The sequence below is a fragment of the Sapajus apella genome, unplaced genomic scaffold (genome assembly GCF_009761245.1).
Source record: "Sapajus apella isolate SASKATOON/1434 unplaced genomic scaffold, GSC_monkey_1.0 scaffold16, whole genome shotgun sequence".
NCBI lineage: Eukaryota > Metazoa > Chordata > Mammalia > Primates > Cebidae > Sapajus > Sapajus apella.
In genome coordinates this window covers 19,178,357-19,466,714 of record NW_022436956.1, presented here as the reverse complement: position 1 = coordinate 19,466,714, position 288,358 = coordinate 19,178,357, and the positions used below count along the sequence as shown (strand labels likewise).

Sequence of the window (288,358 nt, the reverse complement as noted above, 5' to 3'; positions counted from 1 at the left end):
ACACCAGGAGGACAGCATTTACACTGGGGTCTCATGAAAGGTCTGTCCTGGGAGGGAACATTTGGGATGCGACTCACGCACAAGAGGGACTTTGTAGGGTTGAAAAAGAGCACCCTAGGCCAGGCGTGATGGTTCACACCTATAGTCCCAGCACTGCACTGTAGCTCATGCCTGTAATCCCAGCACTTTGGGAGGCTGAGGCAGGCAGATCACCTGAGGTCACAAGTTTGAAACCAGCTTGGCCAACATGGCAAAACCTCATCTTTACTAAAAATACAAAAAAAAAAAAAAAATAGCCAGGTGTGGTGGCATGTGTCTGTAAACCCAGCTACTTAGGAGGCTGAGGCATGGGAATCCCTTGAACCCAGGTGACAGGGTTGCAGTGAGCTGAGATCTTGCCATTGCACTGCAGCCTGGGTGACAGAGTCAGACTTCATCTCAAAAAAAAAAAAAAAAAGAAAGGCACTCTAAGGAATGAGAACAGGAAAGCAGCATGTTTGAAGGCTTGATCTCGTTAACAGTGTAGCAAGTTCAAGGAACTCAGAGAAGGGCTATGAGGCAAGAAAGAAGTAGTGCATGAGGGGATGAATAGCACAGGATGCTGTTGGAGAAACAGGTGGGGACTTGACTGGGGGGCTTTGCAAGTCCCTTTAAGGACTTTGGACCTAACCCTGAGCAAGACGGATGACCATTGAACAGGGAAAGAGTAGCATGATCCATGACCTGATTTGCACTTTAAAAAGATTAGGTTGGCTGCAGTGTGGAGAATGTTCTAGAAGGGCAGAAGAAAAGAAATAGGGAAAGCAGGGAGGAAGCTATTGCAGTAGTCCAGGCAAGAGGTGGCGGCAGTTTATACAAAGTGTGACAGTGCTGGTGATAACTGAGTGAATTTAACATTATTTTGAAGATAGGCTCATCCAGACTTGGTTATAGATTGACTATGGAAAGTCAAGGGAGGAGGCAGATTTTTGGCAGAAATGACTAAATATATGGAAATATCACTTATTGAAATGAGGTAGGTTAGGGGAGGAGAGAAATTATGATGAGGGAGAACTTTAAAGGTTTCGTTTTGAATATGTAAATTTAACAAGATTTTGATATACCTCTTAAAGATGTCAAGTAAGCACATAGTCAAGACTGGCACTCATAATTGAGGCTGAGTTCTAGGCTAAATATATAAAATCGTGACATTTCATTATATAAATAGTAAAGCTATGGGAAATAAGACAAGGGTCTAAGATTGAATCTGGAGAATCTCCAGAATTTATAGACAGATTCTCAGAAGAAGACAAAGGCATATGAAAAACACTCACTCTCAGTAATCATTAGGGAAATGCAAGTTAAAACCGTAATGGTTATTATTAAAAAGAAGAAAAATGAAAGATGCTGGCGAGGTTGTAGTTAAAAGGGAATGCTAAACACTGCTAATGGGGATGGAAATTAGTTCAGCCATTGTGGAAAGCAGCCTGGAGATTTCTCAAAAAACTTAAAATAGAATTAACATTTGAACCAGTGAACCCATGATTGGATATACACCCAAAGGAATAGAAATTGTTCTACAATAAACACATGCACGAGTATGTTTATCAAAGCACTATTTACAATAGTGAAGACATGGAATCAACCTAGATGCCCCTCCGGGGTGGACTGGATGAAGAAAATATGGTACATATACACCATGGAATACTACACAGCAATAAAAAGAATGAAAGTATGTCCTTTGCAGCAACATGGATGGAGCTGGAAGCCATTACCTTAAGCAAATTAATGCAGGAACAGAAAATCAAATATCACATGTTCTCACTTATAAGTGGGAGCTAAACATTGAGTACACATGGACACAGGAAAAAATAGACACCGAGGCCTACTTGAAGGTGGAGAATGGGAAAAGGGTGAAGACTGTAAACCTCCCTATCAGGTATTACACAGATTACCTACCTGGATGACAAAACTATCTGTATACCAAACTCCCTTATGTGCAATTTACCTATGTCACATACGTGCACATGTACCCCTTGAACCTGAAATAAACGTTGTAAGAAAAAAAGTATTTAGTATTGTGAGCCAGGAATGGTGGCTCACGCCTGTAACTGCAAATACTCAGGAGGCTGAGGTGGGAGGATCGCTTGAGCCCACAAGTTTGAGACCAGCTGGGGCAACATAATGAAATCCTGTCTCTTAAAATAAAAATAAAAAGATAAAGTTTAGTACTGCAGATACAGTATCTCAGCAAGTATTCCATTTGCTTCCCAATATTTCCCATCCCTCTTGCAGTTAGGTAGGGCCATGGGACTAGTCCTAGTCAAAGACATGTGAGTGGAAATCACAGCGAAAAGCCTATATGTAATTTTCATTTTCTTTCTCTCTCTCTCCTCTCTGAAGGTACTAGTTGTTGGGGCCTCTATTACCTGGGTCCCTGGGTGACTCTGTGGAGCAGAATCCTTGAAAATGTATCCTGGACATGAAACATAGGGTAGAAATAGACTCTTGTCCAGCAACTGAGATCTTGAGGTTGTTTGCTATTGCAACCCATTCTATTCTATTCTAATACAGGCAAAGAGACAGCAAAATGTAGCATTAAACAGCATGGACTCAGGACACAAACTGTCTGTTCATATCTTGTCTTTTGCAATTACCAAGTAAGCTGGGCAAAGTTTTTCTCTGTCTTAATTTTTTCTTCTAGCAAAATGAGGAAAATAGTAACATCTATGTCACAGGATTGTTTAGAGAATTAAAGCAGTTAGAAATATGAAGTGCTTAGATGTGTAGGAATAATAAAGATTTAGTATGGTTTGCTCAAGGAAGGGGAGGCTGCAAAAAGCACAGCAGGAGAGGAGAAAACCTGGAGACAGTGACATCATAGGGACAGAGAGATGAGAGTGTTTCAAAAAAGAGGGAGGGCTTAACTGTTCAAACACCATTGAAGAGTCGAGTAGGATGAAGACACTAGAGAGTGCCCATGACATTTCGTAACCTGGGACTCACTGGTGGTCTTAGCAAAAGCAGTTTCAGTGGTGTGTGTGTGGGTGGCTGGCTGGGAGGCAGCTGCGGAACACAGTGATGTGTGTTAAAGTAAGAAAATGGAGAAAGCATCTATATGCAAGGCTGTTGGGCAGCTTGGTGGGGAAGATAATAAATGCAGAGATAGGGCAGTTGTTAGAGGTCGGTGTGGGGTTAAGGAGGGTTTCAGTTTTAAGATGGGGGATTCTAGAGCGTATCTAGATAGTGAAGAGAAAGTTCAAGTAGGGAGGGGAAGTTAAAACTTTCAGAGTGGGAGGGCATAATCAATGCAACGCCCCTGAAGGGTTTTGAGATCTGGAACACAGAAGGACCAGCCTCTGCCTCCACTGGGATGCGAGCAAGGGGAGGGAGGGAAGATAGGCGCAGGTTTAGAGAAGGTGTTGGGTTTGGAGGCAGGAATATGAGGAAAGGCTCTTCCGTAAAGAGTGGAACTGAAGTGAATGGGAAAGCCTTGCTACCACGGTGATTAGATGGCAGATGTTAGGCTCCCAGTGAGGAAAAGCGGGGGTGCAGTCCTCAGGAGGGAGGCTTCACAAGAGCCTGCTGCCCACATTGGATAAGCATCCTTTTGGAGGTGCTGCCGCAGAGCTGGATCCGAACCCTATCCATGAACTCCACCCAGCATCCTCTCATCTCTAGGAAGATCTAGGGAGGTCTAGGACATGGTTCTCTAGTAGGACAGAGTTCAGCCAAGGACTCTTGAGTGGTATTTGGCCCTCAGTTTATATTTTTAAACAGATTTCCTACCTCTGCTCCACATAAACTCTCCTTTCCAGACAAACTATTCTGCTCAGTATCTCACAAGCTTTTACTGGCTCTTACGCATCTGGAGTGTCTTCTGCACCAATCTCCTTTCAGCTAAATCCAGATCATCCTTCTAAGTGAAACTCAAGCCCCAGGACTTTGAAGTCCCCCCATCCCATCTCCCCACACGATCTCTCCCTCCTCCATTTCTACAGCACTCAGCGAGTACCTCCTCCCGTTGAGAATAACACATTCGTATCATTACATCTAGGGCCACTGTTGTGCTCCATGTGAATGCACTCCCTGGAGTTGTGCGGTTCACACCCACATAATCTCCTGATGTGCCCTAAATGGTATCTCCTCAAGAAATGTGTAGATTTCTTCCACTGAGGGCAGGCATCTTAATGTGCATGTGTCTGGGTCTTCTATGATGCCTCATTTGTAATAGGTGCTCATTAAATATTGGTTGATAGATTTGCTGTGGTCAGTGTGAGAAAAGCTCAAAGAAGAGAGTGCCATGGCTCCACCTGGATTTGTTCTCAAACTGTCAGGATTTTCCTCAAGCTCTGAACCTAGATTGCAACATCTTCAACATTGAGAGACAGAATTCCATTCACACCTCATCCCCACCCTCCATGGCAGAGGAGTGGGCCCGAAAAGGATGCTTGCCAACAGGCTCTATGGTGACCTTGGACAGGAAGGTCTTGGATGATGGTAGATGTTATCAGTGCAAATAAATTCCTTGTGTGTTGGTCAGGGCTTGCTAATTGCAGCGAAAGATGATGAAATTCCTGGGCTTGGGCAGACGTTCCAAAGCAGGAGAAGAAACGTATTTGTTCAAGATGTGGGTCTCCTTGGCTGTCAGACTGAAATCTTCACCTCTGCTATATCCTTTCCTGGCTGCTCCCGGGAGCACTGTGTGGGTGTGCAATTTAAGATAACACAGAGTGTCTCAGGTTTGTTTGGGTTTGAATCAGTGCCCTGCAGGTAGGTGGTGGGTATGCCTACTGGGAGCTTGTGTGGGGCCCAGAGGCACCTCCAGTAGACTGAGTAGAAGCAAGTGAGCCGGGAGAGCTGCCCAGTGCTTCTGCAGCTCAGCCCTTACCTTCAGGGACCCTCAAGGTCACGCAATGCAGGCTGCCTTTAGGAGTCAGGCCAACAGTGGGGACTAAACCAAGTCAGGCAAGGATCTGAATACCAATTAAGAGACATGGTGCTATCACGGCCCTCCTTTGCTTCCATTTCTGCTCCAGCCATTGCATCTCTCCTCCACCTTCACTATCCACAGCCATTGTTCTCCAGAGGTGGAATCACTGAAAAGAGAAATAGGGGCCGGGCACAGCCTCTCATGACTGTAGCCCAGTGCTTTGGGAAGCCAAGGCAGGGGAATTGCTTGAGGCCAGGAGTCTGAGACCAGCCTGGGTAACATAGTGAGACCCTTTTTCTATAAAAAATACAATATAACTTAAAAAAAGAGAGAAATAAGCATTGTGCTAGCAAGAAAAGAGGTCCTCTATGGTGAAGAGAAAAAAGAAAGTACGGAGCAGATGTCCGGTGATTGCTGAAATGGACTGAAGAAGGCACAAGGGGCCAGCTCCAACAAGAGTGGGCTGGTTGGTTTCTCTAATACATGGGCTGATCCCCAGAAAGAGTTCCTTAAGAAAGGTGCAAAAGGAATTTCTGAGTGGTAGCCAAATAATCACCCTGTCAGTTATTTTCAAAGAAAAAATTTTATTTCAAAGGAAAAAATTTTATTTCAAAGAAAGAATTTTATTCCAAATGAGACCCCACTTACAGCGAAAAGGGCCAGCTGTGACAGGTGTCTCTCCCCGGCCCTTCCCTCACTGATGGCTTCATAGTCTGCCTCCCCACGTGGCTTCCTTCTTGCCCTGTGCACTCCTGGCTTCCCTGTGCCCCAGCAGGTCAACAGGCCGTCTCTTATGTTTTTGTCTGTTTCAGCTAACAGATCTCGGACAGGCAGGCAGGAATGGCTCAGCAGGGTCCTTCTCTTCCTGGGAAGTCCACTGCGTTTACTGTGAGGCTATCTCTGTCCTCCTTGGAGGCTCCTGAGTGCACAAATCAGACTCTAGGTCCGGGGACAGTGTGATTGCATCCCAGGGTGTGGCTGACATGGAACCTGCTCAGATTTGGGCTGAAGAAGAATCACAGGTGGAAATTGCTTACATCTCTGTCCTGCTCGATCCCTTACTTCCTCAAAAGAAACAGAGAATTCGGAACTCATCTTTTCTAACAAGGTGCCCCTGGCGACACTATCTCCCTGGGTCTGAGAATCAGAGCCCATCTGAAGCTTGGAATTCAATTGCTCCAACAGTGAGGGGCTTTGGGGTATGCTGGGGGAATTCTCTGGCAATTCAGAGCTCATGATTTTTTTCTGATTCCCCATCCCTGCCAATCTGGGAGCCTGAAAGGTGTTTTGATAATGGGCATTCTTTGTGTTCTGACTATAGAGGGTGATTTGTGGGTACCGTGACCTCACCTCTGTTACTGGCAGCCCAAAGAAGGAAGCCAACAGCAGAGGAGAAGTGAGAGAGAAGGAAAGGAGGGGAGAGTCTCTGTTTTCTCCGTTCCTTCCACAAATGACCTCATTCATTATGGAAAAGGGTTAACTGATATTGAGTCATAACATGCAAAGGGAGAAAGAGCCCAATCGATACCCCTCCAGAGCCCCTGGGGGTGGCGGATTGCTGGGGGTAGTGTAGAAGGCAGCAACGAAGAAGGACGGAGAGCACTTAGAAAACGATCGGGTTTAAGAAGTGGCCCTGGAGCATCTGTGCTTTTGTTAACCATGGAACACACGAATCTAATCTCAATTAACTTCTGCCACCATCTCCAATCTCAGCTTTTCTGTTCACGCCAGTGACGAGACCTTAGCTGCAGGCGACGAGGCGGGAGAGACCTCACATTACCTGGGTGGAGGGAATGAGATGGGCTCGCCCTGCTGGGGCACTGGTGGCGGTAGAGAAGAGACCGAAGCAGCAGTCGAATGATTTTCTCAAGCTCCTGCCCCTGCCTCCAGCTCTTCCGGTCCAAACTTACCTGAGGAACTGGGGTGAATCTTTTTGGCCTTTGCCCCAAGGCCTCATAGAAGGACTTTGCTAACATCTCTGTACGTGGAACAAGCACTCCATGAATGCATCAGAAAGCCAGGATACTATTGAGTTTTGACCTGCTACCTGTGAAGCCCAATGGATAAGCTTGGGTGATGCCCAAGGGCTATTTCTTTGGGCCTCAGTTTTCTGCTAACCAAAAAAAAAAACTTAATTAGGTTATCTACAACTGCACTGTCCAACATTGTAACCACTAGCAACACATGACTATTTGAATTTGATTTTAATTAAATTTGTTAAAAATTTGGCTCCTCAGTCACACTAGCTACATCGAAATGCTCACTAGCCACATGTGGCCCATGGCTACTCTATCAGACAGGTTAGAGATCATATTTTAATCACTATAAAAAGTTTTGGGGCTGGATGTGGTGGCTCATGCCTGTAATCCCAGCACTTAGGGAGGCTGAGGCAGGAGGATCAGGCTTGAGGCTAGGAGTTCAAGACCAGCTTGGTCAATATAGTGAGACCCTGCCTCTAAAAACAAGTAAGTAAATAAACAGATAAATAGAGTTTTGTTAGCATCCATCTATAAGGTCATTTGCAATTCTGCATTGCGTTATTCTGTATCGTCCCTTATTCAGTATTTTGTAGAATTAGTTCCTTTGCCGCCTTGAGCTTCCCCCTCGCATCAGTTCCTATCATCTGTCACCACTTACATGGCAAGGCACACAGAAAACACACACACACGCGCTGTGCCCACACACACACACACACACACACACCCCTCACTTTCATCAGGGCCATGCTGAGAAATCTGATAGCCTGGCTTAAGAACAGCTGAGAAATGATGTCTGCATTCCCATCTTGATTGCAGCATTATTCACAGTAGCCAAGCAGCCAAGCGGAAACAGCCTAAGTATTCACTGACAGATGAGTGAGTAAAGAAAATGCGGCTTAGGTACCCAGTGGAATACTATTCAGCCTTAAAAAAGAAGGAAATCCTGCCATATGCAACAACATGGATGAACCTGGAGGACGTTATGCTAAGCGAAATACCCCAGGCACAGAAGTTTAATATCACATGATCTCACTTATATGTGGGATATGCAAGTTGAACTGAGAAGCAGAGTAGAGGGGTGGCTACGGGGGGCTGAGGGATGAGGGAAAAGAGGAAATGTTGGTCAAAGGGTCGAAACTTCAGTTATAAAATAAATAAGATGTGGAGAGCTAATGGACAGCATAGTGATTTTGGTTAATAATAATGTATTATATACTTGAAATACACTTTGCTAAGAGAGATCTTAAGTGTTCTCACCACACACACACACACACACACACAAATGTAACTGTGTTAAATGACAAGTATATTAATTAGCTTAATTGTAGGAATCATTTCACACTATATATGCATATCAAAACATCACATTGTACACCTTAAACATACACGATTTTTATTTGTCAATTACCTGTCCATAAAGCTGGAAAAAAAGAACAGCTGAGAGTTGCTTCTTGGGTGCTGCTCCTGACTTATTAAATGGTACAGACTTTACTTCATGTGCTTATTCATTGCCCAAACATTTCCTGAGTGGTTGCTACTTCTCAGGCATTGTCCTGAGTGGGAGTGGGGTTTGGAGTTTGGAGAAGATCCTTTATTATATATAATTCTTTTTGCAGTGGAGGAGGCACCACCACTGTGAGCATCAACAAGCCTCTCAGTGTCCACTTGCTTGTAATGTTGTGCAAAGAGAGCTGGGCAGAAGTAGCTTCACCCTCTGGGGGCTTGCATCGCACCAAGAACTCTCTGACGTTATAAACACTTGATTATAAACAACAGGGAGACCGTGAAGAGTTCATGATTTTATCGTGCAACAAATACTCTCTTTGAAGTATGTACAGTTATATTATGGAGGCAGATGAGAGAGTCCTATCTCCCCTCTGAGTCTCAGTTTCCCCATGTGAAATGAAGGGACGAAGCCTGTCCATCTCCAAGGCTTCCTTGCTAAGATTCTGTCACCCAGGAGTCTAGACATCTGAATGCTCTTTAGAGGAAAAGACTTACTATGTGCGAATTTCAGGTGACACATGTTTTTCTCTGTTTTCCAGTAGTGCTGCCCTTTCCTTCTTTCAAATCCTGAGGAGACCTAGAGGCACCTTCCTTCTCCCACTCTCATTCCCCTCCCTTCTTTCAGGTTGCACAGCCCAGCCTCGTTCTTGTCATATTTCCTACTGGATCGGGTGTTTAATTAAAATCATAATTAAAATTGATCTCCTCATTAGCATGCACCTGCTCTGCCTCTCACATCCTTGCGTTCCATTATCCACTGAAGATGTCAGGATTGACAGGCGAGAGCCAGACCCCAGGCTAGCTCTGCTGTATGGGGCTGGCCGATGACAACATCTGGACAGAGAAGACTTTGGTGGAGAAGCTGCATTTGCAGTTGAGCAAAGAACAATTAGCATCAGGCAGGCTCTCCAGGGAGAGGCTGGGCTGTGTGGTAGCCTGCAGGCAGCTGGCTGAATCTGGGGGGTTCCTGCAGGAAGTATGACTCTCACCTCCACCTCCTCCCCCCAACCCTGGCTCCTGTGTGCACACACACAGGAGCACACACAAGCACACACCTGCACACCCTCGGGTGATCTGTGACAAGCCGACAAACTCCTTGCCCAGGAGAGCCTGGAACAGCAAGAGCAGAGAGCCTCTGATTTCCCTGCCATTAAACTGCATTGTGCCCTCAAGAAGCCTCCAGCAGGGCTATGTTTGAAGCCATCACGATTGCCCTTCAGGGGGCGCCAGTGAGAGCAAGCTGGGCCCACTAGCCCCACCCTTCCCAGTTTGAGGATACGTGCTGGGGTGCCAGGCCTGAACGTGCAGGGCCCAGAGATGGGAGCTGAAAGGGGAGGGAGTTCAAGAGGAGACAACCACAGGGTTGTAAAGTGGTGTGCCTTTCAGAGTACAGGAATGTAAGCTCCCTGAGAGTCAGGGATTAAAAAGAATTTTTATCTTTAATTGTGGTGAAAAACATATAACATAAAATTAATTAAATAATTAATTTAGAAGGAGTCTCTTTGTCACCCAGGCTGGAGAGCAGTGGCATGATCTTGGCTCACTGCAACCTCCACCTCCTGGGTTCAAGCGATTCTCCTGCCTCAGCCTCCTGAGTAGCTGGGACTACAGGTGTGTGCCACTATGCCCAGCTAATTTTTGTATTTTTTGTAGAGACAGGATTTCACCATGTTAGCCATGCTGGTCTCGAACTCCTGACCTCAGGTGATCAGCCTGCCTCAGACTCCTGAAGTGCTGGGATTATAGGTATGAGCCACCATGCCCAGCCTGTAATATAAAATGTGAACTTACCATCTTAACTACTTCTGAGTGTGCTGTTCAGTGGCATGAAATATATTCACATTGTTGTGCAACCAATCTCCAGAACTTTTTTATCTTGTAAAACTGAAACTCTATACCCATTAAATAACTCCCCTCATCCTCACCCCAGCTCCAAGTAACCACTCTGCTACTTTCTGTCTCTATGAACTTGACTACTCTTGGTATTTCATGTAAGTGGAATTGCACAGCATATGCCTTTTGGTGACTGGCTTATTTCACTTAGCATAATGTCCTTAACGTTCATTCATGTGGTGGCTTGTGTCAGAATTTCCTTTTAAGGGCTGCATAATATTCCACTGTGCATATATACCACATTCTCTTTAGACACTCTTCTGCTGATAGGCAGGTGGGTTGCTTCTACATCTTGCTATCACGAGTCATGCTGCTATGAACATGGACATGCAATCTCTTCAAGATCTTGCATTCCATTCTTCTGTATGTATGCAGAAGTAGGATTAGTGAAACATATGGTAATCTATTTTTAATTTTTTAAAGAACCAACATACCATTTCCATAACAGCTGTGTCAGTTTTCATTTCCACCAGCAGGGCACAAGTGTTAAGCTTTTCCAATTTCTCTACATCCTCACCAACACTTGTTATTGTTATTCTCTCTCTCTCTCTCTGTCTCTCTCTCTCTCTTTTTCTCTTTCTCTCTCTCCCTTTCTCAGACTTATTTCACTTATCAAAATGTCCTTAAGTTTCATCCATGATGTAGCTTGTGTCAGAATCTCCTTTCTAAGGCCAATCCAGGTCTTAAATCCAAATCCAGGCTGAGAGAGTACCTTGGAGAGGGGAAAGCAAACCCTGAATGTCAGGCCCCGGGTTTGGATTTTCTCCCACGAGGGAGGGTGTCTTAGAGAGAGAAGGGTAGAGGAAAATAAAAACTGGCGAGAACTAACTCAGCTGCAGAAGGAGCCATGGAAATTCTCTCTCTGTCTCCTACCCTGTCTCGTGGCCATCCTCTAATGGGTATAAAGTGATGTCTCGCTGTGGTTTTGATTTGTATTTTCCTGATGATTAGAGATGTTGAGCATCTTTTCCACCTGTTACATCTTTTTTTTTTTTGAAAATCCTGTGCAAAGTTTTAAAAATTAGAAATGTAGGTCAAATTGACCTCACATCTAAGAGGGTTTTGACCAAGGAAACATCTATGGTGAAGGGAATTTAGGTTTGGGGATTAGATCTCAATTCAGATCCCACAGTAGTGCCAATTAGGGGCTATGTGGCCTTGGGCAAATTGCCTTTCTAAGCCTCAGTTTGCAAATATAAAATAAATAAAATATATAAAATAAAAATAATAACGTCTACTGAATAAGGCAGTCCCAGGAAAGAAACGAGGTAAAGACCCTATAGCGAACTATTCTTTTTGTTGCTCATCTCCGTTATTGCACTGAAGCTGCTGCTGTCATCCTGCAACGGACAAGAACAGCAGGACTTACTTTGTCCTTTGTGTTAAGCACATGTTATCCATTAAGCACCTTCTCTATGTAAGACACTGCACCCAGGAGTGAGGAAACTCAAGAGATATGTAAGACATGGTTCTACACCTGGAGCAGGCCTGGGATTGCCAGGTGAATATAAGGCCAGAGCCAGGAGGGGACACCTGTATCGGAAGCCACCAAGCTGGCTTCTCGGGAAGGCTAAGGCTTGGATAGGCCGAGAGTACCCTGGAGTGGGGGGGGGCAGACCTTGAATGTCAGGCCCCTGGGTGGGGATTTCCTCCCAGCTAGGAAGGGTGACTGAGGGAGTTTGAGCAGGGCAGAGAAAAATAAAAACTGGTGAGAACTAGCTCGGCTGCAGAAGGAGCCATGGAAATGATCCGAGGAAGCAAAGCCCCCTCACTGGGAGGAACTTCTTTCTCTGGGCTACTTAAATTCCTTCTGCTGGAATTGAAGTTTGTTTTCTCTTCTGCAGTCTTTTGGGGAAGGAGAGAAATGCTAATTACCCTCCTCCATTACCCTTCATTGATTTATGGGAGGGGAGCTCTGCCGTCCTCTGGTCTTCCTTCTTCTCCCAGCGTGCTTCCCTCTGGATGTACTAACAAGGGCTTAACCAGAGTCGAATCAGCGTGCCAGGGCAGCTTAGCTTACAGTACCTCCCCAAAGTTCCTCCTCCCTCTCCTTCTCCTCTCCTCTCCCCTCTCCTCCTCCACCCCCTCTACCCCCACAAGTGTCTGTCCTTGGGGGCTCAGGGCAGAGGCCACCCTCCTGGGGGAGATGATCTCTAATCCTGCCCAGGTGGGCTCACCTCTGCTCCTCCCCGGGAGCAGCCAGCAAACAGCCAAGGAGCCCTGGGAAGCCAGGTCAAATGCAGAGGATGTAGGAGCAGGAGCCAAGGGGAGGCAGGGTGTCCACCAGGGAGGTGATTAGCTTAGCAGTGCCTCTAATAATAATCTGTGAGGCTAGCAAACAGCACAGAGGAGGAGGAGATGAGGGCAGGCCCTGCACTGGCTGTCTCTGTCTTTGTTAAGGTTAGAGGAGGAGGGAGACCTTGTTAATTGCAGACTTATCATGATTACCTCCAGCTCTCAGCCTGAGAGCCACAGGAGGCAAAGCCAAGGATTAGTGTGGAGATTGGAGGGGCTGAGAGCTGAGGGCGTAGGGTTCCCTCTGGGCCCTGGGGATCCAACTTGTGAGAAAACCCTGGAATTCAAAAACTTGGTTCATCCATCGATCAGTATTGACGGGCCGCGCTGTGTTCTGTAGAACATTCGAAGCAGTTCTGAATTTCATTTTTTAAGATATGAGATGAGCCAACAAAGATGAGTCTCCATCTATCCCATCACAGAACCTCCCAAAGCACACACACTCTGTCTCCCACACACACTCACATGCACTTGGTTCTGAGCCCTCCTGTGTTAGACACTCTATAAATATCCATCGCATTGAATTAAAATGGGAATTGGACCTAGAGAGAAGGGGTGTGGCTGTTCTCACTCTGGCTGTCTTAGCTCTTTTGCTGCTCCATCCTGATCCTGTAGCTGCCTGGAAAGGAGAACAGAGAGGTGAGGCTGAGAGGCCTCAGCCAGGGTTTGAGGAAGCCTCTGGGAGTCAGCTGACCCACCATGGGGGCAGCAGCCAAGGCAAAATCAAGGCCAGACTGGGAGAGCTTGGACGAAACACCAAATCAGTCTTAAAGCAAATGCAGAAGGTGACTAAGAGAGTTTGAGCAGGGCAGAGTAAAATGAAAACCAGTGAGAACCAACTCAGCTGCAGAAGGAGCCACAGAAATTATCCGAGGAAGCAAAGCCCCTTCACTGGGAGGAAGTTCTTTTCTTGGCTAATGAAATTCCCAAGCTTTGGGAGCCCGGCCAGAGCAAGCACCCTGGTTAATATCATGTAGGGCACACCCAGACCACGCCCGAGTAGGGTGATGAGGTGTGGGCATCGAGGCTTACTGAAAGCTAAAACAGCAAATCTTTCCTTCCTTCCTTCCTTCCTCCCTCCCTCCCTTCCTTCCTTCCTTCCTTCCTTCCTTCCTTCCTTCCTTCCTTCCTTCCTTCCTTCCTTCCCTCCTTCCTTCCCTCCTTCCTTCCTTCCTTCCCTCCTTCCTTCCTTCCTTCCCTCCTTCCTTTCTTCCTTCCCTCCTTCCTTCCTTCTGAGACAGAGTCTCTCTCTGCCACCCAGGCTGGACTATAGTGACTCAATCTTCGTTCACTGCCACCTCTACCTCCTAGGTTCAAGCAATTCTCCTGCCTCAGCCTCCAGAGTAGCTGGGATTACAGGCACCCACCACCATGCCCAGCTCATTTTTGTATTTTTAGTAGAGATGCAGTTTCACCATATTGGCCAGGCTGGTCTCGAACCCCTGATCTCAAGTTATCTGCTCACCTCAGCTTCCCAAAGTGCTAGGATGAGCCACCATTCCAGGCCTATGACAGCAAATCTTAAAAATGCAGTTTTCTGAGGCTAGCCTCTGAGAGAATATGAACAAATTTTACCCCGTTAGATTATAAGTTAAAGACCTCAAAGGAGTTCGTGGAAATAAGAAGCTTTGTGGAGGATGCTGGAAAGAAGTTGGTTGGAATTTCTCCCTCATGGGTGGGTTTGTCTCATGCAGAGATCTCTCAGTTAGCCATGTTCAGCCAACTGTCCCTTACATCTGGGCAGTGCATGGGGACAGCGGTCCAGGCTGGTTAGCCAGGAACTACACACGGGGCTTGGACCTGCCCTATCCTCTGCAACTACTTAAAATTTTCTTTCATATGCTCTCTCCCTGGTCTCCCCTCCCTTCACTTCTGTAGGCCTCATTGTCTCTTGCAGTGGACTGAAACCCCACCCCTTCCCTAGGCTCCCAAACCTGACACCCGCTAAGACCTGATCTATGGCAGCAGCACTGGTGGTGGTTCCATGAAATAATCATGATAATAATAATGAATAAATGAATTACCATCTATTACATTCTTAATATGTGCCAGGGCCCTGAGCTAAGTGCTTTATAATGCAGTATTCCATGTAATCCTTTTAACAGTCTTGTGAAAGATCATTTAATCATTTTATAAGACCTGATTTATAATTGAGGAAACTGAGGCCCAACAGCTTGCTGAAGGTCACTCAGCTACCAAGCTGCTAAGCAGAGATTCAACTCTTAAGCCCATGCTCTCTCTCCTATGGAGAGGACTGGGGAGCAGGGGAGGTCAAATTCCTTGGCCCATCATTTCTCTTGCTTGTCACAAGGGCTCAGGGTGCCCAGCCTGTATCCATCACGGCCCTCACCCTCTTCTCCAGGCCCTGTCTCTAGCCTGAGATGACCAGAAGCCTGGGTCCTTCGCCTCAGTGGGAAGTAGTTTGCCTCAGTGGATACCCAAGACCCACCATGAACGTTAGTATGTGGTTTTTGTGTTTCTTTTTTTTTGTAGTTTCATTATGGAACTAATGAAAAGAGACATCAAGGGAAGTCACTTTAGTATCTTACTTGTTTCTCCATGTTGTGGAGAAAAAAAGAAAAGTTAATCTCAGCAAGTACTTTCTTTTTTTTCTTGAAATTTATTTATTTATTGTTAAAAGTCAGATTCAGGAGGTATATGTGCAGGTTTGTTACATGGGTATATTGCATGATGCTGAGGTTTAGGCTTCTAATGATCCCATCACCCAAGTAGTGAACATATTACCCAGTAGGAAGGTTTTCAACCCTTACTGCCCTCCACCTCTCCCCTGTTTTGGAATCATAAATGTTTATTGTTCCCTTCTTTGTGTTCATGTGTACACAATGTTTAGCTTCCACTTATAAGTGAGAGCACGTGGTATCTGGTTTTCTGTTTCAACGTTAATTTGCTTGAGAGAATGGCCTCCAGATGCATTCACATTGCTGCAAAGGACCTGATTTTAATAGCTGTGTAGCATTCCATGATGTATATGTACCACATTTTTCTTTATCCAATCCATTGTTAATGGGCAGCTGGGTTGATCCCATGTCTTTGCTATTGTGACTAGTGCTGCAATGAATATACAAGTGCAGGTGTCTTTTTGGCAGAACGATTTCTATTTCTTTGGGTGTATACCCAGTCATTTCTCTTCCTTTGGGTATATACCCAGTTCGATTGCTGAATCAAATGGTAATTCTATTTTGTTCTTTGAGAGATCTCCAAACTGCTTTCTACAGGGGCTGAACTCATTTGCATCCCCACCAACAATACATAATTGTTCCCTTTTCAGAAGGTATTTTCAAGTTTGTCAGACTGGGGACACCGTATTCTTTTCTATAATTGACCCCCGAAGTAAAAAGCCCCTAGTAGAAGTTTCTCTGGGCAGTTCAGTCTCAGGAAGTCCCTCTCTCAGGGCCCCACGTCCCTTCCCCTGGGCACTATGTCCACTTGCTTTTCTTGTCTTTCCCAGCCTCTTCCTCTACCAGCCCTGCCCTGAGCTCCAAAGTCACCAATCAGTTGGGGCTGGTGAGGGTGGGGAGCAGCCTCCAGCTCTGGCCGTTCCCCTGGCAGGGCACTTTCCCACAGCACCCTTCTATTTTTTTATGGATTGGCTTTTGCAGTGACACGTTGAAAACTGTCATTGCTGTTTATTGAACACTTGGTGCTCTTCTGAGTGTCTCACTGCAAGGATTCATTTAATCCTCATGAGAATCTGGTAGGGTGTGTAGGGTTTCCATTTTACTGACAAGAAAATGGAGGTAGAGCAAGATGATGTCGCTGGTCCAGGGCCACAGCCTGCAAGTGTTGGAGACAGGACGTGAGCATCGGCAACCTTGAACGCCCAAAAGTGCTCTTCCTTCCCGGTACTGAATGCTGGGGACATTTAGAAGTGATTTTTTTTTCAGGCTGGCCTAGGAAACTTTCTGCTGTGAATAACATAGCTCTACATGCCAAGTTCCAAGCAGCTGACGTACTTATGAGCATAGCTGTGGCCTGCCTGCTCTTTTGTGTCCCCCTCAGAACTTGAACAAAAGACATGCTCCATGGGTGTTCGGTGGGTGGTTGATTGATTGAATTTTTTACCCGCAGGAAACTCCACTGGCTTCCACACCTGCTGAGGTTGGAGAAAGCAAGGAGGGATGGAGGCGTGGTGGTCTATGCGAATGGGTTCCCCACCATGGGCAGCTTAGTCCTGGGGTGCATGCCGTCCCTCCTCCTTGGGTGGATTTTTGGGGCATACGCTATGGATTCCTGTGAAGTTGGTGAAGCAGATCCACACTGTTCTCCCTCTCAACTGGTGGACCCCTCATTCTTCTTTTTCAGCCCGGGACCTGGCAGCCTCTGAAAGCAGGTCTGCAGGATGTGCTGAATGGGCCGGTGTCCATGGGAAGATAAGCCTTAGGGCTAGCTAGCTGCTGTACTCACTTTTTTAGGCCTGCCGTGGGTTGGAGCTCATGGGTGTCCCAGGCCTTTTAGAGACAGAAAGAGCAAACCAGAGAAGGTTTGACTCCAGTGCCCAACCTAGGAGGAGGTCAGACTGTGTAGAGAGACACACAGATTAGTGGCAGACATTTCAGATCAACCTCAGGCTCAAGATGCCACATGTGCTGTTACTTGTCCAGGGACTCAGCCCTCTAGATCCCCGCTGTGGGGAGACCTCAGAGGGTGAGGAGACCAGAGGGAAGAATGGGAGGAGGGGGAAGAAGATGTCATGTACTGAACTGAGAACACTCAGGGAAATAAGGGATCTATTTTTTTCAATTTGTTCTCAGCAAACATTTGTCATTTAATTTCTTCCTAATTACACAATTACGTAATTATGTAGTATTAGTAAAATAAAGCCTAAAGACGTTTGAGTAAAGAATTACTTAAGTAAATAATGTCTGACTGAAGTAATTATTTCCAGGGTTTTCTTTTTTAAAGGAGAATTGGATGGAATTAGCCCAGGCATTGTGGTAGGGCTGTGTGGGGGCTGGGGCGCTGCACAGCCAGGGCAGTTACGAGGCTCCGTTGCCCCTTGGAGTCCAGCTTCCAGCTTCTTGCCAGCTTCCTCTCTCTGTGGCTGAGGCTCTGATGGCAAGTTTCAACCCTGCTATTAGCTAGGTGGCTTGGGAACTGGCTTCTCCTTTGAGTCTCACTTGGCCCTTCCGAGAGGGAATTCCTGGCTCCAATGGGTGGGAAGGACTGGGGTGGGTGAAGGAGACTTTGGGCAGAAGTAAGTCCTCAGTGACCAAGGCTGTGCCTCAGCCACACCACGTTTACAAAGAGGCAGCTATGCGTGAGGCCACCACATGCAGTGATAAAGAGTTCACTCACCAGCAAGTGCTGCGGTGGTAATGTGGTGGCAGTGATGGGTGGGATGGGAGGGTGGACTTCAGGCTGCAACACTAGCTGGAGACCCTATGTGGGCAGACCCCCAGGGTCAGGCTGTGGTCGGCCCTGGGTGTTTCCATCCTGGCCTGGGGTTGTAGAGGGGGCAGGCTTCTCCAGGGTTGGCACTCAATTCCCCTAATACCTGAGTGCATGTCGGTGGGAGCCTCAGCGCAACTGGGTTCTCTAGTGGACTTGGATCTGGCAGTGTGCTAGAGGGCTGGCTAGGCCTGGCATTAAGGGGACTCCTGGCTTGGGCTGGTGGGGATGCTGCCATGTGGTCTCCTCAGTTCCCTGCAAAGCCTGCGCTTCCCAAGCCCAGAGGTGTGCTCTCAGGCACAGCAGCCTTCTTTCAAGCATGGCAGAGCTTGATGATGGACTGACCCAGCAGCTTTGCATAGAAGGGGATTCCTGGGAAGCCAGGCTGACCTCTGCCTGCTAAATCATATCCTCGATTCCCCTCTTCCACAGGGCTTGATAATCTTTCACAAGAGATTCATTTGTTCCTTTGATCTTGCAGGCTTTTCACTCTCTGAGAGTCTCCTATTACAATACAAGTAGGCCTGGACAGGGTGAACCCTTAAGACTGGTCAGCTCTTTCTTTAGGACAGTGGAACCAATCTATTCTTACCCTGGGGCTGCTACTGGATTTCATGGGGCCTGGTGTTCTCTGCTTAGTCCCTGGAAATCCAAGGGTTCAACACCTGGGCCCTCAGTAGTCATGGTGATAGTGGGCATTGAGCAGCATTGCTCATTGTGCTCCCCTGCCAGCTGCAAGTCTCTGAGAGCTCAGAGGAGAAGGAGGTGCTGGAGACCAGCTGGAAAATGAAGGAGGCAGGTTGTTTGGCCTCCTCACCGAGGCTGTGGCTTTGGGCCCTTGCTGGTGGCTCACTGAGCCCAGGATCCCTTGGGAATACCCAGGAGGCTCCTAGAGGAGAGCGTTGGAGAGGAATGCTGGTTTGGCCAAAGATCAGCTTTTCCTGAGTGGGTTATCACTGAGTAGCAAAACTTTGGCAACATTCCATAAACTTGAAGATACATTTTTCTACAACCCAGCAACTCCACTCTTAGACATTGCTCTTAGGCACAGAAGAGCTCTCACTTAAATGCGTAAGAGACACACACCAAAGGCATCATGGCCATTGTTTATGATAGCAAAAAAAAAGAAAAAAGAAAAAAAGATAAAGATAAAAGGAAGCAACCTAAATTTCCATTATCAGGAGGGTGGATAAAAAATGAATAAGTTGGGTCATATTCATTCAGTAAAATTCTTTTTTTGTGTTTTTTTTTTTTCTTTTTTTTTGAGACAGAATCTTGCTCTGTCACCCAGGCTGGAGTGCAATGGCGCAACCTCAGCTCACTGCAACCTTTGCCTCCCAGGTTTAAGTGATTCTTCTGCCTCAGCTACCAAGTAACTGGGACTACAGGCATGTGCCACCATGCCTGGTTAATTTTTGTATTTTTAGTAGAGATGGGGTTTCACCATGTTGGCCAGGCTGTTCTTGAGCTCCTGACCTGAAGTGATCCACCTGCCTCAGCCTCCCAAAGTGCTGGGACTACAAGTGTGAGCCACTGTGCCCAGCCTTATTCAATGAAAGTCTTTATAGTAATAAAAATGAATGCAGTTGAGCTATGCATATCAACATGGATGAATCCTACAAACTCAATGTGAAGCTAAGCAAGCAAGTGACAGAGAATATATACACCATGATACCACTTATAAACACTGTAAATAATGCAAAACCATATTATATACCATTTATGAATAACACACAGAAATATAAACACCAAATTCAAGGTGGTCAAATACAAGAGAGTGGGAATGGAGGTAGGGAATAAGGTTGGGAGGAAGGGGGTGCAGTGCATGGGCATTTAACTTTATTGGTGATGTTTTATTTATCACACTAGGAGGTAGACACAGAGTATTTATCATAATATTCTTTAAATGTTTTGAATGTTTGAAATATTTCATAAGAAACAAAAATATATAGATTCAAAGAACGACAACTAAGGACCTCTCCCACATTCCCCAGAAATGTCAGAATGTGTTGTGTGTTTGTATGTATGTTTGTGTGTGTGTATGTGTGTGTGTGGTGTGTCTGAGATGGCAGAGGTGGGAAATGACAGTTGGGGTAAAGGGCTATGGAGAAAATCTCACGTAGACCGGCCACAGCTGGCTCCTAGGAAGCTTTCTGGGTTGCATACTTATTCAACAAAGTGTCATCTCTTCACATAATGTTTGCCTATGTATGAAGTTAAATATTCATTGAGTAATTAGCCAGCTCAAATTTGTGGTATAAAAAGACAATTCCTTCTAATTATAGGGATTCCGGTTAAAAGATGCTACATGACAGGCACCTATAATCCCAGCTACTTGGGAGTGTGAGGCAGGAGAATTGCTTGAACCCAGATGCAGAGGTTGCAGTGAGCTGAGATCACACCATTGCACTCCAGCCTGGGTGACAAAGAGAGACTCCAACTCAAAAAAAAAAAAAAAAGCCACACTAGGATGCCATTCACTGCCAAGAGAGCCTTAATAAAGTTCTAGCTGTGATTCAGATTCAAAAAGGTAAAATAAAGAAGAAAGGTGCCATTATTTTTGACAATTAAATATTTACCAGAACTGAGAAAATAAATCAAACTTATGTTTCAGGTATTTCAAAAGCTCTTTTTTAAAGCCCCAGTAAAGAAATTGTTGCTCTCACGGCTTTGCCGCTAGGTTCAAAGATTTTCTGGCCTGACATCAGCATCATGGCTGACTTTCCTAGAGTGTCTGCAGCCTGGCCTTGACCGGTTCTGACTTCACATGCAGGCAGTGCTTAGGCATCCATTCTTCCTAGAGATGTTATTTAGTTTATACTTACTTTCCTGCCTACTGCGTTTAAATAGTTCCACGTATGTGACGTGGTCTGGCTGGGTCACCACCCAAATCTCATCTTGAACTCCCACATGTTGTGGGACCTGATGGGAGGTAATTGAATCTTGGGGGCAAGTATTTCCTGTGCTGTTCTCATGATAGTGAATAAGTCTCACGAGATTTGATGGTTTTAAAAAGACGAGTTCCCCTGCATAAGCTTCTCTCTCTTTGCCTGCCACCATCCATGTAAGATGCGACTTGCTCCTCCTTGTCTTCCACCATGATGCTGAGGCTTCCCCAGCCATGTGGCAATGTAAGTCCAAAGAAAACTTTTTCTTTTGTAAATTGCCCAGTCTTGGGTATGTCTTTATCAACAGTGTGAAAAGGGGCTCATACAGTATGTTTTGTCCCTCTGTCCAATTCAATTCTAAGCATCATGATGACAGAGCTGTCTTTTATAGGGGGTGGAGATGGGGATAGGAGAAGAAATATATTGTCTTTAATCCAATCCTCTCTATCTAAGAAAGCTCAATAACTGCTGAATTAATATGTTAGTTGGAGTGGTATAAATTGTACCCTGAATTGAGATCCAGCTCCGATACTCCCCAACTAAGACTTTGAATATATTACTTACACTCTGTCAGTCTCAGTTTTGCTTCTGTGAAATGGGGACAATCCATAACTACCCTATAGGCTACTTGTGAAGCTCCAAAGAGGTCATAACCATAAACATGGCTTATATATTGTAATTTGCCAAAGAAGTGAAAGTGTTATACAAATATGAAATGTCATTATTGATGACAATAACACGTACAGGAATGGTTAAATTAAGGTAATTTCCCCCTACTCCTTCTTATAGTGGACATATGAGCATTGTCTATTCAACTCTTTGCATCTAGGACCCCTCCCTCTGCATGCAGTGTTCAGCATTGGAAACATCCTGTCTTCCCTCTCTTCCTGGCCTTTCATGGGACATGCTTCCAGGACCACAGCTGTTTGATCCAGGGATAGTACTACATGTGAGCTAGACCAGTCTAAGAACTTTTCTGGAATTTTAAAAACAAGAACTGAGGAAGCCATTCAGATTCCTCTTTGGTTAAGAATGCTATAGAATAATAAATTAAGAAATATCCTAATTGTAGTCCATGACTTAAGATTGAATTTGACTGTATTCAGTAGTACTGTACTACTCCCTGCCGCGCTGAATCACACAAGAAAACAAAACTAAACAGAAGGCAGTGGGTTAAACACAACAGACATGGATGTTGCTCTTATGTAAATGTCTAGAGATACACTTTGCAGGGCCAGGCAGAGTGCCCCATGGGTCAGGATCCTAACTTTCTCCCTCTCCATCCTCAGTGCAAATGTCCGGCTTCAGTCAGCTCGTGTTTCAATAAAGATGCAAGAACTTCAATGATCTGTTTGCACTCCAAGCTGTTGAAAGCACAAAAGGAAGAAATGTGCACATCCCTCCTTTTGAGAAGTCCTCTCTGCTTACATCTCATCGGTTAGAACGTAATCACATGGCCGTGCCTAGCTGCAAAGAAAGCTGGGAAATGTAGCCTTATAGCTGGAAACCATTGCTCACTCTGCTGAATAAAGCGAATGCTGTCACTAAGGAGAAAAGGACGATGCATGTTGGACTAGGCTGCTGGTAATCTCTGCTATGTGAAGTAAGTCTGCTATGCAGAGGAGGCTGGTCTGTTGAAGCATTTCTACATTTCCCAGTTTGTTTATTCAACTTTAGTTCTGATTAAAGGAAATACTCAGGATCCTCTTAATAAATTCCTTCTTGGCTAGGTGCAGTGGCTCACACCTGTAATCCTAGCACTTTGGGAGGCTGAGGTGGGACGACTGCTTGAGTCCAAGAGTTCAAGACCAACAGATGCAACATAGAGAGACCTTGTCTCTATTACAGAAAAAAATTAAAATAAATAAATTAATGAATAAATTAATTCCTTCTTACCTTCCTTTCATTAAAAAAAGTATAAGCTGGGTGTGGTAATGCACGTCTGTAATCCTAGCTACTACTCAGGAGGCTGAGGCAGGTGGATTGCTTGAACCTGGAGGTCAAGGCTGCGGTGAGCCATGACTGTGCCACGGCACTCCAGCCTGGGTGACAGAGTGAGACCCTCTCAAAAAGAAGAAAAGTATAAGTTACTTTCCACCAAAAGTTGTCCTGCTATTACTTTCCTCTAAGAACCCTTAACAGCTCCCTGCAGCACTTAGCTTGGGAAACAGTATTTCCCAAAAGGTATTTACTGGCCCCCAGCACTCTTTCCCAGAGTCCTGAATCCACTCACAGAGTCACATTAGAAACAGATAGGGAGGAACCCTAACAGGCCAACTGGTGACTTTAATGAGAACATGGGCTCCTGTGAGTTAATTTGCCCGATGCCGCAATGCTTTGCCCTCTTGCTCTTTGAGCTACTCTGCTGCATCTCTAGGTTCTAAATCTAAGGCTCCCTAGCTCTCTCTCTGACTTTGGATCCAGAGCATTGCAGAGAACTTGGAGTTGGTTTCTGCTTTCTTGTTTCTTCTAATGTTGTCGGAAAGTACTGTACTTTCTCTCACTCAGAAGTGCTGGGAGAGAACGTGTGCTCTAGCGACTCAAGCTATAAAGCCACTTCCTTTCCTCCTGCCTGGCAGGAACTTCGGGGACATTTCTAAGTCATGAGATGGTCTGCCTGAGTAGTGCTAGGGATCAGCTCACCCTCTTAGTTTGGTAGAGAGTGAGGTGGAAATAAGGGGAGAGGCTTTCTTTTGGAGCTTCTCTGGAGAGTTTCCTATACCACAGTCCTGGTGATTTGTAGCTTGGGAGCTCAATCAACTCTGAGAGTATCTGGAGGTGAGTTTTTGGGAGGAGGGCTAGGCATCCTGGGTATTATTTTTGGCAAATACAGTGCCTTAATCTATCTAGGTTGCTGTAACAACAACGTAGACTGGGTAGCTTTTAAACAACAAAATTTATTTTTTATAGTTCTGGCAGCTGGAACATCCAAGATTAAGATGCTGGCAGATTCGGTGTCTGAGAAGGGCTGCTTCTGGGTTCACAGACAGCTGCCTTCTCTCTGTGTCCTCACATAGTGGACAGAGGGAGGGGGCTCTCTAGGGCCTCTTTTCTAAAAGGCCACTAATCACACTCATCAGGGCACTGGCCTCATGACCTAATCACCTCCCAAAGGCCCTGCCTCCTAATACTATCACATTGGGGGTTACTTCAGCATATAAATTTTGGGGGCGCACAAATGTTCAGTTTGAAGTACCCAGTGGCTGCAGAGACATAGAGCCCACCCCCAAACCCCATCCCAGAGAGGCTGGAGGTGGAGCTCAGAGCTGATCACAGGAGATTTGCAAGGGCAGGTCATTGTGGTTTGTAGACAGACATTCGAGAACACATTTCATGCTGAGTCTGTGGGTAAAAAAACACTTCCCTATGATCTGATTTTATTGCTGCAAGGGACCTCATCTCTGTGAGTCAAAAGGTCATCCTCTGCAGCCACCATGTGACTGCGAATCAGAGAAAAATGGAAATAACTGGCCTCCAGAAGTAATTTTATATATCCTCTGCCTCTATTGCGTTAAATCCAATGGACTGATAGCTAATGATTATTGAGCACTCATTATCTGCAAACGCCATGCTAAGAGCATTGCTTTATGCAATCCTCCAATCCTCCCAACAACCTCCTGAGCTTGTTCTCATCTCAGTTTAGCAGACAGGAAAACCGAGGCCCAGAATCACTCAGCAGGTTGACAGAGCTGGATGCCACTTCAGCCTTAGCTGGATTCCCAAGCCCCGCCTCCTGTCCACCATGGTCTGTGGCCTTCTGCAATGGGCTAAAAGTCTACAGGGTGCCTGAAACTGTTGGTTTCTAGATGCCCGTGGCAGAACCATCTCAATCTGGACATTGCCATAAGCAGCTCCAGGGAGCTGTTTCCTGTCTCCCTTGGTGGTAAGTCTCAGTATCCCATTACCCCAGTTAACAGAGTGCTCCATGAGTACTACAATGCAGGCTCATTTATATCTTACATAGTCTAGTAGGCACATTAAAAAATTAAAAGGAACAGGTATCCCTGTAACATGCTGTCTACATAAATAATCACATTACAATGGTACTTCAGTGTGTGGAAAAAAATCATTCAAATGGAATCAATCCATTGACACTGATATTGCCAGTGATGTGTTTTTAATACTAGAAATGACACATGCTCCCCAACACACGTACTATAGCATAGCAATAACATTTTATGGGATGTGACGGTTAAAGTGAAATGTGGTTCTACCAAAACAATAAAGTTGTGTTGAATGCAGAAATAGTTTACACTGCTTTCAATTTTTAATGTAAATTAAATAAAATTAAAATCTCACTTCCTCAGCAGCACTAGGCACATTTCAAGGGCTCAGTAGCCACCTGTGCCTTGTGGCTACTGTGTCAGACACTGCAGGTTGGACAACCACCTAAATTCTTCATGATGGAAATGCACTTTCTGTGTCCTGAACAGGGAGAAGAGAAGTCAGGCTGGAGGAGAGGGCCTGTGCAGAGGAGAGGTGGAAGGTGAGGCTGGAATGGTGTGAGGGGCTCATGGGAGAGGGAAACCGTTGTCCATTTTTGAAACGGAAAACTGTATGATGGGACTGGTGCTTTAAGAAGATTTGTCTGGATACATCAAGCAAAGTGGGTGGTAGAGACACAGATTGGAGGCAGGAAGACCAAATGCACGGGGAGGGGAGATGACGAAGCCCTGAATGACAGTGAGGGTGGCCAGAAAAGGAAAAAAAAACCTGAGGAACATTATGAAGAGTCCCTATGATGAGTCAACAGTGGTTGAATGGATAAGGGGAACGAAAAATGGGGAAGAGGTGAAGATGACCCTGAGGTTCTAAGCCTCAGACAATGTAAAATGGTGACGCCACTGATGGAAACAGGGAAGTCACGGGGAAGCATGCTGGGGCCCACCGGGGTGTGGGGGCGGAGATGTAGGACAGTTTCGTTTTGAATAGGCTGATTTTGTGGTAATATTTTTCATGGTTTCCCTTCATTGTTTTTCTCTCCTTCCCGACTTTTCCTCCTCTTTCTCCCCATTCTTCCCTTTCCTCTTTTCATTTTCCCCTTTCTTTCCTGCCCCTTCTTCTCTTGATCACTTATCATGCACTAGAGACAAATAAGTTTAACGGGCATTTCCCAAGCCTGAGGAAGAACAATTGAGAGGGGTCACGGGCAATTCTTCATCAAAAACAACAAAATACATTTTCTCTCTTAAACGTCCATTTTTGCTGTTCCTGGTAACTGTTGGAATCTGGCCTGGCCTGGGGAGTGGAGGTGGCCGGTGAAAGGAGAGGAAAAACAGTTCACATTATTGACTGCACATGTCAGGCATGATTCTAAACATCTGTGACAAGCATCTTACTCAAGGGCATTGCTTCCCATTTAGCAGGTGAGCAAAGTAAGGCAGGGAGTGATGAAGTGCCTCACCTAAGGAAACACAGCTGCTAGGTAGTGAGGCGGGATTTTTCTTGTACAGCGTTGTAAGCTGGGTAAAAGTGGCAGTCACCTTCTCTCCTTGAAGGGTACCCCGCCTCTCCAGATCTTTCTGAAGGTAAGGCTCTTCTCAGAGTAGACGGCTTCTATGAAGTCCCTGGGAGGGTTTTCTTTTCACAGGTGGGCTTCGTGACCCAGCAGGGCCTGGAGCTTGTGTGGGAAGCAAAAGATCTCCTTCCTCCTCCCAGTAGAAGTGGAGGTAAAAGGGGAAACACACTCCTGGAGTATCTTTCCTCATTGCTAATCAGGTGACTGCTCCCAGGGATCTGTTTGTCTGCTGTAAATGCTGTGTTTTGATGGTGGTGTTCTAATATAGTCATCCACCTGCAAGTAAATCCCAGTTAAAAAAAAAAAAAGGCCTTAAATGAAATAGGAGATGGGGGAAGTGATGGAGGGAGGAGGAGATGGGAAATATTGCACTGCTCCTGTACAACAGCTCAAGGGATTTACTCTAGGCTGTCAGCGCCAAGTGAATATTGCTTATTCATGTGCAATCTAATCCTCCCCTCTGCCTAGAGGCTGAGGGCAGCAAGGATGACCCGGCTGCACAGAGACAAGGAGAAGATGGTGTTGTTGTCCCATGAGCACGTGCTCAGAAGGACTGGTGTTGGAAGAAATTGTTACTTGGGTGGCTGGGATGGATGCAGGGGGTAATGGTGGGGAGGAGTTGAAGATGGACTGGTGATCAGACATAGGACCCCTTGGTGGGCTGAGGAAGTGGTGCAGGGTGTGTGGCTCAAACATCTGGGGGATGGGAATTTCAGGGGCCCTTCCAGTGTGCTCCCTTGGGAGGACAGTTGAACCACAGATTGATGCACACTCCCAGGCAGAGAATATCTTAATAACCCACTCAGCGGGTGATGGATTATCAGAGGAGGAGAAGCCGAGCTCTGGCTTGGCCACCCCGAAGCTCCGACTCGATAACGTGATAATTCACTCAGGGGCACAGGGAAGGAGAAGATTTCCCAACTGCAGCTAACCAATGTTGAAGACCTGAAAACAGCCACTTGGGACTGCTTTTATGTTCAGCTGTCGGCTTAGAAGCAAATGTCTAAGAGAACCTGGACACAGATCAAACGAATGTGCTGGGAATCGTATGCGCTGCACACATCTGCCGTTACGTCCCGCTGAGGGCCTGTGTGCCCAGCCTGATCTCCTCCAGTCACACAGGAGGGAGAATCAGGAAAGAGGAAGACCCCTCAGAAACACCCGACAGGGCCCATGCTGCAGCTGGCCTGGGTTTGTGGAGCAACTCCAGCACAGAGACATTATGAACTGGTGAAACGCCACCTCTGTAGGGCACAGTGATTGAGTGGGAAAGACCAAATGGCCCTTTCTTTAACCCAGTGGAGTTGAAAGGGCTGGTGGCCAGAGGCCGCTCTTCCCACAAGGGCCTCTAAGGGACTGGTCATGGAGAGCCTGGGCTGGAGGAGAGCCCTGTCTTCCATGGGGGAAGGGAAGCGCTCCCTAGGACCATCAGGTGAATGGAACGAAGACATCTTCCCTGACAATCTGTCTGTTCTTCTTTTTCTCCACCTTCTACCAAAGGAATAACCTGCAGTGTTTTTGTTTAAATCAAAAGCTGAGCTGGCTTGGGGGCTGGAAGCCTGTTGTTATTCTAACCATGGAAAGAGGTATGCTGCCACCTTGTTCAGAGCAGAAGGTGTAATAAGAATAATAGAAATGCCAGCAGAGATCATTATTGAATGTCTGCCATGTGCCATCGCAGCCGCACTTGATCCCCAACAGCCCTGGGCATGGGCACACTCCTCCCCTGACTTGAGAAACACTCATAAATACATTCCCTAGGATCAAAGAGTCTGGGAACTGCTACTGAAAATAAGCCCAGATAGTTTCTGAGCAGGTATGTGCTACTTTAGATTGGCTCTAGATGAATTATTAATTTGCTGATACCCTTATTGACTGGCTCATGGCAGGTGGGGATGAGAAACAGTAAAGCAACTGAACAGGTGAGAGGAGAGGAGACCCCTGGCCATGAGGTTCAATACTGCAGCAAAGCCATGGGGGTCAGACACACTAAGTTGTCCTCATGGAGATATTGCAGGCAGGTGAAGATACATGAGGAAGGTAAATAATATTAAGCTCATTTTACATCGAAAGAAATTGAAATTGAGAGAGGTGGAACAATGTTCCCAGAGTTACACAGCAAGTAAGTTCCAGAATCAGGATTTGAACCCATGTCTGTCTGGTACCAAAACTACACATCCCAGCTCAGAGGAGGGTATTAACAACACCATCCTGAATACAAGTGAGACATTCAGACCAGCAGAGTCCACAATTTCTGATAACGATTGCACTGGAGGTGAATAACAATAAGGAAGTGTTCTATTACTTCTAATATAAAATGCCTTTATAGTACTGGAGGGTTATTTCCTAAACCAATTGCCCTTTTTTTTTTTTTTTTTTGACTAAGAGTCACAATTATGGTGTCAAAGAGACAGAGCAGCCCTTTGAAGTGATGTAGTCCAAGCCCCTCTTTTTACAGAAGGAAAAGAGGGCCAGAAAGAGGGACCAGGATGCTGAAGGTTACATGGTGAGTGTATATAGCTAGTGGAGAGTTGAGTCCAGAGTTCAGAAACTCTGACTCTTAGACCCAAGCTCTTTCCACTGATCCCTGAACTTTTTTGCATCTTTGGGTTCTTCCTGTCATGAATGGCACATGGCAATCTACCCTAACCTCACTTAGTCTCAAGATGAAACTCTCATGACACAGTTTTCTACTCTCTCACTACTTCTTCCCCTCTTCCCACTCAACTAACTAGACAGTCATACTGGCTTGGCACCAGTACAATCTACCTTGAGTCAAGGAAGGGGGAACACATTTTAAAAATTTTGGGGCTAGGCTGGGTGCAGTGGCTCAAGCCTGTAATCCCAGCACTTTGGGAGGCCGAGGCCGGTGGATCACGAGGTCAAGAGATCGAGACCATCCTGGTCAACATGGTGAAACCCCGTCTCTACTAAAAATACAAAAAACAAAAACATTAGCTGGGCATGGTGGCGCGTGCCTGTAATCCCAGCTACTCAGGAGGCTGAGGCAGGAGAATTGCCTGAACCCAGGAGGCGGAGGTTGCGGTCAGCCGAGATCGCGCCATTGCACTCCAGCCTGGGTAACAAGAATGAAACAACGTCTCAAAAAAAAAAAAAAAAAAAAAATTTGGGGGCTAAAAGTTACTAGCATTAATTTTGAAAAAGGCATCTTCAAGATTACATAAAACTTGTCATATTGAGTAGCCCTTATCTGAAATGCTTGGGATCAGAAGTGTTTTGGATTTCATTTTTTAAAATTTGGTAATGTTTGGTTAAACGTACTAGTTCAGCGTCTGTAATCCAAAAATCTGAAATCTCAGATGCGTCAATGAGCACTTCCTTTGAGCATCATGTTGGCACTTAAATAGTTTCGGATTTTGGATTTTCAAATCAGAGATACTTAACCTATAGTAATTAAGTCAGTGCTATATAGGTGAAATGCCCACAAATAGGCCAATCAAATGTAGCAGAGTCTAGAAACAGGCCCACCCACATTCAATCCCCTCATTTATGATAAAGATGACTGCAATGTTGTGAGGAAAGGATGACTTTTCCAATAACATTTTCAATCATTTTTGGAACATACTAGAAGGATGTCTTCATGACCCATGGTATATAAAGCTTCTTTCTACAGGATACAAGAAGCCTAACCATAAGGGAAAAATTGATTAATTGAACTACATTAAAATTAACAACTTCAATTAATCAAAAACATAATTTAGAAGCAAAAAGATAAGTTTACAGAGTGGGAGAAGATATTTGCAAAATATATCTATCAAAGGACTCATATCCACAATATGAACCCTATGAATCAATAAGAAAAAGGCAAATAATCCTATGAAAAGATGGGCCAGAAGACTTGAACTTGCCTTTCTCAAAAGACCTCCAACAGAGCAATAAACATATGAAGAGGTGCTCAAGTTATTTTGGTGCTCAGAGGTTTGGGAATTAAAACCACAGTGAAAAATCTTTTTTTTTTTTTTTTTTTTTTTCTAAAATGAAACAGACAGACAGTATCAAGTATTGGTGAGGATGTGGAACAATCAGAACTCTCAAACGCTAGGGAGGAGTAAATTGGAGCAAACATTCTGTAATACGGCTTGGGAAGTATTGATACAGTGCTAATGCAGACATATACATATCTTACTAGACAGCAATTATACTTTAGGTTTACAGCCAACAGAAAAGCTTACACACATGTATCAAACGATACACAAAACATGTTCAGAGCCGCATTTTAGTAAAAGCTGAATACTGGAAACAAGCCAAATGTTCATGAACAATGAAATGGATAAATAAATAGTGTCTATCCACATACTGGGATACGGTATAGAAGTGAGAAGGAGTGAATTATAACCAGGTTGCAATGCAGATTAATCTCACAAATACGATGGCAAATGGAAAAACAAAAAACAGATGTGAAAGAGAACATGCTGAATCCATGTATCTAGAAGTCACGAGCAAGTACAGCTAATCCATAGTGTTGGAAGTCAGGCTAGTGGTCATCCTCGATGGGACGTAGTTAAGTGGGAAGGGGTGGAAGGGGACCTCTTGAGGGCTGTGTGCAACCTTTCTATTTCTTGGTCTGGTTTCTGGTGCATGGATGTATACATCTGGCGAAATTCATTGAGTTGTACACTTATGTTAAATTTCAAAACGTGCCTTCAATTGTTTTTTTCTCTTGCAAAATGGAAGTGAGGAGAAGTGAGAGTAACATGTTTATACCTACTTCAGGGCTGTCAATGTGCTAGATATTTATTATACAGGTGGCAACTCATAGCATCCTTTCAGTCACCCCCTGGCCTAGGTGTTAGGTCCTCCACTTTACAGATGAGGAAACTGACACTCGGAACGGGTCATTTTCCAAGCCCATGCCCTTAGCAAGTGCTGTGGAACCAGATCTAACCTAGGATTCTAATCCAGGTTTCTTTGGGTCCAGAGCTCATCCTTTTTCCTTCACATCCTGTTGTTTCCAAGGAAAGAGCGCTAGCTTTACAGTCAGAAAATCTCATTTTGAATCCTAGTGCTGCCATTCACACAGTATGATTTTAGGCAAATCGTGTAATCTAGCATGTGCTTAATCTTATTTTCTCAGGGAATTTTTGTGAGGTGGGGAGAGGGTGCTACCAGGAAAGGGATCTGGCAGTGTGCATAAAGCATGCAACAGAGCCTGCGCTCAGCAAGTACGAGGTACTTTTTGGTTCATCTAAACCCTACTAGGCATGCATGCCCTTCCTGGCAGGGGTGTGGAGTTTAAAGCAGAATTCATCATGCCCCTCTCCCTGGTGTCGCCATTCTAGTAAAATCAGATGAACATGAACATCAAGGGCAACGTTGGTGGGAAAAAGGACACTGTTCAGCCTAAGGGTGTGTGTGAAAGTGGGTAAAAGGCCTTGCTTTGGAGTTGAGGGAGCTTAGGGGCCAATGCAATACAGATGAATTGCAGGTTTGTTGTTTTAACACCAGCTGGCACAGCTGAGTCCATTTTCTCCCCTTGGGTCATCTCCTGGATAGGAGAGGGTAGGAATGTGGAGAAAGAATGTCCAAAGCCTGTTAGAATCACTTTCTTCAAGACAGCAGGTTCTGCAACCTTTTTTCAGGACAGAACTGAGCTAAACTTTTTTTTTCCAGTCCTTTAAGAATTGTCAGGAAAGCGGATGGAAGGTAAATAGCATCTGTATTTGTTCGGCTGGTTGTCACCTGTCCCTAAGTCTCCTTATGTCTGCTGAGGAATTGGGAACTCCTTGAGGGTGTAGGGAGGGCTGGGGACCTCTAGATATGCCCTTCAGGGCAGGACATACAGATGGCATTTTATGTGAACTTATGGCCATGGTCATGTTCTGTACGTGAGGCACATGGAAAAATAGGTGCTATTACTCGCTTTGCTGAGGTTGGAAGAGTTGTCCTTTTGTGTCCATGGCTAAAAGACCTTCTTCCCTTTTAAAAGTGCAAAGATCAGCACCATGGGCAGGTGGGGGAAAAGCAAGCGTTTTAGGAGGAGGGAATGGGGAGCAGTGAGCAAGAGCCAAGGCTCCCCTTTGCCAGCCCCCATCCCACCCCCTCCTCTTCACAGAAGTCTTCATTTCTCTGTTCCTAAATTGCACACATTGATCTGCTGTGTACAAAGTCGCAAAGCAAGTTGGCCGGAGTACTGGAGTGTATCAGATCTACTAGAGAATAAATATACTTGGGTTTTTAGTTTAAATGAGTAGAGAGCTGGGGAATGGCTTGACAGCCATGGGGAGCCCAAGCGTTGGTTTCCCACCAAACAAGCCCCTTTGTAGGTTGGAGCTGTCAGTCAATGCCAGCCCGTGGGTCCCTGCCCCTGGGGACAGGCGTTGCCACCCACGCTGCTGGCCTGCCACTTTGGAGAAAAGGCATGGGTGGCTAGGCTGTGGGGAGGAGGGTCTTGAACACGAGTCTACCCTCCGCTCATTCAAGAGGTAGAATTCACTAAGGTAGAAGCCTTTCTAAGGGGAAGGAGAGAGGCCAGGTCCCCTGGGAACAGACCCTGGCCTGAGGCTCTGGGCTCTTCACACCTCAGTAACCTGGGTACAGCCTATATCCGGTGCTACCTTTTCTAATATTAATATCTTGATTAATTCTAGACCAATTGTTCTTTTAAATAAAAAAAATTCCTAGCCTCTGCCAACTACCTACTCTTCTCTGAGAATGACTTTGATTGAAATGTGAAGTTTTAAGGTTCAGCTGTTTTCAAGTTACTTGTTATTAGAAAATGTAGCAATTTCCCCCTAGTAAAGAAAGAAAAGGTCCTTCCTCCCTCCCTCCCTTCTTCCCCTCCTCTCCTCCCCGCTCCTCGTCTCCTGGTATATCATAACTTTAAAAAGGCCTGCAAGATATAGTTATTTATTCTCCTCCATCCTTCCCTCAACTCGATTTTGGGCTGAGGCCAAAGCTTGGGGGAAACAAAGAAGCAGCCATCCGAACAGTCTCCTTCAAAGCACAGTGTTTGTGCCCGGTCCTGCTGCCCTCCTGATGCTGTGGTCCGAGGGTGGGGGGCCAGTGGGGGATGATGAGATGGGAGGCGGGGCAGGGGGCACGCTCAGCACCCGCCAGTGCATGGGCTGTCCCCTGCCCGTGCCGGCACTGAGTGGTTATGAAAGACCTTCTTGTGCTGGGAGGCAGTCAGTCTGGAGGGAGCCTCCTCGGAAGGTAATTGCCTACTCCCAGGGTTGGCCTTGCTGAAATTTATAGCTCCGCTCAATAAAGCTATTGTGCGGCTCCTTAGGAAGCCATGGGGGTGGATTATTGCTTGGGAACCAGGAGACGTGGAACCCATGCAGGGCCGGGGTCCCCCGCTGGGGCATGCACAGGCTGAGAAGTTGGTGTCCCGGCCCCTCCCTCATCCTCCGGGCTGTGCCCCTTTTCAGAAGGAGGCTGCGGGCCCCTTCGTGCCCTCTGGAATGCTGAGCAGCTTGGTCCAGGATCTCTGCTCCGGCTCCTGCTCCTGCTCCTGCTCCTGCTCCAGGTGAGATGCGGAGGCCCTGGGAGGGAGGTCTTGCTTGGAAAGGCTGGATGCAAGGGGCTGGTCCCCAAAAGAGAGCAGGAGCTCTTTCTGCCAGAGCAGTTGCACTTCATTAATGAGTCAAGCCAGAAGGTCCACCCGATCTGTTGCTACTGGGGCTTCCGTTTTTCTTCCTATTTATTTTATTGCTATTCTGAGAGGTAAACATACATACACCCCTCCACAACTCCAAAACATAATGAAAAAAAAAAAAAAAAAAAAAAAAGATTGGTTTCAGAAAGCTGGGAGGTCAGAGCAAGGGCCCCAAAGCCTAACCTGGAATTGCCCTCTGGGGCGGATTAAAAGCAATTGAGCCAAAAGCAGGGACCACCTGGCTCACCTGACTGATCTCGCACCTTCAGCCCCCTCAACTCAGCTACAATCTTCTTAGGAGAGCACAGCTGAGTTCAGGAGGCCGTGCCTGGAGCAAGCAGCTGAGAGGCAGAGCAGATCTGTGCTGGGAGAGGCTGGATGATGGGCCCAGGACAGTCCGAGGCTTGAATACAGAGGCAGTGGGAAGAGGAGCACGCAGACGGGACCCGGGCTGACTTGCAACAGCAGAGATTCGAGGTTAGGTGGAGGATGGGAGGAAGGACTCAGTCCATGCATTGGCCAGGAAGGGCCGCAAGGTCTCTGCTCAAAGGGGTCCCTGGGATGGGTGTGGGGAGAAGCCTGCAGGTGGACCCAGCCTGTTCAGAGACACTCTGGGGGGCCCAGGCCAGGCAGGGACTCAACAGCTCTTAGGTCTTGCCATTATCAGCACTTATTTGTCCCTTGCCTCAACGAGCCTCAAATTAATCACTCCTGCCTCAAAATTAAAAAGGAAAAACTATAAACAGTCCCACTGATTCATGAGTTCTGTTCAGAGCGGCTGCAGCAGCTGCCCAAGGGGAAGTCGCAAGGCGTCCCAGCTGGGAGTTCAGGCAGAAGTGGCCTGTGCGTGTAAACACCGTGTCCTGTGGCCGATTTTGGTGTTGTAAGGGGTATATTTGTTAAATTCCAGTCGATATTCAAGGGTCCCTGTGTTTACTCCATTAGGAAACCAGATAGAGCTAATCAATGCTAGAAGGACTCTAGTTAACTCCTGAGGGAAAGCAAATACAAACAGCGGCATTCAAATCGATGCAAAATTCTCCCCACTGCACTTGGGTAGGTGGCCACCAGCAGGCCTGTGCAGTGAGCCTGGGCTGACAGCTGGAGCCAGGCTCCTCCCTGGGGGGCAAGAGTGGATAAAAGGCCTCCTGAAAGTCAGGGCCCGGTTGGATCCTGAGGCTGGCTCAGGTTCCATAGTACTTGTGGGCCTTGGGCAAGTCAGGTGGCCTCCCTGACCTTCAGTCTCTTCATCAGAAGGGTAACCACTCATGTTGAAATGAAATGAAATTTCATCGAGGGCTTTCATTATCTCGCCTGGTATTCATTGCCCTTTGAGGTGGGCACATTATCATTATTTCCATTTCACAAGAAAGGAAAATGAAGCTCAGAGACATTAAATAAAGGAACTGAGTTCACACAGCAGATAAACAGGTGCGTCTAAATGCAGGTCCTCTGACTCCAAGCCACACATGCTTTTTCCTAGGCCATACCATTCCTTGAAGGACTTTCACATGGCATCAGTGCCTATCATGTATCCAACACCCGGGGCCGTTATTAGTATTACCATTTTAAAGTAAAGTAAAATGAAAATAAGCCCAAAGTTCAGAGATGCCAGGGTCCAAGGTCCTGTAGATGATGCAGGTTCTGAGCATCAATACCTGCTTGATCATATCATATCACATCTATTGAGGGAGGGACTTGGAAGAGCTGATATCTGGTGTCTTTTCTGCGTCAAGCACGCTGCAATGCTTTAATTTTCTTTCCCAATCTCACCTTATAGGATTTCTCCATCTGGTACCACCACAGTCACAAATCAAAGTCAAGTGGCTCTACTTGAGAGAGCAGGGAAACACGGAGAGAATGAGCGAATGAGCGTAGTTTGGTGCTGAGAGAGTGGCTCTCAGCTGCCCTGCACCTGCCCTCCCTGGCTCAGGAATCTCTCTGGTCTTGGGGACAATTCTTTAGAGGCAGCCATTCCTACAACTGTTCTTCTTAGTTTACTTATACAGAGATCATCCACCGAGCTCAGCTATCAGCCACCTGGGATCCTTATTGGATACCGGATCCAGGGCTATATGACCTTTATAGCTCCCCAAGCCCAGGGTTACGTATTTTACCAGTAGCCAAAGATGGCTTCGTAGGGTGAGTTCACTGTTGAGTTAAACTCTGTTTGACTATTATTGTGGACATTAATGAGTTTGTGTCTCTTTTTTGTGGAGATTTGATGGGTTCAGCCCAAGCCTCACGGGAGATCTTCCAAGGATTTACTTGAGAAGAGATTGTTCCCTCTCCTTTGAAAAGGCCAGTATGTCATTATTTCCCAGTGTTCATTTTTGTACTCTGCATAGTGAGCCTGGAAGAGTTAGTGAGGGCTCCCTGATTATTACGAACAGTCATTTCTTACTTTGATGGGTTGTTTTATATGAAGTTTACAGATAGTATCCACCCATAGTATCTCACCTAGCACTCAAAATCAACATGGGGTACGTGGTTACTTCTATTTTTGTCCTATACATAAAGAAACTGGGACCTAGAGAGTCCAAGTGATTTGTCCAAGGTCATACGCTGAAAGGAGGCAGAGCAAAATTAGAACTCAGACTCCCCAACTCCCTTCCAGATCTTTCTTTACATATACAGAGATGTTCTTTAAGCTGTCCTGCTTTGAAATATTGTAAAGGTAGAATGCAGTGCTTCTGGGGACTGTGGTGTCCTGGTGGTCCACTTCCATCTTATCACAGAAGTAGTTATGGCTTTAGATGTGAGATTTTAGGGTCTCTCTATTCCTATAACGTAGGACAGTATAGCTCACATAGTAGGCCCCCATAAATGTTTGATGTGTAAATGAGCAAATGAATAATTGAATGAGTAGACCTCAGCTTTCCTGATTCCTAGTCAAATTTGCCTCCCACTACACCACTCTGCTTCCTGCACTTTCATTGATCTGAAAATCTAAAATCAGTTTTCAGACCTTAAAAAAAAAAAAGCCAATGGACCTTTTGCTGAGTGAAAATGCAAGAAGCAGGTTCAGGAGGTGGGGAGAGGAAAGAGATTCTCTATATGGAAGAAATTGAGGCAGGGACTGGCTTTGCACTGCAATGGAAGGACACCCAGCCCAAGGAGCTGTCCTTGATTGGTCCCTGACTCCTGATCTCCGGGCAGGGGAGGCAAGAGCCAATCCCATCCCTTCTGCTGTTGGACACGTAGGACTTTGGCCTCCAGCCAGAACCCATGCTTCAGAACAGAGGAGGACCACTAAGCAGGAGATGTGGCCGCCTCATTCACAACCTCTTCTGAATTTCATTTGTGACAAACCACTCTTCATAAACCTCAGAACTGCCCATCGTCACCGGGGTGAGGGACGCAGTGCTGCTGAGAGGGAAAAACAATTAGAAATACAATTAGTGTTATAAAAGCTGGTCATAAATATTGGAGTTCTCTCTCTGGAGAGGAGGGACAAGATGACAGCTCACAATTCCTTGTATTGACAAAAGAGGAAACAGTCCATGAAACTGGTCATTTGCCTGGGTATTTTTATCTATCAGATCCCAGAGTAGGAACAAGGGAAGCATGAATGATTGGATTAGCTGCCCAGCCTTTATGCGCTTTTGCAGCATCAGCAATATAATTACTGCAACCCGCACACAGACGTGGCATGCACACACACACACACACGCACGCACGCACACACGCACGCACACCCACACCAGCATAGGAGGAGACCTTCCCATGCAGCTAGGGAGAGACAACCACAGGCTGGGACACTCCCATCCCACAATAGACAGGGATGAACTTCACCAAGTCCAGATGTAGAGAAAAATGATTATCCTTCCCTCCGAGTTGTTTCTCCTCATTCCTGGAGGAGAATGACAAAGCCAAAGGCATCCTGTAATACCCCATCTCTCTCTCAAGGGCCCGAGCCCCTTGTGATGCCCTTTGAGTTGGTATTGTTTGTGGCTTGGCCTTGGCTTCCAAGAGTCCATTTGGTTGTTCCTTGGGTGGTCTTGGCTCCACAACATGCTCGATGTGGCAAGGCCTGTTCATTTGGCAGCCCCAGACTCTCTAGTGTGTAGCTTCTCTGTTTCCACTTTCTGCAACTCCAGGGTGCCTCTAGGCCCCCTAGTGAGGCTAGTGGGGGGTGGGCAGGGCAGAGGGTGAGTATGAGGGCTGCAAGTTCCCTGTCCTGCTTGGGACAGAGGCCCCTCTCCGCAGGCATGTGCAACCACCTGGCACCTATGCCCACCAGCAGGAAGCAGAGCTCCCCTTGCCGGGGGCACTGTGCCAGCATGGCAGATGGGCATGTGTGTCAGCTGCCAAGGGACCTCCAATAGGATCCAAATAGGTCTGCATTTTTGGAGGGCAGGACATTCTCTCCTTTTGCTCCTCTTCTTACACGCAGAACCAGTTGATGAAAAACCATCTATCTCATATTGCCTTGGTTCCTCTGTGTGTCTAATTCCACTCACCCCCATTATTGGCCTCTCAACTTTTTCCTTAGTGGGGAGGATGAAAAGGTAGGATGCATATACCCTTGCTCTGCTATTCCCATATACCTATATATGTTCTGAGGATGTGCACCTCTGTACAGAGAAGCATGGAATCCCAAAATCTGCCAGCTGAGGCTTTTCTTTCTCCTGACAAAACCCATAATTTCAGGTTGATTACTGGAAAGTGGTGGGAAGCCCACTGCCTCATGGGCAGCGCCTCCTTTGTTAGCTAATGGTTGTTGGACAATTTTATTCCATAATACAAAATTTGCATCCAGATTAATTCCAGCTTTGCCCTGAAGCAACTGAGAACAAATCTGCCTTCTCTTCCCATATGACAGCCCTTCAAATATTTTAAACCAATGTTCACATCCTTGAAGAGTCTTTGCTTCTCCAGGCTAAGTATTTCCTGTCCCATCAATTCCTACATACTTTGAGTGACAGTAGGATCCAGATTACTTATTAGGATTGTATAGTCGATTTTTGAAATAACAATGCTGAATTCAGATAGACCTGGGATCGAATCACCCTCATTCAGGGGGGTTGACTGAATGGAGACTTGGTGGACCTGGTCATAGCTGTCATCAATTACAATTCATTACCAGGATTGGATTAAACAGCATTTACTGAACTATTTCTAAGTGGTAAGGAACCTATTCTTACTAAAAATGAGTATTATTTATATTTTGGAAATTAAAAAACAGGTAGATAGAGGCAACCTAGCTTCCCTTGGGTCATACAGCTAGTCTATGACAAAGCAAGGAAAAGTGGTGGCTTTTGTTTCTAGTCAAGCATGCTTCCATGACCAGCACAGTTGCTACACTGGAGACTGAGTAGGGGATTGGAAATGCATATGGTGTGCATATGTAACTATAGACTTGTACAGTAAAAAGTTGAAGGCTAGCCAACACCTGTCAACGCAATTATTCCAAGAGTGGGGGAGAAAGTGGGCCAGGAGGGATGGAAGGGAACGTTCACTCTTTACTCTCTGTACTCTTTTATTGTTTGAATGTTTTTAAGAATACAATACATTCAACTCATTCTCGTGTATTCAAAACACACATAAGATGCTTAGACTCAGACTGCACCTTCAAATTGGTTAAAATACAGTGGGTGAGTGGTGAGCCAAAGTTACTCAGGAATAAAGAGAAGTCTCCAGTGTGAGAGAGTGTAATCTAGTGGCTAAAATGATGGGCTTTGGAGCTCCAGAGTCTGGATTCCAGTCGCAGCTTTACCTCTTCCTAATGCTACAATGTGTGTGACGTGAGCAAGTTAACTGATCTCTTTATTCCTCCATGTCTTCATTTATAAAATGTAGACAATAACTTTTCGTATGTATCATATAGGTTATTTCTGTCAAGAATAAAGAACTCCTTCAGTTTAAAAAATTGAGGTATAATTTACATACATGAAAGTTAACTCTTTCTATTGTACAGTTGATGAGTTTTGACAAATGCATAAAGTCATGTAACCACTACCACAGCGAGGATATAGAAAAATTTCATCAACCTCCCAAATCCCCTTGGGTCCCTTTGCTTTCAGCCACTCTCCCACCCTCAGTCCCTGGAAACCACGAATCTGTTTTCTGTTTCTATAGCTTGCCTTTCCCAGAATGTCTTATAAATGTAATATATATATAGCCTTTTGAGTCTGGCTTCTTTCACTTCACATAATAAATCTGAGATTTATCCGTGTTGTTGTATATGTCAGTAGTTCATTTCTTTTTATTGCGGAGTAGGATTCCGCTGATGATGTACTGCAGTTTGTGTCCTCATTCACTAGATGAAGGACGTTGGGCTTGTTTCCAGTTTTTGGTGATTATGAATAAAGTTTCTATAAGCATTCACATACAGGTTTCGTGTGAACATAAGTTTATTTTACGTGTAAATACTGCAATCGCTATGTCACATGACAAGTATGTATTTAGCTTTATAAGAAACTGCCAGACTGTTTTCCCAAATAGCTAAATCATTTTGCATTCTCACCAGTAATGACAGACAGTTCCTGTTGCCCCATATTCTCCCAGCACTTGGTATCGTCATTTATTTATTTATTTATTTTTAATTTTAGCCATATAAATAGATAGGCAGTGTATCTCATTATAGCTTTAATTTGTATTTTTTTCTTTAAAGTTTTTTTTTAAAAAATAGAAACAGGGTCTCACTTTGTTGCCCAGGCTGGTCTTGAACTCCTGGGCTCAAGTGCTCCTCCCACTGCAGCCTCCCAAAGTATTGGAATTACATGCGTGAGCCACCATGCCCAATCTTAATTTGTGTTTTTTTAATAAGTAATGTTGAACATCTTTTCATGTTATTGTTTGCTATTTGTGTATTTTTGGTGAAATGTCCACTGCTTTTTTTTTTTTTTTTTTTAATGTGTTTTTTCTTACTGTTGAGTTTGAAAGTTGGTGTATTCTAGATTTAAGTCCTTTGTCAGATATGTGTTTTGGAAATATTTTCTCTCAGCCTGTGACTTATTTATTATTTCAAGAGTGTCTTTTAAAGAGAAGTTTTAAGAGTTGATAAAATTCACTATACCATGGATCATGGTTTTAGCATCATATCTAACAGATTCTACCTAACCTAAGGTCACAAAAGTTTTCTCTTATGTTTTCTTTTAAAAGTTTTATAGTTTTATGTTTTATGTTCAAGACTATGTTTTATTTTGGATTACATTGTGTGTATGGTGTGAGGTAAGGGTGGATATCTCTGATGCCACAGCTGCTGCTGGGCTTCTTGGATCCTTCTTCTTCCTCTTGGATCCTTCATCTTCCTCTTGGCCATGCTATTCATATTTTTTAAAGATGTTTTATGTAATGCCTATGCTAATATTTACATCCCTGCCTAACTAGGCTGGCTTCTGCTGCCCTGGGCATTTTTTTTTTTCACTCAAGCAGGATGGAGTTTCAATCTTCTCAGGCTACTCAGTAGCTATTTCCTACTCATAGCATCAAAGTATGCCAAGAGCTGAAAGTTGCTTCGCGTGCAGACTTTGAAGTATAGTTTCAGCAAGAGCTCCAGATGTTAACATTTCTACCTAAGATACCTGCTATGGTTTGGATATTTCTTTTCCACACCTCATGTTGAAATTTGATCACCAGTGTTGGAGGTGGGAACTTGTGGTAGGTGTTTGGGTCATGGGAGTGGATCTCCCATGAATAATGCTGTGGGTGGGGTTGAGTGAGTTTTCTCACCATGTAATCTCTTTGCACATGTGGCTTCTCTTCCACTTTCTGCAGTGACTTGAAGTAACCCTTATCAGATGCAGATGCCCAATCTTGAACTTCTTAAACCACCAGAATTGTGAGCCAATAAGTCTCTTTCTTTATAAACTTCCCAGGCTCAGATATTCTGTTAGAGCAACACAAAGTGGACTAAAACGGTACCCAAACAAGACTTAGATGCCTAAGCTTGGGCCAGGAGAAAATAGAATTATTAGAGTTTTTAGCCTGAAAAAGTCCCTGGAAAACTTCCTTGTCCCTATTCCATTGCTACTGGTCAGGATCTCACACAAATCGTCCCAGATAGAAGAGCCCCCAAAAGATGGTGCAACCTGCCTTGGTTATTATCTCAAGTGTCAATCTGGATTTAGGTATTTTGTTATTGGTATTTAGGCATATGGTATCTATGAAGAAGTAGTTGGTGGGCAGAGGCAGGCTGTGGGATCAGGAAGAGACCAGAGATAGGATGGAGAGAGGATGGAGAGAATGGGAAATTGGAAATCCAGGCACCTAAGTTCTCTCACATTCTAAGCATTCTAAACGTGAAGGTGCTGCTCTAGAGCAGACGTAGCAGGGATCCTGCTATGCTTCCTTGGTCAAATTACTACGTGCCCTCAGGCTGCTGTTCCTCCTCTGTGAAATGGGGGAACTAGTAACCATCATCACTGCCACCAACTCTGCCACCACTACCACTAACCTTTATCAGTGTTTTCTATCTGTCAGGTTCTTCCTGCGCGTTTTCTCATTCACTACTAACAATAACCTAAGGGAAGTGTTTTTATCAAGTCCATTTTACAGAAGAGGAAGTAAAGGCTCAGTGAGGTTAAGAAATGTGCCCAAATTCATACATCCCCTAACGTCCCCCCGAAAGGATGAAATTATATAAATGGAAGTCCCACCCATCACTCCTCCATAACATAAGGATAAAGCTCAGGCTTCCTAACAGGAAATGCAATGATTTAGCTTCATGGAATACAGCAAAGACCATTGACTTTCAGGGAGTTAGGGATACTGGGTTCTCAACCCAGACCTTGCTCTAAATCATCCAGAAACTTGAACTTGTCTTGCCTAGGACTTCATTTCTCCCTCGTGAAAATAAAGCGTCCACTGAGAGGATTTCTCAGATTCTTTCAGGCACTCACCTTCTGTAACTTCATGACTCTTATTTTCCTTATCTGTGTCTTCAGAGTCACAAAGAGATGTTCGATTGGATTCGAAGTTACCCAAGATGGGCTCCACTGGTGTTGAGAGAGGAGTGAGAAGATGCAGGCTTAGTTTACATAGAAAGGGGCAGGATTCAGATCAGAATGACGTTCCCATTTCTTTCCGTTTTTCTGTATCTCATACATCTTTCAAGACTCTTTGCTCAAGGTCCACATCATCTGGGAGGCCTTCCAGTACCAGCCTGGCAGAGGGACTCCTTTGTAAATATAATCTCTGTCTGCAGCACAGTTTGAGCTGCATTAATTAATTCATTAATGTACTTATTTATACCTGCCTTTTGCCAAAGTGGTGTTATGGTGGCTTACACAGATATGTGAAACACAGTGCGATAACACGTATTAGAAGGAAATGGGAAAGGAAAATAGAAGAACAAAGGAAGGAATGTCACAGGGGATCAGGAATGAGGCTAATCCAGGGATGCAGAACTTGAAGCCCCTAAAAACCTACTACTGGCAGGCTCTGATTCAAAATCTAAAGTTTCCGGCAGCCAATCCGAACACAATTTACAGTGCCTGTAATACGGGAGAAAAAAAGAAGGAAAGAAAGGAAGAGGAAAGAGAAAAAGAGAGAGCAAAGAAGAAGGAAGAGGAGGAGGAGGAGAGGAAGGAGAGAGGGAGGGACAGAGGGAAGAATGTTCAGAAGAAGCCCAACTTTTCCTGATGCTGAACCAGAAAGAGCTTTTCCTGGAGTCCTTCATAAGAGCTCTGTGTTATGTAAACAGCATCCTCACCACCCTCACAGTAGACTGGCTCCTCATTCCTTGAGGCTGCTCCCACTAACATCATCCTTCAACACAGGCCAAACTTTAGCTCAGAAAAACAGCTCCACAGGGGACCAGAGGGATATGGTCCAATAGACAGCTCTCTGCTGACCTGGCTAAACCCCGGGGCCGTTGTTAATATTTCTAGAGGAACGAATGTACTGCATTCTTTTCAGGCAATCTTTCATATAGTTTGTTTCTCTCAGCTGGGTTTTGATGGACACTGCATGGCAGTGAGTTCGAGACTATATTCCCTGCCAAATACCTGAAGTGCAGCTATTGGGTTGCCAATTAAAGGCAGACCCATATGCCTTACAAACACACAAACAGTTGAAATCCATCAACACTGGAGTAGGGTTGTCATTCTCTTATGAAAATCGATGAGCCTAACTAGGACCTATGCCTGATGAAGGCCACCCCCTTGGCTCTGAGCTGAGCTGAAGGAGTTTGCAGGGTATTTGATCTGCCTGCCAAGGCCCCAAGCCACGAGTGTCTGTCCTACAGGATGGGGTGATTGCTCTGGGAATGGAGACACTTGGATATTGCCATTTCTAAAGTGAGAGGTTTTGTCTATAGGACCTCCAAGTTCCCCGCCAGCATGAACATTGCTAATTCTAGAAGGAAACTACTCCATGGGAGGACGGCTGCTAAACACTAGAAAAGTCTGCCATTGGAACGGTAAAATTGCCTGTCTCAGAGTTGTAGAGACCCATGCTGTCTGGGGGAAATTGGAATGAATCTGCCTGGAGGCAGGGGGCTGGCCGATGGCCTCTGGAATGTTACCATGGTGCACTCGGTGGTGGGTATGTAGGTGGTGTATCTGTCTGTGTCCAAGTGTGCATGGCCTGGCCACAGCTGTCTGTGTTCACTTGGGTCCACATCTCCCTCTTCGTGTGAAGAAGTGTGTGTACACGAGTCCATGATTGTTTTACCCCTCCCCAGTGGCAGCCGTGGCACCGAGAGCCCCTCTCCGGAGTCTTTGCTGGAAAACGTATTAGGCAGCACAGTACCCCCTCACAAAAACACAATAAATGTTTCTGCAAGCAGTTAGCAAAGTAATGACTCTAACCCAGTGGCGTTCTTGGAGGGGCCTCTTCAGAAGCAAAGCAGAGAAGACAGAACCAAAATCTTTGGGGTTGAGTCATCTCAATGACTCTCTTAAATCATTGAGAGTCAGAAAGGACCCTGTCCTGAAATGATACATCAAGCCAGACTGAATCCCGAGGGTTCCCTGGACGGCCGCCTTCGCTCCCCCAGTAAACAGGCAGTTGGCCATGTGGCAGCCCCTCTTTACATTCCTGCGTCACAGCTCCCCCTCCGTGGATACCCACCCTGACCCACATAAGAACACAGTTGTTACTTAGGAGGCACAGGGAGGCTGAGCTAGGGGGCTGATCTTCATGCCTTAGGGGCCAGGGTCTGCAAGCCCAAGAGATGGTCTTTTGTCTGCAGGGTGAGGGCTTCACGGAGTAGAAGGATGGCTGGGATAACTGAACAAAAATTTCTTTCACCTTGTGGGTCCTTGTCAAGGACCTAAAGGAAAACTTCCAACCTACTTCCTTCCAATTCTCAAACTGCCCCTTTCCCCACCCTCCACCAGTGATGGGCCTTGTGAGAGGCTGAAAGATTCAGGGGAGAAAGTGTAAATCATAAGAGGGGCAAGAATGGGCTGACCTCACTCCCAGCCTTGTGCCTTCCCTGCTTCCTCTTAGATGGAGAGGGAAGTGGGACCTCCTGAGTTCTCCTGGGTTCCCAGGAGTCCCAACTCCCACCTCCTTGTTTTTCCCTTAAGGGCTCAGTGGGAGGCCCTAGATAAAAGGCTGATTCCTGCCAGGGCTGTCAGAGAGCTAGCCCAGGTAGCAGTTAAGGAGAATAAAAGCAATCAGGGAATTCTCCCGGCTGCAGTGGCACGCAGACCTTCAGGGCATTTATGGAAAGTAGATTAAGAAATCTTTTTCCAGATAAGAGAGCCCTGTAAAGAAGCCAAAGAAAGGGAAAAACACCCCCTTTGATCACAAGGGACTGTAATTACTCGGATATTGATTGGGATAATAAGTTTGCCAAAACTCTAGAGAAGGAGAGATATTCCTGCAGGTATTTTGCTTTTGCAGAATTTGCTGAGTTCTCCTGTGAAGTCAAAGTCAATTTAGAGGCCTAGGCCTGGCCCTGAGCCCCACAGAATGGGAGTTGGAGGCCTTTTCCTCCCAGCAGAAGTTCATTGCAGGCCCGAGCTCACCACCGTCCTCCAGGGGCTGTTACCACTATCATTATTAGCATGATCATTGCCATTATTAATAACCCTTGGGGCCCGATGGGGTTGAATGTGCAGTGAGGAGAACTGAAGTCAGCCTAGACTCCAGAATCTTCTTCAGTAGTTTCTCTACTTCTCTTCTAGAAGCCTTCTTTTTCAAATTTCCTCTGTACCAAACTCCCAACTTGTGCATGTGTGCAGACATGCACACACACACACATGCCGACACACGTGTACATACCCTGCCTACACTCCCCCCCACACTGACTGAATCTTCCCTCAATTCTCACACATGCCCACCTGTCAAACACAGTGGTGGAATTAGAGCTTTAGCTTCGGGATCAGACAAACCTGAGTTCAAGTCCTGCTCTGCCACTTACTAGCCCTGCAATCCTGAGCAAACCGCTTCACCTTTCTCAGCCTCAGAGTCGTTTGCAGAATGGGAATGATATTACCTACCTCATCTCACATAGTTGTTCAGAGGATTAGATGAGACGATAGGAAACATTTTGCTCAGCGCCTGCCTTATAAGAACTGCTCCATGTAAGTATTAGCTATTGCTTCTGTTATTCTGCAGCCTTTCTCTGAGATTTCGCATGAATCATTGCTTCTGCAAAGTTTTCTCTCATCATAGCTGTGAACCAGGGCTCTTGTCAATCTTCCAGGCCTAGCCCAGATCTCAACTCTGTCCCTTCCAGAGTCTTCTCCCTTTGCTCCCAGTTGTCTGTATCTCTTATAGCTCTTAATCACAGTTTGCTTTGAGTTCCGATTTTGAGCTTGAGGAGGACTGGGATTATATCTTCCTCTTTTTATCTTCCTTACTCCAATTCCAGAGTTTAGTACTCTATACACCTTATATATAGTAAGTGTGCAACACATTTTTTATTTTTTGTAATAATAGATACATTTACTGAGCAAGTATTATTGCCTTCCTTTTTATATACAGTATTACATTTAATCCTCATAATTCTATCATGCGATTATGTACATGAAGCAATTATTCATGCAAAAAAAAAAAAAAAGATGTGGGAATTAAGAACCTGGAGAGATTAATCATTTACTGTTCACATAGCTGATGAGTGGATGAGCTTTGCTCCAAACACAGGACTATCAGTTTCCAAAGACTGTGTGTTATGTGCAACTAGGCTAAACCCAGCACACCTTTCATTGGCTGTATCCTAACCCCCAGGCAGGCTGCACACTAAGAAACTTCCAGCTCTTAGCATGCTTTGGTTCTATGAGTGGGAAATAGCTACTGAGTAGCTTGGAAAGATTGCAACTCCATCGTGCTTGAGTCAAGAAATGCCCAGGGCAGCAGAGACCGGCCTAGTTAAGCAGGGATGTAAATATTAGCACAGGCATTACGTGAAAGGTCTTTAAAGAATATAAACAGCCTTGCCAAGGGGAAGATGGAAGACCCAAGGAGTCCAGCAGCAGCAGTAGCATCAGAGGCACTTTGAAGAATATGGCGTGATGACGTGCCAGGAAGACTCGCCTGTCAACGAAAGACTCTCTAATACATCTCGGCTGACAAAAAGCAGGGGAGAAGGTCAGTTCCAATAGAAAAAAAAAAAAAAATGCTGGTGAGGAGCTGAGATTGAGGAGATAGCAGAGACCTGGCATTAGAGTTCTAGAAGTCCGGAAGGACAAGAGTGAAGGGATACATCAAAATAAATGATTGATAATGCTAATAATAATAATAATAATAATAATACTGATTGATAATGTGATCGCTATGTGCGCAGCACCGTGCAATGTAAGGAGGTGAGTAGCTGGGTAGTCATAACACGATAGACATGAGTATTTCAGAAACCAAGGTCACTCCTTTTTAATCTTTCTTGACTGTTGATACTTAAGGGGACCCCCAGCCTCATCTGATTTTTTTTTTTTTTGAGATGAAGCTTCGCTCTTTTTGCCTGGGCTGGAGTGTGATGGCATGACCTCGGCTCAACGCAACCTCCGCCTCCTGGGTTTAAGCAATTCTCCTGCCTCAGCCTCCCGAGTAGCTGGGATTACAGGCGTGCACCACCATGCCCAGCTATTTTTGTATTTTTTTAGTAAAGACGGGGTTTCTTCATGTTGGTCAGGCTGGTCTCGAACTCCCAACCTCAGTGATCCACCTGCCTCAGCTTCCCAAAGTGCTGGAATTACAGGCATGAGCCACCGTGCCCGGCTTCATCTGATTCTTTCAACAAGCATTTGTCTCATGTCTACTCTCTGCATGCCACTAGGATGTGCCCTGGGGAGATGGATTAAACTTGTTCTCTAACCTGGAGGAACTCACATACTAGTGGTGGATAAGGAGCATCCATACCTACAATGGAGTGACATGTTTGTTATTAGAGATGTTTGCTATTACAGGTGTACAAGTGTGCTGGGAAATGGGAGGAAGAGTTCAGAGAAGAGGTGATATCTAAGTGGAGAATATTTTGAAGGATCTGGGAGTTGGGGAGAGTGAAGGGAGCGCATTGTGAGCAGGGACGACAGTTTCATAAAAGCTTGATGCTGTGAGAATGTATGTTCAAAATGGCTAAACGGGGACCCTTGCATGTCTAGGCTTGGGATATGTGAGAAGCTGCAGTAGGTAGGACCTGAAAGATATGGTGGGATAACATAGTGAAAACTAGTTCAAAGACATTGTTAAATCAGTCATCACGTTTATTTATTGAGCATCTACTATGTGCCAAGTATGGAATCTGGTACTGGAACTACAATGAAAAGAAAACCAGAGTCGGTCTCTGCTTCATCTATAGGATGACCACATGTTCCAGTTTCCTTCTTGTCCTGGAATAATTATTAAAAACAACTCCTTTCACTTTCAAAAGTGTTCCTGTTTACACTATAAGTTATATGGTCATGATACCTCAAAAATTTCAATCCACACCATATAGACAAACATTAATCAAACAATAATCCAATATATAATTTCAAATTGTGCTAGATATTATGAAAGAAAGATGCAGGGGGCTATGATAGCAAGCACTGGAAAGAAGCTTCATTCTCCAAAGGAATTTAGACTTCTCTGCAGGCAAAACAGAGACAGATCAGATCTCAGTTTTAGAAGTCATGGCATTTCTGTGCTTGTGGAAGATCTCTCTCTCTCTCTTTTCTTTTTATTTATTATTATTATTATTATTTTTTTTTTTTGAGATGGAGTTTCGCTCTTGTTACCCAGGCTGGAGTGCAATGGCGCGATCTCGGCTCACCGCAACCTCCGCCTCCTGGGTTCAGGCAATTCTCTTGCCTCAGCCTCCTGAGTAGCTGGGATTACAGGCACGCGCCACCATGCCCAGCTAATTTTTTTTTGTATTTTTAGTAGAGACGGGGTTTCACCATGTTGACCAGGATGGTCTCGATCTCTTGACCTCGTGATCCACCCGCCTCGGCCTCCCAAAGTGCTGGGATTACAGGCGTGAGCCACCGCACCCGGCCTATTATTATTTTTTTTACAGTCTCGCTGTTGCCCAGGCTGGTGTGCAGTGGTATGATCTTGGCTCACTGCAACCACCACCTCCCAGGCTCAAACAATCCTCTCATCTCAACCTCCTGAGTAGCTGGGACTACAGGTTCCTGCCACCACATCCAGCTAATTTTTGTCTTTTTTTGTTTTTTCATAGAGATAGGATGTCGCATGTTGCCCAGGCTGGTCTCAAACTTCTGGACTCAAGTGACCTGCCCACCTCAGCCTCCCAAAGTGCTGGAATTACAGGTATGAGTCACTGTGTCTGGCCTCGCTCTCTTTCTCTTTAATGTCTCCTGGTTATTATCAATAAGAATTGGGAAAAAAACCACTTTTTATCGTATAGCCCTTCACAGTGTAGATGTACTTTTTCTCATCAGAGTTGCAGAGTGAAAAGTTCAAAGCAAATATGTCAGCCAAAGCTCACTTTCTGTCCTAGCTTTGCCTAGAGCCAGCTGCATGACCCTGGACAAGTTATTTCTCCTGAGCCTTGGTTTTCTCATCTTTTATTTTATTTTTATTTTCTTTTAGAGATAGGGTCTCACTTTGTCACCCAAGCTAAAGTGCAGTGGTGGGATCATAGCTCACTGCAGACTCAAACTCTTGGGTTCAAGTGATCCTCCTGCTTCAGCATCCTGATTTGCTGGGATTATAAGTGCAAGCCACCACTCCTGGCTCAGGTGTTCTCATCTTTAGGAAGGGACTGGTCATTCCCACCTGCAAGGGCGGCTATAAGGATTGGAAATATGGTGATTAAAGTGACTAGTACAGTACTGGCCACATGGTAGGCTTTCAAAAAACAGCACCTACAATTACTAGGTTTTCTGAGCTTGTGACCATCTCAGAATGGGTGCTATGACTGGTGGAGAAATGCGTTTGATAGAAGACATACCACTCTCAACAACAGGGGAGAGAGTGTAGATCAATGGGCAAGGAAGGTAAGGGAAAGGACTGTTGTGTTTCTGCCGCTAGAAGGAAATTCGGTTAGAAAACAAACACCTGCCCTTTTTAGTTGGACTCTACATGACCCTTAAGAACCAGAATCTACATACCGGGTGTGCTAAGCAGAGTATGAAAGAGATACCTAATGGTGCACACACCAAAAATCCAGACCATCCTGCATAACCAGGACCTCCTAGGAATGTCTGGGGAAATCAGGCAGCGAGGCTCCATCTTACTTTTGTCTTCTCTTCCTCATTCCTCGGGCTTGCATGTAACTCCCTCTGTGGGCAAAAGAAGGTCCCTGATAGAGGGATGCAGGTAGACACTGCACCGAGTTAGCTGGAGAAGACGGGGACCCAGCAGGGGGCTGGAGGGAGGAGGAACCAGGAGCTTCCGCCCAGTGGTTATTTTGGAGCTGTACGTACTGTGAGCACTTCTCTCTAGGTCTGGCTTCTGTCTTGACTGGGAGACCAGGCTGCTGGAGCCTGCGTCTCGTTTTCTTTCCCATTTGCCTCCTGTGTTGTTCTGCTGTGTGTTGGTTTTCAAGGGCTGCCATAGCAAAGGACCACAGCCTGGATGGCAGTTTGTTTTCTCGCTGCTCTGGAGGATAGAAGTCCAAGGTCAAGGCGTTGCCAGGGTTGTCTCTTCTGAGGCCTCTCTCCTTGGCTTGTAGATGGCCACGCCCTCCCCGAATCTTCACATGGTCTTTTTTTATGCATTCCTGTCTGTGTCTAATTTCCTCCTTTTAAAATGCTGATCATAATGGATTTGGGCCCACTCAAATGACCTCATGTCACCTTAATTACTTCTGTAAAGACCGGAGGTCTGTAAAGATCCTGTCTCCAAATATAGTCGTATTCTGAGCTATGAGGTGTTAGGACTTCAACATATGAATTTCACGGAGACACAGTTTAGTTCATAACAGACAGCTGGGCAAGTTGCATCTTTGGTCTTTGTCTCTCAAGAGAGGAAAAGTGGGTTGGTTGGCCTACTGAGTCTGTTTCCTTGGAGAGGAGGTGAATAGGAAGCCGCAAGCATCTCAAAACAGTGCAAACCCCTCTCTAAACCCTCTTAGCGTTGCCCAGAGCCAGTGGGTAATCCACTGCCTGCTTTGGGGTTCCTGGATGCTTCCTCTTGCCTCTTCAAGCCTGCTCTTAGGATCTGGGATCTGCTTTGTTTTTGGTGGAGGAATAGGTGTCTAGTCTGAAATTATCTTTCCCCAGGACTGTTCAAATGTATTTGTCTTGTCTTTTGCAGATGCTCCTTTAACAGAAAGGAGCTCTCAGTCTCCAAAGATCTCGTGCAGAGAGCTCACCTACTGCAGAATAAGAGAGCCAAGGAAGTTGCTATGTTTTTTTCCATTCACCCCTTCCTTCCTCTGCAGGGAAAGGCAGGAGACCACACCTGTGTTTGTGATATCACAGACACGCTGAGATCCACAAATGTGTCATTAGCCCACCAGGCTGGCACAGAACGGCTACATCTGAAGGTGATTTAACACAGGTAGAACCCTACTTACAGATGGGCAGGCTTCCAAGGATTTTCCTGTAGCTTAGTTATTATGAATCGGAGTGTTTTCCTCTCATAGAAAAAGTGTTGAATGTAGGGGAGGTTTTCAGGAGACTCTTCACAAATCTATTTAACTCACACATAATTAAAACATGAAATATGACCATTTCTGTCCCCAACACCCCAATGTCACACGTCATTGTTCCAGTGTGAAAGTATATTGTGAGTTCCAACTCTGTGTATCAGGACCAGTGCTTATCGGCGTAGCTCACCTGACAGTAGCTTCTTGGAAAGAGGGTGTTTCTGGGATGATACCGGCCCAGATACTTCTGGACACCAGTAAGACGATATGTAAAGAGTGTAAAATATTCACATTTTAAAAAGCAGGACCATATAGTTGATTACATTAGATCTCATGGTAACCCTGTAAGGATAAGTATTATGATCTTTATTCTAGAGAAACGGAGCGTGAGGCTCAGAGATGTCAAGAGACACTTCAGGCTCACACAGCAGAGACAGTTGCTGCTCTTAGAATGGAATGCATCTCACATCTGTATCTGCCCCCAGGTCAGTCTCTCTTCAGTTTGGCTGTGGTAGGGAATACCGTTCCTGAGTTTTATTGTGTCCAGCAATCCCAGCTAGTCTGTCTGGCAGGAGGCAGCCCATTCAGTGCAAACAGCCCAATGCAAACAGCCCATTCTTCTCTAGGAATGGCCATGACCTTGGGAAAGGCTAGGACAGGGCTATTCATGCTGCTGCCCTGTGAGGGCTGTGCAGAGGTTTGGAGGTGATGGCAGCCTGTGCAGATTGCAGAGTTTTTAGGATAAATGGTGATTTTCCTCCTTGGTGATTTCCCAAGGCCACTGAGGCCTGACAATTCTGGCAGGGAAACCAAATTTAAATGAGTCCCTTTTCATGTCTGCCTGAGGGGTAGACATTAGTCAGAGAGCTAACAACCTTCCCTGACTGTTTCCTGTGTTCTGAACACAGTATATGGGGGTTGTGAAGAAACACAGTCATTGTTCCTAAGGTATTTTGTACCTGGACACGATAAGGCAATGAAAGAAACAAACACACGCAGAAAATGTAGAACAAGTTAGGGTATATTCTTCCACCCTGTGAAGAGAACTGTCAAGGGCACCTGTGGGCATCATTAGTTGGGGGGGAGGGGCTCACTCAGAAAAGGCTTCTGACTTGGCCATGAAAAGTGCTATAGAATGTGAGAACTGGAAAGGTGTTTAGATTTTTAGTTAAACCCCTATATTTTCTTTCTGATCAGAAAACTGAGGCTCAGGGAGGTTAGTGACTGGCCTGTGGTTTCTTCTATTTCTTTAGAGACAGGGTTTCACTCTGCCGCCCAGGCTACAGTGCAGTGGTTCTGTCTCAGCTGACTGCAGTCTCCACTTCCTAGGCTCAAGTGATTCTCTCACCTCAGCCCCCTAAATAGCTGGGACCACCGGCATGCACTATGAAGCCTGCTTAACTTTTTTTGTTTTGTAGACACAAGGGCTTTTTATGTTGCCTAGGCTGGTTTCAAACTCCCGGGCTCAAGCAATCTGCCCACCTTGGCCTCCCAAACTGCTGGGATTACAGGTGTGAGCCATGATACCCAGGCCTTAAAATCCAAGGTTTTAAGATAGTGAATGGGAGAATCAGGAAGAGAATTCAGGTGTCCTCTCTCTGTGTTTAGTTGCTCATAATTACACTGGATGGGGATGGGGAAATAACCAACTGGAAAAGATGTCAGAGGAAGGAAGTGGAGAGAGTGGGTTTTAAAATAGACAGGAGTCTATGTGGAGGAGAGGTAAAAAACTGGGTAAATAAGAGTGTGGGAACCAGGTGGCCAGAGGCCTTGAAGGTTGAGTGGATAAAATCTTTGTGGTGTTCCTTATTGGTAATAAGAGACAGAGGGATAGAGAGACATCCCAGGGGCATCTTCTGCTGACGTTGTTTGTATAATAAAAATGGTTATTCTGCAAACAGCCGATTTTAAATCAGATGCCCAGATTTTCAGCTGGTTGAGTTCACCAGTATGGTAATCTGGGCCAGAAATTTTGACCTCTTTGCTCTACACTGAAAGATAATGTCTAAAACCGCAGACCTCATAGACTCTTCCAGTCAAGATTCTTGTTTCTTAGTCTGACCAGCAATAAGAACCTTTGCTGCACAGAACTGAAGTCCCACTGGCCAGGTCTCAGGCCTGCCTTCCCTTTCTCCACATATCTTGAGTAGGACGCCATAAGCCTCCTTAAAGAAGCAGCCTCATGTGTGTGGATGCTGGATAGGGACGGAAAGGAAGTGAGAGGTCAAGGAGCCTGCTGGGGAGGCCATGAGGATACACGGCTTGCAGCCGATTCTCTGCTTGCTGCCATTGGTTTGTTGGTATTGCAGAAACATGGCTCCAGCACCAGGGGAGAATGTAAGGGTCAAGAACTGCAAATTGTAAACCACAGTGAAGTGAGAGGAATCAATCTGCAGTGACCTAAGAGACAGGAAGAAAGCCTGCTAACAGGAGGCTTAGAAAAGGCTCCCGGATGTGCCAGGCTGCAGGAGACAATGGCCAGGCCAGCTCTGTCCACTTGGACAACCAGGTTTGGTCAGGTTTCATCATAGGCTTGTCAGGGAGCAGACCAAGCCAGTTGGGACCAGATAGCATCTCCCCTGCAATGCCTTAAGAGGTCAGGGTTGAAGATGTCTCCCTGGACAAGTCAGCTTTTCTTTTGCAGTCACAGACCCTGGAGAGGAAAGCAGTACTTTTGTTTACATGGTTGTCATTCTTTTCTGATTTATAGTACATATTTCTTAAAGAAAATATAGAAAACCTACAGGAGAAAGGAGGATATTATTCACGGTCATATCACCAAAGGGAATCACTGTTAATATTTTAGGGAATTTCCTTCCAATCTGTTTTTTTTTTCTATGCATACATATCTTAAAATAAAATTGGAGTCATATTATATTTGCATTTTTATAGTTGCTTTTTTCACTTAAGATTATATGATGAGCCTATTCCCATCCCTTTCATATTATTCTACAATATCTTTTTTAATAGTTTGATAGTATTCAATTTTGTGGATTTATATATATTTAGTTAATCAATGTTAATCAATTTATATACATTTAGTTAATCTCTGTAACTGGATAATTAGATTGCCTGCAAATTTGCACCACTGTAAACATTACTGCAAAGAACATCTTTGTATTATAATAATCTTTGACCACATTTCTGATTGTTTTCTTAGGAGACACTTTCCTAGAAGTGGAATCACTGTTTCAAAGCCTCTTGTTATATGCTAGTTAATTTCCCCCTCCATCTCCCCCCACCTGAAGTGTTCTAGCAATTTACACTCTCATTAATCAGTGCCTATGACTGTGCCCATCTCACCGCACTTTTGCCAGCACTATGAATTATTATATTCTTTTAAGTGGAAGGTTGCCTTTTTAGAGTCAAGCTCAGCTGACGGATAGCATAAGCTTCGTTTGTGGCAGCTAATTTCTTTGTGTTTATTGGCAGAGCTTAGTAGATCTACCTGTGGGAGCGTTAGAAAACTTGGGAAGGAAAGAAGGCTATATCTAATCCACAGGCAGCCGTGGGTACAAGGGAGGGAGGGAGGGGACCTGTGTATGAGGTGGTACTTGATTCATCCTTCTCCAAAACTCAAAGCGTATAGAGCTGCCAGGCAGAACCCCTCCTCCCAAAGCTCTTGCCCAGAAATGCTTCCTGGCTGATCAGGAAATGAGAGAACAAAGCAAGCCTACACAAAGACGGGCTTAGTGCTCTGGAAGGCCAGCGATGTGCAAAGCCCCTGACGCTAAGCAGAAATGAAAACGCTAATGGTGAGACACCCAAAGAAAATGTATTCCATATGCACAGGCTGGCCAGCTGCAAAGGAATACAAATGCAGTTAGAGATTAGCCAGCAGGAGCAGGAGCAGCGTGGATAACTTGGGAATTTCTTTCCAACATGCTTAGGCCAGTTGTAGCCAAAGGTACTTGGGGTGCTGAATTTGACCCTTTTTTTCTGACTCTGGCATCAGACAAACTTACCGGTATTGCAGCCCATTTTAAATAATCACAAGAGCCCCAATTTATTGGACAAGCCCTGTAGAGTTTTGGGTGCCTACTCTGCACCCAGCACCCATGCTAGTGCTTTTATGCAACATATATATTCCCCAGAACAATTCCGTGAAGTGGGAGTCATTATCCCCATTTCCTAGATGAGAAAATTGATGCACAGTGAGATTAAGTCATTTGTCCAATTCATCAAAATGGTAGAAACTGGATCTTAAATCAGCTCTGTCTGGCCTCACTCTCTGTGTTCTTTCCACCACCATGCTTTTGTAGGGCCTGATTTTGGGCTTCTGCATTACAAGTGCTCCCCAGCCCTTCTGTGTCTGGCTGCGCTGGCTGATACAAGGCAACAGGCTTCTTATTCTGTCCATCACACACTGCTGGGCTAGTGGGGACATGGCAGAGACAAGAGTGAGGCATCCTTAGGGTGAAAAGTGGCCAACAGGTCTTGGCATGTACTTCCCTGTGGCTGCTGAGCCAAGTCCTTGTAGGCAGGACATTCTGAGAGTCCCCCGGTGATGGTGAGGGGAGTGGTGATCGCACCTCTGTTTTCCCTGCTATGGAAGCTGCAGGTACAGAATTCCTGGATGATAGACTCAAAAACATGGCTCCAGTGTCCATCCATTGGAGGGCTGCAACTTTTTGGCCATCAGATTCCAGGCTGTGGCTGGAAGAAATGCTTTTCCTATCTCTGACTTCTCTTGAGACCTCTGTCTTGTCTTGCAGGAGAATTTCATGGGTGTCAGGAAGTAGAAGGGATGTAGAAGGAAAGAGGAAGTACTACTCCTAAGGAATCTCCAGGAGACCTAGGAAATTGGCTAGTGCCCAGACAACCCCTAACTTCCCTTCTCATTAGGGCCTCCTCAAACTCCCCCAATTCTCCCACTGCAACACACATTGTGCTGACCAAGGAGAATCTTAGTGCTGACTTGCTGTTTTGCGGGAAAAGCACTGGACAGACAAGAATAGGATTTTTTTTTCTGTTTAAAAACAAAACAACAAAACAAAACAAGACAAAAACCAAAGCACAAAGCTTTTAAGTTAAGTGCTGGGGGTTTGAAGTCTCAGAGCAAAGTGGGGAATGGCTGTTGTCTAACTGAGAAAACTCAGGGTCCTCTAGTCTGGGGTGGGATCAGTCCATGGGTAGAAGGAGACCCATCCATGGTTTTGCTGAAATCCAGATTCTGAGGCTCCAGGATATAGCACCTAGAGGACACTAATGTTAGTAGCATTTGCCAAGTTCTGTGTGTGAGCCACAGGTGTTAAGTGCTGGGTGTGTCACCCCATTTAATTCTCTGGGCATTACCCTGGGGCATCATGCCCATTTTGCAGGAGGGGACATTGATGTTTAGAGAGGTGTGGTATTTGTTCACGATCACCTATGTGGTCGGGGCAGAGCTGGGATTCAAACCTGGCAACCCACGACCACAGTCCATGCTCACAACACCATCCTCTATGATTCTGCTTCCCAGGGACCAAGGGATTATGCTCTAAGAAAAAATACATAATGTTTTTCCCTTGGACCTTGAGTATTGCAAATAAATACCCATGATAAGGCCTCTGGGAGAAGTTTCCAAGTCAGCTCAATACAATTAAAAAGGATCAACAGGACCCAACCTGTCTGTCGGGTTTCTAGTCCGTCCCTGAGTGGGACAGGTGGTCAAAGGCATGGCACTGCTGTGTCTGCTCTCCGTCCCTGCCAAAACCTTGTTCTTGATGAATAAACAGCCTCGAAAGGGGTTACTCCAAATGGGTACCGTGTCCTCCCTCCCCAGCGACATAGCCTAGCTAGGAGTAGGTTTCAGAGGAAAATCCTTGTTTGGCTGAAGTAGGAAGAATCATAAAGACACACTGGGCTTTAGAAATGTAAATATCTGTACAGTGAGATGGATGAGGACGATGGATAGATGCCAGAGGAAGCCTGGATGTGAGAATCTGGCAGATAGAGATGGATGTGAGGAAACACAGGCAAGAAGAGTGAGAGGAAAGCAAAAGGCAAGAAGCCACATGCATGGGTGGAGACGGCAGCTCAGGAGTGGCCGGAGCCTGTGAAGCTGCAGGGGCTGGGCTCCGTGAACGCAGAGGGAAGGGAGCAGCAAGGCTGACTGGATTCTGTGGCAGAGATAAGGGGAGTGTGGCCCCTTGGGCGAGATGTGCCCAATGCAGACAGAAGCTCATGAGCATGCCCAAGGCTTCCCGGAGAGGAGTAGGTGGGACTTATGCTAGATAACGAGCGGTGATTTCCAAAGTGTAGCTTCTAGACTGGCAGCATCAGCACAACCTGGGAACACATTAGAAATGCGCATTCTCAGGCCACACCCCAGACCCGGTGAATCAGAAGCTCTGGGGCTGGGTCCAACATTCTGCGTTTTAACAAACCCTTCAGATGATTTTGATGCATGCTAAAGTTTGAGAGCATCCCGTATGGTGGAATGGGGAGAATGAGGAGGGTGAGATTAAGAAGGCATCGAAGTCTAGAATTTAGGGTACATGTCTGGGGGAAAAAAAGACAAAGAGCCATTTCATTCTAGGAGAAAAAGTGGCCAATACATGGGAAGTGCAGAAGGCCCTCAGAGGAGGGCTAGATAATGTGAGGAGCCACGCTTCATCATTGCTGGGACAAGGTGGGGCGGTGCTGGAAGAAAGAACAGGCTAGCGGAAGGCTAGGGAGGCAACCTGCAGACAGCACAGTCTAATGAGGGGCCCAGGAATGACTGTGATGGTGTGGGAGCTCTAACAGGCCTCCCACACGGTGCAGCTCAGGTTTCCATTGACCGTAGAAGAGAACTGGTAGGTTCAAGGGACACTAAAAGAGGGGTGCTGCAGAGAACTGAGGATCCAATGGACTTGGAGGAGTAGCTTCTGTTCCCAGTTCCTTGTCGTTCTGGCAGAAATTCAACCAAGGGCTAACATGTCCGGAGAACCTTTTGTGTGAATGTTGCCTTTTCCCTCTTCCCTCACAGAAGCTCTGAGCTCCCTCTCCTAGGTGGCAAGCTCTTACAAGGCAAGGTCTGGGTCGCCACCGTACAGAGTGTGCAGGCTTTGCCCCACGCACAGGGTGCGTGCCATTAGGCACCAAATTCAGGCTTCATGTTGTGTTGACAGAGCAGGAGGAGAAGCCTACTCGGGGGAGGCGGGTAGGCCAGATGACCCCAGCCTTCCAGCTCTCCATTTCTACATAACCAGTTGATGAATGTGTCTTTCTTCATCAATCTATTTTTCTTATTGTTATTTTCTTTCTTTGTGCTTTCTTGTTATTAGAAAGAAATGGATGGACTGACAGCTGAAGCCGCTTCTCTCTGAACCTTGACATTTCAGCTGCCTTGCTTAAGGCTGATGCTCAGACAGCCTGCACAGACAGGGCTCCCCAGACATCCCAACCGCCGGTCCTCAGCAGCAGAAGGTCCCAGGCTCCAGGCACCTCACTAGTGCTCACTTATTACTACAAAAACCTTGTAATGGCCCAGGGAAACTTTTGCCTGGGTAAATAACCATTACCGAGCTTATAATTTTGAAAATGTTCATTTTGGGCCTTTTTAATGTAGATTCAAATCTGCTCTGGAGATTGCACTTTAAGAAAAGGCACTTTTGTGTAACTTTCCGTTTGGATTAGCTGGCAGACCACCTGGAGGCCTGTTAAGACCCACACCTAGAGACCCACTGTGTTAGCCGAAGGCCTGGGTGAAGGGAAATGGCCGCCACTCCTGTTAATAGATCAGAAGGAACTGGCTAATGAATTTAAGAGGGACTTTTTTTAAAAAAAACCCCACACCCAGTTGAAAGCAATATCCATTAGTATAGCGCACTGAACACTGCCGTGAACTTCTTATGTTGATTGGAAGAGACAAGTCATAAATTTCTCCTATTAAAGTTCTTGACTCACAATAGCAGGCAGAGACTAATGACTTAAAAATAATATGTGCAAATGTCATCAGGCGGCAGATGACCCGGGTTCTGGCCCTGGCAGGGGATGTGAGTCTGATGTCTTGGACAAGGCAGAGTCCATCAAGTGTTTGGGGTGGGCTACATGGCACCATATGTTCAATAGGAATGTTTTATTTTCAATCAAAGGGAGGTACTCCAGTGATGGCTGTAGGGACTGTATTTCCTCAATAAGGCGGTTCTGAGATGAAAGCGAAAGCACTGATTTGGGAAAACCGAGGAGACCCTCAGCAGAGAGCTCTGGTTCTCACGGGCTCTGAGTTGGGATCACTTGGAGAAAGGCTTCAGCCAGACACACCCTGGGAGGAAGGCAGTGAGCGCAGCCTGGACCCCGGATGGGTCCAAACCTTCCGCTTTGCTTTAAATCTTACCTTCTCAGTCGTTCCAGGTCAGCAATTGAGAGGTGTTGCTTCCTTTTACCCCAAGCATACCCTGTCCTCACATGAAATCCCAGTGCTCCTTCCTTCCCACTCACTCTCCAGTCAACCCGCACTGCACTTATTCCAGGGTGGGAACCAGCTTAACCACAGAAACCTATTATTTGTGTATTTGTATAAATCAATGTTTATTGCAGAAGAGCTTCTGCATATTCTTCCTGCCAGCACAGTCTTTATTTTCTGGTGGGAATTCTCGCATCTGTGTTTCTCGATTTGGTCTGCTCTTGGCCCTGTCCCACCCATGCCCAGCGTTTCAGTTATCCACAATCTCTAGTGGCTCAAGCAGGGTCATTACCCAATCTGTAATTGAGTGAGGGTGTATCACCCATTCCCAGGACTCGCTTTAGGAGAAAGGAATGAGCGCAACTTCTAGGGATTTAGGGCCCAGGCTGGAGAAATCCTATCTTTGATGAGGTCTCAGCTTTGATTTCTAAGCACCATAGCTGCCCGGGAAGACATCTGGCTCTGGGAGCTCACCTTATAGAGAACTGGGTCTGCAATTGCATTCCAAGCTTGACTACAGAACTCCCCCATCCTGCTACCCCATGATACCCTATAAAGTGCGGAGCCAAGCTTGCCTTGGAGGAGAGTCATCACAGTTATGCCGTCAGCACTATTTTATACGAAATTACGCCAGGGTTTACAGACACCTAAGCTTGCTATTGGTGCCACAGTGCCTGGAGGATTGGGCAAAGGGTGTGCATGAATCCCCCACCAATCTCCGTGGAGACGGAGCTTGACTTAGATCCTGACATGGGAGGACACATTCTTGCCTCCCTTTTGCCCTGACCCTCTGAAGCCTCATGCAGGAAAATGGAGCATCTAGAAAGCATCTAGTCTTAGGAGGTTCTGTGAGATCATTTCTCTCTCTTTCTTCTCTCTCCAGCCCCTCCCCACTTTTTTATTTTTTATTAATAAGGATGAAAGTAAATGTGAACTCGAAACAATAAGGCATGGAAAAATCACAGAAATAACTTAATTAAGTTTTTAAAGATTTCCATGCTTGAATAAATTAGCCTTCCTGCAAATGTCACAACATTCAGAAAAAAAAAATTGTAATCAATGGAGCACAATGCTTCCCTGCTCCTTATTTAAACGAAAGCTCCATTGGTGCGTTTCCTTTTACCCCTGCTCCTCCCCTGCAGCTGCTGCTCCCTGGCCCCCCTCAGCTTCAGGCAAGGGCACCAGACTCTCACATCAGCATATTCTGCTACTGCTTAGAAATGTGGAAGGATTGCAGATGGGGGCAGGCAGTGGAAGAGCCATGCAGGGAGATTTCTCTTGGCCAGAGCAAGAATTTGCTGTGGTTCTGGCTCTCTTTTGAACGGTAGCAGAATCTGATCTCTCTATGGGGTTTGGGTTCTCCTAGGCCTCAGCCAAAGCTGGGAGTTAGAGTGACCTTGCCTTCAGTGCTAGGATGAGAGTATGATGAGGAGTCAGACCCAACTCTGCAGGGCGAGGGATAGGGGCCATTTTCTGTCAATCTCTCTAGTGCCTTTCTCCCTTTCCAGGCCTTTCTCCATAACCAGGGCTGGGAAGATTGCAGGAAAGCAGGCAGGAGAAAGAGAAAGATGGAGGGGAAAGGGCAGGGCCCAGGTGCCCAGGGCAGCCGTCCTGCCTTCAGCCACATGGACAGATTTCCATCGCCATCGAGACGCAGGGCAGATTGCTCGGTTAATGAGTACATGGCACTGCGCTGCTGCTGCTGCTGACTTGAGTAGTGAGTGATGTCATGCTGGCTGCCCAGCCCTGCTATAATGCAGCTGTCAGGGCCCCGTGGGGAAAACTTGGGGAGAAATACGAGAAGCCTAAAAAGCAGCAAAAGGCCCAGTCAAGTGAAGGGAAATGGAATTACAGTAATGCTGAAAGCAGGCACACTGGAGAATTAAAACACTTTGTTTTGGAACCAGAGTCTACTCAACCTGGGTTATTAAATTATTTATTGTTTGCTTCTCCAGTAATGGGAGAGAGTAATGGCGAGAGCAATCAGCCAGGGCAGAGATTGTTTTAATTATCAGGCACATTTGGGGCCGCCCTGCACAGAGCCTAGTGCCCCTCAAGCCCGGGGCTGAATGACGTGGAAATGGAATGTTCAGAGTTTAATCCGATTCATCAGATCCCTCACTGAACTAACCCTGAAACAGATTGTGAGATGATCCTTCAGACTTACCATGGGAAACATCAGCCTGTGTCCCAAGGACACCCCATGACCGACCCAAAACGGTTCTGCTTTTACAACACTGCATGTTGGTGGGTAGCCATCCCATGTGCCCCCAACGACTCGTATCCCACCAGCACCACCCGGTGTGAAGTGAGGATGGTGAAGGGCCTTAAAGGAAGTGAGATGGGGTCTGGGAAATTGAAGCCACCCCCGGATAATCCATCCAGGCTGGTATTTCACTTTTGGCAGTCTAGGGGTTTGGAAAGGCAGGATAATGATGTCAATACAGCACATTTTTTTTTTTTTTTTTTTTTTTTTGAGATGGAGTCTTGCTCTGTTGCCCAGCCTGGAGTGCAGTGGTGCAATCTCAGCTCACTGCAACCTCCACCTCCTGGGTTCAAGTGATTCTCCTGCCTCAGCCTTCCAAGTAGCTGGAACTACAGGTGCACACCACCACGCTCAGCTAATTTTTGTATTTTTAGTAGAGACAGGGTTTCACCATGTTGGCCAGGCCGGTCTTGAACTCTTGACCTCAGGTGATCCACCCACCGTGTCCTCCTAAAGTGCTGGGATTATAGGCACTAGCCACTGTGCCCGGCTGATGCAGCACAATTTCTCTGTGCCATGCACCAGGCATTGTGATACGCAATTTACATATGTTCTTTTATTTGATCTTTACAGGACCCTCCTCGAGAGAGCAACCATGCATCATGGTGTTTTCCTTCTGATTTGTGTCTGTTGCCTTAGAGTAATTATTGAGGGCACCTCCCTCTCACTCTCAGAGTCACTGTTTAGACCATAAATTGTTATGCCCATTTTGTGGGTGATAAACTGATGGAAATTTGCCTAAGCCCTCTAGCGGTCAGTGACAGGCTTTACACTGGCTCTGTCTGGCTCTGGAGGCTGAACTCAAAATGTTTTACTACCATGCTATACTGCTTCAGAAGTGGAGAACGGGGGAGGCAGGGAAATGAGATTGCTGTGGTTTTTGTCTTTCCTCTGATAGGTAGCAAAATCTAACCTCTCTTTAGGGACTGGGGGCTCCTGGTTCAGAAGTCAGGGGCAGCCAGTTTGAGGAAGCAGAAGGTGCCTGTTGACTGGCATGTTAACAAGGTGGTGTAAAAAGAGCAGCTGCCCTCCTAATCCAACCCCCAGGGTAGGCTTGTTCTCATTCCAGGGGCCTGGAGAGCCAAGGCTGGGACTAAAGGCAGCCCTTTGCCACAAGGTGACCTAAATCTTCACCTCCCTCTTCTTCCTCCTACTCCTCCTCTTCTTCTTCTTCTTCTTCTTCTTCTTCTTCTTCTTCTTCTTCTTCTTCATTTCAATAAGTTTTTGGGAAACAGGTGGTGTTTGGTTATCTGGATAAGTTCTTTAGCGGGGATTTGTGAGATGTTGGTGCACCCATCACCTGGGAAGTGTACACTGCACCCAATGTGTAGTCTTTTATCCCTCACCTTCCTCACTCCTCTTAAAGTCCAGTTATCTGGGCACAGGGCCAGGAATCTGAGCTTCTGCTCCAGTCCTTGGCCTCTGGCCTGAAGCTATGAGAAGTGACAATAAGAAAACCACCCTCAAGAACCACCCTTGATTCCCTGCCAGTGACATACAAAGGCCCATCCAGTTTGCAGAGAAAGGCTTGGTTAACCTGGCTGTTGTTGGTCAAGTGGCTGTAAGTAGTGCCTGAGGAATCCATATTGTTGTTATTAACTTGCAAAATGTTGATGTAAAGGGCTGGGGTGGAATACTTGGCTTCTGTAATTAGAACTGGTTTCCTTTTCCCACAAATTTGGGGACTCTCCTGTTATTAATGACCTTTTTGGATCCATGCCCAGGATTTAGAGATATTGTCTTTGGATCCAGGTAATGAGGTCGCTACTGATCCTGAACAAATGGGAGAAGTTATTTAATAATTACTCTGCACTGTCTGTCGGTGACCTTTCATTTGTCGAGATGAGAGGCATCTGTTTATCATCACCCCCATGTGGAAGATTTTGATTTTCCGGGATTAGTTCTCCTGGATTGAATCCATTTTGCTTTCTGCCTTTTTAGAAAAGTTTGCCATTTAAAGGTACTACATGCTGTATGCTGAAGTGATATGAACTGAACCATCTTAGGCTGGAAACACAAGTTCTTCTTAGTCTGGGGTGCACAATCAACTTATAGAGCTGACAGACTTGTGTGCTGCTGAGGCAAGTCAGTGGCTTGTCAGTGGTTTCTGGTGGCAAGACTTTTGAGAGTTGAAGTTTGAGAGGGAATAAGCAGCAGATACCCATGCAAACTATGGAGAGGAGGTAGGAATAGGTTAGGCCTTTTCTCTTTTCTGCCCTTACAGTGAGATGGATAGATGGCCCGGTGTGCTCAGTGGCTCTCAGGTGGGGAGAACGAGGATACCATAATTGGGCAGACACTGGTGGATGGAACAGAGCCACAGCTCAGAGAGGCTCTCTGAGAGCCCCGAGAGAGACGTTCCTCCCATACCAGGTCTCAAAGGGCTTCTGGAGGGCTTGGTAGAGACAATCTGGGAAAAAGGATGACAGGGACTGAAGGCTTAGAATGGAAGTCAGATTAATTTGACTTGCACAGAGAATCATGTGCTGCCAAGTGTGAGTGGTGTCTTAAATGGCCTGAGTCTAGTGCTTTATCTCATTTTTGAAAATATCCCTGCTAAATGGCCGCTGGGGCACTGCTTGCATTTCTCCTGTGGAGAACTTACCACTTCTCAATCTCCCGTGGTCTCCATTTCATATGCAGCAATTCTCATACAATTCTTTTTTCTGAAATACTGAGATTTTAAAAATCTGTTATTTTAACGTTAGCCTATTGACCTTTGCTCTTATGTTGGGCCATTACTTGGCATTTGTCTTCTTCTTCCCTGGGACAGTCCTTCAGGGTTTGGAGCAGAGTTGTCATGCCACCCTGTGTCTTCTGGTGAAATATTCCAGTTCTCTATGTTTGCCATGAGCCATGCTTCCAAGTTCCTTCACCCCCCACTGCCCCAGTCACCCTCCTTAAAATCTGTCTTGTTTTGTGGCTCTCTGAATATGAAATTGCATGCAATACTCAAGTCTGGGTTGTCCCCCACATACTAGAACAGGTTTATCTTCTCCTTTATTCCAGGTGATATGGTTTTATTAATGCAATCTAAGTAAGGGAATTTTCTAAAAGGGGAAGGGGGAGTGCAGTTGGTAGAAGACCTTCAAATCCCTTCTGAAGAATTAGGTGGAAAAAGCCCTACAGAAGGACAACATTCCACAAGGCTGGTGAGACTTCCACAGGGAGGGAGCAGGCTGCAGTTGGTCCTTCCCCCTCCCCATCCCTAAAGCCTTTTGGAGCCCTTTCTTCTTCTTGGATGAACAGGGAAACCAGAGCTGGGATTGGGCAGAAGAAGAGCAGAGAGCATCTTGGAGTTAGAAGACATGGGGCAACACTGATTTGAGAGCTCCTCTCTCCCCTTCTTGCACTGACCTCTGAACCAGGCAATTTGTCAGGGGAGAAGGCCCTTTGCTCCCAGAATGAATGAGTACTCCTGGAAGACACCCCCTAACTGGTCTGCACCTCCACTTTGATAACATGCATCACATGTGCAACAAATGTTCAGCTTCTAACTTTCTCACCAGGCTGTGAGAGCACAGTCCCTACTTACCTGTTTAATGATCCTTAATCCTCAGCATCAAATACGATGTAGGCACTCAGCAAAAATGTGTTGGATAAATGAACAAAGAATAAACCAACGAATCCCCAGGAGTGCCTGCTCCAAGGCTTCTGTTGATGGGCTCTATCCGTCAGTCTATTTGAAAGCTCCTATTAACTTGTCTAGTTGCAATTGGCTATCTCCTCCTGAGGTGAATTCTCCACTGTCCAGTCATGTTAAAGGATAGAATAGGCCAGGTGCGGTGGCTCACACCTGCAATCCCAGCACTTTGGGAGGCCGAGGTGAGCAGATAATGAGGTCAAGAGATGGAGACTGTCCTGGCCAACATGGTGAAACCTCGTTTCTACTAAAAATACAAACGTTAGCTGGCGTGGTGGCACGCACCTGTAGTCCCAGCTACTTGGGGGGCTGAGGCTGGAGAATCACTTGAATCTGTGAGGCGGAGGTTGCAGTAAGCTGAGATTGCACCACTGCCTGGTGACAGAACGAGACTCTGTCTCAAAAAAAAAAAAAAAAAGAAGAGAGAGAGAGAACAGAATCATGAAAATATAAAGGGATTAGGGCTGAAGAGAGCTTTAGAAGTTATGCACAGTTTATTGATAAAAAGACCTTCTTCTTTCATCTGCACTCCATTAAATTCTCTCAGTTCCTTTCTTTCTTTTCACACACCAGCTCTACAAAGCAATTCCCTTGCAGATACCCTCAACTCCCTTTTTCCTATTTCTTTCCACTGAACTTACCCGGAAAAAAAAAAAAAAAAAAAAAAAAAAAACCCAACTATTTGCTTACCTTGTTCCTGGCTTGAAGCAGCTTAGCATTGCTGGAGAAAATCACATTCTCCTTGAAATTGATAAGCTGAGCTCCAAGGAGACTCTTTCGACCCCTACACTGGATTGGTCTCCAGCAGTGCAAACTTTGCAACCTGTCGGGTGCTACTCTTATCTCCGTTGCCCATTTTGGAGGGCGTTTCCTTGAGATGGCCCATTTAGGTGACTTTTCTATCTATTTACCCTTCTAGACTTGAGCTGGAAACGATCTTAGGGGTGAGCTTGTCTCCGACCTGTCAATGTTTTTATCTTTAATGGGAAACTTCCCTGTGTAATAGATCTTGCATGGAACTCTTCATTATAAAACAGTGGAGATGCTCTTGTTGAAGAAATGCTGAGGGCCAAGGGCCAAGGCTCTCCGTGTGGGTCCCCTACTGTATCTGCCTTAGCACCTGAGGGTGTGTTTGTGCCTTAGGGCCTTGGCAGAGCCCATAGGAAATCACTGATTTAGCAAGTGAAGCTTGTTATCTAGATGAGGGAACTGCTATCCTGAGAGGTGACATCACACTATAGATCCTGGACCCAGCAGGTTTAATCTGGGGGCTCCTCCCAGCCGAGCATGGCATCCCTTGCTCTGATGATCATGCTTTTTGGCTTCCCTCACCTGACTGTGATTCCCACTGAGCTGTGTGGTGACCACCACTGCTGTCTCCTATTTGGATACAGAAGGTCAGTGTCTCTGCAGATAGACCAGCCCTTTCGGCGGCCACTCTCCCGTGCACACGGGCCCTGCAGAACCTCCCACCTCATCCTTCCTAGGGACTGAAGCCCAAAGCCTCTTACAAAACTGTCTTCTAAGGGCCCCTTGGCTGTCCTGTTTGTAAAACCGTTCACAGTCAGCCCTGCCTTTCATTTCCTTAATCTTAAATTGCATCAAAAAGGGAGAGATTAGAGGTAAAACCTCAATAAAGTACTGAACAAAAGCCTGCCCCCACTTTGGATTCTCACACCTAGCTTTGCCTTTTTCCCCTCCCTCTTGTCTGACAGACTGAGTGTATGAACCTCTTTTTTTTTTTTTTTTGAAACTTAGATTAAAACGCTATTTAGAAAAGGCCCACAAGTTTGAAGTCACCTCTGGTTCATACATTAAACATCAAATGTACATTAACTGTGAATTATGGTCATGAAAAGTAAATCCTTTAATGCCGTTTTCTGTGTTCCACTGCTGAAGCTTAGCATTAATGGCCTCTTTGCAACTCTGTGAATGAATGGACTTCTTATTTTCTAGCTTTCACCACCATACAGGCTTCTCTCTCTGTGCACCTGTAAACACACAGCCATGGGAAAAAGATTGAAGGGAAGTTTAAGCTCAGAAGCAGACCCACCTGGGTGGCAGGAGCCATTTATCCCCAATGGGCAGGTGGCCACACCTAGTGTAAGACCACACTATTGGGTCTTTCATAGACCCTGCTAGGGTCAGCTTAATTGTTTGCAACATTAAGTTCTGAGTAACTGCAATTATATAGGTGTCTAACTGGTAACTAGACCAAGCTATTGATCAGCAACCCTGACAATGGAGAAGCAGGTTTTCACATGAAGAGTTTCTTGAAAAGGCAGGTTCAGAAGCCAGCTCCTGGGAAATGGTAATGAATGACCATCACTGGCTTGTGGCATGGAAACCATGCTCTTGCGTTACCGAATGATCTGACTTCTTTCTGCCGTACCAGGATAAGAAGCAAAGAGAAAGAGTTATAGACATCAAAAATATTTACTCTCTTGAGAAGGACCTTTCTCCATTAAAACTGTGGGAGCTCTCCCACAGTGGAGTAAAGATGCAAACTACCTGCAGAGGCTTTTCCTACAATCTGATCTAAAGCCTGGGAGGCCAGAAACATGCTAGAGTTGTGGACAAGCCTTAGGAGGTTTTGAGACAAAATAAGGAGAGTCAGAATGAATTACTTCTCCTCCAAGCTGGGTTAAGAGACAAGATTAGATAAAGTACTGTAGAGATAATGATAGAAAACGATTTAAAAAGGCATTGAATTGCATTTCAGTGTTTATGCACCTTTAAAGCTTGCACTAAATTACACAAGTTATTTAAATACATTCTTTAATATTTATGCTTTGTTGTTTTAATAAAGACTTCTATTTTTAAATAAAAATGCATAATTAAGTGGAACAGAATATTTTCCTCTTTGACGTGCTTAATCATGCCTCTGGGAAACTTAAGTTGTTCTGATTATAAAGTCCAGACACCACTGTCTACTAAAGAGCAGCCTGCACTCAGTAGGTGCTTAATGAATATTTAATGATCAACTATTATGTGCCTGACCCTGTGTTAAGTTCTGGGGCTACGATAGAGAGATAAAAAGGACATGGTCTCTGCTCTAATGGAGCTTGTAATACGATGAGGGTGTCAGACATTAGTTCTACAAATGAGTGTCGACTTCCAAAATGAGATCAGTATTAGGAGAAATGGGAGCCCTGTCTGATGAGAGGGTACCACAAAGGAACTTAAACTGACTGGAAACAAGGAGATCAGGAAGGCTTCCCTGAAGATGTGAGAACTGGGTTGGGATCTGTGGGTTAAGTAGGGGATTGCTGGATAAAAAGAGAGGGAGAGTATCCCAGGTTGATCAAACAGTAAGAGCAAAAGCCAGTGGGAGGAGGGAACATGGTGTATTTTGGGGTACCTAAAAGAAGGCAGGCAACTGGTGTGGCCAGCACAGGCTGTGCTGTGGACCAGCAGGGCACAGCTGGGCTGAGGAAGCAGAGTAGGAGCTGAAATCCAGCTCTGCTTTTCTTGCCAAGTGAAAGCCCCCATGAGACGCTGCATCAGCTTAGAGGAAAGGGCATCTTTTTCCAACTGGGCTGTCCAGAAGGGGTGCCTTTATGTAATTCCCTGCAGAGTGACCTAAGTGCTAAGTAACATGACCCTAGTGGCTGCAGTATATCAGGGAAGAGGGAGAATGAGGCCAGGAAAGGCTGGAAGGGCATCCAGGTCCAAACACACGGGACGAGGAGCCTGTGTTAAGGATATGAGCCTTTATGCTGAGGATGATGAGGAGCTAATGAAGGGTTTTAAGTGTGTATGTGTGTGATGAACAGATTTGCATTTTGAAAAGATCACTTGGGTTGCAGTGTGGAAAACTGATTAGAGGAGTATCAGAGTGGAAGGGGGTTATGGTTTTAGGCAAAAGATCATGAGTTTGGTCTTGGACTACTGAGTTTGATGTGTCTTGCAAGCATCCTAGTAGAAATGTCAAGTGGGCAGTGAACACAGACAAATTGCATGTATAGTATGCAGTTTCTTAGTTTTTAGTTGTCATACCCCGAGGTGTTGCCCCAGGGCGTGCAGCAACTTAATTTGTGGGTCAGCAGGGAAAGAGGAGGAAGCTAACTACAGGCAGGTCAGGGACTGGTAGTGTTCACACTGGTGCTAACACTGTCTCTTAAGTGATGGTGCCCAATCCAAATCTGTGTCACAGTGAACTAGGGAAAGCTGACAGATTCACTTCAGTGAATGGAAATCTCCAGCAAAGCTGATGGTCACTATTAGGTTGGTGGTGATACATTGATTCTCCTGGTGCAGGTAGTGGCAGAGCTTTAGACATTTCAGAGATGATTCCAGCCAGGGACCAGGGGTGGGTTGAACATTAAATATTCATCAAGATAAAGTTCAATTTATTTAGAAAAAGGATTGGGATTGGACAGATAAGTTGGAAAGTTCTAATATAGATAGAGATTTAGGTCAGTGTGACAGTCCCAGAAGAGAATTAGAGTGCAATTCTAGAACTAGACAGAATCTAGCCATGGTCACTAGGAAGATAAGGTAAGCCACTGGGGGAGGAAAGCTTAATCTCAGTGGGCCTTTAAAAGCTTTATGAGGTTTAGTCCTGGACCCACTGGGTATCCAGCTTAAGGAAGCAAGGCCAATTATAGACCCTCCATTGCAGGTGGGGCTGGGTCCCAAATAAGTTACGAGGATTGGTCAAGACAGGAACAGGAATGGGGCAAATCTGAATCTGTAATTTGGTCTGCAGTACCCATAGATGGGCAGGGCTAGAGATGGCAGGGGTTCACAGCAATAAGATTAGCAACTTTTCGAATATAAACCTATCAATTATATCAACAGTGTTTCCTTTCTCTTTCAGGTCAGTTCCTAGACAGTCTAGTAGCTCTATTAATTCTGTATAGAGGAGCAAAACTGTGTGTAAATGTTTGTGCAGGTACATGTGTGTACATGCACACATGGGCTTTCTCTTCCTTAGCAGACTGGGATACATTCTTCAGGGGTAAAGAGAAAGTTGAGGTCACCTAGTCTAGAGAAGAGAAGGCCAAGAAATAGAATCTTAAGTAGTCATTCAATCCAGCTCCTTATCAGCAGGCAAGACTTACGCTAAACTTATTACTATTAATAATAATGCCAGGCACTCTTTTAAACATTTTATATGAGTCAACTAATTTAATCATCACAATAACCTCACAATACCTTCGAGAGGTCAGTTATTATTGACCACACTTTTTAGATAAGGAAACTGACGCACAACTGAGAGGTTAAGTAACTTGCCCAAGGAACCAAGAGTCAAATCCGGACAGTCTACTCCAGACTCTCATGCTGAAAGTGATGAGAAAATCTACAAGTTCTCAAGGGCTGACTTACAGAAGTGGTTTAGAAATCCTCCAGATTCTAGATTCAGAATTGTGTGGGTTCAACCCTGCCTTCCTTTCCTCCTGGGAAAACTTGCAAACTTTGTAAGGAATAACTCAAGGTGGAGGATGTGGATTATTCCGATGTATGAGAAGTGAGCCTTGGAGGGGCTGAGGGACTAGCCATGCAGGAGGAGGTTGTCTGGGTAGTGAGTGAGCCTGGCCAGGAAATCTCAGGGCTCTCCAGGCCACATCTCACAATAGGTGTGGGGTACACGGCTGCTTACACCCTGAATCCTCACTGCCAGCATCCCTGGTCCCAAATAAACAGATGTGGCCATGGCATCTGCATTCATTGCTCAAGAGGTAAAAGATAGTGTGTGTTGCATCATCATCATTATTATTATTATTATTGATTCAGGTCTTGCTGTGTTGCCCAGGCTGGAGTGAGTGGCAAAATCATGGCTCACTGCAACCTCAAACTTCTGGGCTCAAGCAATTCTTCCGCCTCAGTTCCTGAGAAGCTGGGACTGCAGGGGCTGTAGTCCCATGGTGGCAGGGACTATACTACCTGCCACCATGCCTGGCTAAGTTTTTCTATCTGTTGTAGAGACGGGGGTCTCACTATATTGGCCAGGCTGGTCTTGAACTCCTGGCCTCAAGCAATCCTCCTGCCTCTGCCTCCCAAAATGCTGGGATTACAGGTATGAGTCACAGCACCCGGCCCACATTCATCTCTTTAAATAACAACCTCGGACCCTGTAGCACTGCCTCTATTCTTTCCAGAAATTTCTCTCCAAAGTGGATCACAGACTAACACTTATTACGACCTGTTTAGAGAGGATGAATAAATTACTTGGTGCAATTTAAACTACCAGGAAGGTTACAGGTACATAGTTTACTTATAGCATATGACTTCATCTGGCATAACACCCATGTCTGCCTTCTCAGTTTCAACCTGGTTTACTCCAGGCAAATAATCATTTTGCCCACTTTGATTCTAGAGAGAAGCAAAGCTCTGGGAAGTTTACTCCCTGAGCCAGCCCATTGGCAGAAGGGCTCCTGCCATTGCTTAGCTGATAGGTCTTTCCTTGTACCCCATCCCCCCCACTTCCCAAATGCTTACCGTTTTTCTGGCAAGTTAACTCTAGGCAGCAGCATCTCCAAGTCCTACCTTCATCTGAAGAGATCAGATCACTTTTATTTGATTGAAATAGGCATGCAATTCTGACAAACATATGACCTGGGAGAGGGATAAGTTTCTATAAGGCCATGTTGAGTGTCCATATTAGTTGTACTGAGAGAGCTTTTGTCCATGTGGTATTTCTTTTTATTTTGAGTTTTCCTCCTGGTTAATGGGTTGGGATGAGAGGTGCACCTGGCTAAATTCAATCTTTATTTTCCTAAATCTTTTCCCAATGTTTGTTTTCCCTAATCTTTCCTATTGTCCTAATCTTTATTTTAGGAAAATAAAGATTGAATCTAGCCAGGCATACCTCTCATCCTGATGAAATGCACGTGTCCATTATGTTTCAAAAGAGAGGTGAAATCTTCCTAGTTACTTGGAAGTCCTCTATTGGAGCCAAAGGCAACAGGTCCAAAGTGGGAAACTAGACCTAGGGCCATCTACTGAAAATCTTAGTCAGACAGGAAATCTTAGGCTGTGATGGGAATGAGGATGGTCATTCTCCTTCCAAAGTCCCATTTCCATTTTTCCCCTGTGTCTCTCTTTTAGATGAACAGACGTAATCAAAGATTGAGAGAGATGTGCTGGGATTAGATGCAGTTTGGGATGCAGCTGAGAAGTCTCATGCTTCATCTCTTTACTCCCAATATAAAAATCAAGGGAAATCCCATGGAGTGGGAAGAGATTCATTTGTCCCTTAAATAAGCAAAACACAAAGCACTCAGGAATGTGAAAAGAGCTCTGAGAAGATACAGTTGTGAGGGGCTGCACGTGTAGCACCCAAAACATTCCTTCTGGCCAGGCGCAGTGGCTTATGCCTGTAATCCCAGCACTTTGGGAGGCCAAAGCAGGTGGATCAGAGGTCAGGAGTTCGAGACCAGCCTGACCAATATGGTGAAACCCCATCTCTACTAAAAATGCAAAATTAGCCGGGTGTGGTGGCACGTGCCTGTAATCCCATCTACTTGAGAGGCTGAGGAGAATCACTTGAACCCGGGAGGTGGAGGTTGCAGTGAGCTGAGATCGTGCCACTGCACTACAGCCTGGGCAACAAGAGAGGCTCCATTTCAAAACAAAACACAATAAAACGAAACAAAAGCATTCCTTCTGAGTTTATCCCTTTATCCCGGTCATTCCTGACACTCAATGGTCCATTTGGGCTCAAGACAGAAACAAAGGGAATTCCTTCTCCAGCTTCCTTGAGTTATCTAGAGAAAGGCTATTCTAAAATTGAGAAAAACTAAAATGAAAATGAAGAAAATGCACAAATTCACAAGCATCTGCAGGCTTAAAATAAAGGTATTTGTATAATAAGCGATACTAGTGATTGGGCAGGGAAGCCCAGCTTCACTCCATATGCTGTCTTTTGGGGTCTGCCAGAGGCTCCCTCTCTTAGTTCTGGAGCTGTTCCCCTTCTGAGCATGGAGATGAAATTCTAGTCAGGTAAATGTCTGACACTCCCTTATGGCTATTAGTAAAAAGGTGAGCTACTGTCCCATCCCCAAGGAACGGAGTGCCCCTTAACTTTCTTCAGGACCCCACCTATGAGGAGCAAATGTGAACAGTCCAAACACACCATCTGCTCACTGAGGAGAGGGGTGCAAGGGCTTTTTCTTCCTAGGACCTTTGACAAATTCTGGCAGTGTCCACAGCACTGCAAAACAAAACAAGAGAAAGTTCGAGCTCATGCTGCCAGTTCAGTTTATTTCAGTTTCTCCTTTTCTGCAGGCATCAGGTACATTATAGACAGGGAAATTGCATTTCAGAAATAGCACCTGTCGGAGCTTGGCAGGCAACACCCCCAGCCCCCGTCAGCACCAAATGGTTTTAATTAACTTTGGACACTTCCGCGCCTCACACTTTATTTCTGAATGTTATTGAAAGTTGTCAGAACTTGTCTCACTTTTTTTCTTTTATTATTAATGTGTAAATACAATGCCTCAGGAGTGTTACTAAAACACAGAATCTAATCCCAGGAGATTAATTTATGAACGCAGCATAGGGTGAAGTTGTATCCTGGCGACTGCAAATTGATGTTGGTAAGAGCCACAAGCATCGGCCTCTCCAAACCCACGGGGATCCAGATGGCCAAGGGGGCTGGAGGCAAGGAATGATGGATGGTGGGGGGAGAACTGGATTCTGCTGATTTTTGAGACACCCCCAGGCAGTAGGACCTTAGGTTCCTCTTGGTAGGACAGATGCGAGTAAGGCCACCTTTCTCATCTGATCGGGCAGTGTCCCCTCCAAGTCCATCCATTAGCCAAGTCCATGGGTGTTTGTCGAGCACTTATGCCACATCAGTCTGTGCTTGGCTCTGTGGGAATCAAAACAAGCAAAGCAGTAGTTACTGCTTGTGATGACCTTATCTCTGTGGGGCTGGTGGGGGGAGTCAAACATAGGCATTTGAAACTATTGGAGAACAAAGCCAGACTCAAGCAAGTATGGGATTGTGTGCAGCAGATTTTAAGTGCACAGTTCTGGTGGGTAGGAGAGTCAGTGTGGACTGGAGTGATCACGTAAGTCTGGGGCAGAGGAGTTGCTGGATGGATATGCTGATCTCTAGCACAAGGCAGGGGAGTTGCAGATGGGGAGCTGAGGATGGGGCACCCAGGGTCCTTCCTGCAGAGCAGGGCAGCTTGGCTATGGTCATCTTTATTTCCTCAAAGGAGCTTAGGCCAGACAGTCTGCCGGGAACATGGGGAGAGCTCATCTGTTTAGAAGCTGTGCTCTAGGCAAGCTTGAGAAAACATCTGTCCATCCTTGTCCAAAGCAGGTAGCTAAGGACCCCTGGCAGAGGATCACTCATCCTGGGAGCTCTGAGCACCAAGGAGGCAAGCCCTCAGAATGTGAGCGGTGGTTCTCATTGGGGAAGAGAAGAGGGGCTTGTCCAAAGCCAAGGGGAGAAGCTGGGGCAGGGTTAACCTGCGTCTTGGGGCTCGGCTGAGCAGGCTGGGCGCCTGGCATGGGGGGTGGGGGCCTTCCGTTTTGAGAGTCTCGGTCTTTTCTGTGACCAGGGCTGGGTGGCACCTCGTGGTCCGCAGGGATACCTGGCTTGCAGGCTGGGGTTTAGCTCCTGCCGGCTACTGGAGTACGCTGGGGGTCCACCCCGCCTCCCTGCGTCGCGTTCTCCACCCTCGCATCCCACCTGAGTTTCCCGCCTCTGCATCACGGCCGACCCCTTCACGCCTCTTCCCTGGGCGGGTTGGGGTAGGGGCCTGCGCAGACCCCCAGGGAAGGCCGGAGGTCGCCAGAGCTTCTCTTCTCGCGGCTGAAGGAGGGTCTAGGAGGTCAGAAGAAGGCAGCTGCTCGGCTGAGCTCGGGCCAGAGCGAGAGCAGCTGGCGGCCTGGACCAGCGCCAGGGCAGGGCGTGGGTGGACAGAGGGCTCTCCCCTTCCCTCCCTCCTCCAGTGAAGGTACCAGAAGAGATGGCGGCCGCTCCGCCGAGTGTCATTACCGCGGAAGCAGCGAAAGCCGGCGACAGGCGCGGGCCCGAGAGCCGGCGGCCGGTGTCCTGCGCGCCCCTCTCCCCGCGCCCCGCCGCCGGTCATCAGTGTCAGCGCCAACGGGTCCCGGGGAGCGGTGCCAGGGCGGCAGCGGCAGCGGCCGGGTTGTCAGGAGCACAGCGGAGCCGCCCCCCTCTTTGGGAGGAGCAAAACAAACGCTCACTCGCCTCCCGCTCGGGCTCCTTCTCCCCTTCCTTTTCCCAGAGCTTCTCTCCCACCCTCGGCGGGGTCCGCGGAGACAGCCAGGCAGGCGGAGGCTGCGCGCTCCTCGCACCTCCACGCCCACGCCCCCGCAGCCTTCCCTTTGGACCGAAAGATCTGCGTCCACACCACCCCGCACCCGGGGCTCGTCAGGCCTTGCGGAAGTTTGCTGAGGGTCCTCACAGGGGGTTTAGGAGAGGAAAGGGTGTGGGCTGGAGGGGCGGCGGTGGGAAGGGGTGGTAGACGCCGCCTGGAAAGGGAGAGCTTTCCCTTTCTAGAAATTCAGAACGAAGAGAAACCAGTGCCCAGTCCGGCTCCTTAGCAGACGGTGTATTTCAGCTCGAGTTTCCTTCCGGGGTTTGGTTGTGTGTGTGATCTCCCAGATGGCGGCACGGTTCAGATCCCATGCTCCCTCTGTTCCACAGCTGCCAGAGACAGACTCAGGGATTCCGGGCTTTTTGGAGGAAGGTCAGACCACAGCCTCCTCTCTCCTGTTCTCTTCTCCCCTCACCGTCACCCGCTGGCCACCCCACTCTCTGCACCCCACCATGCATACATACTGTAGCCCTAATCACTAATTAGTCCACGGGTTGACTCGGCATGCTGGTGAGAGTAACAGCAGGCAGGGGGATGGGGAGGTGCGGCGATGCTGCGCGCATAGTAGGTGCTGAAAACATGCAAGGCCACGGTGCACATAAGCTAGACAGCGTCCTTGGTCCTCCTGGGTGCTGGGGGAGTGAGATTCAGAGCAGCAGATCATCAGGTGGGTGGACAGAGGTCATGTCTCCAACAGCTCAGCCCCATTAGCAGGGCTGGTGGGAGGCAGCCAGTGCTTTTGAGGGCTCAATCCCTGAGATTGAAGGGCTGCTCTTTGGAGCTGCTGCCAAACTAATCTCAGGCCTGCAGCCTTGGGCCTTTCCTTTAGTCTCAGCCCATTTGCTGGCTCGGCCCTTCAGAGGAGGCCCACTGCCTTCTCCTAGGGCTGAAGATTAACCCCTAAAAACTGAGTTTTGTTTGCAGAGCTTTCTCTAAAGCTGAGGGAGCCTCTGGAGTCTCCTATTCTTGCTGCTTGTTGACTAGGGGGATCCTTGAGGTCAGATGGTGCTGGCGGCAGCTCAGCGCCTGGCCCCAGCTCAGCCCCTGGCCCCAGCTCAGCCCCTGGCCCCAGACACATATTCAGTCTGCAAATCCAGCAGGAAATCTTTCTCACCTGGCCCAGCCATCAGTCCTGGCTTGCCCAGCCCTGCAGGGCTTTTTTCTACAAGCTCAGCCCCACCTAGCTAGGGAACCTGCCCTAATGGGGCTAGGAGGGCACTAGCACCTCCCTCTTACTGGTAGGGGAAGTGCTGTACTCAGATGTCTGCTCACAGATTCAGGATCCAGTACGTTTGTGGCAAACACCCTCCCCTGGATCGCCACTAAAGTGGTTCCATTCCTAGTGCTGGGACTCTGCCTTGGTTTCCTAATTAGCACTCCAACCCCCTGAGCTCCAGTTCCATCTGACCGAGGTACCAGCCTCCTCTCAGGCCCTTTCCCACCCACATCCCAGGGAGTGAAGCCTGTTCCTCTTGGCTTCAGGACACTACTGAGATCATGCTTTGCCAGGCTACTTATTCAGAGCCACATCTGTATTGCTTTTCTGCCTTTGAGGGTCTCTGCTGCTAGCCCCCCACTAATTGTTCATCTCCCCCTTCCCCATGGGTACCAACTGCACACCGTGTCAAGCTGAAGGCCCCCTGCTCTAGTAACTCAGTCTGCTCCCTATAGCCTGTCAGGCTACCTATCCTGTCTCTGCATCTTCTCTGTCTTGATAAAAAGCAAGGAACAACAGTGAGCTTTACAGTCCACTCTCTATTTATGTATTCTGCATCTAGCCCTCTAGATTTCGAATCCCTCACCTTCACCCTGAGCTGAGTACCTTCCCTTTCAGTAGCCTTGATAGATGAGGCTCTTCTTTGAGAATATGAGGGGCAATTATGAGTGAGAATCACTCATAGTGGTTATACCACTTAATTGGGTGCTTTCTTGGAGCCAGACACTGTTCTAGGCACCAAGGAAACAGAAGTGAAAAGGTAAGGCCCTACTCACTTTCAGAGATGACTTCTTGGTGGGAAACCAGAAAAACAACCCAAGGTACAACATGTGAGAAGCTATAACAGAGGCAGATGCCAGCAAGAGAGAGGGTGAGTTGGGGAACCTCTGACCTTCGACTTCATGGAATCCACTAGTCCCTCCCAGTCTAATCCCAAGTAGACCAAGTGGTCAGGGGAAGAAAAGGGAAGAACAGAGCTGAACTGGATAAAGGGAGCCAGTGTGGGTTGGGAAGCACCCAGATTTCTCACTGTGTGCTTTGTGCTCCATGGGGTGAGGAGAAAAATAACCCTGTATTTGACCACCAGGAGCTTATTTGCAATGGAGGTGGCAGAGCCTTATAGTAAGTAACTAATAGAAGTCAGATTGAGAAAAGTGCTATAATGGGTGTAATCAATATATTACTAATATATGAGGAAGAGGGCACTTTGCTGAAAAGTTTTGATATATCTTTATTAAACAATACTCTCAAATAACCCGTATCTTACACATGGGGTAGGAAGGGAAATTATTATTTGCAGGGGATATTTCTATGTTTGGGCACCCCAACATCCTCCCTGGCCACTTTTTTGACAGTGACACTATACCTTTTTTTTTTTTTTTTTTTTTTAGCTATTTCTTCCATGCAACTCTCAGCTTGAGTTTGGTGAGGCCCCCTCCCTCATTCTTCTCCTTCAGGTGGAGTTTGAGATTCAGGGGTAAACCCAGTCATCACATTCCAAGGCCTAAGGTTTGGCAATTGGCTCAGGGATAAGTCCATAACCAGACTTGCCCAGTAAGTGTCTGGCTTAGGACTTAGGTGAATTGTTGGTGGGTGAGGTAGGGGAAGAGCAGCCTTTTTTCTGTTGACTTGGGACTGAAATAGCTGTTGCCATCTTGCTGCCACTAAGCCTTGAATGACCTGGATTCAGGACGTAGGAAGCCCAGTCAGGGGTTGGCCAGAGGTGAACTTGACCCTGGAGAGAATTTCCCAAGCCACCAGCTAGATTCCTCAAGCCAGGCCTACCTCTGGATTTGTTAATTATACAATCCAATAAATCCCCTCTACTTAGGCACTTTGGCTAGATTTCCTATGACTTGTAACTTGTAACCAAAAAAGATGTAGTGATATGTGTTTATTGAGCCCCTCCCATGCGCAAAGCCCTGTGCTCAGTGCTTCTAACTATAGCTTTTCATTTGATAGGTAGCTGTTATTCTGTCTGTGTTCAGATAAAGAATCCAAGGCTCAGAGAGGTTAAGACTTTGGGAGCTGGGAAGATTGCTCTAGGAGAGATTTCAGAAGCTCATCAGGGCCTTAAATGGTCCCAGCTTTCAGGGATAAATGTCAAGAAAGGAGGTTTTAGTAAAATAACAAGTTCTTCTTCCAGATTCTCAGCCCTCTTCTTTCTACTGGTCCCAGTATGGCTGTTGGCCCTCTCAAGGCATGAGAAAAGGCAGGACTCATATTGTTGGTAGATAGATTCCGTGGGCTGGTAAGTCTGTGGTTCTGTTTTCAAGGCTAAGCTTATTGCTATAAGACATCAATATCAAAAGACACCAGGTCACCTGAGCAGGAGGGGCACTGGTACGAGGATAGCAAGAAGCTTTGAATAATTATGCCAGCCTGCTAAGCTTCATGCAGCCTCTGACTGGCACAGGAAAGATTTCTAATTCAGCTCTTGACCTGCCCTGCTCATGTCAGGGGATCCTCTGGGAAGGGGAGAGTTAATGACCAACCTCCTTCAGGAAAGAAAAAGGCTTCAATAACAAAACCCAACAGCAAGGAGCGAAGAGACGCAAGTTACCAGCCACAGAAGCTTAAAAAGGAACCCACCCACAGCTCTCGCTACAAATGCTTTTAGCCACACGTTAAATCTTCTCTCTAATGGCACCCCCTGTTAAACGAGATATGTCACCCGACCTGAGGAGGCTGACTTGAAAGGCAAATAGTTGGAAGTGATTCCACACGTTATTAGTGAGAGCTGTTCTCACATTTCCGGCAAAAATAATGGAGCTGAGGTCTGAAGAGATGACTAATACCACCCACCCCCAACTACTGACCCAAAGCTGGGCATCACGTTGTAATCCTGACCACTCGGCTGGCCCTTCAAGCATATTTTTCAGTGCTTGTCCTCTGGGTACTTTCTCCTGGAGGGCTCTGTTAATGTTAACCTGGGCTGCCCAACCATTGAAATGAGGAGCCTTTTCCTTCACAGCGCAGCTCTCATCTCCATGGGGGCAGGGGAGGGAGGGCTCAGGCCACCCAATGCAGAAATGACCCACCCTGATGACTGGGGTGGGTCCCCTGTCTCCAGGAAGAGCTGCATCAGCCCTGTCTCAGACACCACAAGGAATCTGTCCTGAGCCTAAGTTTATCCAGAGTTCTGTCGTCTTCTTTAATAGCCTTTATGGGCATTTTACAGCCCTTCCTGTCTGGAAGTTCTCTGGGTTTAATCTCAAACTCTCCTGTTAAGATATTAACCTGTGTCTCCTTTTCTTCTCCCTTCAACGGAATAGGAGAATATTAGATGTATAGATGTTAAAGAGTTAATTTAACAAAAGCTGACATTTGCTGAGGGCTGACTATGTGCCAGTTGCTGCATGGGGTGCCTTGCACCTATGTGTTGGCTCCTTTAATATGCGCATAGACACAGTTATGGCTTGGGTCCCCATTGACCTTGGGTTGATGTCTCTATTCAATGGGCATTTTTCACTTCTCATTTCCCTTGACCTCGCAGTGATAGTCCACTTTCCTGACTACTCTCTTCAGTTGAAACGCCCCTCCCTCTCTGTTTGCTGGGAGATGATGCTGCTTTCTCCCAGTGCACAGTCCTGTGCTCCCAGATTCCTTTCCTCTGTCTGGGGACATCTGCACAATGGGATTCTTCAAGTCTTGGCCCTCAGCTCCTCTTACTCTATATTTTCCCACAAAGGCAATCTTCTCCATGGAATTGGTCTCAATCATCATCCATATGCCAGCGGCTCCCTCATTTGCTGCCAAATCAGACCTCTCCTGTTCACTCCAGAGCTGTATTTCCAACAGCAAACCTGAAATCTCTTAACTCTCTTGAACCTGCCTCCAACTCAATATTTTTGAAACTGAATTCACTGCCTTCATTCTCCATCTTGGCCCTCTTCCGTTGTTCCTTTTTTCCGTGTATAGAAATGCTGTGTTTTCATTTGCGCAAACTAGGGACCTGGGGTCCCCTCTCTCTCTGTCCGCTTATCCAATTGATCACAAGGTCTCTGCTGATGTTCCTTCCTAATGATTACTTGGCTTGCTTTCTCAGCCTCCACTTTCTGCCACCACCACAGGCTCAAGTGTCATAGTCTTCTGCTGGTTCCAGCTTCGTCACTCACCCTACACAGGCCAACCCCTCTGGTTATTCTCCATACCACAGAGGGCTCTTTTCAGCTTAAATCCTGAACTCTGCATTGGTTTCCCATTGCTGCTGGGGTGTAGACCAAAATCCTTAGCAAGGCCCCACATGACCTATCCCTGCTATTTCCTTGGTCTTCTCTTATGTTCTCCTCCCTCACTATCTGAGCTCCATTGTATGGCCTCCCCTTGGTTCCTTAACCAACACTCCTGTATGCCTCAGGATTTTTGTGCGTGCTTCTACTCCTGATGCTTTATTCTTTCCCCTTTGCCAAGTTAATCTTTGACTCATGCTTCAGCTCGTAACTTGTAACTTGCATAGCTTCTTGCATGAGCTTTCCATGATCTTTCAGATCAGATGAGGTTTCTATGCCATGCGATAGGCTTCCTGCCACAATGGGCTGGCCCCTAAATGCCACTGTACAACCGTTTGTCCGATAAACTCCTCCTTCATTATACACCCAATCACCAACCTTAAGGGTCAGTCCTCAGGTCCTGCTGCAATGCCTCTATTTTCCTGGTTAGAGGAAAGGAAGAGGATCCCCTCTCAGTTGTGAAAGCGCCAGGGGAAGTCAGCATTTCTGTCTGGTATTTTGCCCCAAGAGTCATGGATCCTTCTAGGATGTTCCGTGAAGCTTTGTGTCCCTTCTTTAGTCTTGCAGTCTATCCACACCTGGTCCCTGCAAGTGCTTATGCCACCCTCAATGTAGATTTCCAGGACCATCCTATTGGTGAAGGAAAGCTCAGGAGGCTGGTCCAGCCTGGAAAAGTAAGAGGCAGATCTGACATCTGCTGCTGGGCCATCATTTTTTTTCTTACCTTTAGGCCCAGAGTAGGCATAAAGAGTTCCAGATGCAGGGGAAACCTCTGTGTCTCTTCCCTTTGCACCACTAGCCTACCAGACTCTCCATCAGGCAGATGTGAAGCTCAGAAGCCACAGAATAGGCCACATACACTCCTGGTATTCCTCTATACTCCCACTCTCCATCTGCTGGTTCGGGGGTCCTCAAAGGACTATGCTGGCTTCCCAGTTCTCTCTTTTGGCAAATTCCCTACTCCTTTTGTAGGATTTTACCTGATTTATTTTTTCTCTTTAGAGCATTTACCTTCTCATATATAAATATTGGGCAGTGGGATTGGAGCTTGCATTGGATGCAGAGGAGTAGTGACAGCTACAGCAGTAGGTTTACTTTTAAATAAAAATGGGAAAGTTACGAGGCTCCTGATGTTTTCTGCATTTTTATTTTTCATTCAAAAGAAAAAAAAAGGGAACGAAGAATAGAAGGATAGGGGAAAATACAGCCTATGTTTCTGCTTTAATTTTTCAGGGTTCCCTGTCTTCATCTCCCTTCCTGCTTCCCTTCTCTGGCATTTCTGTAAAGAAAGGAAAGGAGTGATTACTTCTAAGAAGGGAGTGGGAGATCTGTTCAAGGCAAGCATTAGGCATGCAGCCCCTGAGCAAGTCGCATGCATGGTAAAATATTACCTTAATAACATACTCACAGAGAGCTATGTGTAAATGGTAACAGCTGCTTTTGTGATGACCGTGTTATAAATGATTGCAGCCCTGATCATTAATAATGCATTTGAACAATAACAACGTGATTCGAAGGAAGAAGTACAGCCTTTCATTTTTTCGTGGCATGCAAATTCACTATTGCTGTTATACGAAGTGACGGGGCCCTAAGATTGAAGGCCCACACTGGGCCTTCAGAAATGGGGAGTATTTCAGCTCAAGCTGGTCCCCAGCCAGGCAAAACCGGGCTTCTGGGGCCCACCGTGGCGCTTTTTTTTTTTTTTTTTTTTTTTTTTTTTTGGAGACAGAGTTTCAGTCTTGTTACCCAGGCTGGAGTGCAATGGCGCGATCTCGGCTCACCGCAACCTCCGCCTCCAGGGTTCAGGCAATTCTCCTGCCTCAGCCTCCTGAGTAGCTGGGATTACAGGCACGCGCCACCATGCCCAGCTGATTTTTTGTAGTTTTAGTAGAGATGGGGTTTCACCATGTTGACCAGGATGGTCTCGATCTCTTGACCTCGTGATCCACCGGCCTCGGCCTCCCAAAGTGCTGGGATTACAGGCGTGAGCCACCGTGCCCGGCCTGTGGTAATTTTTCTACATCCACAGCATTGACCTTTCAGTCAGCCTGCCCTCTCTGAGCCTTTCCACCTCCCCTGGGACCTAAAACATCAGAAATCTGCCACTCTGATGATCGCTGAAGGGTGGACTCCCAAGAGACATCAGGATCCTAGAAATTTCCCAGCAGTTGGGCCAGCTACTGCAAGAGCTACTTTTCCTTCATATGTCTGAGATTATTGCTCTGCTTAGAAGACAAAGAAGTTTAAACTCTTTAGGATGCCATATTAGGAACCTTCACAGTCTAGTCTCAAATATTTGGCCACATCTCTTGCTACTCCCATTCCACACTCTGTTCTAAGCACCCCAAACTAATTAAGGTTCCCAAAACATACCCTGTTATTTAAGGCCACTGCACTTTTGCATATTCTCTTTTCTCTATTCTTGTCTGCAGAACTCCTAGTCATCCTTCAAGATCCTGGTCAAATATGCCCCCTTTCTCTTCCTCCCCAGGGCAGAGTTAATTGTTCCATCCTCTGTGATCCCACCACTTTGCACAAGCCTTGACTATAGTATGACTCATACCAAACACAATCATGCTTTATTTACATACTGATTTTCTCCCTGGGCTTTGAGCTTATTAAGGGCAAGAAGTATGTGTTAGTATCCTTCATATTTCCCATCCCTGGCGAGGTGCTCAGTAGTCATTAAATATTCAATAAGCGTGGAATGAATAAATAAACAACCACCCAATAAACGTCTTTCTATTTTCTATGTTTGATGGTATTTTGGGCCCATGGATCCTAAGCTGGTATCAGGGACTATTCTAAAAGCCAGCTCCTTCCCACTTGAAACATTGTGCTGTTAGGCTGTGTCACATTAGTAAATGCATTTCTCTGATGATAGTGATGTTGAGCATTTTTTCATATGTTTCTTGGCCACTTGTATATCTTCTTTTGAGAAATGTCCATTCATGTCCTCTTTCCACTTTTTGTTACTGAGGTTGTTTTTTCTTCCTGATTTGTTTGAGTTCCTTGTAGATTCTAGGTATCAGTCTTTTGTCAGATGTGTCTCTTCTCATTGACTCTTGCTTTCAACTTCCAATTCTGGACTAGAGTTTTTTCTTGACCTTCCTTGACCATTGGGAAGGTAAGATTCTTCCTCCTTAGGCCCTAAATTCATTCTTCCACACAGCCATCTAAACCCAAGTGCGGTCCCTCTGCACCAAGGCCTCAGAACTGTAGTTAGACCCTACCTTGTCTGGGCATAAAAACTCCAAGGTTAGTCCCCTGAAACCAGCCCTGTTTTAACTACTTCTTCCTGCTCTAAAAGCTTTTTCTTGCTTTTTGCCTTTTATGATCACACTCTAAAACCACTCTCATCTCTTCCTGTTCTAAAACTCCACCATCCTTTCCGAATACATGTTTTCTCTACAAGTCCTAATTTTTTTACAACTCTGACCTCAGAGCACCACTTACTCCATCTGTTCTTTTTGGCCCAGCTTTCCTCCAGAATTGCTGATCTGAAGACTAATTTTCCACACAAATTTCTCCCTTCAGAGTAAAAAAAACAAAATCAGAAAACATTTGTACACCCACAGGTTCATGGATTTATTTTATTGACTTATAAATGGCCTCCTTTCAGAAGACCTTTTGCAAAGAGGCAAACAATATGGCAAGAGAAATTAGACTAAAAGTAAGTTTTCTTAAAAAAAAAACAACAAAAAACAAAAAAAGAGGCATAAGGAAAACAAGGCTAGGAGGAGGTGGTGGAGTCACGGGTGAGGTTAGAATGCTCTGTAGACGTCATGGAGTCTTAGTTACCTGCTGGCGGTGGCCGTAGAGTTTGCTATAGACAGTCTCATGATCAGCACAAGAGAGAAATGAGATCATTTACAAAATTCGGTATCCAGGAGACAAAAATGAATCTAAATTGCTTATAAAAACTGTAAGTGTTTATGGTACCAAGATTAGAGAAAAATTTCTGCTCTGAACCTTGGGCTAGGTTCTCATGATATAACTTTTTACAGCATTCTTGGTCTAAACCTGATGAATGTTTTCTGTACACACATCCTTCTAATGTGTAACGTTTAGCAAGTTTTAACTCAGTGGTGATGTTGAAAGGATATTCAGGTTTGAACTCAGCGATCTTGGGACTTCGTTTCAACTTGCGTGTCTAAGTGTACTGATGTTTATGAAGCCATGTAAGATGTGGTCCCTGCCTTCAGGGAGCTTACACTCTCATAAGACAGCTGTTCTCAAGTCTGAGTGCTCAAGAGAATCACCGAGGTTACAGGCCGAAAGTATAGATTCCTTGAGCAGAGCCCAAGAACCTGCATTTTAAACTAGCACCTTCATGATTCTGATGCCAATGTTTCAGGTAAGAACTCTCATGGTAGGGATCCTAGCATGGGTCATCCATCCACGGTGCAAGGTATCACATGCTAGATATCACACAAACACTAAAAGCAAAGGATGACAGGAGTCTAAAGTGATAATAATCACTTCTAGTCGGAATGTTAAGAGAAGAAGATGGTGGTCACGTTTGAGCTGAACTCTGAGACATGAGTGAGATTAGACGCAGAATAAGCTGAGAACACTTTCATGCAGAGGAAGTAGACTGGGCAAAAACTCAGAGGTGTAAAAGTGCAGGGCTTGTTCAAGGGAAAGCAAATAGATCAGGTTGTCTGGAGTATAAAGTCTGTATAGAAGCAATAGTAGGAGATCAGGCCAGACAGGTAGGTTGGGAACAAATTACAGAGGGCTTTGAATACTAGACTCACGACTGTGACTTTTACTCAGTAGGCAATGGGGAGCCATTGAAGACTTTAGAGACCCAGAATGATGTGATCAAAGTAGTATTTGTGAAAGATTAATTTGGTGTTGTATATAGAATGGATTCGAGAATAGAAAGACTGTAAGGGTTGGATGCCTAAAAGGCACCTTATCCGTGTTTGTTCAATAAAATATTTGAAAAGAGCTAAGAAGAGACTGTTGCTGAAGTCTAGCTACAAGGTGATAAAGGCCTTAAGGAAATAAGAATTAAAAATAAAGAGCAAGGGAAGAATGTTAGTGACGCCAATAAAGAAGAAATTACAGGCCAAGATAACCTGCTGTACAGGATGAATGAAAGAAAAGAGTAATTGTTTGCTCTGAAATTTGGGGCCTGTGCTAGCAGGGGAGTTGTGGGTCCCCGGCTATACCAAGAAGATCAGAGGAGGCCCTGGATGTGGTGAAAGCTGATCAGTCTTTGAATGAGAAACGTGAATTGGAGCTCACAAGAGACACTCGGGCTCACAATTCTGGTCTGGGAGGAGGGGGCTTCTGTAAAACTTCAGGCTGGAAGGTGTTGTGGGATACCTGGCACATGACCTCAAGCAGTGCCCACACTTAAGTGTTGGGAGAATAAACAGGCGCCATCTGAGGAGACACAAGAGTGGTCATACAGTATGGGGACTCATTTAGGACATTCGAAGAAGAGGAGCATTGAAGTAAAGGAGGACTCTGGGATCAGGGCCGTGGGCTGCAGACAGGCGGGAGCCAAGAGACCGCTGTGGGATTCAGTGCTTAAGTCCTCACTGCTGACCTTGGTGAGTGTGGTTTAAATGAGCAATAGGGATGTTGTTTCACTTTCATTTTTCAGGCCCCAGATTAGACCTGGAGCCCTCAATTCATATGCATATTATTTTATTTTATTTTTTTGGCCCCGACTCCACTGGTTCCTTCCATTGCTGGCTCCTGGCTTGACCTACCTGTTCCCTCTTCCTGTTCCATTTGGCAAGAAAAGACCCTTAATGCGTATTTAAAAAGCTTGTTATGGCCGGTATGGTGGCTCACACCTGTAATTCCAGCAATTTGGGAGGCCAAGGCAGGTGGATCCCTTGAGGCCAGAAGTTTGAAACCAGCCTGGCTAACATGGTGAAAGCCTGTCTTTATTAAAATTCAGAAATTAGCCAGGTGTGTTCATGCACACCTGTAATCCCAACTAGTCAGGTGGCTGGCTGAAGCATGAATATCACTTGAAACTGGAAGGCGGAGGTTGCAGTGAGCTGAGACAGCGACACACACTCCAGCCTGGGCAGCAGAGGGAGACTCCATCTCAAAACAAAAACAAAAACAAAAACTTGTTCTATGTCTGACAGTAGTGAGAGTAGGCTCTATGGTTATCCCGTTATATTTATCAAGACTCTTTGGTTGCAAGGAACAGGAATGCAATTTGAATTATCTTTTTTTTCTTTTTTAGAGCAGGCTTGCTATCTAGCACGTGTCACTGGGAATTTACTAGCACATGTAATTAAGTAATAGCTTAATTCAGCTACTACTGGATTATGGGATTCATATGACGCCACTAGGATTTTTTTCTCCCTATGTGCATACTCTGTATGTCTCTGCTTGATTTCATTGTTTCTTCCAAAGGGAAGCCTTCTCCCAGTGTCAGGGAAGGTTTACAACTGTAGCCCCATCTACCACACTCAGACTGAAAAAAATCCCAGGGAAGAACTATGATTGGCCAGACATGGTCCCATGCCGATGCTTAGATGAATTGCCATAGCCAAGTGGATGAGGAACAATATTGGCTAGACCTGGACTACTGCTACTAAGGGTGATTGTCATCCCATTAGAATCACGTGATCAGCATGGCAGAGCAGCAGTTGTCCCAAGGAAGGAGGTATGGGTGCAGGTGATAGTGCTGGGGGTCAGTTCAAAGCCATAGATGTCCAATTATACTCCATCTGCTTGGCAAACAGCTTCTGTGTCACGCTATAGCTGTAGCATATCTAGAGGGTGACATACCTTTCACTTGTATTCCCATTACTGCCCCAAATTAGTGGGCTGAGAGCTGAAGTGGAAGCTGAATGCCAGGGCTTCCCCTTCTCTTCTCTGAGTTCACTTTGTGACAGCTATCATCTACCCATGCAGGTGTCTCCTGATTTCCAGAGGCCTCAGGCTGGGGTGGCAGGGGGGGCTTAGATCAGGGCAGTGATGAGTTGGCTGAGGTGTGTGGGAGTCGAGGAAGAGCCAGCCCAGGCTGCTGAGCCAGGCAAGATGAAGGTGCACTGAGGCAGGAGCCTGAGGGCAGATTGCCCACTGCTGCCTGAATCCAGCAGGAGGAACTCGTGCTTTCGGAGGGCCTGCGTTGACTTGCTCTGTGACCTTAGGCTAGACACTTAATTGCTCAGGGCTGCTTCCCCTCACTCTCCCATCTGGAAAACAGAAATAATGATGTGACTGAACTGGCAGTAGCTGTACCTTTTGAGGCGAGGTGTTGATTTGAAACTTGGTGCTGTGGAAAATGGTTCCCTGTCCACCTGGTACCCCTTGAAGTTCCAGGGCCTGGGCCCCAACCCTTTTGGCAGAGAGCAGGTCTCCAAAGATCTTGGACTTAAGATTTTTTGATTTCAGCTTCCTGAACCATATTGCTCTTGTCACTGATCTGGGAAATGTATGACCCCTTTCACATTAATATTTGAGAGTGTGTGGTTTCCAAGGTGCTCACAAACATTTGTTTTCAGAACTGGGGTTTCTAGTGCCACAGAGGCCCTATATGAGGTACAGGAGTTTGGGGGTTGGCGAGTTTTTATAACCCCTGTTCCTCCAAGCCAAGTGCCCTTCTCTCCAGGTTCAGTACTAGGAACAATCATATGATGCTTTGTGGGAGTATTTATACGACACAGAACAACCAGATTACACATCAGCGAGATAGGTAAAATAGGTAGGAATACAGCCAAGTCAGGTGGAAAATTTACCTGCAAATTAAGACATGCTGTCAGTCTTTACACTCTGTCCTCTCAAGCCCTACAGCCATGGTTCTCAAACTTCAATGTGCTTACCAGTCACCCAGAACGGCAGGAACAAATGCATATTCTAGGACACCATCTCCAGAGAATAGACATCAGTAGGTCTGGTGAGGGATTCCATGAGCCTGCATTTTCAACCAGCAGCTCATGTGATTTTGTGTAAGGTAAGGGATAAGACTCGGGGCCCTTTACCTGTGTTTAATTGGACTAGCTTAACCTTTATCTGCTTTGTACATTGAGGTTCTATGCAAGAGGACATTAGAATAAGCTCATGGTCTAAAAGTAACTTGAAAACTGCCAAATGAAAGCAATCATGTCACCTTGGTAAATTTGCAGTCTGGGCTTCTTAGCTTTGCATTCAAGGCCTTCTATGATCCGCTTCCTTTCAATGTCATTTTAACCACAGGCAACTCAGCATCTCTGGAACATACTTTCTGCACCCTCATCTCTGTTCATGCAGTTACTCCCGTGGGGAATACATTCTTTTCTCTCTCTGACCTTCCAAACTTCCCTATCCTTCCGTACCCTGATGGGATCTTCCCTTTGCATGAAGCCTTCCAGTACTATACCAGAAAGTGAGGGCCGCTGAGGACCCTGGTAGGAGGGCTGAGGAGGAAGCATAGCTCCAGGGAGGTGGCGAGGGTGCGCTCCCTGAGTACGTTCCTCCATGTTACCTTTTCATGAAATTGGAAAACGAATCATCTTGACAGGATAGAGGTTCTGAATATGATCAAACACATCAGAGGCAATAGGGAAAGCAAGGGGACCCGGCATGGTTGCTCATGCCTGTAATCCCAGTGCTTTGGGAGGCCAAAGCGGGTGGATGGCTTTGAGTTCAGGAGTTCAAGACCAGCCTGGGCAACATGGTGAAACTCTGTCTGTACAAAAATACAAAAATTAGCCAGACATTGGTGGCTCATGCCTATAGTCCTAACTACTCAGGGGGCTGAGGCTGGGGAATCACTTTTTTAAGCCCAGAAAGCGGAGGTTGCAGCAAACCAAGATTGGAGGTTGCAGTGAGCTGAGATGGCAGCACTGTACTCCAGCCTGGGTGACAGAGTGAGACCCTGTCTCAAAAAAAAAAAAAAAAAAATAGTGAAAGCAAGGTATAAGAAGTCAAGAATTCAAATGGAGGTAAGAAACTTTCTTCCTAACCCACAACCTGCCCCAGGGTTCCGTCTCCCTATCCTAGGACCTCATGATGACTCTGGGCTGTGAGAGCCAAATGCTGGCCTGGCAGAACCATGCAACAATGCGGAGCAGATGAAGTCCCCTGGGCTTTCACCCCACCCCTCTTCTCCCCGCCACAGGCCTCATGCTCTGGCTTGGTCAGCAGGATGAACATACACTGGACTGGGCACTGGGTAAAGTGTGGATGGAGGGTAAAGTGTGGATGGAGGCGCCCCCCCGCCCCCCAACAGCCCAGTGCCTGGGAAAACTCCACACACTTTGTGCTTCGTTGGGGGAGGAGGTGAGCAAGGAGCACAGAACTCTCATCCCTAGAGCTGTCAGCTCACCAGAATAGGCATTCATTTTCAGAATAAATAATCAACTCAAAAAATGTACCAAATTCATTTTCAAATTGGCTTGTCAGACACACATTTGCCCAGGACAAGTTGGTTGAATAAAATGTATCTTGGGGAGCAAGGTGAGCCTGCCTGTCTCATTCCCTTAGGGACATCTTGTAAATAAGGGCCATTCTTGAGGCCGGAAGCAGAGAATTCCCCAGCACAGATTGAATTCTGGCTTTGTCTTAATGAACGTCAATATTTATTACCAAAGGCGTTGTGTGCTTCTCGGAGTGATAGAACATTTCACCATTTCAGCTCTCGCCTGTTGCCTTCCCAGGTACCAAATGCTATGTAATTGCTGCTCATAAAGGCGGCAGACAATATTGCCAAGGAAACTCACTCCTGGCTGTAAATCTTCATAATCAAAATCAGCAGAGCTTTGCTTTCAGTTTGGACACAGTGCCCCAGAGGGCAGGGCCCACCCAGACTTTCTGGTTTTCTTGCTTTGGTGGGAGACTCCCAAATACTCTCTGTCCAGGCAGAAGCTCTTTCTGGCATCAGGGGTGGGGTATCAGCCAGCAAGGATGGGAAGGCTGAGAAATGACAGAAGTCACAGCCCCAATCCAACCCAGGACTGAGACAGAGAGAGCCAGCCACTGGTCACTCATCACACATTTGGAAAGGCCACTTAAGGTTGTCCCATCCAGCCTTCTCACTCCACAAATGAGGAAGGCAAGGCCCGGAGAAGAAGGGTTTTGTCAAGGTCACGTAGCTCGCAAGCCAGTGGCCTTCATGTCTGGCCACGCTATCTTCTGGGGACTGAACAGTGAGCTGGCTGCTGGCTGCAAGCGCCAGCAGCTCCAGGTTGGAGATTTTCCTTCACTGCTGGTGGGTCCGGAGCCCTGCTGCCAACAGGCCTGGCTTCCAGGGGTCTGGTCCAGATAGGTTGCTTTTTCCTGCTGATGTAAGCCTATGGCCTGCCCTGGCCTTTCCTGGGGAAATCTCTGGAAACCAACTCTGTACTCTGCCCCCAGCCAAAACATTCGGACTAGCGGCAATCTCAGCTGGAGAATTTGTGCAAGGGAATGGAGATTAGCTCCAGCTTTTCGTTGGAGTGAGTAATCCCTTTGTTTCTAGGAGGACCTTAGCTCTGGGGTACAACTCTCCAAGAGGGACTTTGGAAGGGTAAAGGAAAGCGTGAAATGCCTGAACACAGGTCACCAGGCTGGGACCAAGTTCGGCTTCTGGTTCTACTTCCTTTTCTCCTGCCAACTTGCTAAGGACAGAAATGGCCCCGGGGCAGAGACACAAAATGGGTTTTAGAGAATGATGTCATGTGGTTCTCAGACACCAGATTGCTCTGCAGAAACTGCCTGGCTGTTGTTATGGGAGTTCTGTTGGAAAGAATTATAACTTTTGACAATGGACATCTCATCTTGCACAGATGCGTCCTTTATAGAATCTGCCAGCAAGATTACAGCGGCATCACAGTGTAATGGGGAGAGGAGTCAATAATTCTGGGGTTATTGATTGTAACCAGACCCATTCTTCTTTTTTAATTTATATTTTATCCACTTTTTTCAACCTATTTTTTTTTTAAACCCATCCTGACAAAAGCACCTGCTGGATCAAATGCAGTTGATTACATTTTTAAAAATGAGAGGGGTAATTTGCTGTCCTTAGGAGAGTCTGGGACAAGACAGTATGTGGCTAGAGGGGGAGGGAAATGCATGCAGAGAACAGAATGTGGGGGAGAGAGGTGGACAGGCGGCAGGAGGAAGGCATGACTCAAAGGAGAGCATGGGACAAAGCAGGGGGAGCTTGGTGAGGACTCCTCCACCCAGGCTGACCCTGATTGAAACCGCCCCTCCCTGGAGCCGAGGTCTGATGAAGACTCCTTCAGAGAGTTAGATTTCCCACTGCTTTGTAGCCCCCATGAATGTCAGTACATCCCTGAGGACATACTTTTATCCTTCAGATCCTACTTCTTATAGGAGTTCTTTCCTGATAAGGCAAGTGGAGATTCCAGCTGGGTTAGGAAAGGTGGAATGAGTAACACACATACATACACATACATACATTCAAGAGTGTGCCCACATAGAATATCTTCATTACAGAATGTTTATACTTAGGATACAGCAAGTAACTTGATGTGTTAATTGTGGGATTAGATTCCGTGGGATGAGCTAGTAACTTGTAAGCTCTTAAAAAAATGATTATATGTTTTGATGTCCCCAATATCCCCTTTATCTTTAATTCGCTGTGTAGTGTGGCATGATGAAACCTGTGGGCTTTGCTCAATAACGCTTGGTGAGTTAAATGATCACTGAGCATCTCTCTCCTTATGGAGAAGTGACCAGAGATGTTTCTAGTCATTAAAACAGGTGCACCGTGAGTATCTGATTCAATGACTACACTTCTATTCATTTCTATTTGGGTTGATAAGAACCCCCAGACTCTGTTTTTCATAATTATTGATCATAAACTAGATCACAGAATCCCCACGTTCAGAGGAAACAGAGATTGCCTCTCCCAAACCTTTCATTTTCCAGAAGAGGAAACTGAGTCCCAGCGAGATTAAAAAATGACTTGCCCGAAGGTCAACAGTTGGTTTGGGTTAAAACCAGGAGCACTTCAGTGCCCTTTCCCAAAGGTAAAATGTTTTTCTTCCTCTGCTTCACTTTCTTCCATGGACAGTAGCAAGGCTTGCTCACCTATGTCTCCCATAGATACTCTCAGCCCTTCCCCAACACTTGCCAAGCTGAATTACAGAAAGTTCTTCCTCCTCTCTCCTATTTAATTCTAGTGGGATCTGAAAGCTGCAGGGGCTTGAAGAAAGCACAAGAGACAGAAATGGAGCTAGAATTAGTTTCCTTGTCACCCATTGACTCATCCTGTGTAGGCCTGGACCACAGTCTTCTAGGCCAGGGCTGGTGCTGACATTCTGTGGTGTGAGGTTTTGAGGTCAGGCGAAAAGAGAAAGAAAGATCTTTATATCATTGTGCTTTTTGGCTGGGCAAAAATACTTCAAATGAATTCTGGATTGTATTCCCACACCTAGGATGTGGGGGAGATTTGGGAATGGATAAAAAAGAGAAAGAGAAAGGGGAACTTTTTTTTCATGCGTAGGCTTGAGGTAACATGAGAACAAGGGAACCCACAAAGATGTCCGGGATCCACTGGCTGACCTTGACCTTGACCTCTTCTCTGCTTCCTTCAGCACCCCCACTGCCAGTCACTCTGGCCATCAGCCAGAGACTCACACTGTCTTCTTTATCTCTTTCTTCCCTGAGATGGTAACATTTGCTTTGATGAAAGACACGAGCCTCTGAGTCATAAGCCTTGAATTAGAAACTAGTCTCTTGGGCTTGGTAGCTATGTGCCCTTGGGCAAGTCTCTTAATTTCTTGAAGTATCAGTTATTTTATTTGTAAAACAGATGTAATGATACTTTCTCCTACCGCCCCACATCCCTCTGCGGATCACCACTGATGGTTTGAATAATAAACATATATTGGAATGTGCCACGGTCATGAAAGAGACTTCTTTTAAAAGAAAAATCAAATTATTTATTTTATTATTATTATTTTTGAGAGAGAGTCTTGCTCTATCACCCAGGCTGGAGATCAATCGTACAATCGTGGCTCACTGTAGCATTGAACTCCTGGGCTCAAGCGATCCTCTCATCTCTTGCCTCCTGAGTAGCTGGGACTACAAGTGCACACCACCATGCCTGGCTAATTTTTGTAGAGACAGGTTCTCACTGTGTTGCCCAGGCTGGTGTCAAACTCCTTTGCTCAAGTGATCTGCCCACTTAAGCCTCCTAAAACACTAGGATTACAGGCATGAGCCACTGAGTCTGGTGAATTTTTATTATTATTATGTTTTGTGTCCAGAGATGGAGTCCCCTATGTTGCCCAGGCTGGAAAATTATTTATTTTAGAGTTACAGAAAACCTGTGAAGATAGTTCAGAGTTCTCATATGTCTAGTACCTAGTTACTTCTATTAGTAATATCTTACGTGAACATGGTGCATTTGCTGCAATTTATAGGCCATTATTTAGAAATTGCTATTATGGCCATGGTTTATTTAGATTTCCTTAGTTTTGCCTAATACATTTCTTCTGTTCCAATCCCCCCCCAACTTTGCATGGGGAGGTGATATCCCCTGAGGCCTCTCCTGTGACTGCTTCTCAAACCTTCCCTGCTTTTGATGACTTTTCAGTTCTGAGGGTTACTGGTTAGGCCTCTTGAGAATGACCCTCAAAGGTAGTATTTTTGTCTGTATTTCTCATTCATTAGATGGGATTATGGGTTTTGGGAGTAAGACTACCTAAGTGCAAGTTCATGACATGATATTTAGGGTACATCACTTAAGAGATTTGATTATATGTATTGATATGATTTTAGGGTTGTCCTTTGTTGTTAAAAAAGAGTTGTGACTCCTGTTTTAGGAACCCCCTGTTTCTGGCTCACCAGACCCTGGAGTTAACAGTCCTGTTGGGGTTTTCTCTGAAATATAAGAGGCAAGAGGCACTTTTCTTTCTGGTCACCTGGGCCTGACACTAATGAGATGTTAATAACACAAACATTAACTATGCAAATGAAGGAACTGGGCTGGGGAAGGAGGTGCCTGCAGTGACAGCGGGCTCCCTGAGAGTGCTAAGTAATAAATCATGTTGCTGTGGTTATTAACCATCTTAACTGAGGTGCCCCAGGAACTGACCCCCACGGGCTCCTGGTTTTCTGGCTTATTGATGTCAACAGCTCGTTTCTGGGGAGATCCTAGGGATGTGAGAGGTTAATTCACCTCTGCTCTATATTAAGGGGACAGTGTAGCCAAGGGCCACAAAGAAGAGTCTAACTCTCCATTGGCTCCCGAATCCAGTGTGTTCTTGAGCTGGTCACTCAGCCACTCTGTGTCTCAGATTCTCTTCTGGTTAGAAGTCATGGCACTTGTGAAGTTGCCTCTCCCCTGGTCACGTCCCTACCAAAAAGACTCACAACCAATGAGATGTAGAGCCAGTTAGCCTTCGGTCTCCGTCTGGACATGTGCACTCTCATTCTCTCTCACCCTTTCTCACTCTTTCTCATCTGCCTGCACTCATATCGCAAATACTCTTATCTCCCCCTTCTAGTAAATTCACCAGGGCAGCCCAACAGTCATTTAACTTCTCTGACTATGCCCAGGTAGGGAATTTCAGTTCAGGAGAGGAGGGAAGAAAACCCATGTTGGCCAGATCCAAACCTTGTTTTTCTATACAGCTTTACCACTCACAAAACTGATATTTGATCCCTATCTGATTCCTCTATTTTCTAATTTCTTCAGACCTCAGAGGAGAGAGTTGTGATGACTTAGAGCCTCAAACACCACTTCGTGTTTGGAGGGCAAGTGCCAAAGGAGTGAGAAAAATTCTCATTTGGGCAGCCACCCTAAGGTGTTTCCTCCATGCTTAACAATTGGGTGTAGAAGAGAACTGAAAACTAGTGGGTAGTTGCAGGCTGCTAGGGCCTGATACATACAAGTTAGTATAAGGGAGGGAAAAGGACATAGCACATCACTTACCTTGGGAGCTGGGAGAGGCCATCTTGCTTTGGTCATGATTTTGGAAAGGGTAGAGCTTCTATGTGTGCATTGATGTTAGAGACCCTTTTTGCATTCTGTGTGCAACTGGAAACTCCCCAAAGTCTTCTTACAAAGGGGGAAGACTGGGATAGGTTTGGCCATGGACATGCTCTGCCATGTGCCAGCCTACATGCTTTTTCACACCTGAGCCTTTGTCATTATTCTGGCTCTCTCAAGCCTTTTCTGGGGACACAAATATCAGTTTAATACCTTGTCCCATGGGGATAAGTGGGGAGAGTCAAAGTGATTCCCATTCCTGGATTTATATCCTATGTAAGTAAGTATGAGCAGGCCTGTGACTGGCTTCTTTTGAACAGAATAAGACAAAAGAAAAGAGATTTTGCAGACCTAATGGTTAAAAATCAGTTGGTTTAGAGTTAATCCAAAGGGAAATTATCCTTGATGGGCCTGACTTCATCAAGTAAAATATCTTAGAAGAAGGACTATGTTATCCACTGAGAGAAAGATTCCCCTCACTGGCTTGCTGGAGTAAGCCACCATGCTGAGGAAACCCACATGGCAAAGAATTGTGGCAGCCTTTATGAAACATGGGCCATCTTCAGGTGACACCGTTGAAAAGTCAGGGTTCTCAGGATATAGCCACAGGAAAATAAATTTTGCCAACAACTGAAATAAACTTGAAAGTGGATTCTTCCTCAGTTGAGCCTCCAGATGAGAACACAGCCCAGACAACGCTTTGGCTACAGCCCTGTAAGACCTGGAGCAGAGGACTCAGTTAAGATGTTTCTGGACTCCTGACCACAGAAACTTGTAAGATAACAAAGGCATGTGGTTTTAGGTAGCTAAGTGTCTGATAATTAGTTATGCAACAATAGAAAATAAATACTGTCCTCCTGGAGACAGGTGACAAGTTGCAGGAGTAAATGGAGTAAAAATACAGGTAATGTTTCTGTGAAGGAAGCAGTTCTTATATTATAACCTGAGCAATGTGGAAAGAGAAAAACTCTCCCTCCCATTAGCCACAGGGGTAGATTTCTATTGTTCTTGCCCTACTGATAGCTCAAGCCATTTCAATTATTTCTCTTTTTGAATTTTTATTTTGCAAAGGAGAGAAACAGAGTTGATTGGAAATCAGAAACAAGTCATATTAGTGCCTGCCTGCACTTCATACAGAGGTTCCCTCAATTCCTTTGGCTTTTCCTTCCTAGGTTTTGGTTTTCCTATTCTTCCCTCTGTTCCATGAGATGCCCAATGATCCTTCTAATAAAACCTTCATCCCTGCTTTTTAAAGAAAAGTGTAGTATGCTAGCCAGAGCTGATTGCTCTTGCTTACAGCCAGAATAAATTCGTGCCTGGTATATTTTTTCATTAGCCTAACTGTCCCCCAAATTAGTAACCAATTGACTTGCTCACCCCCACTGTTTCTCTTCTGAAATAAGAACTTGAGGCTCTTCTCTGGTCTCTTTGACCCTCTTAATCTTGCTACACCATTACTACCCCTGCTGCTGATAATCCCATGGCTATCATTGCCTGTCTGTGTCTAACTTTTTGGCTGGAGGCTGTCCCCGATAACCCCAAAGTTGGCTTTAGGTAGAGGTACAGCCATTCTTCTCTTGGCTCCACTGTTTCAAACAGGGGGTTTGGTGTTTTCAAATTCCTGTCAGCTCAAATGAGGTCAAACTATGACTTTTAATAAGGCTTCTCCAAAGCCTTGACTATGAGAGAAGTTTATTACTTGTTGCATTGGCTATCCTTAGTATCTATGGGCATGAACCAACTCCAGAGTATTTTACTGGGCTGGACCCTTGCCTACCTGCTGATTTGCTTCCACGTAGCAGGTGTCATGTCTATGCCAGCTCTCCTGATTCCAGGTCAACTGATTCTGATTCTTTAAATGGTAAGGTAGGTGTTATTTATTCTTCTTCAGTTTTGCTTTTTTTTGTCCCGAGATTAACCTTGCCCTAGAATGACTGATGGTGAGAATGTCTATTACATTCAGGGGAAATCTCAACTCACCCTCGATGTTGTGTCTGTCTACATAACCTCAAACAAGGCGTTAAACAAAATCTGCCTTATAAAGCACGAGACAATATCCAATGCTGACATAAACAGTCTAGGTTGTGCTATGTCAGATCTAGTCCAATACTACCCTTCACTTCAAAGTAAATGTCTACACATCTCTTCCTGCAGTCTCCATATCTGATTTTTAGGGAGCGAATTATTGGCTAATACAATAACCATATGGATATGTCTCATAAACACACAGTAATTTTCAGTTATATCTCTCCTGAAATTTAGATTTATGAGAAGAAAAATTATCCAACAAAATATGTAGGGAAATAGGATAAACTGCTCTAAGTGTATAATACTGAACAGGGGGCTGGGTGCAGTGGCTAATGCCTGTAATCCTAGCACTTTGGGAGGCCAAAAGTGCTGGGATTACAGGTGGATCATCTGAGGTCAGGAGTTCAAGACCAGCCTGACCAACATGGTGAAACTCAGTCTCTACTAAAAATACAAAAATTAGTCAGGTGTGGTGGCGGGCACCTGTAATCCCAGCTACTGGGGAGGCCAAGGCTGGGGAATCACTTAAACCCGGGAGGCGGAGGTTGCAGTGAGCCAAGATCGTGCCATTGCACTCCAGCCTGGGCGACAGAGCTAAACTCCGTCTCATAAAGAAAAAAAAAAAAGTACCAGACAGGACACTTGAAGTTTCCATTTGATGCATTGGCATTTGGGTTACTCATGGCTCCCAGGTAGATCTTCCTCAAGAATTTTGGTGTGCCATTGCCTTAGGTTTGCGTAGGTAAAATGTTTTTTACAATGATTTTTTTCCTAACAAAAGAGTAGTTTTCCCCAAAAGTTAAATTCCAGACTACCTACAGTATGAGGCTGGTTATTTGGTAGAATGAGGAGAATCTTCCATTGAATGTTAAAAGAACGAATTCCAGTTCTGTCTCTAGCACAAACTAGTTATATTATCTTGAACAGTCACTTAACCTTTCTAGAAACGTTGTTTTCCCTGTAAAAAGTGGATGGGACTAGAAGTGTTAGACACTATCTTCTATCCTTCAGCTTCTGTGCTAGCCTAGGAGTTAGTAGACAGGATGTGACTAGGACAGTGATACCGGGCAAGAAAACCTAGCTGCTTTATTCTAAGCTGTAATGTAGTAGGAATCAAACGCCTCTGTTGCTGATTTTTCTGCTGATACCTGTGGGTAATGGATATGAATGGGGACTGACATGCACTACTCATTATAATGCTTGTGAAGAATAGGGCCTACCCTCATGGGCAGAGGTACTGCCCTTTTTCCTGTTCAGTTCAGTGCCTCCAGATCATCACCATTCAGGCAGGGCTTGTCTGATTTGAAAACAAACAAACAAACAACGAAACTAAAACAAAAACAAAAAACAGACTGTTTTGGAAGGCTTGGCATTTTTGTGCTAACATTCACCCCCAGATAAGCATCCTCCACCTGTTCCAGCCCAGCCCAACCAATTCTGCATTTGGATTGTTTCTTTGCCAAATACTCTGTTACATCTGGGTTCTCTCTGCTCTTAGAATTGTCTGGTCTTGGTCGGGCGCGGTGGCGCAAGCCTGTAATCCCAGCACTTTGGGAGGCCGAGGCGGGTGGATCACGAGGTCAAGAGATCGAGACCATCCTGGTCAACATGGTGAAACCCCGTCTCTACTAAAAATACAAAAAATAAGCTGGGCATGGTGGCACGTGCCTGTAATCCCAGCTACTCAGGAGGCTGAGGCAGGAGAATTGCCTGAACCCAGGAGGCGGAGGTTACGGTGAGCCGAGATCGCGCCATTGCACTCCAGCCTGGGCAACAAGAGCGAAACTCCGTCTCAAAAAAAAAAAAAAAAAGAATTGTCTGGTCTTCCTGTCTCCTGCCTATCCCTGAGTCCTGGTAGATGGGCTGTGTCCTCTTCTCTTTTCTTTACTTTCTAGAACTCTCTGAACATCTTTTCCTGGCTTACAGAGCCATTCCCAGCTGATCCAGCCCTTCTACCTGCATGCTGTGCTATCCTAGCTGGTGCTTTCTGCTCTCCCACACATTGTTCTCCAGGCAGCAACTCCCAATCTGAGAGCAGGAACAACTGTGTCAGGGCCAGAAGTGGGGGCCCCAGATAAGCTGCTGTCCCTTTGAGCCTGCTTCCCAGGGAAGGAGAATGTTAAATGCAGCCCTCCTGCAAGAACAGGGTCCCTGGTGTCATGCGTCATGTTGGCACAGACTGGCACTCTTTACCTGCCTGTCCAGCTATATGTGTGTATACACACAATGTGGTGCCAGGCAAGCAAGTTAGCAGCCACTTAGGGGGATCATCAGATCCCTTGGTGTGTTTGTCTTAGAGTTTGTCAGAGACATTGATATCGTGTGTGTGTGTGTGTGTGTGTGTGTGTGTGTGTGTGTGTGTTTGCCCCCAGTGACATGCCTTGGCATCTATCCAAGTCATTAACAGAAATCAAGCAGTAACAGAAAGAAATAAGATTTAAGGGATCTGCTTAATATTTTCTCCTATTGTTCAACTGCGATACTTCCATAAGGAAGGTAGAACGTGAATGCCTACTACATGTTGGGTTCTTTACAGCACTGCTCCTTACCTAACATTCCCTCTCTTAGTTCATGGAAACTTCATTCACTCATGTTATTCCCAGATATCTCAGCTTCATCTCAAACACCTTTCCTTTCCTCATCCTTCCAACAGTTGATTATTCTCTAAATCTGATTTATTGTTTTATTCTATTGTTGTAGGGGTGCAGTAATAACTTTTACTTTATAGGTAAGAAATGAAGCTCAGAGACACAGAGGTCTTGCTGAGGTCATAGAACTAGTAGGTGGGAGAGCGATGTTTTAACCTAGGTTTGTCTTTCTCCATAGTCCATGGCAATTCATTAATTCAATAAACATTCAGGCTGCCCTTGCCCCTAGGATGATAAGAGTTGCTAGAGAATAAGACTTATATTTGCTCAAAGATCCTGTAATTTAGTGTGGGGGAATATATTTTCAAAAATCAGAATGCAGTGGAGGAATTGCATGGTTCCTTGAGAGCCCAGGGTAGAGACTGGCTAATTGGTACAGGGGAGTCAGAAGAAACTCCATGCAAGAGGCAATACTTGATCTGAGTCTTGAAGAATGTATAGAAGCTGTCCAGCAGGACTAGAAGAGAAAGGAAATTCTGTTGGCAGAACAAATAGAAAAAAACAAAGCCATAGAAATAAGAAAGATCATGGGAGAAGAAGGCAGGCTCCTTTGCAAGTGATGTTTGATAAAGGTGTGTTGGGGGAACTGTGGGAAGTCGTGCAGCAGATGTACCAGGTGAAGGGTCTTCACTTCATCTCTGAGCAAGAGGGAGCTACTGCAGTCTGAGCAGGGAAGAGGTGCAATCACAAACAGGCCCTATGCCTTAAGAAGCAAAACGAGCTTGGAAAGGTGCATGGAGACGTGCATGAGAGTGTAAGAATATGTGAGTATGTGTGTAAGTGTGTGTGTATCTGTGTGAATTTGGGAGCAAGTGTGTGTGTGAGTGGGTGAGCATGTGTGAATATGCAAGTGTATGTGTGAGTGTATGTGGGTAAGTGTGTATGGCTGAGGGTCAGTATGACTGAGTGTGAATGTGTGGATAAGTGTGTGAATGTGCATGTGTGACTGCGTATGTGTGTGTGGGGACACTAAACCTATGGAAACCAGTTAAGAGGCTTTTTCAACTGATTAGAGAAAGAGTGGTACATGCCTGGAATGAGGCAACAGCAGACTGGGGTGGTGAGGAGGTGGCAGAGGTGACAAATAATTGCATTAGACAATAGAGCAGACTCAGACAAATTAATTGGTGGGGGAGGTGAGGAAAGAGGAGGTGTTTAGGGCAACAACAATGCAGTTTCTAGTAAAATAGCTTGGGTGAATGATGGTGCCATTAACTCAGATAAGGCATGTGGGAGAATAATGAGGTCAGTCTTGGACAGATAGGTGGAGACCAGCATGGTGCTGGGGACTGATGCCGCTGTTCTTGGAGCACAATGGGGGAGGGGGCTGATGTCATAGGGTCAGTGGTCAGAAGAGAAAGGACATGACCATATCTCAGGACATGGTCAGGATCCATGCTAATATTCCTCGCCAGTGCATTCAGGTTTGGGTTGGAGAAGCCCCAGCTCCATCTGCAAAGCTGGTCCGTGTTCCCAGTTCTCTTGTCATGTTGACGCCCCTCTCTGCTTGTCATGAGTCAGGCGCTGACAGCCTTAGTGGTGCTGGTGATCCATCAGTGAGTGGAAAAAGATAATTGACCATCATTTCACCTCACCTCGCCTTGCCTCAACTGATAGAGAGAAATTTAACTGCTTCATTCCACTATAATTTCATGTAATTCTCCATCTTTTTCTTCCTCGTTTTTAGTTGGAAGTTTACAAAAGTGATTGATGATTTGCTATCAAATGTAAAAAAAAGAAGCTAAAATATCACTGGACAGTTTAACAGCCTTTAAAATATAATGGTCTCTCTGGCTGGACAGCCACAGTAGCTGTAGAAGCCCAGAAGGTCAATCTTTAATGAACTGGTGAGAATTAGAAAAGGAAAGTGAGAGTGATCAATGCTCACAGCCAGATCCAGAGCCTGCTGACCTTGGGGAAGAAGGGACACCCATAAGTGATTATGGAGCCCTTCTGAAATGTGCATGGGGCTGTCAGAAGCTGCTGGGGAGGCTGGAGAGTTGGCCTGCGCTGGGGAGCCAGGGGCCCTGGGTCACACCAAGCATAGGAGGCTGATTTCCCTTAGCTCAGTCCTTGTTCATATCCTCGTGATAACCCAGGCTGGCTTTAGGTTCTTGCATACTTGCTAGGACTCCCTCCAACCTTGTGCCTCAGGGCACGCCTGACTTTGGCCCTGTCCAGAGAACCCAAATGCTCCCCTTGCCAACATTTTTTTGTCTCTGAGATCCCCTGACTTGCTTGCTCACATCCCTTTCCTTCATTGTTGAAAGTGGGCCACTGAACTTATCAGGATTCCATGGCAGGCAGGGAGGGGGGGCAGTTATCTTCCATAAACCATCTCCTACATCCCCCATACACTTCCAGGCACTCACCTTCACACTGCCTCATTTGGTTCCTTCTCCACTCTTTGAGGTAGTTGTTATAATGCTCAATTGTAGTAGAAAAACATGAGGTTCAGCAGCCATGGTAGGCAGGCAGCTGGAACATGGCTCCCAATGATCCAGCTTCCTGACTTTCATGTCTTTGTGTAATCCCCTCCCCTGGAGTGTGGGCAAGACTTAGTGACTGACTTCTAATGAACAGAATACGACAAGAGTGGTGGGATGGCACTTCTGAGATTAGGTGATAAAGAGACTGTAACTTCTATCTTGTTCTCTTGTTTCCTTCTTCTGCTGGGAGCTTGCTGCCATGGTGATGGGAAGGCTTGTATGGGAGGGAACTGAGGGGGACTGAATCCCACCCAATAGCCACTTAAGTGAGCTCAGCCAACTCTTAAGATGAGACTGTGGCCCAAGCTCTCTTCTGGATTGTGAGCAGAGCACCCAGCTAAGCTACAGCTGGATTTCTGACCCACAGAAACTGTAAGGTAATTCATGCATATTGTTTTAAGCCACTAAGTTTTAGAGTACTTTGTTATTCCACAATCGATGAATAATTCAGAATGGTTAAATAATTTTTTTAAAACAGACAGTTAATAAATGGTGGAATCCAGGCTTAAAATTGGGACTGCTTGATTTCAAAGCATCATGCTCTTTTCATTATACTATATTAATTTTAAAAAATGACTTGTACCTGTAGCTCCAGGAAATGTGTATATCTTGAGCGGTTTGGGCAGTGGGATCCTGAGGTGTGCAGACAGCCAGGATCACGTGGCCAAACTGTGTGTTCTATCTTCGCCCCACTGGTGGGCCTTCCGGGGGTGGCATGTAGAAGCCCAGTGATCACCCCTTCTCCCAACAACTCTTTCCTATTATAGGGATTGCATTTAGGAACATTTGCAAAGAAGTGCTCCCGTTGATTTAAGCATCTTTGCTTTTAATTTTTGGTGCCTTTAGAGGGAAAGAGAAAAATAAGCTTAGTTTCCTGAACTGTAATTGTTTCAGGCAGTTATTTATTAATGAAAAGAAACAATATGTCAACAAAGCCGGGTTTTGCTGTAGAACTAATGTTAGCCAAGGCACAGGGTAAGGAGGGTAAGCCCACTGTCAGCTCCATGATCGCCTATTAATTACCTGTGCTCTGGGCCTGGGCTGGGGGACAGTATTTGACCCCTCTTCACTGATGGTTGCTGAGCACCAAAGGGCTGGAGAAACATCATCTCTGACCTGGTTAACCTAAAGGAGCTTTATGGGCATCTTTGAGATTCTGAAGATTCATTTCTGCCTTGACCCCAGGATGGGGAGGAACAGGGATGCCTTGTAGAAGATGAAGGGTGTAGAATGCTGACCTGACTTGTCATTGAGTTGTGTGAGTGTATTGTATTTGGAGTCAATAAGGTATTGGAACTTGCTTTGTGTTTCCTCAGGTATGAAACAGGAAATTATAGTATATGCCTCACAGGGTTGGCAGAAGGATCAAATGTGATAATGTACATGGAACCTTATATAATAGAAAGCACTCTATAAATTGTGTGTGTGTGTGTGTGTGTGTGTGTGTGTGCTCCTGTGAGTTTGGTCAAGTTGGGGTTAGACTCATGGAGGGGATCCAAGAGAATAAAGCAAATGATCTGATGAACCCACTTGACTAAAAATTGGAAAGCGTATTTCAGAGGTGCTTTCAGAGGCAATTATCATAATTCCTGCCTAATAGTAGTTTAAACCCATGAAGGCGTTAATGATTCCTTTAGTGTGATGGCCCCAAGGCTCTGTGCTGTCACGGAGGAGTCGGACACCCCATCATCGTTGGTGGGTTGAGTTGCTTTGGTCCTCATGTTCACCATTTCATTGTCATTAGATGCCTAACAGCTCCTCATGCAAGTTGGGCTCTATCCGTTTTATCTTGGAAAGTAGTTTTTTGTTTTGTTTTGTCTTGCTTTTTGCCCCAGAAGCCCCTGAGCTGAATTACTTCACTGTCCAGAATTGGTCACATAGGGGGCAAATTCTGGACTAGCCATATTGTAGGGAGACCTGAGAAAGCAAATTAAAAAAATTGATATGCATTCATTCATCATAAATAGTTGGAAGAGGGCAAGAGAGAAGGCAATTAGAAATGACTGTTAGAGTGGAAGGGACCCAGGATCTGATTTAGCCCCATAAGCCCATAGGAAGAGACACGAGGCTCAGAAGGGTTGCTAGCTTGTCCATAGTCACAAGTTGAGTGGACAGTACCTACCGTACTTAGAACAGGGGCTTATATAGATGATTTTCATGTTTTACTTGAAAATTGTGAGGCATTTGAAGAAAATTCCCTTCCTTATATAATGCTTGGAAACCTAGGCATTACCTTTAAAAATATTTTTAGTGTCTTTCTAAATAGTTACATGGTTCCCTAGAAGATAGAGGTAGATTAAGTTACAGAGATAAAAGGGGAAATGACAAGCATTGGGCTCTTAGGGTTGTCTGTTTTGTGGCCAGCATGGTTGAGGTGAGCAAGCTTATTGGAGCCCAGCAAACTGTGTACTTCTTCACTATGCAGTCATGAACATCAGCATAATGTGAGTGGATTGAGAGGAGTTTATGGGGGGAGTTAATTCAGACTCAGCTGCAAATATTCAGTGAGTGTCCAGATTGCCCAGTACCAGGTTAGGTCCTGTGCAGATATAAAGTAAGTGCAATTCAATTCAATTCAAGTTGACCCAACAAACATGTATTGAATGTGCTTGTTCCTGGCATGATAAATATATAAAGATAAATAAATGATGCTTTCCTTTCGGATGCTCACAAATAGAATGGACAACATCATGGATGACTCACTAAAATGCTGTCAAATCTCTGCTGTAATATGGACAAGAACAACAGGCAATAGAAGCTCAACGGACTCAACCAGAGGGGCCCTTTTTAATGACCATTCCAGAGCCCAAAAGAACCAGAGAAGAGATTTACATCATGAGGCTGTCAAACTCTGTAGGATAAAGAGAGTGATAGACTGAATAATCCAGGGTGGTAAGCGTGGGAAATTCAGATAACACTAAGGAAGTTAAGAGGAGGAAAAGTCAACAAGGACTGAGCCTACTCAAAGAAGACTTTTTAGGGACGTGGATCTTGAACTGGCACTTGGAAGATGGTACTTGGAAGAAGAATACAGGGATACAGTGGGGAATAAAGGGCTGGTGGGTATTGAGCCAAGATAAGGAAGTGGAACATGTACAATATATTTGGAAGCCTGGCCTGGGACACAGAGGGCCTATGGCCAACTTCTTTTCTACTTCTCTTCAAGTTCCCAGTCACTGAATTCCAAAGGTTTTTGTTATATGGTCCAAACTCAAGGCATTCCTCCTGGGCTTTGGGTAAAGGAGCCCTCCCTTTGTGTTTGCCCCTAGAAAAAGGGAGAGTAATCAGAACCCCTGCAGAGAGGTTTGACTCCCAGAAACAACTGGTATCCCAGTTTAACCCTGGTCTCAAGTCTGGAAAAAACACAAAACACTTACTCTTATCTCTCCCCCCACCCCCGGAAGGATAGATTAAAAAACAGAAGATTAAGAATATTGCCAAATATGGAAAAATGCTTTTGACATTCAATGTGGCAATCCATTTCTAAAGAATTATTCAACATTTGATGTTCATATCCTCCTCTATGTTATCTCTAGATTTCTGCTTTCAGGACATCTCAAGAATTGAAAGCCTGCAAGAAGTTCCAGATAAAGATGCAAGATGCTGAAGAATCAATAACATTTATTGAGTGCTTACTAAATGCCAGGTGCTATTCTAAATGCTTTGCTTTACATGCATAACTCACAAGGGGAAAGCCCTGTTGCACTGACTGTTGTGCCCCTACAGACTGTGGAATGGAGATAGTGGACTGACAAAACGCAAGAAGCTATGTGTGCAAGCGTAGCTTTTGATGATGGTAGGAACAGACGTGACCATTGGACCCATTTTAATGACTATCCATTCTGCCCAACCTCCCCTCCCTGCCCCTGCAATGATTTTGGCATTCTTCCACATTCCAGCCAAAGCTTTCCTGTCCCCACTAAGACCATGTAGGCTGTGGAGTGATACACCATCACCCACACCCATTTACTGGAAAGCTCTTTGGGCAAGGGGCACTGCTCATTGAGTTTCTGAGCAGAGCAGTTATTGGGGTCACAGCATGGCCCAGGGAAGAAACTCAATGACAAGTGCAGAGTGGGAGCTCTCTAGAGCAATGTCCAATCATCAGGATGGCATGTTGGGAAATTGATAACTTTACTCTGCCTAAGGAGAAACCTCCGCATGTCACTACCAATCATGCAAACTAGACTCTTAAAATGAAATTAGGCTGAAACACAACCAATCAAAGTTGGAGTCTCAATTGCTCTATGACTTCATTTAAAGTTCCAGTGCCAGCAGGAAGAAAAAAGAAATCAATACTACATTTTCTTCATCAATTTTGCTTTTTGCTAAATGAAAATGCTTATATTCCTTCTCTTGCTCCCTCCACCATTGAAGATATTATTTCTCCCCACCTTATCTTATCTATCCTATGGTCACAGCTGAGCTCATGCAAAGAGGTTTATGTAGGACAGAGTTGTGAGTATGCCTTCTTTGTACTAAGCACTTGAAAGTATTGTAGAGGAGATTATCCCAGTTAACCAAATATTTGCCAGTACAATAGTCCTTACTCCATTGGCCTTCCTGAAGCAACAGCAGAGCCCTAACCATTTTTGTAGGTGGAGAGTCGATAGTGTGCTTACTCCAAATAGCTATCAAGGCCCTAAGGGCAAATCCCAATACGATGCCCTGTGCCAGACTGTTGTGCCAGGCGTCGTAGAAGGGCATGTGATAGGGGTGACAGGCCTGTCATGAACTCATTCATGGGCTTTGGTTACAAAAGTAGTAAAGGGACCTCATTATAAAATGTTCTCACCTGTTCTGTTGCAGAACTAAAAGGGTTTTTACTGAACAATAGAGCACGCTTCCAAAGCAATCCCTCACTAGTAACCTTTAAGAGCTCTCAGTGAGCTCCTGTTTCTGTTGGCTCCGGGATGGTCCCAATTCAGGACTTAACTCACTTGGCAATATTTGGAAAGACGGAAAGAAAGAAAGAAAAATTTGCAACAGAGGAAGAAAAAAAAAATAGTTCCACAGGCTGGAATCTCATTTCCTGAGGAGCAGGAGCACACCACCTTGCTCTCTGGGACTCACCAAGCTCCAGGAAGCTCTACTAGTCACTTAATAAGTCATTGAGGACGTGTGGTTTAATTAACTCACCCAAAATTCCTCCTTTCCCTTTCTCACTTTTGCTATTAATATTTTTCGATATCTGATAATGCAGTGTAGTTAATTCTTTCTGGCTTTATAATGAACACTGCCATAATGAAAAAGGTTAGCAGGGCTTCAGGCAGCTTTTAATTAGCCAGCCGAGCAGGTAAAAGCACTTTATTCTTCTCTTTTTTCCCCCTTACTTAGCAATTAATGGAGGAGCTTAGTGGCACTTACTGTACCCTTTTTGTTTTCTAATGGATGATGCTGCATAGAACAGGAAGGCCTTACTGTACCCCTGTTACTACCAAGTGAGAATGTTGGAGGCTGCATCGCTGCATTTCAGGCCTCTGGCTTGCGGGTGAAAGACTTTCTGCTGCTGGCTGAAGGTTTGCCTCATTAAAAAACTGAGTTACCTAGAGTTGCTGTTACCAGTTCCCTGTCTTGCATTTTTCTGCCTTTGCATCTGCATCCAGAGACCCCCCAAAAGGCTTTTACAGCCCAGCTGGCCTTGATTTTTGCAAATATTTTTCTGCTTCTATCTAAGTGAGCCATGTTCCCCCCTTTCTCATGCTAACAGCAGCCTTGGGTTATTCTTCTTATTTTACAGACAGAAAAACTGAGGTCCAAACTGATTATCTGCCTGGCCAAAAGCCCTTTTTTCCAATTCTGATGGTGCCATCTCTGGATATGAAGAGTAGCATCCTCAAGCTAATTGTTGAACTACCTTATAGGATGAATGTGGGGTGAGGGAGGAGGTTAGAAATTACGGGCCACTTCCCAGTCTATTAATCAATCAAGCCATGAGGAGGTATTTTTACCTTGGGTGGAATTATTTGCATGATTCCTTTCCATTTTGCAAATGCAACACAAAAAATTGTTCTTGGAGTGCATAGCATATTTTTTGTGTTACAGGCTTCATAAAAGCTGACTCTGTATGCTGATCTCTATAGAGAGACTGGGACTTTTTTTTTTTTTTTTTTTTTTTCGAGACAGAATCTCACTCTATCACCCAGGCTGGAGTGCAGTGGTGTGATCTTGGCTCAGTGCAGCATCTGCCTCCTGGGCTCAAATGATCCTCCCACCTCAGCCTCCCAAGTAGCCAGGACTGCAGGCATGCACCCCCATGCCTGGCTAATTTTTGTACTTTTTGTGGAGATGGGGTTTTGCCATTTTGCCCAGGCTGGTCTCAAACCCATGAGCTCAAGCAATCCCTTTGCCTCAGCCTCTCCAAACACTGGGATAACAGGTATGAGACACTGTACTCAGCTGGGCCAGGTTTTTTTTTTTAAGAGCCCAGGGTCTCCTGAAAAGAAAGAGATCAAGACCCCAGGCTCTCTAAGATTCAAAGTTGAGGATAGTCTGAAGATGTGTGGAATGGTCCTGCACAGAGTCAAGCTGAAGAAAGGGATGCTGAAAGCATAAACATGAAGCATACCAGGACAAAGGCAGCCCGAGCTAGTGATCTGGGCTTGACTTTGGCTGCTAAGCACAGGCTGGTGGTTTACTTGTCCAGTGATATATACTGGGAATGATAGCTGAGCATCTAAGAATAACCTTAACAGAGATCACTATTAAGTCAGGAGCCCCTCTAAAGATGGGTTATGATGTGACACTTATCTCTTGGGGGTCCTTGTCTAAATGTGTCTGTCCTGTAATATCTTCTTGATGATAAGCTTCCTGAAAAGGGGAGATAAAGGGAGAATCATGCAAATTTGGTCGCATCATTTGTACAGAATATTTGGTACATTCTCTTCTTACCACATGCCAGGTTCAGGAACTTCTGGCTGGAAAAAGATCTCACTAATGTCACGGACTTGAGCATTGAACTCTGCAAATCCTTGGTAGACACTTTGAAGTTTTGGCTGCTTGTAGTCCTTGTACTGTGATCTTAATTAAATTGAGGTGAAAACAATGACTTGTCTTGTTTTTATTGCCAGTGCAAACATTAGCACCAGCAGTGTGGGATGACGAAACCATAACTGCAGGAGAGGTAGGAGGTGCTCAGCCCTCCAGATCTGCCAGAGCCAACAGCCGCCTGCATTCCAGGGAGAATTCTAGAATACAACATTGCAGCCCAGTGGTCTCGTGTCCATGACCATGCAAGACTGATATTCATCTGTGGTGCCCTGTGGCAGCCCATCACCGCAATGATGGTGGTGGAGTAATCTCACATTCCAGTCCTCCACCTGGCCTTCAAAAGCAGGATTGGCCCCATGGCCTGAGTGTCTCAGAGGTTCTGGGAGAATTTGGGGAGGGATGGTAGCTTGAAGGTGCTATATTGGCTTTTCTGTTTAAAATTCAAGTTGGTGAAGTCTGTCAAAACAGTTCCTTTATATTTGAAAAGCACTTTGAAGTTATACCATATCCGTTATCAACACCTTATTCAAATAACGCTTTTAAGTGTCGGTCAGGAAACTACTATTTTTCCCATTTTACAGATGATAAAGCCAAAACAATACAAGGTTACCTCCTTCTCTAAGGAAAGTTCAACTGGAGGCAGTTTTGCTCCATGGGATACACTGGGCAGTGTCTGGAGACTCTTCTGTCATCACAACTGGGGTAGGGGAGTGAGTGCTACTGGCATCTAGTTAGTAGAGGCCAGGAGTGCTGCTATACATCCTGCAATATATAGGACAGTTTCCGGTGACAATGAATTATTCAGCCTAAAATGACCACAGGCAGAGCTCGAGAAATCCTTGATTTAAGGACATACAACTAACAGGAGGAAGAGCTGCTAATTTTTAGAGTTGTTGCCTACTGTGAATAACAGCTGCCATTTGTTAAATATTTACTGGGTGCCAAGCACTGTTCTGAGTGCTTCACCCATCAACTCAATCCCCACAACAGGCCTGGGTGGCAGGAATATTACTCCAACCGAGACTCAGAGAAGTTACATAACTTTCCAAAGGACATATGGAAGAATTAGCGATGGAGCCTGTATTGTCTTTCCCCAATACCTCTCCTGTCTCTACCTTCCTGTGTTATAATAGAGATGGGAGACCCTGCTCTACTTGACTACCACCTGGTACTGAACAAGCACTCCTTATGGGCTTTAAGATGAACTGGCTAATTTTCATATGGTCAGAATTGGCAGGTTCCAGGATCACCACAGAAAGCAAGTTTCAAGAACATTGTCTCCTCTCCAGCACACAATTTCAAGATTCAGGGAGCCCAGTGGCCTCTAAAATTCCTATTCATTGACATATGCTCCTTTTCCTTTCTTACACCTATGGCACAATGAATCATTCATTCACTTGTTCACACACCCACTCTAAAATATTTTATCAAGGGTTGGAGGTACAAAGAGGAAAGAAATATGTACAGTCTTTTATTGCCAAGTTACCGACAGTCTACTGGGCCAATCAAGCCTGAAAATAGCGTTCTATTCCAATGTGATCAGTGCAGTGATAGAGGTGTGTCCAGGCTATCACAGGTGCACAGAAAAGGGGCCCCAGCCATTTCTGGAGGCAGAGAATCAGGTAAGGCTCCTAGGAGGTAATCACTGAGTGGAGTCTTAAAGGCTGAGATAGAATTAGTTAAGTAGAGAAGGTGACATGGACTAACACGGGAATAGAGAGCTGCCTCTGCTGAGAAGTGCAAGCAATCCAATATTATTGGAGCCTGAAACACCAAGCAGAGAGTGGTGGGAGATGGAGAGGGAGATGATAGAGACGGAGATGGAGATGGAGAAGCAGGCTGAAGCCCAAAGTGGGGCTTGTAAATGCTAGGGGCGTGCTGAGGAGGGGAAGGAGTTTGAGCACCCAGGTTATAAAAGCTCAGGGAGAGCCACCTTGTGTTTTAGATTCGCGTGTGCTAAATCCATGTGGGGACAAAGCTGGAGGCAGGGAGGTCAGCTGGGAGGCTGTTGCAGGAGTGTAGGCCACAAGCCTAAAATGGGAGTTGGAGAAGGAGGGAATGAATTTAAAAATATTTTGGAGGTAAAGTTAGCAGAACTAAGGTGTCCAGATTTGGGAGGTATGGGAAAAGGATAAGTTGTGTTTGGACTTGTTGCATGAGGTGTCTGTGGGACATTCAGGTAGATGGGTCCATCCAGTGGACAATGAAATACACAAGCCTGAACCTTTAGGGCGAGAAATGGCTGGAGAAAGGGTTGGGAATCATCAGCAAAGAGGTGGGAGTTGCAACAATGAAAATCAGTTAAGCAAATTGGCCCAGGTGCCTGCCCCAATTTAATTATCTGTCACCAAAGTGTGAGGCAGATGTACAAACATGGCGCTCAGCAGTCTACCCATATAGATGTGAGGGACACTTAAAGAAGTCATTGCAAGCAGAACAAACAGCTCCAAATAAGGCGAGTGCAGCTGGACAATCTAGCTTGATATTCCTTCTCTGGATAAACACCATGTAGGGGCTCTGTGGGAAGCTGACTTCTCCCTTCCCATTATAAAGAGCATGGCTATTTTTTAGGACATGTGAATAACAGTGAAACTTCACAGTCATCATGGGCTTAGAGTTGAACTACTCTCAGTGTGAATATTCATTGCAGGGCCCTGAATTTTGGGAGACCCTGTCTGGAATCTGGATTCCTATCCAGGCCTGCAGGTCACTGGGTTTCCTATATCATTCCCTTTTCTCCTGTGTCATGGCCCTTCCTAAATGGCAGAACATGTATACAGTATGACTGTGAACATGCCAACCATTACACTCATCCCCATCTTCTTCCCCCTGGTACATGCGCATGCTGCAAGTTAGAAAAACAAGTCCTTCCATATTAACACCTGGCACCTGGTATCAAATAAATCCAGCCGTTGTAATTATTCTCAGGCTTTGCAGCAGCTTTCTTCTGACCAGTGTTGAAGGCTGGTGCCAGTCACCATAACTAGGTGTGAATTAATGCAACAGCATCCATGCCGCAGAGCCTCCTGGGTTTGTGTTTGAAATACAGGGCTGTGTTTTAGAGCCGTGGATAAAGTTCATTAATAGGTGCGAGCACAGTTCTCAAAGGGCAGTTCTGCCATATTTTCAGTCACTGTTCAGAATTCTCATTAGCCAATTACCCTGCTCCCGTCTTCCCTGCTCCTGTGGTAATGTGTATTTTAAAGCCTCGATAAGACACAGCATGTTTTAAATATACCTTAATGTATTGGAAATGCACGAACCCCCTTTGGGTTTATATATTTTAACCACTTGCCAATTTTGCAAAGTTATAAATAAATGTTACAGGCATCAGCTGCAGTAGTAGAGTCAGCTGGGGATATTTAAAAGCCAGTCTAAAGTCTAACTTACCTCTAAATCTGAGATATCAAGCATGGTAGCAAAGCAGGCAGGAATATGCAGATGATTTCCTGGTAATAAAATCAACAACCTTGACACATGAAGTGAGATTGAATGGGAATAAAGTTGGTAGGGGAAGCAGCTTGGTTGAATTAACAAGTATTTATGTGCAAGTGACTGTCCTGGGCATTGTAGGGATACAAAATGGTTCTGGCTGTCAGAGAGTTTATGAACATGTACAGAGTGAGTGACAAGGACACTGATAATAAGCAGAGAGGTTGAGGTGAGTACCACTGGAGAAGGACAAAATGTCATGGGGGCCGACATGGGAGGTCAGAAAAGATTTCTTGGAGGAGGTGGCAGTTGAGATGCACTTTGAAAAATGAGTCAGATTTTATAGGCAAAGAAAGGAAACTTGAAAGTGGTGGGGACCAGGGTCTGAGCAAAGGCTGAGAGGTGGGAAAACGTAGATCATTTCAAGGTACTGCAGACAGTCCAGCAGTCCAGCTGGGTCGAAGTACTGGGCTCATATAGAGGAGCAATGTAAAATGAGGCTGGAGGGCAGGTAGGGGCTAAATTGTGTAAGACCTTAAATGCTAACATGAGGAGTTTTAAAATGATTAAATAAGAAATGGGGAGAGAATAAAGTTTTGAGCAGAGGAACAAGATCAGAGTTACCTTTTGGGAGGACTAAATGGGCAGCAGTATATGCAAAGGACAAGAATGGAGAGATACAGGAATCAAGGAGACCAGTTAGCTATTGAAATAAAGCACAAGAGCTGGAAGGAAGAGCTGAACTGGGGTTGAACAGTGAATGGTAGAGGAAGACGTGTCTATGTGAATGGCAGATGCATCTAACAGCAATAACTAACTTAAGCAAACCCTGAGAATGACCCTATGGTCTAAGACAAATGTGTGTTTGGAGTTCTGTGCTGAAGAATCTGGAAGTGGCCAACCTGGAGATTCATTCCTTATCTATGAGGAGCATCAGAACCCTCAGCCCATCTCACTGAATGCAGACTGTACAGAGAATTGAGGCACTTTGTTTTGGGTTAAACACAGATTGCCAGGTGGAAGTTGCTAAGAGGAAGGTGCTTAGTGAAAATTCTATATAAACTGCATGCTTTTTACAAATGGTGGAATCCTGTCCAGCCTGCCACCACTGGACTGAATGTCAGTGTCCTCAATAAGCCCCATGTCTGATTCACTGGCTACAGGTCTCTTCTTTGGCCTCTCAAACACAGTGCCATCACTATTGGAGTCAAGAGGGGTCTGGCACGACGTTCTGAGAAATGCTTTGGGCAGGAAGATGAACATGAAGGACCACAGGCAGCTGATTGGATTCAATGCATGTGTCATGGGGGGCACTCATAAAGAGGGGGTGTCAAAGATGGAGCCAATGTTGTTAGCTCTGGTGACTGGTCCCGTGGGCAGAGCCTTGAACAAAACAGAAAGAAGGCTGTCCCAAAGACAAACTGACTTGGATTTGGGATTGGGAGATAAGTAAAAAGTTCCACTGATAAAAGCTGTGAACTCTCGCAAAAGCCTAGGTCAGGAGATAGATATGTGCAAGCTAAGAGAGATGAGATAAACAAGGAGGAGAGCAAAACGAGAGGAGGGCCAAGGGCGATGCCAGAGAGGCCAGCATTTGGGAGGTCCCCTGCCTTCTCATGTGAATGGTGATCTCTTGACCAGCACAGAGAACTGCTCATCATTTCAAGATCTGATTCTGCCATTATCCTTTCTCTGCAGTACAAGGGAAGACATAAGAGCCAGAGTCTGCAGAGATCATCAGGGCAGTTCCAGCGTAAGAGTACCAAGATGTATTGGGGGTGGTAGTGGGGAGCAGTGGAGAGGGGAAGGTAGTAAGCAGCACTTTTCTCTAAGTTCCTCCATGTGATAAGAGTCAGTTTAAAGATATTCCCCACTCCCAGGGGAGGAGAGACATGTAATAGTTGACACATGTGTGAACAAAGATTCTTGAAGATGATACATAAACATAAGTATATATAAACACAGACACACACATTATAGATACACCCATATATTTTTATATCTAGCCATGTCTCTATTTATCTGTGTATCTATCTACCTACCTACCTGGCTGCGTAAGTGATTTGTCACAGGAATTGGACCTTACACAATTGTGGGAGCTGCTTAAATAGTCTGTGAGGGGCTACTGTCTTTCATCTGATGCTAGAGCCAACAGTCCATGGGGCAGGCAGTCAAGAACATAAGAAAGATCTATCTCCTGTCTTGGGACAGCAAGGATGAGCTGAACCCCAAGAAAAGCTGGAACCCATGAGTGCAGATGGGTCTGTGCCAGTTCTTACTGCCTCCAACCTTGACAAAATAGAGAAACTGCAGGGGAAGTGGTGCCTTTCATCATGGAGCTAAAGACGCACCTGGCCCAAGAGTTGGAGAAGCTGAAGAAGAGTTCAGGGGAAGGTGGAGCAGTTACATGTCCAGCAGGTGCCCAGCACCAAAGAGAGATGATAGTAGAAGAGCGACATGTGTAAGCTAACACAGTTCCTGCTCAAAACTACTAAGTGTGAAAACAATGACTGCTGCTTCATTTCTACCCTCCGATACTTGCAGGACAGCATCTCTTATGGTTCTGCCTAACCTACAGGGAGGGGTTCTGGGAAATGTAGTTCATTTTACACTTAAAAAGCCAGCACAGCCAATGAGGGTGAAAGGAGTGGAGCAATGGAGGATGAGAGTGGAGGAGCAGATAGGAGATGAATGGGTGAACAATCTGGCTTCCATAGCTCATAGGCCCCAATCCACCAGATAAGCAGACTCTGGAGTTTGACTGTAAGCAAACTGAGGTCAGGGCCTGTACTGTACTTGCCTCATGTCTCCAAAGCATTTAAGAACAAGCTTTTAAGTACCTGCTAGTCTCCAAGCACTGTACTATTTTGTGTGCATGTTCATCTTATATACTATTCAGCATAATCCCAAATGGGAAGTATTATTACTATTCCCAATTCACAAGTAGGGAAACAGGGGGTTAGAGAGGTAAGTAATGGGTTCAAGGGCACATAGCTAGAAAGTGGCAGAGATTGTATTTGAACTTCAGTTTGTCTGACTCCAAAACTTCTGCTCTTAACCCCTACTAAATCAAAAGCATCCCCAGTTCCTAGCAAAATGTCTGGGCCACAGCAGGCTTTTAATGAACAGGAATTACATTACTGGATTTGTGGGTGAGGGATGGATACATGGGTGCACAAGTGGTGGATGGTTGGATAAATGGTAGAACTCAGGTGTTGGAGAAGTTGAGAGTTTAGAGGGCACAGAGGGTCAGGGGAAGAGTGTGAGTGGCACTTTAGAAAAGCAAACTTGCCTCTGTGGGGTGCTAACCTTTGTTTGTGTAGGGGAGAGAATCCGAATGGAAGCCAGACATGTGCTGAGTCCGGCTTTCCTTTTACTGCTGAGCAGTCCGCAGGCTCTTCATGAAAAGCTGTGCTTCCCCTGGATCATCATTTGTATTATTTACTGCGGCCTGTGTAAGCAGTAAACTGAGGATCAGGTGTCTGGTTCCCAATTCTGCCCTCACAGGCAACTCGCTGGTGAACTTGAGTGTCTAATTCTCCATCTGCCCCATGCAGTGATAATGCTTGCCAGGCCATTTTGCAGGGCTCTGTTTGTTACCCTGTGCCTGAGTTTCAACCTGTGGAAAATTAGCCCATCTTTTTGCTCCTCAGTTAATACTGAATGATTAGTCCTGCATGTAGGGGTTGTACCCCTTAGAAACAGAAGTAGACCCTGGGCCCTTTAAGATTATTTCCAGAATGCATTTAGTCTGTTGGATGCAGGCCCCACCAGAGCCCTTACTTGATAGCCTGCCCTTCCTGGTTGGGAAAGTGGTTCCTCAGAGTGGGAGCCAGTCTTAGGGACAGTTTGTCTGCATTCTCTCAAAGCTTCCTGTGTGTGGGAAATGAACAGCTTCCATCCACACCCTTCCTTCTCCTTGGCAGGCTGAGCTCTGCTCTCTCTGTGAGATTCCAGGAGTCTGTGACATTATCTGCTAACTCCCAGGAGAGGCCCTGGACCACAGTCGCAAGCCTTGAGAATGACGAATATGCAGGAAGGGGTAATGTGCCAGACAGGGGAGCTGCAGAGTTAGTGTGATTGGCTGAGCTGGCCAGCCATGCAGAGCAGGGTGAGCTGGGGCCTGAGCACCCTTGGAGAGGGCTCAGCCCATGCAGGCCCATTTGCCATCCTTAGGAGTTAAGAACTGTCATTTTTTTGTCTGCATTCTCCAGGGTTGTAGACTCAAGAGTCTTAGAAATCCCTGTGGCATCTGGGCACCCCACTGGCTGTAATTAACCTGTTTAATAGTAGGTCAGCAACTCTGTGGAGGATGTTTGTGGATAGCATTCTACCAGGTGCGCTGGTACTATTGACTTTGGTCTACAGAAAGCCTGATGTGTCCCCAGTGGCAGAAGAAAGCTAGGAGCAAATTCTGCTGCATCACAGAACCCTTAGGCTAGTATGACATTTAGAGGTCACCTGGCCCATCGATTTGCTTGCAGGCAGGCCTGGACATAAACCAGCCTAGACAGGTGAGAATCTTCTCTTTCCCTGCCTTCAAAAACTTTTGCTCAGAGAAGGACATGTCATACATACCCTTCGTGTCTACTATTCCTCAACCCTGAGGCAGTTCTCCCTTAGAGCTCATCTATATTCCTCTTCTTCCCAGTGGTTCTCTGATTTGTATTTACATGGAGGTGGTGGGAAGAGCCCATCATATGTTGTATTCAGTGGGTGCTGGAGCCTGCTCGTATGGGTTTCTCCAGAGCCAATTTTACATATCTCTTCCAACTCTGGGGTCAGTGACATCACATTGGTAGCTTATAATCAGCCATAGTATGAATATTTATACCATAGAAATTGGCAAACACTGTAAGTCAGGGCTTTTGTTTTTCCCCATGAGAGGCAATTGTTCAACATTTGCCAGTACACAACTGCTTGTGTGTAGCAATACACCTTCACAGAACGTGAGTAACAATTATTCTTGGTGCACATGACTTTAGAGACTTAAGGTATCACTTTGGTACCTTTAGGTAAAACTCACTGATAGGCTGAACTGTAATTCCCCAGAGAGAAGAGGCTATGACTAGTATTCCCCCACCACATCGGGCTTTTTATACAGAAGTTGCATGTTGATTGTATGCCAAAAGGAATGAAGGGCACATATCAAATCATCAGGCTGAATGACTGTAGGTTTTCATCATCATAGTTCTAGTGTAGTTCTACTGTTTGAGTCAGATTTGCCAAATAGAGATATATTTATCTGAGTTGACTTCAGCGTTGTGAAATTCAATTCAGGAAGAAATTATGAAACATCTACTCAATGTTGACCCCGTTTTAGAGTCTGGTGCCAGAAAGAGGGGATATTAATGAGTAGCAGCAGCCCATCACTCCCATTCTCAAATACCTTCCAATTTTATTTGGAAGATATGTATACAAACAGAATTACACATCAATTTGAATGTTCTGTAAGAGTTATGCTTCAGGGATTTTGAGTGATCAGAAAACACAGTGGTTGTAATAGGAGGCACCGGGTTCACATTTCCTGCATTCAAACTCCAGACCACTACTTAGCAGCTATGTGATTTTGGAAGAATTGCTTAATACCCCCCACCCTGTCCCACCCCAATTCAGATTCCTCATTCTAAGGGGACAATGAAATCTATCTCACAGAGTAGACACCAGATTCAATATATTAATGTTTACAAATCACTTGGCATATTGCCTGGAATAGAGCAAGTGTAAAATATAAATATATATGTTATTATTTTTATCATATAATCTAATGCCCTGTTTTTACAAATGAAGAAACTGAGGTCCAAAAGTGGGGAAATGGCTGTTTACTAATTAGTGGCAGGCCTGGGATTAGCAGCAGTAACTAATTTCATTTATCAATTACAGGTGAGGGTATATGCTTCAATGACAAATAGATCCCCAAATTTCCAATCTCAGTGCCTCGGCACAGTGGATGCTATTTACTGTTTATGCAAAGTCAGATGCAGATCAGGAGACCCTATTCCATTCTGCAGCTACATAATCTAGCCCCCATGCCTCGAAGGCCACCACAATGGGGCCAGAGAGAGATGGAGGAGGTGTGCCAGCTGTTAACTGCTTTGGCCAATCCATTGTTCAGAATGAGTTGTATTGCCACTGCCCTAGGGACACCGGCAATATAGACAGGCACAAGGCCATGTGCTGAACACACTATCTTCCACACTAACAGTACGGAAGACATCACAAGGCGGCTTATGATTAAGTGCTTAACAGCAGGACAGGTAATATGTGCCACAGTTTATGATTAAGTGGCCTACTGAGGTGTATAGACAAGTGCTGTGGGAGCTTAGAGAAGGGGCAGATAAGGAAAGACAAAGGAACTAAACAATACTTGCTGAAGGAGTACTAACTTAGGACCTAGCACCAGTGCAGAGAACTGTGAACTCCCCTTAGTGCTGCATGGACAAGGAGAGAGCCTGCTATAGTAAGGTTCCTGGGCATCTCCACCCATCTTCACCAGGTATCAGCGTGGAGGGTGGAAGGAGGTGCCAGCTTGTTCAACGTCAATTCCTGGTAGATCAGGCCACTGCTCTTGCCTCTCCCTCTACCATTCATCTGCAGAAACCTCCACAGAGCCCAGATTTTTTCAAACGCCCTTAAACAAGTGCTTCCTGAAAAAGCACGGTGTGGTAGAAACAGTGAGGGATGCAAAAGCAATGATGCATTTTTCTGTTTTCACACAGCTCCTGACAGGCTGTGTGACTGTGGGCAAGCTCTCCACCTTTCTGGGGCACAGTTCTGATTGGTAAAATGAGGCTCCCTAAGCCCCTTTACAGACCCTATCCTAGGGGTGCTACACCTGTCATAGTCATCATTTGTAGGATGGGGTAAAATCTTTGGACGGATAGTCTGGGAGTGTCTGAGTAAAGATTCAGGGGAGGAGAGGATTTGACCAGAGATCTAGCAGCTTAGAGGGTGAACAGGACTGCACAAGGCATATGCAAATCTTTGGTAAAGGGCCAAGATTACATCAGAAGGAGACGGGATAAAGAGGCAGCCCTGGAAGCTGTGCCCAACCTCATAAATCTCAGCACTGACATATCAATCAGTCAGTTCAATCAGTTGCAACGTTTTTTTCTTTTGGAAATAAATAAAGATGAAGGCGGGAGATACCACACAAAGAAGAAACCTCAGAGCGGCGTGGAGAGTCACACTGCCACAGAGTCCTGGAGTGAATTCTGATTTATGGAGCAGACTGAATTTGATAAATCAGATACCTCAATCCAGTGGGCTTAGGCTCTTGTTTCCTGAATGGGAACTTAATGTTGTTTGCTTATTTATAGGTAAGGATGCTACACCAGAAAGTTAATATACAAATTGGTTATTTACAAGAGTAGTCATGTTTTGTTTGTTTGTTTGTTGTTATTGTTGTTTTAAAAAGCTTATAAATCATACACATCTCAGATACAAACTTTCCTGGCATAAATTGCCCCCTCTTCCTACAAATCTCCCATTTAGAGTCCTTCCTGGTCAATCAGACCTTACACATATGGGGCAGGAGATCTGGTAGTAAAAAGGCGGGTTGTGATTGGGTGAGTTGGGAGCCACTGGAGATAATGGGAGAGGTGGATTTGGGGGTTGGGGAGTGTAGGAGTAATTTATTCCTCATTTAATCTTAGAGTCTTTTTATATTTATTTATTTTACAGCCTATCTGGTTTTAGGAGTCCACTGCTTAAAAAAAAAAGTTTCAAGTCAATAAAATATGCAACTAGAGATAGATTCTGGAGCTGGTTTATTAGGCAATTTCCTGTTTAGCTCCCTGGGGGAGCACAGGCATCTTCACACCCTGCTGCCTGGAGCTGGGCTCTCCTCCTGGCATTAACTCTTGGGGTACCTTGAGCAGACCTCCTGAGGAACTAGAGCCTCACACCCTCCCCAGGTCCTGGCCTCCTGCCTCTACTTTGCACTAAGGCTTCCGTAGGCTCCTAAAACTGCCAGAAACATCCCTGCTGCTTTAGTGGTTTCCACTCGTCCCCTCCCTTCCTGCCTCTATTTTTTTCGGAAGCCACTTCCTCCAAGAAGTCTTCTCTAACTAAATGCACTTATGGGTGAACAACACATTGGCATTTACATTAGCAAATGACAACAGCAAGAAGGGGAAACTTTATCAGAAGATGAAATAATAAAGACACTGTGTATTTAGGAGTGACTTTATGCCTGTATGTAGACTCAGACTTCTAGGTCATTGGAGTGAGATGGAGGCAGAAGTAGTGGGCAGCCACATGGGGGGTTAGAAGCAAGAAGTTGTGGGCAGCCACATGGGAGCCCACTACTCCCATGTGGCTGCCCACAAGTATAGGCAGTTCCTCCTAATTGCCCCAAAGGGCTTCTATCTACTTCTCCACAGCGTGCCTTCTTTCTGCACTACCTCCCCAACTCAGCTACCAGCCCTGGGATGGAAACACCTTCCTCCAGAGCCCTCCATGCCCAGGGTGACTTTTTCCAAAAGGAGATTTGTCCCAAAGAATGTCTTCATTGAGGAAATGAAGAGGTTTCATTTTAACTACAGGAGTGCCTCACTTAATACACTAAATAAATTTCTGAAAGTTTGCAAGTAAAATGGAAAAAAAAAAGAGAGAAAGAGAAATCCTCTTTTAAAAGCACTGAGAGAGTTTCTATTTAAAACACTGTTGTGATAAATCCTTTTGCAAAGAATTGTTCTGGTCCCGAGCAACACATTTGTAGGTCTAACTTCCTGTTGGACATTTCGACCTAGATAATAATAATGCTACTGCACTGACTAATTGGCCACTAACTGAGTGCCAGGCATGTGTTTGTAGATGTTGGTGTGTGTATGTGTATAAAAAAATGTATATTTGAATGTATAACTTCCCCACCACATCCCTATGATATAGGTTCTATGTTATCCCCATTTAACAGATTAAGAAACAGTGGTATAGAGACATAAAGTAACACAGCTAGTAAGTTACAAAGTCAGGATGGCTTACTAACAGCTCAACCAAAATTTACCTAAAACCAAATTTGTCATATGTTCACTTTAGTGTAACCACCCAGTGGGTTCATTTTGCCCACTGCCCAGATAGAGCCAATTTATCAAGACAGGAGGATTGCAAAAGAGAAAGGGTTTAATTTATGCAGAGACAGCTGAATGGGAGCCTGGAGCTTTATTATTACTCAAATTAGTCTCCCCAAAGTTCAGAGACTAGAATTTTTCAACAATAGTTTGACAGGTAAGAGGCCAAGGAGTGGGGAGTTCTGACTGGTTGGGTGATAGATGAAATTCATAGGAAGTTGAAGCTGTCCTCTTGCGCTGAGTTCGTTCCTGGGTGGGAGCCACAGGACCAGTTGGTGAGTCCAGGTGGAGCCATCATTAGTCTGAAATGCAAAAACCTGGAAAGACATTTCTAAAAGTCAATCTTAGGTCCTACAATAGTGATATTATCTGCAGGAGTAGTTGGGGAAGTTGCAAATCCTGTGGCTAATACATTAGTCCCCAGGCAAAAAAGGAATTTGTTTTGGGAAAGGGCTGTGATCATCTTTGTTTCAAAGTTAAACTGTAAACTAAGTTCCTCCCAAAGTTAGTTTGAGCTATCACCAGGAAAAAACAAGAGCAGCTTGGAGGTTAAAGCAAGATGGAGTCAGTTAGGTTAGATCCCTTTCCCTTTCACTGTTATAACTTCCTCACTGTTATAATTTTTGCAAAGGTGATTTCATTAGTCTGTATAGACTGCCTTTTTCCTAACTCTTGCATCTAGCACCACAATTTGCCCAGCTGGTGGGCGGAGCTAAACCTTTGAGCATGGTTTTCTCTCCCCACTCCTTTTCTTTCTTCTCTGCCTACTCAAATCAATGGTCAAGTCCTGTTGATTTGACCATGATTCTACTCCTCTGGTCACTTCCACATTTCTCCCCAACTTTGCTCCTTTGGTAGTCTGTTATCAACCAGTGTCCCTACTCAGTCTCCTTGCCTTGTGGCCACCCTCCTGCTGTTTGCCAGGGTGACCTCCCTAAAGCACAAGGCTCCACATGCCATGCTCTCTCCTCACTCAATTTTAAATGGGTGGTCAGAAGCAGCCTTTGGATGACAGTGACACCTGACAAAAGCCCAGTAGGAAGGGAGGCAGCAAAACCTGGAGCTATCTGGGGGAAGTGTATTTAAACAGATGGAGCAGTATGTGCAATGGCCCTGAGGCAGCTAAGAGCCTGGAAGTATAGGACACAGCAGAAGGCTGCTGATGCAGCCCAGCCTCTGGACTCTCCAACCTGTCCTCAGCCTCCGCCTCTCACTGAGTCTTTGGCTTTCTCCCTGCCTCCCCCCTGCTTCTACCATTTGCTCTGTTAGGCAGTGATAGCCTATTGTCTCCTCTCTCTATTACTGACATTGTCCTTGCCAGGACCAATTTACCTTTCATCTGGGCTTCCAGAGAACTCTCTAGATCCCTCACTTTCTTCCCTGCATAAACTTGGTCTATATTTTGATGCTTTTTACTGACTACTTGGGGACTGAGATCTGATTCAGTCACATGCTTTCTACAGGGCATATGTTGTAGGTCCTGGGAATACTAAGATATGTAAGACATGACCCCTGATGTAACAATGAAGCACTTCATGGGGAAGAGAGGCACAAAAAGGCATAATTTCAATTTACCATATTGGTGCAGAGCTGCAGGTCTTCATGTGGAGTTGGGGGTGACTGTAGCTTTGGTCTCTTTTGTACCCTGTAATGTAGAGCAAAGTGCCATGTGCGTCATGGAACCTTAGGGTGTGTTTATTTAATTGAACCATTCCTCAGTGACTCTTTTATTAAAAGGGATTAAAAAATACTTAGTTGGCTTACCCCGCCTGAGGTATATGTATTATATCAGGTGCTTGTGCATTCTGCTGGGAACTCATGGGTGATTGTTCATATATTGTTCTGGAAGTGTGTTCATGGCTATTTCGTGTGTTTCATATGTGCATTTTGAACTCCATAAGGATTTCTCTATTCTACTCTTTTATTCTCCAGGGAACCGTGAACTGACAGACTAAAATCCCATCCATAGCCATACATCAGAATAAGAAGAGCAGCCTTTACCCTCTGCTCTCACCTAAGCACTGACCACTGTGGGCCTGACTTTCTCACCTTGGAGAATGGGAGGATACAAGGATAATGAAATCACACTCTTGAAGACCTCTTAAAAGCCAGCATGGAGAGGATAGTAATCATTCACCTGTGCCCTTGAGTAGTCCACTAAAGCTTCCTGAAGCCAGCTTCTTTATGTGTAAAATGACACCTGCCCTCAAAGACTGATGCAGGAATAAAGTGAAGTAATGCGTGTGACATGCCACACCCAGTGCCCGGCAGTGGTCAGTATCTAGCAGGCAGCAGCCATTATGGCAAGTGGCCAGGGCGATTGCTGGGCTAAGCCTTGACAGACAGTGATAAAAAGACAAAGTTACCTTTTTCTTTCCAAAACGTTATAGTCTAGTAAGGGAGACACAAGGAAAGAGATGATTTTAGTGCATATTATGAGACCCTGGCTAGGGGTCAATGTGGGCATGGAGGGAGCACCTGGAAAACTTCCTTGGAAGAAAAGACTTTTCTGCTGAGGGTTGAAGGATGAGTCAAAGCTAACCAGTTATGGTGGAAGAGAGGTAATAGCATGTATGTTTTCCAGACAGAAGGGATGGCTGTTTTGCAGCAAATTTTAGCATCTTTTAATGCCTGAGAGGCTTAAGCGAGACTATAGACTAGACAGAAAAACAAGGAAATTAATGACAAAGGGAAATGAAGACATTGCTTCTCTTTAGGATACTCAGCAAAGGGATAGGGTAGATTAGGCATTGATACAGTGGGACTGATTAGGTAGAAAAAGGTCAGAGCAGAGATATTTAGCTCAGTAGTTTTCATGCTAATTTCTTAAAGACCTAGTATAATTCTCCCTTCAAATGAAAACTTCCACAGAAGCCCAAAATATAAAGCAGTGCTGCTCTGAAAGGAAGAGTGTTCTATCTCCAATGCTTCTTCAGGTGGCACCCTTGAAGCCCCCACTTCCATCACAGTGGTCTTTGGATATGTCTAATGGATCCCTTGGATTCCTAGGAGCAGCGCTTGAAAAGCCTTTTCTTCAAGGCAAGGAGTTTGATGGCCAAAGAGTGAAATGATTTTTCTCAAGGTCCCAAAACTAGTTCTGGTCTAAAACCAGTGATTCCAGGCCACTGCATGTTTCTCTATTACACAAGAGCTTCTGGACAGGCATTGTGGCTCATGCCTTTAATCCCAGAACTTTGGGAGGCCAAGGCAGGAGGATTGCTTGAGGTCAGGAGTTCAAGACCAGTTGGAGCAACATAGGGAGACCCAATCTCTATAAAAAATTAAAAAATTAGGCATGGTGGCATACACCTGTAGTATCAGCTACTCGAGAGGCTGAGGTGGAAGGATGGCTTGGGTCTGGGAGGTCAAGGCTGCAGTGAGCTGTGATTGTGCCACTGCACTCCAGCCTGGGTGACAGAGTGACATCCTGTCTCAAAACAAAACAAAACAGAACAAAACAAAACAAAATAAGAGATTTTCCAAAGTGTCTTCTACCATGGGTTTGTCTATACCTTTCTATGACTCTAGGATGGCTCGTCTTCTTTCTACTATTGCTGACCCAGAAATCTTGATCAGGATCTGTCTTTATTCCAAGAGGAGCAAAAAGCAAATTGTCCAAGGATATTAGTGGTAATGATCTCCTAAAGCTCAGGTTGCCTGGCAATGGATGGACTAAGACCAAAGCTCCCTTTCTCTAACAGGAAAAGCTAAGCATTAACTCAACTTCCCATGAGAATGAAATTCCCTCTCTCAGCAGCCCGAGTCTACCTTTTCACAAGGTGTGCAGATGCTAACAGTTGGCACTCTGAGATAACACCCTACACAACTGGCATTTAAACATAGGCTGCCTGGCACCTGGATCTTGCCTGTTTCTATCCTTCTCTGGGCCACTCTGCTTCCTCTATGAGTAGATACCTGGAGTGTAACTCCATGGTCTAACCCACAATGCTTTGACCCACAGGTACCACAGATATTCTTTTGCTGGTGTTGATGTGTATGTCTCTCCAAGAAAGGCCTCCCCTTCACCCCACCACATGCTACTGTAGTGTTTGGCTTCTTGCACTTTGACACCTTCCCCCATTCTATTTTCTTGCCTTTCTAGTTGGCATTTCCAGTAGAAACCAGGGGTAAAGTAAGGTACTCTGCTGGAGAAGTTTTCAGCATCAGGACAGAACTCCCTCTCTTTTCTTTTCGTTTTGCCCATCTTTGAAGGGACCCATTGCCTTCCAAGCTGTCCATTACAGACCCCTTTTTGAGCACTGTTCTCAGATGACCAAAGCCCCTCAGGTATAAGAACTCCAGAGTGAAGATAGCAGAAGTGGGTTGGGGAAGCTACTAGTTGACTCACACATGACTCCTCTCAGATACCTCGCCCCCGCCAGAGTGAGCTCTTGCTCCTCTGTACATAATTGGTTACTTATGTTGCTATATTCTCAATCGTAATATAAACTGAAAAAGCAGGGACAATATTTTTTTTTTGCCCATTACTGTACAGCAGACCTAGAGTGATCTAAAGTCACTGCAGTGGCCTGCAAGTCCCTTCCAATTTGGCTGCCACACTCTACTCTACTGCCCCTTGCTTCCTTGTCTTCACTCAGCTCCAGCCTTCTGCTGCTTCTTGAAATCCCAGGACCACCACTGCCTCAGGGGCATTGCACATGCTTTTCCATTTGCTTTAATGCACTTCCCCCAGACAGTTCTGGGTTTTACTGCCTCCCTTCCTACTGGGACTTTGTCAAATGTCACTCTCACCATAAGACCATTTCTGACTTCTCATTTAAAATCGTACCAAACATCCTCCCTACCCTGCTGATATAGTTAGTTTCTCTCTGAGGCACTTACCATGCACTGATATGCTATGCATTTTACTTGTTTATTGATTTTCTCTTTCCCTCTATTAGAATGCAAGCTCTCTTAGGGCAGAGGTTTATTATGTTGACTTCATTGTCTCACCTCTGATGCACAGAACAGTTCTTAGCACATAGTAGGTATATTAGTCCACTTTCATGCTGCTGTGAAAAATACCCAAGACTAGGTAATTTAGAAAGAAATGAGGTTGAATTGACTCACAGGTCTGCATAGCTGGGGAGGCCTCAGGAAACTTACGATCATGGCTGAAAACACCTCTTCACAGGGCAGCAGGAGAGAGAATGGCTGCCAGTGGGAAAAATGCCAGATGCTTATAAAATCATCAGATCTCTTGAGAATTCACTCACTATCATGAGAACAGCATGGGGGAAACTGCCCCCATGATCCAATTACCTCTACCTGGTCCCGCCCTTGACATGACACTTGGGGATTATTGCAATTTAAGATGAGATTTGAGTGGAGTCACAGATCCAAACCATATTAGCATCTGTTGCATTAACACATGAATCACATAGAGAATGAGAGCAGGCTCCAGGCTTCATGGCCTTTTCTATTTTCTCAGGGATTGGGGAACTTGGTGTATAAGAACTACCATGGAAGACCAGTGTCAACATGTTTATTCTTCTACACATTGCTCTCCTTTCATTTCTTACTAAACCACCTAAACAGGCTTTATGTTTGAGAATTGCCTTCCTTCCCAGCAGTACTTAGTGAAGAAAAATATTTATTTGGGTTTGATGTTGGCAATGCATCAAAATCCAATAATCATACCATAGTGCAAATGCATTGAGGGGTGTGAGATCTATAATGTAATAACATGTAATCTGCGCATCAGGATCACAAAGGTGATTCTGTAATTTCATTTGATTTATTTTCTTAAAATGCGACAGTCCCACATGTTGCTTGAAATGATGGAAGTCGGGACAAACAGAAACACGGGAGATTTATGAGCTGTGTCAGCCAAGACTTGGGGATTCCTCCTTGGTCCATGCTTGGAAGAGCAGCCTGAACAATTTCCTCTTTTACTGCAGCAATATCTTGTCTGCATTCAGGAGAAAGACCCCCGACCTGTAAACATATTAGCAGGCGTGTTCTCTTTATGAGTGTGTAAATTTCTCTGCAGTGTGTGCCTCCTGGGTCTTGGGGACCTGTTTATTGGTGTGAGCTGTTCTATGGCTCGAATCGACAAGCCTGCATGGGAGAAAGCTCCAGTGTGGTCTAGACTTGTGCCAAGTGGAAGGTGGTGGACAGTCTGGGAGAAAAACAGCACCAGACAGTTTCTCTGAATAGTGAGCAGGAATCTGCTCAAATGAAATAAAACACAACCATTTCAAAGGCCTGCAAGCTGTGGCCCAAGGGTCAGAGTTGGACAGATTCAGACTTACCAAAGCCATCCAAGAGGCTTTTTCACCCCAAGGGAAACTTAGTTCCTCCCTCCTCACTCCCCATGGTCTCTCTTTCTCCCCAGGGTTACCCTGCCCTATCATTACCTCAAGTTGGCTTTTGCTTGACAAGTGACCATATGTTAAACGAAACAATAACCATTGTTTATTGGAAACTGGCTCTATGGCACACATTTTTCAATACGATCTCATTAACTGCCCTGCAAGGCAAGTGTGCTGGTCTCAGATTTGTTCAGGAGGAACTGGAGGCTCAGGGAAGTTAACGGCTAGAAAGTCAATGTTAAAGCTAGGATTTGAGCCCAAGCCTATGTGGTTCCAATGTCTTTGCTCCTTCCACTTGACCGTGTTAGGATCACCGGACTTGTCGTTGGTACTGTCCTTAGTCCTATGCCACCAGGGCCCTTGCTCTGGGCTTTTTGCTTAGAAGGTCCTAGAACTGGCCTGTGTCCTGTCCAACCCCTCCCCACATCTTGGGTGCCCAGGGAACATGACCACTTGGATCTCATATCCCTTCTCATAAGAATAATTTCAGGGTCCTTGTCCCCTCACCAGGTTTCTTCCTTAAATGGCTCTGAGCTCACTCAGAGGGCCTGCACAGTCCTGTTTCAAGGGTCTGTTGGTGTCCATCCCTAGGCCCAAAGGGTGACATTTTGATAGTAGGGCAAGTGAATGGAACTAAGCTATGTGGCCTGGAGTATTCACGCACATGCACGCATGGCCTCTTGTCAGGAAAGTTAGAACCAGGTATGGGAAGAGAAGGTGGCTGGGCTGAAGTCTGGTTGTCTCCCTTGTACTCTAGCTGCAGGGCCTACAAATGCCATCCTTGCCATTTCACCTTCATATTCTGAGTATGTATAGCCTCTGTCCAGGTGCTGTTGCTATTCACAAGAATGCCAGGAGACTGAAGGCATGGGAGAATGAGAGGAGAATTCACAGGGGTAACAACCCACAGGCCTGTCCTGTGCTCTCTATCCCTTGCTTGCCCTGATGCTTAATGCTCCATGTGGCCCCTCCTCTTCTTCCCCAGCATCTTCCCTGTACCTACCATGAAATCGACTTGTATCTCAGGGCCAAGCTCTCTGAACCTTACTTCCACCACCATATCTCCACATTCTTCCTTCACAGGCTGGATGTGTATTGCCTACCGGTCAGATCATAGGCAAAGGTGGCAACTGAGGGAACGACCTGCAGTGATTAAGCACAAGCCCCTTCTCATTGTCCCTGTGCCCCTGGCTGTCCCCCACAGGGTCCACAAGGACCTGGGCTCTCATGAAGCAGTAGCAACTGGCTACCAGGAGGCCTCCTGAACTGCAGACCAGGCTCCTCTTGGAGTGAAAGAGACTCCTGAGGAAGTGGGGTATGGAGGGACAGTCAGATTCGGCTTGCTTTCCCCAGGTGGCCTCCCTCCTCCTGCTCCACTTACATCTCCCACCAGTCCCCAGGTCAGTGCAGCCGCAGCTGGACTGGTTTCTTCATGGGCTAGTCCACACAGCTGGCCTCTTTCAAAATCTGTGTCTTGCTTATATCATTTTCCCTATTGAGAATACCCATTCCATTTCTTCCATTTGGTGTAAGTTTTATCCATCCTTCAAAGCCTTCGTCAGTTGGAAGTTATGACATTTGAGATATTCTTGAAAAAAAAAAAAAAAACCATAGTGAAAAGAAAGACAAGAGAGAAAAAAGGTGTTAAAGCTGACTTTAAATATGAAGGATCATCAGGGTGGGAGGGGCAGCAGAGTGTATATGGCTCCAGGAAGGCAACCAGAGCTACCAGGGAAACAGAGCTCAGATCAATGTGAGAAAGAATCTGAGTAGACCTGGGCAACATAGTGAGACCCCATCTCTACCAAAAATGTTTAAAAATTTAGCTGGGCATGGTGGTGTGTGCCTGTAGCCCCAGCTACTTGGGAGGCTGAGGCAGGAGGATATATTGAGCCCTGGAGGTTGAGGCTACAGTGGGCTATGATCATATCATTGTACTCCAGCCTGGGAGACAGAGCCAGACTCTGTCCTTAAACATAAATAAATAAAATAAAAATAGAAAGAACCTCCAAGTAGTGAGAAAAACTCAAATGTTTCAGAAGAAACTAACTTAAACAGTATCAAGTTTCTAGTCAGAGATTGACTATGTTCAACCAGGGTGTCATGCTATAAGGCTGATGAAGATGAGATGTAAGCTCCAAATGTAGAATTGGTCTAAATCACTCCTAATGTCCCTCAAACTTTGAGATTCAAGCTTTTCTAGTCTCACCTCCTTTGGAATGTCTTCTTTATTCAACACTACTTTCAGAAATATTTATTTCTCTGGGCAACTTAGAACTGGAATATCTATATTTAGTCCTTATTATTAGTTACCTTATCTATTATTAATTATCCTATGTAGACTAAAAACTCTGTGAAGGGCTGGGCACAGTGGCTCATGCCTATAATCCCAGCACTTTGGGAGGCCGAGGCGGGCAGGTCACTTGAGCTCAGGAGTTCAAGACCAGCCTAGCCAACACAGTGAAACCCCATGTCTAATTAAAAACAAACAAACAAACAAACAAAAAAACTAAAAAATTAGCTGGGCGTGGTGGTACACACCTGTAGTCCTAGCTTCCTGGGAGGCTGAGGCAGGAAAATCTTGTGAACTCAGGAGGTAGAGGCTACAGTGAGCTGAGATCATACCACTGCACTCCAGCCTGAGAGACAGAGTGACACTCTATCTCAAAAAAAGAAAGAAAAAAACCTCTCTGAAGTTAGAGAGCATAACTTAGATAATTTCCCCCCTGTATATTGTAGGAAGGTGTCAATAAATGTGCCTTTCTAAAACAACTTTTTCTGATTGTAGAATTTCTTTATGCTTATTAAAGAGAGTTCATAAAGTGCCACAAAGTGTCAGACATGACATAAAGATCATCCATAATCCCATCATCCTGGAATAACTACAGATAAACACATTCATGCACTTCTTTTTAGTCTTCAATGAATACAGTATTTATTTTTTGAAGTGATGAGCGTGAACTTCAGGGGAAGTTTATATTTTTCAGATTCAGAAGCAAATGATAAGAAGCTCAGTCAGCCCTCTGGGATGCACAGCTGGGTCCAGAGCTTCTTCCTGCTGCTGGTGACTCCTCTGATGTAGGGAAAGGGAAGGGCTCTTAAATTGCTATGGGCTACTGACTATTTCAGGTACAGCACCAAAGAATCACCCAGGAAAGTGTCCTTTTTGCAATGCTGTTTGCCTTCCAACTCTAAGATGTTACTCATGGTCAAATGAGCTCTCATTCCCTACAATTACCAGGGGGTGTCCGTGGGGAGGATTAGCCTGGCTGGAAATGTGAGTGTGCCTGTGTGTTTTCCTTTCTCCTTAACTCATGGAGAGCTTGGCAAGGCCAGGGGAGAGGCAGCTGAATATTTTTAGCCCCTTGTTCCTCCGAATGGATTGTGCATAACAAAAGAATGCTAATGCTCAGTGTCTTTATGAAAGCACTCGAGTTCATCAGCTTTGCAAAGAAGTGAAATTAAATCAAGATTTAATTGGGATATGCATGTTTTATTCATGCTACTAACCACAGGAGAAGCCAGCAAGCTGAAGGTAAAAAAGAGGGGAAAAAATCTTTTGAAAAGTTGTTTCTCTCTGATTAAATAGAGATAGTTTCCAACTTCAAAGGAAGCAGGCCTTTAATGTATTTTAAATGCTCAACTATGCTTGGCCTGGCCAGCTCTGCTACTGGTGGGCAACAGCAACCCAGGCATGCCCTGCTCCTGCCTACATGTCCTAACCTCCAAAAACAGGTGTGTAGCTCCTGGTCCTGCCTTCTGTGCTTCAGTATGGTGCCCTTTGAACAGCTGTTCCAGGACCCTGGAGAGGGAGAGTGTGGTTGCAGCTAGAGGATGTACTGTTAGCTCTTGTAATCTGAGGAGCCCCTACAGCCAAGGTCTGAAGGACAAATAACACTGAGGAATATGACTTTTTCCATTCATCAGGGATTTCTCCTCTAGAAGGGAGCATGTATTGAGCATCAAACTATGTTAACTATAAAGATCAGTCAGTCCCTGCCTGAGCCTCTTGCACCTAACAGGATAGGACAAGAAATAAAACAAAGGCCTGAATAGTATAGGGGGGAAAAAAAGAGAGAAAGGCAAAATTTGCTGGAAAGGCTTATGATGCTCTGAGAGACCAAGGGAAGGAGCAATCCAACAGAGAGACAAAGAAAGCCTTATGAGGAGTTGGCACTGGAGCGAGGTTGGAAGAATATCTAGAATTTCTGAATGTATAAACAAAGAGCAAGTATTCCAAACAGTGATACTCTGGGTCAAGTTTCTGGAGATAGAAATGTTAGAGGATGTTTAGGGGAAGGCAGAGTCTGCTTGGCTGTGGCTTTTGGTTCATATTGTGCAGTGGTGAGAGAATCTGGAAAGAGAGGTTGAGAAGAGAGCATAGAGAGCCTTAAACTCAGGCTGAGCAGTTTGTAAAGTGAGGGGACTGGTTAACGTTTCAGAGATAAATGACTCTTTATATTCATAAATTTAGGGGCCCACAGAATGAGAAAAGGGTTTTAAATGATTTGGTCGCAGGATTGCACCTCTTGTGGCATACCACCTCCTGTGACCATGACAGACATCATTCATTCATTCTGGCATTCTTTTCTTCAAAGCCAGAAGGAAACTTTCAGTCTTTTTGAACAAAGCAAATCAGTAGCCACTGCTAGATTCTAGCTATTGTAGTCCTTTTTCTGCTACTCTTGTATATTTCACGCAATGAAATATGGGTTATTTGGACCTAATTACTCATTGCGAAAAAACTACAAGTCCTTTTAAAAGTATCAAATGGATAATAAGATAGTATGAATTTAGCAGGATAGTTGTTTAAGGAAACATATGAGAGGAAAAGCAACCCAGAAGACCTTATTTTGCCCAACAGCATTGGCCAATTTAGGGAATTTTAAACTTTTGAAGTCATTATGGACATACAGTAACAGAAATCAAATTGGCCAATGATTTTAGTTCCAAGGACAATATCAGACTATAACATTTCCATCAACTGAGTAAATAAATCCCTTATTCCTGAAAGGGGGATGCAAAGTGCAGCACAGCATTAATTACATCATGTTTGAAATTTTTAAAAGTGTGAATATATTTGTACGAGCAGGAAACTATAAAGATTGACACTAGAGTTTTTTAAAATAGAACTTCTGAAAACAAAACTCCAATTAAAAAAAAAAAAAAAAAAAAAAAAAAAACCACCCAGAAACTAAGCAATGAATTTAACCTGCAGATTAAACACAGCTAAGGAAAGAATTAGTAAACTGGCAGATATGACAGAAAAAATTAGTCTACATATGTCATAAAGAGACAGAAAGGTAGAAAAATGCATTAGTTAAGTAGTATGCTAGATATAGTGAGAAAGACTAGCATGTATTTAATCAAATTCCCAGGAAAGGAGAGAGAGATAGGGAAGAAGCAATATTTGAAAAAATAGGACGTAAGAATTTTTCAGGAACAATGAATGATGTGAAACCATAGATTCAAGAAGCCTTAAAAATCTCAATCAGGATAAAGAAGACATATTGACACATAATAGTGAGAACAAAGAATACCCCAAACAAAGAAGAAATTTTTTTTTTAGATGGAGTTTTGCTCTTGCTGCCCAGGTTGGAGTGCAATGGCAAAATCTCAGCTCACTGAAAGCTCTGCCTCCTGGGTTCAAGTGATTCTCCTGCCTCAGCCTTCCTACTTAATTTGTAAGTAGCTGAAATTACAAATATGTGCCACCACACTCAGCTAATTTTTGTATTTTTAGTAGAAGCGGGGTTTCATCATGTTGTCCAGGCTGGTCTCAAACTCCTGACCTCATGTGATCCACCCACCTCAGGCTCCCAAAGTGCTGGTATTACAGGCATAAGCCACTGATCCTGGCCAGGAGAAACCCTAGTAGTAGTCATAAGAGACAAACAGATTGTCTTCAAATGAATGAGTTAGACTAATTGCTGACTTCTCAACAATCATAATGGAACTCAGAAGGCAAGGGAATAATATCTTCAATATATTTACAAAAGTTAATAGCTGATGAATATTCTATACCCAGGAAACAATATCTTTCAATAATGAGAACAAAATACTTTTTTATGTAAGTAAAACAGAGTTTGTCATCAAGAGACCCTCAGTAAAAAAAAATTCTAAATGATGTAAAATTACAGATGGAAGGTTGAAATACAAAAAGGAATCAAGAAAAAGACAATCTTTCAGTTATAAATGAGTAAATCCAAATGAACATTGAATGTACAAAAAATAACAATAAGGCCCCATGGCTTACATTTAAAAGCTCCAATTAATGGAGCTAATGTGTGGTAGGGTCCTTATATTATCTGATAAGAAGGTAAAGGTATTCACATTAGACTAGATAATTTAAGCATACAGTTTTTTTCTTTTTAAGATGGTATTGGTCATGAATTAGTGCAGAGAAACAGAGAAAAGCACTTCAAGAAGAAAATAATTTGATATTGGGAATTAGAAGCTTGCAAAATCATTGGGAAACTGGCTAGTACAAAAGTTAGAGGGCTGCTTCTAGGCTTTTTTTTTTTTTTCTTTTGAGACAGAGTCTTGCTTTGTTGCCAGGTGCCAGGCTGGAGTGCAGTGGCATGATCTTGGCTCACTGCAGTCTCAGCCTCCCGGGTTCAAGCAATTCTCCTGCCTCAGCCTCCCGAGCAGTTGGGACTACAGGTGCACGCCATCACATCCAGCTAATTTTTGTATTTTTAGTAGAGACGGGGTTTCACCACGTTGGCTAGGATGGGTTTGATCTCTTGACCTCGTGATCCACCCGCCTCGGCCCCCCAAAGTGCTGGGATTACAGGCGTGAGCCACCACGCCCAGCTGCTTCTACGTTTTTAGCTGCATCACTCCAACACAATCCAGAGGTCAAGAGGCTGCCATTGCTACCCAGAAAAAAGTAAATTGCAAAAAAATACATGGTGATATTACAGTTTTTCATATATTGAAGCTGGTGACTGGCAATGGAATGCAGTGTTCAACTACTGCAAACATTCATGTCTTCCACAACCCACACATCAGCTGTCACCACTGTCAAAGAAAAAAGGGTTATTTCCTCCTCTTTGCTTTCCAAACCATACATAAGTATATTTCATCAGAAGAACATAAATTGCATTTCAAAAAACTGGTGTCAAAAAGTCTAAGAAGTGTAGTTTTCAGCTCTTGAAATATAGGGAAGAAGGTAGAAATTAAAGATGATTGCTAATAAATATAATCCAGTCCAAAAGAATAAAAACAATATCATACAAAAAAGTAAATTTTCTACTATTTTTTTGTAGGATTTTAGGTTTTACATTTGGTTCTAAAATTCATTTTAAGTTTCTTTTCCATAGAAATTGAAATTCATTTTTTTGCATATGAATATCCAATTGTTCCAGCATAAAGGCACAAGTGTGCTTCCTCCACCAAATCGTCTTTGCACCTTTGTCAAAAAATCCAGTTTTGCATATGTGAGAGATTTTTAGACTCTATTATGTTCCACTGATCTATTTGATCCATTCATCTATCCTGATGCCAATACCACACTATCTTGTTTACTGTAGCTTTATATTGAATTTTGAAGCAGGTATCATTAGCTTTCCAATTTTTCTCTTCTTTTAAAAATTTATTTTGATTATTCTGCATTCTTTATATTTCCATGTGACATTTACAATCAGCTCATCTATATGTACAAAAAAAAATCCTTTCAGGATTTTAAATAAGAATTGTGTTGAATCTATCCAATAATAATTGACAGTTTAACAACATAGATCCCTTGAATCCATGCACAAGGTACATCTTTCCATTTATTTAAAATCTTCTTTAATTTATTTTGACAATGTATTGTAGTTTTCAGTGGCAGGTTCTGCATATCTTTTGTCAGTTTTATTCCTATGTATTTCATATTTCTTGCCATTTAGAGAGAGAGAGAGAGAGAGAGAGAGGGAGTGTGTGTGTGTGTGTGTGTGTGTGTGTGTGTGTATGTTTCTGATTGTTTATGGTTAGTATATAGAAATATAATTAAATTTTGCACATTTGGCTTGCAACTTGCAGTCTTGCTAAAGTCACTTCTTATTTTCTGTACAATTTTTTTACAGATTATACCCAATTTTCTACATAAACAATCATATTGTATGTGAACAGACAATTCTACTTCTTTAGCAAACTGGATGCATTTTATTTGCTTTTCTTGCCTTATTTCACTGGCTGGAAATTTCAATATGCTATTGAACAGAAGTGGTTGAGTGAACATTCTTGTCTCTTTCCTGATTTTAGAGGGAGAAATTCAGTCTTTTCATTATTCTGGTTTTGACTGGAGGCTTTTGTTGATGTTCTTTATCTGGTTGAGGAAACTACCTTCTAATTAACAATTTGCTGAGAAGTTTTTGTAAAAAAATCAGAAATAGATGTTAAATTTTTGTGAAATGCTTTTTTATGCACCTATTGGGATAATTACATAGTTTTTCTGCTTTGGTTTATTGATATGATAAAGATATTGATGCATTTAAAAATGTTAGATCAACCTTTCATTCATGGAACAAATTCTATTTGGCCCAGATGTGTTATTGTTTATTTTATTTGTTAAAATGTTGTTTATAGTTATGGCATCTATGTTTATGACAGGTATTACTCTGTAGTTTCCTTTTCTAAATGTTTTTGCCTAGAACTGGTATCATGGTACTGTTGGACTCGTAGAATGAGTTGGGAGGTATTCCTTCTTTTTCAATTTTCTGGAAAAGCTAGTGTAGAATTTGTCTTATGTCTTCTTTAATGTTAAGCAGGACCCACAAAAGAAGCCATTTGGGCCAGGAGTTTTCTCTGTTGGAAGACTTTTATTTATAAGCTTAATTTTTTTTTTTAACAGATACAGAGCTATTCAGGTTATTTTTTCTTGAATAAACTTTGGTAGTTTGTGACTGTTAGGAAATGTTGCATTTTCTCCAAGTTATCAAATTTATGATTATAGAGTTATAATTGTCCTCTATTATTTTTCTAAATCTATAGACTCTGTAGTGATGTCGCTTTTTAATGACTGATATTGGTAACTCATGTCTTCTCTGTTTTTGCTTTGCTTTGTTCTTTTTTTATCTGATCAGCTTGGTCTTATTAATTTTAATATTATTAAATAATATTATTACCAATTATTCATGCATATGCACCATATTAAAGAAGCTGTTAATTTTTATTTTTAAATTATTTTGTATTACATTTGTTTCAACTATTATCATTTGATTTTACTTCCTCTTTTCTACTTTTTTCCCCCCAGTTTCTTAAGGTAGAAGATGAGGTCATAGATTTGAAATCTTTCTTCTTTTCTAGAATAGGCACTTAGTGGTATAAATTTAATGCTAAGTCCTGCTTTAGTAGTGTCCTACACATGTTTATATGTTGTGTTTTAATTTTCATTTAGTTCAAAATACTGTTGTTTTTCTCTTTTGGTTTGTTCTTTGACTCATAGGATATTTAGAGTCATGTTACTTTCCTAATATTTGAGAATTTCACAGATATTTTTCTGCTATTGATTTCTAATTTACTTCCATTTTTGGATAGAAAACATACTTTTCATGATTTGAATTCCTTTAACTTTGTTGGGACTCATTTTATAGCCCAGGATATTATTTATTTTAATAAATGTTCTATATGCCTCTGGAAAGAAGGTCTATTCTGCTGTTGTTGGGTAGAATAACCTATAGGTATCAGTTATGTCACATTTTTTGATAATGTTATTCAAGTCTTCTGTATCATTGCTAATTTTATGTTATTAACACTTGTTTTTGTAATTATTAAGAGAAGGGCATTGAAAACTCCAACTATGCTTGCGGATTTGCTTATTCCTCATCTCAGTTCTATCTATTTTTGCTTCATGTATTTTGAAGCTCTATCATCAGGTGCATACATGTTTAGGATTGTTATATCCTGTTAATAAACTGACTCCTTAATCATTATGACATAATGGTCTTTATCCATAGTATTATTCTTTGCTATTATACCTACTTTTTTTAGTACTAATATAAGCACTCTGGCTTTTGACTAGGATTAGCATAGCAGGTGTTTTCTAAGCTTTTTTTTTTTTTAAATAAAATTTACTATTGATGCTAAAAAAAATGGCAAATTAGGAATAGGTGGAAACCTCTTTAGTTTATACGATATATTTGCTAAAACCTATAGCACGCATCATACTTAATGGTGAAGCTCTAGAGGCTTTTCTTTTTTTTGAAAAAAGGTCTCACTCTGTCACCCAGTCTGGAATACAATGGCATGATCATGGCTAACTGCAGCCTCAACCTCCCGGGCTCAAGAGATCCTCCTGAGCCCTGCAGTAGCTGGGACTTCAAAAGTGCACCACCACACTCAGATAACTTTTAAAAACTTTTTTGTAAAGATGGGGTCTCTCTATGTTACCCAGATTGGTTTTGAACTGCTGGGCTTAAGCAATCCTCCCACTTCTGCCTCCCAAAGGGCTGGGAGAACAAAGCGTGAGCCACCATGCCCAGCCAGCTTTTCTTTAGAAAGCAGGAACAAGACAAATAATTGCACTACCCTCATTTTCATCAACTCAACATTGTAGTAGAGGTTTTGGCCGTCACAGAAAAAAATTTGCTCTTCTCTACTCCCTAAAAATGATTGAAAATGGGGGAAAAAATAATGATTTAAAAAAATCATATAACTGTGGACATTATGGCATAATCAGTTTGGATTACAGAAAATCCAAAAAGATTCCATAGATATATTTTAAAATTTAGTAAGAGAGTTTTAACAAGTTTTCTGCATATAAAACAAGTATAAAAAACATTTGTGTGAATATCTGTACCACTGTATATCAAGACTTACTATAAAGATGTGATAATTAAGTCAGTATGTATTGGTGTGGGGATAGTCAAATAGAGCAATTACCTAGAATAGCAAGCCAAGCAATAGACTCTTGTACAGTGCAGAGGTGAACACTGCAGAGTACTTGATAAAAGACAGACTTCTCAAAAATGGTGCCAAGACAATTGAATATATATGGAGAAAAAAATGAAATTAGATTTCTATCTCACATCATACACTAAAATCAATTTTCAGGTGGATTAAAGACCTGATTGTGAAGTCAAAATTATATTGCTTTCTGGAATTTTAGTTCCAGAGCAAAATGCTATAGATTCACTTTCCCCTGCTCCTCCTCTCTAAATATAACTTAATTCACAGAAATTTATTAAACAGATAATGATAAAAGGACTCTGCAAGCTGGAAGGAAAAAGGCAGACTGGGTAGATATCTCAGGACTTGAGGAAGTGACAATGTGGTAATTTCCCTAGGTTTTGATTTTTTTAAATCTTCCAAATACCACTGAACTGGGCAGTGGAGAGGCCTACAATCCAGAACCAATAAGCACAGAGGAAAATAAAAATAGCTTTCTTTCTAGCCAAAGGACTGAGGAAGGGGAAGCTCAACAGAGATAAGAGAGGTCTAGTGGGGAAACTCATTCCCTGCTCCATAACTGGGGACCCTGCTAGTGGACACATCCACTGGCAGCAATGGCAGTGGTGAAGACCCAGCCACCTCAATTTCTCCTCCATGGCCAGAGCCCCCCTAGTGGATGGTCTTATCTATTTGCCCCTGTAGCCACAGCAGCAAGAAAGTCCTTAGCCGTCCAGCCCCTGCTCCATAAACCAGGCTCAGTGGATGGTCTCATACTCTGGTAGCAGTGATGCCCTGGGCTGTCCACGCCCCTATTATGCAATGTAAGCATTGATAGGTTATTCCATTCATCCTCAACGGCAACAGCCCTGAAGCCCTGTGTTTCTCTGTCTTCCACCCAGTGGTATAGGTGAGACCTAGGCCAAGCGTTCCTCTTCTTCTCCTCCATGAAAGGTCCCCCAACAGCAGCAGGTAGCGAAAGCAAGTACCTTCTGTACTGCAGACAGTGTTAGCAGGCACTGAGCAAGTGTCATGACAGCACTAAAAGAACAAAGCTGGCCAGAATAACATCACCAGGGGGCTTAGAAAACTAAAATTTTATTAGAATGAAAGCCACAAAAGTAGGGCAGACCCCATATGCTAAATTTAAAAAGGGTAACTTCCTGCTAACATATATTTAGACAGGATCAAAAGTCACTTCACATAATAACCAAAATGTCCAGGATACAATAAAAAATCATCCTTCATACTAAGAATCAGGAGAACCACAATTTGAAAGAGAAAAGACAATCAACAAATGCTGATGCTGAGATGAATCAGATGCTGGAATTATTTGACAAGAATTTCAAAGCACCTCTCATTAAAATGTCCCAATATTCAATTACAATTTTTTTGAAACAATGAAAAGATAGAAAAATCTTAGCAAAGCAACTGAAGTTATTTAAAACAAGAGCCAAACAGAAATTATAGACCTCAAAAATACAATAACTTAAATAAAAAATGTGCCAGATAGAATCAACAGAGTGGAGATGATGGAGCATAGAGTCTGTGAACTTGACAAATCAATAGAATTTATTCAATTTGAACAATCGAGAGGAAATAGACTGAAAAAAGGAACAGCCTTAAGGATTTATATAACGAATACCTAACATTCATATCATTGGAGTCTCAGAATGAGTAATGGTTGAAAACTTTCCAAATTGGTGAAAGACAAAAATTTATAGATCCAAAGGCTAGGTGAACTACAAATGGAATAAGCCAAAAGAAATCCATACCAAGAAACATCATAATTAAACTTCTGAAAACTAATGGCAAAGAAAAAAATCTTAAAAACAGCCAGAGAGAAATGACACGCTATCTATAAAAACCCACCAATTTGAATGACAGATGATTTTTCATCTGAAACAACACAGCCAGGAAGAAATGGCATATTTTTCAGTTCTTTCTTTTCAGTGTCAACCTTGAATCTTGATGAAACAGACAGTGAAATTACTTTTTTTTCAGAAATTAATAAAAAATGGAGATATCTTCAGGGGAAGTAAAACTAAGAGGATATGTTGTTAGCAGACCTATCTTTAAGGACTGGCTAAGGAAAGCTCTCCCAACACAAAGAAAACAATCATAGATGGCTAGGACCTTCAGAAAGAAAAGAGAAACAACAGAGTGAGCAAAAATGGAAATTAATGTAATAGATTATCCTTCGCATCATGATTTCTTTAGTCATAATTTATGATTGAAGCAATTGTAAAAGTTACATTATCATCTGATATGGCACTCAATATTTATGTAGAGGAAACACGTAAAACAATTGTATTTTTTATTTGGGAGGCTAAGGTGGGCAGATCACTTGAGGTTAGGAGTCTGAGACCAGCTTGGCCAATGTGGTGAAACCCTGTCTCTACCAAAAAATACAAAAATGAGCTGGGTGTGGTGGTGCACACCTGTAACTCCAGCTTCTTGGGAGGCTGAGGTGGGACTATTGCTTGCACCCAGGAGGTGGACTTTGCAGCAAGCTGAGATCATGCCACTGCACTGCAGCCTGGGCATCACAGGGTGAGACCCTGTCTCAAAAAAATATATATGTATTTTTTAAATTTGGGAGAGTAAAGGGACTTAAATAGAAATACAATTTCTAAACATAAAATGTTGACACTAGTGGAATGCAATGTTACATATGTAAAAGGTTATACCTAGAGCAACCACTAAAAAAAATACAAAATGATATACTACATATTTTTATAAATAAATCAAACTGTAATGCTAAAAGTGTTAAATAACTCACAGAAAGGTGAAAGAAAAAAAGAAACAGATAAGATAGAAACAGAGGAATAAATGAAAAACAAATAAAATGACAATCCTCAGCATATCAATAATTACTTTATAAATAAGTATAGAAATTAAAAGTTAGAGATTGGCAGAGTAGATCAAAATATCCCAGCCCAGCTAAATGCTTTCTCAAAAATCACTTCAAACATATTGGCATAGGTCGGATGAAAGTAACAAGAAGGAAAAAGATTTATAATACAAATATTAATCAAAAAGAAGGCACAGCTATATTAATATTAGACAAAGTCAACTTCAGATCAAAGAATATTATGAGGAGCAAAGAAGTATATTACATAATAATTAAGGGATCAACCCACCTAGAAGGTATAGCACTTCTAAAAGCATATACACCGTCCAACAGATCCTTGAAATATATGAAGCAAAACTGAAAGAACTGAAGTATTAATAGAAAAATTGACAACTTTTATGGATTTCAAAAAATCCACAAAACTTGGATTTTATGAAAGTTGGAAAGTTCAACAACTTAATCCAAGAATTGATAGCACTACTATACAGAAAGTCAGCAAGGATACAGGACTGAATGACACCTTCAACCAACAGGATGTAACAGACATGTATAGAATACTTCACTTTCAACAGCAGAATACATATTCTTTTGAATTGCCATTAAACATTCACCAAGATAGACCATAACCTGGGTCATAATACAAATCTCAACAAATTTTTAAAAACTGAAACATATAGAGTGTGCATAGAGTAATATTATTTTGTTGGATGTATATTACATTGTTTGTACACATGCTACAACATGGATGAACCTTGGAGACATCATGCAAAGTGAAGTAAGCCAGTCAGAAAAAGACAAATATTGTATGATTCTGCTTACATGAGGTACCCAGAGTAGTGAAATTTATAAAGGCAGAAAGTAAAGTGGTGGTTTCTAGGGGATAGGGTGAGTGAGAAATAAGGAGTTAGCATTTAATGGGTTCAGAGTTTCAATGTGGGAAGTTGATAAAGTTCCAGAGATGAATGGGAGTAATGCTTCCAGATCAGTGTACATGTGATGCCACTGGACAGTCACTGGACAGTCACTGGACACTTAAAAATAAACTGTATACTTAAAAGTACTTAAAATTGTATATTTTTTGTTATGTATATTTTACCACAATAAAAAACAAGAGCAAAAATAAAATTTTAAACCAGAAAACAATAGAAATAGAATGCAAATAGAATAGATAGAAACAAAAAGCCAGTTCTTCAAAATAATCAATAAAATTGATAAAACTCTAGTAAGAATGACAAAGATAAAAAGACACAAATTACCAATATTAAGAATTAAACAGGGATATCACAAGATTCTGTAGCCATTGAAAAATGATAAAAGAATAGCATAAATGACCTTACACTTAGAAATTTGACAATTTAGAAGAAACTGACCAATTTCTCAAAAAACACAAATTACCAAAACTCAGTCAAGATAAAATAGATAACCTGAGTAGACCTTTCACTATTAAGAAAATTGAATTTGTAAAAGCTCTAAAAAAACACATTTCCAGGCCCAGCTTGTTCCACTGGAGAATTTTACCAAACATTAAAATAATTAACAGAAACTTCACATAATCTCTTCTGGAAAGCAAAAGAGAAGTGCACACTTATAACCTTATTTTATGAAGCCATTATTACCTTGATATCAAAACCAAAGACAGCACACAAAAAAAGAAATGTATACACTAACATCCTTTGAACACAGATGCAAAAATTCTTAACAAAATTCTAGCAAATCACATGGACACAGGGAGGAGAGCATCACACACTGGGGTCTGTGGAGGGGAACTAGAGGAGGGACAGCAGGGGTTGGGGAGTTGGGGAGGGATAACATGGGGAGACATGCCAGATATAGGTGATGGGGAGGAAGGCAGCAAACCACATTGCCATGTATGTACCTATGCAACAATTTTGCATCTTCTTCACATGTATGCCAAAACCTAAAATGTAATAAAATATATATATTAAAAATAATAATAAAATAAAATAAAATAAAAAATTCTAGCAAATCAAACCCCACAATGTCTAAAAAAAATAGTACACTACAACCAAATGAAATTTATTCAAGGTAGCCAGCCTGTTTTAATACTTGAAAATCAGTGTAATCCACCCTATCAACAAGTTAGAGAAGAAAAATCAAATGATTATATCATTTGATGTCAAAAAAGCAACTGAAAAAATTCAACATCCATTCACAATAAAAGCTTTTGGTACACTAGGAATGGAGGGAACTTCCTCAACCTCATAAAGAACATCTACGAAAAGTCTGTAACTAACATCTTAGCCATGGTAGAAAGCTGAATATTTTTCCTGTCTTATCAGGAACAAGGCAGGGATTTTCACTTTGATCACTCTTATTCAACAAAGCACTGGAAGTCCTAGCCATGGCAATAAGGGAAGGAAAAGAGATAAAGGGGATACAGATTGGGAAAAATAAAGAAAACTGCCCCTATTTGCAAATGACATAATAGTCTGTGGAAAAGTACTACAAAACAAACAAACAAAACAGAACCATGCACACACACACACACACACACACACACACACACCCCTCCCAAAAATCTTAGAATTAATAAGTGCATTTAGTAAGGTGACAGGATATGAGATTAACGCAAAAAAAAAAAAAAAAAAAAAAAAAAAGAAACATCGCAATTTTTCATACTGGCAACGAACAGATAGAAACCAACATATAAAAATGCAATGCCATCTGTAATTGCTCCAAAAAATGAAATACTTAGATGTTGGTCTAACAAAATATGTACAAAATATGTGTGATAAAAATTACAAGTGTTGATGAAAAATTTAAAGATGAGAGTATTTGGAGGGACATACTGTGCTCATGGGTTACATGACTCAACAGAGTAAAGACAGCGCTTCTTTCTAAATTGCTCTATAGATAAATAAAATTCCTATCAAACTCTCAGCAGTTTTTTTTTTGTGGACAAACACAAGCTCATATTCAAATATTTATGGAAATAGAAAGGCTCTAGAATAACCAAAAGAATTTATTTTGATAAAAAGAATGAAGTGGGAGAAATCCCTCTTCTCAGTGTTAAGTGGTTATCCACTTAACATATATCTCCAATGTTCTACGGCTAATGTAGTCAAGAAAGTGTGGGGTGATAGACACACAAATCAGTGCAATGGAATAGGGAACCCAGAAACAGATCCACACAAATATGCCCAATGAATTTTTGAAAATGGAGCAAAACTAATTAATGGAGAAGGGATCGTCTTTTTAATAAAGCGTCCCAAAGCTATCCATAGGTATAAACATACCTACAAAGATGTAGAGAAACTGAATCATGTACACATTGCTGAGGGGAATGTAAAATGGTAGAGTCGCTGTGGAAAATAACTTGGCATTTCCTTTAAAATGAAAAATGGACTTAATGTGTGACCCAACTATGGCAGGCTTAGGCATTTATCACAAATAAAACTCGATTTTCACGCAGAAGCTTGTACGAGAATATTCATATCAGCTTTATATATATTTGCACTAGCTCCTAACTAGAAACTACCCAAATGACCTTCAATGATGGAAGATGAAATAAGTCGTGGTACGCTCATATCATGGGCTACTACTCAGCAATTTTTTAAAAAATGAACTATTGATAATGCAACAACTTGGGTAAATCTCAGGGAAATTATGCTGAGAGTAAAAAGCCATTGTCAGAAGGATACATGCTGTGTGATTCCATTTGTACAGAATTTATAAAATATCATAATTACAGAGATGGAGAACAGATTAGTGGCTGCCCAGAGAAAAGCATAGGGGGTGAGAGGGTAGCTTAAAAGGGGTAGCAAGAGAGAGGTTTGTGATGATGGTACAGCTGAGTATGCATTTGTGCTGGTGGTTCCATGAAGCTGCACGTGTGATAAAATTGCATAAAACTATACAAATACACCCCCATGTATGTATAAATGCATACATATGAGCACATGTATAAACGATGACATTTGAACCTGCTCTCGGGATTGTACCTGTGTCCATTTCCTAATTGTGATAATGTACTGCAGTTATGCAAGATGTTTTCATGAGGAGAGGCTGGGTGAAAAAGGTAAGAATGTCCTTGAACATTTTTTAGCGCCTTCCTGTGAGTCTATATTTTGAAGTAAAATGAATTTTAAAAATTATATTGATGATAAAATAGAATGCCCTCCTGATCTCTAGGTACTGAAGAACTTCTTAAACAAGATACAAAAAGTACTGGATATAAAGGACATGTCCTCAGTTTTATACCCTACTCAACTCCCTATTGCACTTATTATTCTTTATTTTGAAATCTCATTTTGAAATTATTTTCTAACTTGGCTTCAATGGCCCTATGTAAACATATCTAAATTTTTCTTTTATCATTCTGATTTATTTATTTATTCATTAAACAAACTTACTGAGCACTTATTATGTGCCAGGAGCTCTTTTAGGTGTGGGATATATAGTAGTGAACATATTTCTCACAATATAGGAGCTTCCTATCCATCAGGTCTCTGGTGTTGTGCCAGCCAATGGGTGAGCAGATAAAAAATGGATAAGCAAATAAGTCAAATAGAGTAGCATGTCAATTGGTGATAGTGCTATGGAAAAAAATCAGTCATGGGTCGGGAATAAGGATGCTAGGAGGGGATCAGGTACTGTACACCATTTTAAATAGGATGGCTAGGGAAATCCTCATGGACTAGGAGTCTGTTGTGCAAAGAATTGAAGGAGGTGAAGAGTATGCCAAGACGCTCTCTGCGGGAGATGGTCAGAGAAGAGGGAGGAAGAAGAGCTAGATGTGACCTGAATGGAGTGAAAGGAAGAGTAATAGGAATGAGGTCAGAGTGGTAATGAGCCCAGATCCCTGTGAGAACCTTGTAGGCCATAGCAAGGACCTTAGTTTTACTGTACATCAGCGGTGGAAAGGCAAAGTCCCTAGTTAGCAGTATCGGCACCCTCTAGGGAATGTGTGAGAAATGCAAGTTCCTAGGCCCTGCCCCATATCCACTGAATTAGAAACTCTAGAAGTAGGGCCAGAGATCTGTTTCAACAAGCCCTCTAGGTGATTCTGATCCACACTCAAGTTTGCAAATACCACTCTAACTGCTGTGCAGACCACCTGAGAGCCTTGAGCAGAGGCATGAACTACCTTCTGTGTTTAAAATACTTTTGTAGAGGGGTCAAGGGGCAAGGGAGACCAGGTAGGAGGCTACTGCAATGGTCCATGGGGGAGATGATGGTGGTTTGGTCTAGGGCCATAGTGGTGAAGATGGAGAGTGTGTTATAATCAATGGTCTCCAAAAGCTTCTCTCCCTCTGTATAATTATCTTTAGAGAGCTTGGCTATATGGTTCTACATGCAACTCTCAGAAAAAAAAATGCTCAGATCCATGTGTTAGCACTCTGCAGAGGTCTGTTCTCTGTATTCTGCTCCCTCCAGGATATTTTGTAGGGAAATATCACCACACTTTCACTTAGTGAGAATACTCTGCCTACTTCACTATCCACAGTATATACTCTTATACTGATATGTTCCTCAAAAAAATTTAAATTTCCATTTCTCTATTCTATTATCCCTCACATGACTCATGAATCCCCTCCCATCTAGGATCTGGTCAGCCTGTCCTCAAAACCCAATTATAAAAAACTTATTATCTATTTTCCTAAGAACCCAATCCCAAACTTCAGTTTAGGATGACAAGTCTGTCATTTAGAAAGGGTAGAGTATGCCTTCCTAAGTTTAGGTAGGCCTGATTTTCATGGGATCACTACAGCCAATGACTTGCAAGCCTCTAACTGGTTCACTTATAAATACTGACAGTGACGGGCGAAGAGAATGAAATGAACGTTTAGAAGAATTATGTGCATCTCTGTTTATTTGATCTTTTTGGAATTAATCTTAGAGTTTTTACAACATATAATGCTAAACACATGCCACTTACTCTGAACTTAACACTGCATGGAAGTGTTTATAAGAATTAGAGGCACTTCAGAGTCTGTCACAGGGATAGACTATTGACACAATCTGTTTATGCCTTAATGAAACCTGTATTTAGTCACGGAAAACTATATGTTGCTCTTTTATGAGTTCAATCACTGAAATCATTATTGTTGTGTCTGAGAAGAATGAGATTGTTAATTGTGTTTACAATAAAATATGTGAATAAATAAATAAAAGAGGTTAATATTTTACTATAATTGTTAGGATTTGCTAGAACACCATTCATTACACTGGGTACAACTAGTAGATTCTGTTTCTCATGCCAAGTTCTATTGATTGTTAATGACTACTTGGAGCTCTGTGAGAGGAATTCTGAGACAAAGTCTGGTTTCAGCAAGAAACAGGGTCATGTTTGGGAGGAACCATCCACCGCTGGTACAGGTGAGAGAGGTGATGGCTCCAGAGCCTCATCTTGCCTAACTTTTACATAGAAGCAAAAAAGAATCAGTTTTATTGGGATATCCAGCATCATTCAAAATTTCCAAAACCAGTTGTCTCTGTTGGCTCTCCACGGAACATTCTCATTTTTCTCTACTTTGCATTTATCTCATAACCCCACTACCCTTCTAGATGCCATTCCATCTAGCATAAGATTCTCTGTTTGGCTCTTAGGGTCCTTAAGATTTCTCCCCATCCCTTCTACACACACTATAGCTCATAGTTCCTGTGTGCCTAGCCTTCGTTCAGGTTAGCCTGGTTTCCTTGGCGTCCCATAAGGAAATATTGATAACTTTGTCTCTGAGCATTTGTTTAAGGCTACCATTCCAGACTGAAATGTCCACCCCCTTCCTTTCTGTCAATTCCATTTCGACCTGACTTTTAAGAGGTGGTACACATCCTTTATAAACTGAGTCTTCCCTGACTTTCCAAATTTTGGCTTGGCTTCAGAAGACAGAAACAATGTTATATTTCTTAAAGCAAAAAAACAGTCAAATATAGATAATTTGGGAATGTTTGAAAATGTCAAGGAGTGTGTTCTAGGCAAGGCTTCTAGAAAGACTTGCAAAATATCACAGAACTCATCCTAGGAAACTGCTCCCTCCACCCAATCAGAAAGGTAAGGAATCAGGAAATACCCTAGAATACTTGGTTTTAGGGACATGCCGTTTTAGGTGAAGTTCAGGGATCAGGGTATTACCACCACTATAACTTGTATCAAGAGCCATGTCACTCTTGCAAGATCACGCCTGAAGAAAAAACTGGATGACTTACGCCCAGTGTGTTGGCATTCAAGAAACCAATGAATGGATTCAGGAACATGCTGTGTAGACCCCAGGACTCTTGGTCATGCCTGCCAGCAGAAAACAGTCAATGCCCGAACGAAGTCCCTGCCTCTGCCTTCCAAATCTTGCACGAATGGGCCTGCTTGCCTGAATCTAAATCTCAAAACCCAGATGAAGAAGCCTGAGAGATGTAGTTTTTTAGTCTTTGTAACATCTGCAATACAGAAAGGCACACCAGAAAGTGCAGGCAGTGGACTTGGGTTCCTTTCTACCATATTTGTCCTATCCATCACAACTTGCTGTTTTTGAAGGTTGCAAATCCATTCCTGCCAGGTTCCTGTTTAAAACCATTCGATCGCCTACAGCATGAAGTCCTAACTCCTTGGCGTGGCATATAAAGCTCTCTGCTTTACAAATGGGACGCAGACATGTGTGCCACCAACACCTTACAGTATAAATGTAAAACAGGGTTTATTAGGTGGGGGTGGCCAGGATAGCTTTTCTAGCTTCAAGGCACTAGAGTTTCCTCCTCTGTTGTTTTACAAAGCGATTAAAAATATGGCATTCTGATAGCGTATTTTCTGAGATCTGAGTCTCTCCCTTACTGTTACCTGAAGCTTCTCCTTCTTTCGCTCCTATCATCCCCATCCTGCCCAGCTTGGATAGGAAATACCCGTAAGTTTCTCCTTGGTGTGATGTTTTGTTGGACAAGTAAGTTGTTTTGTTTGTTTTGTTTGAGACGGGGTCTTGTTCTATCTCTCAGGCTGGAGTGCAGTGGCACCATCACAGCTCACTGCAGCTCCACCTCCTGGGCTCCAAGGATCCTTCTTCCTCAGCCTCCTGAACAGCTGCAATTACAGGCATATGCCACCACACCTGGCCTATTTTGGTATTTTTTTGTAGAGAAAGGGTTTGGCAATGTTGCCCAGGCTAGTCTTGAACTCCTGAACTCCAGCAATCCACTCACCTTGGCCTCCCAAGGTGCTGATATTATATATGTGACCTCCATGCCTGGCCACAAGAAAGTTTTAGTTGATTAGTTCTAAAAGGTTAGGGTCCAGAATGGGTCAGCACCATCTCTCATTAGCGCACTGCTGTCCGCTTGCACTCACCCACAAATTGAATCCTGCAGAATCCCTTCCTATTGTTTGGCTGTTCTCAGATTGGGCCTCCACAGTTCCAGTGCATGCCTACTGGCATTTGGGGGTCTCATGTTCTCGGGGCTATCAGAGCCAAGTTGTTTTCCCTTCCTTCCTCCAGCACAGGTGCATGGGTCTTACACCTATTGGTGGTTTGGGCCTACATATTTGAGTGTTCATTAGGACACCAGGATTTTTACTTTTATTACAGATATTTTATGGTTCTTTGGTTCTGATATCCTACTTGCAGGGTCATTTTTTTTTTTTTTTTTTTTTTAAAGAGGGAATTAGGAGAAGAATAGAAATTGTTCGATTTTTGTCACCATTTTATTTCAAAAAATATCAAATAAATAGAAAATCACTTATGACTCTGAATTTGCCCCCAGTTTTGTTTGGGAAAAAAAAATCTTGCTCAAGTCTTGCTGTCAGGACAAAGGATGAGTTTGCAGGGATTCCTCCAACTACTAGTCAGCACTCTCACTAAGTTGGCATTTTTCTCTTGCCTAGTTCCACCCAAAGGTTCCTAAGTTGCACCAAACACAGCCTCTGTCCACCTCTGCCCTTTTCCTTGGGAAAACAAATGCCACTATCATTCTCTTAAAAAAATTTTAGGTGTTTCCACTGCCATTATTAAAGACAGTGCCTATATGTTGTCATCAATGATGTAAATAAATTCTAACATCCTTCGTCTTTGCACCATTCTTTCAAGACTTAAGGTCTGGAGTAGAAGAAGGTAAGGTAACTAATTGGCTAAGTCTATGGTTGTTCCTGTGATTTTCTTGCTAAAAAATAGAGGGAAAAACTAGTATTTCAGAGTCAGTAATGGAAGAGGAATACTACATAACAGATGATTCTTCCACAATAGAAAGAGGAGTTAGATATTGGAAAGAGGAAGGAAAAAGACAAGTTTCTTCTGTAGCCTATCTCTTTAGCTGGTCAAAATTAATATGCTCTTCCCTAAATCTTAAAACTTGTCAAAAAAAAAAAAAAAGAGAAGGAAGGAAGGAAAGGAGGGATAGAGAGAGGGAGGGAAGAAGGGAAGGAAATCTCTTAATAAAATGCAGCTATCTTTCATACAATTGCAAGTACACACACCCTTTCACCAAAGCCTAAGATCTTGCAGTTCTTGCTCCACTTTTAGATACAGGATTTTTGATGGTGCTGTTTTAGTGTTAGAGAGTCCATATTGCAGAAGTTCAACATCACCAATTCACATTATATTAAATCATAACCAAAAAAAGAGGAAAAGAAGAAGGAATTTATCACATCACAAAGAAACAAATACACATGGAGACCATATTCATTTTTTCTATAGTTGGTTATGACACTATAGTTAATTTTTATGCCTTCCCTTCTCTATTAACCATTTCATGTTTCCATTGACCTTAGGTGATGCCTCAACTTGTTGGGACTCTTTCTTGGATGAGGTGGCGCATATGACCCAAGCTTTCATTTCTGACAGAACTGAGTGGTTGATGACCCTGCCTAGAGATGTCCATGAACTTTTACCACTGCAAATGATACCATTAGGAAGTGTCCCAGGAGAGTCCCTGAATTTATTCCTTTCTCTTCCTGGCTCTTTTTTTTTTTTTCCAGCATCCCTCTATTCCATCTAACACTACAAAATAATTTTTTACATTTTCTCCCAAGAGAGTGAGAAGCCCAAAACAACCGGGAGACTATTACAACTTTCAATTCAGTGGAATAAACTTTGTGTTTCCTCATGGAAGCATACCTCCACTGAGAAGTAATATAGCATAGTGGTTAAGACCAGGGACACTGAGCTTAAACTTTGTTCAAATTCTGGCTATTGCAGTCTCTTAACTAAGCTTCCTAATCTGAAAAATGTGGACAATATAGTACTTTACTTGTAGAGTTGTTGTAATGACTAAATAGATTACCACACGTAAATCTTACAGAACAGAGCCTGGCACCTAGTGTTTGCTAAATATTAGCCATTATCACTAAGTGCTAAACAAGCAAAGCCCAGTCATAAGAACTGGAAACAAACACAATCAAGAGCTTCACTAGTTATGGCTGTGAGCCTTGTACAACCTCTCTTCACTCCATTTCACATCTTTATTTTCAACGTGGGGAGTATATTATTGTTGCTTATTCAAAGCATACAATTTACCTTACACGATATACTCTGATCTCACACGAGGGTCCTGCAACTGGCTCTGATGTTTACAAAGGTCCATACTTATGTTCTATAATCCATTTATTTCTAGATGATGGGCACATGATATGTCCAATGGCCCCATGTGTATGGGCTCATTGTTTTAATTCTTTTCTGTAAAGTGAAATATTTGATAAGAAATATGTTGCGTGGACCATCAAAATGATGTATAAGGCATTTATTTAGACCACAGATGATATGTGACAAAATTATGTTAGGAGGAAAAGAAAATATTAATCCAGAATGTCTTTCTTTTCCAAGAAGTAAATCATTGTCCCTTCAGAATGGAAGGGTTCAATGTGTTCAATCTGCTACCAGGAAGCTAGTGGATCACCTTGAACTATGACACCATATCCGAGGCTAGGGTTGTTGGCTGTGGTTTCTAATGTTGATGAGGAAAAGTCCTTATTCTTAGTCCCCATTCCTGTCACCTCTTGGTTACATGGACCTGCCGTTCCATCTGCAAAACAGCACTATGTATTACTACTTATTCTGAACATACACTGTATTCTGAAGAATAGAATCAACAATAGCTTAGCTTTGTCCATGAAAATATTCAGCAATCTTTTAGTTTTATATTGCTGCCATAAGAAAATCATAACAAATTTGATGTTTTAAACAACACAAATTTATTATCTCACAGTTTTGTAGGTCAGAAGTCTGATGTGGGTCTCATCTGAACAAGATCAAAGTGTTGGCAGGGCAGTGTTTCTTTTCAGAGATTTTAGATATAATTTGTTTCCTTGCCTTTTTAAGGTATTGATAGAATTCAGCTCCTTGAAGAGTGTGGGACTGAGCTCCCTGCTTCACCTGCTGGTTTTCAGCTGGGGGCTATTCTTAGCATTCAGAGGCCCCTGCATTCCTCAGCTCCTAGCCTCTTTCTGTCTCTTCAAAGCTAGTCCTCACAGGCTGAGTACACACACACACATACACACACACACACACACACACACACACACACACACACTCTCTCTCTCTCTCTCTCTCTCTCTCTCTCACTCTCTCTCAGTGATATGTGTGTATATATATATATAAAGTGATATATATGTGTATATAAACACACACACAGACATACATGCACACACACACACACATATATCTATCTCTCTCTCTCTCTCTCTCTATATATATATATATATATATATATCACTTGAAATCTCTTCTGCTGCTTCTTGTATTGCATTACTCCAACTCTTCAGCCAGCAATCATTCTCTACTTTTAAGGACTCATTTGATTCATTTGATTAGACTGGGTTCCCACAATAATACAAGATAACCTTCCCATCTCAAGACTCATAAGCTTAATCATGTGTGCAAAGTTCCTTTAGTCAAGTAACACAGTGTATTTCCAAGATTCAGGTATTCAGGCATGAACAGCTATGGAGGGCTCTTCTGTTTACCACAAGCAAGACTGTAGTGGCTGGAGATGAAGTCTGACTAATGTTCACCTGATTCTCTGCAATAGGAAAATTTTGATGATTTTTCACGTGGAACACAATATTATCATACTAATCCTCAAATTTTGCTTCTTCCAACTCCCTAACCATTTGATTAAATCATTAGCAATCACCTAAATCTTTGACTCTGTGAGTCACTCTTTACAGGCAAAGTGGAAAAAGAGAGATGATAATGGTCAAAGGACAGTTAAGATATCTCCAAGAAAGCCATAAAAGTGTACACTTGTCCCATCAGAAAAAAGAAAATTGCTTCTGGTGTCCTCTATTTGTTGGAAATTGATTGGGGGGGGCATTTGTCAGATTAATAACTCAATGCTCAATGCTATACTGATTTGTTCTAATAAGGAGACTAGAAAGGAAAAGCACTGCAGTTAGAGTCATACATTATTAAGGTCACAACAATTCACTGCCATTTTCCAAGGCGTATCTATCCATGGCAGTGGCTAAACCACAGACCAAAATGGGCCAGTGAGTTGGAATCATGACTCCTGTATATTTCTAAGTATTTGATGATAACACTGATTTCCATGATTCTCATAAAGACGTGGTTTTTATTTTGATTTATTATTTTGGTAGGAAGCAGAAAGCGTAGAGACTTCTTCTTGTCTCTTTACATCTCCCTCCCTTGCATCTTTTTCCTCCCTCTATTGGTAAAGGAGACTGGGAGAGGATTTTTCCCAGGTATGTTTATTCCATTAATTAAGGCATGGATTTTGAGTCCCATTGTTCTACCATCATTAAGTGACATAGGTAAAAACTCCATTTGTCACCTGTATAGAACAAATTTCATTCAGAATGTTAGATCACTATGGTGTTCTGGGTACCCAGTAGCATAAGTTTAGATCCTATGTTTCATATACACACAAGGTTTAGATAATTACCTTTCCTGGAGGGTAAATATCCATAGGGACCTCTGGAAAAAAATAGGAATAAGATTTTCAGTATGCCCTTGGATGTTTGTGCAGGATTTTTCCTCAAGTGTACACAATCTTCCCATCGTTCAAGGGTTTCTGTAATTGAACTTGAGTCTGGTCATTGAGCAAGAGGCTGCAGTCACTGTAATGTGGTGGCAGTTCAAGTCAGGACTCTGCTTATGCAGTTATGTACATCGAGTGGGACCTTAGGGATGGGAGAAAAAGTAATGTTCACAAATGGTTCTCCTGGTCCATCCATTTCCCTGCCCCCTTAGAGTTAAGTGGTGCCATGTTACCAGCTCTGTTCAATGGACTGTGAGCAGAAGTAACATGTGTTGCTTTGGGACTGAAGCCTGGAAGAGCAAGCACGAATTCCCCATGTGGTCTCTTTCCCTTCCATGGAAACTGTGAATTAGATCACAAGACTAAAGCAGACTAGGTCACTGCATGATCAGCTGCCCTAGAGAGTCACTCAGACCAGTGGCCGACTTTGTGTAAATGAGGAATAAACTTTTAAGTGCTAAGTCACTGAGACTTGGGGTGGGGGCATTACATTAACACAACATAAACCAGCCTATCCAGACTAATTCAGTAGGGAACCCATCCTTACAGTTAAAGGACCTTGTGAGCAATCACCCACCACCAATGATCTGGTGACTTAGGCCGTTCTATTTGCTATGTTTATACTTTTTTCTCTTATGGTAATCAAGTTTATTCTGTCTCTGCCAGTCAAGTTTCTCTGCTTGTGTTTTTTTCCGTCCTGGGATATATCTATAACATTGAAATCAGGGAGTACATTTGAGCTGCAGCATCTTCTATCAACTCCTCTGTACTACATAGAACAGCCACCAAAGTGTTTCTCAGAGATGCTCCTACTTCACTTACCAATATCTGTTAAGGTTTAAATTAAAAGAGATTTTTCTGTACAGTCCCTGGTGACTTAGGGAGTATAGGAATGCATGTGATTCCCCCCAAATTAAAATTTCTTTATCTACATTATGCCAAAATTTTTCTTGGCATCTCAATTTTATTTAGAGGTGAGCACTGAACACAGTTGTACATTGACTAGTTACACAAACTATCATATCCCGTACCAACAAGCACACAAACACCGGGATCTCTGACAGGTTCATCCATATTGATAAATTCTGTCCAATATAAAGTTACTTTTCTTCCAATTTGATGAGGACCCTCTAAATTCATTCACACACAGATTTCAAAGACTTCTGCAGGTATGAATTAATAAGTTCTACAATTCTTTTGGGATTAACATCTTCTGTTTCTTGATTTATTATTTTTTCCTTGAAGTATGACAGGATGTAATCTAATTACAGGTTTGGAGAAAAGGGATTAAAATAGTTTAGAGGGTGTAGATCAAAAGGGAAACTGGCTTGATGTTATAGGGTAACTCCCTCAGACATGGGCGAGGGAAAGTCAGTGAAGTGGAGGGGTTCTAGATGCCGAGATACCTCCAGATGCTGCCATATATGTCTAATCCAATGTTTCAGTGTCCTCTTCTTTCCTGAACAGGGACCCAACTGAAAAAAACATCACAAGTTGATTTATTCAACAGATGTTGTAATTTGACAGTCTGCGAGGGAAAAAAAAATCTCTGGTAAATTTGGTTTCCAGTTATCTCAATCCTGAAGATATGACTGGAAAGATTCTTTCATACTGTCCATAGAAAATCTGAGAATTAAAAAATTTTAGTGCATCATTTCTTAAAAATGCTATTCAATGCTAAGTAGCTTCCTTATCGTGCAGACCTTGAATTGGCAGCAAAAACAATCTCCCAAGCTTTGCCCTTAATGGGTGCTTTATTCCAAATGACCGAAGGTAATAATTTGATTAACTATGTGCTGCTAAACATGTGCCACTATGTGCCATGAACTAGAATTCTATCTGGGAGTAATAACAGAACATTCATTGCGTGCTGCCTTGCCTAGGCTAGACAACCATCTCAGATTTCTCATATTTTATTGGAGCTCTGTTAAATACAATGTGCTTATTAAATACCAGGCACTGTTCTGAGCAATTTTAATACATATGCTCGTTAAGCATTAAAACAATCCAGTCAGAATGCAACTATTTTATCCACACATTTGCAGTTGAGGAATTGATACAGATAGAAGCTAGTTCATACAGCTGTAAGTGGCAAAGCTGGAGATTCAAATCCAAGCAGCCTGGCTCCTGAGCCCCCGTTTTTAACCAGTGTGCTATGCTGCCTCTCAATTTGAAAGTAAATTTCAGTCAGTTGGAATGCTTTTGTCTGTAAGTAACAGAAACTAGTTTTTTTTTTTTTTTTTTTTGCTACCTAAACAAAATGATGTTTTATTACAAGGCTGTCAGAATTGACAAAAGCAGTCTACAAGATCAGTCTTGGCTAAAAACAGGAACTAAAGTTCCTATAGTGGGCCAAGGAAAAAGAAACGCAGTCAACATTCTGCAAGGGAGACAGCCCAGCCAGGACATTGCTCTCATCACAACTGCTGCCATCAGTGCTAACTTCATGATAGAATTCTGACCCCACTTCATCAAATGTCAAGGTCCAGGGTAGAAGCCTCTGATTTGCTGAGCCTATTTACCTGCCTGAGCTATGTTGAGCATTTAGGGCTTCCTTAGTGGCAGGGAGGTGAAGCCAGCTTCACAAGGATATGAAATACTATGAAGGAATCTCACAAAATAAGTTGCTTGACAGACATCAAAATGGTAACTATCCACTACAACTTATAAGGATCTGAAAGAATCGTGCACAAGAATTTGGGCAGTCTCACTTGTGCCAAAATACGCAAGGAGCAAAGAATATATATTGCTCAGTCTTCCCACCCTCCACATCTCGCCTAACTCCACTGCCTAGCTGGATCGACTTTAGTAAAGAGAGGTAAACTAGCTACCCCCACCCCAACCCTGATACACAGCATGCTTGATGCAAATTCTAGTCTCTATTCATTTGTTGAGGCTGTTTTTCCAATAACTTTGCAAATCCAGGACACACCCAAGACTATTTTAAGTTTAGCGCTATTTCTTACATCTCTTTGTGGTATTGGTTACCCACAGCCCCAGCAGTCCTAACCCAGTCCCAAAACCACTGAACTCAGCCCATCTGGCTTTCAGATAAAATCTGATGCATTAGCATCAGCAACTGGCTCTTAAGAAGCTCTGGGCTGTCCAAGATGTCAAAATAGGCCAACTGTCTAGATTTCTTGTACTCTCTTCCCCTCACCTCAATCAACCAAAGCACTATAAAAGGAAATATCGCTGACTCCCGCCAAGATGGCCGAATAGGAACAATTCCAGAGTGCAGTTCCCAGGGAGAGCGATGCAGAAGGCGAGTGATCTCTGCTTTTCCAACTGAGTTACCAGGTTCATGTCAGTGGGACCAGTTGGACAGTGGGTGTAGCCCAAGAAGGGCAAACAAAGGCAGGGCAGGCTGCTGCCTCACCTGGGCAGTGCAACTGGACAGAGGACTAGGGGACTTTTCCCCTCGGGCACTCTGGTTCAGATACTGCGCTTCTCCCGTGGTTTTTACAACCCACAGACCAGGAGACCCTTTCCAGGCTGACAAGCACTGCGAGTTACCAGCACAGATCTCAGGGGCTGCTCTGGCAGGCACCACAAGTTGTTGGCACAAATCTAGGCAGATGTTTTCACTGGCACCAGGAGTGCCTGCGAGACAGAGCTCCCTACTCCCCAGAAAGGTGGGGAGCTAAAAGCAGGGAGACAAATGATACAGTTTGGTGGGTCCCACCCTCTAGCTTGAGAGTTTTGTAGCCAGCACATCAGTTTGAGCTCCACCCAGGATGATCAAGCTTGGTGGGGGGAAGGGCATCCTTCCCCATTGCCGCCATTGCTGAGGCAGTTCTAACCCTACCTGTGTAAACAAAAGCCAGAGGAAGCTTACACAGCAGCTGGACTGAGCCCATAGCAGCCCAGCAATGCCTCTGCAGGCAGACTCTGACTATACTCCAACCTTGCTGGGCAGGGCATCTCTGAAAAAAAAAAAAAGAAAGGCAGCAGTACATCAGGGACTTATAAATAAAGCCTCACCTTCCCGGGACAGAGCACCTGGGAAAAGGGGCAGTTATGAGTCCCACTGCAGCAGACTTAAATGCCCCCACCCAGCAGCTCTGAAGAGAGCAATGGAGCTCCCAGCACAGCACTTGAGCTCCAATAAAAGACAAACTGCCTCCTCAAGGGGCTCCCTGACCCCCATATAACCAAAAGATACCTCATACAGGAGAGTTCTGGCTGACATCTGGCAGGTACCCTTCTGGGATGAAACTACCAGAGGAAAGATCAGGCAGCAATCCTTGCTATTCTGAAGCTCCTGCAGGTGATTCCCAGGCAAGCAAGGTCTGGAATGGACCTCCCAGTGCATCATGTTCCCCTCCCTGTTTCCATGTGTTCTCATTGTTCAACACTTGACTATCAGTGAGAACATGTGGTGTTTGATTTTCTGTTCTTGTGTCAGTTTGCTGAGAATAATGGTTTCCAGATTCATCCATGTCCCTACAAATGACATGAACTCTTTCTTTTCTATGGCTGCATAGTATTCCATGATGCATATGTGCCACATTTTCTTCATCCAGTCTATCACTGATGGGCATTCGGGTTAGTTCTAGGGCTATTGTAAACAGTGCTGCAATGAACATACGTGTGCATGTGTCTTTATAATAGAATGTTTTATAATCCTCTGGGTATATACCCAGTAATGGGATTGCTGGGTCAAATGGTTTTTCTGGTTCTAGATCCTTAAGAAATCATCACACTGTCTTCCACAATGGTTGAACTGATTTACATTCTCACAAACAATGTAGAAGCATTCTAGTTCTCCACAGCATCTGTTGTTTCTTGACTTGTTAATAATTGCCTTTCTGACTGGGGTGAGATGGTATCTCATTGTGGTTTTGATTTGCATTTCTCTAGTGATCAGAGATGTTGAGATTTTCTTCATGTTTGTTAGCCACATAAATGTCTTTTTTTAAGGAGTGTCTGTTCATGTCCTTTGCCCATTTTTCAATGGCATTATTTGTATTTTTCTTGTAAATTGTTTAAGTTCTTTGTAAATTCTGGATATTAAAACTTTGTTAGCTGGGTAGATTGCAAAAATTTTCTCCCATTCTGTAGGTTGCCCATTTGCTCTGTTGATAGTTTCCTTTGCTGTGCAGAGCTCTTTAGTTTAATTAGATCCCATTTGTCAATTTTAGCTTTTATTGCAATTGCTTTTGGTAACTTTATCATAAAATCTTTGTCCATGCCTATGTCCTGAATGGCATTGCTTAGGTTTTCTTCTAGGGTTTTTATGGTTTTTGGTTTTACATTTAAGTCTTTAATCCATCTTGAGTTAATTTTTGTAAAAGGTGTAAGGAAGGACTCCAGTTTCTGTTTTCTGCATATGGCTAGCCAGTTTTCCCAGAACCATTTATTAAATAGGAAATCCTTTTGTTGGGAAATTTTTATTACTGCTTTGATTTTATTATTTATTGGTCGGTTCCAGTTTTCCATTTCTTCCTGATTCCATTTGGTAGGTTGTGTGTTTCCAGGAATTTATTCATTTTCTCTAGGATTTTTAGTTTGATAGTGTGTAGTTGTTCATAACAGTCTCTGAAAATCTTTTGTATTTCTGTGGTATCAGTTATAATGTCTCTTTTTTCATTCCTGATTTTGTTTATTTGGATTTTCTCTCTTTTCTTCTTGGTTAGTCTACCTGACAGTTTATCGATTTTGTTTACCTTTTTGAAAATAACTTTTAGTTTTGTTGATTCTTTGTATTTTTGTAGTCTCTCTTTCATTTAGTTCTGTTCTTATCTTTATTATTTTTTTTCTTCTACTAATTTGGGACTTGATTTAGTCTTGCTTTTCCAGTTCCTTGAGATACATCATTAGATTGCTTATTTGGAATTTTTTAAACTTTTTTGATATAAGCAGATATTGCTGTAAATTCTACTCTTAGCACTGTTTTTGCTGTAGTTCATAGGTTTTGGCATATTGTTTCAATCTTCAGTTGTTTCCATTTTTTTTTTTCATTTCCTCCTTAATTTCTTCATTGACCCAGTGGCTATTCAGGATAATGTTGTTTAATTTCAATGTATTTTTATAGTTTTCCAAGTTCCTCTTGTTATTAATTTCTAGTTTTAATTCATTGTTATCTGAGAAAATGCTTGATATGACTGATTTTAAAAATTTGTTGAGACTTTTTTGTGTCATAATATGTGGTTTATTTTGAAAAACGTTCCATGTATTGATGAGGAAAATGTGTATCCTGTAGTTATTGCATGTAATGTTCCATAAATATATGTTAAGTCTACATGGTCTAATGTGCAGTTTAAATTCAATGTTGCATGTTAATTTTCTGTATCGAGGATCTGTCTAACATTTAGACTGGGGTGTTGAAGTCCCTAACTACTATTTTATTTCCATCTACCTCTCCCTTTAGAACTAATAATATTTGTTTTATATATCTGAGTATTCCCTTGTTGGGTGCATATGTTTAGAATTGTTATATCATATTGTTATAATGACCTTCTTTGTCTCTTTATTGTTTTTGGCTTAAATTCTCTTTTATCTGATATAAGTATAGTTATTCCTGCTTGCTTTTGGTTTCTGTTTGCATGGAGTATCCTTTTCTATTTCTTTACTTTCAGTCTATATATGTCTTTATAGGTAAGATTAATTTCTTACAGGCAGTACATTATTAGACCTTTGTTTTTAATCAAGTTTTCATTTTTATATGTAAGGGCTTATTCCTGTCATTTTATTAATTGATTTCTGGTTGTTTTCTATATCTTTTGTTTCTTTCTCTCTTATTGTTTGCAATTGTGGTTTGGTGCTTTTCTGTAGTGGTAACATTTGATTCCTTTATTTGTGTTTGCTCTACCAGCGGGTTTTATACTTTCATGTGTTTTCATAATGGTAGATATTGTTCCTTCACTTTCAGGTGCAGGCCTCCCTTAAGTATTTTTTGTATGGCTGATCTAGTAGTGATGAATTATCTTAGCTTTTGCTTGTCTAGGGAAGATTTTGTTTCTTCGTCACTTATGAAGGATAACTTTGCTGGGTATGATATTTTTGTCTAGTGGTGTTTTGTTTTGTTTTGTTTTTTTCTTAAAGCATTTTCAATATATTGTTCCATTGTCTCTTGGCCCTTAAAGTTTTTGCTGAGAAATCTGATGTTAGTCTGATGGAGATTTTCTTATAAGTTACCTAGCTGCTTTTCTCTTGCTGTTTTTAGGATTCTCTCTGTCTCTAACTTCTAACAGCTTGATTATAATGTGCCACAGAGACGTTATGCATTGTTTCTGTTTGGAGAACTCTACGTTTCCTGTATCTGGATGTCTAAATCTCTTGCTAGACTTGGGAAGTTTTCAGCTATTATTTCATTAAATAAATTTTCTAACCCTTTTGCATTCTCTTCACCTTCTTGGACACCAAAAATTTATATATTTGGTTGCTTTATGGTGCCCCATGTGTCCTATAGAATATGTTCATTCTTTTTTATTCTTTTTTTTTTTATTTTTGGAAGACTGAGTTATTTCAAAAGACATATTTTCAAGTTTCAAAATTCTTTCCTCTGCTTGATCTATTCCATTGTTGAAGCTTTCAAATTTATTTTGTATTTTATTTAATGAATTCTTCAGTTCCAGAATTTCTGTTTGACATGGCATTTATTTCTTTGCTAAGCTGCTTATTCATATCCTGAATTGTTTTTCTAAGGCATCATTTTTATGTGCCCTGTTGTATCTTACTGAGCTTCTTTAATATCATTACTTTAAATTACTTATACAGGATTTAATAAATTTCTTTTTGATTGGAATTTGGTTGCTGGAGAATTATTATGTTCCTTTGGAGGTGTCATATTTCCTTGCTTTTTTATGCTTCTTGTGTCCTTATGTTGATATCTGTGCATCTGGTGTAACGGTCACTTCTTGAATTTTTTTTAAATTTTGCTTTATTAGGGGATAATGTTTTCCTAAAGATATATCTATGATTTTGGTTGGGTAGGGCACTTTGGCATTGATTCTGAGTGTGTTGAGTAGTGTAGTCTTCATATGATTTATTCAGCTGTAAACAGCATCACTGGCGCCTGTGATTTCCTAGGGTGTAGTTGTTGATAAAGGATGTAGTGGTGTTTTTCTGGGGATGGCGATGCCAGGTGGGCCTCTCCTTGGGCCCCAGTGGTAGCAGTGGCAAGCTAAGCATGCTTGTCCTTAGGCTCCAGGGTGGCATATTCTGGCACTAATCTTATCAGGATCAGGTAAGCTGATTTTTGGGCTTCCAGGCAGCCTATTCAGGTGCTGTTAGTGATAGTGGTGGGCCTGGCAGGCGGGTGTGGCATGGGTGATGGAGGTAGCAGTGGTGGGACTAACCTCTGGGTCCTAAGCAGTCTGCACTAGTGTTGGTAGTGGCTGTGATGGGCTGGGAAGCCTAGTCCCCAGGCCTGTAGGTGGCACCTGTGGGTGAGTGGGTAGCAGAAGGCTAGGTGATCCCAACTTCAAACCCCAGAAAGACTGCCAAGGATGGTGGATCAGGCTGGGTAGTCCCCAGGCCCCTGGATGGCACATTTGGGCACTGAGAAAATAGAGCCAGGCCAGGCATATCTGTCCTTAGGACCCCTGGTGGTGCATGTAGGTGCTGGCTGTGGTAGACCAGGGTGAGGTCATCCTTCGGCCCAAGGCAAAATGTTTAGGTGAGTTTGGCAGCAGCTGCACTGCAGCCCTGCTACTGGGGAGGGCAGTGCTGCCTTCAGTGGCACCAATCATATGCAGGCAGCTGGGAAATATGCACTTCATTTATGCTTTGGCCCCAGCTGCTGTAGCCTGCAGCAACAGCTGCTGCAAGTAGGGGAATTTGTCTTTGAGGCATATGAAAATGCATGGCAACTTTGCTGCTGGGGGCAGCAGGATCTTTGCCAATGGCTAGTGCTTCAGCTGTGGAGGCAGCAGCCAGCTGCAGTAGTGCCTGCAGGTAAGGGATGTAAATGGGGATCCAGAGATGTGGAGATGCAGGGGCTACTGGACTCCTGGACAGGATGCAGTCTTGTGGGGGCTGGGCTTTCAATATGGCACCTTGCTGTAGCTGCTTAGGTCTTCATGGGGGAAAGGGTGAGCTCTAGCAAGATCTTCCTCTCTGAAGCAATACCTTCATATGGTCTTCAAGCAGCTTTCTATGTTAGTCACAGGGCTTGTGAGGGTCTAAGGGCTTTCTTGTAGCTAAAATGCAGGAGTCCACGGTTGGAATGTATATCCCTGGAGGTCACTCACTTACTCTTTCCCTGCATTGGAGAGGTCTCCAGGCTCCCAGCCAATCCTACTGAGCAAGTTGCCTTGCTTCCCTCTCTTTTCCTTGTTTTAAGTGTTTTCTGCTACTTCTATTTCGAATTCCAGTGCTCTCACTTTGATGATCTATTTGAAATGTGATTATCTACTCCCTATTTGGTTCTTCTTTGTGGAAAAGGCATTTATCAGATGCCTCTAGTCAGCCATTTTGAAGCCTCTCAACATTAAATTTTGAAAAAGTTGCAGAATAGTATATATAATATGAAAGCAATATATAAAAACACACATGCATGTATGCACACATTTATGTATATACATATATATGCACATGCATACTTATAAGCTTATATAGCATATATATTATACATTAATATTATTTATTATATAATACAGCTAGAACATTAAAATATATAGTTGTATATTTTTATACATCTCTATATATCAAAGTGTGTTTGTGTGTGTGTGTGTATATATATATATATATATTTATTTTTTTTTTCCACAATGATTATACCTGAGGAGTGGCATTGAGGGGAAGGTGTGCAAAACCCGAAAATTTTTACTTTTGATTATAAGCTTCTGTAGTGTTAGACTTTATTTATTTATTTTTTTTTTACAGTTAGCAAGCATTACTTACATATTTTTTTAATTAGAAAATGTACATGGCACACAGTAGGCAGTGAATAATAGTAGCTCCTATTTGGAGAAAGTAGCATTTACTGAGTTTTACTACATGTCAAGAGTTGCATTAGGTACTTTCACATAAACTGTCTTGTCTAACCCTCTCCTGCTGCTGAACCACACCTCTTGGCCCTTGGCTGAGACCTCTTCTTGCCACATTAGCTGCATCATCCTGTTCTCCAAGATACACACTAACCCCAGATGCCAACTCTGCTCCAGCAAAAAGGGCCCCTTTGGTGCTGGCCAACTCCAGGATGTGAGTGGAAACAGAGGAGCATCAGAGGACAGAGGTGTGCAAGCAGCATGCCCAGTGCAATTAGAGGCAGATTAAGATGGAAACAGCGAGGGGTCCAGACGTGATGTGTTTTTGTCATCTTGTCTGGGATTAGTAGTAATATATCTGCTGGTGTGATGGACGCATCTGCTTTCGTTTATTCTGAGCCCGAGTAAGTTCACAGACCTGGATTAAAGCAAAATCATGCTGAGTGAACATTGCTAATTTAGCTACTTTTTCCCCTCTGTTTTTCTTTTCCATTTTCAAATTTTAATGTGAATGTAGCAAGAAGCCATTTTTACCCAACATGATGATTTGGAAAAGATGCCTCTACTTCTTAAATTCTGAAAGGGAGAAGGCCTGAAGCAGAAGGTGGGACCTGGGAGGTTAGGTGTATATTCCAAAGGGCAGAAAAGAGAAAGGAGACAGATTGTGTGGATTGAAAAAAAAAAGTGAATTTGCAGGAACAATTCTGAGATGAATAGATCTGATACACTTTCTCATTAAAGCAACAAACAGCCCCCTCCTCCGACAACAAAGTTGACCTTGCCCTGTACATTTCACTCCACAGTTCTGTTTCACTTCACAGAGGATTGGGCTTTTCCTGTCTTTTCTGTTGAGTCTTTGAGGCAGCAGGCTCCAGGCCTCCCTGCCTCCTCACTGCCCTGCCATGCTCAGCCAGCCACTTCAAGTGCAGGATGACCTCTCTGGTGTGAGCTCCTCTTCAGGCCAAGTTATAGTTGGATGGATCCGTGACAGGTGCATCTTCTCATTGCTGAAACCAGAGGCTCAACAAGGGCACCTGCCTTATTTCACACCTCATGTTCCTTTAGTTGGATGTCTGGTTAATGCCAGACATCATTTCTTGCTGGCTGCCCAAGTTCTGCCTCTCAATGCTGAGTCAAACAACTCCCTTTGCAGCCACCTGAATCCCATCTTAGGAAGTCTGCCTTCCTTGGTTTCAGCCCAGCACCTGTTTATCCAAGTCATGTCTTCAGACACTTTTTGTTGGACTACACAAGATTTTGAGAGCTCCGCTCTCTCCAACTGGTTGTGTTTTTCTGTTCAGAAGATATGCTCCTTTATGCCATCCTTCTGTACTTAGCAATTTGCACCAATTCATCCTGCCAGTTCCTCTTGCGTTTCCTAATATTTTTTCAACTTCCTTTTTCTTTAAACATATTCAGGGCAACAACATCTTTGTTAGCCAAGGAGAAATATTACAAAAACACATTTTTGAAACATTATAGCCAAATGTAGACATTATAAACAAGGTCTAGGAATATGTATTAGGTCACCACGTGAGAGGGATTAAGGTAGGAACAGTCTTTAAAAAGAGTTGACACCTGAAATGGGCATTGGCGAGGAGATGGGAAGGGAGGGAGCGCAGTTCCTTTCAGGTATACAACTTGAGGTTTGAAGACTGTGTGTATGTGTGTGTGAATGCTTTGTGTCACTTACTGTTCACAATTCTGGGAAGCAGGCATTTGTGTTCTTCCTGTTGTGCATAAAAGGAAACTAAGGCTCAGAGCTGTCAACTAACTATTCCCGGGACCAGTGACTATGAAATGACAGATATTTAGTTTGAACTTGTACCTCAGGTTCTGACTGCAAGCCCAGTGAACGTTAAAATACCCCAAAGCTACAGAAAGAAACTGGAGACAAAAGAAATACCTTACAAACTTTTACAATTTCACCTTGGCCGAGACTTGTTTACCTTCAAATAGGGGAGGACACCTGAATCTGCATGTGGAGTCATTTTAGTATGGAACCGCCAAGGCAGGCAGCCTGCTTTGCTGCTTTGCATGATTTATGAAGATACAAAAAAAAAAAAAAAAAAAAGGAAGTTGAGTGTTGACTTTGTAAAAAATAAGTTTCATTTTCTGTGAACTTGCAATTTGAAGTACACCCATTTTCACTAATTTATCCTCCCTTCACAAAGTTTCTTTGACCTTTCTTTTTCAATCCACATATGCAGCAGAGGGCTTAAACCTATTTCTAGTTTAGTTTAGACATTATGCTTACTTTTCTTTAAAACGTTTTTTTTTTAATTGAAGTATAACACTCATATAGAAATATACACAAAACATGAAACTGTGTAGTTCCACAAATTGTCATGCAACAGACATCCAGGAAGCCATCACCCAGATTGGGAAATAAAACACCTCTAGCACCTGAAATGCTGTCTTCTTGCCCACTTCGCCCCCCCGCTACTCTTTTCCACTTCTGGAGGCTTATTTTTATCCAGAGGTTACTCTTATTCAGACTTCTAAGATTATAGATTAGTATTGCCTATTTTTGGGCTTTATATGAATAGACTCATACTGTATATTATTTTGTGATTGACTTATTTTGATCACTATTATATACATGAGAGTCACCCATCATTGCACGCAGCTGTAGTTTGTTTTCATTGATGTATAGTTTCATTGATGTATTGTATACAAACATACCTCATTCATCTGTCTATTCTACTATTTGAATTTGGATTGTTTTTGCTTTAAGGTTATTATAAATAATGTTACTATGAACATCCATGTACATGTCTTTTTTTTATTCTTTCTTTTCTTTGAGACGGAATCTTGCTGTGTCGCCTAGGCTGGAGTGCAGTGGCATGATCTCGGCTCACGGCAACTTCCATCTCCCGGGTTCAAGCGATTCTCCTGCCTCAGCCTCCCAAGTTGTTGGGATTACAGGTGTGTGTCATCACCAGCCTGTACATGTCTTTTGATGCACATGTGCATATTTCTGCTGGATATTTACTTGGGATTGAAACTGCTGGGTTATAGAATGTATGTAAGTTTAAGTTTAGCAGGTAATACCAAGCTGTTTTCCAAGTAATTGTACCAACGTACAGATGCATCAACAATGTATGTGTGTTCCAGTGGCTGCACAACTTTGCCAACACTTGATGTGACCAGTCTTGTGAATTTCAGTTACTCTGGTAGATGTGTAGTGGCGTTTCATTGTGGTTTTAGTTTCCACTTCCTTGATTACTAATAAAGTTGATCATATTCCTATGTTTACTGGCCATTGAAATATCCTTTCTTATGAAGTCCCTTTTTCACACACTTTTAAATTAATGGTCTGTCTTATTGATGTGTAAGAGCTCTTCATATAGTTTAGATTGAGTCTTTGCTTTTATATGGATGCAAATAGCTTCTCTAAGCACATGTTTTTTTCCCTACTCTCGATATCTTTTGATAAGTAGAAGTTGTTAATTTTAGTGTAGTCTTAATTTAACAGTCTTTTCTTTCATGATTAGTACTTTTATGTGCTTCTAAATAACTTTTGTTTTTCTCCTAAGTCCATAGAAATAATATTCTATGTTATCACATAGAAACTTTTTACTGCTGTCTTTCACTTTCAGGTATGAAAACCACCTGAAATTAATTTTTGCATATGCTCTGGTATGAAGGTCAGGTTTTTTTTTCTATATGGGTATCTCAGCTTTCCAATATTATTTATAGAAAAGATTGTCCTATTCCCACTGCTCCACAGTGTCAGAAGCCAATGCGCATACATGGGTGGTATTTTCTGAACTCTTTCCTGTCTCATTGAGCTATTTAACCACCATTTTGCTAATGTCACCCTATCTTAATTATTATAGTTTAGTGATATATCCTTCTACTTTTTTGTTCTTCTTTAAGGGATGTCTTAGCTTCTTGGCCATTTGTGCTTATATATACTTAGAATATTTTCAATTTCAAAAAGAAAAAAGTAAGAAATAAAAATTCTTGACATTTAGATTGATATTAAAGTTAATATATAGTTCAATTTGGGGATAAGTGATGTTTTGGCAGTATTTAGGTTTTAATCCTTAAAAATTATATATATATATCCAAATGAATTTAGGTGTTTTTGTTTTTCCAGTAATGTTTTATAAGGGTTTTATGGGGTATATGTATGTATAGAAGTGTTTCCTACCTTTTATCAAATTTATTACTATTTTTATTTTCTGATGTTATTATGAATCAGTTATAGTATCTAAAGAATAATCTATTTTCTAGCTCTTTCCTAATATTATACAAACTTATACTTGGTTTTTATATATTGACCTTGTTTTCAACAACCTTTCTAATTAAAAATTATGATTATTTATTATATATTCTTTTGGATTTTCTATGTATAAAATAAAGTTATATGCAAATAGTGACATTGTTTGCTATCTCTTTGCAATTTTTATTTTTATTTGTTCTTTAATGTGCTGGCTAGGAGCGCCAGTATATTTTTTAAACAGAAGTGCATCCTTGTTTTGCTTTCCTTTTCAAAGGAAAAGCTTTAATATTTCTCCCTAAGACTGTTGTTTGCTGTTTTTACCTTTTCTTATAAAATAATTTTCATTTCTATTTCACTTAGGGCTTTTGCCATGGGTAGGTGTTGGATTTTTATTAGTTGTTTTTCATGCGTCGATCAAAAGTATCATATTAGTTTTCTTCTTTATTTTGTTGATATTTTGAATCACACTCTTTTTAAATATTAAATCAACCTTGCATTTTTGTGATAAACATTTTAGTTTTGATGGTGTCTTTTTAAAATATTTTCTTGCTTTTTATTTGATGATATCATGCTTATGAATTTTCTGTCTAGGTTTGTGAGTAACTTTGACTTACACTTTTCCTTTCTTTTAATATTCTTGTCAGATTTTGATATCAAGGTTTTCTAACCCTTTAAATGAACTGGGGAGAATTCCCTCTTTTTAAAGTCTTCGGAATATTTTTTGGAAAATTGTTGCTGCCTCTCTTTTTTAAATGTAGTAGATTTCAGTACAGATGCCATTTAAACCTGAAGTATTTGTGTGTGTGTGTGTGTGTGTGTGTGTGTGTGTGTGTGTAAACATTTTAAACTATAGATTTGTTTTCTCCATTATATGTAGGACTATTCAGATTTTCTCTTTCTTTCTGCATCAGTTTTCATAAGTTGTGGGTTTTTTTTCCCCAGAAATATGTCCATTAAACCTACAGTTGCAAATATATGGAATTGTTTATAATAGTTTCATGTTTTTCTTAATTCTATAAGATCTGTAGTAGTATCACCTTTTTAATTCCTAATATTAGATACTTGTTCTTATACCCAGTAAGATGAAAGGTTTTTTTTTTGTTTGTTTGTTTGTTTTTTTTTTCAGATCCTGGGGCTTTATGGATGTAGAAATACTGGTGTAGATGTCTTTTACCTCTGTGCTACTATTCCTAGCACCTGGCTTTGGCCTCCTACCATAACCTGTAGAAACTAAACCCAGGCTAGGGAAACCGGGAGTTCCCCTAAATATTACTGCTACTATCACCAATCTCTTATTTCTGCAGCTCTATTTTAGTTGAATTTAGGCTAATATTTATATATTTTAAGTTTTTATTGAAGTATAGCATACATATAATATATCATACAGCTCAATGAATTCTCAGAAATGTACCCATTTTATCAGCACCCATAAGAAACAAACTGTTGCTAGGATCCCAGAAGCCTTCACCATGCTCCCTTCTAGTTACACATCCCGCAAAGTAACCACCATCCAGACTTCAAATGGCCTGGATTGGCTTTGTCTTCATATAAATGTGTCTCTTTTTTCACTCTAAATTATGTCTTTGAGAATCATTCCTACTATTGCATATAGCTGTAGAATGCTATTTTTCATTGCTGTATCATATTGCATTGCATTAATATATCATAATTTATTTATCTAGTATACTATTGATGGCATTAGAATAGTTTCCAGATTGGTATGACTACAAATAGTTATACTGTGAACACTCTTGTACTTATTTCTTGTTCAACATACGTATGCATTTCTTTTGGATACAAACTTAGGAGTGGAAGTGCTTGGTCATAGTGTTTGCATATGTTCAGCTATAATATACATAAAACATACTAACAAAAAATGTTACAAAATGATTCTATAAATTTACTCTCCTTACTGCAGTGTGTGAGATTTCCATTTGTTCTACATTCATGTCAACACTTGATATTGTCCATTGTTTTCATTTTATCTGTTGGCTACATTTATAGTAGCATTGCATAGTGATTTTACATAGCATTTTCCTGATGTCTAATAAAGGTAGGCATCTTTTTATTTGTTTATTGGTTACTTGGTTATCTTCTTCTGTGTTTACTCAAGTCTTTTGCCCATTTTTATAGAGTTAATTTTTTTGATTATACAAATTATGTATGTTCATGATAGAAGATTTGAAAAATATAGAAAAGCACATAAAAATAAAAATCACCCATGGTTTCATTAATTTTTAAACACTAGAACATTTGTAATTCTACCACATTATATTATGCAATGTAGTTATAGTTGTAAGGTAGTTATAAAATAATACAGTCTTTATGTTTATTGTCCTAAACAATTATATTCACCCCTATTTTTCTTAGGGTCCTCCAAAATACATAAAGAAATGGGGAATAAAGGGAGGTCCTTTTTTTTTTTCAACCTTACACTGAGTTGAGGATATTAGCCCCTTAATCTCATTTGATCATAGGAGACCTTCTCACTGGTCACAGGGCCAACTCTATTTCTGGCTTTTCTGTGTTTGAGAGTAGGCACAGCTGGGAATCATTTGTGTTGAGTTTGTTCCCTCTCTAGGTTAATGACATCACTACCCCTCCTTAGACACCCAAGTCAATTCTTACTCCTTTTTTTTCACACAGCTACATTTCACCAAATCCGAATCTTTCCTTTCCCACTGCCAGTTGCCTAATTTGGGCCTCTTCTGTCTTCTGAATTATCCCCCTCTATTGTTACCCCACTACTTCCTCCCACTCCAATCCATTCCATTCTTCATGCCCCAGGAAGCCTTTCTAAAAAGCACATCTAGCCATGTCACCTCCCTGCTTACAGAATCTTAGGGGCTTCCCAATGCCCTCCTGTAAGATCCAGCTCCTTCAGGTAGTCTGCCTGGTCTCTTCCAGTCTGGTCCCAGCTTTCTCTAGCCTCATCTGCTGCCACTGATAGACCATAGACTTCTGTGCTTCAGAGCTTTTGTTCAAAGTCTCTCTGCTTAACACGTCCTCACCTTGCTTCTCTACTGGTAAAATCCTGTGCACATTTTTCACGGTCTGGTTCAAGTGCCATCCTGAGCTCCTAGACAGAATTAAACTGCTCTCTCCTGGTTTGTTGTGCAAACCACTTAGCCCAGTGAATTGCTGTTGTCTCTTTGTCATCTTAGCCACACAATGCATTTCTCAAATCTTTATCTCTTGCATCCTGAGCACTTCGCACAAGGTCTGGCATATGATAGGTGTTTCATAAACATTCAAGGGATGTCTAAAGGGATCAATAAAAGGTAAAAAGCAAAGGAAACTAACATTAGTTAAGAACTTACTATGCAATGGGCACTTTACTTTTACATTATCTTTTAAACTTCCTAACAATCCTATGAATTAAGTGGTATCCTTATTACTCCCATTTTTTATGAATGAGGAAATTAAGGGACAGAGAAATGTAGTAATTTGCTTATGGTCATACAGCTAATAAGTGGCAGGGCCAAGATTTAAATCTAAGTCTGAAAACAGACTTAGTTGTTTACCATGAGGCCGACTACCCACAGATTATTGTAATAATGATAATGATAACAACCATTAGGATAATTGTAATAATAAAATGGTCACAATACTTGACATTTGTATATTACTTGTCAGTTCACAAAGCCCTTTTTCATCTATTATTTTTGCTTGAGTCTCATCACAAACATGAAGTTGGCAGATTATCCACCACCTCTAACTGACTAAGAAAATGAAATTTGAGGATTAAAGTGCTTTGCTTAAGGTCACAGGCTTAGTAAGCGGCACAGCTGTAACTTAAATCCAGGTCTTCTAGCTCTAAGTCCAGCAGGGGATGGAGGGTGGACAAGATCCCAAAGGAAGAAGTGCTTTGACATAATAAGCTTTCTGCCAACTCTGCCTGACATCCTCTCCGTTCCCTTTGTAAGTCATACTGAAGCCATAGCAGCTTCTAGGAGATGGAAGAAATCACAGGCTGAAGGTTTCCACCATTTCTGTAGGGTGGGGAATTCTTTGCATAAGAGCTATTGTTTGTCTTGGCAGGAAAAAAATAAAAAACAAAAAGAAGAGAAACCAGCACATATAAACATTTTAAAAAGTTCCGTGGCACCCAGTTTAACACAGGAAACAAAAAGCTCTCTTGGGCAGCTGCCCTGTGATAGTCACCCCCAGGTATCCCCCTGTAGGCACTGCCCACCAGGCCTGCCTAGGGAATCTCCAGTCTCAGTGAAGAAAAGGATAAAACAACACAAATTCTCCAGGAGCCTCATTATTCAAACAGTTCCAGAGGCAGTGAGAAGACAGCGGTGACTTTGGGAGAAGCACAATCTTATCTCCAGGGTGAATAGGACCATTCGTTGTTTATGTCCAGGAAAGCAGCGCAGCACAAAAAGAATGGGAGAACTCGCAGGAGAAGGGCGCCAGAAGCCAGCAGCTGATCTAAAAATCCCCTGCAGAAACAATGGCTTCTCCCGGGATGAGCTGGGCCCCTTCTGAAAACAAAAGCTCTCGCTGAGGAAATTGGTCTTTTGTGGTTCTGGCAAGAGGCAACCCAGATAAAGCCTGGCCTGACTCTCTCTCCTCATGCAAAGGAGACACAGTACTAGTTGGGAAGTGGGGGAAGTTTGGAGGCACTGATCTTCCAGTTCCCCTGGACGCTCCACAGAGGCCACCGCACTTCTGCCAGGGAGGCTCCAGGGCATCCTGGCGACCGGCCTCTGAGTCCGCTTTCAGAGTTGCTCTGTGGCCTGTGGTCTGTCCCTTTCTTGTTCCAGCCAAAACCCAAAGCTGCTGTTGGACTGGAGGCCTCTGAAGTTTTTCTGACAATTTTTGAACTTGGGCTAAAAATAAAAACTGGACTGGGACTTTGAAGTGGGCCCAAGCCTTGCCCTTACTCTTGAACTGGTTTGGCCCTTCTCACTCTGCCAGCAAAAGCCCGCAAATTTCAAAGCACACACAGCTGGACAGGGAGCGGGCTGCCAGTTAGCAGCTGCCCCTCCTGCCAGATCACTATGGGTTCCTCAGACGGCCCCCAGTTCCCCTTCATTCTTGGGCCTGAGCTAGGGATGCAATTTAAACTGACCACAGAGACTTGTTTCTCTAGGCAGCTCCCAGATTTGTATTTAGGAGGGACTTGGGAGAGGTAATTTGGTTGGAAAACTGTCCTGGGGGGACTTCATCTTGAGAATGTGTTTGCATAGCAAGGGAGTGGTTTTTGTTCAGATTGTAGTTTAATTGGGGTGGTTGGTAAGGGGGGCGTTGGGGGTGTATGTACTAGAGGCACTTCAAGGAGCCCTTATGCAGTTGTTTCTGTTAATGAGCACTTCAGTGGCATGAGAGAGGGATAACACCCAGGATCAGAGCAGAATTAACTCCACCCATAGTCTCGGGGTCAGGGCAGAGGGAGCCAGGCTAGTCTCAAGGCTTCCACTGGAAAGTGCTCAAGTACCAGTAGCATAAGACACCCCAGGCCAGCCTTGGAGAGGGGAGGTAGAATCATTCCTTAGAAGGGCTGTCAGAGGATTCCTCTGCAGAGCTGATTCAGGAAAGGAAGCCACAATGGGGGTGGCAGCCTATGTGCGTGTCCTTCCTGTGCACAAACAAGACAGTGACCGGGCTTAATCAGTGTTTGTTAATAATGATAACCAACCTGTATCCTGCTCTGGAACTAACCAAATGCTTCCATATACCTTCTCTTATATAGCCCTCCAAACAACAATATGAAGTATTCATAATACTAATAAAAACTAAATTTTGTTGAGTGCCTCCTATGTGCCAGGCAAAGTGCTCAGTGCTTTACACAACAGGAGTTTTTAGTATAGATGTCTAAAGATCTCCCACAGAGGTACGAAAATTTGGGGTTTTTGTGGACTGTTGAAATTCCAGGAACAATTTTGCGTGTAGGCATGAAGTAGCTCGTTCCCAAAGTGAAGAGCTGTGACTTTCATCCAGTTCTTAAAGGCATTTAGAAACTACAAAACGTTAAAAAAAAAGAAAACTACTTTAAAAGTCGAATTCCATTTTCTAGATTGTTTTGATATCAGGGTTATTCTTCACTCCAGAGGGTCTACATGCCTTATTCCTGTTCTCATATTGCACCTAATAGTTGCCTTCATTGTAGCAATTATAAAACTCTATTGTATTGTAAAGGACTCTTAAAATTATTTTCCCCCTCATTCATCAGATTATAAACTCTTTGAAGACAGGTATTAAGCTTTACTTGCAATTGCATGCATGAATGAACAAATTTAAGTCCCGGTATGGTGAAACCCATCCTATTTAAGTGCGTGAGTGTGTGAGAGAGAGAGTGTGTATGCCTGGGGAAGGTGGGCCTCTCTGAGGTGGTGGTGGGAAGGTGAGTGTGTGGAGAGACTCCGGGCTGGCTTGCAGGAAAGCAAAGGCGACAGTGTCGGGCGCAGAGCCAAGGGAAGCCGTATCCTCTCATCCTGGAGGCATGCGGATTTGGCTCAGGACCGAACATCTCCTGCATGCCTCTCCCTGCCAGCACCCCTGTGCCTCCACTTTCCACGGCATCTATTAATGATAAAAGTCCCCGTGGTTTATAATTACCAGTTTGACAAGTTCAGGAGTTCTCTGTTAATTATTATAATTAGCTTTCACTCAGTGAGGCTTCGGGAGTTTAACAACAATATTAGCAACGGGAGGATGACGATCAGGAATTGACTACAAAGAATTGACTGCAAAGACTTCCTTCTGCTGTCAGGGAAACTTAGTAATGAAGGCAAAACCTACGCAGTGGCTCCCCTCCCTCCGTCTGCCCGAACTCAGCGATTGGTTCTAAATATGCCTTGGGGAATTGAAAACAACTGTTGCAGCCAGGGCTTGCAAACCCCAAGTTTAAAATCAACTAGGGAAGAAAGAAGTAGCCACTAAACTGACAGCTGTGGGTCCTCCTTGACCAGAAATCGAGTGGAGGCAGCAGCCAGGGAAGAAAACATGAACCAAAGCTGCCAGCCATGGCCCCAAACCTGGTTCTTAGGGAATGAAGCCATGCACAAGGTGTTAGGAGCTGGAAAGAGGTGATGGAGGCCTGGGCTGTCACTGGGAGAGGCCAGTGAATGCACCATTGCCAGACAGACTGCAACTATTTTCTGCCCACCTTTCAGTGCTGTCCATTCCGTGGTTGTTCCCTGTCCAACTGTCCTCTACATCTCTCACCTGAGCACTGCTGGACCTCACTGGACTCCTGGCCTCCATTCCCTTTTCCAACTCCACTCCAGACTCACAGACCTGCCAGATTACCCTTCCTGAAGGTCAGCTCTGATGACCTCACCCGTCCCCTCAAAACCCTTCGACGGTTCCCCATTGCTTATGGCATACAATTCGGTCTCCATTTTGGCACCCAAGTCCACTCAGTCTGGGCCCCAACTTGTCTTTCCAATATTGTCTTTGGCTAGTTATTCTTTAACTCATTGATTCAGATGATAAATATGCACCGGACATTGTTTCAGATGCTACTGTATCTGCAGTCAACAATAGAGACAAACTGCCTGCCTTCCAGGGGCCTTAACTCTAGTAGAAGATACCAGAAAATGAACCCATAGATTAATACTTAATATCATCAGAGAAGATAATGAGTTCTCCATTATCATGATATCCCCAAACAGGCCAAAGGCACAGAGACTGACAGACAAGGCTTTCTAGGAAGTTGCCCAAGGCAAGCACTGCAGGATGAGGCGCCAGGCTCCTGAAGAGCATTCTAATCAGAAGGGACAGCAAGTGCAGCATCCCTTGGCAGGCGGCCGATATACTTGAAGGAAGGCTGGGGGTCTTGAACTAGGGCAAAGCGATCAGAGAGATTGGCAGGGGCAGATTACAGAGATGCACTGAGAAATAAGGTATTAGGTGACTGCTATATTCTAAACTCCTCCCTTGCTACTGCTCTTCTGAATTCTTGCAACTCTGCCAGCCTGCTCATATTCCAACAGATAGGAGGCTGAGGTTGTTCTGTGTAGAAGAGGATCACAGAAAAAAGACCTCAAGGTGCTGACATTGAGGGATTCCCAAGGACATGGCTGGGCCCTGCTCTATAGGCTATTGGATCCCAACAGTTGATAAGCCCTTACAGGGAATTTCCCATCAGGTTTTTACACTGCATGCTGAAGGACCACCCAAGATCACCAGACACTTAGAGAAGCCATGAAAGCAATGCCAGACTATCAGGGAAATATGAATTCAGAGGAAAACAAAGCAACCTAGAAAGCAGAAGAAAAACATGAGAAGAAAAAAATCCCCATAAAATATGTGGAAAGAAACAAGAACAGGATGTTATTATTATTTTTGAAGAACAATGAGAAAATAAGGAAGAGCCCTTGATAATTAAATCTATAGTGACCAATATTTTTTTTTTTTTTTGAGACGGAGTTTCACTCTTGTTACCCAGGCTGGAGTGCAATGGCGCGATCTCGGCTCACCGCAACCTCCGCCTCCTGGGTTCAGGCAATTCTCCTGCCTCAGCCTCCTGAGTAGCTGGGATTTCAGGCACGCACCACCATGCCCAGCTAATTTTTTGTAGTTTTAGTAGAGACGGGGTTTCACCGTGTTGACCAGGATGGTCTCGATCTCTTGACCTTGTATCCACCCGCCTCGGCCTCCCAAAGTGCTGGGATTACAGGCGTGAGCCACCGCGCCCGGCCGTCACCAATATTTTTTAAAAAAAATCCAGTGGAAGATTTCTAAGATAAAGGAAAGTGAATCTTCCAGAAATTGAAAACTAAAGAATAAAAAATGATCTAATGTGAAATGAAAGGGAAAGAGAAACATATGAAGTAAGCTACTGTGTTTTATTGACTAAGTGAAATAATAGCATGCGATAGTGCCAAGTTTTTTTTCTATTTTAATGAAGAGGAAACTGAGGCTCTAGGGAGCTTAAGTAATCTTCCCAGCATCATGCATCATGTAACAGCAAAGCCAGAATTTGAACCCCGTCCGGATGACTCCAAAGCCATGTCGTTTCTGCTCAGTTGTGCTCCAAGAAAAAGACGTTCAGCAGAGCTTTGCTGGAAGATGCAGAGTGGGAGGGAGCTGAGAATGCAGGTTCATTTGAGAGCATCATATTTTCACCTTCACAGCACATGAGTAACTATAACGCACATGGTTTCCATCTTCAAAAGCTTTCTGTGATTATGTATAAAAGAGAAGTCACGCGGCTTCAATATAGGGTTCTTTTCTCTCCTAATCTGGAACTGGCCTGATATCCCAGTAATTCTTTATACTGGGATTTTATCTGATAAAATTATAAGCATTCAAAACATAAAGCTGTCCTTTTATCAGACTTGGTGGAGCATTTTCATAAAGTGGCAGTGGGATTGAGGAGACGGTTGTACGTCAGAACATTCATCCAGGTGGATTAAATCATGACATGTATTTCAAGTTGGGGAAAATGTAGTGTCAAAGGAAACATAAGCAATAACAACTGGGACTGGCAGAGTTGCTGATGAATGGGCCTCTTCTCAGCTGCTGGTCATGAACAGTGGAAGGAAAGAGACAGGAACCTAAAAAGACTGGCTCTTGTTCCCTGGGAGAGAGCATCAGAGAAGAAAAATATTAGGAGACAGTGACTTCCTGTTGATCAATAGGCCTAGTGGAATAGAGGTGAGGTTCTAGAGCCCACAAAAGTTTTCCCTCTCTTCCTACCTCACTCTCTTCCTTCCGGGATACAGAAGACAAAGGTCAACCCTATCACTTTGATTATTTATAAGGGTTAGTTTGAGGATATGACTTCAATAAATATGTGATAACAATGGTCTTCCAGATATGACTTGAATCAGAGAGATTTGATCGTGGGTATCAGGCATCAAACCTTCCCTGTTAGTTCTCAAGGCGGAGACTTTCCCCACTAAGCTTTTATGAGGCTGAAAGCAAAATAGAGCACACATTGGTCAGAACAATTCATATTTGTGTTCTGTCATGAGACTCAGAAGACAGTGCCTTTTCTTGGAAGTTGTGGGAAGATTATTCTTAACCTTGAGAACACTTACCTTTGAGCATTTTGCACATGGTAGGACCTCAGTGAGTGCATTTTAGATGGATGGATGGATGGATGGACAGATGGATGGATGAATGAATAGATGGATAAATAGATGGATGAATGAATGGATGGATGGATACATGGATACCTGGATGGATGGATGAATAGATGGATGGGTGGATACATGGATGGATGGACAGATAGATGGATGAATAGATGAATGAATAAATGGATGAGTGGGAAGAAGGAAAGAAAGATGAAATGGTAAATAGACAAATGAAACAGTGGCTTGGTGAGTTGAATGATGCATAGGTGAATGGATAAATTGAGGAATTATAGCGGAATCATAGTGATTAAAACAATAAAGCTATACAGAGGAAATCATATAAGTTGAATAGGAAAATTACATATAAAATATAGTTGCATTTTCAATGAATTTTTGAGTCTGACATTCTAACATTGTCTTCCTACAGACGGATTATATAATCACACCACGTCTCCCCATGACATACTCCATGGTTACCAACACTTCATTACCCCAAACTCCTCTGCTCTCTTCCCTCTCCCTCCTTCAATTTTTTACATGAAACTTGAGTTTTCATTCAATCAGACCAACTAACGCTATGTAACCCTGGGCATGTCACATCAGCCCTATAGCCCTAGTAACTATGTCTGGATAAATGAGAGGGCTGATTCAGATAATGCCCGGAGAGCCTGGTAATTCTTGGATCACTGTCCTCATTATTTTTAAAATCTGAAGAAATATGAGATGGTTATATAGCACAAGAATGATATTTTGTGACTATCTAACATTTCCAGATTGGGAACCAATGAAATAACATTTATTTTTTATATATCTGATAACATGGCTCCTTTTCGTCTCTTGTGAGAGAGAGATCGAAGATTAGAAAGAAGTATGGGGGAAGGCTTGCCTCTTGGTGCTAGCTATAGGACCTCTGCCTCCAGCTTCCCTGAGCTGTCAAGCTCATTGAAAATAGGAAGAAAATAAGAAGCACTGAGCTCCACAGAGCTAGCTCCTCCCCCAAAATCACCAAGTGGATAAGCAGCTAATCCTCTCTGGGCAAGGGTGGGTGAGAATGGAGAGGGGCCAGGTGAGTTCTGCTAAGTAACTCTCCTTCAATGGGAGGAATCATGAGGAGTGGGGGCTACGCTCTCTTTAGATCACAAGCAAATGCTGGCATACAAGAGGTTTTGAGGGGGTAGGGATGGCACTTGTGGAGTCCCAGGGAGACAATCCCTTCACAGACTGAGTATGAGAAGTAGTGTGTTCGTTTTCTTTTTGTCCTCTTCCTATAGTATGTTTTGATAAACATTTGGCTATTCTGAAGTGATTAATTTCTAGTTTTTCTTACTAGATGGGAATCTTGTGGTCTGGAGATATCACTATGCCAACCCCAGCAATGCACTTTATCTTCTTGGGTTTCAGTTGGTCTGTCTGTGAGCTGGGCATCATACCAACTGCCTTATTCACCCTACAGGGTTGCTGCAAGTATCAAAATGCAACATGGTTGGTTAAAAAAAAAACACAAGTGCTAAATATCAGAGAGAATTGTTTCCATGACACCCAGTATGTCAACTATTCAACCCTAGAGACCTTTCCTTCCATGGGCTATCCTCCTGTTCCCTCTCCCCACAGGGTATCTCCTTGCCTCTGATACACAGAGATGCTCAGGAGAGACTCCACGGCCAGAATCCTGACCTCCTCTGTGTTTCTGCCTCTGCCCCTGTCTCTTAGTGCCTGTGCCCAGCTACAACCAAAAAGAAAGAAAGAAAAGAAGATAGATTTTAAAAAAATCTCTACACCTTTTGCTCAGAAATGGCACAGCCAGGGAGGTCTTAAGACACAGTGATTAACTTTCTCTGAAAGCCAGTGCACCTGGGAATACACAGCAAGACACAATAAGCTGAGCAAATATTAGACAAATATCACTTTTCTGCATTTCCCACTTTGCTGGAGATGAATGGATTGACTTTTCAAACACTACAAGACTGAACCAGCCAGCCTGGATTCAAGATCAACATTGCTTGCCTTTTTTTCCTTTGCACCCCTCCTTCCTTTTCTAATTTCTAGAGTAAATGTATACAAAATGTTTATCTAAAATAGAGGCACTCAGGAAAAAAAGTTGTGCAAATAATTAGCGATCTGAAGCCATTGTGTACCTAACATGGGTGACTCCAGTCTCTATTATTCGGTGGCCAGGCATTCATGTTGACCCCATCTTGCCTTGCAGCCCAGGAATACCTGGGGAAGACTCACCTGGCTCAAAACTGATGTTCTCTGGAGCTCTTCTTCCTCTCCAGTCAGTGATGGGTTGGAGGGGCAATGGCATGGTGCTGCAGAATGAGAGGACCCCTGGAGGCATAGACACATATTCTCTCAAGAAACAGCTAGGCGTCTGTGAGGGAGCTTAGGTTAGATGGGAGAAAACATGTTACAGTGTGTCCTGTTTGAATGTGAAATAAAGGGAATAGAGAAGGCTGTGTGGAATTGCTTCCTAAGGTGGAATAGAAACATGTAGAGTGGAAGGATTGTAGGTCAGGTGATGACTATGAATGAAGGGAAGATTGTCTTGATACAGGAACATGCTTGAGGTGGCCTTTTAATGTTCCTGCCTGCTGAAAACAGAATCCTAAGGAGCCAATCCTGGATGGTAACTCTGAGGTCATGGCACTTTATCAATGGTTGAGGAAATGAGGTCTGACAAGGTGGAGGGGGTTTCTCCATGTCACACAGTAAGGCAGTGGCAAAGATGAGATTTCAGGCTTACCCTGAGCCATAGCTTGCTTAGCTGGGACTTCATCTCCCGTGGCTTCTTTTGTGCTTAGCTGTCTCTGAGTCTCTGGCACAGGCTGGCCATGTGCTGAACAGACTGGTCCCCTGGGTCATGAACTCATTCTCTCACTTGGAGCATCACTGTGGCCTGACGCCCTAACTGATGCTCTACCTTATGGCATGATGTCACTGTATGCATTACACATTGGATGCATTACACATCTCTCCATGGGCTGAGATGCTAGCTCCTTCCATATTGTCACTCAGTGCCCCCAATCTTGGTCTTACACAGTCCCAGCTTCTTTTCTTTTCCCACTGCCTAAGGCAAAGGTCCCGGCATGCCTTTCTGATGAGTCTGTTTGCATTAGGGTAAAATTGGTGGAAGTAGGATTTTTCTCATTGCTCCAGGCCCCATCTGATGGTGGTCACCAGAATCTGACATTCTCATTTTTCTTGCTGGAGGAAGAGAGATTGTTATCTTCTCTCTGGAAGAGGGAATGACAGGAAAGCTGCAGCAGCCAGGGTTGGAAGACAGACTGTGGTTTCTCATCATTAGAAAAATTAAAGTATACAGACAGAAATGTGGTTTTCCTTCATAACGTTATCCTGTCAACTAAATATTTCATTTAGACCTAATGCCTGAGCCAAATGAGAATCTCGAGCAAAACTGCACTATTAGAATACACTTAATTATTGATTCAGCCAGGCAAAAAATAAAAAATAAAGAAACCGGGCAGTACTCTAATTCCTCTTATCAAGCATCTCAAGTGCTAATATGCACTTCAACAGCTGCTATTATCCTGGGGAGCCCACTGCCTTCAGCTGCAAAATGTACAACTTCACACCAGCCACATGGAGCCAGATTGGAAGCAATGACTGAAACACATCCTCTTTCCAGCTCAGGGAGGCTGGGGGCAGAGGTCCCGTAACCAGCACCAAGACGAAAGCCTCTCCCCATACTTCTTTCTAACCTTCTAACTCTCTCTCACATGAGAAGAAAAGGAGACATTTCATCATGTATATAGAAGATATCAGATTATTTTATTGGCTCCCAATCTGGAAATTTTGAATATTCTCAAAATATCACTCTTATGCTATCTGCCATATTTCTTCATGTTTTAAAAATAATAAGGATGATGATCCAAGCACTAACAAGGTCTCCAGGCATTATCTGAATCAACTCTCTCATTTAAACAGACAGTTACTAAGGCTATAGAGACTGATGTGACATGCTTAAAGTCACATAGCATTAGTGGGTCTGATTGAATTAAAACTAAAGTTTCATTTAAAAAATTGAAGGAGAGAAAGGAGGGAAGAGAGTAGAGGAGTTTGGGGTAAGGAAGTGTTGGAAACCATGGAGTGTGCAGCAGGGGGATGTGGTGTGTCCACAGGAAGACAATATTAGAATGTCAGTCTCACAAAATTGTTAAAAATGAAACTGTGTTTTATATGCATTTTTTCTACTTATCTTATATGATTTCCCCTTTATATCTTTATTGCTTTAACCACCATGATTCATCTATAATTTCTCAATTTATTCATTCATCTATCCATTATTCCACTCACTAAGCCACTGTTCCAGTGTCTATTTATCACTTCATCTTTCTTTCCTTCCTCCCATTCACACACCTCTTCATTTATCCATCTATTCATCCATCCATCCATTCATTCTTCCATTCATTCATCCATTCATCTACCCATTCACTTATTCATCCATCCATCCACCCATCCACCTACCTATCCATCCATCCATCCATCCATCCATCCTTCATCCATCCCTTCACCCAGGAAGCACTCACTGAGGTCCTATCAGGTGTAAGGTGCAGTAAGATAAGTGTTCTCAAGTGAAATGACTGTGTTGTATTAAGAACAGTCTTCCAAAAAACTCTTGAAGAAAAGTACTGTCTTCTGAGTCACCTGACAGAACCAAAACATAAACTTTTCTGACCGATGTGTGCTCAATGAGGTATTTATGATCAAAATCAAAGAAGTTTAAAAGTCTTCTGCAGATGGAGATGATAGAATTAGCAGGTTGTGAGGAGCCTTTAGAGGCCATCCTGTCCCCACCCCCACTCTCAAGGTAGCCCTTGAACTAAATCCTACTATCTTGTCAAAATAGTCTCTTCAGTGTTCTCACAAATAATGCTGATTTATTACTCTCTTTTGGATGACTGATCATGCCAGTTTTCCCAGGAGTGAGGAGATGCCCCAGCAAATTGGGATGAGTTGGTCACCTTACTGTCTTTGTTTGCATAGCTCCTTCCACCTGGATTATAATTTTCTTGCTTCTGTCTGTGTAAATCCCTCTTAGTTCAAGTCCTACTGCTTCTACAAAGATTTACCTAGATATTTTCCTTCTTTAAAATTTTATTGCAATTAGTCACTGCCAGACCACTTGTGTGTGTACAGTGAAGTTGCATGAGTCTATCATCTTTATTAGCTTATGTGTATTACTTTGGAAACTCTAACAACATCGGAAACTTCTTGAGGGCAGAGACAGTGTCTAACTCTTGTCTCATGTTCTGTTTACTACAGCTTTTGCAAACAGAAAGTTCTCCACTCCATCTAACCTGATTCCCTCAAGCTGAATTTTAAAGCTTGTATTTCACATTCTTTCCTCAGAAAAGATAGACAGGGAGTCATGTTCCTACCAGTACTAGCTCATTTAAAACATGAAGCCAATGACTAAAATCCCTTCCAGACTTCCCTCTCTCTCTCCCTCTCTCTCCAATGAGGATCTTACCTTTGGTCTATCCTGCAAGGCACCATTTCTATTTTCTATTATCCCTTTCTTTTCTTTCCATTTTCTTCAAATGCAGAATCCAGACTGGATACGGTGTCTAAAGGGAATCTGGCCATAATCGCCATTCATGTCTGCTTTGAGACTGTGGTGGCCACTGCAAGCCTGGGAGACCCATTGGCCAGGTTTTGACAAGCTGTATCACACAGTCCTGTATCCACAGGAAGAGGCCCAGGTGGTCTAGGAGGCAGCATTCTATCTTTCAGAAAGACTGGTGAGCAAGGGCCCAGGCTTTCTTTGGAAATCCCTACCTCCTGTCACCAGCAGGGCCTGTGATCAGTGGCCTTGCCCTGACACCTTGGCTGCCTGGGGGAGTGCTGCAGCTTCTTTGTGCACTGATGTAAAAGAAAATGCCCTCAGAGGCCTGAGGGACGCACAAAGCAACCAACAGTTTGTGGTGTTAAGGAAAACAACCTTGGAGACTCAGAGGATGGGAAATAGGAAATCGATCGCAGGTGAAGACTGGACAGAGCAATTAGGACTGGCAGCCTGGCTTTTGCCTGTGGCTGGTTGGTTAGTATGAGTTGTGGCCTGAATTAGTGTTCTCCTGAAAGACAGCATGTCTCTGAACCCCCTCCTATTTCCAAACCATGGGAAAACTATGGAGGCAGTTACGGTTATGGAAGTATGGTAGATCAACTGCAAATATGTGCTGCAGTTATTTTTTGCCTCCATGTACCTTGCACTGTGACTTTGCTGACTCTCCTGGCATGAAGAAGAGTTTGCTTTTCTCTCCCTTAAATCTGGACTGATGTTTTTTAACTTGTTTTGGTTAATAAAATGCAGCAGAAGTGATAGTGTGTCAGCTAAGAACTAAGAAGCCAAGAACCCAAGAGCTTTTCTGTACTTTTGTGTCTTGGAGAAGTCATTGCCATGTGAAAGCCTGAGCTATCCTACTGGGTGATAAGCGACAGATGACCCAGTCACTCTGTTGCTACAGCCAATAGCTAATCGCCAGGTACAGGACTGAGGCATTCTAGAGCTGCCAGCTCCCGGCCAACCAACCAGCAGACCACAATCATATACTTGAGCCCAGTCAAGATCAGCCTTGCCTGGCCAAAGTCAGTAGAACCACCCAGAAAACGTACAGGCTTATGAGCAATAATACATGTCCATTGCCTTAAGCTGTTGAATTTTAGGGTAGTTTTCTATGCAGTAATAGTTAACTAGTGCAGAGATTGAAATGGTAGAGAGAAGAAGTGTTGCCTGCCAGAGCTCCAGAGTGTTGGGATGAATCCAGTTCTTTATTTATTGCACACAGGACTCTACATGATCTGGACTTCTCTTATCTCTTTGGCTTCACATGCTGCCACTGGTACAAACGTCCCCACCCACCCTTGCCCTGCCCGCAAGTTCTAGCCTTACTGAGCTCCTCGTACAGTTTGAACTCCTGCTTTGACTTCTGCTTTTTCCCCTTCCTAGGACATTGTCCCATTTCTCCTTTCCCATTGTTCGATAACTCCTACTCAGTCCCCAGGCTTTCGGTTTACTGTCACTCCCATCTGCCATTACCTCATCTCTGTTCTTTAGTTCTCTTTATTTATGCCTGTCAACACTTACTATATTATATTGAGGTCAGATGTCCCTCCAAGGGTTATGTCCTCTGGCTCAAAAAATACTGATGGCTGTTTCTTAACTGGACAATGAAATCCTGGGGTTGGGCATCCATAGGTCTTAAGGCACACAGATGATTCTTCTGCGCAGTTGGGAGTGAACCACTGCAGGTCTAGTCTATCTGGGTAGAAATGGATGTGTGTGTTTGGGGGCTGTCCCGACATGAACATCTGCAGCTGCTTCTCTACTCCCCTTGGCTCTGCTTAGCGCTGATGCTCCCTTTGTGACTGACCGCTGCCTGAAAGTCCAGGGTTGCTCCCTCCCTCGGTGTCATATTCTCCTGTCATTCTGTTCTCAATCAAGAAGGAATGTGAAGAAGGTGAAATTTCTCTGTGTTGCCCTATTCAACAATTTCCAGGAAACCACCAACAACTGCTATTTTGTACGATATATTTTACTTAAGGAATAAAAGGGAAGGCAGAGGGGTGGTACACAGCAAAGAACTTAAAACAAATACTAGCTTGGTCTTAAAAGTCCTCTGGATATTCCCACCACCATCAGCTTCTCTAACTTTTGCCTCTTCCTGTAATGGGTTCTTTCGTTTTCCTCAATTCACATGGCGTTCTCTATTTATATCCATTCCTGCCTCTTGACTCTTCCCAGTAGGGCTACCCAAGTGAACTAACACTTCCTCTTTACAATGCAAAGCAATACCTTGACTCACTCCGCTCCTGGCAGGCCAGACCCTGAGCCTTATCTTTTCATCATATGCCCATCAAGATATGTTGCTAAAGAGAAGAGAGCCCTCCAATTTCAGAAGTTCTGCCTCAAGCTTTAACATAAGTTATTTCCCCCCTGCTACCTATAATTTTTGCCTATTTACTTACCTGCTCCCCAAGTCCCTTAGTAGGCAGTCAGAAATTCGGGTGCTGGTTCTATATTGGTTATGTTCACCAATGTGTTCTAGGGTTGAGCAGAGACACATAGTAGCTGCTCAGAAAATATCTGCTAGACAAATGATTTGTGAATGAAAGAATACTGGGATCCTATGTGCCAGGATGAAGCTGTGCAAGGGTTGTCCCTGAACCTGGCAGGAGGAAAAACCTCATTAAAGGAATGCCAAAGTTAAAAAAAAAACTTGGAGAATGCCAAAGTTAAAAAAAAAATGGGGACGTCCAATTCCATTGTTAAATCTACAAGATGAAAATTCAGTTTGAAACAAGACAGTCTAAAGGCTCCTAAACCAAACGGGTGAGAAAAAGTGGGGAGTAGTAGCACTGAAAGCCAGGGACTGGGGGCTTGGGGGGTCATGGGTTGCCATGTGCCACATGGTATGGGGCTGGGCAGGGTATCATGATGCAGAGCTGAGGAGGGAAAGTGGTTGTTTTGTCCCCCAACCCATTTCAGCCATTTTGGAATCACTTCCCTCTCTCTTAGTAAGAACTTGGATGTGTACGTATTTGCACGCAGGCACACACACAATCACACATATTTATGTATGGAGCATTTGGATCAGACTTTTAAGAGCAGATGTGAAAATGCCAATGACTTTAAAACACAGCTGATGGTAAGAACAGTTTTTTTTCCCCTTTAAGGAAATAGTATAATATGGTGCCTAAGAGGACTGGGTTTTGGAGCCAGGCAGTCTATAATGCTGGCTCCACCTCTCAGAAGTGGTGTGACTTTAGCATGAGGAACCTGTAGGGGCCTTAACTTCCTGAGCTCTAACAATAAAATAACAATGCCTAATGCAGAGGCTTACTAGGAGCATTAAATAAAATAAAATTATCTGTTATGTGCAAAGTACTTAGCATAGTCTCTGGCACGCAATAAAATAAAATTATTGTTAGTGTTAGTAGTCAAGAAGTACTTCCTGACTGCCTACTCTGTCTGATGCTTTGTGAGACCAAATGGCTATGAAGAAGAAGGCTGTCTTCACAGATGTTTCTGAGTAAAGGCACCCTTTATGTATTTTCCTTGTGTTTACTATCAAAGGCCAGTAGGTAGCAATTGGGGTTTATCCTGAGTGTTCAATCCAGGTGTCTAAAGACTTGCTCTTTTGAATGCACTGATGACTCTGCACTGGGAGAAGGAAAAGGCATCACCTTCCGTGAGATATATTATCTGTGGAGCAGCCCATTCGGCCGCATCCCAGGTTTTCCTAGGAGATTTCCCCATCATCCAAAAACCGATGAGGTCTGACCTTGCAAGATGGGATGAGCTCCCAGCCCAGAGACATGTGACTGCAGCCGAGCTTGGGCCCATTCATAACCCAGGCACAGACAGACCCGTTAGCGACATTGCTGCGGGCGAGCTATTACTTACAATGTAGTTAGTGTCGTTTAACCAGAATGGATGGGACACAATGTTTGAGAGAAGAGCCCTGAATCTGACCGAGAGGAAAATAAGTTATAGCAGCAGCGGGCTGGTCTAGGGAAGGAGGGGGTAGAAACAGGGGTTTCCACTGAAGACAGGTCCTCTCTACTCAATACAATTGTTTTTCTTTATTAATAACATGTTCAAGATTAAAGCTCCCATTGAAGGACTTGGTGTGAAATTAAATCATTGGTGAAAAGTGGACAGGGCTGCAGAGAAAATACGAATTATATGGGAGAAAGAATAGCAGGGCTTAGGGACAGTGGTAACCATGACCACAGGGATGGAGCAGTAGAAATTGTAACTGTTTGGAATTTTTTTTTCTAAGGCCCAATCCCCAGGAGCTAGTCTAATTCTGCCACTTTAAGGGTCTACTCTGCAGTTGTCAAAGTTCAGATGATTCTTTTCCAAACCATCAAACACAGCCCTGGCTGTCTCTGGTGAGACTTTTTTTTTTAAAGCATCACGTTCTCAGCCTGACCATCATTTCTTTTCCCTTATAGAGTTCTTATGCCCATGAAGATGACCTATGAATCCCAGAAAGATTAAGAGTAGATAAATTTTCCATTCTCCCCCAACCTTTCTAGATTCCTTGGAGATTATCAGCAATGGCAAAGGCACAAGAAAATATATGTGACCTCTTTCTCCTTAGAAATATGTTGTGACCAGTTTCTTGATAGGACACTCCAATGGATCCCAGACTTTCGACAGCCAGCTCGAGTCCCATCTCCCCAGTGAAGTCTGTCATAAACTACCCTAACTCACATTGCTTTCTTCTGCACCCAGCAGGAAGCTAGTAGTTATAGCGCTGAAGAGTATAAGGATTGGGTGAGACAAATTGGTTCCAACCCAAGACCTGAAACCTCTTGGCTATGTAAACTTACCCGTTTAGGTAACTGGTTCTTGCTATAAAATGGATTAATCGTAGTGCTTACTTCACAGAGTTGTTGCGACTATTGAGAAGACGTACATAGAGTAATTAGCATTGTGAGCATTCAATAAAGACTACTATTTCTCTCTGCCAGCCTCCCGTCATCCTTTTCTTTTTCCAGAATTGAAAATCACCAGAGAACTCTGTGCCAGGAATCCAGTGATTGAAGTTATAGTTCCAGCATCCTCACTAAATAGCAAGGTGACCTTGGATGCCTCATTTTATCAAATGTCTCCATTTTTCAACCTCTAAAAGTGGGATGATAATTTCACGGATTTATTATAAGGATGAAAAGAGAAAATGGATGGGAAAAGTTTGTGAAAGCTTTTGAGATGTAGGATAATAAAAATGGGAAGAGATCTGCGGGGAGGTTATCTAGCCCAACCTTCCACCGGGTGCTCATTGAGACTCTGCATGGAACTTTCACTAATGGAAAAATCACTCCCTCGCAGCAAGGTTTCATTGTTGGCAGACACAAAAAGGGCTTTTAAAAATTATTTTAAAAATTTAAGAGATATTGTGTCTCTAGGATGATATACATGTTCAAGTAGTATTAAAAGCTACACTGATGGATATGTAATAATAAACATATCTGTTATTAATTTTAAAAAAAGAAAGAAACATTATCAAGTACCAATTTGCTTGCCAATCACCATGTTTTTTCCTGGGACATAGCAGGCAACCAGACAACGCATGGAGCATACACAGGGTGCAGATTTAGAAAGGCCTTCCTTTCACTGAAGTGAATTGGATTTCCTGTAGCTTCCAACTATTGAGTAGTGCTGTCCCCTACATCAATGACCACCACCGTCTCCCCAAACACATACATACACAGCAGGGCTTCTCAATTTCAGCTTTCTTCAACTATTCCTCATTAGATATATGACCCAGTATGAGCAAAGTGTCCTCCTTCACTTTTACCCATCACCTAGAGATTAGGGATGCAAACAATTTGCATATGGTTCCAGAGTTATTTCCTCCAAAGAAATAATGTAATAGGATAACACTAGCTGCTGAAACAAATGAGCCCCTTAATCTGGCTTTAGCACAAAAGGTACTTGTTTCCTCATTCACCTAATAGTTTTATGCTAGAAGCCCTCCAGATGATAATTAGGCTTCAGACCCTTCAGTATTGCCTCTTCATTCTCATCTAGGGCTGCAAAATCTTCTGCGTTTAGCTAGTAAATGGGAAGAGAAGGGCTGAGAGATACACCTATTTCTTAAGCTCCATAATTTGAAAGTGATGCACACCACTCCAGTTCACACTCCATTGATAAGGATCCTAGTTCTATGGCCCTTCCTGGATTCAAGAGAGGTCAAGAAATGATAGTCCCTAATTGGGAAGCTAGTGGCCATCATCAAGTCTCCAATATAGAAGCTAACTATCTCTGCCATAAAAAGGGCCAACTCCATAATAGTAAGAGTAATAGGCATCTGTGAGCAACACAGACAGCCTTTGGAAGGAAATTGCCACTGTGGTACTTTCTATTTCATTTTCAAGACCTCTTCCTAGCCTTCTTCCACCAAATTTGCAGCATAGAATTTATCTTTCTTGCCACATTGTGGAGACACCAGAAACTGAGCAGAGGAGAATTTCTGAAGCAGCAGAATTTGAGAGCCAAGAATAAATTGGGGACTGACTCTTTGTTTTTTTTTAGGCTAGGCATGTGGGACAGAAACAACAGGTCAGGGAGGAGTTAAATGGCAAGGACCGTGAGAAAGAAGATGAGTAAAGAGGTGAAAGAAGGAAAGCGAGAGCACCCACATCCGATGTGTGGGGCCACACCCTTCTGTGCAGTGCTGGCAACCAGGTAAGCGTAGATGAACCTATGGTCTATTTCCCTTTTTCTCTTTACTCCTTCCCTTTCTATTTTATGGCTTTGGGGCCAATCACCCAAACCCTTTGCAAAAGGACTGTTTAAATGTCAGTGGTATTAGTGTCTAAGAAAAGTGGGCTAGATGGTATTCAGAATGGATCAAAATGGGTCATTCCTTGGTCTTATGATAAGCATTAGCCCACACCCTCAATGTGGAATAATTAAAAGAGAGGAATAACCACCAGCAGATAATGACCCTGCTTGAGAGACATGCAGCCAGTTCTCCCATTGCTTATCTCCCCAAAGCAATAGCTAGAGATACATTCAGAAAGCCATGAGAGCTTCAAGCACCTTCCCATTGGTGCTGAATTTCAAATACAGCCCTGGAGATGAGCACAATTATCCTGATGTGTGTGGACAGTTCAGTGCACAATAGGTTGAGATGATTAACTCTCTTATTCAGGATACTACATTTCTATTAATGTTACATTAGTTTTGTTGAAAGTCATGTACCATGCTATTCCATAATGAGCTTATAGTCAACTAATCTCCTATGGCTTTGTTTTACATGAATTTCTGGAAAACTAGGACTTCTCCCATTTTGTATTTGCACAGTTCATTTTGGAACTAAGGGTGGGAGCCGAAATGTATCTCTGATAAATTTCATCTTGTGTATTCTATCCCATCCTTCTAGCCTGCCTTTTGAATCTAGATTTTGTCATCCAGAGTTATTAACTATCCCTCCCAGCTGGGTGCCATCTGCAACTTTGATAGCAAGCTTTCTCCGTGATTTAGACAGACATTTGTGATGGTCAAGTTTCAGCAGACTACTGTTTTGCATAGGCTATTGTTAAAATGAGCTTGTATCCCTTTGCATATATTATTCAATGAAAGGAAATCAGTAGGCCAGTCAACTTATGGTTGAGCTACCACCTGCAGACAAGGTGACATGTTAAAACTTAGAATTGGCTCTATTTTACTTTTTGTATTTCTCCTGAAAGATGAAACGGGATAGCAGAAAAATGCTTTCTTGGTGCTGATGAAATTTTTTGTTCTTGTTTGAGGGCTAATAGATGTCAAATAGGCATGATTGTAACCTGCACATATCCAAAGCAAAACTTTTATTTTCCCTCTCAAATCAACTTCCCCCAACCTAACTCATCTCAGAAAATGACACTTTCATGCTTCCAGTTGCTCAGTCCATAAAACCTTAGTGTCATTTTCACTCTTCTTTTTTTACTTCCCACTCCAAATTCAAATTATCAGCAAATTATTTCAGCCCAACCTTCAGAAAATATCCAGGACTGCGTCATGTTTTCATCACCCCAACTGCCACCATCCTTGTTCACCCTGCCATCATCTCTTGCCTGGATTATTGCCACAGCCGCCAAAGAGGTGAACCTGTCTCCTGATTTCCATTGTTGTCCAACTATAGTCTCTTCAGCAGCCAAAGCCATTCTTTAGAAAAACTAGGTCAGATCATGCCACTATTCTGCTTAAAACGCTCGAATGGCTCATCAGAATAAAGTACAAGTGACGTATGCCAGTCTATAGCATCCTAGATGATCAGGCCCTTCTGACCCCTCTGACCTCCTCTCTCAGTCCTCCCCCTCATTCACTGCACTTCAGCCACAGCTTTGGGTGCACCCTTTCTATTTCACATTTTTCCTGCTGAAATGCTCCTCTTCTGGTTATATGCACAGCAAGGTTATGTTACCTTTCCATAATGCCTTCCTTAATCATCCTATATAAAATAGCACACCTTTCCCACCCCTAGTATTTCTTTCTTTCCTTTTTTCCCATTTTATTTTTCTCCATAGCCTTTAGCACTACCTGGGAACAATATTCACTGATTTCTGCCTTATTGTCTCTCTCTTCCCACTAGAATAAAAACTCCATAGGGCAAGAGTTTTGTTTTGTTCACTACTGTACTCCAGTTCTTAGAAAAAACCTGACAACGTAAAAAGCTTCCAATACATGTTTGTGGAATAAATGAGCTGATGGCATTGAGTTCAATTTCAAGTTATCTGCTCTTAGTTGCTTCAGATGTAATGTGATATTCGTTCAGCAGATTTCAAACCATTTTTCTTCCCAGTGCTAAGGAAATCTTCCTTTAAGTGAATATATAAGCAGAAATCAAATCGACCATTTCAACCAGAAAAGCTCCACTTTTAATTATGTTAATTAATTATATTAAGTGAGTTCTTCTGGTTTACATGAGGGTGGAAAATAAATCAAAGCCCCACCACCCCCAATCATCATGTCTGCTCCAAAGTTTCCTCAGGGAGAATGTTTGAAAACCACAAAACCTAAATATTCTATGGCTAGATCAGTATGATGACTAGGAATTACCAGAATTCATTACTAAGAATCATTGTGGTATATCATCATTTATGAGATTTTTTTCTAAAGGGGAAGCAATTATCTCTTAAACCTTATTTGAGCTTAGCTCTTACTTCCTCCCTCCCAGCACTGGGGCGGAGGGATGGATTAGATGACCTCTGAAGGTCTTGTTTCAGGATGAAGATTGTATGATGAAACATGAGCAGCTGGTGCGGCCATAATGAGTGTTCCCGCCTGAGATAGGAGAAAGGAAATGTGGATTTTAGGGGAAGATGAAACTAAAATTTCAAATGCAACTCAACCCATTGCTGAAATGGAGGAACATTAAGTCTTCAAAGTTAAATGCAGATTCAATTAGAAATTTCACTGAAATTTCAAATTACAACCATTTTTCTCTCTAAACGACAGAATTATATGGCGTCACGGAGAAACTGACAGGTAATTTGGGAAACTAAAGGTTCCTTGGACTCTGTAGTTAATGGAGAGTTTAGCACCAATTCCTGTGTAATTTGCACTTCTGAAAAGCAGAATTATTATAAAGTCAGACATCTCCAGCACTTTCAACTCTTGGATCTGCCAGGCTCTAAGATGACCAGGAATGTAGAAGGACCGAGGTCAGAGGTTGCCATTTCAATATCTGAGGCTGCCCAGCTCCCCCAAACTGGCATTTGAACTGAAGAGTTGAAAATTGGAGGTGACATTCAGAAGTCTCTGAAAATTATAACCCCGACTTCCTCCTTGAAAAGCTTATCTGAATCCTAGCTTATCCTTTGATGAGGTTACTGAAAAAGCACTCTGCTCTGAGCTCTCGAAAGATAACAGTCAGCGCAAGTGAGGCCCGGCCGTATCCCTTGGGGGAAAACAGTGGCAGATGTAACAAGCTGGGGACGCTAATTAAAGGTTCTGGGCAACTTTCTGGGATTGAAGGGGTCTGTCCCTCAGTCTCTGCTCCTCAGGCTCCTCCAGGGAGTGACACCCTGAGTGCATGGGGCCCTGTTAATAGAGGGGCCCTCCATTGCTGCCCCAGGAGGCAGCATTTGTGCCTAAAACGGGGGTCACTCAGGAGAGGATGACTTTTCCCACTGCTCAGGTGGCTGCTCTGCCTGTCTTTCTGTGGAACAGGGATGAGAGAGAAGTGAAGAGCTGCAAGGCCAAAGATCCCGTCTTTCCCAGGCATCAGGTGAGTCTCAGTAGTCCTGTAGACCAAACCACAGTCAGTATTGGAATCAATGCTTCCGACTCCTTTGAGATGCAACTAGAACTGACCCTGATTTACTGCCATCAGCCCTGGTCTACTCTTTTTCTGAACTCCGCACTGCTCAGGGTCTCTCATGTTTGTTTTGGCTCTTCTCATTCTCTGCCTTACATGGCTATTTATACATTTGCTTGTGGGTTCCAAAGTGTTCCAGCCAGGTGATAAAGTCCGTGAAAGCAGAAACCATGTCTTATAATTGTATTGCTCCTGAAACTCCCTGTAAGTTGCTGAGTATGTAATAGGTGCACATTAAATACTCTGCTTATCATCAGTCAAGTATCTAGTGAGCTCATTCGTTTTGTAGGACATGGCCCACTAAGTAGGAACCTACTGCCTCCTGCCTCTGCCTCCAGCTGGCTGTGTGACTTTGGACAAATGAACTCACTACTGTAGCCTTCATTTTTTACCTGTCACAAAGGGTGGAAAAGCCAGCCTTGCCTATTTCATAGCACAGTTGTAAAGGTTAAAGCAGTAAATTAATATTCTCGGTTTTTGGTCAAAATTATAATTTTTGTTTGTAAGCACATACAATTTGGGTTAGAGTTTTAGACACCTCTCTGGGTCTCAGTTTTTTAAATAACATTTTAAATTCTTTATATTTTAAAAATGTATCCATTGTTCAATAAATATGCAATGAGTACTCACTGTGTGCAGAACATTGGGCTACCTGTTGGGAGTAAGAGGGTGCGTCTAAGCCATGTCTCCTTCCCTATCATCTTACATTTCAGTGAGAGTGATAAGACTGGCAAACAACTAATAGATAAAATAAGTGCCTCCTTATGTAAGAGATGATTATTACATAATGTTATGTATTCCCTATAATTATGCATATTATTCAAGTTGTATTAATTCTGCAAACGTGTACCCATATGATTTCAAAAATGTCAGATAAACCACAAAAACATCCATTTCTAGATTTTGTAAAACACAAATCCACTTGATTCGTAGGGGTTTCTATATAAAAATAAGCAGTGGTTATGGGAAGAAACAGCAAAATCTTTTTTACCTATTAAGTGAGTATCTAGATGGGAAAATAATGGTTTTAGAAGACACAGAGCCAAGTGTACAGATCAGTGGGCAGCTCAAATAGTACCCTTAGCCCCAATGCCAGCCCTGAAACAAAACCAGCGGAGGCTGAGCAGCCGCTGCAGCAGATGAACCACTGGGCACATAGCCATGGAATACTCAGTGCTAAGGAAGGGGCTTGGGAGAGAGGGAAGCACCATCTGGGGCTGTTCTGGAGCAAAGAATTCTCTGAGCTGAGAGTTCAAGTTAAGCAGTAAACAATCATTGATTTTGCAAACAGAGCATTCTTTCCTAAACCAAAGAGTAGTCTTCTTATGTGCATGATGTGGAAAGAACAGTTGGTCCCAGGATGGTCTTTTCAGCTATGGCCGCACACACAGATAACAGTTACTGTCAGTATCATCATTCCCTAAAATAAATGACAGATAAATACAAATCTGGATAGCTCACACATAGATATACTATCTTCATAAAGTCCTTGTGTAATATAAAAATTTAATAACCCAGGTCATAGATGTGGTTAAAAAAAATCTGTAAGTAGTGTTTTAAAACAAATGGACTAAAGTTTGTGTCAACTTGCTACTCACTCCCATCACATAAATTTTGATGTCTTTGTGTATATAATCTATCTTGTTTTCCCCAAAAATGCCTAGAAGAGCATCTGGAAATAGTAGATGTCAACAAATTAAAATTTTTTAAAGTTATACTTAAGTGTTGCTAAAATAGCTAAATCACTAGTAAAATATTCAGTCATCTTATTCTGTTAAACACCCATCAATCAGATTGGCCCATTTGTTTTCTCCCTTTTATAAAGTTAGTCCCATGAGAGCAGATCTTGTCTGTTTTATTCACTGATGAACTCTCAGTGCCTAGGACAGTGTTTGGCATATAGTAGGCACCCAATAAATATTTCTTCACTGAATGATCCAGTGGGCAAACTGAGTACATTGGTTTCAAGTCACTGTTAACAAGTAAGGGAGTTCTGTACAAGTTGAACTGAAATCATATTGGCTATGCAACAAAAGTTCATTCCTTTATTCATTTATTCTCCATGTATGTACTTATTTATTCATTCATTCAAAAGGAAGCTATTTAGCATTGAGTATGTTCAAGTGACTGTGATGGAAGACACAAAGTCGTATTATGGGAGGCACAAAGACGGACAAGAAACATTTTCCACCACTGGAAAAGTTATAATGATGTTTGTGTCATGGAGAGAAGCATAACTAAATAGAACAGTTGGATTAGGGTTGAATTAGAAAGATAACCTCTCAAGTTTCCTTAATTCTGAGATTCTGTGATACTGTGATTGAAAGGCTGATTTCAGATATCTATGACACACGCAACCTGATGCCATTGAGATTAAAAAATTAAACACTGTCTCGAAAAAAAAATTAAACACTTTTAATGGCAAGGGCTTTATGAAGAATGTTTATTTTGAGTGAACTGGTATTTGGGAGCTAGATGATTGATAGATTACCCTGGGTTTTGAGCAGCCTCCACATCACTGGGTCAGATAGTGTACTATCCATGCCTTCCATGGAGTGTACGATGAGCACCTCATATTCAGAGTGGCCTTGGCCCCAGCCAGTAGCCATCCTACAGAACAAGTCACCCTCTTGTGTACCATACCTCCACTGAGTCACTGTGGATCTGATGCTAAAACATGGAAGAAGTGTGCAAAAGTCACTGCCACATTAAATTTGACGACAATGACAGATATAAATTGAAAGTCATAAAAATTAGTTTCAACCAGTATAATCCTGTTCATTATATGGACTTTAGTTTCTGAAATGTTTTTCTTGTGCATTGTCTCATTTGCTCTTTCACAATATCTTTTTTTTTTCTTTTTTTAACTTTTATTGAAGAGGGCACTCAGTCTTTAAGTGGGAATGTCATTTGCTCAAACCAATATGACTTATCAGTGGTAGAACTAGAATATGCTTTTTCCTCCACACCATAAAGCCTCCCATAATGGATATTATGATTCTGTGGGAGCAAAAGCGATCCTTTCTTTGCACAGGGAGAAGCTCTCTCTGCCCAAAGGTGAGGTTATAAAATAATGCAGTCCCTATGCCCCAAGACCCTCCACGATGCCAGCACCAGACATTCTCGATTCACTAGTGTAGTATGACCCACTGGCTCCCAGCAGGCCAATCAGCTGACAGCTGGAGTAGAGATGCTCCATCTTTTATGCCTGTCAACCCCATGAATGTATTAAGGTATCAAGAGAAGACAGCACCAGGGAGACTTTGGGCCATAGCCAGGACCAAAAGCGTAAAGTGAAGGCACAGACTGAGCTGGAAGATAAGCTATCTACCTCAGTTGTCTGGAAGGGATAGCAAGTACAGCCTTTCTGCCCTGAATCATGCTGGGTGGGCTACTCTGGGGTAACTACGTCTAATGATGCCATTTATCTTTTGAAGCCGCTACTATGAAGGGCCATTTCAAAGGACATTGGGAGTCATATGCCTACAGACTTTTGCAGTGGAGTCAAAAGTCCTGGATTCAAGTTTCACTTCTATCCTTCATAGTATATATAGTCTTGGGCAGAACGCCAGAAAGTATTCATAAAAGGGAGGTAAAATGATACCATACCATCTATACCACCAGCTTTTTAGGATGATCAGATAAAACAGCATTTATGGAAATTCATTGGAAATATTCATATTCTGTACAAACATGAGTACATTTCCCGGTGCAGAGGAGTATGATGAGTCATCCTCAAACAACCCCTACCCTCCAGAGCCTTATGCGCCTACCCTAGCCAGTAACAGTAGCTCAGCTAGTTCCTGCTGAGAGCAGCATTTTAGGCTTACCAACACTGGCTCACAACCCTGCGGAAGAATGAAGACCAGTAGATGCAAATTGCAGAAAAATGAAGCTTGGCTTCACATGAATTGCTATAATAATAACAACTGACATATAATGTTTGCTCTGTGTCAAGTCCTCTGCTAAGTTCTTTGCCTATGTGAACTTATTTAATATGTTAAACAGAGCTATAATCAATCATTTAATACCCATTCATTCATTCATTTATTTGCGACAAGGTCTTGCTCTTTCACTCAGGCCAGAATGCCATGGCACGATCTCAGCTCACTGAGACCTCTGCCTCCCAGACTCAAGAGATCCTCCCATCTCAGCCTCTTGAGTAGCTGAGACTACAGGTGTACATCACCACATCTGGCTAATTTTTGTGTTTTTTATAGAGCTGGTATCTCATACTGTTGCCCAGGTTGGTCTCAAACTCCTGAGCTCAAGTGATCCATTGCCTTGGCCTCCCAAAATGCTGGGATTACAGGCATGAGTCACTGCACCTAGCCAACAAATATTTACTAAGTACGTATAATGTGTGAGCCTCTGAAATAGGGACAAAACCGGTAGAGAAGAGAAGACATAATTTTCTGTCCTCAAAAAATTCATGGTCTTATGGGGAGACAAATCCAACAAATTTTATTAAAATCTATATGGGAATATATATTAAAAACAAAAGTCAAGAGGATGGAGGATCCAGGTTTGCTAGGAGGTATCAGGCAAAGTCAATAGAGATGGTCAGGGAGCTAAGACTTGAAGGATGTATTTGTAATCAAGGCTTGATTTGCCCATATGTGCAACATGGTAGAAAGAGTGCCCCTCAAATAATCAGTGGGAAAATAAATATTGCTCTGTATCATGTGGGCTAAATTAGCTGCTTGAGGGGCCAGATAATGACACAAATATGATCATGCAAAGCGAGACATTATAACATATTTCATAAGCTGCAGTGATCTTTTTTCAGCTCATGAAAAACAAGATAATGCCCATAAAAATAAGATATTATGGCAAAATCAGTATTAATTACTAGGAGCCAAAGTGCACTGCCTGAGGCTGTAAAACTTTTAATATTCCAGAAGAAAGGAGTTCAAGTTACAGGCTAACCACAATCACTTAATCGCTTGGCAGCTTCCCAGCCTATCTTGGAGAACAACAGAGCAGAGGTAGCAGAATCAGTCCCAAACAAACAGCTCCGTGAAACATTGTTAATTTGGCTGAGATGACTGGGTGGGGTAAGGAGGGCTGAGAGCAGAAAAGTGCCCTTCTTGCAATTTACCTTCTTACTGTTGATAAACTGGGCTCAGCTAAAAGCCACCAGGTTCGCCTCGTTGGGGCTTTTGAGATGCAATGGGCCATTGGTTCCTTAAGATCTGGTTTTCCAGTTGTCGTTGGTACAGATGAACTACATGGGCCCTTGGTGGGGGTCGGCAATTAAATCCTTTTTCCTCCCTCCTCTCTTTTTCAGCCATAAACATACACACAGACATGCACTCAATGCACAAAGCTCCTACCTTACATAAAGGTCAGGATCTAACTGCTTCTATTTCCACGCTTTGAATGCGAGACCAATTTGGTGACAGCCTCTCATGTGCCATAAACGAAATAGAAACATATGCACATGCAGCGATAAAACAGATCTGAAACGACATCCCTGCCACCTGTTGGGTGGCAGCTGAAATCAGACATCTTAATGTATGATATTATGGGAATTACCCACGTTAAGATAAAATATCTGGATTTAAGTAACTGTCTTTTGCTCTGAATTAATTTGAAGATTGAACTCAGAAAACAAAGGCAAAAGACTTGGGGCTAAGCAACTCACTCCACAACCGCTGTGCCTGGCTGCCACTCTGGTGGGGGCACGATTTAGAAATAGAAATGTAGAAATGCTAGTGGTGGTTTTCAGTTCTCCTAATTGACAGCAGAAGATCTAGCTGTGCTCTAGCTCTCTGGACATGAAGGGAGATGAGAAGACTAGCTTGTACCCAAGATGTGAGCTTCTAAAAAGAAACAGGAACCAGGGTCTGCTTCATTCCTGAGTCTTCAGCACTTAGCAGAGTCCCCAATATATAGAGGATCTTTAAAAATATTTGTTGAGTGAATGGTGAGTCCTTTGTCAACCACTAAGTACATTCCCTATTCCTTCTGCTTCCCCCTTCCTTTTCTTGTACCTTTTATACCAGCATAAGCCTCCACTTCCCTCACCTGGCTGCAATCTATATTGCAGCACCACCGGTATCAGCTAGTGCCAGGAAGGTTTCCTTTCTTCAGGGGCTTTGCCAGACTTCACGGAGTCCGTCCTATTCTCAGCTGCAGGGAGTCCCTTTTCTGGTAGCCTCCTTTGGTGGCTCGTGATGCAGGCCTGACTAGGAAGACTAAGGCAGTTTTGTAAATTGGTATGGGGGCAGCAAGTACATGAGATTCCAAGCATCCTCTCTGGTGGTTGGCAGAGGATTTTAGTCTGCTGGGCTGACAATGTGGAGAGTCTGCCTTGGGCTTCAGACTGGATCCAGTACCACCTCCAACCCTGTGGATGTTTGCTCCTGTAGCATATGGCCCAGTGCACCTGAGTGCCTTAGTTTTCCATGGAAAAGACAAGAAGGTGGTTTCCACTCTTCCACCATGTTTCTTCAGCCTCGTTAACTCCACTGAGTTTGCTCCGATAAGCCAGAAAAAGTAATTTATAATTAAAGTGTAACGTGTCCAGAGGAAAATGTGGCACATATACACCACGGAATACTATGCAGCCATAAAAATGATGAGTTCATCGTGTCCTTTGTAGGGACATGGATGAATCTGGAAACCATCATTCTCAGCAAACTGACACAAGAACAGAAAATCAAACACAGCCTGTTCTCACCCATAGGAGGATATTGAACAATGAGAACACGTGGACACAGGGAGGGGAGCATCAAACACTGGGGTCTGTTGGGGGGGACTAGGGGAGGGTCAGTGGGGGTAGGGAGGTTGGGGAGGGATAACATGGGGACAAATGCCAGATATAGTTGACAGGGGGTTGGAGGCAGCAAACCACATTGCCATGTATGTACCTGTGCAAGAATCCTACGTTATCTGCACATGTACCCCAGAACTTGAAGTGCAATAAAAAATAAAAAGTGCAATGTGTCCAGAAGAGCCCAAATTGTTGCTGTTTTCCAGGATGGGCAAGTCCATTGAGATTTAAAGATATAAGCTGAGATTGACCCTTGAATCTTTTTAACAGGTATTCTCTGAATTTATAGGAAGTCTGGTACTATGTGAGGCTTTAGAGATAGGGCTGGAGCCAAACAGGGAAAAAAGAAGTGAAAGAAATAATCCTTGTTCACAGGAGTTAGTGTGTGAGACAGAGGTACAGGCACATGGCACTATGTAATAACTTGTAAATAAATGGTAGAGGTAAAGATCAAAGTGGAGGAGAGAGAGAACTGGCTGATAGAAGATTATGGAAGAATTCATGGAGGGGTTAGGTCTTGAGGACTGAATTGGACCAGAGAGTCATTAGGGAGAAGTCAGTGAGCAGAAGAAGATTTTCCTGAAGACCAGGGATCCCCAGTCCCTGGGCTGTGGACCAGTACTGGTCTGTGGTCTGTTAGAAACTGGGCTGCACAGAAGGAGGTGAGTGGCCAACAGGCCTCACTGCCTGAGCTCTGCCTCCTGTCAGATCAGCAGTGGCACTGGATTCTCATAAGAATGTGAACCCTATTGTGAACTGCACACACAAGTGATCCATGTTGTGTGCTTCTTAGGAGAACCTAACCAGTGCTTGATGATCTGAGGTGAAACAAAATCACCACCTGCCCTGCATGTCCATGGAAAAATGGCCTTCCACTAAGCCAGTCCCTGATGCCAACAAGTTTGGGGACCACTGCTATAGATGTTTAAGGTACTGTGGTATTATAGCTGAATGCAGTGGCTCACAGCTGTATTCTCAGAACTTTGGGAGGCTGAAGTGGGAGTATAGCTTGAGGTCAGGAGTTGGAGGCTAGCCTGGCTAACATAGCAAGACCTTATCTCTATTAAAAAAAAAAGTTATTGTGTTATTAACACAGGGTTAGACTAATTGACCAATGAATCAGAATAGAGAGCTAACAACAGATCCAAGGAAACTTAATATATGACAGGTGACCTTGCAGGTCACTGGGGAAATAAGGAGCAACTTACCACTGGGGCTGGGACAATTGCCTGTACTTACAAAGAACAACTGAAACTGGATCCTAATGGGTAAATCCTAAAAATAATTTCTTGAAAAACTGGACTTAAATGTAAAAGGCCAAGCTGTAAAACTTTTAGAAGTAAATAAAGGAGGCTCTCTTTGCATCTAAGAGGTGTGGAAGTTTTCTTCCACAAAACACAAAAAGCATTAATAATGAATTCAAAAGCTGATACATATAACTCCATTAAAATTAAGAAAGTACGTTCACCAAAACAATGACATGAAGAAAGTGAAGAGACAAAGCACGGATGGGAAGAAATATATTTGCAACAAATAGATTCAGTAAGGGTTAGTAGAGCTAGATTTGGTAAAATATAAAGAATTCAGAAAAACCATTAAGAAATAGACAAGCAGTCCAACAGTTAAGTGGAGTGGGGTGCGGTGGGGCAGGAAGATATGAAAAGACATTCTATTGTAAAGGGAATAAAGACTGACAAGAGGCCAAGAGCTGAGTAAAAACTGGGAAGGTTAAAGGGTCATAGTAAGGAAAGGGGCCAAGATGTAGACTTGTAGGCAGGAGAGTCACTATACTCTTAAAAGCGGGGGCAGGTACAGAAATTAGCAGCAACCTCCACTGTTTGAAACTCTCACCAATAGCCTTGCATTAAAAGCATGAGCTCAGTCAGCCACTGGCAGGTCACTGAGGAAGGTCAGAGCATGGAATGAATAGCTCATAGACAATATACAAAGTCGTATGTCAATAAGCTCCTACTCTGGAACCCACATCTTGGGCACTTCTGCAATAGATCTGTAGGCTGTGAACCTCGTGAAGACCTGGTCTGAAACCTGCAGCAGCAGGGGGCTGGATGTGGTTGCATCTGACAGTTGTCTCCGTTCCTCACCCTCATTCAACTTCATAACTCCTTCTGGGGCTCCTGCACCGTGGGGTTGCCTGTTATTTTCCTGTGACGGCACAGTGGCTGATGAAGTGTTCTTCCTTAGCTGTGGCAGCCAACATCACTAGACAGAAGCTGCTCTTCAAGAAAACCCTTCAAAGGCCCTATTGCCTTGAAATGCTATGCACTATTTCTATGGGCTCTTAAACGGAATAATTCATTAGTCAGGGAAGAACAATCAATATCACACTCCACAATTTACACACTGACTCTGTTTACCCAGTGGACCCTCTCTGATAATATTATTTATGATCCTAAATAACTCCATCGGTGTTCAATAGAGCCGGAGATGCCTCTGGGACTAGGACACAATCAAATTATGAAGACATGTGGTTTGCTCAGCTCTGGAAATGTTCAGACGCATTTCACTGATGTTAGTCTCACAGTGGTACCTTTCCCATCAGTTCTACAACCTTCCTAATGGTGTCTGCAGGAGGGCCCTCCTATTTCAGGATTCTCCAAGTGAAGGACACACTGAATAGTTCAATGGATTCTAGACCAGACTTGCAATTATGATGTTGCTAGACTTTGCCCATAGGAGGTTATGGAGCAAATGTGCCTGGGAGAGACTAGTGAGGCAGCAGAGAGATGAGGATGTGGGGTGTGTGTGTGTGTGTGTGTGTGTGTGTGTGTGTACAGGAGAACACAGGAGGGGTGAGGTTAGGTGAGAAGCAGAGGATTTGTGAGAGCTTGGGGTCAAATAAATACATTGGAGTTCATGAGATTTCAGAGAGGTCCCCAGACTTACTTCAAGACAGTAGGAGAGAGGTAAGGTGAGACTATTCACTTAAAAATACATCCCTTTATTATGTGACTTCTTATAATGAACATGTATTATTTATGTAATTAAAAATATAGAGAGATGGCAGGTCTCCCTCTTCCTTTTTCCTCTCCCTCTCTCTCTATTTTCCTCCCTCCCCAGTAACCCATCTCTTCCTCCTTCTTCTTCTTTTTCTTCTTTCTTTCTGTCTCATGTGTACACCCCAGGTTAGAGGAGCAGCATCAAGAGAGGCTCTGATGTGGCTTCATCACTAACTGCAGCTGGACAATATCCGTGCACATTCAGAGCCCGTTTTATAGAATGGACTATGTGTCAAAGAAGGAAAAAGCAGCATTGCAAAGAAAGGGAAAATCTCTTTGATTTTTCTACTCATTAACCCTTTTGTCATCAGGGGAGCAGATGAAATGGGGAACACTGCAGTCATGAAGAGAGAAAGGACCCAGACCAGGATATCCTGGGCTGTCTACATTGTACTGTACTGATTCCAGCCTGGGAGAGAAGCCCCCTTTGGGCCCAACCTATGTGGGTTATACAGCCTTTCAAAGGGCAGCTGAAATCCGGGGCAGGTGCCAGCACCTGGCAATCACTTTTGAAACCTGCTCTTTCCAAATACTCTTCATAATAACCCTAAGAGCTCAGCAGAGGAAACACTGCCATCCCCACTTACTAGATGAGGCAATGAAGAGTTCCGGGCATGAATGCCCAGACCTAGTACCAGGAACTCTGGACTCCCAGCCAGCAATCTCTAGACTAGCCCAGCAGCATTTCTGCTCATCTGACCTGTGACTGATGGCCAGCAGTGAGTGGCTATGTGCAGGTCTGGACTAAAGGGTAATCTGTGGCAAAGGCTTCAAAGACAAAAAATACATGGCAGCGAGTAGGGAAGATGCCCATCAACTTCTGGCCCCACAGTACTCTGGTTCTATTGATGAACTGATCTTTGCTGCACAAGAGTCTCATGGATGCTCTGACTCTCATTTCCTTCTCACTGTCTCTCTCTCTCTGTCTCTCTCTCTCTCTTTGTCTTTCCCATCCTCTCTTCCTTTTGGCCTTCCTTTTATGCTCAGGTATTTACTGGATACCTGCCATGTTCCAAACATCCAGAAAGGAGTTGTAATGGACAAAGAAGACACATGTCTACAAGAAGCTTACAGTCTACTGGCCACAGGTGAGATGTGTCCACAGATAGCCACGCTGAAAGTTAAGTAAAGAAGAATCTGTAGCACAGGTCAAGTGCTATGCCACGGTGACCTTTCTTTGGAACAAGCTTGGTGTGTGAAATGAAATCACAAAGCAACTTTCTTTGATTTCTCACTATCCATTTACATTTACTTAAGGAGGAAAGTTCTTCTAACCCTGAATATATACGTGAAAAGATCCATGGCCTTTAGGAACATTTTGGGGGAAGTAAAATGTTTAGTGACACCTGAAATCACATCTAGAGTCAACTCATATTTAGAATGCCTGATCCCATGTAATGTTCAAAGCTTCCAACTTTATACAAAGCTATAGCTGCTTTCTCTCTCCCCAGCCAGTGCCTGCAGCAGGGTAGGGGTTGAATGGTCAGCTTCTCTCTGCAGAAGTCCCATTGCCCCTGCATGCTGCTGAATGGGCAGGGCCTAACTTTGTACCATCCCAGATCTCTTGCTCGTAAAGTGCATATACAAACTTTAGGAAACACTTACCCATCTTTGCCTGAATAGGTACTGGGAGGGCAACTCAGTCATGCCCCACATCCTCTGTTTTCCTCCCTTCTGTCACCCAGATCTTACAGGTGAAGGTCACATGTCAGGCACTCATTCTCCCACACTACAGGAGACATACACTCTGCTGTCTGAGTGGTCCCATTGAACAGCCCCTAGTAGGCTTGAGATAAGGGACAGTCACACCTGCCTCTCCCCTTTAGGGAGGTGGAACTCACAGCTCAGCTTTCTCTAAAGAAGCCCTCTTCACAAATACCTTCCTGCCAATCTCCCATACATTTATTTATTTTTTAAATACCCTTGACAAGAGTGAGAATTTTGAGCTGTGACACCAGTTTCTTCAGCAGAGGAGATTTCAGGCATGTGGGGATATGGCGGTCCTCTACATGGAGGGAGAAGCAAGGCATTAATAGAACAGTGCCAGGAATAACCCTGTGACTGGGCAAAGGTCATGGAGTCTGGGTTACTGGTATGCACTATGGGAATCCTGCTAGGGCTGGACCGGGACCATCTCTGGCTTCCTGCCTTCCTCTGGTACTCGGATGCTCTCCTATGGTCTTTGGCAAAACCGAGCACTGGGGCTGGGAACATAATTTTGCCTGGGACCACTGCTGTATGGGCTTCAGAATGTCTGGTTTTCTAAAATTTATTGGTGTCAGGATAGAGCTTTGATAAGCCTTAATGTGCTATTAATTATTTGGGCTCTTAAAAAATGGAGTGCATGAGAGAGCTTGGAGTTGAATGTTCTCATTTCTGAGGTGCTGGGAAAGTACATACATACACCCCAGTGGAAGCCAACTCAGGATCCAGCTGCTCACGGAGTTCCCCATTCTGCTCAGACACCAAGAGTGTTGCTGCCTGAGACTGAGCAGAGGTGGGGACTGGGGAGATTCTCCACTGCTTTGAACTTAAATGTAACTTGGGCAATTTGGACTTTCTTTGGGCTTTAATTCGCAAGGGCTAAATACTTTGATTTTGGACTTTAATCTCTTTGGGATTTTAATTTCTAAATTTTTCCCTAGGAATTTGAAAATGGGAAGGGTTTATATCCAAATTTGGGGCATCTTATTTTGGCATTTATTATTGAAGAAATCTTTATGCATTTTTTATTAGCTCTTTATGCATTTTATTATTGAAGTATCTTCACTCTGCTATTAAACCTCATTACAGAACCTCTGATGAGGTTATTGGGCCATGTGGCTGGACATAAATTTGGATTGGAAATAGAACAGACTCTGAACTTTCCATCTTAGACACAGCATAGCCTTGGACTTGATTTTATTAACACACTGTTCTGGCCCATCTCAGAGGCTTATGGAAGTGAGATCAACAGTGTCTTAGGATGGTCCAAGGAAGACACAGGAAAGAGCAGAGGTTGATGCTGGGGGAGCGACTTCCTGCTTAGATAGTTAGCTCATCCCCTCCTGAAGCTGGTGACCACATACCTGGTTGTCCAGGGGTTAAATGTTAAGCCCAGCTGGTTAAGAGAACAAAAAGCTAGGGAGTGTTTATCCCTTTCTTTCTCTAGTTTTCATATAGAAAGACTTCCCTGAAGCCACACACCTGGCCCCTCTCTGCTCCCTTTTTGACCCAGCTAGGAGTGATTTGTCACTTGAGTTTATGTGTGACCCACTCTCTTCTCCTCCCTCTCCCTCTCTTTTGGTATATGTCTGCCCTCGGAGAACACACCAGCTCTGCTGTCAGCCTTGTGCTAAGACTCGTGGGGCTGGCTCTGCCCTGACTGGGGAAGCTTAAAGTTTTGGAGGATCAGAGCAGCTCAGGGGTAGAGTAGCAGGTCATTCTGATCAGACACAAGCCACACCCTCTATTTTCACATTATTAGGAATAAAGGTGCAATTTTGATCTTCATTTCTCTGGCTCTTGATCTGTCAATGGAGTAGTTCTGTAATCAGAGAGGGAGAAAATGGAGTTACAAATTTGTCCCCCTCAAACCTGAGAAGCAACCTTTTGGACCAATAGCAAAGTGATTTCTCAGCTGTGAACTAACAGTTTTCTTTTGGAATGAATCGTGTGCTTTCAATTTTCCACTTCAAAAACACACACTTCAGCAGAAGTCACTTTACAGCAAATGAAAGAAGAATTTTCCCCAGGGGAGAAAGGGGTTTGATACTTAGAGGAGAGTAGAAGGAATGACTTGGGAGCATCTATTTTTCCCAGCTGTGAAGTCACCAGGAGGTCTTTTTGATATTATTGCCCTTCTAGCCGATAAGGCAGTGGTTTGCAAAATGCTAGCAATTAAGCAGTGCTCTAATTGGCCAAATTGTATCTCACTGTACCCGAATTCTGAGAGAGAACATAGGAAGGGTTAGAAATGGAAGAATGTGTCTGACTCACAATGAAGGAAGGAAGGGTTGGGTGTGTTTTATCGTGGGATAGCTTTCTCAGAGCCTCCTCTTATCTAGCTCTCCATATGGAAGCAGGGCTATGAAAATGGTAAGTTGTATACAGTGGCCCATTGCAACTGCTTCTCATTAAACTCACTTCAGAGTCAAGAATGTGTTCACTCTCCTCTTCCTCTTGGGATTCTCACCACCACCATAACCACCACCTTCACCCTCATCACAGTCTCTCTCATTTATTGAGTCCTGTACTAAGCCATGATCTTCTCCTCACAACAACCTTGTGAAATAGATACCATTATTCCCACCCCCTTTCCAGTGGGTAAATTGAGGCTGGCGGAAATTGAGCCAATAAATGGTAGAGCCGGAATTCCAGCTCAGACCAGTGTGACTCCAGTACATTACACAATGCAGATGCCTATTCAATGTCTTCTTGGATGCTTCCGGTGATGACGTGCTCAGTAGCTCCTGAACTTTCCATTGCACTGCTGGACAGAATGCAAGTCTCCCTCCCCAGGTCTTTTGACATTCTGCCTGTCATTACCCAGAATGCATCCTGTAACACCACGGTGGCATGTTTGATGAGGCAGGGCCCCAGTTAATGCTTTGCAGTTGAGCAGGGACATTCGGCTGGTGCAATGTAAAAGGCTGACCTGGGGAGTTGGCATTTCACTGAACTCACTGAGGCTTGAAATGGGTGTGCTGTGAACTGTGCAGCCTTGCCCTCCTGAAGGGAGGGCCCCGAGGGACAGCTGGATGGCCTGGCAGAATGCCTCTCCTCCCTCTCAGCATGCCATGGCCTTCTGGAGGTTTCCAGTTCCATGCTGAGGCTGTATTTCCCTCTCAGGGAGAGCCGGTTGCTCCCACAGGCTGTTTGCAGTGTTTTACATCTACCTCTGCAAACCTGCTGGGCGTTCTGGCTGGATGATGCTGTTCACATTCCGAAAGCTTGTGTTTACCCACCTCCTTACTGAACAAATTTACAAAGTCAACATTTTGGGACATCTCAGAGATTTTTAAAAAATCACAACACAAAGCTAACACAACTGTGTTGTCCTCTCCCACCCCCTTGTTTCTAATACATCATAGAGTGGAATTAACCGAGATTCTGGTCCTTGGCACTGGATCAATTCTGAGATGCTATCTCCACCCCAGTCTTTCCCCTAACTCTCACTGTTCTAAGAAGTGGTAATAAACAGAACACAGGCCATTGTGTCAACTACACCTGGCTTCCAATCCCAGCTCAGTCTTTCACTAGCTTTGTGATGGTGAGTAATTTACATAATCTCTCTGAGCTTCAGTTTTGACGTGGGAAACTGATACCTACTTTGCATTGTTGTGTCGAGCTTTAGGCAAGGTATCCAGGATGTAGATGGTTGTGGTTGTTGGTTGGTCATTCCAGGATTTCATCCTTTCAACCTTGACCTGTTCAGTGATGAATCATTTTCATCAGTGAAGTCTGGATGATGGAGTAATTGAGTCAGGAGTGGGACAAGGCATCTGGACCCAGAGCAGACACTGAGCAGCCCTGAGCAAGTCTCCAATCTGCCTGTGCTTTCATGCCTTCATCCGTTGTGCTCTGATCTGAATTCATTTTGCCTCTTAGCAGAAGGATGTGAGGCTGAGATGGAAAGAAGAAGGAGAGGTTCTCAAAAGTTTTCTGAAGAAAGGTGAATAGCCCATTGTAAGCCCTGCTCACTGCTGCCCACTCTTGATTATCTGTGGCCCTAGAGGAGAGAGCATACTTCTACAACAGACGAACACCCAAAACTGCTGCTTGATAACCCTGGGTGTCTCCTGGACAAAGACACTACTTCTTGGGGTATTGTTGATGTTCTTTATCCTCTGGTCCCAGGAGACTTCTGCAGTGGCATCTCTCTGCTCCCCTCTCTTTCCCCAGGGACCAACCACTCTGCCTCGTCTATACTGTGCCCATTCACTCCTCTGATCATCTTTTATTATTGGAATGTCCTCACTTCAACCTCCTTTGCTCCAGTACTGCCCCACTAGGTGAACTACAGTTCATCCTCATGGTTTCCTCTAGTGTCCTCTGCTGCCTACATGGCTTTCTTGTTTTAACTCCCCCTGACTTCCTCTCTATCTTTCCCCCTCTTCTCTGCTCCCTGGACATGTAGCGACAGCCTCTTCTATAGCACCTCGCATTGTGCTGCAATATCTGTTTACATGACAGCATCACCTGCCAGATTTAGGGCAGGGACTATGCTCATTCTTCCCCATGTCCCCAGTGCCCAATAAAGTGCCAGGCAAATAACAGACAATTAATAAACACTTGTTGTTGAATTGCATTCGGAGCTCTGCATGCCCTAGCTCTCTTGTTCCACCTCTCCCTTCCCACAGCAGACTCACGGTCTCTCCTTCTCACCCTGCCCTCATTTTTCCCCTCCCTTGCCCCCTCACTGTCCTTGCTATCTCCTAATTGAATTTTTCTGGACAGTAACAAGGCCAGAGATATCTTGCAAAGTGAATACACCACCCACAAATAATCGAGTTGCTACCATTCTCTTAGGCAAGCACTATTTTGGGGATACTATTTATCTCCCCTTCTTCCCATATGTCCACCCACAGGGTGGGTCGTAAAGGGGACAAAACAAGCTCCTCTAATTTGGTGGAGTCCAGCGTGGAGCCAAGCAACCCACGTCCCTCCTCCTGCTCCTCTTACCTCTGCAGGCAGCTCTGGGAAAACAAGTCAGTCTTCATTAAGACAAGGCACACCTGTTACCTGCGAGCACTCTGCCTTTCTCCCCGGTGGCAATTAGCCGGGCTCCGGCTGGTGGAAAGGCATTGGCTTCCGCTGCTCTCTCTGTGAGCCTTTCGTAGTGAGCGGGCTATCAGAATCTCCTGCCCAGGGGTCCTGCTGTCCATTATTATATCACCGCCCCTGCCATCCTGCCTTTACAGCGACCCTTGGAGAGGAATCTTAATGTGTGCTGAAGACAGCAGCAGGATTAGGAGGGGCAAGGAGAGACAAGAGATCCGGTTTCTGGGCAGGTGAAGGGGGCCTGCACTGTATTGTTTTAAACTTCAAAGAGACAGTTTCAGGGACCTTGTATTTATTTATTCCTTATTTCCGGTAAAGGTGAGAATGCAGTGAGGGCCGGTCCAGCATGGATAAAATAGAGCCGCCTGCACGGTGGTGATTGGGGCAGGGCTGGGGAGAAGAAAAAGTGCCGCTTTGAACAGAGCAAGGAGGAAATGGGCTTTGTGAGGTCATTTAGTCCATCCCCCTGCCTCCCTAGCCTTCTGATCTATGAAAGCCTTCCTTTTCCCTCAATCAGGAACAAAGCACGCCAGGCCTTGCCTCAGACCTTCACACTGGCCCTCATTATGTCCATGATCGGGTGAGGATTCTTGTCGCATGTCTCTCCATGTCCTTGCAGGGCAGTGTCTCTCTGCTTACAGCCCTCGATTCCAGCAGGAAGTGGAGGAAGCGTGACCAGAAGGTGAAACAGAAGAGGCTACCCCCTGAGAAGAACATCCATATTTATTTGAGCACCCATCAGGTACCAGACATTATGCCTGACCATTTTTACCCACAATATATTTAATACTCACGATAACCCAGAAAGTATTAATAGATCGATTCCCCCACTTTACAGAAGTAGTCACTAAGACCCAGAGAGAGAAATGGATTTTCCGACATTGCCCAGCTGTACGTAGTGCCAGCCATACCCTCCCACCACAATCATCTAATTCATGGTCCATATTCTTTCCAGGACACACCAAGCTACTGGAGGAACCAGGCTCAGGAACCAAGCGCAGCCCCTCCTCAAACCTTAGCCTCTGTCTGGTTGACACCTTCCTCTGCTTGGTTCCTGGGCTCCCCTACAGCCTCCTGTGCTCCCGGCATCCTGCCCCAGCCAGTTCTCAGATAGAAGGCCCTTCTCTTTTCCTGGTTCCCACCACAGCCTGACCCCTGAGAGAGGAAAGGTGTGAGTTAGAGCCTGAGTCTGACCAAGCCCCTGGTGAGGCTCCATGCCGGTGGCTCCTATTAAGTGCCTGGTTATCCCAAAGGACCCCAGCACCTCTCCGATAATGTTGGTCAATGTACAACCCTTGTCCCCACTGTACTGAGGAGGTTCAGAAGCCACCTTCTGGATTCTCTAGATTCAAGGACAGAGGTGTCTGGTGCTTCTGTGGTACAGAATAAAGGTGTCCATTCCCGCTTGAACCCTTCTCAAGACCCCAAGGCTGTCCTATTTTCCTTTCCCAGAAAGAAAACCTCATTTTGGCTCACGAGCTCCTCTTGTAGCTCCAGTTGCCCATGGAGGAGGCACGCTGCCATGCCCCAGCCCCCAGTTTTATTTTAATTTATTTATTTTTTTGAGTCGGAGTTTCGCTCTTGTTACCCAGGCTGGAGTGCAATGGCTCGATCTCGGCTCACCACAACCTCCGCCTCCTGGGTTCAAGCAATTCTCCTGCCTCAGCCTCCCAAGTAGCTGGGACTACAGGTGTGCGCCACCATGTCCAGCTAATTTTTGTGTTTTTTTTTAGTAGAGATGGGGTTTCATCATGTTGACCAGGATGGTCTCGATCTCTTGACCTCATGCTCCACCTGCCTCGGCCTCCCAAAGTGCTGGGATTATAGGTGTGAGCCACTGCGCCTGGCAGCCCCCAGTTTTAATCCGACCTTGAAGTGCCAGAGGCTTGCAAGGGAGCTGTTTCTAACTCCCTGCCCCCATCCAGATCTGGTTTCTGATTGATAGCTGCACTAAGTCCTGACTTCTTTTTCCTAATTATCCTATCTTCTAGAATCACCCTCCCCTGCTCCCAGGAACTGTATTCCTCACAGTTCTGGAGTTGGGGAATCCAAGATCAAGGAGCCAGCAGATCCAGTGTCTGGTGAGGGACCACTTCCTGGCAGATGGATGGCCACCATCTCACTGCAGCCTCACAACGGTGGAGAGAGAGCAAGCTCTCTGGGATCCCTTTCATAAAGGCCCTTATCCCATTCAGGAGGGCTCTGCCTCCATAATCTGAGACTCATGATCACCTTCTGAGGCCCTATCCCAATACCATTCCTACTCATACATCAGTTTTGAGATTAGGATTTCAACACATGAATTTGGGGTTACACAGGTGTTCAGACCATAATGAACTCCTAACACTACTTGTGTGGGAAAAAAATGTATATATGCACACACACACGCACACACGCACATATATTTTAAATTATTTTTAAAAATCCCTTATTCCCTATAACTTTGCTTTTGTGACAAAATAACATGTGCTTATTAAAGAAAACATAGAAAATTGAGGTATGAAAAAAAAGTAATGTGAAAATCACTCGTATTCCCATTCATGCAAAAAGCACTGTCCACACTTTGGAGTAAATACTTTCAGTTTTGGTTCTTTTCATACATGTGTAAATGTCCATAGACACAGATCTAAATACAATCAAATTTTTAAAAAGTGAGATGATACATATATATTTTTAAAATTATGGTAAAATACACATAACATAAAATGTACCATTTAACCAGTTGTAAGTGTGCAGTTCAGTTGTGTTAAGTGTATTCATCTTGTTGTGAAACAGGCGCTCAGAACTTTCATCTTGCAAAACTGAAATTCTGTACCCGTTAAACGACGACTCCTGCTTTAACGCTTGGCAACCACCATTCTGCTTTCTGTCTCTACCGATTTGACGCTCTAGCTGCCTCATGCAAATGGAGTCACACAGGATTCGTTCATTTGTGATTAGCCCATTTTGCCAAGCATAATATGTCCTCAGGTGTCACCCGTGTGGTAGCATGTGTCAGAATGCTCTTCCTCTTTAAGACTGAATAATATCCCATTGTATAGATTTTTGTGAAGCTCTCTGCACCTCAGCTTTCCCATCTCTAAAATGAGAGAGATAATAGTAGCAGCCTCACAAGGTTGGTGTTAGAATTATAATTAGTTAATATATACAATTCTTAGAAGAATAACTGGTACATCATAAACATCTTGTAATTGTTACTTGCTATTGTATTAATTATTATTACTTGAGACATAGTCTTGCTTTGTTGCCAAGGCTGGGGTGCAGTGGCACGTACATACCTCACTGCAGCCTCGACCTCCCTGGCTCAAGTGATCTTCCCACGTCAGCCTCTGGAGTAGCTGGGACCACCAGCATACGCTACCATCCCTGGCTAATTTTTTATTTTTTATAGAGATAGCTTCTCACCATATTTCCCAGGCTGATCCTGAACTCCTGGCCTCAAGTGATACTCCTGCCTCAGCCTCCCAAAGTGCTAAGATTGCAGGTGTGAGCCACTGCACCTAGCTATTATCATTATTATTAGTCTTTTATTCCTGAATGACAGAGCTTTCTGGGCTTAATAAAAATAATTACTATTTATGGAGCACCTTCTATATTCCAAGCATGTGCCTGGCTCTTTACATTAATTATCTTATTTAATCCCCAACAGCTGTACAATGTAATATTATTATTTCTATATTTCAAAGAAGTCAACTGAGGTTCAGAGAATTTATAGAACTAAGTAAGCAGCAAGGCTGAATTTCCAAGCCAGGGTCATGTAATTCCCAAGCCTACACTCGCCACTGCACTGTACCACTTCCCAGAAGAATCTGTGGGCAGGGGTGCTCTACTCGGAGATGATCCATCTTTGCTTATTATCATGTGAGGCTGCAGAACCTCCTTCTGTGGCAGAACCTCCCACCCTCCACACCCCCACCACATTCCAGCTGCAAAAGACATCGAGGGCAGGGAGGCAGGTTTGCTTCTTCTTCCTTCCCCTCCCCTCTCTTCTTTCTCCTTGCTCTCCATTCCTCCCCTTGCATGTCGAAGTAGCCCTGTGCAGCCATAACTGTGTCTTGGTGGGGTGTCTCATAACTGAAGGAGGCTCCTGGTAGAGAGTTTTGGACAAGGGGATCTTTGGAGGGGATTACCCTTGTGTCTCAGGATGAGAAGTTCAGAGAAACAGTTGGTAGCCATTCGTTATGCATGCCTACTCATACACAGGTCACTGGGTTTCTAGAGAGATGAGGCAGGGAAAGCCTTGTTACTAGCAGGGTTTAAACAGGGACTGGATAACCATTGGCCAGGGTTATGAGAGTAGGGTATGCCTAGTCATGCATAGATCAGAGATGAGACAGGGAAACCCCCATTACTAGCAGAGTTTACACAGGGACTGGATAAGCCAGGGTTATGAGAGTGTTACTAGCAGGGTTTAAACAGAGACTGGATAACCATTGGCCAGGTTTATGAGAGTAGGCTATGCCTAGTCATACATAGATCAGAGATGAGGCAGGGAAACCCCCATTACTAGCAGAGTTTACACAGGGACTGGATAACCATTGGCCTGGGACCTTATAAGGGGAAACCCCTCTATTGTCTGAGGTTAAAAGAGTTTCTACAGCTTAAGCACATGAGAGGGGAGCTCAGGGGACTTAAAACCAACATCTGGAGACTCCTGCGGGGACCACAGTGGGTTCTGAGCAATAGAAATATCATTCACATTCACATCCAAAGCCCTTATCAGCTATTCCTAGGAAAGTCCAAGCTGAAATGGCATTACCATTTTCCTAGATGTTGCTGCTCTTAACTCTGTCCTTTCTCATGCATCCATTTCATTAGGCCCAAATTCCCAAGAACAGAAAAAGACAGCAGAGTGCTAAGAGCCTTCCTTCCTGTCTGGGACAAGTATGTGTTGCGTGTGTGTGTGTGTGTGTGTGTGTGTGTGTTTATGTGTATGTATGTGTGTGTGTGTGTGTGCAGAAGGGTGCTGTAGGGGCAGGATGGTGACTCCTGGTGGCTTTTCCTGGCCTTTCAAGTCCCATGTTCTGAATGATGTGGCTTCATGGGAGCTGGCCCTGATTCAACTGTGGACAAAATTCAGCTTCTAAAATTATGGAAATCTAAAGAGAGGTCTATTGGCTCGTAAGCCAAGGAGTGACCAAAGTATACCAATAGCAAATACCAAAGTGACCAATAGCAACGTGTGTGCATGTGTTTATTGGGTTGGGCGTGCAAAGGTTTCTACTCTTTAGGGCCATTATTCAATGCCCAACTCAGCCACATATTTCTCTTAGGACTCTTGGGAGTTTCCCAAAACTCAGCGAGTCTTCTTTTATTGAAGCATTGTAGAAATAATAGTAATAGTAAGTAAAGCAATAATAATGGAATCTATTCCACAAAAATATGGTAGGACCAAGTGGATAGTGAATGCAAAAGAACTTGCTGGAAAGGAAATATATGCTTTTATGGTTTGGCTCTATGTCCCCATTCAAATCTCATCTCGAATGGTAATCCCCAGATGTTGAGGGAGGGAGGTGATTGGATCAGCTTGCCCCCACGCTGTTTTCATGATAGTGAGTGAGTTCTCACGAGATCTGATGGTTTTATTACTGTTTGGGGGTTCCTTTGCTCTTTTTGCTCTTCTCTGTCTTGTCACCTGGTAAAGAAAGTGCTTGCTTCCCCTTCCGCTTCTGCCGTGATTCTAAGTTTCCTCAGGCCTCTTCAGCCATACCAAACTGTGAGTCAATTCAACCTCTTTCCTTTATAAATTACCCAGTCTCAGTATGTTCCTAAAGCAGTGTGAGAACAGACTAACACACATGGCCTGGATGGGAGAGCTCATTTCATTAATGCTAAAGTCAGCAGAGCCTTGAAAGCAGCTTGCAAGCGTGGGCTCATGAAGAGCCATGAGCCAACTGTGATTCCCTCCTTTACCCCAGGAGCTATGGGCTGAACCCCTTGATCAGCAGACTTTCCAGGATTTAAAGGAGAAGAGCCCAAGGAATTGCCATGAAGACAGTGTAGAGAGTAGTTTGGTGATACGTCAATCGTCATTCGCCCCCCATGTCAGGGTGCAAGACTTTGTAGTGAATCTTCTGAGTCCTGTGTCTCAATTTCCTTATCTAAAAAATGGAGTGGTGGCCCTTGCCCTAGTTAACCCATAAGACTGACTTGATTTGAAAACCCTGAAATGTTACTTGGTGGTAGGCTTCAGGCTCCCCCAGGCAGGATCCTGCAGTGCTGGGCCATGCCTACGCCTCTGTGGACTGAGACATCATCAGCTCTTCTATCCAGCCCACTCCTCACACTCTTACCCCATCAAAAAGAAAGAGCTTTGTGCCTGCTAGAGAGAGCAGAGTATTACTAGGGGAGAAACAAATCTTCCTCCTGGCAGAGAAGAGGCAGCACACTGGGTGTGTGCCTAGGAGCCCCACCCACTCTGGCCATCCTCCCCTGGGAGAATAGGGAGCCAGGTCAGGCCACCTCCTCCATGTTGCTGCCTTTAAACTACTGTCCTTTGTGCTTTCTGGTGTTTCAGTTTATCTTCTCAGGATTTGGAATTGGGAAGCAGGACGCTCCTTCAGCTTAGATGTTTGCTCATGCCCCAGACCCCAGAGACCCTCTCCCACCTCCTTTCCTCCCTTGCCCCCTTCCAAGGGAGAAAGAAGGGCTCCTGCCTCAGGCCTTGGGGAGAGGCTCACATGCCGTATGGAGGCTTCCATGGAAAGACAGTGGCAGAGGATGAAAAAGGAGGAGCTAAAGAAGTAGAAAAAGGAAGAGAGGAGGAAAAGCCAAGAGATTACAAGGGATCAAGAAGAGGCTGTTTAAGTACGTGGCAGCGTACCCAGGAGCTGGGCTCCCATGGCTGTCGGGGCTGGAAGCCGCATGGCAGTGGATGCTGAGAAGAAGCTGTGTATTCGAGAAGCCAAAAGAAGATGGTCTGTCCTCCTACAGGGGCCTCAGGGACCTCAGGCAATGCTGGGCTCTCAGAGGGTAGGGTGGGGACATCCATGCCCTCACCTCAGCCTAGGAGGCAACAAGTGTATATCTGAAACACCTCTGCATGGGGGGGACATCAGACAAAAGCAGTGTGTGTGTTTATGTATGTGTAGATGCGCGTGGGAGACATGTTTCAGTGCGCAGACTGCGTGCGTTCACGTCTGTGTGTTTTCAAATGTGCAGGTGTGCATGCCTGTCAAAGAAGCCCAAAGGCAATCTGAAACCATGACTGGACGCTAGCCCAGGCTGCTACAGCCCAAAGGACAGCCCTTTCCCCATGTCAGGGCTGCTCTGACCATGTCCCAGCTTAAGCAGGGCAGCTGTTCAAGGCTATCACCTTGCTGTCTGCGGGGCTCAATTCATGATTGACAGGTGGCCAGGACCCAGTGGTTTACCAGGGATGTTCACCCTCAGGCTCTCACGTGATCTTGGCAAAAACCATGTGGTACACAGTACAGTTCTCTTTACAGAGACAGGAACCAATACGTAGAGTCTCAAAAAACTGCCTTTTCAAGTCAGATACAGTATTCTCTCCTTTGTCTGCAAGTGTCATTAGGTACTGTTTCTTTATTTTGGGGCTATCTCCTCTTACATCTCTACCTTCTTAACCCCCTAAGGGTCAGAAGATTGCATAAAAGGCCAGAGTAGGGAACTTGCTTTCCCCATCCATGGTCTTTGTGGCTGGACTTAAATGATCAGGGTGAAGGTGGGTCACAAGTCCAGAGTTCTGCTCCTGGGGGACCTTCTTCCAAGGCCTGGGGCCTTAAATATTCCAAGCCTAGACTTACAGGGATTTTAAAGTTGGGAGCAGTTCTATATAGGAGGGAAGAGATGCTGCTATCAGGAGCTCAGAGAAGATTTTTGGAATCTGTTGGGACTCTGTTCAAATCCCAGTTATGTGACAGAGGCCAATCGGTACTCTCTCTGCATCTCAGGTTTCTCATCTATAAAATGGGAATTTAACACAAATAATAACAGTAAATATTTGTGGAATGCCAAAAAGGTATAAGGCTCTGTTTTAAGTACTTAATAGATATTAATTTAATATTTACAACAATCTTGTGAATCGGGAATACTATCCCCATTCAAACAGACAAGAAAACTGATTCTCAGAATATTAGGTGACTTGCCCAACATCACAGTGCTCCTACACAATGGATATTGGACTTGAGCCCCACTGTCTGGCTACAACATCTGTGTTTAACCACTGCAATACTTCACAGCAGGGCTGGAAGACTACCTGAACCTTGGGTGGTAAAAAACAGCTTAACAACATGTGGTGGTTTTAAAACCTGCCTGCCAACTCTTTGATACTCCTCTATCAAAAAGCAGAATCAAGGTCTCCTCCCTTTAAAAATCCTAGATAAACTGTGTGACAGACTTAAAGAATTAGGATGCAGTGAACAGGATGCTATGAAATTTCAGGAAAGGCCTTTGGCTTCTGCTGGTCTCTCTTGGGATACCTGCTTTGGGAGCCTTCTGCTGCTGCGTAAGATCCCTGGCTACCCTGGAGAGACAGACAAGAGGTGAGACTCCCGAGAGCCCTAGCTGTCTGTTCCTTCACAGCCCAAGCTCCAGACATGTACTGAAGAAGCTTTCAGGATGGCTTCAGTCCCAGCTACTCCCTGACTACAACTATAAGACAGACCCTCTCCAGTAAGAGCTGCTTAGCCAAGCTCAGGCAACTTCCAGTTTTAAGAGCAAAATAAAAGATGGTTATTCCTTTACGCTACTATTAGGGGTGGTTTGTTATGCAGTAGTAGATAGTCAGAATACAATACTTACTTTCTAATATTTGTAAACTAAGGAATGAAGAATCATTTTAATGAGGAATTATTGAAAATGTCGATGTCAAGCCCCTGGTAGTGTCTGCCACTTCCCTTCCACTCATTTATCAGTACTTTCTGGGTATCCTCACCAATACATCTTGTCTTAAAACAAAGCCATTGATACACAAGTTAAATAGCCACCTCCATCAGACTCTGGAAACCAGTGTCACAGATCTCAGCTTTCTCATGTATAACTGGTGATCTTCACAGCTCTTTAAAAAACAGAAACACTGCACATGATGGTACCAGGTGGAGGCACTGGCATGTATAGACAGGGAATTACTAGCACCCTATGTCATTCTAGAAAAGCTCCTGGAACTTACACTGGGCACGCTCTGTTGCTGATCTTTCTCCCCTCTCTAAGTGCGCCTTAGGTTCACACCGTGGCAATTTTCCCTTAGATTGTGGTTTTGTGCTGATAAAGGCTTTAGCTTTGTTTTATTCTTTCATGCGTTTTGTGGATCTCATCACTGATACAGAGAATAATGCATATTAGAGTATAATGAGGGAGTCAAAGGCCTATTCAAGGGAAAAGAAGTGGAAAATGAAAGAATAAAGAGGGAAGGGAGAACAGAATGAAGAAAGGCTAAAGAAAAGAAAGAAAGGCATAGGGAGGAAGAAAAACAAGGGGGAGAGAGAGAAAAGAGAAGGAGATGGAAGGCAAATGAAAGAGAAGTGGGAGAAAGGAGAGGAAGGGGCTTAAGATGAAAGGCAAAATGCAATGAGGAGAAAGTGCCCATTTTGTTCTGACTGCTCTGCCTTCAGCTGAGTCCTGCAGCCAGGGAGCCTGGAGGCTGCAGTCCCCAGATCTGCTCGCTGCTCTCGGTGCCAGGGCTGGCCTTGCACACACAGCTCTTGCCTGCAGCTCAACACCCTGAGCTCCTTAAATAGCTTTGAACCGCACTGAGTGGTGGATAAACATTTGTTTCACAGCTCACAAAGCAGAGCTGCTGGCTACCAGCAGGTTTGATGTAATGAGTTCCATTCTGGACCCCGGGGAGCATTTAGAATGGGCTCTTCTTTGCCCAGGCTGCCAGTCAAGCTGGTACCGGGGGGAAAGAAAAAACACAACACTAATCTCTTCCCCACCATCCCTGTCCAGATCTGGAGTCCCTAGAAACCAAAGTACTCCATTCTCAGGGGATGGGATTAAGGAGCAGGGTGCCCCAGGAGCCTGGAATGTGAGTACCAGAAAGGGTGGCTGGATAACCTCCTTTTTATGCATCCTCAGGAAATTATTTGGACTCATGAGCAATCCAAAATCCACCCACTTCTCAGGAGCTGAGAATTGCAGACAGAGTCTCTGGTCTCATCCCCTCTCTGCTTGCTCCACACAGTCTTATTCTGCAGCTGTGGAGCTCAATTCTTAAGAAAGGAGATAGCAGTAGAACAGCCTGGCATTGCTGTCCTCGGGTGGCAGCTGCCCTCCTTGACCACTGCTCTATACCACCCAGATCGTGCCCAGAGCTTCCTGTTTACTTCTGTGCTCAGAGAGCCACTGCCCTGCATTCTGACCACCATTCTCATCACAGCAGGGGAGGGAGGGTGGGGAGGAAGGGGCTTCTGATCCTCCTCTTTATCTCCCCCTTCCCCCCAAACTCCCTACTCCAGGACAATAAGACATGCCGCCGGAAGGAGCTGAAGACCAGTTGATATGATGAATAAATGGTAATTACGTAGTTGGCCTTTCAGCACTTCCTCTGTGGATATTAATAGCCATTAATGCCCCGCTGTTTTGCACTGCACTGGAGCCTGCCAGACAGAGCACAGGGCAGGTCACTGCCCCAGCCCTGTGCCCCTCCACCCCCCACCAGCACTGCCTCATTTACTTCAGAATTTCAGGAAGGAAGTGAACTAGCAAAGACAGTGGGTAGAAAATTAAAAGGGGTGAAAACAAATCCAAGGGGGAAGTCATTTAGTTTTCCAGGCAAATTGGTTGTTGAATTGGCCTCTTGGACTGTTATGATTGGGATCGCCGAGGGGTCATCTTGTCTCTTTCCAGACTCCAGGCAGGAGTCATCATGAAAACTTCTACCCTTTTCCTTAGAGTTACCGGGGTGGAGAGGAATTGGCAGTTAAGTACAGAGGCAGACTTGAATTTCCCCACCAATGCAAGTTGGGCAAGAGCAGGACTGACCAGGCTTAAAGGGCAGAAGTGTAGACAAAGTGGACAGCCTGAACCCTACCATTCTCTGTAGCAGCAGCATAGTATACGGAAGGAGCATAGGCCTTGAAATCAGAGCCTGGGGTTAAACAGCTGGCCCTACCACATGCTAGCTCTATGCTCTGGACTACAGAAGATAACACGAAGGGTACAGCCACAGCATGAGAAGACTCAATTTTATCGCTGTGTGATCTTGGGAAACGTACATAACTTCTCTGGACCCTAATTTTCTCATAGAAAAAAAAATTTCCTAGAACAGGACAATATATGATAAATAAATACTAGATCTTGTCGAGTAGTGTGTTGGAGCTAGTGTGTACCAGTTCGTGAGAGCCAATGGTATGCTTCCCTTCCCAAATTTTTGTTCAGTGACATCACGTTGTTAGGTTGAAACTGGCCATGGTAGGAATATTTACACCAGAGAAATTGGTAATGCTACAAATTAGGTCTATTTTACCCCCATTAGAAGTGATTGTTCAACATATACCAACTAGCACATGCTGTTCCCGCCCGTTTCAGCTGTTTGGAATAGCAGGGTATTAGAGCATGTCCTCAGGCTCCTGAATGCCACAAGCCAGCACTTTAGATGATCTATTTGCCTCCCATACACCTCAACAAACTGTTCGCTTCTAACAGGGATTGTCAAAATCTCCTTGAGGCCCTATTAGAAAGCTGCAGCTCCTTGATCTATTCAGAACCAAGAGGCAATTGTCGAGGAAGTTGATTGTAGTTCAAATCCAGGTATCAATTCAAAATGTTTTTGCCTCAGACAACCGTGTGCGATCAATCAGTAATGTAATCCTTTACTGGTAGAACACAAAAACAAAGCCCCACCTTGCCTCTTAAACACAGCATCATTAGTCTTAGGATAAACTATAAATTGATGCATAGAGCAAACAGCCAGAGCTGCATCTCGGGGAATGGGAGCAGATGAAATGGCAGTACTTTATGGTGAATGACAAATCATTGCTCTTTCCGTTTCTATCGAGTGGAACACCATCAATCACATGGTGGACTCGCTGGATTCCAAGACAGATAGGACATCACGAACAGATGCTACGGCTGGGACTGCTGGCCTGGGCAGCAGTGTACTTTTTGCTTTTCCTAGAAGGGGAAGAAGTCACCAATCCACTTTCTGCATGGTCCTGTCCTTCACTCGAGTTTATAATGGTGAGTAAGTCAAGGAATCCTACCAATCATAATGTCCTTGAGGATGAGAACCTTCATCTTTTTCATGTTACACAAAGTCCTGTTTGAATGGCAAGGGAAAGGCCAGGCTTCTGACCAAAGAAAGAAGGAGCAGAGGACAGAGCAACTGCTTTTGATTTCAGAAAGTCATTAAAGTCCTGTCTGTCCTCATATAGTGACTCTCAATCTCTGGGTCTGCCATAGTGCCTATAATCCCAAGCCCTTGGGTCACTCTTTTATATTAAGGTATTATGTTCAAAAGAAGCATATTACTATGTGCATCCCAGCTCCAACACAATGAGGCATTATCTGAGCATGTAATAGGTGCTCAGTATCTATCTTCTAAATGGATAACACCCTAAATGGATAAGTGAAAGGATGGATGCATGATAACACACAGTAGGTACTTTGGACAGAAGGAAAAAAGGAGCAAGAAAGGAGTAAGAGGTATGATTGTAAAATAAACATTAGAGTAGGCGGCACTGCTTTTGGGGACAGGAGGCTGGAATGGGTGATCCAAAATAAAGGTGTTATTAGAGGGAAAGTAGGAAGTCCTGAAGATAATATCCATCTCCTTTCTAGTGTTTCCCAGGGCCAGTTGGTTTTTAAGCAAAGCATGTTGAGAGCAATAAAAATCAAAGCCTGTCTCTATTCTAATGGGAACACTAGGCAAGGAGGAAAAGTTAGGTGGTTGTGATTTGCTGCCGCTCATGCATAATCCCACAGGCCCTATTTCTGGCCTTCTGCCATTCATGGGGCCAGGGAACTGAGAAGCAATGGAATCTTTCTGACTGCTGATCTAATTAAGTGCGGCTAGTCTGTGACAGAGGCTGACTCGGCACCAAGCCAAAGTCACAGGTGAATTGGTCATGTCATTGATGGGTGAGTCCAGCCTCAGGTTTGACCAAATCAACCAGTCATTTGGGACATCTGAAGACTTATGGATAGCAATCGATCCTGCTATGGTGCTGAAAGACACTGGTGATTTGGTTAAAACCCATCAATATATATAGTAAAGGACATATTGGTTAATTCAGGCAATCTGACATTCCGGGGTAGCTACAACTTTAGTGATACAAAGTATTTGACATTATGTAGTCAAAACCATGTTTGATTGACTGAATTTTTTTTCATTTCACCTAGTTGTTGTGGACATTGTGCTGACACATCTAAGGGTGGTTTGGAAACAGTTGGCATGTTTTCTTTATGTATTTTTCACCTTTGCCATCTGTAACTGGGAAACGGTAGCCTTCCTCCTGCCAGTTCTCCCCAGCTGAAGTCTATACAACTTTTACCCAGACATCAGAAACAGCTGTCTCAGGCAGAAGGCACTTGACTCCAGGTGGGCGCTCAGCAGCAAGGGCAGGTGAGATAATGAGCATCAATAAAGTCCTTTTCAGGGAGGTGGGAGTCTGTTGGAGGGGTGAGTTGGTTAGCATATGCTGGCCCTTCCTTGGCTCCCAGCATTCATTCTTCCGTGCAGCTTGTTTCTCAGTGTGATATCAGATTTAGTCTTCCTTTTCTTCCTCCTTTCCTGCCTTCTTTTCTCCCTTCATTTACTGTGAATGACACTGTGTTTGATGCCACAGAAGAGTCAAAGATGATGTAGCTATCACCCCTACCCTCAAGGACCTGGCCACACTTTACCTAGGAAAAAGGCAAATCAAATGCAACCATGTCGCTAATAATAATAATAATAAATGAAGAAGAGATAAGAAGAGATTAAGCATTTGGAGTTCCAGAGAGAGGAAGTAGATGTGTATTTGTGCTTCATAGAGGAGATAAATATTGTACACACAGGGCCCAAAAGGACAGGTGGGATTAGAATGGTTTCAGTGCACGGGGCCATCTAGAAAATTATACGCAGGGGGAAAGGAGAGCATAAGGATGTAAATGCAAAAATAAATTAGAGTAGTGTAGTTAAAGAAGTCAAAAGTCCTGGAGAGAAAATACAGGTAGGTGGGTAATAAGAACAACACTTTTCCCCTGATGAAACAGTAGCAGAGCAAAGACGGTGTTAGATACCAGGTTAAGGAGGCTGAACACATTTTGGCCATCCCTTGGGGACCATGGAAGATTTCTTAGCAGTTTATGATACTTAAACTTATCTTCGAGAAGAATAATCTTGCATCCATGTGTAAGGTAGTTTGGAAGACGGCAAGATAGAGAATAGAGATAAAAGTTAATAGATAGGACTCCAGAAGATGCCAATTAAAATCTTATGCTGAGGCAATCATGAGAAAGCCATGAGGGGACAATGCTGGAGAGCAAGTCTGGTTGGAATAAATAGGACATGGTTTTACACACTAAGATGGGGAGTAAAGAGTCAAATGTCACTGCAGTTTTGTGCTTTGATATTTGATAGAGCCGACATGGCAGAAAGGATGCTGATGGTGTCACTCTCCCTTCGATTTACCTCTGACTGTATGCGGCACAGCTTTAGTGGAGAGTTCCACATGGCCTCAGACTCACCCAGCACTTTACCTGCATCCCACCTCGAAGGCTCTCCATGCTTCTTTCCACGTTGTACCCCAGGACCTTCTTTAAAACCTAAGAGGCTGCTTGGCCTGCCCACGGAATAGCTTGAGTGAAGGGGAGATAATACCCTGGGAGACTTTCAACTAATGGGGCATGGGATCCATGCTGCACCTTGAGTCCTTCAGAAGAACAATTCAAAGCATCGGTCAACTTCCCAGGAGGTCGCAGTGGAATGGAGGCTCCATTGCCCATGGCACTGATCCTGATGATGTTTCTTATGTCAATGCTTCCTGCTCACGACTAACTCTCCCTGCTCCCTCACTCTTACATCCTGGAATCACCTTCCATATGAACTACCTGCACCATTTCTTGCCTCAAGTTTTGCTTTTGGGAGAACCCAAGACAGGCATACAGGTGTAGCTCTTCCTAAGACAAAGGTAATTAAATCCAGAGCTCTATAGAGAGGCTGAGGTTTGAGATATTTATTTAGAAATTATATACATGGATAAGGTAACTGAAATTAGGGAAGTAAATACAATTGTCTAGAGGAGAGAATGTGGAGAAAAAAGAGAGAAGGGAAGAAAATCAGATCTTGGAGAATTTTCCACCTGGTAGACGCGAAGAGAACATGCAACCAATGCAGTAGACAGAGAATAAGGAGAAGAGCAGAGAGATGGTTGCGGCAAAAGTGATCCTGAGAGTGACCCTCTGAGATGAATGCTGCGGAGGCCCAAGGAGGATGTGGCATTTACAAAGTCCTTGAAAACCTTGCAAGAGCGGTTTTGTTGGTGACAGTGAAAGTCATTTGCAAGTGTCAATGGGGTAACAAAGTGGAGCCCCAGAGTATGGATGGGAAGTCCTTAAACCTGGCTCTTTGGGTGGCTTTAAAAAACACCAACATCTCCTGGACTGGGCGCACTGGCTCATGCCTGTAATCCCAGCACTTTGGGAGGCTGAGGTGGGCAGATCATGAGGTCAGGAGATTGAGACCAGCTAGGCCAACATGGCAAAACCCCATATCTACTAAAAAGACAAAAATTAGCCAGGAATGGTGGTGTGTGCCTGTAATCCCAGCTACTCAGGAGGCTGAGACAGGAGAATCACTTGAACCCCGGAGATGGAGGTTACACTGAGCTGAGATTGTGCCACTGTACTCCAGCCTGGCTGACAGAGTGAGACTCCGTCAAAAAAATAAATAAAAATAAAAATTATATATATGTCTCACAATAGACCGACTGAATTAGCATCTCAGAGAGAAGGGCTTCTCTCTCAAGTAGATTGAGGGGAAAGAGAGGTAAAGTGATAGTCTGATAGCTTGAGTTATCAAGGCATAGAGAAGTGTTAAGACTAGAAGGAAAATAGAGAAGACGTATCCAAGGTGAAGAGAATTAAGTCAGTGGAAGGGAAGATGTTAAAGATGCAAGAGGATGGGGGAAATGCCCGGAGAAGGACTCAAAGGAGAAAGGATCAATAACACAATTTTCCTAAGTTTGGTTTTAATAAAGAAGATTCATCCATTCACCCATTCAGCAGGCATGGGCTAGGTTCCTCTGAGGCAGGGCACTTTGCATAAAGAAAGGGCAAGGCATAGCCACTCCCCTCTAGGAGAGAAGGAGGTAGAAAGAATCACTAGAAACTGGTTAGATTCAAGGATAGAAACATTTGTGGTATTTTGAAGAGTACCTCTGCCCACTTACCCACTGAGAGACTCAGAAGATAAATTCCCAGGGCTTCAGTTTTCTCAGCTTTAGCTACCACTCCCCTGGGTTGCCAGAACAATCACAAGAGAACATTGTGCTAATGTGCCCAGCACAGTGATGAGCACATCTCAGGCCTTCCAGAGAGCTTTGTTTTCTCTATTTGGGAAGCAAAATACAGTGACACTGCAGAGGAAGAAATGTTTTACTCTGCTCCAAGGGCTAAGTAAAGCTTTCCAGAAAAGCTATTGTGCGAATTATGTTGGACCTGAGAAAGGGAAAGAGAGAGGCCATCTGAAAACTTGGGAATTGGAGCAAAGAGTAGGACAACTGGGGAAGGTAAATCAGATGGCTCTTGTATTCTAATAAACAGAAAGCAAGGGTGTCATTTGAGGGTATGCAGTATGGGCTACATTGCATCCCTCCCCTGCCAAATTCATTTGTTGAAGTCTTAACCCCCAGTGCTTCAGAATGTGACTATTTGGAGACAGGTCCTTTAAAGAGGAAATGGAGGTAAAATAGGGCATATGAGTGAATGGGCTTTAATCTAATAGGACTCCCTGTAAGAAGAGGACATTAGGACACAGACTTGCATTGGGAGAAGGCAGCCATCTGTTAGACAAAGAAAGAGGCCTTGGAAGAAACAAGATCTGCCAACACCTTGATCTTGGACTTCCAGCCTCTAGAACTGAGAGGAAGTAAATTTCTGTTGCTTAAGGACTCAGTCCGTAGTATTTGTTACAGCAGGCCTAGCCAACTCACATACTGAGGGTATGGCATAGAAGCAGATCGGAGATATTGAGGAAAATGAGGATGCTTTGGAAGAGCCCTGATGGGGAGGTCAGTTAAAGCTAAAAAAAATGGTTCCTGAAGAGATAGATGGCAGCCCAGTTCACCCTATGGGCTGTGGGTGGGCCCATGACTTCTTTCCCCCAGGAGTGTTTGCTGGGGCAGCAGGATGAACCTGGGCTGTGTTTGGGTTCTGGCACCAAGGGACTCATGGGTGAGGAGAGTGGGAACTTCCAGATTGGCTGAGGGCAGGAGAAATGACTGGCCAGGGGCACAGGCTCAGGAGACTGATGAAGCCAGAGAGGACATGCTCCTTTCCTTATTTGTGGACATTAAGGAGAATTCTGGAATGGGAAAAAATTGGATAATTAAATGTGAGGGAGTCGGAGGTTGGAAAGGACAGAGACTGTGTCACAGAAGGGTAGTGGGCTTGGAGGTATGCTCATGGTTTAAAAATAATGGACAGAACTTTGTCATCTCATGTGAGGACTGAATAGAATGGTGCAGTGTTGGATTTCCCCATGGAGAATTAGGGTAATGGTATTCTCCAGGTTCCAGCGGTCTGTGTTTTAACAGCAATGTACTTCAACATCCTGGCTTGAAGCCCCTTGTTGGGTGGATATGTGAGGCCTTGTACCCTTAATGTCTTGCCTAAAATTATTGTGCTCTAGTGGGGCTAGAATCTATGTCTTTTAATTTCCAATTTAGGACTCTTGACAACACCGCTTCCATTAGCAAGACCATGGTGGTGAGGGCACTGGCATCCTCCCTCCACAGAGAGATCACATTTAAGAGCCATTTTCTCCCCCGCTCTCCAGGATGAAGTCCAGGGATTCACAGAACTCGTGACCAGGTATAGGCAGGTGAGAGCAGGAACCACATGACAGAGCTGTGTCTTAGACTCTCATGCTCTATAGCCCAGACCTGACTCTACTCCCAAATCATCCCTAAGTGCTTAAAGAGGAATGGAAAGAAATGGGAATTAAATATCTTGAGAATGTCATTGACCCAGGCCATTTTCTGTTAAATCTCTGTTTTAGATGATTGTCTACATTTTTCTTAAAGATACTCACAGATTCCAGTTACTCTTGCAATCACCAATCATGCCCCAAGCCTAGCAAAGAGCCTGGCACCAAGCAGGCACTCATTAAATGTTTGTTGAGCTATCATTGAATGCTCAAGTCTTCCTACCTGTAAGTTCTTCCTTATATCCTGCCACCAATGTATTTGTTATAGTGTGGTTAGCTGATGATTTCTGTACTCCCTAGCAACAGTTCTGAGCTTAGGTGTCAAAACACACTGGTTTGCCTCATCTGTTTTGAGGTATACTGCAAGTAATTTGTTACCAATAAGAAAACAAACCTCACATCTGAGAAGGTGATTTTGTAAAATAGAGAAAATTTGAAATAGTGCTTATCATAAGGTCTCTCTTGCTTTACTTGCATTTCAGTTCGCTTTCTTGAATGGGAGGGCAGTGGTAGAGTCACAGCTGGATTACAAGAGATTGTGTATCACCTCTGTTAAGGCAGTGGGTGTATTTGGAATTTGTCACTTTCACCTGAGTGTCCCGACTAAGGGGAGAAACAGCTATGAGACTCACTGTTGGAACATTCTTTCCTCCACGTGGAATAGATGGCTACATCTTTAGCTTTCTCCTTGCCAGGATAAACATTCGCAGATCTGCCCAGTGGCTGGACATTCAGCACACTCCCGAAGAGCATTTTAATTGGCTGAGTGGGTCTCTGAGGACCTGCCCCCGTTAGCAGGAGAGTGATTCCTGAGTGTCGCCCAAATAGAGCAAGTGCAGCTGTGTCCTAACAGCACAGTCCTGGGGACCTCTGAACCACATCTCCCTCCATTGCCCTGGCTATTTCAAAGAGAACGTTAATAAGGTAGAATCGGGTGTCCAGAGGGTCACTGCACAATATACATTGTTACTGTCTTTTAATGGACTTTCCCCAGACGTAGTGATTCTTAGACTGCAGCATCGGCAGCTGCTAAGGCCAGGGAGAGCCATGCTGTCTGCAACCAGAGCCACCCTGCCAGTCCTGTCGAAGCAGATCTGAGCTTGGGCAGATGCATTGAGCTTGGAGAGGGGAGGAGGGGAAGTGGGTTTAAGGGGAGGGGGCATCAACAGAGAAGCTAGGTGGTCCTCAGAGGACTTCGTTATTGATTTAGCGTGAGGACTGAAAGTGGCAGGCAGGCAGGTGGTGGGGGCTGGCAGGAGGGGAAGACAGGTGTAGGCAATTGTGGGCAGTGATTAGCTGGGGTGGTGCAGCTGTGGCTGGGGGTGTCAGCTGGTGGTGATTAGCATGGGTGCTTCTGAGAAGCATTGCATCAGATGGTGGTTTCAGAGTCCAGATGTGAGGAGCCAGTGGTCCCCGCCTTCCCTGCCTCCATACCTTTATCCTGTCCCTGCTCTACTCTCCCAGGCATGCACTTGCACTTTCACCTTCCCTGACATGACCACCCCTTTCTGGGCATGCCTCTCTAGGTGAAGGGCATGGACATCAGATTGTTCTCCCCTCAGTCTTCAGTTTTTCAGCCAAGTTCTGAGATGACAACACAGACTGAACACTCTCAGACAACAGGCAAGGTGAAGTCTACATGGTAGGTCAGTGCAGTCATGCTTATTCCCACGAGACATGCACCCGGTGACAGAGGACTTTCATACCCCAGTGTCTATCTGCCTGTCTCCCTTTTTATAACCTACCTAAAATTTTTGTTAATATAAATATTTGTATGTTATTACAGTATATATAAAAAGTAAATATGCCAGCATAACGCCCACCCAGATCAAGAAACAACATTCCCAGCGTTCCCTGGGGCCCCATTCCGGTCACTAACTTTTACCTTTCTCTCCAACAGTGATCACTTGACTTCAATCACCGTAGATTCATTTAGGCTGTTTTCGAACTTTATATAAATGGAAGCACACACAGTACATTATGTTGGATCTACCTCTTTTTTGTTTAAAATATATTTATAAGCAGCAGTTTGTTCTTTTTCATTCTTGCATATTATCCTATTTCTAAGTAAATCACAATTATTGGTTTCAGTGTTGAGAAACATTTGGGTTGTTTCTGGATCGGGGTTATATGAATAATCCTGTTATAATCACTTTAATGGGTCTTTTAGTATATATACACATGTATTTCTATATAGTTAAGAGTGAAATCGCTAGACTTATAGGGCATGGGTATATTCAGCTTTAGTAGAAACAATTTTGTAGAAAGCATTTTACAAAATGATAGTGCTGTATCTGCTCTGATATCTCGAGACTGGCTTACCCTCAGCCAGAGGCCCAGGTGCTGGTAGGAAGTTTCCACCACCAACAGCTGCCTGTCTCCAGCATTCTGGAAGACCCGCTATAGGACTTCTGCTCACCTATTTCAACACTTGGTTCCCTATATTCATCCTCTCAAGTCTTGGCACCTACAGACCCATACACCCTATAACAATTTCAGGTTCTCCTTGCATTGATGACCCCCTTTAGATATGGCTTCTGTGACTTACTGACCAGTTTCTCTGCTCAGTTAAGCTCCTGACTACATTCCTACTCCATCCCACAAAGCTGGATGAGAAGCATTCTGGTTTGGGCTCCACAGAGCTGATTAAGGCCAGTGCTAGTTTCTAGCCTCTCTGTTAGAGAGTGCAGGATGATTGGAGGTGGAGCCTGTTATACAAAGAGGAGAAGCAAGTGAACTGTAAGACAAGCAAATCAATGGAATTGGCATTTTTCTTTATTAATGGGCCCAATTTGTCCTGGGTTAATGGCTATTTACAAAGTTTCAAAATGCCTAGCCCTTTGAGTTTTATGGCATCCTGACCATACTTCCTTGATGTAGGGTGTGTGCGTGCGTGCGTGCGTGCATGCGTGCGTGTGTGTGTGTGTGTGTGTGTGTGTTGCTATTTCACAGCATCTGTTTATTTCCATGTCCGCAGCAAAGTGCTGGGCACGTAGAAGGACGATGTGACACAGCGCCGTCACGCGGCTGGTAGCGTGTGGTGAGTCACTGGACTTCTCGACTCCCACCTCACTGGGGTGGAAGGAACAGTAGCCACAACACTCCGCAAGTCGGGCTGTGCCCGCATGATTGGAAACAATCTGTGAAGTGAGTCACATCAGTTGCAAAAACAATTAAGTCAGTGGGAAAAGAAAATCAGTAAAACTGGTTATTTGGCTTGATGAAAAGAAAGCAGTCCATTGTTTGATTACATTTTTCACTTCCCAGCTGGTCATTGTGACACTAACTGAGGCGGGGCTTGCCTACACAAATGCTTTAACAGTTTTGACCGGGACTACGTCTACACAGCTCTAAAACCATCTGGCAAGTTACTCAACAGAGTCAAATAATCCGTCAACTATTTGCCTCCATAGTAATTTTAGGCTCATGACCATTTTATGGAGACCCTACAGAAAATGACCATAGACATTTTCAAGAAAGACAGGACTTCCCACTCCTACTACATTCTGTGTCTGGAAATTCAGTGACTTCAGGCAGTTCTAGGTAATCTCTGCCAGAGGGAGTGAGAGGCAGACAGGGGTTAGGTGGAGTTCGGAGCTGTGAAGTACAGAGATGATTCCTCCAAGTCATGCTGACTGAATGCCTTGCCTTCATCCTAGGTTGTGGACAGAACAACCCCGAAGAAACGAACTTCTAATTCTAGCCTTTTTGAGATGATGAACCCAACCTCCAGATTTTAGAGAGGAGGAAAGGGAGGCCCAGGGAGGTGGAGAAACGTGCAGGACCACATGGGTGAAAAGCGAGTGTTCGCTTGGCTAAGTTCACCTGTACCTACTTGTCTCCAGCGACTGCTCAGGAACGAGGAGACCCTGATACGATGTAGGCACTTGTGACAGAGATATTCCATCAAAAGTGGAATGGGGCATAAAGAAGAACCATCTCCTAAGAACTGGGAAGTTTCTCCTAATCCTTTTTAGGGTTCCTTCCCTCTATCCCAGCTGCTCTTCAACTGCTGGGGCTCTTGTCAGTCTCCAAAGAACAAGTGTCCAAAAGTAGGGGAATGTGTATGATGCCACGTTGGCTGGAGTGTATTTATGTCCTGAAGTGTGCTCTAATTGCCCAGATATTCCCATAAATGTTATTTTATTAAGCTGAGCTACACTAAATCTGGCATCTCCATAAGTAACACCACGGCAAATCTGTAGGTGAGCTCAGAACGCTGCAGTGAGCCATGCTGGGTTATTACTTTCAACTCAACACTGTTACCTGTAAGCTACAGCATCTCAGGGACACAACTTAGGCACTGATTTTACAAGATTTGGCTCCTTCCAGATGCCCTCAGCTCCCCAAAACAATAGAAATGATCAAAGATGGAGGCAAGAGTACCCTAAATGTTTACTGTCTCTAGCATGTTTGGAAACAACTTTGACCAGTGTAGAGTGCTGGAACAGAGAATCGAGAGCATTAGGTTTGATTCCTACCCTTACCAACTGCTCAGCCTATGGAAATTACTTTGTGTTTCAGGCCTCACTCTTGCTGTCTTTAAAATGGCAACACATATACACACCCCTCTGCAGTAAATACAGAGGTTCTGCAAGACAGAACGTTAAGTACTTAGGATAAAAAAGATGATGATGAAGTCTATTCTATCACTTGATCTGATTCTTTCTGACTACTCTGAAGAGGGTAGTAACATGGCCTGCAGACGGTCCATAATCCACCATCTTCTGGTGAAAGAGAGAAAAGGGGGGTAATGTGTGTGTACACACAAAATTATATATATATATACACACACACACACACACACACACACATATATACACACACACATTAACATTAATATATATAATTTATATACATTTCATACACAATCAGTGTTAATATATATAAAACGTATATATACATGTTATGTATATAATGTATATACATAACATATACATATAAATCTATATAATGTATATACATTATATAGATACACGCATTAAACCCCCTTTCCTCTCTTTTCACTGGCATATGGTGGATTACATATATATAAATATGTATACATTATATATATGCATTATATAATATATAATGTCTATATTTACATATAATGTATATATGTGCATTTTTATATATATATATACATATATATATATATTTCCTCTAATGGATATATATATATAGTGTGTGTGTATCTGCCCCCAAAGAAATTTAAAATAAGTTGATATCTAAACACATTGTTGATTAACAAGGGTGACTAATTATCTACTTGCAGTATAGAAGCCAGACTATTGTAAACATCTTAGCACTTCATAGTGTATTAGGAATTTTCTGGAGCGAGCTGGCAATGTCTAAATCAGATTCAGTCCCACATATTGCACTCCAAAACTGAACACGGGCTACCATGTCTGGGACAAAGCTGAGAGCGTTCAGAGGAGGCTGTCTCTGAAGGGATAAAATTGGGAGGCATTTGCTTTAACACACAGGCTTTAATTAGTTGTTACTCATTAGAGGAAATCACATTTCATACTTTCTAATAAATAAGGCAAACTTTTTCAAGATTTGATTCCATATCCAGCTCATTCTCTCTCCACAGCCTTTTCATTGCATCATTGTGAAGTCTTCTCTTGTTTTTGTTTGTTTATTAACTTGAGAGGAAAATTGAGTTTGGAAAAGGATGTTGGATGGATACAAGTCACAAGAAAAGTTTCCTAGACCCAGGGAAAATATGCTTGAAGAAAAATGTCTCCAACTGGGTCAGCAGACATTAAATTATGGACATGTGCATGGTTCGTCCAAATTGGTTACAGCATGTTTCTTTGCAGCAATAAAAAACAAGAGACATTAACAAGCCAGTAATGTTAGATGGAATTAAGTAGCATTCAGATGATGAAAGGGAGAATTAAGGAGCTAACCTTCCACTGTCCAGCCAGTTTGCATGGTCAGTAAAAATACAAGGCTACATTTCCACCCTCCATGCCTTCAATGGGAGAAAGTAACTCTCATGGGCTATGACCATTATATGCCCTGGGTCAGCTCTCCTGTCAGGACCTACCTGGTGGCCTTGGGCAACTTAAACGGCCAGCTATATGCAATATATTTTGACCGTGAATCTTGCCTCTCATGGCAGTTCCCTGTCACCTCCCTGATGTAGGCAATGCCATATATCACTGCCATTTTTCAGGCGCGTCACCCAGATAGCATCCGAAAGATTGTAAACAGGATGATTCACAAACTGGTGGCAGCAGCTAAAAGCAGTGCAGTTCGTGACCCTAAGCACATGCCAAGATTCTAAATGGGATGCTGCTACAACAAAGCAGCCTGAAGATTCTAAAACACAATGGTGTCACCAGGACATTCATGGGGTGCTGTAACCTGTAACTGACAAGCACACCCATCCTCGTTTCTCCTCTGGCATGGGGCATCCTTGCGCTCTACTGGGCCTCCTGTTGCTTTGCTGCTATTTATTTGCATCTACAAGCAGGGAAGCAAGTATGCTGTGGAAATAGCCCCAGAGAGGTGTCTGATTCCCATAGGCCTTTGCAGCCAGCTACAACTGAATGATTTCCAATATCAGCTACTGAAAATCCTGACCATGATATGCAGACCATGGCAGATCTTAATGACAAGAATATCATCTCACATTTTGACGGCATTTAACAGTTTACAAAGCACTTTCACATACATTATCACATTTAATCCCAGTAAGGTCGATACTCTTCTTCTCCATTTTATTGGCAGCTTGGTGTAGTGGAAAGAGCTCTGGAGTCAGACAGACTTAAGTTCAAATTCTGGCTCTGACTACCAAACCATGGAAAATTTGCTTCATTTCTGTCCCTTTTATTACCTATAAGATGAGGAATCATTTCTATTTCTGAGGTTTGTGGTGAAAATTAAATAACATATGTAAAGACATACAATATAGGGCCTGATGTATAGATGCACTCAATAACCATTAGTTTCTATCCACTTACAGAGGAAGAAAATGAAGCTTTGGAGGTTAAGGGAGCTGTTCAAAGTAATAGCTAGTAAATGGCAGAACTAAGACTTCATTTATTTTACAAACATTATTGAACACCTACTATATGCTGGTGCCTTGGGCATAGGAAAGTGGATGAGTCATAATTCTAGTTCTTGAGATGTTCACAGTAGAGTGGTGGAATCTGAAATGCAAATAATCAATTATAATCGAGCGTGATCTGAGAGACAAAATGTGCTTAGGGAATGTCCTAAAGCCATGAGTACACCCTTGAGTATCTACATAGAAGATAAGTCTGAGGAAGAGGAACCTTCCAGGAGGCAGCAGTAGAGTTATACCTGAAACAGAATTTCAGCAGGTGGATGAAGGTGAGCAAGGAGAGGAGCACTCAGGCTAAGACAATCATGTGTGCATTCATCAAAAGGGTCAAAGGAGCCTGGCATGTCCACTGTAGCATGGAAGAGAACCTAAGCATACAGGAGATAGAGGAGAGGGGAGGAGGCAAGGAACCAGGAGTGAGAAGAATGAAAGGGCTTGCAGGTAATGCTGAGAAGCAGGCATCTTCATCAGTCTACACTGGTGCAAACTCTGTGATGAATTACAAAGAGAGCCAACCTGGTCAGATTTGCATTTTTGAAATTGTGGCAGCAATGTGAAAGATTGACTGAAAGAAGGGATAATGGAGGCAGTAGTTCAATGAGAGATAATTAGGCTGTGAACTAAGAAAGTGGCAGAGCAGACAATTTCAAGAGGTATAGCAGAGGCCGAATTGACAGGATCTGGCAATTGATTGGATGTAAAGGCAGGAGAGACAGAGAGGACTCTAAGAGGACTCACAGGCTATTAGCTTTGGTGGCTGGGTGGACGAAAGTGTCCCCCACTGACACAGAAGGAGAGAATGTTTGAAAAGATGATAATAAATTCATGTGGACTTGCTGATTAGGAGAGACTCATGGACATCGAGAAGGAGATGTTCAGTAGACAGCTTAGAATATGAGTCTGGAGTTTGGGAGAGGACTCACGATGAGATGCATTGATCCAGGGATCAATGGTTTTTAAATGATGGTTGAAGCTGGTTTTTTATGCCAAGGGGATTGAGCAGGAGGAAAAGTGGGTCCTGGAGAACTCTAGGGAATATCAATATTCGGGTGCTAGAATGAGGATTGTTGGAGAGATGGAAATACCAGAAGAAAGGGAGGGCTCAGAGGCAAGCATTTTGTGATGATGAAAGTAGAGGAAAGTGTCAAATTCAACCAAAGGATCAAAGAAGATGAGAACTGAGATATGTCTGTGGTTTGGGCAATGACAAGATCATTTTGGCAACTTCAGTTTTAGACAAAGTGGTTAAAAAAAAGAGATTTTTTTTTTTTTTAAACTATGACCGAATATAACGAAAATATTTTAGGCCAGGCATGGTGGCTCTTGCCGGTAATCCCAGCACTTTGGGAGGCCTAGGTGGGTGGATCACCTGAGGCCAGGAATTTGAGACTAGCCTGGCCAACATGGTGAAACCCCATCTCTACCAATAATACAAAAAAATTAGCCAGGCATGATGGTGGGCGCCTGTAGTCCCAGCTACTTTGGAGACTGAGGCAGGAGAATCACTTGAACCTGAGAGGCAGAAATTGCAGTAAGCCGAGATCATGCCAATGCACTCCAGCTTGGGCAACAGAGTGAGACTCAATCTCAAAAAAAAACAAAGAAAAGAAAAGAAAAATATTTTATATTGTGACCTGAGAAAAAAAGTTTCAAGAAACAATACTTACATTCTGACATGTCATCCTTCACTTATTCTATTCTGTTCTGTTCTGTTCTTTTCTGCTCCGTTCCGTTCTGTTCCATTCTATTTAAATGCTGCTTGGTCCTCACTAAATTGATTCTATGACCAACCAGTGAGTTTCAACCTGCAGTTTGAAAAAACAGTGATTTAGGCAAATACAGTTTCCCCACACAAAAATTATATGGCAAAGTGTGGGATAGAAGAAAGAACATTGGATTTTGAGTAAAGACATCTGATTTACAGCATGACTCATTTACTTTACTGACTGTGTGACCTCAGTGTGCCCATTAACCTTTGTGTGTCTCTTCTATTATCTGTAAAATTCAGATAATATATCTGCTGCAAAGGGATCTTCTGGGGATCAAATGCGATAAAATGCATGAATACAAAATGCGTATGTCTAGAATAGTCCTGGTCAAACTAAAATTACCATAGTCAAAGGAAGAGCAGAATGGTGCATGGTAAACCCCAGTTGTTTCTGCATCAGTCACCTGAATCCTGGAGCCACATCTCTCCAGAACATACTGAGAACCAGAAAAGGTATCAAAATAATTTAAACCATCAAAACAGGTATTGCTGCTCTATTTATAAAATTCAAAAAATTTACTGGCACAGAAGCCGGTGTGAAATCCCCTCAGAATCATTGTAGTCTTGTTCTAATACTATTGTAGCCATGTTGATTTTCTGTTCTGTATCTATGGACCTGTATTAGAAGGACATTCAATAAAATCCTATTGGAAGAGGAGCTGATAGAGGCAAGTATTTTCACCATAGTGTGAAATGACAACAGACTGCAGGGAAACATAACAAGATGAAATCATTTAATATAAGCAATATGTGAACTTCAGCAGGCCCTAGTGGTATCACCGTATTAAGGTATAATACAATAACTGATTTTTATGATTCATTCAACAAACTACTGCATTTGAGTACTCAATATACATAGTAACGTAGGTGCAAGGAAGATAAAGATGACCAGGTTATGTTTCCTAACTCTCAGAAGTGTGCACACAGATGAATGAGACAGACACATAAATAATTTCCACTAACATGGTACAATGAAGAAAAATATACATCTGAGCATGATAAGATATGAATATGTCATGAGAGAAAAGAAGAAGAACAGCTAGCCCAAAGTGGAATTCAGGGAATGTATCTTGAAGGTCATCTTGCCCAAGATGAGTCTTGATGAGGATAAACAAAGAAAGATGGGGAAATAATTCAGAAAAATGGAATAGCCTGAGAAAGGCATGAAAGTATGAAAGCTTGCATTGTGTATATAATATTTCTAGATCATAAAAAGACAAGTATGGGCTATGCATAAAGAGGTAAGTATGGTCCTCAATACTGAGAGTCTTCTATACCAGGTTATAGATGTGGTATGTGTAGTGTGTATCACATTGATCAACGGAAGCCACTGGTAGGGATTAATTACTCTGGAAGCCTTATGGAGGAGGAATTTAAAAGTGTATTAGGAAAGTAAGTTAGGGAACAATTGCAGTGGTTCCAGAGAGACATGTGGAGGCCATTAATGAGAGAAGCAGTAATAGGGATGAAGAAGAGGGGTTATGTCTGAAAAATACTTTTCATACTATATTTAGATGTGAAGGCTGAGTCCAGGTAATAAATGCTCTACTTCAGGGACAAAAACATGCCCTAGACTGCCCAATAGTATCGACTTTCTTGAGGTCATGATTGAGTCTATAGAAATTAATACATGTCTACAAGGCACTATAATATGAGGTAAGAGAGGCTAAGTGTTGAAAGAAAGGCACAGACATGTGGCTATAGGAGTTAGAGGAAAGAGGCATAAATTCCAACTGAACATTTTAAGGAAGTCTTCATGGAAGAAAAGGCATGCAAGGCAGATCTTAAAAGACAGTTAAGATTTTGCCATGAGTTGATAAGAAGAAACAGCATTTCTGATAAAAGGAGCATCCTGAGAAGAGACACAGGATGAAAGATGGTGTCATTTAGAGCTAAAAACACAGGCTCTGGAGTCAAAAAATTGGGACCAAACTTTGGCTCCGTCACATGATAATATTGGGGATAATTTATACTTCAGAGCCTCTGTTCCTCATTTGAACAACAGTTATAACTAACATCTATTTTATGGGATTATTGTGATGATTTTTCCTGTTGAACTTGATTTATTGATTACAATGAAATTGACTTACCTCTGAGTTTTATACTTTCATGTGTTTTATATCACTAATTAGCATCTCTTTTTTTTCAGCTTGGAGAATTCTCTTTAGCGTTTCTTGTAAGACAGGTCTAATGGTGATAAAGTCCCACAGCTTTTATTTGCCTGCAAAAGTCCTTATCTCTCCTTCATTTCTGAATGACTGCCTTGCTTGGTTGACAGTTGTTGTTTTCCTTTAGTACTTTTTTGTATTTCTTTTCCTTTATTAAAGAATTTATTTTAAACTTATTATACCAGGTAGTATGTTTTAAACACTTACACATAACTTCCTAATAAGATAGAGCAAAGACAAAAAAGTTTATCTTATTAGAGACAAGATACACCATCACTTATAGTCTTTGTCAAACATTGAATTTTAATTTTCATAATTTGACAAAGCATTCATGAAACAATCTGCAGACTAATTTAAACAGGTAAATAACACCTGTAGGCAGATATGATTGTCCTGAGTTGTTTATTATGTAGGAATTTTACAAACTTTGTATTAGTAGTAACAGTAGAGGTGGACAGTATTGTGCCTTCTACAAGCTGCGTAGCAAGAACCACCAATAGTGTGGTGGAATTTATGGGCCTTTCTGAGGCCATGGCTTTCAGTCTGCAGACATCAGCCCATGCATCTCCCTGTACTTGTGAACTGGTTTGGTGATCCGCTGAGTGTCAGAATTTTTTCTGATATCTTTATGGAATGGATCAATGAGGATAACCTCAAAAAATGTGTATGCAGAATCTTCACCAACCCACTAACAATTCAGTACTCTTAAAGCTCCACAGTGGTGTCCAGCTTACTCCTCTGCAGTGGACCGAAGGCTTTGAGCAAACTTTAGCTGGTTAACACCATGATGGACAGGCTTGCCATAAGTTGTACCCTTAGGAACTGGGCATTTTTGGCCACCATGGCACACACAAATCCTGTATATAATGTAACCTTGCTTATCCTTGTAGCCCAGTTGACATGCTTTTATCAGGCCAGGTGGGGTGGGGAGCCCTGTAGAGAGCAGAGAGTTGGTGGTACTGCCAGCAGCAGACCTTCAGAAGAAAGCACAAGACATCAGACTACTTCTTCCTCCATAGCTCCTGGATGTATTTGTATGCATCCATCTTGGTTTGCCTGATGGTTGCCACCAGACAGAAAGGCGCCTTTAGTACTTTGAACATATCATCTCACTTTCTCTTGGTCTGCAAGTTTTCTGATCAAAAATTCACAGGTAGTCTTATGAGGGTTCCCTTGTATATAATTTTTGCTTTTCTCTTGCGCCTTTCAAAATTCTGTTTTTGACTTTTGAGAGTTTGATTTTTTGACTTGGTGAAAATCTATTTATATATTATTTATTTATTTGCTGCATGGTCAATAAGTTTATTATATTTATCTGAAAAATCCTCATAGAAAATTACTTGATGTAGCTCTCAGCAGCCCACTACTAGGCTCTGAGGAAGCTTGCCATCTTTTGAGTTTCCTAATTTTTCTTCTGGGCAAGAGGACATTTTGGGTTGGTTCCATCTCTTCTTTTTAGCCTATTTCTTGGGTTTCTTCTCATAAACCAGGTTCTTTCATATAGCAGCATGAGCTTTCTTATACAACTCCTCCATCGGGTCTGGGGTTATGCTGTTCTTTATGTATTGAAATAACTGTTTCTTGTAAGCAGCTTTGTCATCTTTCATTAGGTAACAAATGTAATCTGCAGCATTCTGATCGGTGACATGCTTCTGATGTATGTCTGCACTAAATTCTTTGCTTTCAGAATCATAACCAGGAAATCATCTGATACTGTGAGGGATAGACAAGCCTCCATCCACAGCTCTTTTCAGGACCCCAAAACCTTTATTACCAGTAGTAGTCCTGGCAATGCCTGCATCCAAATAGCTGATAATGGCGCCCAGCTTGCCATCAGTGCTTTCCACCTTGTATTCATCTCTGGTCACCTCCACTTGACCTTCACAGATCTTGTCCATACCAAGCCTATTGAGAAGCCTGGGGACCAGCAGCCAACCAATACAATACACTGCAACATAATTTGTCAGGCCAACCTTTGCACCATATTTTGGCAGCTCGTGTACATAAGCTGCGCAGACTATCATATCCCCTTCTATAACGGCATACGCAATCTGACAAATGATATCTGTTTGTTACGCAAAGTATCATCCTGTATTTGGGTGTGTTGTATTTATTTTTATCCTGTATCACCAAGCATTTTCAAGCACAGTAATCAGTTTTACCCCTTCATTGTTTTCTAAATTTCACTTAGTATCTCTTAAAGTAGGCCTTATTCTTGACAACTTTAACAAGCCCCATCCTGTAGAACAGAGACCTGCATCTACAGCTAGACATAGATCTTGAAAAATTCTTTACATTTAATCTTTTAGGGGTTCTTTGGGCTTCAAGGATTTGAATGTTCATTTTTCTCTTCAAATTTGGGGACTTGTCTGTTACTATTTGTTAAAATAACCTTCCTGACCCTTCTTTTTCTATGATCCTTCTGGAATACTTATCATGCATATACTGGCTCACATGATGGTGTGCTTAAATTTCTGTAGGCTTTTTTTACTCTTTTTCTTTCATTTTTCTCCTCTGACTGTGAAATTTCAAATGACCTGTCTTTGAGTTCACTGATTCTTCTGCTGGATAATCTGCTGTTGAAGCTCTCTATAAAACTTTTCAGATCAGTCACTGAATTCTATAGCTCCAGAATTTGCCTTTGGTCATGTTTCATTGTCTCTATCACTTTGTTGAACATCTAATTTAGTTTGCATATTGTTTTCCTGATTTTTGTTTCTGTATTCTCTTGTAGCTCATGGGACTTCTTTAAGACTGTTATTTTGAATTCTTTGTCAGGAAGTCCATACATTTCTATTCTTTAGAGTCAGTTACTGGTGCTTTGTTTCTTTGGTGGTGTCATGTTTACCTGATTGTTCATGTTATTTGTGGCTGTGCATTGGTGTTTGCACATTGGAGAATGTAAGCACTTATTCTAGTCTTGTTGTTGTTGTTGTTCTTTAATTCTGGGGTATATGTGCAGATCTTGCAGGATTGTTGCATAGGTACACACATGCCATGGTGGTTTGCTGTCTCCAACCCCCATCACCTACGTCAGACATTTCCCCCAGTGTTATCCCTCCCAACATCCCTGCCCCCACCCCCCGCTGTCCCTGTCCCTCCCCTAGCCCCCAATCCCCCAACATGACCCAATGTTGTTCCTCTCCCTGTAATGTAGGCACTTATTCTAGTCTTTAGAAGCTGGCATTACCAGGAGCCAATTTGAAGCCTAGATCCACAAGAGCTGACCTGATTCTGGGGCAGGCCTTGAACCTGAGTCTGCCAGGGCTAGCCAGGACCGTAGGCCACTAGCGTCAGCCTGGCAGTGGGGCAGGCCTGAAGTTTCAGACAGGTCTGGAGCTTGAGTCTTTGGGGGCTGGCCCAGTACTGGGGTAAACATGAAGGCTGAGTCTGTGGGAGCTGGTCCACAGCCTGGGGGTGCTGGGGCTGGCCTGGCATAAATGTAGGCCTGGAGGCTTGGTCTGTGGTGCTGGCCTGGTATCTAGAGCCATGGGAACCTGTCTGATGCTTGGATTTACTGGGGTGGGTCCAGTGCTGCAATCTGAGCTAAAGTCCTGTGCTTGCTTCACTCTCCTTCCCCAAGCAGAGGGCATCTCTCCATGCTGCCTGAAGCTAGAGATGGAGTTGATACAGGTAATGTGAAACTATCCTTCCTGCCCTCTCCACTGTGTCTTTTAAAAATCTCTGTGCTACACCCAGGTACTGCAATCTCTCACCTGCTTTCCTTAACTCTGTGAAGGTATTATGCATGTTTAGTTGTTCAAACTGCTGTTTCCATGAGAGAATGAGCACTGGAAAGTCCTATTAAACCATCTTGCTGATGTCACTCTTGTTGCATGAAGTAATGAGGAATTTAATGAAGTAATGTATATAACTGTGTTTGGCTCAAAGTTAGCAATCAATACATGTTAGTTGTTATTCTATTATGATGATGAAGTAACAGGGAGGGGAGAATAGGTCAGGATTTGTCATGAAAGGGAGAATGCATATGATGCAGAACCAAATGGAAAGAGTGAAGGTGGACCAGAGAGTCTCTTAGGGCTTAGGGCTGGGGTAAGAAACTTGAACTTTATTGAGTTGGTGACAGGGAGCTGCTGAGCATTTATGCATAGGATTGAGGAGTTGAGCTGTGTTGACTAAGATTAATCAGCAGCCATACTAAAGATACTTTAGAGTAATGAGGGACTAAAAGCATGAAGACCATTTGTAAAAATTATCATAAGACTTCTGCCTTTGCCCATTGACTGATGAAAAAAATAAAGAAAAAATTATCGTAAGACCTCAGATGAGAAGCAATGAAGGTCTGAATTTGTGTAAGAAGGGAGAGGAAATCTTAAACATGCAGGAAGTTGTTAAAGTAAAATAAGGGGAGCTATCAAAGATATCGAAGCTTGCAATCATGATTACTAGAATGAGAATTTATAAATATTAACAAATAGTGGCACATATTAAGAAGACTAGAGGAGAAGTAGCTCAGGAAAGGAGTTACAGGAGTCAGGAAATAGAGAAAAATGGTGGTTTCAGAGACTGTCTGTTGTCCTGACATTCATTTCCTTCTGTGTTGTATAGTTGACCACACAGTCACAGACTTTATTTTTCAGGCTCCCTTATAACTGGGTATTGCTATGTGATTAAGTTTTCAGCAATGAGATGTGAACAGAGTAATGTGTACCATGTCTAGGCTGTTTCCTTAAAAAAAAAAAAAAGCTACTTGTTTTTCATTCTTTTCAGTTCCTGAAGGCCTGTACAAGAAAGTGGCATTCCAGATTCAGATTCCACCACGTGGGCAAAGGCAACATCCAAGTCAGTGGTATTGGAATAGCGTAGACTCTAGCAGAGATAGTCCCACTCCCACACTTCTCAGACCTCTACCAGCTCAGATTTTCACACAAGAGAGAAATAAACCTTGTGCATTGTTTAGGCCACGTTGTTTTGGCTTATGTGAAAGCAGCTGAAACAGTACACTAACTAATAGAGAGATGATGAGCTTATAGCATAGCTGAATGTGGAGGTGGCTGGGAGAGAGTTTGGATAGAGGCACTATAGCCATAGAGATATGCTGGGGTGGAGATGTCCGTCTAAGAGTCACCTGGATGATAATCATGAGATTGAAACCATCTAATGGAAACACTGTGAGAAAGGAGAGAAGATTGCTAAGGGAAACACTGGTGAAAGAGGATGACAGAGAACGCTGACAATACATATGGTGGGGTAGAGGGAGGAAGAAAAGAAACAGAGATTGATATGGAAATAGAGAGAGATACAGAAAGGCAGAGTTACAAAGCAAGGCAAGAAACCAGAGGAGACTAATGAATGGCAGGGGCAGAAGGGGGGAGTTTTTTTTTTCCCATGAGAAAGACCGGGCAACAATGTCAAACTCTGCAGAGAGATCACAGAGGATCAGAACTGAGAAAATATCACAGCATTTGGGAGATTTGAGTTTACTTATGGCAGGAGGTGATCTAGAACAAGTCAAATTATGTTCAAAACAATCTGCTTTAAAAGACAGGGCACTTTATAGTAAAATTTTGAGATCAATCTAAAATTATTTTTTAATAGAGGGCAAATAACGTATGTATCTATCTTCCCCATCATGCAGTAGAGCTCAATCCTGCCTTCCTTTCTACTCCCTACCCAATATGGGCTGGAGTTAGTGACTGGCTTCCACAGGAAAGAGCACAAAAAGGACAAAAAGATAGTGACTTTACAGTTTAGAAACTTGGTAAACACTATCTACTTCAACCAAGTGATGAAGGTCAACAGCAGCACTGATAAGTCACATGGATATAATGCACCCCCTGATATGATGTGATAAGAAGAGCAATTCAGCTCGGTGGTAGGCTTTCTCAAAACCCATAACCCCAGTTTAAACAGGAGAAAAACATCAGGCCATCTCAAATTGAAGGACATTCCACAATATAACTGACCAGTACCCTTCAAACCTGCCAAGGTCATGAAAAACAAGGAAAGACTGGGAAACTGTCATAGATCAGTGACTCAGGAGACATGATAACTACGTGCCACAGGGCACCCTAGATGGGATCCTAAAACAGAAACACATGAACAATCATGGAAAAACTGGTGCAATTCTAATAAAATCTGGAGTTTAGTTAACAGTATGGTTTCAATGCTATTTTTTTTAGTTTTGACTAATATATCACGGGTATGTAAGATGTTAATATAGGGCAAACTGGATGAAGGATATACTCTGTCTTCTTACTATCTTTGTAACTTTTATGGAAATCTAAGACTATTGCAAGATGAAAAGTGTATTTTTTAAAAAATATAAGGCAAGGGCAGAGCTTTGTGATAGTGCCTTCTAGGAATAAGCAAGGTGGAAACAGAAAATATCTGGTCCCCCAGTTCCCCACCCTTCCCCTCCGCATTCTCCCTAAGAAAAGTTTTTCCATTAGTCCATTATTACGGTACAATGGAATGTTCAATTTCACACTGTGTGTGACATTCCATGCCAACTAGAATAGTTAATGCAACTTTACATTTATGACTCTGCTTGGGTGTGAATTATTGTGTTTATGAAAATCTCCATATTAATGTCTGATTGTAAATCATTCTGCCGGCTCCTTTTATTAATAGCTCAATTCCCACTACTCATTGCTGCAAGCCATTCAAATTACCACAACTGTACAGGAAAGGGGCTGCTTCGCATTTGTTTACTGTCTACATTGAACCATCTTGGGCTTTGCTTTAAAGCCCCATCCTCTGAACTGCTCAAGCCAGTTGTTTTTGACTGGGTTTTTTTGTGGGTGAGTTTGAGCAGCTTCACTGAGAAGTAGCATTTATTACTCTATGTTCCTACATTTTCTGCTCTTTAGAAATACCCACTGGAAGTGGTTTTGGCATGGATTCTGGAATCAGAGAGATTTGGGTTCAAATCTATGATCTTAGTAAGTCATTGAATCTCTCTGAGCCCCAGTTTTCTCATCTACGGTGGGAATCATAACACATATCTTGTAGAGCGGTTATGAAAATTAAATATGGTGCTGTATGTAAAGTTGTTAGTACAGTTCCTGGCACATAGAAAGTGCTCAAGGGTCCTTTTGTTATGGTAATTATACCAACAACAATGCTAACAATATTAACAGCGGATGTAGTAGAAAGGATTTGAGGCTGGTAGCTGGAAGGCCTGAGTTCTGGTTCCAGTTTGTCTACAAACTAGAGAGATGATCTTTGGACAGTTGCTGTAAATCTCTGGTCTTCTCTCAGTTGTCTTACCTGTAAAATGGGAAAGCAGCCTTTCTTAGAGCCTTCCAGGGCTCTAGAACAAGTAGTCCCACCTGAGAGGTGTGTCCGACTTTATTCCTATTTCCGCCCCTTCCCCGATCCCCATCCTCACTGCCAGTTCTTTTTCCTTGGGTCAGACAGTGGCTGGAGGTGACAGAGTCTTCAGCTCGGGCTTTCTCATGCTTCCTTGCAGAACGGCTCAAATCAGATCCCCTACCCCAGCCCCCTTACTGGCATGAGGGGAAATATGAAATCTCAGCAGGCAAGGAGGTTTTTTATGCTTCTGTAAATCATTAAAGTGGCCAATATTTTCCTTTGCTGCGCTTCTCTCACCTCACAATATTTTTTTTTCCTGCAGTGAAATCCATTCCCCCAGCTTGGAAATGTGGGCACTTTATAGAAAATCTTTAGCTTGTACCAGCACAAATGGATGGGTCTTATTTCCTGTCTGCAGTTCATGGTGTTGCAAAGGCATTGCCAAAAACTATTGACTGAGACATAAAAGCAAAAAATGGATGGAAATGAATGTGGACACGTTCACATGTACATTTACAAACATGATCAAGTCCATACTTAAAGATTCCACAAAGTGACCTTCTAATTCATAGCCCATGCTCAGGACCTCTTCTGCATGGGAAAAGGGAAAGGCAGGTATTGCCAGGCAATGGGATTTGATAAGCCAGGGAAGGCCCTAGACCCCTAGTAAGTCTCCCTGATCCTTGTGCCCTGATGTTGGATATGGCATTACTAGAGATCTATCCACTACGTAATTTTAAACATCCAAAGAGAAAAACACGTTGGACCCTCCGGGATTCTTTTAGTAATATGATACTTCCTAATAACACTTGTACTTTATGGTTTTAAAATGACTTGATATTCTGGTGTATATATAATGTCACAGATAATCTTCACACCAAATTTGTGAGTGAACTCCCATTGTGCAGATGATGAAACTGAGGCCCACAGGGATGAGGTGACTTATTCAACATCACACAAGTAGGGAGTAGAGTGGCTGGGCTCAAGCACAGTCTCTTGAATCTGGTCCCAGCATTTTTTCCACTCTGTCACATGGCCTCCTGGGAGTGTCCTGAAATACAGAGATAATTAACCTCACAACTGAGGCTTCTTTCTGATTCGAGGGCTCCTGGTCTGTGTGAAAAAAAGCAATGAAGCTCAGGCAGCAGGGAAGAGGAGGCATTCACAGAGAGGTGGGTTTACAGCCTTTTGTAGGGGTACAAATGTCACCCACTTCATTTACACCCTCCCTGTCTGCAGAGTACAACAGAATGGTCAGCAGTCCCTGAGTTTCGGCATTGCGCTATGTCAAATCCACCTGCACCATTTAGTTTCTCCCTGTGTGACCTATTTGTGCCCCATTTCTTTGTCTTTGGAAATAGATTGATGATATTGATCCTGCAGGGTACTGTGAAGATTACTGGGGTATAACAGATGATGCAAAGAAAGCATTTCCTCCCTCCTTTCCTTCTTCCCTTCTGTCCTTCCTCCTTCATTTTCTCCCTCCCTCTCCCTCCCTGTTTCTTTCATACCTTTTGTCCTTCTTTCCCTCCTTCCTTTGCCTTTTTCCTTCCTCCTTCCTTCCTCCCTATTTCTTCCTTTCCTCTTTCCTTGCTTCCTTCCTTCTTTCCCTCCTTCCTTCTCTCTCTCCTTCTTTGCTTTCCTCCTTCCCTCCTTTCCTCCCTCTTTTTCTTCTATCATGTCTTTTCCTCTGTTCTCTTTATATTGTTTGGTAGCTTAGAGCCCAAATAACCTGAATCACCTCATTAGAGGAGCCGAAATTGTCCCATGTCCCTCTTCTCCCTGGGTAGCAATGCCACTCTTGTCCTCTGGGTAGCGTAGCCCATGGGGCCACAGCTCTCACAGGCAGAAGCCTGCAGGCCAGGCCCATGTACAGGCAGGCACTCAGCACTGGCCACCCAGATTCAAATTTGGGGGCTTTCTGGACACCCTCTCACCTGCCACAGACCAAATAGCCTCCTGGTGCCTTGCCTGCTGTAGGTGAGGCCTCCAGGCTTTGCCCACCCACTGCCCCCTTACTTCCTCCATGTTAAGTAAACTCCGGAGAACAGGAATCCTAGCGCCTGGTGCTAAAGATCCACTCAGACAGAGGTGGGCTTGGAGCCTGTGCTTCGAGGGTCGACACAGTTCCTTTGGTGGCAGGGCCGGGCAGCTCAGGCCTGGCACAATGACACCTTGCTCAGCTCTAGGTGCCACCTTGGCCCTTCCCCTGGCCCCGAGCTTAGATTTTCCCCACCCTCTTCTTGACTCCCCACTTCCATCTCACTCTCAGCGCCGCTCCCACATCACATCCCCCTTCCCTGGACGGCACGGATTCTCCAGAGGCGTGGGGACAGTGGCTGTTTTCTTTTTGTTCTTCCTTAGATGTTCTGTTTGTTGAGCGAATTGTTTTCTTCCTGGCTCCGAGCTGGCGGCTGACACGGCTCACCCGCGCTAATTAGCTAAGCCAGCTGGTGCGTTGGTAAGGTTTTTCTGTGCTCCTCGGTGTGTGTTTCTTTTTTTAAACATGATCAATACCCTCTCCGGCTGGGCTCCCTCACACACTCCCTATTGTTCTCCTGTTTGCATTGTGCCCGAGTCCTGGTGAAGGACTCGGGGAGCCTCGGAAGACATGCTTTTCCCGAGGCTAGCGTTCAGCCTGGAGCCGGAGAGAGACCGCTCGGCAGATGTGGCTCGACCCCCTGCTCGGCGCGGCTGCAGCTTGCAGTGATTTTCCGTAGCTGTGGACAGTGCCCCAGGAAGCCCACATGGATGCCAGACAGTCAGGTGAAGATGAGAAATTGCTGTGTGGCTCTAGGGCAAATTGCCTTCCCTCTCTGAGCCTCTGCTGCTTTCGTTGTAGAAATCAGTTCCCAGTTCTGGCATGAGTCTCCTACATACTATGATTCTCAAAGGTTTCAAAGGGCATCCAGAGATGGGGGCCCTCCCAGTGAGAGGGGTACGAGGTCACAAACAGGACCTTGTTCACTCCTGCTGTGGCCCTGGAGTTAAACAATGTAGACTTTTGCCAGGTGGGCTCGGGAAGAGACCCCAACATGACAGGGGCAGGATGAAGGCCTGACCACCCTGCTCAGGCGGGTGCTGTTCTCCCGACAGTCCCCTGGGGTCTGTCTGCTTATTTTGTGCAAGAGACATAAGGAGGTTCTCTGAAGCTCTCGTTTCCCACTGTTATTCAGCTCTAGTGACTGGGAGCCCATGACGTGCACTGCAGAGAAGACACCTCCGACACGTTTTTGATATGTACGTATATATTTTGCATCTATAGAGCTGACCGTTGAACAATATGGAGATTGGGGCATCAACCTCATATACCATCAAAAATCTGCATATAACTTTTAACTATCCCGAAACTTAACTACGAAGAGCCTACTGTTGACTGAAAGCCCTCCCGATAACACAGTCAGTTAACACACATTTTGTTTGTATATTTTGTAAGAATACTGTATATACAGTATTCTTACAATAAAGTAAGCTAAATGCTCTCAAGAAAATCATAATGAAGAAAAAATGTATTTACTATTCATTAAGTGGAAGTGGATCCTCATAAAGGTCTTCATCTTCAATGTTGAGTGGGCTGAAGAGGAGGAGGAAGAGGAGGCATTTGTCTTGCTATCTCGGGTTAGCTGAGACTGAAGAAAATCCACATATATGTGGACCTACACAGCTCACAGCTCAAGCCCTTACTGTTCAAGGGTCAACTGTGTGTATGTGTTTGTGTGTGTGTGTGTAAATATATATATATTTTTGGAAAACAGATGCTAGTTCAAATATGATTTTATTCACAATTCATTCTGGGGTTTAGATGTTTCCTGCTGCCTTGTTTGGATTAATAGTGTCTTTTGAAAATCTCTGATGTACCAGGAACTGGAGAGATTTTCTGGTTCCTCTCTAAGCTAATGAAAATTTCTTTTCTATTTTCAAAAAGGAAAATGGTGATAATAACAACTCATCTTTACTGAGAGCTTAGTGTGTGCTGGATATCATGCGAAACATGTAACGTAGGCTCTTTTAGTAATCCTTGTGATATGTGTATGTCATCCTCATTTTGCAAAAGCTCAGAGAGGTTAAGGAACCTGTCTAAGATCACACAGGTAGCAAGGAGCACAGAAGCAAGCCCTGGCCATTCTCTTAATAGCTTAAGAGAACCTTCTATCCTGCACCTTCTCCTTGGTCCCTGGTTTTAGTGTTTGGAAACACGGACTGCCAAGTCATCCATCACAGCTGGTATGACATGGAAGAGTAGAGAGAGGACACTGGCCTCAGGCCAAGTCCATGTTTCCAGACTTAACTCTATGACCTCCTGCCAAAAAAAAAAAAAAAAAAAAAAAAAAAAAAAAAAAAAAAACTTACCAAGCCTCTTTTATCCATTTCACACAATTACTATAAAAGTTAAGTAAGATAATACTCATGAAAATGCTCTGAAAATTATAAAGTACTCTAGGAATATTTAGCATCACGTTTTGTTTTGACACTGGCCAAGACAGAGACCAGAATTACCTCTATGCATGGAAAAAGTTCCCTCAATCTTTAGCAATGCCTGCATCTCCTCCATCAGCCCTGCTGCTGCAATAGAGGTGTGAGTGTTAAGCTTCCCTTGGCACTGATATCTGCAGCAATCTCCAACTCCTTTCCTCTTGAGGCTCCCTCTGGACTTAAAGGAGGCCAGCATAGCTGAGTCAGCTGCATTTCCTTCTGTCTCAGGGCTCCCTTAAACCTGTTACTGAAATTGTCTCCGTGGTACCTGCAGGTTTGCTTGCCATCCAGCAAATCCCCTGGGGTGGCCCCATTAATCACATTTGCTCTCTCTCCCCTCTCCGGCTGGCTCTGAGGACAGCAGGTAGGTGTGTGGCGCCTCTGTGTGTGTAGGTGTGTGTATGAATTTGTTTGTCCCCTGGGAGTAGCTGGAGACTAAGTTGTCCTGCAATAAAAGTGAGTTAGTTGCTTCTTTCCTGATAACCATAATCCATTCCACTTCTTCCAAGGAAATGACAGGCCCCTTGGTGATGTATCACCATGACTGGGAGAAATCGGCTATTTTAGTCCTCTTCGAACATGGAGCAAGTTCTTGGAGCTGTCCTGCGGCAGCCTTCCAGGCCCTTCTGCTATTAAGAACACCCTCTTCTAGTTTGTTCCCTGGTTCCCGGGCTCCCCACAGCGAGCTATATGGGCGTCACAGCTCAGGAGATACCCTGCACTGCTCTTGCCTGCAAGCTGGCCCATTCTTGGAGGTGGGATATACCAGAACCTTTCAAATGTCTCCACCCAGCTAAGTTCCCTCTGGCAAAGGAGCCTGAGTGTGTCCTCCAGGGGGACTGGGGGCAGTGCCTGGAGCAGCCCAACCACAGCACATCTCTTTGAAGTCCCATGTTTTATCTGAGGAATTCACGTGAATTCTGCATTCTATTTCATAATACATATGTTTGTTTTAATATAAAAATGTTTTAACCCCAAATTCAAGTAAAATCTTCCAGTAAAATCGATGCCCCAGGAAGATATAACTTGTTTATTCTATACCTTTAAACTGCCTAGTTTGCCACTGCATGCCCCCAGGGGTACAAGCACTCTAGTTAGAAAAGCAGTTGCAATAAGAACAACAAACAAAAAGTGTAAGTCTTTACAACTTTCCCTCCCTAGTCTTCTGGAAAAGATCTAAGTCTATCTGCATAGTTGTCATGTCTGTTTTTCTGGACACTAGAAGAATGGGGAGAGATGAAGAACTGAGGAAGGTGCAGAGGCAATACTGATCCACAGTGTCTGGAAACTTCAAAATGCTTGTTGAATGAATATTTTTCCTTCCTGCCTTAGCTCAGTCTCATCATCGAGAATCAAGTCCTAACCAGACCGTCTTTGTCTCAGCTCCTAACCCTATTCCAGCAGGCTATGAAGGTAACAGCACAGACGTCTTTATCATTTATCTGCACGTCATTTGTTTCGGCTTTGGAGAATGAAAGGTAGCTTCCTTCTAAGATGGGATGTTCTTAGCCGATGTGACCATGAGAAATTTGGGAGAAAACAACAGGTTTTTTTTCTTTCTTCTTTTCATTCTAATTGTCTCAAGGGGAAGGTCAGTTAGGAAGAAAACTGATATTAGGATTGAGTACACCAAAGAAGAGAAGTCTAGGGACTTTAGAAAACAAAAGTGGGGAGAATCGATCTGGCTCAGAGGAAGTCTTTTGGCTGATTCAGGGGATTCAATCTGGATTGGACAAGTAGATCTAGCTGGTCACTGGAGAATGTCCCCAGAGGCCAGACAACTCAAAACAATTCAGAGGCATTTCTGCCCGGAGATGGGGGCTTGTCCAGGTGACAAGCTGCTGCCTCTTCTGCCTCCCTCACTCTGTCTCCGCTACCCAGCATAGTCGCCAAAAAGTGCCACTATAGACGAGATAAATGATCGGATGCAAAGGCACAACCTAATATAATATTTGCAGTATTTCTCAGACAGACAAGGAAAACATCCAGCTCTGTGATTTCGCTTGATACAACAAAGCCAAACCTTCATCACACAAACGTACAAGGAAGCCAAGAGCGAGAGAGCTGTAAACATCTCAGAGCAGCTCTGCAGGCAGCCCCGTATGGAGACACATTTCAATGGGGGTGGCAGAGGTGGGGAGGAAAGATGAAGCTTGCCAAGTCACAGGCACTCTGATTTGCAGGGAGTGTAGCATGGATATTTCAAATCATTTCCTTTTCGTTAGTACCTAATCTCCCAGCTGTTCTCTGAGCATTGGCTCAAATGCTGGGAAACAGTCAGCCTCAAATGTAAAAGCCACAGGGCTCCTTTAAATTATGTTGTCTTGCTACATTGATATGTCATGTCAACCCAAACTTGTGGTGTACAGCTTCTGGGAGAAGGCAATTTTGTCTGATGATGAATTTAAAGGAAAATGAGCCATTTTTATCAAGGTCACTTAAAATTAAAAACAATTTCAGTCTGATCTTATGTCAGGATTTCGATGTACTGGAAGGAGGCTTATGTAGCACAGCTACTGTCCCTGATCTCTCCTGAGTCTCTCTGGGCTCTGGGACCGGAAGAGACGAGGAGCCGATGGGAAAGTATAGCCCTCGTGCTTCAGCGAAGTAGAGATGATGTCTAGCACCAGAGCCCCAGATGGAACTTTGTCCCATTCACATTAATTGAATCCAGTGTGTTGAACTCTTACATATACCTGTTCATATAAATGAACTCATTTAGCCTCATGAAGCATACTGTATTAGACCCATTTTTTTTTCTGATATGGAAACTGAGGCTCAAATGGGTAAAGCAACTTGCCCAAAGATCCTATGCTGAAAAGTGGATTGGAACAACGCTTTCCGATGACAAAGCTTGGGCTCTTTCTTTTCCAACAGGAGTTCTCATTCTACATTCATGTATTCATTTACTTCTTTATTTACATACTCAACAAACTTGCATTGGGCATCTACTGTGTGCCAGGCACTAGGGACACAAAGATGACTTAGACGTAGTCCCTGCACTAAAAGATTGTGGAATCTAGTGGAACTCACAGTCTAGCCTTGCAATATTTATTCAACAAATATTTAACATTTAGTTGAACAAACAACTGGACTGATTGAACACAGTTCTCAAGCAGCTGTTTTCATGTCCCGTCGTTGCCCTCGCTATTGTTTTCGGAGTGAGTGGGTGGCACCCCATTCCCCTTACTCAACAGGCAAGGCTAAAGCTAACTTACTCAACAGGCAATGCTCAGGAAGGCCTTGTCTCTGATTCATTAGGTCATGAGCCTTGGACATTGTATTTTTTAGAAGCTCTACAGATGCATTATGTCATTACTAGCTGGAAACCCAAGCTTTGGAGTCTCACAAACCCAAGCTTTTGGGAGGGAGACACATTCCTTTGGGGATGTAAGTGTAATTTTGCCTTCCTGATTTTCATCTTTTATTTAGGGCCTGGAAAAATTAAAAAAGAGGATTTCCCTCCGTGCTTCATGATTTCTTGGATTATCATATTAGGCAGACCCTCAGTCATAGACTAGACATTAGCAGACGAATGTTGCACATTTGTCAGCAGTTGAGAATCACTCCTTTGAAACTACCATTATTAAATTGGCTGAATATTCATCCTAGATCCTTCCCCACCCCATGACCCTTCTGAAGACACCCTCTAAAGCAGTGATACCCAACATTTTGTCATCGGGGACTGGTTTGTCAGTCCAAGACAAACCAGTGGAAGACAATATTTCCATGGATACAAGTGGCAGGGGGTGGTTTCGGGGTGAAACTCTTCCACTTCAGATCATCAGGCACTAGTTAGGTTCTTATAAGAAGCATGCAACCTAGATCCCTTGCATGCACAGTTCACAATAGAATTTGTGCTCCTATGAGAATCTGGCAGGAGGTGGAGCTCAGGCAGTAATACTGGCTCACCACTCACCTCCTGCTGTGCGGCCTGGTTCCTAGGGCCCAGAGAGATGCAGGAGGGTTAGGGACCCTGCTATAAAGGACTTCATCCTTCACCTCCCACTACTTTGGAAAATGTCACTGATGCTGCCTCCTAGCCTCTTCTAGCCGCCTTGTTCATTCAGTGGTGCCACACCTTTGTCACAGCTCTGCACCTGTTCTCTGCCCCCTTGCCTCATTGTGATGCCTCTCAGGCCACTATCACCTGGGGAACACTTACCAGTACCTTAAGCCCTCTTTACCCAGGCCTGATTCCTCAAACCCAAGGCCAAGCTTAGCTCAGCAGGAGGTGAGAAGACTTTCTGAGACCAGGATAATAATGAAAAGAAAAAGAAAAAGATGTTCTGTTTTATCACCCCATGCACACATATTGTGGTGCTTAGGACTGGCCATTTATCCCAGCCCTTCCACATTCATCTCCCCCTTCTCTTCCTCCTTCTTCCTTTTTAAATTCAACCTATCACTTAATCCAAAACAAAATCATCTGGAAATAAAAACAGAATCTAGGAAATGTAAGTCCAATGACTTTGTTCATTGCTTTTATCTTGTAGCCAATACAAGCGAAGCCCAGAAAGGGAAAGTGCTTTTTCCAAAGGCACACAGACTCCCAGTGTCAGTAGCTAGAAGTGGAACTCAGTGTCTGAGTTAAGACCTTGTGTTTGTGTCAAGCCCTATCCTGAACATACTTCTCCAGATGGCTGAGGCAGCCAGCTCCCTCTCACGCCACTCAGCCAAATACCAGGACAACTTCCTTCATAGAACCAAGTAGCAGACAAGTTCCAAGGTGGGTCAGGCTTGAAGTGCAGCCAGGCAGCCAGCAGAGTGTCAGCCAGCTGGCCAGGGGGTCATTAGCATTCAGGAAATATGACAAGCCTCTGCTCCCTGTCTACCGCCATGCAGCATGCGTCGCATGACACGACAGGAGTGGCCCTGGCTGAGGAAGGGAATCAAAGGCAGGGCCATCCCCGCAGCTGCAGGTTAATAGTGGACGAATTACACACTTGGAAAACAGTTTTTCTCTCGATGCATTATCTGGACCATTTCAAAGCCCTTTGTCCGGGCTAAGCTGGCTGTGGGTGATGTTTGCAGGCCGGGGACTTGCGGAAAAGATGTATTTTCTGACAGGGAGGTCACCTGGGCAGAGGCCATTACAATGTGCTGCGGTCAGGTCGGAATTTCCCAGTTCCCGATCGATGTGGTCTCGGGGCATTACTCAAGCATTGGGATTAGAGCACTAGCCAAGAAAATGCTCTTCAAATTGGTCGACAAGTCACACGACATGGGAAAGTCACTCTCTCATTTCCTCTCAGTTCCTCAATGCTTACAGCCTGGGCCTTGGGGTTGGAAGATTTCTGGAGGTCAGAATAGGGAGCTTAGCAGATAAGGGTGCTGCTGAGGGCTGGGCTGGGTGAGGGAAACTGGGTGCAAGGAGAAGACTGAATTCCAGCTCCAGTTTGGCCCTGAACTCACTGAATAACTGAGTAGGTCACTTTGTGTCCTGGGTCTCAGTTTACTCATCTATAAAGTGGGACTAATAATACTTTCTGATAGACACCTTTAGTACATTACACACAATAGATATAAAAAGTCTGAAAACCAGATATTAAAAAAAGTAAAAGTGATATTGTCTTCTGAACATAATTCCAGCAAACAAAAGCCCTTCTTTATCAGTCCTTTAGATGTGCATGAGTATGAACAAAATAAGTTATATTAATAGGGGTGTCCAATCTTTTGGCTTCTCTGGGCCACATTGGCAGAAGAATTATCTTGGGCCACAAAAAAATGTATGAATGAGCTGTATTAAATCTGATGAGCTTAAAAAATATATATCTCATAATGTTTTAAGAAAGTTTATGAATTTGTGTTGGGCCACATGCAAAGCCATCTTGAGCCACATGTGGCCCACAGGCTGTGGGCTGGACAAGCTTGGGTTTTAATCAGTCCTCCAAGCAATCTCGTCAAATTAGTGTGAGTAAAAATAATTCAGATGAAGCTGAGAACTCTGAGTGCTGCTTTTAAGTGGTCATCCCCAGGTACTGGCCCAGTTTTGGGAAACAGTCTATCTTGCCCATCCCATCTGCTCTGAGATGTGTGTTCCAAATGCAAGCTGACCCCAAAATCTAGCCCTGATTTTGGATGGTAGGGGAGTTGGGCTAACTGACCTGTAAGATTTCTTGGTGTCAAATGTTGCAAACCCGTGATTTTGTGTTTCAATATTCGACCTTTGATCATACAGATGTAATGAACTGCATCTGCTCTGAGAGATTTGGAATTGACTGCCTCATTAAACCCTTACAAAACACACTTGGGAACAGAGAATGCTCTGCTTTGTCCAGGATTTGTGTCCACAGGGGATAGTGGGACACAGGTGAGAAGTGCATGCACTATCAAGATTTTACAACAGACCTTTTGTTCATCATGACCCTACCTCCCTAAGCCAGACCCACTGGACTCCGCCTGCCCATAAAGGTGAGTAAATGCTCACCAGATGCACAGAGCTGGTCCCTCATCTTACCCGCTCCTTTCTAGCCAGCCTCACTTTGATCCAGATCTCCAGTTCCCATTCAGTTTCTGTGACTACAGTCACCCTGTCACTGACTTGTCCTTTGTTTCTTGATGGCTACTCCAGCCTCAGGCCCTCAGCTCTCCTTCAAGATCCTGGTCTTGGATTCATCCCACCAACTGTGTCTCCCCAGCCTGCCTCAGTGGCAGTACGAGGGGTACAGACTCGCCTTGCTCACCACAAAGCTGTTTATCTAGGCACAAATCATTTCTGCCATTGCCTTCTGTGATGTTAAGGTCCTGAGAGAGGCGTGAGCTCCTTGGATTCTGAATGCCATGATACCATCACATTGTGGAATCTTCTGACAGGAAGAGCTTTTGGATCTCATCCTGTTAATAGTAGGAGCCTTTCTTCTAACAAACCATCATGCAGAACTACAAGACATGAACTAGATATTTTAAAAAGTGGGAGCTTCTCTGGTAGAAACAGATTCCTAAGCTCCGTCCACTTACCCCACAGTATCCCTAGAGACCTAGCTAAAGATAAGCCATTGATCTCACCCAACCTCTTGAAGACACAGAGAGGTGAAGTGACTTTTGCTGTGTCACACAGCTGTAAGTAGTAGTGCTGAGAGCAATAGCGAAGGCACTCACCTTCTAAGTCAGTATTCTTTCCCTAAGCTTCATCTATATCATCATCATCTTCTTTTTCATCACAATGTTTCTCAGCCTTTAATAAACACTGTCCACTAAACCAGCTTCCTTTGTGGCTGTTGGTAGTTTTGGACATGATCCATTGAGCCTACCCTGGTGTCCCTTCCAGTGACTCAGAGCACAGTAGCCCAGGAAGGAGACAAAAATGGTATAGCTAGGAAGAAATCTGCACTGAGAGACAGAAGATCCGAACAGGGCCTCACTTTCCTCATCTGCAATGTGGGAGGAGCACCATTCACTTCGAAGGTTCATTTGGAGAATCCAGTAAGGTGGCACCCCCTGGAGTGCTTGGCACTGTGCCACAGTGGGTGCGCCAAGAAAATGCATTCCATTTGAATGGGAGACCCGCAGGGAACCAGTTTGAGGAGCCTCTGCTTGGCCTGAGTGGACCCAGCATTTCCATCGAAACAAACTCACCTTCTTTCCTCTGCATTAATGCTGCCTTCTTTGGCTCCTTCTGTGGCCTTAGCTGAAAAATAAATAAATAAACATGCGATGGGGTGAGAGGTGGGGAAGGGATGTGGCAAAAGACAAAGAAAGAAAGAGCGAGGAAGATTGATTTCTGGGCAGAATTTATACCTTTTTGGCTTTTTCAAAGGTAAATGAATAGATTGTTGTTGTTTTTCAGCCTGCCGCTGAGAGTGTGCGTGTGCCTCCGTTATGTATAGACCCTTTTAAAGGCTTCTGGAAGCAATCCCTAACATTTTCTATAGGTGCAGACAGATAATTGAATGCTTTCAAAGACCACTGTGAGGCAGGGAAAGTTCAATTTTGCTGTGTGCTGGTGCCTGCATTGACGGAGCGCCCTGCGTGTGTGTTTTCTCAGGAAGTTGAATTTCTTTTTTGCTTTCCTTCCCACTACTGCCCCTTCACCCCTTGTTCCCCCCCACCTCTGATGAAGCACTTAGAGAGAGGACAAGAAACAATATATAATCGCCCCAAAGTCACACCAAATAAACACAGCAAAAGCTCCCAGCCTCTTCTCTGGCTGCGAATGAAAAGCACTGCCTCCTGGCTCCGGGGCCTGACGGACAGGGGGCCTTTCTGCTAGGCTATTATTAGAGCCGATGTGGCAGAAGCCTAGGCAGCTCTGGGCGGTGGGGGGTTCTTGTTTTAATTTGTTGCCTGTGCAGGCAGAACAAAGCGACACGGGGAGAGAGGACGGGGGAATTTCCTCCTGCTGCTGTTTCTCCACAAGACAGCCACACCGTGTGTGTGTGTGCACGTGTGTGTGTGCACGTGTGTGTGTGCGTGTGTGTGCGTGTGTGTGCCTGAACTGGAGATGTCTGTGTGCAGTGCATGTATATGTTGTGGTGGGGGCATGAAGTGGAGATGCCAGTGTGCCATGCATTTGTGTGTGTGTACATATGTGCATGTGTAAATGCAAAAGCCAAGCCCTGAGTGTGTCCACTGTGTAAAACAAGAACATGCTGCATCCAGCCAGTGTTATGTTCGTTTTAGGGCATCAAGGAAAGTGCACAGGGGGTTGAGATAAGGAGGTGAAGAAAGCCCACCCCTCCAGATTCACAGCCAATTCAAGTAACATTGACCACCCACCTCTACCAATGATATCTAGTTTCACTCTCACACTACCCTTTCAAAAATTGTCTTTCTCATTTATAGACAAAGAAACTGAGGCTCAGAGATATTGAGTCAATTGCCTAAAGTCTAGTTCAACTGACTCTAATTACAGTATGATTTCTGCTATATTTGGTACATCCTACTGGGTTTTAGGGTGAAGCAGAAGAATAATTTAAGGTTTCAGGTCCAGGAACTGGGGAAGGAAGATTCAGCAAGGTTGCTGAACAGAGAAGGGCAGCAGGGATAGTGCCCCTCCTGATTTAGGAAAAAGGATGGCCCAGATGTTGTATGGTATCATTGTAATATCTCCACTGCTGATGATACTAACAGCCACATAAGGAGGGATAGCATGCCTCCTGTGTGCCAGGCACTGGACTAGAACCCTAGGTACGTGTTCTCCTATCCTCATGCTGTGCATCAGAGGATGCAACTCACCTGCTCAAGGTAACTAACTAATAAAGGGCTGGGCCAGGTTGTTAACCTAGGTCCCTTCTTTAAGCGATGTGGCTTTGTCTTCTCCAGAGGTATGGAAAAGGAAACTCCTTGGGTTAAGAGCATACTACCTGGCGTCTAAGTTTCCTCCATGTTCCATCGCTGCCCCTCCTGGCTGGACTGAAACAGTACTCATTCCAAGCTGCATTTCTTTGCCCTGAGGAGCACATAGGAAAGCCAACAAATGCTCTTTTTCTGGATTGCTTCCCCTCTTGGAATGTAAGCTCCTTGAAAACAAAGCTGCATGGCCAAGAGGTTTTCACTTGCTTGAATGTTTCATCCAATGTAACATTTCTAGCTACCACTTATTAATTGAGCACTTACTATATCATACAGTGTGCTAAGTGCTTTGTGTGCATCCTCACCTTAGACTCGGGAGGTAGGAATTATTGTTGTTCCCATTTTACAGTTGAGGAACTTGAGGTTCAGCAATGTTAGGCCACTTATTCATGCTCAAACACATAGTGAGTATTCAAACCCTATTTGAACCGCCAAATCCATGCTTTACTTCTTGTCTTCGTCCTCACAGTGTATGCTGTTCAAATGCATTTTCTTTTTTCCTTTCATCCTGTACCATTACTGCTCATCTCAATTATTAGAGGTGTTTAGTGCTGTTTCACCCTCCCATGGAGCCCTGGATTCCCTTGGTAGGATTTGTCAAACCTTCGATGAAGCTCTGCTATGTAATCCCAGTGACACAGAGCAGACAGTCCCTTTTGTTTGGAGAGTTCTAAAGGGGGTTTCCCTTGTCCACCTCTTGTCACCCTCAGAGGCAGTAGGGGTTAAGAACCCGGGCTCTGAAGCCAGAAAGTCTGCATTAGAATCCTAGATCTAACTCTTATTCACTATGTGACCTTGGACAAAGTAATTGATTCTTATGACTTGGTTTTCTCATATTATGTGAATAAAGTGAGTCATATATATAGAATGTTTAGAATAGCGCCTGGAACATAGCAAACACTAAATAAATTTTAGCTAATATTATTTTAATATTGTTATCTTCTATAGAATCATGGATTTTAAATCTGGAAAAAATCTGACAAGTGGCTTGGTTGGCTGAACATCCCATCTTTAGGCAAATAGAGGATTTGTAATCAGAAGACCTGAATTTGAATCCCAGATCTACCACTTACATCTGGGATCCATAACTTTGAGCAACTTGTTTGACCTCTCTTGGTCTCATTTTCTTCAAATGTAAACAAAAAGAGTTGTAATAACAAATATCTGCCTATCTCATAGAATTGTTGCAAGGATCACATGAAGGGATGTAATGAAGAAGGCAGATAGAATTTTATATTATTTGATTTTATTTGAAGACAAATAAGACTCAAAGCGGTTAAGTGGGTTACCCAAGAAGAAACTCCTCACCCAACAAGATGGCAGTAGCAACTCAACAATATGCAATCAAGCTTCCACCACTGTACCCTTGAGTTTGGACTGTAGACCCAACAACTGGGAGCTGAATGAAATAAATGAATGCTGGATGCAGGCAAGAAATTGTCAAAATAACAAGATTGAGGTATCAGGGTGCCAAATGGCAAACAGACTGAAGAACTGGGAAACAAAACAAGGTCAAACTATGAACAAACTCTCATCATAACAGAAGCTAATATATAGGTTGCATCAACCAAGTATATGTACCAAATGGTCACAATGTTAGGAGAAAATAATGTTTATTCGATTCTGCCTACTACCGTAGATTGAAGAAAAAACTACTTTCTTTCTACGTTTCTTGTAAAGGATAGTCATTGTATTGTCTTTGACCAGTCCTGCCTTTAAGGACACTGCCCATTCACTAGCACCTAGCATCTACTGTCCCCAGGTTTAATACAGAAGCAGCCATTTAAAATGCTGGCTCTTCCTCTCTGGCCTCAGCCTAGATAGGCCTAGGTACAGGCAACTGACTCACTCTGGGCCAATCAGATCTCTTTCTTGAGATTTTTGAATTCTTCTTGTTGCATTGATCCTTTTACCATTATGTAATGTCCTTCTTTGTCCCTTTTGATCTTTGTTGCTTTAAAGTCTAATTTATCAAAGATGAGAATTGCAACTCCTGCTTTTTTTTGCTCTCCATTTGCTTGGTAAATCTTCCTTCATCCCTTTATTTTGAGCCTTTGTGTATCCTTGCATGTGAGATGGGTTTCCTGGATACAGCACACCGATGGGTTTTGGCTTTTTATCCAATTTGCCAGTCTGTGTCTTTTGATTGGGGCATTTAATCCATTTACATTTAGGGTTAATATTGTTATGTGTGAATTTGATACTGCCACTTTGGTGCTAGCTGGCTGTTTTGCCCATTAGTTGATGCTCTTTACCATTTGGCATGTTTTTGGAGTGGCTGGTGCTGAATTTTACACCCAGGCTGAAGCTTTAAGATCAAGCAGCTGTTGGCAGCTCTGTTGCTGCATTTATTACCATTCCTGAGTGCCAGCCCTTGTCTTTGAACCTGGTTTTCACACCTTGTCCCCTTTGTTCCCACATAGCTCCTGTCTTTACCCAAACTGATTGCAGTGGTTCAAGCTCTCAGTCCCATGTATATCCAAGAGCATCTGAATTCACAGGGCACATAGGCTTAGTTTTCAGGGAACTAAGCTGAGATAAGGTACGGGATGTTCTATGCCTTTTGTTCTCCTTGGGAAAGACCTTGAATTCAGATCTCTCAAGGATGCTGAGGTTCTTGGACACAAGGCCCCTTTGCTTCTCATCTATGACATCTCCCTACCCCTCCCCACTCCGATATCTTTAGGAGCTACTAAGTCTTCTTAGTAACTACAATCTCACTCTAATTTTGTGCTAAGAAGTAAATATTCCCGAATGTGGTGATTCACACTCAGGGTGTTGGGAAGCAGGGAGTGATATGTTTAAAATTTCTAGAGGGCATTCTCTTAAGTAGTTAAAAAAACCCATGTGGAATATATAAATTGTTTTCATAATCTAAAACATAGAGACAACTCAATATAACAGTTTTATCTGGTTTTAGATATGTAGTAGTGTGAGGCTATATTGAGGCACAGATTACAAAATGATTGAGAATCACATCAGGCGTTCTTTATCATTTTTAATAAGGTTTAACTTACATAAAGTATACAGGTAATAAGTGTATAGCCCAGTGAATTTTAACATATGTATACACATGTATGATTACCACCAAGATCAAAATTTAGAATATTTCCAATACCCTAAAGTGCTCCCTCATATCTCCTTCCAGTCAGTAGCTACCACCACCATCCACCTCTCCAAGATAATCATTCTGACCTCTAATTATCATAGATAACTTTTGCATGTCTTTGAATTTCATATAAATGTAATCATACACTACATATCCTTTTGTGTCTGGCATCTTCTGTTTGACATTTTAAATGTGAAATTCATCCATATTGTATGAATAGTACTTTGTCCTTTTTCATTGCTGCATTAACACGAATGCAATCGAATCACTGAATAAACATGCTGTAATTTATTTGCCTATTTTGCTGTTGATGGACATTTGGGCAGCTTTTAGTTTAGGTCTATAGGAATAAGGTTGCCATGAACATTCTTGTACATGTCTTTGGTAGACATAAGTGCTCATTTTTGTTGGATATAAACTCCAGTGAGTCATTAAGCACAGGTATGGTTAGCTTCACCAGAGACTACCAAATAGTTTTTCCAAAGAGGTTGCATCCACTCCACAATTTAAACACCTTGTTTATCAAACAGTCACTGAGCACCTATTATGAGCCAGGCACTCCACTAGGCATTGGGAATACTGAGAGAAAGCATGCACATCCATGGCCTGGAAGTGCTAATAGCTTGGTAATGATATTAACATAATTTTTATATAATACAGTAAGTGATAGGTGAGAGGTGTGCCTGACAGAGGGATCCTTTGGGACTCTAGGGTTGGCTTCCTGACTTTAGGTGACCAAATGCAAGCTCAGCGAGGTAAAGAAGGGATGGCATTTGAGGGAAAGGTTACAGAGGCTCCTCTAGCCCCTGCCAAATCCAGCAGGCTCTTCTCTGGCTGGGAGTCTCACTAATGGAGCAGCTAGGCCCAGGCCAGGCTGTCAGGAGCGAACAAACGGCTGCCAACATGAGCAATGATTTAAAGGAGAAGGTTGAGACGTCGGTGAGATGAATACCATTGACTTCGCTGCCATCCTGGAAGCGATTCATCAGGGCGGCTTGGCAAAGAGGGGCATAAATCCCCAGCCAGCGAGGCCAAGCAGGGTTCTGGGAGGAGGAACAGGATGTGATGGCAGCTTCCAGAGCTGTCTCCAGCTGGGCTTGTGCCAGCATTTTGAAAAGCGTCGGTTGGGAGGAATCCCCAGAAGACGTCTTTGTAGCTAGGGTCCCTCCTCACCAGAGTAGTGGGTCGCTGAGGAGGACACCCTTCCTGGTCACTTGCTGGGTGTGCTCCCCATTCTATGCACCCACTGGAGGCTTGAAGCCGGCCCTGCCTTGCCTTCTCTTTCTCTCCAGCCTGAATCTTGCCACTCCTGGAGACTCTTGGTTCAAAGGATGTATTTATTTTCTTAAGGAAAGGGAAGATTTAAGAGTGGGTGTGAAATGCATCCTCCCCCATCCTCTGACCCTCCCACGTACTTCCCCCAGCAACCCAAGGCCCAACACAGCAGACACCTGGGAAGTCAACAGAAACAAACATGGGGTGGGCATTGCAGAGCACGTGAGTGGATGAGAGATTTTTATGAGTGAAATTTGCTCACAAGCTTCTTTAATAATGTTATTCATCTTTCTGTCAAAGTCGTCACATTAATGTAGCGAGAGAGATTTAAAGGAGATGAATTAAGACTTAAATACACAAAATGACTTGGGGAATATTTAAATACAATACCTTTGATTCTGGTGTGGCATCCTTCCTCACGGGTGTCGCTCATGACTCTTGCCCGGCCCACACAGCCTGGGAATCAACAAGTCCCCCTCCCCGTCCCCTCCCTCCAATGCTTCGTCCATCCAACACTTCTGTGCACTGACTGTGTGTGAATTCAGTGTCTCTACAGACCGCATAAACAATAACCTGGGTGTCTGTTCTGGCTTAGACAGGCCATTTTTCCTTTGGGGACCTCAGTTTCTTCATTTAGAAAATGGGTGGGTTTGGTTCTGCATTTCAACTTAGAGACAGTTGCAGAGAAACAAAGGGAGCCCGGGACGCAGGGTCACGGACCCTCTCCCATCCCTCCATCACAGTTCATTGCTATCCACCTGTATGTACTGGCAGTTGTGTACTGTTTCATTTAAAATAAAGGCACTTTGGATTTTAAGAAGAACTTATTTCTTCCTTTCGTCCTTCCATGAATATTTAGTGAGTCCCTTCTCTGGACTAAGCATTGTGTTAAGTATTCAGGATAGTCACTAAGCAAGTCTGACGGGGCTCCTGTCCTCACATTTGGGCAGTCCAGCTCACTTTCCCTGGCGGTGCAACTTAAAATAAAGAGTGCTCTGCTGCACTTAAGCAGAGAAAGCTTCCTGAAGGAGGTGGGCTTCAAAGTTCCTGCCTCTCCATTTGCTATGCCTGCTAGATTTCTGGGCAGACAAAGCTCCTTTCTTCCCAGGGGAGTGGGAGACTCAGCTCTGGCTGCAGAGGGTGAAGTGAGGACATCAGACTAGAAGCCAAAATTAGAAGCAAGAAGAACAGCCCAGACATTGGGCATCCACTCAGTGCATCTCCCCACTGTCTGACTGGGCCCGAGCCAAGAGCCAGAAACCTGGGGAGGCTGGGATCCTATTCCCTTCTTCCATTCACCACACTCGCCCCCCAGCCCCTACGACAACTCTCACCACCCTCCCTTCGCTCTCCCACCTCTCTTCTTCCTCTGCTTAGAGTGGCTGGAGAAGGGGAAAGGGGCGCCTTCTTGGATTGGAGCCCTTCCCACCCTACTGGCCCTCTCTGACCTCTCCTGGAGCTGCTACCCAACGGCAAGGGCAAGGCCTCTTCCCCCCACTGTCCTCCAAACCTCCCACAGATCATTGCTTTCAAGGCAGGGCCAGAGGAGCCCCTCAACCTAACCCAGATGGGTCGCTTAGACAGGCTCCAGATTGCCTCGTAGGGGGCACAAAAAAGAAATCGCCTGACGGGGGCCCAAGAAAGCCCTGATCTTTTTGTTCTGCCTTCTAAACACAGGTTTCTCAGTGATGTTCTCTGTGTGAATTTTAGGTTCAAGGGAAAAGAAATATACTGAGGCTACTGAGATTGTTGCAAGAACACAGGAATGCAGCCTGATGAAAAGACAGGCCTGGGAGCCACTCAGGGGCCAACCAGCTTCTGAGACAAGGTCAGCAGATCATGCCCCCAGCAGGAGGCCTTGTCCCTGACCTAGAATCCCTCCACAGAAGAGCCTGGGCAATGCTCGGCATTTGCTTCTCTGGCTTCCACCATCACCAAGGAACTCAGCAGCCAAATCTCTGTACCTCTTATATTCAGAGTTCTAAGGGAGAGCACAACAGATGTGGCTAGCCACCATCTGGACTGGCCCCCACTCACTGGGAAGATTTAAAAGGCTGACCACCACACAGTTCACAGGCAAGCTGGAAGTTGGCTGCCCTGGGGTCTGAGGCCTGCTCCCAGTCCCCTAGCTGTCATGAGAGGATTGGTTAGGCCTGGGATGGGTTTGGCACAGAGACCCATGCATAAGAAACCCTCAGAGGAGAGCTTGAGGCTTGGAGTATGGCAGATCTGGGGTTCCCCACGGGGAGAAGGCTACCAGTATAACAGGTAGCTACCTGTTTATTCCCCAGGATTACAGGGAAACAACAGGGTAGAAAGGAAAGGGATCTGGATTCAGGGACTAAGGCCTTCAGAATGTGAAATGCTCACAAACCAGGCCTGTGTGTGATTCTCTGCCTTGATCTCAAAGCAGCTTACACAAGGAAAGAATCATAACTCTTCAAAGCACATGCCTCATTTCTGTTGACCATGTTAGGCTGCAGTGGTGGACCTGAATGCAGATGTCAGGGTAATGAAGCTTAGAAGGAGATATACTCAGAACCTAGCACAAGGAGGCAGGGTGGGCCCCCAGTCCAGAAAACCAAGGAAAGGGGTTAGCTCACAGTCAGTAGGACCCATGCATTTCTTCAGGCCCTCAGCACCACTCTAGAAGAACATTCTAGGCTATGTGCTTCAGTTCAGAAAGCTCCCAGGAAGAGCAAGATGTTCCACCCGTTTTTCTCTCTCTCATTTGCATTGAGTGGGAAGATCAGGCTGTTCCAAAGTCCATTCCCAAACCCTTCCCTTTGCAGAACCTGAGGCCAGACTCCAGGGAACATGATGACCATTCTCAGATAGATGTGACTTCCATCCCATGACTGTATGTTGGAGTTACTTTTCTTAGTGGTGAAATTAGGTGTGTACTGGGTCATCCACACTCTCTTACTGGGACCCCTTTGTCCTAAAGGAGATGGGTTTGTAAGTCAGCTGGCTGGAAAGAAAATAGTACATCCCACAAAAACTTCCTGAGAGCTGAAACTATATGAAAGTCATACATAGGCACACTGAGAACTACTACTTTTTCTCCCTAAGTCCCTTTAAGAAGCCAGGGCAAATCTATCGTTCAGTCAATTGATGGTACAAGGGACAGGGAAAGGCCTCTTCAGCTGCTGCCAGGATTCCTAGCCTAATGAGGAGACATTTTTTTTTTTCTGGAGGCAAGAGAGACATGAGATGATTCCCTGAAGTCCTGCCAGGCCTGCCTCTCACTGATTTCTATCTGAGAGGGGCTGGAGGGGTCCTGGAGCCAGCATGAGGTATCTGTGACTTCATGCAATAGAAGCCGCACATCGTTGCTGGTATTAGAGAGTAAGCCTCTAATACCCTGGCCTTAGTGATATTTGCACTGATAGAGCTTTCCAACCAACCCTCCTCTTTTAGGCTTATGGAGAGGATCTTTCAACCCTTCCAAACAAGTATGAGAACGCAAGGAGAAGCTCACCTCTTTATTGCCTGCCTCCTTGCCTCTCTGTACCCCAGCAGAAGGGGGAGTCCAACATCATTGCTGCCGGAATTCTTGAGCCCCAGACAGATGACAGTCAACAGCCTGGTGACAGGGTAAATGTAAGTGTCTCTTTGTGTCCTTCTCAAGCAGCAGACAGGCAATTTGTATGAAAGCATTTTGTAAAATATTTGTTGACACCGAAGCTATTGTTCTATTACCATTGCTGTTGTCGTTGTTATTGTTAATACAACACCCTTGCCACTCTCAGAGAATTGAGAACTGAGAATGGGATTGTTCTTCAAAGATTACAGTCCCCTTGGAGACTGGCTCTCTTCCAGAGGTATCTATTTTTAATTTCACTAATGCTTTTCTTCCAAGAGGACACAGAAATCCCACCCAAAAAGTTGGGACCTACCTATAGTTCAGTCTCATAACTTGTTGGACTGCCTGCCCCAGGAATAGAATATGAATCAATTTATGTTGGGGAATAAAATATATATTGTAATATAAATGTGGTATTAAGCACAAAGGGTCTTGTCTTCCACCCCACCTTCCTACCACCAGCCCATGAATCCAGTCCCTCAGCCTACGGCAGATTTGATCCTAGGCATTATGCTGACACAGAACACCCTCAATCCATGTACCCTGGTGTGGTGACGACAGCATTAGACTAAGAATAAAGAAACCTAGGTCAAAGTCTTCATCTCCCTTTACCAGCTCTGTGCCTCTGGGTGATCCTTGGGACCCTTGATTTCTTCAAAAGTTATATAACAATTGCTGTGGCCTGCATGTTCATGTCCCCCCAAAGTCACACGCTGAAATCCGAGCCCACAAGGGAATGGTATTAGGAGATGGGGTGCTCGGGAGGGGGGTGATTAAGTTATGAGAGTAGAGCTGTTATGATTGCCATTAGTGCCCTTGTAAGAGAATCCCCAATGAGTTGGATAGCCCCTTCCACCACGTGACATTTCGATGAGAAGGCACCATCTATGAAGCAGAAAACGGGCCTTCACCAGACACCAAACCTGCCTTGATGGTAGACTTCCCCATCTCCAGAACTTTGAGAAATACATTTTTATTGTTTATAAGCTACTCAATCAATGGCATCTTGTTATAGCAACCTAAACAACATACAGCAACAATAATACCGATTATTCTTGTTGGGAGGACCAAATGAGATATTGGAGATGCTCCCGAGACCCAGGGCACAGTGAGGGCTTAGTTAAATAGCCACTGGAGTTGAAGAAAGCTGTCTACACAAATTAGGTAGGATTCCAGAGAAGGGCTGGCAGGAATGTGTTCTCCACAAGTTGAGGGCAGAAATCAAGACAAGTCTACGCTACATTTAGACCTACTCAACCACTAATGAAGGGAAACCCAGCTAGACACCCCTCCATAGGAATTGTCAAATTCTAATATGTGGATTCTGGAAAAATCAACAACACCCTTCCATGGATTCATTAAAGCAAACAGCCCCTCTTATTTATCAATGCTATTCACCCCAAGTGAAGATGACAACAATCAATTAAATAAACAAATCAAGTTTAAAAAAGCCTAACTCAAGGCAGAGGTGATTAATTTCCTCATCACTGATTGACATTAACTATATTAGCCAGCTTTGCTATGGTAACAAACAACCCCTAAAATCTTAGTGGCTTATATCTACAAGCATTTATTTCTTGTTCACAGAGCATGTTGGCAGCTGCAGCTGTGCTTCATGAGTCTTTTCATTCAGGGACTTAGACTGAAAGGGCAGCCCCTTATTTGGGACCTGCTGATCTGACAATAGAACGAATTGACCAAGAGAACTGGCCAAACACACCATACTTTTTGTAGCTTCTGAACTGACTCATATTCTATGAATCCAAGCAGATCACACAACCAAGCTTGATGGGAGTGTGGGGAGACAGCATACAGGGGCAGGAGGTAGGGGTGTAGAATATACCCCATTTTCTTTTTCTTTTTCCTTTTTTTTTTTGAGACAGAGTCTTGCTCTGTCACCCAGGCTGTAGTGCAATGGCGCAATCTCAGCTCACTGCAACCTCTGTCTCCTGGGTTCAGGTGATTCTCCTCCCTCAGCCTCTCGAGTAACTGGGATTATAGATGCGCCCCACCACGCCCAGCTAATTTTTGTATTTTTAATAGAGACTGGGTATACTCTGTTTTCTAAAGGCCACCACAAGTCACAGGGAAGCAACATAGGTGCACAATACTCTCAAGGAGAAAAAGTGAGTATCTTAGAACAACAATACAATCCTCTACTGTGCATCTGACCCTATCCTTCTCACTCTTTACACACCCACATAGATTTTCATAGCATTCTTCTTTAGAAGATATTCTATGTCCTATTAACATTATCTTCATGTATTTGGTGCATTTGCAGGGAATAATTTGCAGTACAGGCCATATATCTGGGTGTCTTCTTAACAACTAGGAGCCCCTTCATCCAGACAGTCTGCATGCTTTCCCCTCTCATCTTTCCCGCTGGCTCCCTTCACACATGCCTGGCCTTTCTGGGCTTCCCTTCTCTCAAACTGGGCTTACTCATTAAAGTGACCTTTCTCATGAAAGGGCACCAGACACAGCTACTTTGATGACCTCCTGAAATGCAGTGTAAAAGCTGGACTCTCCTCTGCTCCCAAGCATCCACAGGCTCCTGGGCAGGGACATCAGCTCCAATCCAACCATCCCTCCAGATTGGTGCCTGAAAAACAGAATTTCTGCTTCAGGTAATGCAGCTGCTTCTCTCTGAATAATGCATGCCGTGCACCACACCAGACCAAGGACAAGCGGTTGAGAAATTGGGGAGCTTTCATTTGATTTCATTATTTTGCTTTTAGACCCAAGCATTTGCTGCTGTCAGGCATTTCAAAGAGGACAAGACAACAAGGTGTTCTGAGACAAGCAGAGAAGGTCAGTCATCCTTGGGGGCTGAGGGGATTCAGAAGAGAAGGCTGGGCCAGGACAGCCCTCCCCAGGGGCACAAGGACCTAAAGAGGCACCTCAGTGGGTATGCCCCATGGGGGTCTAGGGAGACTTGAACTTCTGAGTAAATGGGCTTTCAGGGGGATGCTTCCATGGAGGCTGGGGGTGAATACTTTCATCTATATCAGTTAGTGACAGAGGTGAGCAGGACACATGGAGAACTGTGAGATGGCAATTAGGAATCACAGAGTCCAAAGCAAAGGATCATCATTATAGAATAAATGGCCCTTGATGAAGGAAATTTGACTCAATAAACAGGTAGAGTTCAAGTCAATGAATTAGCGTAGCTATAATAGAATCAGACACCAACCAGCTTGCTGGTTCGGGCTTCCTATAGTACCTGCCTGTGGGGTCCCAATGTGAATCACATTGACCCTGAAGATGTCAGCTTTACGCACATCCACACCCCACCACCATGGTATACACAGGCTCTGCTCTCACAAGTTTGGCTCTTTCCTTGTCCTTGAAGAGGACACATGAGTTCTCATCTCGTGTTCATGCCTTTGCTCACATCCATGCCTCCAATGGAATCCTCTCCCAACTCCTCTCTGCCTACCCAGATGCTTGCTATCCTTTAAGGAGCAGCATGGGTCCTACTACTATTTAAGCACTGAGGCTCACAGTGATCTCTCCCTTTCTCCATTTCTACAACTACCTCTGTGAATGGCCAATTTGTGTTATTCTTGATAATAATAATAATATATTATTTTAAAGCATTTTCTCTCCCGTCCTCACATTATGCTGCTCAGAGCTATAGGGCACTCCTGGGCACCCCCAGGGCCACTCTGGGGACACAGAAAGGCTGAGGAGGTGGGTGAGGATTGTGTCCCTGTCCCCACTAATTACAGCAGCTCAGCTTTTGATCTGTGTCTCATTTTAGAGTTTCACATACATTTTTGTTTGTTTGTTTTAAAAAGGATTGCACTATTGATTTAGAAACCACTGCATTTTTTATCTCATCCTCATGAGAAGTTTGTGAGGCATTAGGACAAGGTATTATCACCCACATTTTGCAGCTGAGGAGCCTGAGGCTCAGATAGACTAACTGTCTCATCAAGAGCACACAGCTAAGGGAAGAGGGAGAATCCCGATTTCTGTCTTCTGAGTCTAAATCCAGTGTATTTACAACCCATACTTGGGCTTATCTCTATTTTTATTATTTATCTGGTTTTCTTTTTCTGTTTTTTGTTTGTTTGTTTGTTTGTTTGTTTTTGAGACAGTCTTGCTCTGTCACCCAGTCTGGAGTGGTACAAATGGTATGATCTCAGATTACTGCAACCTCCGCCTCCAGGGCTCAAGCATTCCTCCTGCCTCAGCCTCCCAAGTATTGAGGACTATAGGCATGCACCACCATGCCCAGCTGATTTTTGTATTTTATGTACAGACACAGTTTTACCATGTTGCCTAGGCTGGTCTTGAACTCCTGATCTCAAGTGATCCACCTGCCTCAGCCTCCCAAAGTGCTAGAATTACAGGCATGAGCCACTGCACCTGGCCTTTCTCTGTTTGCTTCTGACTGGTTGTGGGCACACAGTAGGTGCTTACTATTTACCTAGCGCTAATTACAGAGGCACCCTTGGCTTTGCTGGAGATGCATGGCCTGGCCTCACCTCATGCCTTTGTTAGGCAGCACATGTCTATGAGCTGAGTGATTTACAAGGCTGTACTAGGTACCTGGGCATTTTATGTAATCAAAGGGATACTTTCCTGCTCCCTTTCTCTTGCTGTTGACGTGGTTACAAAATCTTATTATTAGCCCAGAGGATGGGGTAATAGGACATGGCATTCACATTGTCAGTGTTTTAAAGAGCTGTAGTTACCTCCTGGAGAATAATCTGTGTATTGTGGCAAGCAATAGTGCTGCTGCTGCACCTGGTGCAGCTTCTGTTCTCTGGCTCCCTCTTCATCCCTCCTCGGTTCTGAAAATGAGGTGTTCCGACCAGGAGGCAGGATCGAGTATCCTTCTTTGCCACCCTGGCCACACTGTGGGGGTACACCACCATCCCTGTCCTCATGACCCAGGAGGAGGCATGCAGGGAACCTCCCTTAGGTAAGAGAAGGAGCAGAAGCATTGGGCTGACTCACAAAGGAAAAAAAAAAAAAAAAGAGAGAGAGAGAGAGAGATAAATCAAGATAAAATTGTTTCCAAATTGAATGTTTTTCACTATTTTCAGTGTGGTATCTGCAGTGCTCCAAGATGATTCCCTCTCCGGGGCTTCAAAAAAGCTGTAAATAGAATGAATTGCTTTTAGGGACTTACGCTGGTAGTTCGCTTCTCAAGAAAATATATGCTAATGCATATAGACTATCATTATTGGGGAGACCTATGTCCCGACTCTTTTATGTCTATGAAGAGCAGGTTTCTGATTGCTAGCATTTTGCCAAAGTCTTTGTCATGCGTGGGCTGAATATCTAGCAGAAAGAGGCAGATTCCGCCACAGCTACATGCTGTCTCTCTCCTAGGCCAAGGGTGGAGGGGGTTCTTGGTTTGCCCAAGAGAAGTTTCTTATGAACCAGAAACAGGGAAAGCACAGATTTTTCTAAGAGCCGCAGTAAGAGCCAACCTGGTCTAGACTCGCCTGCAATTCTACGTCCTCGGGGAGGTTTAAAGGCAGGGAGGTCCTCCCTCCAGGGGATGGGGGAACTTCCTTGGCCAGCCCGATGCGGTGCTACACCCAGCCAGAGGGTGGCAGCACCTCCCACACGCCCCCCCCCCACCCGCCCCCCGCCCCGGCTTTCCTTGCCTTCTGACCGTTCCAGGGCACTGTTGTGGGATCGCCTTCCCCATGCCCAGCGAGCCTCTTCTGCTGTGGCAAAGTGGGTTAAACAGCGCGCGGATTTGCGAGGAACACAGCCAACAAATGAGATATCAAACGCAGCTTCCCATGTAAGAGATCAGACTCCGGCGGGCACACACGCCGGCACTCTGCTGGAGCTCCGTGGCTCTGCAGCCAGCTTCATTTAGAATTCATAAATACTTTTGCACACTCCCGCACATACCGCCGCCAAAGGAATTTCATTCTGTATCATCTGCATTCAAATGCAACAATGTGAAAAAAAATGCGGACATTAAAAAGAAGGAGAAGAAGTAAGAGGCGCTGAAGAAAATCTGAGGCGTGGAGTGGTGGGTGTTTGGTAGCTGATGACTTAAGGAAGACTTCCTCCATCTCTGTGTTTCTACAGAGAATTCTGTCCCTGACTGCAGTTCACCTGTCGCCTCGTGGGTCAATGCAGCCTATAGCTGCCGGCATGGAGTGTGCTGGTCAATGACGCTTTTAAGATAATGAATTGGGGGCTTGTCAAAGTGGGCATCAACCAACCTTTAGCACCTCCTTCCAGCTGCTGGGGATCTGGGACCTTTTGAGCTCCAACTTGGGCCTCAGCTAGCAAACTCAAATGCTTTTTGAGAACCAGCCGGGGGAACCCAAAAGTATGAAACCAGCCAGATGATAACTGGAGAGTCGCTGCTCAGCCCAAAGAAGGGAGCAGTTACTTCATCCCAGGTGGTTACTGTCAAGTGAGAATTGTCAAGTCCCACCATTTGTCAAAAGAAACCAGAAACACGTTTTTAAAACATATGAAATCTCCTGGTTTTAAGTAATGAGAAATCTCCTGGTTTTAACCAATTTTAAAACTGTTAAATACCCTGTAGCCCATAGGTCAAAAAAACAATTCTAACAGATTACACCTTGTAGGAATTTTACCCTAAACACCCTAGTCTATCAAAGACTTACCTTCTGTGATTGTTTAAAATACTTATCTATGTCTCATAATTGGCCAGGTTTGATTTTTCTGACTTGTTCTCTAGCTTTTTCATTGTTTGCTCAGCAAGACTATACGTATTTCAGGGTAGGGGCATGTCTTCCCCCTCTCCCCGCCATTCTCAGCTGACAGTAAATGCTTAGCAATTTTTAGAGAGTTATAACCTACCTACCATATTCCATGAAATATTTGACAATTTCTACATAAATGCATGCTATAGAAAATAAAACAAATAATTAGACGCATCAGAGTAAATAAATGGACTTGGGCTTCTAACTGGGTGCCCCTATAGGCATGGTGCTTGAGCGTGTTTCCTCAGGATAATATCCAATGTCTTCCTTAGATTATATGCAGACCCAAAGCTTTGGAGGGTCCCTGGAATATGGGAAAGGCTCACACAGTGTGAATAAGGGACAAGACAAGTGCAATGGCCTTGGAGAAGAGAGATCAGGATGTGAGATCCATGATCCACCTGGAACTAGGAACCAAGAAAATGAATGGCTGCCTCTCTGGAGAGCTTCTTTTGGTTGTAAGTGACACACATAAAATTGAAACTGGCTTAGGCAAAAAGAGGAATGTATTAGAAGGATGCTGAAATAATATCCTTCCAAGCCACAGGACAAGAAAGGATTCATGAGGACCCACAGGAAAATCGGAAGTAGACATATCATGGTAACTCTGTGTTTCATGCGTCTGTTCTTCATTTTCTCTCTGTGCAGCTTCGTTTTTCTCCCTCAGCAGCAGGCTTCCTCCATGCATCAGGGAACAAACCAACCAACAACCTCCATGCCTCCCATCTTGCAGCTTCCACCCTCAGAGAGAGCTGCTTCAAACTTGTGCTCATAGCAAGATGAAAACCCTTTGAGAAGAGCTCTGATTGCCTCACTGGAGTTTAGATGCCCACCTCAGAGCCATCCCAGTCAATGATGACAGCCATGACACTGGGTGGCCATGACTGCCCTGGCTTTGGAAAGACACCCATACACCAAGTAACAATATGGCAGCCTTTATTTAAACCACATGGCTCCTTTTAGGAGAGGATCATTTCCAAGAAGAAAAGGACACTTCCTAGAAGGGAAGGATACTGGCAGATCAAATGTCCCTGACGTTCATATAGCACTTGACAACGAATGGTTTCTATTTGTATTTTCCCATTTTATTTATTTTATTTGTCCTTCACAAAACTGTGAGTAGTATAGTGTACCTATAATTGCTTCCATTTGACTGGTGGAATAAATAAGGTTAAGAGAGACTAAGCAACCAAGGTCACATAGCTTTTAAAAATGGCCAACCCAGTAATCAACCGTATCTTTTTTTTTTCTTTTACTTCAATTCCAATACTCATTCCACTATACAGGAGGTGAGTGGGAAGGTTGTGACTTTCCAGAAAAAGAATCTTTTATTGCAAGATCATGCTTTCCTGAATAATATAAAGCCTCGGCTGGTAGATCTCTAACTAGGCTGCTCCTCCTCTGCTCTTCAAGGTTGGCTGGAATTTTCTGAGATATAAGCATCTGACCTTAATGGCCTTCTATGCTCACTTTAAGGATATTGTTGCCTGCCAAAGATCCATATCCAAAGATTCCAGGCCATTCCTACGCCACTCCTGAGTGTGTAATCTGGGGTATTTAGAGGTATTTCTGCCTTATTAAGTGGCTGGAGTCCTCTGGGCCAGAAGCATGACTATCCATAGGAAAAGAACTGAAACAGGGGAGAAAACACATCTGGAAATGCAGCACCAACTGAGACGAAGATGATCCTTTCCATTTTTTCAGATGAAAGCAGCACCGCTTGCCACTGGTGGATGGGACAGCCCTATATAGAGTACTATGGCCGTGTTGGCAAGGTACTTGCCATCTTCCATGCAAAGATGAAAGAAAGAGGCCTTCTCACCTATATCACCAGAATACCCCTGTAGACTGACTGCCTCATGGCCTCTCCTGCTTTTGAGGCAAATCATGAATATGCATCTTTCTTTCATCCTGCCCATCATGGCCCAGAGAAGTCCTGGATCTAATTGATTTGGGTTGGCTCAGCCAGGCCCTGTGTCCAAGCTGCCTCGCCTGAGTATAGTAAGTATAGCGTAGCAAAAAGAAAGAATTACTCTTGACACCAGGATTATATCATTGCCAAATGCATCAATAATCTATTAAAGATGTGGAATAATATAACACTAGTTACCAACTGAGGGAAGCCATCCCGAGGAGGAGGCAAGTAAGGTTTCGATTTCCCTTTCTGGATGAACCCTGCCCCTCCATCCCACAACGATTTGCTGTTCCCTAGGTTTGGCCTCATGCATAATTCAGTGATCTGCATGGCAGGAAAACATTTAGAAAACTTCTTTTGCCTTCTCCAGGAGGCTGGGGCAAAGGTGGCTTACAGCTATTCATCCATGCAAGGAAAGCTATCTCTGCTGCAGCCCACTGGAAGAGACGGGGCCACGGCCTCTCTCATTCCTATTTGGGGACTTGCCTAAGGGTGACATAATGAATTGCTCTGACCCAGTCAGAGAAGAAAAATACAGGTTGGGTGAGATAAATTGATGCCACCCCAGTCTTTCCAGCAGCGCTGTTGAGGGCAAACTCCTGCCTTGAGGTTTTGCTTTCTCAGAAGAAAACAGTAGCATTTTTATGTTGTTGATGAAGGTGAAGGAATGGAGTTCTCTGGGGTGTTACAGGGAAATTTACACAAGTTGGTTGGTCCCTAATGTTACATTTATTCATCTTAAAAATTTAATGCTCATCTATTATGTTCCAGGCACTGTGCTAGGTCCTGGGAATACAACGAAAATGAATCTTAAAACACTCAGCATGTACTGGGAGACACGCATACACAAATATATAAACTATTGTACTTTGCATCTTTGATGGCTGAGCTGTTAGAATCATTTATTATTTTTATTTATTCTTCAGGTAGATATTTTTGAAGCACTAACTATGTGCCTGAGCCTGTACTAGATGCTGAGAATACAGCAGTGAATGAGACAAGATAAGGTTTCTAGGGAGGAAGATGAACAATAAAGCAATACGCAAAATACATGCACAAGATAGTTATAGATTGAAATACACGCTCTACAGGAAAGAGTGGATGACATAATAGAAACTGAAGGTTGTGGGAGTAACTTGGGATAAAAATATCTCTCAGAAGAGGTGATATTTGAGCTGAAATTTATGGAATAGAAGAAGCCAGTCATGCAAGGAGATAATGAGGAATACTGTTGACAACAATTGTGTGGCAGTAAATGTTTTACAGCCAGCTCTCTGGGGGAAAAGAAAGCCCTGATTTGCAGTGGTTGCCAGTTACCATGGTGTAAATACTCCCACATGGCCAGGTGAAAGCTGCCAGCGTGTTATCCTTTAATGCAGACTTTGGAAGACATGTGTACATGGGTCCTCACTAGCATTTGAGAGCTGCCTCCAGCATACCACTGTTTGGCAGTTACCTGGCCATGCTGAGGGCAAGCAGGGAATGGGTCCTGGTCAATGCTAAGGGATCGACAACAAGATGATGAGACTAGAGAAGGTTATCTGGAGCTACAGGTTGGGGATCAGAAGTGCTACATTCAGACACAACTGCGATATATTGTGTGGATACTACACCCCACCAGTCATTGCAAAAGGCATCATACCTTATTCTTTTTGATCCTATTTAAAAATTGGATATTCTCATACCACCCACATAGATATTTTATACTTATTTTAATAAGTACAATTTAACTCTGTGTGTGTGTGTGTGTGCACAAGTGTGTGTGTATGTGTGTGTGTGTGTGCATAGATGGATGAATAAGGCATGGCATTAGGGATACAAAAATGAGAAATACTAAGTCCTTGACCTCATGGCTCTGGGAGTCTGATAGAGAAAAGGGAAACGGAAACAAAATTAACATTTATTAATTATCTACCACTAATATAAATTAGAGAGATCAGTAGAGGGAAACACAGATAGATCACATGTATTTGCTGTGATTTAAAGAAAGGATTTTATATAGTTTAACACAACTCAAAATATTAAAAGGACAGAATTTCTGGGCCAGTTGGACTAGATGGGTGGTTTCCCTTGGTTCAGGCCAAAAAAAAAAAGAAAAAGAAATCCGATAAGAATTAGTCTTGTTACTCTTTTGATGATCATCTTGTTTACTCATCAAGGAGGCTTTGGGGAGGACCCAGGAGCCCAGCTTGTAGACTTTGACTATTGACAGTTTCCAAAACCAAGAATCTAGAACCCAGAGAGATGGATAATATGGGAGAGTTGTCAATTCATAAAATGCTTTAGCAATAGCCAGAGACTCATGGGAGTGAACGTTCCTATCCTCTACTTGGCATGCAGATGCTATAATTTACACCATGAAGTTTACATAAAAGGGATCGTTCTCTCTGATTGGCATTTGGGAGATGGTCCCTGATGATAAGTGCACTCCTTTGCGGGGCTGGCCAATAATATTTCAGTCTCTGGCCATTTTAAACCACTTTGTGAGAGGCTCTACAAAGATGTATTGATTTATCTTGTGACAACAATAAAGAGTTTGAGATCCTGGAAGGAAAACCAGAGGAGAAATCCAGCAGGGTTTTAAATCCAGGACCAAAAGTTGGGAGAGAGATGTGAATTGGTTATGCATCCAGAAGAGATAGCTGAATCCATGGAAGAGTGATTATTCCTTCACTTGGAAGTGAAGGAAGAACAGCAGAAAGGGGAAGACAGCTTATAGGAATATGGATGTTGGGGCAGAAAGAGGATCCAGAGAGGAAATTGGAAATGAGATGTTAATTTTTTAGAAACAGATGAAAAGGAAGCCATATAAGTAAAGAGTTTCACAAAGGTGGGCACAGCAAGTTCAAATGTGGACAAGACAGTATGAAATGGAGAACTGAGGAAAGGCCCTTGAAGCGCGTGGTCAAAGACACCACGGATCATCTCTGTGACAGCAGTTTCAGTAACTCTAACATCTGTACGGTGCTTTTCAATTCATGGGGAGAAAATGTCTTCCTCATCTATCCATTCATCTGATGCTTACAGCAAATGTGATGAAGAAAGCAAGGTTCGGATAGTAAGTGACTGATCCAGAAACTGATCCAAGCTTTCTGATCCCAAACCTCATCCATTTTCTGCTGTGTTACACAGTTGTCTCTCAGAAAAGCACCTTGAGGTTGAAGTTGCACTGTAAGAAAGAAGTGAGGTGCACAGATGTGGCCAAGGTCAAGGGCAGCAAGAGTAGAGTATCTGCTTTACAAATATGAGTGAATAGAGGCTGAATAGTAATTTTAGGAACTTTTTTTGTTCTAGGATAAAAACATTTATAAATGTTTAGGGCCAGTAAAAAGCAAAGATTGGTTACTAGGAGAGATGGAGGAAGATCCCAGAAGGGGGAGAAGGGAAATGGAACCAAGAACACATGTGGATGACCGTGTCATGGCAAGACAGAGGGCCTTTGAGGGTGTAAAGGCAGAAGAAACCCTAAGCTGGAGAAAAGAGAATTTGAGGAACACCCTACTGTTGGATGAAATCACAGTGAGGTCATCTTCTGAGGCTAAGAAGGGGAAGGAAAGCTGCTATGGGGTTATTTTCTTGATGGTCTCCTGACACCTTCCTGGGGTTCGGGAAGTCACAGAGATTACTCAACACAGCACCACTACTTTTTGGCACTGGTTGTTCTTCTTTGGGATAACCGGGGTATGACGTAAACAGTACTAGGGTTGGGCGCCCGACACTCAGAGTACAGTTTTATTCCTGAGAGGTCTGCTTGGCTTTATGTCCAGGAACTTCAACTCCTGGACGCTGCACCTGAAAGTTGCCCTGTTACCTAAAATTCACTGGGACAGAATCCAGCATAAAATCACAGAATCTTAAGTACCAGAAAAGTTACTTGGTCTAATTCTTGGATTCCCTTTGTAGCAACACTACCAATTGCCCTGCTTGATCATTTCCTGTGACAAGGTACTCACTACTTCTTGAGGCAGCTTGCTCCATTTTTAGACATGTCTAATGGATAAAAAAGTCTTCCTTATATTTGTCTTAGATCTGACCTCTGGGCAACTCAAAGTACAGAAATAAATTGGCTAATTCCTGTTCCCCTGGGAGTGGTTGTCAAAGATTTCAAGAAAGCCATCATGTGTCCCTACATTTTCTATGCTTCAGGGTAAGCAAACCAAATTCTCGCTATTATTTCTGGGCTTCTTACTGACACATTAATTCTCCCCCATACTCATCCCAGGATGCCAATGACTGGTAGGTATGCCTCTGCTGAGCCCACCTTCTGACTCTACCTTTTGACCTATTCAATTTCTGATCCCCTTGACCATAGCTCTTGCCTCTGATTCCTCTTCTCTCAGTCCCCTCTGAACACTACTGTCAGACTAACCATCCCAAACATGGTTTGTTACAGGTCACTTCCCTTGTCAGAAAAACTTCAGTGGTTCTCCATTTACTATGAGACTAAGTCCAAATCTGGCATTAAATGCCCTCCAAAATGAGGCATTTCAGTACTGCTTCAAGCTCTTTGTTCTGAATATATTCCCCTCCAATGAATTTATTCATTCTTCCTCCCATTTATTCATTGAAGAAACAATTACTGAATGTCTACTATATACCAGGCACTATGATAGGTTAATGGGGATACAAAAATGACAGAGAGATGGTCCTTGACAAGGGGTTCACAGTATGATGGGGAAAAACACTATGTAAGTACATGGGCAATTCAGGCTGTTACATACAGCAAAATACAATCATTAAATAGCACACCAATGATGTATAGCTATAACAGGGAAGGAAGAGACCCACTCTTCTTGGAGTGAATGGGAAAGGATTCACAGGGAGGGTGATGTTTCAATTGAGACTTGAAGGGTAATAGAAGTGTGCATGGTAAATAAGAAAAGACAAAAATAAGTAGAAGAAACAGCTTCTGAAAGGCCATGTTCTAGAGAGTTCAAGTTGTCTAACATTTCAATGTAGAAATGTGAAAGAAAGCAGTGATGAGCTGGTAAAATTTTAACAACCAGATTTTGGGGGTGGTTTTAAGCATGCCAATTTCTATAGTGTAAACATACCCACCATGGCTGAGTTCAAACTTCCAATGTAACGTCACAAAACTCAAGGTTGGAAAAAAATATGCTCAAATGGCTCTCAAAAACCAGCAGGAAGTAGAGAAGGCCATAATCAGGAAAGACGTTTTATATGCTATGGAACTGGGATTTTTGTCCTGTGGGATTATGGAGAGCCATTGAAGGGCTTTAGACTAGATAATGTCATGACCAGCTTTGCCTTAAGAAAAGCATTGATACACACTGTACGTGTGTATGTACGACAAGTAGGGATGAGGTTGGAGAAATAAGTGATCAAAATTAGGGCACTGATTCTCAACTCTAGCTACATGCCACACATTAGAATTACCCAGGGAATTAAAAAATAATCATAGTACTGAGACCTCAATCCTGAGGTTCCGATTAAATCTGGCTGGGCTGCGCCTAGGCTTAATACGTCATAAATGCTCCTCAGGTGATATTAATATACAGTGTGGATTACAAAGCATTGAGTTAGGAGACTATTTCTCTGAAACATATTTTCTTGCTATTCAATTTCATATTTTGCCTTGGGAACATCTCCAGCTCTACCTCTGAACATTTTTCATTTATCTCGGTCCAATTTGGGTGGCCAGCCCTTCCCTTAAGACTCAGTTCTTCTTGTTTCCCTCTCCTGATGTCTTTTTGTACCTTCTTTTGCTTCCCAGTCTGAGCTCACTCAGGAGCCAAATAATGAGTGCCTTTGGATTCCTGCCTTGCTGCTCGCTGTGAGACAGCCCTGACCACTCCCACTCCAAGACCTCAGTACCAAAATCCCTAAGCCTTCTTGAAAGGAGAGAAGGGACAGAAGACTGAGGGAGGAGATGGTGACTATCCGCATGGATATGTGACTGTGAAAATTACAACAAATTAATAATAATATAATAATAATGATAATGAGTTACCAAATGATTCTTGTGGGCTACTTTCTAGGTGCTTTTTATGTAGTTGTTTACATCTTCAACAACTCTATGAAGTAGGAACTATTATCCTCATTCCTTTTTCATATGCAAGAACACTGAAGCACAGAAAAAATAAGTAACTTCACCAAGGTCAACAGCTGGTGAGGGGCAAAACCAGCCTTCAGACTCATGCAGTTTGGCTGAGGTTCCCCTCTTTCTAACCATTAAATTCTTCAGCCTCTTTCAAGAAATATTTTGGTATACTTAAGAGAAGTCTTGATTATTCATTGGATATACATGGAGGGAAAAGGAGAAGTTAAATTCCAGATTGCTGGAATTGGAATTTGAGAGGACAGGGATTTCATCAATCAAAACACAGAATTTAGGAGTAAAAGACATTCTACAGGGTATAAATTTAGACATATTGAATTTGTATTGCTGTGGCAGATGACCAGTAAACGGCTATGTATGAGGACTTGGGGCTCAGGAAAGGAAATATGAATTGGAAATACAGTATAGACTTTTACAATTCTCAGGATTGGGGTAGTGTGAAAGCCATAGAACAGGGCAGTCACTACATTCACTCATGTGGAGTTTGTAGATTGAGAAGGGGATCAAAGTCAAGTATTAGGGAAACATTGAATGAGACCTGAGTAAAGTACTCTGAGTGCAGAGTAGAGAGACAGCAGAAGCTTCAAGGGAGCTTGATATGGAAGAAAGAAACCAAGTGAATGTGAAAAAACTAACTCCATTTTTCTCCACTCTACTGTTCTCACCCAACAACCGATACTTTACTCCTGGTCACCAAAATGTGTGGGTTTTCCCCCTCACACTCATTCCCAACCAATTCTCTGACACCCAGATATAGCTGGATATCCTGCACTTTAACTCATTTCTGACATTGTCTACTTGGAGATAGCACAGACTCTGCAAGTTAAGGATTCAGACCCACAAGACTGCTTCCCACTTCATATTTCAGTTGCAAGTCCCAGGCTGTGACCTTTGCTTCTGACCCCCCAGCTTTAAATCAGGATTCCCACAATACCATCCTTGAGTTCTATAACTTCCTAGGATGGCTCAGGGAAATACATGTTTACTGGTCTTTTATAAACCATATTACAAGGGCACAGATGAACAGTGAAATGAAAAGGTACCTGGGGCAAAGTGTATGGGAAGAGGCACAGGGCTTCCATGGCTCTCTACATATACCACCCTCCCAGCAACTTCATGTGTTCAACAACCTGAATCTGCTCTGAACTCTGTAGTTCAGGGATTTTTATGGTGCTTTATGATGTAGGCATGATCTATTATTTAACTCAGTCTCCAGCCTCTCTCCTCTTCCTGGAAGTCGGGAAGTGGGCTGAAAGTCCCAAGATTTTAATCCTGGCTTGGTCTTTCTGGTAACCAACCTCCGTCCAGGAGCCTACCAAGAGTTTAGGAGCTCTTTGACAGAAACTGGGGACACAGACAAAATATATGTTTCTTATTATATCACAGTGTCACACCACTAGGAAGTGGATTATTCCCTGAAAGCGGTGGAGGTTGATCAGTAGTATTAAATATTGTAGGAAACACAGGTAAATAAGACAGAAAAGTGGTCACTGGATATGAACATAGAAGGTCATCGGTGACTTGCCAGAGTACTTTTAGTGGTATAGTAAAAGAGTGAGAGCCCCGAGCTTTGACTCATGGGGTATATTGAAAGAGAAGGACACACACACACACATATAGCCATGTATATATTTATGTGAATTATGCTTTTAGAAACCTATATTAGACTATATCTCTATTATATTAGAAAAAATATATAGTAGAAAACTTTATGATTTTATTTTATTTTTGAGATGGAGTCTCGCTCTGTCACCCCGGGTGGAGTGCAATGGCACAATCTTGGTTCTCTGCAACCTCTGCCTCAGCCTCCCGAGTAGCTGGGATTACAGGCACCCACCACCACACTCCAGCTATTTTTTTTTTTTTTTTGTATTTTTAGCAGAGACAGGGCTTCACCATCTTGGCCAGGCTGGTCTTAAACTCCTGACCTCATGATCCACCTGCCTCAGCCTCCCAAAGTACTGGGATTACAGGCAGAAGCCACTGTACCCAGCCTAATTTTTAAAACATATATATTTGAATCATGACCATGATAAACAAAATGAAGCACTTTAAAATGGATGAGGAAGTGTGGATGATTTTTTAAAAATGTTTTTGCTTGTTTGACTTTAAGATGGAAAAGCCTTGCAGACATTTATATATCAAAAGGAAAAGGGCAGAAAAGAGAAAGAATTTGATCCGGAGGGAATAAGAGAAAAAAAAAATGGTCCAAAGTAGATGGGAATGATAAATCTTGAACAGAGGATCAGATGATTGTAGAGATTACAAAGTACCCCATTATAGGTTCAGACACAGGTACAGTTAACTCACACCTGATAGCCTTCTTACTCTTTGTGAAGTAGAAAGCCAGAGGTTCAGAGAATGATTAAGGAAAAGATGGTTTGGAATATCATCTAAAGGAATATTGACAGTGAACTGTCTAACAGCCA

The 288,358-nt window shown here is 43.6% G+C and overlaps 1 long non-coding RNA gene and 2 pseudogenes across 2 annotated transcripts; all 3 read right to left on the bottom strand.

The window, feature by feature from the left end:
- Positions 1 to 74,415: 74,415 nt before the first annotated feature.
- Positions 74,416 to 76,938, bottom strand: LOC116556247. Of its 2 annotated transcripts, XR_004270902.1 has the most exons (3): positions 76,189 to 76,938; positions 75,782 to 76,014; positions 74,416 to 75,048 (listed from the first exon to the last, which is right to left on the bottom strand). It is a non-coding gene; the product is annotated as an uncharacterized LOC116556247 (long non-coding RNA). The 2 variants fall into 2 exon arrangements; XR_004270901.1 differs by lacking the exon at positions 76,189 to 76,938 and having other exon boundaries at positions 75,782 to 76,180.
- A 165,682-nt stretch (positions 76,939 to 242,620) lies between these two features.
- LOC116555981 lies at positions 242,621 to 243,250 on the bottom strand (annotated as a pseudogene).
- Positions 243,251 to 243,485: 235 nt separating this feature from the next.
- On the bottom strand, positions 243,486 to 244,442 carry LOC116555980 (annotated as a pseudogene).
- Between the last annotated feature and the right edge of the window lie 43,916 nt (positions 244,443 to 288,358).